Genomic DNA, 278,948 nt, shown 5'->3' on the forward strand with positions numbered 1-278,948 from the left:
CCTCAGGATGAAATCATGACTGGTATTCTTACTAGCAAAGCAAAGGACATAGAGGAAAAAGGCCATGTGGAGATGGAAGCAGAGACTGGAGTGATGCCGCCACAAGCCAAGGAGCACCAGGAACCACCAGAGGCTGGAAAAGGCAAGGAAGGATCCTTCCCTAGAGTTTGCAGAGGGTGGGTGGCTCTACCACCACCTTAAATTCAGACTCCTGGCCTCCAGAACTGTGGAAGAATAAATTTCTGTTGTTTCAAGACACGGAGTTTGGGTTAACTTGTTACAGCAGCCCTAGGAAATGAATACAGTTAAATTCTGTGTATAGCTATTACTGAAATTGAGGGCTAACACACAGCATAGCTATAATAGTCATGTTACTATATCATTTTGATTACAATTCCTATAGTAATCCAGAGGCAGGTTGGCTTTTGATTTGGTAGGGCACCCCTGGTTCAGAATCTGTTCTCTCACTATTCTCATCATAGAACCATGATTTTCAGCTCTGCACAAAAGAAAATGGAGATATAATATAGGCAATTTACATTTATTTAGCATGTTCTGTGTAGCAAGCACCTAACTTACATTTTCTCACCTAATCCTTACAACTGTTCTACGGTATGGTTAGTATTATATCCATTTAACAGATTAGGACACAGGATGATAGAGGTTAAATGTATGGTATACTTGTCGTTAAGGGCAGAATCAATGCTTATACACAGGTCTGTCTGACTCTCAAACACAGGCTCCTTCCCGAAGGGGTGATTAGGCTGGGGAATAACTGACTCATCTACCTAATAGGACACTTTGTGCCAAAGACCAATTAACTTGCAGAGGGGATAAAGCTTTCCAGTGACTATGTGTTCACTTCCAGGCACAATTTCCCATGTCAAAGCAATTCAACTCAAATAAACTCAACAAATCTTGGTATGCTGGGCACTGAAGGGGATATAATGATAGGTAAGATGATCCTTCTCCTCAAGTTGCTTACCACCTTAGCGGTGGCTAGGGACTGGAGGTCTATATGAGTGTCTTTGAACACTGGCTCTTATTCGTGGTTATACATTAGAATTAGTTGGACATGCTTTTAGAAATCCAGACTCCCAGGCTGCACCCTAGCCTATGGAATCAGAATATTTGAGAGTGGGCCCCAGAACTCTGCATTTTTAAAAAACTCTCTGGGTGATTCTTTTATTTTATTTTATTTTTTTTGCGGTACGCGGGCCTTTCACTGTTGTGGCCTCTCCCGTTGCGGAGCACAGGCTCGGGACGCGCAGGCTCAGCGGCCATGGCGCACGGGCCCAGCCGCTCCGCGGCGTGTGGGATCCTCCCGGACTGGGGCACGAACCCGTGTCCCCGGCATCGGCAGGCGGACTCTCAACCACTGCGCCACCAGGGAAGCCCATGGGTGATTCTTATCTAGCCTGCCCAACTCCAATTTTAGGAATATTTTCCTTATATCATACCTTAAATGTTAGTGATAAAACACTAGCTATAGATGATGATATAATTTTTCTTAGTATTAATTGTACATTACTTATATATCTGAGGAGCTTTAATATCAGAGCACTATTTTGATAATTCCTAAATATCAATACATTTATAGGGCCTCTCTCGAGAAGGAACAGCATTTTTTATTCCTCTGAGAAATATGAAAATAGATTACAAAGAGGCCATAAAAACTTATTTACATGCCATCAAAACCATCCAGCAATAGCCTGGCTCTATGGTATCTAGATATTTCACATGGACCAAGTGTTGAGGTAATGGAGCTTTTCACTCTCAAGCAGCTCAGGGTGAATCCAGAGTTTGGAGAGGCAGAAAGATAGGTACATCAACTGCTATCATAGCTGGATTCGCCACAGCTAAAGGAGTTCGAATCACACTATAAATGTACTTAGGAAGTTATAACTAGAATTGAAATTCTTACCTATTACAATAATACCTATTTACAATGTATCTTAACTTTCACTTGAATCGTGTGTAATCTCTTCCTCTCCAGGAAGTTAGGTTAGTTTTCTTTAAAATTCTTTCCACTTAGCAGTGAATGGAATGCTCTAAGATGCACTCTATTTAATAGGTACGACAGCTGCCAAACGGGGCTACTGGCAAACTTATTTAAATTTTTAATCATCACGGCAGATGAACACAGAAGGAAAGAACTATATAAATCCTCCCACTAGTGTAGCTATAAAAATATCCAAACAGTACTGGAAAGACCAGTTTCCATTTTGTGGAAATAAGTTTTGCTGGGTACATTGTACTACTTTTTTCTCATAGTCAAAAAATGGTTCTAAGTCATATGTGTTCAATTATATTACAGGATATATATTCAATTTACTATTACTATTAACACAAATATCAGCTTTCCCTTAAAAATCATTCCCCCCCCCAAAAAAAATCATTTTCCCATTAATGCAAAAAGTATTAAACAAAAGCAAGAATTGTTTTTTTGCGGTACACAGGCCTCTCACTGTTGTGGCCTCTCCCATTGCGGAGCACAGGCTCCGGACACGCAGGCTCAGCGGCCACGGCTCACCGGCCCAGCCGCTCCGCGGCATGTGGGATCTTCCCAGACCGGGGCACGAACCTGTGTCCCCTGCATCGGCAGGCGGACTCTCAACCACTGCGCCACCAGGGAAGCCCAGAAGCAAGAATTTGATTTGGGAAAATTATTTACTGGATGAAATAAATGAACAATAGAGAAGTGTGGGGAAAAATAGTTTTGTCCTCTACTGAGAAAAAAGCAAAGAAGTGTTAGAATATTGAAATAAATCTTTAGTAACTTGATCTTTTAAAATTCCATGAATGAAAAAATTCTGATTAATTTTTTAATATTTGGGGGATGATGCCAAGAGGATGTCATTTCCTTCAGCAAATATTGTTCATGCTACATCCAGCATCTAGAATCATGTAGGGGCTTTATTCCCTGAATACATGTGCATCTGAGAGGTGTATAGAAAGTAGTCACAAAGACTACAGACTCGGGCTCTAGACTGTTTGTGTTTAAATGCTAGTTCTGCCTTTCAGAGGCTGTGTGACATTGGACATTACCCTTAACCTCTCTGTGCCTCAGCTTCCTCCTCTGTGATGAGGACAATGATAGCACCCACCCCATAGGATTATTAAGAGAATTAAATAACCTGCTACATGTGATGCCCTTAGAACAGTGTCTGGCCCACAGTGAGCACTTAGCTGTTATCATTATCCTAACTTATTTGAGGGTTATTATCTCTTTTCTAGTGTACCAGAATCACAGGGGTCAACAGGTAATTGATGGGCTGCTAAGGGGCCTGTATAAAATGCACCCTGTAGGAATATTTACTACTTATTTACTATAAGCTGGCACTGTCCTAGGCATACAGAATATGTCAGTGACCAAAAATAAAAATCTCTGCCCTTGTGGAGCTTACATTCTAGTAGGGGCAGAGAGAAAATACATAATAAACAGTAAGTAAATTGTATCATATGTTAGAAGATAATACATATTTGATGAAAAAAGAGAGCAGGATACAGGGAATTTAGAGTTCAGGTGGAGGGGACTGGTTGCACTTAGAAGGTGACATTTGAGCAAAGGCATGAAAGGGATAAGAGGAGTCGACAGTGCCGGGACCAGCAGTGCCAAGACCCTAAGACAGAGCGCTGTGCATGTCTGGCATGTTCAAGCAACTGCAAGGCCAGCACGCTGGAGTAGAGCGAGTGAGATGGGGAGAAACGGCTGTGAATGACATCAAAGACTTAACTGGGAGTAGGGTGGGAGTTTGTGAGCAGGGAAGCAGATTGTGTGGGACCACACAGACCACTGCAGACTCTGACTTTCACTGACTGTGATGGGAGCTACTGCAGGGTTTGAAGCTGAGAAGTGTCATCATCTGAGCGAAGTTTTACATACTCTGACCGCTGTGTGGAAGCAATAGGGGATCAAGGAGGAAACAGGGACAACGGTGACTAGTTTCTTCAAGTAATCCAGAGAGGAAATGATGATGACTGGGACCAGAGAGCAGCAGAACTGATGAGAAGTGATCATATCTGGATATATTCTGAAAATAGACCCAAGAGAGTGCCTTGATGGATAGGATGGAATGTGAGAGAAACAGGGAAATGAAGGGTGACTCCCAGATTTTTGGCCTGAAGTACTAGAAGAATGGAGTGGTCATCAATGGCCATGGGGAAAGACTTCACGGGGCCTAGGTTTCATGTTGGGGATGATTAGAAGCTCTGCATAATTAGTTCGTAGTTTTGGTGGGGCAAGATTTTTTTTTTTTTTTTTGGCTGTGTCGCATGGCGTGAGGAATCTTAGTTCTCGACCAGGGATCAAACCCGTGCCCCTTGCATTGGAAGCACAGCGTCTTAACCACTGGACAGCCAGGGGAGTCCCATGGGGCAAGATTTGGCACCAATATTTCACTTTAAGAGAAAGACATGTTTCATGTTATTAAAAATCTACTATTATTGAATTACTGACAGTGTCCATAAACATACTACATTAACCCATTGGTACTTCATTGACAAAAATTGTTAAAGAAAAAATATGATTGTTATGGAAAAGTGACACTTTTGTTACTTCTGAAAATGAAAAAAAGTTTTTTTTTAAAAGTCCTCCCTCATGACGAATATAATGCATATTCACTGAAAAAAATGTTGAAAATACAGTAAATTAGAAAGTAGGGGGAAGTAACCTGTAGTTTTACCACCCAGGGAAAAATAATGTTAATAATCTTGTATGTCTTTCCTCTCTTTCTCTTAAATTCATATATATGCCTATCCCTATATCCATATCTATATCTATACACATATTACAATGATGTGTCATATTTAGATATAATTTTGTATATTGCTTTGTTCCCATGGAAAGAAATATTTTTCCATGTTCTGTGAGCTCTAAACATTTTTAATGGCTTCTTACCATCTCTTCACATCCATAAGCATAATTTCCTTCTATTGATGACTTAATTTTCACCACGAATGAAGATTCTTCTCCCCAGGGCCGAGGTCTTGGTCATCTCTTCCCCATATCCAGTCACTCTCAGTCTTGTAACTGTAAACATCTATATGCGGACAACTCCCCAATTTACGTCATCCACATGGACCTCGCTCTCCTCTCCAGACTTGAACCCCCAGTTGTCTCTTCATCACAATCTATTTCATCTTGGTTGCTGGCAAGTCCATCCTTCCAGTTGCTCAGCCAAAACCTTGAGATCACCCTTGACTCTTCCCTTTCAAACTTCACATCCACTTTGCCAGGAAATTCTTTTGACTTGACCTTCAAAATACATCCAAACTCTGATCAGTTCTCGCCATCTTCACTGCTACCAGCGCAGTCTGAATGCCCATCATCTCTCGCCTGAATTATTACCGTAGTTGTCCCAATGGGCTCTCTTCTTCCTCCCCGGCACTCTGTTGTATATTCTCAACATGGGACCCAGGGTTATCGTTTAAAAACCTAAGATCATGTCACTCCAAACCCTCTGATGACTCTCCATCTCACTCAGAGTAAAAGCCTAAGTCCTTAAAATGGGGCACAAGGCCTGACACGATCTGCCATTCCCCCACCTCCTACTTCCTGCTTTTCTATCCTTGTCACTCCTCTAACCTGGTCAGCCTTCTCCCCTCATTCACTTTGTTCCAGCCACAGTGTTCTAGCCTTGCTGTTTCTTGAACAGCCACACCTGACCCCATCTTAGGGCCTTTCATTGGCTGTACCCTCAGATACCTGCATGACCCTCATCTCTTTCAAGTCTCTGATCAAATCTCACCTCCTCAATTGAGGCCCACCCTAATCATCACATTCCTGAAAATTTTTTTCCTTAGCACTCAACATTTTTTTTTTAATTAATTCATTTATTTATTTATATTTTTGGCTGTGTTGGGTCTTCGTTTCTGTGCGAGGGCTTTCTCTAGTTGCGGCGAGCGGGGGCCACTCTTCATCGCCGTGCATGGGCCTCTCACTGTCGTGGCCTCTCTTGTTGCAGAGCACAGGCTCCAGACACACAGGCTCAGTAGTTGTGGCTCACGGGCCCAGTCGCTCCGTGGCATGTGGGCTCTTCCCAGACCAGGGCTCGAACCTGTGTCCCCTGCATTGGCAGGCAGATTCTCAACCACTGCGCCACCAGGGAAGCCCTCAACATGTTTTTATAGCTACCAATTTTATGGTTAATTTTTTTTTCTCCCTTCCTCACCTGAATACAAGGTCCACAGAACTGAGATCTTTGTTTTGTTCACTATTGTATCCAAGTACCCGGCACAGTGCCTGGCGCATAGTGTGTTCAACAAATACACATTGATTGAATGAATGCCAGTCTCTCTATTTTGTATGACTTTTTTTTTTTTGTGGTATGCACGCCTCTCACTGCTGTGGCCTCTCCCGTTGCGGAGCACAGGCTCCGGACGCGCAGGCTCAGCGGCCATGGCTCACGGGCCCAGCCGCTCCGCGGCATGTGGGATCTTCCCGGACCGGGGCACGAACCCGTGTCCCCTGCATCGGCAGGCGGACTCTCAACCGCTGCGCCACCAGGGAAGCCCTGTATGGCATTTTTATCGGAGATATTTTCCAGTTTTTCATTCAAAATATTTTTAGTAGTGTACGTACTAATATTTCTTTTGTCAGTATTTATTCTGATACTGTTTTTTTTTCTTTTAGTTTTGGTTATTCCATGACAATATGCGAGTCAGTGCTTTAAAATGCACCAGGGATTTTGTTTTTATTTAGATATGGTGAGGCCAGCAGATCAAGAGATGGCTACCAATTCAGAGACAGTTTGATGGTTGCTAACTAAACTTACTGTGGATCATCTTGCAGTCTGTGCATATATCAAATCATCGTGTTGTACACCTAAAGCTAATACAGTGTTATGTGTCAGTTACATCTCAATGAGACTGGGGGAAAAAAAGATACAGTTACTTACAGTTCCCAAGAAAAGGGGCATGCCGTGCCATGCAAGGCCACTTGGGGAAACACCAGGGTTGGTCAGGAGGCAGAAGGGATATGGGGAAGATACAGCCATGAGTGTTTATCGTGGTTTCTGTGGGAAATGCAAGACAAGGCAGGGTAAGCAGATTTAGGATTAGCGAGTTTGAATAATTTCAGTGGGCTCTGGGCTATAGAGGTGGTCCCTAGTTGTCCCTGGTTCTGGGATGATTTAGAACAGGGGGACAGTATCCTGGACTGCGGGAGCCTGATAAAACAAGGTAGGTGGAGGCATGGACTCAGGATTGGTTGGTTTGCCTATTAAAGACAAGCTTGCGCTCTCTAGAAATCAGCTAACCCTGAGAGAGGCAGTCCCTCCCCTGGTCCCCAAGATGTCAAACCACCATAAAATACAGGAAATAAAAAAATATGATGAATACAGGTACATACATGTAGGTAAAACTATAACTCAAGGCGCTTTCTGTTTCATTCAGGCCTTCTAGTATGCTCTTTCCTTGCCTGGAACTCCTTCCCTTTCCTTGTTTGCATGACTATTATTCATCCTTCAGATCCCAACTTGAAGGTCATTTATGAGGTTGCCATGTGAGAGCAGAGCTTGTCCTTTTCATTCATCACTGTATTCCCAGTTCTCAGCCTGCATCTTCATGATTCTAGAGAGGAAATTTAACACAGATATTAACCCTCAACTCATAAGGCTTTGTTTGAGTGAAAATTACAGGTCTATTTCCCAAAGAGTCAAAGCTGATGCATTTAAAATATTTGGATGGCTGTGATTCACAGTTTACTTTTTCTTGCTACTGGCCCTACCATCGTCTTCCTTTAGGGTTATATAAGCCATACATGTGGTAGAAGAGTTTTCAATTAGCAATTGAATCTAACAGTTGACAGCCTGACATTGCAATTTGTACATTATACAATTTCCAGAACATTTTAAACCTCCTATTTAAATTTAGTAGGTCAGAAAACTTAAAGACTTCGCACTGTTAACAACATTCGGTAATGCTGTTCATACCACTGGTTTCGCAGCTTTGAAACATATGTTCCTATCTCCAAAGTGAGATTTTGGAGTTATAGGAAACTTTGGAAGTTTGACCTGGTTTCATCATTTCAAAAAACCCCAAACTTTTACAAGTTACCCTATTTATACACCATACATATTTTGCCCTATTGCCTTGGAGAAAAGGCTCCATTCAAACGATTCTGCACTTTCTCTAACTCACCATGATGTTTAAAATAGAGAATGACCTGGCAACACATTACACCCTGTAGCTGCTCTTGACTGTCTGACAGATGAATAATAAATTGTAGAAAGTGCCTTCTGATTACATTTATACATCAATTTGTATTCTTTTGATTTGATAAGAAACTTTCTGTATTTTCCAAATGAGGCCTTTTGCCCGTTAGCAATGAAAGAGATGTTTTCAGCTATGCCTAACCTTTAATTACAAGTGAATTTGAGTGCTGATGAAATTATTGTGGAATTGAACAAAAGATGATATTTCCCAGGCCACATATATTGAGCACTTTTCCTATAAGAAGAAGGGAAGGGCGCTCGGAAATGTCCTTTCACTACCCCTGATACACTCTGATTATTACGTAGCAATGTAGACCAAGTAGGGTAAAGGCAGAGCTATACAACATTCTTTCTTGCAGGCTATCACTCAGTGAGCTTGTGTCAGGCACCAGCCCTGTATCTGACATTGGGTCAGATGATGGGAACCCCAGTTGAGAAATGCAGTCCTTGGCCTCACAGAGTAGCAGTGTCATTCTGAAGCTCTCTTAGGGAGCTTGGCTTCTCTCCTTATGCTACCAGAGATATTTGTATTAGATAGACCCCTAGGTTTCAAGAAATAAAATCCAAATCAATTCAGATTAAGCAAAAAAGGGAAATTTCTTGTAAGGCATAGAGCTGTCTCATGGAATTTAAGGATGAGAGGTAGGGTCACATGTCATGGGAATCTGACCCCACCTGGTTGCTGTCTCTCCCTTCCTTCTCTCTGCACATTGGCAACATTCTTTCCTCCTCTGGGGACTACTTTTCTCTACTCCTTAGTTTACAAAGAGAAAAAATGGTCACCCTCCAGCTCTCGTTTTTATCTCTTCCTTTCAAAAGGACACCTGATGTGTGAATCATTTTCATCTCCAAATTTTCAGTAAATGTAATCTGACTGGCCTAGCCTGGGTCAGATGCCCACCTGTGGACCAGCTGACTGTAGCCAAGGGGACAGGGTTTTTTTTGTACACTCTTGTGTCTTAGGAGTCACCTCAATGACTTTGTGGATTTAGAGTGAAAGTTTGGGGACACTTCCCAGACAAGTCGTCTGCCTGGACGGATAACCCAATATGCACCCAAAATAACACTGCAAACTAATATTTTTTAAACCAAGAAAATAATAGTCATTGTTGAAAGTTTGAAAAATAAAGAAATATAGAGGGGAAAACATAACTATCTGTAATTACAACAATAAAAAATCTACTGTTAATATTTTAGAATATTTACTTTAACTCTTTTTTTTTGTTTTTTTTGTTTTTTGTTTTTTTTGCGGCACGTGGGCCTCTCACTGTCGTGGCCTCTCCCGTTGTGGTGCACAGGCTCCGGACGCGCAGGCTCAGCGGCCATGGCTCACGGGCCCAGCCGCTCCGCGGCATGTGGGATCTAACTCTTTTTTTATGCAAACTTCTCTCCATATATACATTTTAATTCTGATAGTAAACATATAATTTTGTATTTTTTTCAAGACTTAATATTACATCTTATGCATTTCCCCATGTAATTATTTATTCTTTAAAAACAATTTTAGGGCTTCCCTGGTGGTGCAGTGATTGAGAGTCCGCCTGCCGATGCAGGGGACACGGGTTTGTGTTCCGGTCCGGGAGGATCCCACATGCTGTGAAGCGGCTGGGACCGTGAGCCATGGTCGCTGAGCCTGCGTGTCCGGAGCCTGCGCTCTGCAACGGGAGAGGCCACAACAGTCAGAGGCCCGCGTACCGCAAAAAAAAAAAAACAACAACAACAAAAAACAGAAAACAAAAACAACAATTTTAAATAACTGCAAAGTAGTTCATTTCATAATAACTTCTTTAATAAATTTTCTATGATTTTCTCATTTCTGATTTTTTACTATTGAAAAAAATGAGATAATATGACAGTAAATATCCTTGTACATACATCTTGACATACTTGTCTAATTATTACATTTAGTCATTAAAAAGGAAACAAAAACATAAAGTTTTAGAGATATCTGTATTCTCAGGGAAGTAGAGTAAAAGGTTAATTAAACAACTAGGCTTACCACACCTCATGAACAACACTCCTAATATAGACAAGAGAAATGTCAAATTTTAGAGTAATAATAGACATCCGCCCAACCACCTATTCTTTTTCACTCTCCATTTGCAGCCTGTCACTGGTAAACTGTTCCTCATTTTTTCTAGCTCTTCCACCTTTCCCCTGGGCCCCTCAAACACTCCCTACCTGTGCGTTTCCTTTACACTTGCACTGGGCACCATCTTTCCAATAAGTTACAACATCGTCTTATAGTTGTTTATGAGAGCTTGTGAGTTCCTGGTGGGCAAAGGCTGTGTATTCCTGTTCTTCGTATATCCAATACCTAGCACAGTGCCTGGTATACAATATATGATCTATGAATTCGTGAGTCAGTAAATCAATGAACAAGTAAATAAATGACTTCATTGGTCGATTTCCTAACTTCCCATTAAACACAAGAATCTTTTCTAAAGGCTTTTCTTGAATACCTCCAGTGTCCTAGCCTGAGGAGGCAATGTGATGGAGTGAATTCGTGATGCTTATTCACTTATCCAATAAACATCTGTCCAGTATCTATTACATGCTACTGAGGACTCATATTTCTCTGATGGTTCTTACACAGCACACCTGGATTTCTGAAGGTACAGAAGTCTGAATAGCGACTATGGCCTCCAAACACCAATAGTGTTTAATATTAAGACATTTTACATACAAATCTAAATTTTTGGCTTTTCTTTTAAAAACTGGCAATCAATATGGCAATAATGTTACAGTCGGCTGTCCTCAGTTAGATAGCGGGATTTATTAACCCCTTCAGGTTGCCAGATATAGTAATTCAGTTATCCAAGAAACATCTATTGAATGTCTGTCTTGTGCCTGTAGGCTTTGGTGGGCATTTGGCATTATGACCTCTGCATTAGACTAATTCATCTGAATGACTAAAAATAGTTGAAGCAGAATAGAGTGTATGGCAGAAAGAACTCCCTGGGGACTGAGCTCTTGATTAAGAATCAAGAATTCTAGATTGAGTTCCAGCTCTGCTATCACCTAGCTTTGTGACCTTGAATGAAACCTTTATGAGTATCAATTTCTTTATCTGTATAAATGAGGTGATTGATGATAGCCTCCAAGGTCCTTCGGCTCTAGTATTCAACGATGGAATTATCATTTTGTAAGTCAGGGGAGGTAAAAGGTACTCCCACATTGGGGTGATGAAAAGTTTTGGAAATAGATAGTGGTGATGGCTGTACAACATTGCTGATGTACTTAATGCCACTGAATTGTACACTTAAGAATGCTTAAGATGGCAAAGTTTATGTTACGTGTATTTTATCATAGTAAAAATCTGTGTATTAAAAAAGTATCCCATGCACCTCTGTGTTCATAGCAGCATTATTCACAATAGTCAAGACATGGAAACAACCTAAATGTCCATCGACAGGTGAATGGATAAAGAAGATGTGATATACATATATCACATGTGATATATGTATATCACATGTGATATATATACATACATATATATACATATATATGTATATATATATCAGCCATAAGAAAGATTACTTAGCCATAAAAAAGAATGAAATAATGCCATTTGTAGCTACATGGATGGACCTAGAGATTATCATTCTAAGCAAAGTAAGTCAGAAAGAGAAAGACAAATACCATATGATATCACTTATATGTGGAATCTAAAATATGACCCAAATGAACTTATTTACGAAACAGAAACAGACTCACAGACATACAGGTCAGACTTGTGATTGCCAAGGGGGAGAGGAGTGGGGGAGGGAAGGATTGGAAGTTTCAGACTAGTAGATCCAAACTATTATATATAGAATGGATAAACAACAAGGTCCTACTGTATAGCACAGTGAACTACATTCAGTATCCTGTGATAAACCATAGTGGAAAAGAATATGAAAAAGAATATATATATATAAAACTGCATATATATAAAGCTGTACACCAGAAACTAACACAACACTGTAAATCAATTATACTTCAATTTAAATAAAGAAAGGAAAGTATCTGCATAGATTTGGACCCAGTCTTCTTATACCAGGAGTCAGCCAGCCAGTCTATTAATGAATGAGACAGTGAGGAGAGGGGAGAAGAGCCTACAACTTGGATGGCTGTGATGCAAAGGTGCTCTGGTCTCCACGCTTCCCTTAGCCTTGCCTCGGTGCTGTTTCACTGTCTGTCTCAGCCTCCCTCACGTCAGAGACTGACTGGGTCTCCAGGCTGCTTACACCCTTCATCTCTAAACCACCACATCCCCTATCAATCTGGACCAAGTTGTAAAAATGTTTTCTCTCTTTGTCTTTTCTTCCAACTAAGATAGGTTGGAGTTTTTAAAACTAAAATTAACTAAGAAATGTTTGAACAAAGCAAAAATAATCTCAATCTCAGTTTGCTTGGGCTGCTGCTACAACTTCTAGATAATGTTTATGACTGCCATTGAATGCCAGGAATTTTTCCTAATGCAAAGGTTCGTTTAACCCTCATAACAACTCCCAAGTATTTTACGTTTTAAATCTTATCACTAATTTGGTTGAAAGTTCGTATCCTTTGTTAGGAATTCCAGTCATCAGCCTGCAAGGAGGGTATTTGCCCGGTCTGTCTTCCCACCCCAGAGCATAGGTCCCTTCTTTACTGAAATTCCACATTTACATCCTGCTCTTGTAAGATACGAAGAAAGGACCTAATCTGAAAAGGCTGTGGCCCTTTGAAGGTCAACAGAGAACTGTTCTAAGGTGGCATCTTTTTTCTCTACAGAGCAAGCACCCATTTGCTTTGTGTCTCTGCCCTTTCTGACTTTTCCATAATTAAAAGGCTGAACTGGTATCTTCCTATTCATCTATTCTGCTTCCCATCTCTGTAAACTGATTCCTGAACACGAAACAAATGCTGATTAGTTAGCACAGGAAATGACTCACAGTTCCTGTCCTGGGTCTCCTTCATGGCGCTGGCCATGCAGCACACAACACACATTCTCCACAAATAAAACACCTACCCACCACCTCCATTCAACACATGGAACACACCCCTCTTTTCCTCAAACCATCGCTGCTGGGGGGTGCCCACAGTTGCCTGGTCCTTCTTGTCTGGAGTCTGGGCTGGGCTTGGGTGAACAGTAATCAATGAGAGGATGGCAGAGATGGGAAACAGGATGAGCATGTTTGAGGAAGGGCTGATCTAATTTGGGGCAAAATGAAAAAAGTTAAACATGGTATCATGAAAGACACAAAACTATGCATAGTTTTGTTAATTTAATTTTTTTTTACACACGCAAAAATGCACAGATCACAATGGCCCAATTTTAACAAACGGATTCATTCACATGACCCACATCTTTCCATGCCTCTAGTGCCCCTCACCAGTCTCCCCACTCTCAGAAGAGACCATAGCTTTGAGTTTGTATAGGCTTCGGACGCACAGGCTCAGCGGCCATGGCTCATGAGCCCAGCCGCTCCGCGGCAGGTGGGATCTTCCTGGACCGGGGCACGAGCCCGCGTCCCCTGCATCGGCAGGCGGACGCTCAACCACTGTGCCACCAGGGAAGCCCTATAGCTTTGCCTTTCCTTTCCCATATAGACTAATTCTCCCTGTTCTGGAACTTCATCTCAATGGTCTTGCTAAGAATGTACTCTTTGCATCGGTCTTCTTTTGCTTAGCTACCGCCTGTGACATTCACCCATGATGTGTGTGTCCCAGCGGCTCATTTTTTTTTCCATTGCTCAGTAGCGTCTTGCTGTTATGCACTTAATTTTAAATTATTTTAATAATACAAACAACATACTTTTTTTTCTTGCAAAAATTTGAAACGTTATTGGTAAGAAGTCTAATATCCTTTGGCCACTGCCACCCCTTCTTCCCACCTGGAGATAATTACTGGGATCTGTTGGAGCAGGTCTTCCCCCCTCTGTGCAGTCACATGCATGTATATGTCCCAGTAGAAAACACGTAAGATTGTTTCTTGTGATTTTCAAAACAGTAGGTACCACATTATACGTAACTCTCTGCAACTTGCTTTTCTTACCCAACAAGATGTTTGTAGATATAACTGTGTTTGTGCACAGATCCACCGTATTTTAAAAACTGCTGCATAGTATTTCATGATATAGATATTCCACACTTTATTTAGTCATAACTGAGATTGCTTCCAGTTCTTTCCATTCCAGCAAATGCTCAAATACTTCGGTAAACATATTTGTCAAGTTTCCTCACACTCAAGTTAGTGTTTGTGTCAGACACATGTGGAGAAGTAGAATTTCTGAGGTAGGGTGTATTTAAAATTTTAATATTTACCAAAGTATCTATACCAATTTACATTAGAGTGTTACACAACTTTGAAATTTTTGCCAATCTATAAGTGAAAAAAATCTTACCTCATTTCAATTTGTATTTCATTAATTCTAGAAGGGTCAAACACTTCTTTATTTGATTACTCACTACCTATGTTTTCTTTTTACTGAAGAGGAACTCCTGGCCTGGTTTTTCCATTAGGTGACTTCTCCTTTGCTTACTAGTTTTATTAGGTTATTATTATGAATAGGTTAGTTTTAATACATATTATTCTTCTCAGTGCCAAGCCTTTGTCTGTTCTAGTTTTTGCAACTAAAATTCTTTTCTGTTACTTTTGTAGCATAGAAATTTTAAATTAACCCAATCTTTGAGTTATGACCTCTGCTTTTTCAGGCCCTGTTTAAGAAAGTTTTCTTTTCATCAAGGTCAGAAGCACAGGGTTTTAGTTCTTTTTGATATTTTTATAGTTAACAGGTTGATTTTGATGTGCTTGTGAAACATCCTGATAAGCCAATTCCAATCTCTTCCAATCTTTTAGTAAATAAACTTAGATTCCTATCATGTTAGCCATCTTCCATTTTCAACTGTGTCTTTCACTCTATTTCCAGTTTGGGGGGGGGGGTCTAAATAAAAAATAAGAAATGATCCCATTTTAGTATCTTTTGTTCCTTTTTTAAACCACTTTAAATTCTGGTCAGAAAAAAAGTTTATTCACTCAACAAATATCTTTAGGTTGCCTGCTTGAGATGGGCACCAGGATGCAGCACGAAGAAAGAAAGATACCCAGGACTGAGCAGTGCTCAGTCTGGTGGGGAAGGCAGACATAAAATAAGAGTGTGATGAGAGCGAAGGAGACATCTAGTAGACGGTGCTGTGGTACCCAGATGTCAGCTGAGGTCACACTGTGCTTGGAGACTTAAGTAAAATTGGCTTGGAGCTTTTATCCCAAGTCCAATGACTGTCCCAAGATTTCTGTGAATTCCTCAGGGCTGTTGTTGCCTCTGGCTCTGAGCTTTTTGCTTCAGTCCGTTGTTTTGCTTGTCTCTTGCACCCGCAACTGTCCTCTTCTCTCTGCTGCGTCCTGGCCGGTGGGAACTTGGTTCATTCTCACTCAAGGCTTGTGTTTATGAAACTCTGGTGAAGCTGTGGGGAGATGGGTGTGTATGTGTGACATACAAATTGAAACCCAACACTCCTTTAGCCTCCTGGTCACTAGGTGCCTAGTGCATCTTTCAATGGTCACCTTTCTCTGTGGGTCCCAGAGCCTTTATGTTTGGTGTCCTCTTTCTGCCTCAAGACTCCCTATACATCTCCCACCTTCTTGTTTTTCCAATCCCTTCAGAAGCTCCGTTTACCCCAGTTTACTACACAGACAATTTCACACAATAGAGTCTCATCGTTTTGCAGCACAGAAAAAACTGGCAGAGGATTCAGAGTTTCAGCCTCTTTTTTCCCCTCTGTAAGTGGAAGGGGCCAGTATAAAGATGGATTTTTCCCATTGATAAGGATTATGCTACCCTCTCTGTTAGCAGGCAGAAGCAGCCATTGTCAGTTTTGGGTTTAAATCACCTTTTTCCCCCAACAGAGTAATGTAAACAGTGTAAGCTAATGCCACATGGGCAGTCACTGAGAAAGTGACATTGAAGCTGAGATCTGAAGGAGGGGCAGTGGTTATCCAGATGAGGGATGGGGCTGGGAGAGGTGGGCTTGGAGAGGAAGTGTCTCAGGCAGTGTGAGTAGCACAGGCAAAGGCCCTGAGGTAGACTAGAGCAAGGCTTATTCAAGAAGTTAAGAGAAGACACCAGGAATAAAGGGGGCCAAATGGTGTTAGGTTGAATTCATCTTAAGGGCAGAAAGGGAGTGGAGGCAAGGGCAAAAAATAAAACATGTTAAGCAAGTAAGTACAAGTTTTAATTTTACATTTTAAAAAAGATTGTTCTCCCACAATGAGCTAGTACTTTGCATTCACTAGGATGGCTATAATGAAAAAGAAAAAAGGAAAAGAAATGTTGGCAAGGAAGTAGAGAGATTGGAACTCTCGCACATTGCTGGTGGGGATGTAAAATGATGCCACTCTAGAAAACAGTCTGGCAGTTTCTCAGAATGTCAAACATAAAATTACCATATGACTAAGCGATTCAACTCCTACGCATATACCCAAAGGAAGTGAAAACCAGTATTCAAACAAATACTTGTACACAAATGCTCAAAGCAGCACTATCCACAATTGTCAAAAGATGGAAACAACCCGAAGGTCCATCATATGTGAAAGGATAAACAAGATGTGGTATATCCATACAATGGAATCGATGTTATTCAGCCACAAAAAGGAATCGAGTACTGATACACGCTACTATACACGCTATACGGGTGAACCTCAGAAACATGATACTAAGTGAAAAAAGCCCGAAAGGTCACCTTGTAGTTAGATGAAGAGTTCAGACTAGGTAAATTCAGAGACTGAAAGATTGGTGGTTTCTAGGGGATAGGGAAAAGGGGGAAATGACAGTGACTGCTTGATGGGTGCAGTTTCCCTCTGGGGGGGTGCAAAAATGTTTTGGGACTAGATGGAGGTGATGATTGCATGACATTTTGAACATACGAAAGGCCACTGAATTGTATACTTCAAAATGGTTACTTTTATGGTACATGAAATTTAACTCAATAAAAGTAAGATTACTCAGACCTCCACGTAGAGAATGAAGTGGAGGGGGCAAGAATGGAGATGAGAGAATGGCGGGGAAGCTGCTGCAGGGGTCCAGGTGAGAAAGGATAGCACCTTGGAGTAGGGTGCTGGAAGGGCCTGGGAAACACCCATGTGGCGAGTCACAGGCAAATGGACAGGGGGGTCAGGATTTCAGGAAGAGAGGGAACACCGAGGCTGGGGGTACAGACCTGGGAGGAGGGTGTGTCTACACCTTCTCAGGGAGGGGAGGCAGCAAGGAGAGAGCATGGAGGCCTGGGTGAGTTTTTGAGTAAATACTACAATTTTGAAATATTGGCCCAGACAGACAGAGGACCGCCTAAGAGTGACCTGAGGGGGAAGCAAGGTTAAGGACGGTGTGTATTTGTAGGCTCTGCGGCCACTGACTGGGGAAGGGGAACTGAGGATGTACATGTTTGGTGCAACTGGTTGAAGAGCATAAGGGTTGGCTCTGGTAAGGAGCAGGGACATTTCTTCCTCTGAGAACCAATAAAGAGAATGAGGTCTGAAAGCCATTTTGATGTAAAGATGTAAAAGTTGTAGGGCTTCTATTGAAACCTCAGGGTAGAACATATGGCAGCTGCAGAGGGCTGCGGTAGGCCCTGGCGCAGGGCTGGAGACAGTGGAAACATTTCGGAGTGGGTTTTTGGAAGAGCGCACTGCAGAGTAAACTGGGACTGGATAAAGGACTGCCAAGGAGCCCTGAAAGTCAAGAACATACCGTTGTCCGGGAGCCAAGCTTCTGTTACGTAATTTTTTTTTTTTTTTCCAAAAGCACTAGGGCCAGAGGAAGAACTAAGGCAGTAATCCTGGTGGGATAGTGTTACATAAAACACTTTAATCAAGCAGCACCCAGAAATAGAATGGGAAGAGTGTGAAAGAAATACAAGAAGTCTTATGAGAAAGATTTAAAAACCTTCCATATGTAAGCTCTTTCTTAAAGAAATGCTATTTAAAACCATATTGCATATTAGATAAGTAGCTGTACACATAAATTAGCCAACAGGAATTATTTTTGCTTTTAGATAGGTACTGATGTCAAAAATTATTATTATAATATATAGGTAGCCTTTTATAGGCCGATATATTGATGCTAAATGAAATAAGTCAGACAGAGAAAGACAGATGCAGCATGGTATCACATGTGAAATAGTTTTTAAAAGTCCAACTCATAGAAATAGAGAGTAGAAAAATGGTTGCCATGGGCTGGAGGTGGGTAAAAGGATACAAACTTTCAGCTGTCAGGTGAATAACGTCTGAGGATCTAATGGATAATATGGTGACTATACTTGACCACAACAACTGAAATTTACTGAGAGTAAAATTTAAATGTTCTCACCTTCACCCCCCCCACCTCCCCCAAAAGACAAATATGTGAGATGATGGATGTTAGCTAAGGGGAAATCCTTTCACAATGAATACATGTATCAAATCACCACAATGTTCCCTTTGAATATCTTATAATTTCATATATCAATTATACCTCAGTGAAGCTGGAAAAAAAAAAAACCCACATACACACACACACAGCATGAACAAAGACATACATTACATCAAGAAGTCAGGTGTTTGGCCAGCAGACCAGTTGGCTGGAACACAGCAGAGGTACACGAGGGGTAAGCAGGATGAAGTTCTGAACTTAAGCAGGATATAAACTGTGGAGCATGCCACTAAGAGGATTAGGTAGAGAGGTAAGGCTGAAAGCTCTTATATGGTGTTGACTGATCAGAGCTAAATTATAGGAGATGAGTTAGCACATGAGAACACCTTACCACAGTGCCTGTCACAGAGCAAATGCTCCATGCGAGTCAGTCATCAGTAATTATTGGGTGGGAGTATGCAGGATGAACGTGACATCTCTAGCTATCTCACACCCAGCATATAGAACATTCCTTACTCCTTCTGAAACTGTTTCTGCTCTCTAGTACAGAAAGTGATGCCACCATTGTTGTAATTGTCCAAGTCAGGAACCCCTGTCTCATTACTCTCCGTAACCAAGCAAGCCCACCCTCCCGCATTTCTGCTTCCAAAACGTATTTTCCGCCACTTTGTTTTCCTCCATCTTTACTGCTATCATCCTGCATTTCTCATCTACACTTCTGCAATGATTTCCTGTCCGTATTTTCATTTTTGCTACCTACCCCACAATAATTTTCAACTCAAAATGGTCTTTCTTAAATATAGACTAGATAGCCTCACCCCCTCCTTAAAAGATCCTACTGGCTTCCCACTTCTCTATTTTTCTTCCATGGCCTGCAGGACCACGTTTTCCTACCTCTTCATTCTCATCACATTCCACTTTCCCTTTGCTAGCCAATGCTCTAGATGCGATCCTCTTATCTTAAGCCCACTGCATGTTCTATTCCCTCAGCTGGAAATGTCAGCCTACCACTGTCCCCCTGCCCTGCTGTCTGGCTCTTTCCCATTCTTCAGTAGCAGCTTCAACATCACTCTCTTAAAGGTTCTCCTTGAGCATCTAATCTAAAGCAGATTTTTTCCCTGCCCACACCCTCCCCTATGGGTTACTTTGTCCACCACCTTTCCCTTGCCTTTACAGCAAATAGCCATATTTGAAATTATATTTTTGTATTTGCTTGTTTATTGTCGATATTGGATACTTTCAGGTGCAGGTATTAAAGTCAACTCAAATGGTCTTACACAAAGAAGGCTCCAGAGGGAGGGTGGGATTCAGATTAGATCACATCTTCCCTTGTGCTGGAGGAATGCCTTATGTTGGTTGCCTTAAGTCTAAGATTATGACCAAATACGTAGGATGAGTTTATTATGATTGCAGTGGGATTAACAGGAAATCCAACGCTATGATTTAGGCCAGTTCTTGGAGTCACATTCACTGCTTAATAATGGAGGAAGAGTGGGATAAACACCGGACCCAGCCCCATTGTCCACTGACATCTCCACGTGCAGTGTGAGAAGGGATCGCTGTTTAATTCCTTCCTGTATACTCGCTCCTAGGGCAGTGCCGGATGTGTGGTAGGAGCCCAGGGAATACTTGTTGAATGAAAGAAAAATTGGAGAAGAGAGTCTAGGAGCCAGTTTAGAGGCTACCGATTCAATGGGGATATACAGATGGCTTACAAATCAGTCACAAAAAAAGTAAAGGGATGGATGAAGGTGAGTGATATTGTTTGCTCAAAGACTTTGGACTTGGCAATTGACCAGATGTGAAATGAGAGGGAGATGAGGAAGTCCAAGACAGTTCTGAGCTTGGGATCAGAGTCCCAGGCCCCCTTGCTTTCACTTCAATGCTCTACCTTCCCAAGAAGTACTGAAAAGGGGGCTGAGGACAGAACTTTAAGGCACACATTCTCAAATGGGGTAGATACTGCCCACGAAGTGCTGAAAACCGATTCTCAGGGGAGGAAAAGAAATCAGGTATTACAATAGTTTGTAGCTCTCCAAAGCCATGACAAATCTTACCCTCTACCCTCTAGTGTTTAATTTCTCTTGTTAGGGTGAATTTTAATTAAATCAAAATTTTCTTTTTAGGAGGGGGACAATAATGAATTCTTAAAAAGTTAAGAAACACTGAATTAAGGGATGAAGAGGCTTAATGAGCAGTTTAGGACTGAAGAGGGAGGTGGGAGGAAAACCAGGAAAATCTCAGATGTCTATATATCTACATATTTTGATATACACCCACCTTGGCTATTAAACAAAGCATCTTATACAGTTATAAGTAACAGTCACAGAAATACGTCTTCCAACTTTTTTACTGAAAAATTCAAAAGAATTCTGAATATGGCATTGGATTTCAGCCAGGAAAATTACCACTCCTCTGTTCACAGAGGACACAGATGCCTCTAGGATGCTGTGTTTGATTATTCTAACAGATATACATTCTAAAAAATGTAATCACTACAGCAGGCCATTGCCACAGAGAAATGAGCTTAAGTGACCTTCCAGGACTTCTTTTCACATACCAGTCACTCTAACAGGCAAAATAAGCCTGTCTGAGTAAACTGGACAAAGTCTTTCAAATAAAAAACATTAATGAAATTCAATCAAGAAGTGGAGGAAGAAAAACTACCACACATTTTCCAAAATTTCTAAAATAAATGTATCCAAAAAGCAGATGAATGTCTGCCACAAGAACTAGTGTGAGTCTGAACCCTGTTTTGTTGGGGGCACAAATAGGAAATTTCCTTGTCTAGCTGTATAAAGTGACCTGGAACACCCTTAGCTCTTGGTACTTGTCTGCACTGATAAGCAAGGTTGGCTACAGGTGGTAAGAGGCCTTAGTGAGTGAAAGGCATTGATGGGATCCCCCTCCAGGATGTCAGAAGAGACTTGTTTAACAAGCAATGTAACAACACATAGAATGGGAGAATATATTTGCAAACGAAGTGACCAACAAGGAATTGGTCTTCAAAATATACGAATGGCTCATGCAGCTCAATATTAAAAAAACAAACAACCCAATCAAAAAATGGGCGGAAGATCTAAATAGACATTTCTCCAAAGAAGACATACAGATAGGGACTTCCCTGGTGGTCCAGTGATTAAGATTCTGTGCTTCCACTGCAGGGGGTACAGCTTTGATCCCTGGTTGGGGAACTAAGATCCCGCATGCCGCATGGAGTGGCTAAAATAAAAATCTTAAAAAAAAAAAAAAGACATACAGATGGCCAAGAGGCACATGAAAAGATGCTCAACATCACTAATTATTAGAGAAATACAAATCAAAACTACAATGAGGTATCACCTCACACCGGTCAGAATGGCCATCATCAAAAAATCTACAAACAATAAATGCTGGAGAGGGTGTGGAGAAAAGGGAACACTCTTGCACTGTTGGTGGGAATGTAAATTGATACAGCCACTATGGAGAACAGTATGCAGGTTCCTTAAAAAACTAAAAATAGAACTACCAAACCACCCAGCAACCCCTCTACTAAGCATATACCCAGAGAAAACCATAATTCAAAAAGAGTCATGTACCATAATGTTCATTGCAGTTCTATTTACAATAGCCAGGACCTGGAAGCAACCTAAGTGTTCATCGACAGACAAATGGATAAAGAAGATGTGGTACATATATACAATGGAATATTACTCAGCCATAAAAAGAAATGAAATTGAGTTATTTGTAGTGAGGTGGATGGACCTAGAGTCTTTCATACAGTGAAGTAAGTCAGAAAGAGAAAAACAAATACCGTATGCTAACACATATATATGGAATCTAAAAAAAAAAACAAAACGGTTCTCCAGAACCTAGGGGCAGGACAGGAATAAAGATGCAGACGTAGAGAAGGGACTTGAGGACATGGGGAGGGGGAAGGGTAAGCTGGGATGAAGTGAGTGAGTGGCATGTACATATATACACTACCAAATGTAAAATAGACAGCTAGTGGGAAGCAGCCGCACAGCACAGGGAGATCAGCTAGATGCTTTGTGACCACCTAGAGGGGTGGGATAGGGAGGATGGGAGGGAGACGCAAGCTGTCTGATTCACTTTGTAAAAAGCAGAAACTAACACACCATTGTAAAGTAATTAAGATGTTAAAAAAAATAAAGATTAAAAAAATGCTAAAAATAAAGACACAATAGCTTTAATTTACCTAAAAAAAAAAAACAAAACCAAAAAACTACAATGAGGTATCACCTCACACTGGTCAGAATGGCCATCATCAAAAAACCTACAATAAATGCTGGAGAGGGTGTGGAGAAAAGGGAATCCTCTTGCACTGCTAGTGGGAATGTAAATTGGTAGAGTCACTATGGAGAACAGTAAGGAGATTCCTTAAAAAACTAAAAGTAGAGCTACCATATGATCCAGCAATCCCACTCCTGGGCATACATCTGGAGAAAAACTTGGTTTGAAAGGATACATGCACCCCAATGTTCATTGCAGCACTATTTACAATAGCCAAGACATGGAAGCAACCTAAATGCCCATCGACGGAAGAATGAATAAAGAAGATGAGGTACATATACACAATGGAATATTACCCGGCCATAAAAAACAAAGAAATAATGCCATTTGCAGCGACATGGATGACCTAGAGATTGTCATACTGAGTGAAGTCAGAGAAAGACAAATATAATATGATATCGCTTATATGTGGAACCAAAAAAAAATGGTACAAAGGAACCTATTTACAAAACAGAAATAGCATCACAGATGTAGAAAACAAACTTATGGCTACCAAGGGGGAAAGGGAGAGGAGGGATAAATTGGGAGATTGGGATTGACATATACACATTACTATATGTAAAATAGATAACTAATAAGAAATTACTGTATAGCACAGGGAACTCTACTCAATACTCTGTAATGACCTATATGGGAATAGAATCTAAAAAAGAGTGTATATATGTATATTATAACTGATTGACTTTGCTGTACAGCAGAAACTCACACAAAATTGTAACTCAACTATACGGCAATAAAAATTACTTAAACAAAAAAAAGAAAACAAACAGAAACAAACAAGCAATGTAATCTGTGGGGCAAAAGGAGCCAATATTGATTGCCATGATGAAAAGTTTCCAAAACCGTATTTTTCCTTTTAAATAACAACAAGAACACAAACAAGAAATGTCTAAACAACATTATATGCAATGCTTGGGGAAGAAGACAAAAGGTAACTTAGCAGATCAAAACTTCAACCCAAACTGCACAAAGCTGTATGTCATATTCTCCAGGAACTGCAAAACTTGGTTATATTCTTATTCCCGTATAAGTATTCAATCACTTTCCCTGAAAGTTCAGGATGGGGAGAGATTCTCATCACAAAAGACACAAAATACATTTCTCTCATTGTCTTTGAGTAGGCTGTCCGTATTTTATTTTGTAAGCTCTAAGTTTTGTGATTCTTTTCTTGAAAACAACCAGGTTCCCCTCCATCAAGAGGCTAGTGTCATAACACAAAGACTCTCAACTTGAGAAATGACCCCAGTGTTCCATGGAGAGGTTTGATATTCTGGGAAGACAGGAAAGTCATTCATTCCCTCCAGCAGTTAGAGAACAGCCATTTATTTATTATATATGACACTAATTTAGATGCTCAGAAAGGGGGAGCTATGATCCACACATTTTATTTGCTTTTAATTTCATCCCATTAGAGTCTTAAGTTTCTTTGCATAGTCAAGATGGTCAGGAAGCCCCTGAAGTTGACTGTGGCACTGAAAGGAAGCCTACTTTCAGTTTGGCAACTTATCTGCTAGGTTACAAAGTGTAATCTGCCTTGAGGCACAAGAAGTGGTCCATTAACAAATCACTATAGCCACTAAGACTGTCCGTTCATACAGTTTATTTCACTAGACTGCAATTTTATACACAGTATGAAGAGGTTTCCTGATAGCACACATATAGTTGACTTTCTGTACTGCTGAAGAACCACTTTTATTTTTTTTTACATCATATCGTAATACCCTATCATTAAAACATTATTCAGTGAATTTTTTCCAGCTACATATAAACGGAGATTTACCACACACACGGTGCAAGAATGTCTTTATAACATATTTGGATCACAAAATGTGAATCTAAAATACATCACTGTAATTAGAACACTACTTTAAAATTACAATGCCCCATGTTGTATTAGCCAGATTTGATCACCCTCTGTATACATCACAAAGCAGTTTGGTGGGTATCTTCTTGGAGGACTGGCAGCAGCTTTAAACTATGATTTCAAAAGAAATCTTTATTTTGGAATCAAAATTTTGAATTTGAAAAACTTCTTCCTTTATGCGTTCCATATTCTCAGAATCAAAATGGGACATTAAAAAATTTATAGTCTCTAAAACAAGGAGAATAAATCCAACCCTCCTTTAGCTGAAAGGCTGGGGGTGTAATATTAGGTTTCGTAGAAACCTAAGGAAAGCACTGTATGGGAAATGGAAATTAGTTCAAAAGAAACATAATATTTCTTTGAAAGCTTCCTGGATTCCTCTGCCCACCCCCCCACCTCTGTCACCACCTCTGTCAAACACAGAAAAGAATACTGCATTGCAAATCAAGATCTATTTCCATGAAATGATGTTCTAAAGAAAATGTATGTAAACAAGTCAGAGAGAAAGATTTCTTCATTTCCCCATTTTTGTGGAGTGAGGCAGTGGGATGGTATCAGTTAAATAAGATCTAAAACTCCTTAATCAAAGAACCACTTCATTATACACAAAACAGCTAGGGATAACTGGTGAAAATTTCTCATGTGTTTCCTTTTCTTTCCCCCAAAGTTTGAGAATGTTTGAAAGTTCAATAAATAGTAGAAAAATAATCCTTTACTTAGAAATTTTGAGATGCATCATTTAGAGCTTAACATGAGTTCCATACAGCAACTGTGGTATCTAGGTACCGCTAAGAAACCAGGTGAAATCTTCAAAGCACACGTTTCTCTCTGCATGTGCCACGTTCCCAGTCTCCGCTGGAGCATATTTTTCTCTCTTCCAGTTAAGGAGAGCCAAATGTTTCGGGCTCCTCGGAACATTCCCCTGGCTCAGCTTAACCAAGGCTGCCAATGTTTCACTTGTAGGTTCCATCTCTGTTTAGAGGTTTGCTTCTGTTCATTCCGTTGGTATTATGGCAGGTTCATTAATCAGACTTATTTCCCCTCCATTTCACAACCAGCCTCGCATCTTCACAAATGTGATTCTGTCGTTGTTTCTCTTGTTTTGAAATATATTAACAGGCAGGAAAACGAGTTAAATGACTCTAGACAGAGCACAGACAGAAGTGGATTTGATGCTGGCTCTTTCTCCCTCCAGAACATTCTATATCTCCCAGATCTCATCTTCTGATGGAGGTGAGGAGGTTAGCATTCTGCGTCGACAGTGTGTACGGTCACGGCCGCCTGCAGGTGGTGGCTGTGATGCAGCGTGGGGTGGTGAAGGCGGTAGTGGTGGAACTTGTGACTTAGAAGGGCAGCAGTCTGAGGTGGGGTGTCCAACTCCAAGTCTTCATCGTGGTTTCCCACGTCCACCCCGGCCGACAAGGGGTCGTTGGTGCACGGAGGGTTTTCACTGTCTTCCTGTGGGCTCATGGTGCTGTAACCTAGAAGATGAACACAACAAACAGGCGGCTGAGAGCTTCCAGATGCAGGGAGGAGACGTCACTGCAGATTTCTGGGGCACTGGGAGGCGCTCCTACCTTTGTGTTACATAAGTGTCAATGTTTGCAGACTGTCAGCAGACCTCGAAGTGACTTATTTTTAAAGAGATCTTTTGTTAGCTCTTGCCTTAAAGCAATTACACCATAAATACACAATCATTTTAGACAATATGAACAACAACCCTTTTCCCAAATGCCCAAACCGACAAAACCAAACCAAAAATCACCCCAATCCTTTCTGATCCGTAGACCCCACAACTGACATTTGGGGAAATATCCTCCTACACTATTCCCTCAGATAAGATTAAGGCTATTTTTTATTTTTGAGGGGAAAAAACAAACAGCTTCAAGACAAAGATCCTAACAGGACTCAGATCAGTTGGGGGCTGGTGGGGGGAAGCTGAGCTTCAAAATGCCTGAATGTGAGGCCACAGTAAGAACAAAAGACAGCTGCCACCATGGCAGCCCTGGTGTCACGTAATCCCTACACACCAACAAGGCACATATTTTAACGTCCATTTTACAGGTGAGGGAAATGATGATCAGAGAGGTTAATGAACTTGCCTGAGTTCCAGCCCCTAACAAAACACTAACTCTGCATACATTCATAGCAACTAGCAAAAGAATCAGCTATTCTCTGTGTAAGCTGGTTCACTATATTTAAAGATTAATTTCTTTTGGTATTCCAAGTAATACATGTTTCAAAAGAAAATGCCCTTGCTGATCAAAGGATTTCATTCCAAGAACCTTGGCATGTTTTTAAATATTGCAAAAAAAAAAAAATCCCCTTTAAGAATTTTGAGAAGTGACAGCTCATTAATATTTCCGCTGCATCTACAGTTAGCATCAATCAGCACTCACCCGTGGGTAGCGCTAGTCACATCCATGGCTGCAAAACTGACGTGCCTGCATACTAACCAAGCAGGAATAGTTTGTGGTTGAAAATGTTATGCTTCGTGCAAAAATGAGAAAGGCAATTCTCAGTCCTCAATGAAATGTTGTTCAAACAACATAATTCTTTCAGTCCCACTCAACAAATATTTATCAGGCACCTACTACGTATAAGACACTGTGTTGGGCACTGCAGGAGACCCGGAGACGAAAACCTGATCCCTGCACAAGGAGCTGATACACTAGTGCTTGAGAAATAAAACAAGTACAAGCGTAGCTCAGTTCAATTATTCATTTATTGAAGACCATCAGGAGGCTGAAAGGAGAGACTATGAAACACGAATAAGAGATGTCCCTTTTCCTTAAGGATTTCACCACTGAGTAAGAGACACATATTTACAAAATTAGGCTTATTCTAGCGCAGATAATGGTAAGTGCTATAATGGAGGTTTAATTGAAATCCAGCAGAGGGCTTAACTAATTCTGGCTGGAGGACTGGGAAAGCATCACAGGAGGACTCATACTTTAGTTGGGCTTAAATGGATGAGTAGGAGTTTGGTGAAGTGGCTAGGAGTAAAGGAACAGACGAGTATGGCCAAGAGGTGCAGAAACACAAGGCTATTTTTACACCATGTGGCTAGGATGAGTGCTAGCAGGTAGATGGAGGAGAGACTTGAACTTACAAGGTTTTGAGCAGACCAGAAAAATAGCACGATCATTTCTGTATTTTAAAAAGAGAGTTCTGGAGTCCCTCCCATCAGGAAACTTACACAAACCTCTTAGATAGTCTCATCCACCAGAGGGCAGACAGCAGAAGCAAGAACTACAATCCTGCAGCCTGTAGAACAAAAACCACATTCACAGAAAGATAGACAAGATGAAAAGGCAGAGGGCTATGTACCAGTTGAAGGAGCAAGATAAAACCCCAGAAAAACAACTAAATGAAGTGGAGATAGGCAACCTTCCAGAAAAAGAATTCAGAATAATGATAGTGAAGATGATCCAGAACCTCAGAAAAAGAATGGAGGCAAAGATTGAGAAGATGCAAGAAATGTTTAACAAAGACCTAGAAGAATTAAGGTAACAAACAAACAGAGACGAACAATACAATAACTGAAATGAAAACTACACTAGAAGGAATCAATAGCAGAATAACTGAGGCAGAAGAATGGATAAGTGACCTGGAAGACAGAATGGTGGAATTCACTGCTGCTGAACAGAATAAAGAAAAAAGAATGAAAAGAAATGAAGACAGCCTAAGAGACCTCTGGGACAACATTAAATGCAACAACATTCGCATTATAGGGGTCCCAGAAGGAGAAGAGAGAGAGAAAGGACCAGCGAAAATATTTGAAGAGATTATAGTCGAAAACTTCCCTAACATGGGAAAGGAAATAGCCACCCAAGTCCAGGAAGCACAGTGAGTCCCATACAGGATAAACCCAAGGAGAAACACGCCGAGACACATAGTAATCAAATTGGCAAAAATTAAAGACAAAGAAAAATTATTAAAAGCAGCAAGGCAAAAATGACAAATAATATACAAGGGAACTCCCATAAGGTTAACGCTGATTTCTCAGCAGAAACTCTACAAGCCAGAAGGGAGTGGCATGATATACTTAAAGTGATGAAAGGGAAGAACCTACAACCAAGATCACTCTACCTGGCAAGGATCTCATTCAGATTCAATGGAGAAATCAAAAGCTTTACAGACAAGCGAAAGCTAAGAGAATTCAGCACCACCAAACCAGCTCTACAACAAATCTTGTGGGAAACGCAAGACAAGAAAAGGACCTACAAAAACAAACCCAAAACAATGAAGAAAATGGTCATAGGAACATACATATCAATGACTACCTTAAACGTGAATGGATTAAATGCTCCAACCAAAAGACACAGGCTTGCTGAATGGATACAAAAGCAAGACCCATATATATGCTGTCTACAAGAGACCCACTTCAGACCTAGGGACACATACACACTGAAAGTGAGGGGATGGAAAAAGATATTCCATGCAAATGGAAATCAAAAGAAAGCTGGAGTAGCTATACTCATATCAGATAAAATAGACTTTAAAATAAAGAATGTTACAAGAGACAAGGAAGGACACTACGTAATGATCAAGGGATCAATCCAAGAAGAAGATATAACAATTATAAATATATATGCGCCCAACACAGGAGCACCTCAATACATAAGGCAACTGCTAACAGCTATAAAAGAGGAAATCGACAGTAACACAATAATAGTGGGGGACTTTAACACCTCACTTACACCAATGGACAGATCATCCAAAATGAAAATAAAGAAACAGAAGCTTTAAATGACACAATAGACCAGATAGATTTAATTGATATTTATAGGACATTCCATCCCAAAACTGCAGATTACACTTTCTTCTCAAGAGCGCACAGAACATTCTCCAGGATAGATCACATCTTGGGTCACAAATCAAGCCTAAGTAAATTTAAGAAAACTGAAACCATATCAAGCATCTTTTCTGACCACAACGCTATGAGATTAGAAATGAATTACAGGGAAAAAAATGTAAAAAACACAAACACATGAGGCTAAACAAATAAGTTACTAAATAACCAAGAGATCACTGAAGAAATCAAAGAGGAAATCAAAAAATACTTAAAGACAAATGACTATGAAAACACGACGATCAAAAACCTCTGGGATGCAGCGAAAGCAGTTCTAAGAGTGAAGTTTATAGCTATACAAGCCTACCTCAAGAAACAGGAAAAATCTCACGTAAACAATCTAAACTTACACTAAAGGAACTAGAGAAAGAAGAACAAACAAAACCCAAAGACAGCAGAAGGAAAGCAATCATAAAGATGACAGCAGAAATAAATGAAATAGAAACAAAGAAAACAATAGCAAAGATCAATAAAACTAAAAGCTGGTTCTTTGAGAAGATAAACAAAATTGATAAACCATTAGCCAGACTCATCAAGAAAAAGAGGGAGAGGAAGGGCTTCCCTGGTGGTGCAGTGGTTGACAGTCTGCCTGCCGATGCAGGGGTTACGGGTTTGTGCCCCGGTCCGGGAGGATCCCACATGCCTCAGAGTGGCTGGGCCCGTGAGCCATGGCCGCTGAGGCTGCACGTCCGGAGCCTGTGCTCCGCAACGGGAGAGGCCACAGCAGTGAGAGGCCCGTGTACCGCAAAAAAAAAAAAAAAAAAAACCCAATGAAACTTAAAAAAAAAAAAAGGGAGAGGACTCAAATCAATAAAATTAGAAATGAAAAAGGAGAAGTTACAACAGACACCGCAGAAATACAAAGCATCCTAAGAGGCTACCACAAGCAACTCTATGCCAATAAAATGAACAACCTGGAAAAAATGGACAAATTCTTAGAAAGGTATAATCTTCCAAGATTGAACCAGGAAGAAATAGAAAATATGAACAGACCAATCACAAGTAATGAAATTGAAACTGTGATTAAAAATCTTCCAACAAACAAAAGTCCAAGACCAGATGGCTTCTCAAGGTGAATTCTACCAAACATTTAGAGAAGAGCTAACACCCATCCTTCTCAAACTCTTACAAAAAATTGCAGAGGAAGGAACATTCCAAAACTTGTTCTATGAGGCCACCATCACCCTGATACCAAAACCAGACAAAGAGACTACAAAAAAAGAAAATTACAGACCAATATCACTGATGAATAGAGATGCAAAAATCCTCAACAAAATACTAGCAAACAGAATTGAACAACACATTAAAAGGATCATACACCATGATCAAGTGGGATTTATCCCAGGGATGCAAGGATTCTTCAGTACATGCAAATCAATCAATGTGATATACCATATTAAGAAACTGAAGAATAAAAACCATATGGTCATCTCAATAGATGCAGGAAAAGATTTTGACAAAATTCAACACCCATTTATGATAAAAACTCTCCAGAAAGTGGGCATAGAGGGAACCTAGCTGAACATAATAAAGGCCATATACGACAAACCCACAGCAAACATCATTCTCAATGGTGAAAAACTGAAACCATTTCCTTTAAGATCAAGAACAAGACAAGGATGTCCACTCTCACCACTATCATTCAACATAGTTTTGGAAGTCCTAGCCATGGCAATCAGAGAAGAAAAAGAAATACAAATTGGAAAAGAAGAAGTAAAACTGTCACTGTTTGCAGATGACATGATACCATACATAGACAATCCTAAAAATGCCACCAGAAAACTACTAGAGCTAATCAATGCATTTGGTAAAGTTGCAGGATACAAAATTAATGCACAGAAATCTCTTGCATTCCTATACACTAATGATGAAAAATCTGAAAGAGAAATTAAGGAAACACTCCCATTTACCACTGCAACAAAAAGAATAAAATACCTAGGAATAAACCTACCTAGGGAGACAAAAGACCTGTATGCAGAAAACTATAAGACACTGATGAAAGAAATTAAAGATGACACCAACAGATGGAGAGATATTCCATGTTCTTGGATTGGAAGAATCAATATTGTGAAAATGACTATACTACCCAAAGCAATCTACAGATTCAGTGCAATCTCTATCAAATTACCAATGGCACTTTTACAGAACTAGAACAAATAATCTTAAAATTTGTATGGAGACACAAAAGACCCTGAATAGCCAAAGCAGTCTTGAGGGAAAGAAACGGAGCTGGAGGAATCAGACTCCCTGACTTCAGACTATACTACAAAGCTACAGTAATCAAGACAATATGGTACTGGCACAAAAACAGAAACATAGGTCAATGGAACAAGATAGAAAGCCCAGAGGTAAACCCATGAACCTATGGTTAACTAATCTATGACAAAGGAGGCAAAGATATACAATGGAGAAAAGACAGTCTCTTCAATAAGTGGTGCTGGGAAAACTGGACAGCTACATGTAAAAGAATGAAATTAGAACACTCCCTAACACCATACACAAAAATAAACTTGAAATGGATTCGAGACCTAAATGTAAGACCGGACACTATCAAACTCTTAGAGGGGGCTTCCCTGGTGGCGCAGTGGTTGAGAGTTTGCCTGCCAGTGCAGGGGACATGGGTTCGAGCCCTGGTCTGGGAGGATCCCACATGTCGCTGAGCAACTAGGCCCATGAGCCACAACTACTGAGCCTGCGCATCTGTAGCCTGTGCTCTGCAACAAGAGAGGCCACGATAGTGAGAGGCCCATGCACCGTGATGAAGAGTGCCCCTCACTTGCTGCAACTAGAGAAAGCCCTCGCACAGAAACGAAGACCCAACACAGCCAAAAATAAATATTAAAAAAAAAAACCAAAAAATACTCTTAGAGGAAAACATAGGAAGAACACTCTTTGACATAAATCACAGCAAGATCCTTTTTGATCCACCTCCTAGAGAAATGGAAATAAAAACAAAAATAAACAAATGGTACCTAATGAAACTTCAAAGCTTTTGCACAGCAAAGGAAACCATAAACAAGATGAAAAGACAACCCTCAGAATGGGAGAAAATATTTGCAAACGAATCAATGGACAAAGGATTAATCTCCAAACAGCTCATGCAGCTCAATATTAAAGAAACAAACAACCAAATCCAAAAATGGGCAGAAGCCCTAAATAGACATTTCTCCAAAGAAGACATACAGGTGGCCAAGAAGCACATGAAAAGCTGCTCAACATCACTAATTATTAGAGAAATGCAAATCGAAACTACAATGAGGTATCACCTCACACCAGTTAGAATGGGCATCATCTGAAAACCTACAAACAACAAATGTTGGAGAGGGTGTGGAGAAAAGGGAACCCTCTTGTACTGTTGCTGGGAATGTAAATTGATACAGCCACTATGGAGAACAGTATGGAGGTTCCTTAAAAAACTAAAAATAGAATTACCATATGATCTAGCAATCCCTCTACTGGGCATATACCCAGAGAAAACCATAATTCAAAAAGACACATGCACACCAATGTTCATTGCAGCACTATTTGCAATAGCCAGGTCATGGAAGCAACCTAAATGTCCATCGAGAGACGAATGGATAAAGAAGTTGTGGTACATACATACAATGGAATATTACTCAGCCATAAAAAGGAACGAAATTGAGTCATTTGTTGAGACGTGGATGGATCTAGAGACTGTCATACAGAGTGAAGTAAGGCAGAAAGAGTAAAACAGATATCGTATATTAACGCATGTATGTGGAACCTAGAAAAATCGTACAGATGAGCTGGTCTGCAGGGCAGAAGTTGAGACACAGATGTAGAGAACAAACGTACGGACACCAAGGGGGGAAAGCGGCCAGGGGGTGGTGGTGGTGTGATGAATTGGGCAATTGGGATTGACATGTATACACTGATGTGTATAAAATTGATGACTAATAAGAACTTGCTGTATTAAAAAAAAAAAAAAGAGTTCTGGGACTTCCCTCGTGGTGCAGTGGTTAAGAATCTGCCTGCCAATGCAGGGAACGTGGGCTCGATCCCTGGTCCGGGAAGATCCCACATGTCGTGGAGCAACTGAGCCCGTGCGCCACAACTACTGAGCCTGCGCTCTAGAGCCAGCAAGCCACAAATACTGAAGCCCGCGTGTTGCAACTACTGAAGCCCACGTGCCCAGAGCCCGTGCTCCACAAGAAGAGAAGCCACCTCAATGAGAAGCCCGTGCACCGCAAGGAACAGTAGTCCCCGCTCGCCACAACTAGAGAAAGCCTGCGCACAATGAAGATCCAACGCAGCCAAAACTAAATAAATAAATTTACATATAAAAAAAGAGAGAGAGTTCTGGTGGCAGTTTCGTGGCTGAATAAAAAGGAGAGAGAGGGAGGCAGTTAGGAGGTTATTGCAACAGCCCAGCTGAGAGTTGTTGAATTAAAACTATGGGATTGGACAGACAGCTCTGGGGTGGAAACAGTAGTAGTTCATCAGCAACTTGATGTGGGGGGCTGGGGGGTGAGGGGTGGTTAAAGAGGACTGCAACTTACAGTCAGGATGATAAGAGAGGGTGACTCCGAGATCCTGAGTCTCAGGGAAGGAAACGAATTTTGTCTTTGCACATCTTGATTTTGAGAGTCTGTGGATAACGTATGTAGAGATACCCAGCCAGAAAAACAGGCACGTTGGCCATAAATCAGGACAGAAGAAGGAGAGTTCGTTGTTGTGTGTCCATCATTACTGAGTGCCCTCTTGGTGCCAGACGCCAGGCTAGGGGTTCAACAGAAAAAGGGGTAAGGTGAGGCCCCAGCTTCTGAGAAGCCCACAGTCAAGAAGGGGAAACGCAGGTGCGAAACTAGAGGCATTACAAAGGAATACCAAAGCTGATGAACTTGGCTTAGAATCCTGGAGGAAGTGACACTTAAGGTGGCCCTCACGGGAGAGAGGGGTTCACTAGGTAAAGAAAGGGGTGGAAGGTACTTCAGGCAGGGAGATGAGCATATTCAAAGACCAGAAGACTGAAAGGCTCCATGGATTTGAGGAATGGGGAAAAGCTTCACGTGTAGGAGAAAAGAGCAAGAGATGAGGCTGGACAGGCAGGCTGAGACCAGACCAGGAAGGCTGGTCAAAGGGCAGGGGGAAGGTAGATGGCAATAACATAACGTGTGCTTTAAGATGATCCCTTGTGGCAGTGAGGAGGCTGGCCACAAGGAAGGAGGGATGGGAGGCTCAGAGTACGGGGGACTGAGCATCGGCCCGAGAAGACAGCGAGGCCGTGAAGTGGGACATCAGCCGCGTTTAAGTGGAGCGAGCAGCTGTTCAAGTTCAGGGAAGGGCTGGCTCTGGTGACCAAATGGACTTCCTGGTGAAGATGCCAAGAGGGTTAATATCCTTGAGGTTTCTAGGTTCAGTTGCTGGAGGAATAGTGATGCCTTTACCCAAGATTAAGAGATCAGGAGCCAGAACAAGATTCTCAGCTTCAGTAGTGCTAAGTCTAGAATGTAATGTAGGCTTTAAAACCTCAGTCACAAATGTTCTACACGTAAGAGACTAAAGTACTAGAAAACACATTTTAGCAAAATCTCAGTGTCTGTGTCGATTATTTTTAGCCAACCTTTAGTGCTAGGCTGTCTTCATCTTGCCTCCCGGATGCCTTCCTGACTGCTCATTTACAAGCACCCATCGGAACTGACAGCTGATTTTCACATTCATGGTGTAAAATTCATAGTGGTCCTTCTGCCTGTCTCACCCTCCCACCTTCCCTTATCTTGCTATTGTGCTTCACGTTATGTTTGAAGGTCTTTTCTGGGAAACCTTCCCAACCAACATCCACCCCACCCAGTCATACCAACCTATAGGGGTTCTGGTGACTCTTCTGTGAGTTTAAACGGTAATCTGTGCACATCCCTATCTTAGATTTTACCATATTACAAAAAAATATAGGGCTGTCTTGTCCATGAGCAAACTCCTTCTTCAAGTACGAGGACTTGTGCCTTACACAAAGCAGGTGCTTAAAAAAAAAAAAATCACATAATTTTTTCAGCAATCTGTGGTTCTGTCTGGCGTGACATTTTACCAGTCTCATCTAATAATGAAGACATTCTAGGATTCACTGGGCCCTGCCTGGAGTTCTGACTTAGAGTCCAGGGGTGCTCTGAACCTGGCTGGTCACAGGCCCAGGTGGGTGGTGACCTTGCAGCCATTCCCAAGGCAACTCGGGGGCAGCCCCGTTTCTCCTGGTGCTTTCTGATGAGAATCCCAGCAGGGACCCCTCCGAAGGGAACCCCTCTGGGGCAATTCTGTTTTATTTCCTCAGTGGGACACTACTGCTCAACCCCTCTGTAACTTACTCAGGCTTCCTCTTATCTCAGTAATTCATGGAAATCTGGAGGGAGGGAGTAGCATGTTTCAGAGAAGCAGGAGAAAGCCAAACACGTGCTCTCACTTAGCAAATTAACTGAGCGTTTACTCAGAGCCAGGCAATTCTGTGAAGTGCTGGGAACAGTGATGCATAAGACAGACACGGTCTCTGACTCATGCAGGAAGCAGCACCATTTGAGACACAGAGGACATTTACAAATACTTTCAAAGAAAGACTTCTTTACTATCCAAAGGTGCACACAGAGAAATTCCTGCAAAGCCAATTTCAAGGCGAAACAGCCTTCAGGAAGGAGGCCTGGCATCCAAAAGGAATAGAAGAGTCAAATTAGGCTTTTGCTCTTTGTCATTCTGCTCATGTATTTATCTGACGGTTCTTAAGAAAACCCTCTTGATGGCAAGGGCTGTTAGGTCCCTCTGGGGACTCACTCACCCCTTTGTGGTCATCACCCCTTTGTGGTCACAGCGCGTAACTGCAGGAGAATATCTCTGCACTTCTAAAAAATGGTTTCGTGGTGCACGAAATTTAATTTAATGTAATTTTGGACCAGATTTTCAAGGTTCAGCATTTGCGTTTTAAGTCTTTTGGAATTTACTTCGCTAGGGGAAAAACTCCCTTTTACAAAGAAAAAAATGTTGCTTAACGTACCTTTGTAATGTTTCTAATGAGATGGTAACTAAAACACAGATTTACAAGGAACAAATACATACTGGTGATTTTTAACTTAAAAATAAGCCAATTGATTAGTTAGAATATGATATTGTCAAGAGAAATAATGGGCAAAGCAGAGTGTAACAGTTAATAGCCAAGTGCTGGAAAACAATCATTCTACACGGTGTCAGAACGTTGATAAAAATGATTCTACTTTTCAGACACCATTCTTATTTTGAGTAGTTTTCTTTTCAGATACAAAAATTAAAAATCAGTTTCTTTTAAAATACAAAACTCTGTTGGCCACATGAAATATTTCTAGTTAAAAATGCAGCCTGGAGTCTCCAAGTTTAGGTGGGTAACATTTAGTTTTAATTCTGGGAATATCACCACTCTGAACCATACCATGAAAGTCTGGTCTGTTCCATCCTTATACATTTATATATTTTATTCTTCTGAGGTTTCCTTTTGTGCGTGTCCCCTCTCCCCCCAGGGTCTTACATGATTTACTTGCAGATAAAAGTGAACTCTCTCCCCATCTTCTTCTTTGTTCCACTTCTTTAAGGAAGCTGTCATATTCAGCCTTTTATCAGTCTTGTGAATACATGCACGCATTTACAGTTTCTTGCTAGATTATCCATTCCTTGAGGGCAGAGTGGGTATGGAGGTGAGGTCAGCTCTGAGCTCATGCCTGCCATGTGTTATCTCACTTCATCCTCACGACAACCTTACCCGGGAGGAATTTCTAATCCCGTTTTAATTATTAGGAAACTGAGGTCCACGTAGCTTCACTAAGGTCTCACTACCTGGAAAGAAGGGGAGAGGTGGGATTCCAAGTGAATTCTGCTTGACCTGTCTTATAAGCTCTTCTAGACCACGCTGCCTGGCAGAAATAAGGCCCATCCCGCTCCCTTCCCCAACTCCTTCCTCTCTGCCAAGCAAACAGCAGATGCCCGCCTGATACCTTCACCAAATAAGAGAACACACGCTTGAGCAAGTCGTGTGCCACAAAAGAACTAGATCAGATTTCCGTGTTTAACGTGTACCTATGGTTTATCCTCTAGGTACCACGGGGACATTAGCTTGATACCACCACTTTCAGTGACCCACCATACAGGTTCAGGGATAGGACAACACTCGGTTAAATGCTGCTGACTTTGTGGTGCCTTTGGAATTACGTGGAATGTCAATGTCTTCCGCTTCTTCTGGCGCTGCATTCTGTCTGCATGAGAAACTCTGGGGATAACAGGGATCCAATTATTGTGAAAAATGAAAGAAAGCAAGCCCTTAGCTAGATTCCTTGGCTTCTGGATGCTGACACCGCACTATTCCTTTTATCTCAGCTGTTGCTTCATATGCCATTTTTACTAAGATGATGGGAGGGCTAATGGAACATTAGAACATCACTCAGAATTCCAATTTTGTACTGAAGCGGTTTCTACCAGGGGAAAGGGGGGTGGGGAGAGGGAGAGAGAGACGGAGAGGGAGAGAGAGAGAAAGAACTCAGCATTTCTGCTGAATAAGAAATTATTTCTGTTGAACTCTAGTAGCCTCAAACCTGTTTTATTATTCAAAGGAGAAGAGACACAGAACTGCCTGGCAGAATGAATTTATGCAGGTTCAAAGGTTTTTCTGGAAAAAAGGCAGAAAGTCAAAGAAACTGAGAAATTTAAGTTCTGCTTTGACTCTCCATAGAAACCAGAAGTTTCTATTTAGTTGGTGGGAACAATGTCATTCAGAGCCCAAATTAAGAGTCCCCAGTTTAAAAATCAGACCTTTGGCTTCTCCTGTTTTCCAAAGGGAGTTTGGATACCTGGCTGCCGTGTAAAAGGCCACATTGGTTGCTTTGATGAATATCTACTCCCGCATTTTTTAGCACAGGTGTGGAAGCACACTGCTTGAAGACATTTTTTTTTTCAGGGTAGATGTGGAGAAAGCAGAATAAAAAAAGCATAAATGCATTATTTATGCATTAAAAAAAAGACCTGATTCTGGGAAGAAAAGAAAGATTTCTGGAAAATTAAACAGCTATATGAAAAACAAAAAGATCTGACAATTACAGGAAAGGATGTACACTTCTGTTATAGTTTTGTGCAACAGTGGCAGGGATGCCTAGACAGTAGGACACATCTGCTGTTCTCTGTGACAATGAGCCATACGGGCACTGGGAAGGTGAGAAGGTACATGGTGGCCATGCTGTTGGTACAGCCGTGGACTTGATAATTGGTAGCTCACTTAGCACCTAGTGTCTCTTCACAACTCAGTCCCGACCCTTCCTGAGCATCTTACAGGCACTTTAAGCACCTCCATGACTTTGCACACACCAGTCCCTTTGCCTCTAATATCCTTTGTCCCTCACTTTTCTTTAATCATCCTTCAAGGCCCAGGGTAAGTGTTGTCTCTTTGGTGAAGCCTTCCCTGGGGCTCCAGGCCAGGCAGGGGGTCAGGGCAGGGGACGCCAGATGACAGCATGGATTCTTGCCAGGCCCTGAGAGTATGTGGCCAAGAGAGCCCTTGTCGATACTGGTGTTTGCCAACCAACATCACTGGGCAGCAGGACCTATGACTAAGCTGATTCACTGAGAACCACGTGGGGTACCACTGGTTCTCAGTGAATGGGTAAGCAGGTACCATTGAGATGATCTGAACGTTTATTCATGGAGAAAACCCAGGAGGCAATCTGTGTGCCCAGAGGTCATCCCACGTATGCCTGGGAATGCTGAGCCATAAGCCAAGCTCTCCTGGGGCTCTTATAAAAGTTTCATGTTGGAATGTATCTTTTTGGAAAACTATGTCAAAATAATTTACCTGAGCATGGAACAGGAAAGAGAGAGAAGGGTTATGTATGCATAAATAACTTGCGAGCACTGGCCCACAAGTGCACCAGGGTCCTCAGGGCCTCGAGCGCAGGAAGCCAGACCTTCTTACCATGATCGCTTTCTGTTCCTGAGCGACCCCAGTAGCGACGCCTCCTTTCCGGACTGTGTGCATGCCGTTCGATGACTGCAGCTATAAATCGAGTATTGCTGACTGTGGAAGGCAAGGATGGTTAGTCACTCTTAGGCCAGTATCTTTATTGTATCAAGCGCATTTGCGCTAAGTAGCCTCATTCACATGATGGGGGGACTTATTCCTTGCAGAGCTAGAATGAGTCATTTTTCAACAGTTCTGAGGATTAGGGGAGTTGGTTTTAGGACCGGGACAGCAAGAGGTCCCTAATGACATATCTCCAACATGCATCAAGGAGATATACTCTGTATAGTTGAAGGCCAAAGTATCTCAACACACATGGAGCTCTCTTTTGATAGAGAAATGTTCTTTTTTTCCCCCTGAGTTGTATACATTAGTTAAGGGATTTAAAAGAAATGCATGCCTGATGACTCCCTTTCTAAAATGCTATACTGGAAAGTAATGAGGAGGAGAAAGAAAGGGACGAGTAAGGTGTTTTAGGCCAAAGTACTTAATGCAACAAAGAACACCGTGAAATCTTTTGAGATGTACTAGAACAAAGCAAATACCTACGCTTATTCCTAATGAAAATGGGGGAAAGAAAGAACCCCATCATGCCAAAGCATCTTAAACTTTAATACGAGAAAGCACATTTATTCTGGATTAGCTCCTGCTGCCACGTTCTGCACGGAAGCACCCTGGATACTCACTGATGCCTCTGTCTTCGTGGCCGTCATCATCCCTTTCATCTCTGTCATTCTCCAGGTTGGACATACGCACTGACATTTCTACCCATCATTCAAAAGAGAGAAACATGACTATTTAATCAAACAAAATCACCCACTTTAATGCCCTGCAGAGTGTTCATTGGATGACTGGATGACAGCACTCCATCAATGAACTGATGCCCCATCTCATTTTTTTTTTTTTTTAAAGGAGGAGGGAGCAGGAATCAGAAGAGAGAACAAGAGGTGAATAATCCAGTGGGGCACCTGAGATTGATTTCTGGAGACAGAGGAGAAAAGATGTTGATTGAGGCTAACGGGTCTTTAATCCTCTCCTCAAGTACCTGAAACGGAAGGAAGGGGTCTAAAACCACGGCTGACTGTGCTGATAAAATGGTGCCACAGAATGCTATAAAAGGCCAGGCCTAAGGTTACACTGGAGGGCAGTCACCCTCAGTCAAACCAAACCTTACCAAGAGGAAAGAGCTTTGTGGTCAGCTCAGTTACTAAATCAGGCAACACGATCCCATGATCCCCCGACAGGATTGCGACCACAGTGAAATATTCCAACATCGACTAATCATGACGGCTGCCAGGCTCCTGACCAAGTCCAGGAAAAATGATGAGTGAGTCTTATCTCCACAGAGGTCAGGGTAACACATCCCAAGGGGTTTGTAGGGAGGATGGGGATGGTCGTTAAATGGTTTTGTTCCTTGCAAACGAGCACAGATACCACATTTAACTCTTGATATGGAAGCCATAATTACCAATTAATCATTTTGTATCTGACTTCAAGTCCTTATCCAGGTTGGACAGTCCTTATCCTGTTTTAAGAGATGTGATCATTCCTTTGAATGTGTGTTCATTCACACAATATAGTAATAGCTGCAATAGAACAGATTCATGTTCCTGCCAGTAGTGGCCTGAGGTATCTTTGGTCCGCCCGTCTTTTCGGAACAGCAAAGGCAGCATATCTGAGCTTAGCGAAGAACAAAATTTCCCACTCAGCATCCCAGCTCCCCTGACTGTCTTATTCCAGAGGCAAGCTATGGCGGGCTCACGCTTGCGTAAGGAGAGAGATAATCTAGGGATTTTCTGGGGAATCAAATGGGGCTTGCAGGATTTAGGCCCTAAAGAATGAGCTGTGAACTAAAGGAGGGAAAAGCAGGCTTTGGGGACCTCCGAATCTACTCCACAGTAGCAGGAAATGTAGCACTGGTCTTACAGTCGCTTAAAGGCTTACAACTGGTTACTGTCCTTCTCGCCTTGGAACAACCCTGGGAGCCTGCTGCCTCCTGGGGGAGCTTTGGGATTCCTTTCGAGCTCACCTTGGGCAGCAAGAGGAGACATATGCTGATGACTCCGGCGATGAATCTGATGACGGTATGCATACACGGCCAGGACCAAGACCATGATGCAGCCCATGATGCCTCCAGCCACGGGACCCACAGGGGCACTTTTAATCATGTTCAATGTGACAACCTCATCACCTTCATTAAAATAAACAAAAGATGTCCTTCATAAAAATTTCCCAAGTGTAGCAGGAGATGGGGACGGGGGTGAGATGGGAAGGAATGCAGTGGGAAGGGGTTTAGTGAAGATATGTAAGAACGGCGGCTTTAAGCTTTGAATCCCTTAAAGAAGACCCACTGGGATGTGGGAACAGGGCTTCCTTTAATTTCTGGTTCTCAGATGAAATGCTGCTTGCTTGCAGAGCACACAGTTGGCAAGGACTTGTGAAATAAGCACGTGGTTGAGGGTCCCTTAAACATGCAGTGCCCAGTCTAAGGGCCCAGCCCTGGGCTGTGCACTACTCTTAGTACAGAGGTAAGGCAGGGCAACGTGGGTCTCTTAGCACATATTTACATGGTGTCATTTATTTCAGTGGTTCAGTCACGTGACCTCCAAAAAGGATCAAATTTCAAAGCTTATTGGGTTCCCTTTAAGACACTATTTGCACTTTTCAGACACGAAACTGCAGGTGGGCATACAAAGTGACTTCTTGGAGCAAGGTCACTTCAACCGTGTCCTAACCTGGTCCGGTAGTCATACGAGAGCTCAGAACCCTTCCTCACATATAGGAAAAGCTTTTCTTCCACAGACAGGCTAATGTGGGGAGATGTCAAAAAAGGCATTAACTAAAGGCTTAAATATCTTTTCACTTGCCAGCTAAGCTTGAGGAGCTTGTGGTAATTCCAGAAAGACACTGAGAAGATCTCAGGGTGGGTATGCAGGTAGTATTTTTGAGGTCTTGGGGCCTAATCCCAATGGTATTCCTCCCCAAAATGTCCCTGTCCCCCACCCCAAGCCACCCCACTGCACTGGATAGCTCTGGCTTTTGCCGACCTCAAGGACCTAAATACTAATTTGTAGCCATAAGATTTCTGCCTTCAAAAGTTGTGAGGGAAGGTAGCAGCAGGAAAGCGATATGCACGGGTCACTCTGCCCATCACCAGCCCTGTGTTTCTGACAGCTGGGATTCACATTCACACAACCCCACAGTTCAGCTGCTCAGAAATCAGGCCTGATTTTTCTCAGAACAAGCTTTATGGGAATGAATTCCAGGCTTGCAAAATTTGGCAGGAAAGATGGCTGCTTACTCTGCACAGTATAGCTAGCCAGCTTTGAAAATAATTATTTGCCTTGGTTTTGCAACTAAAAACTACTGGCAAAGAAATCAGGGAAGTAGGGTAGAGAATTATTTTAAGATCTCTGTCCTAGTATAGAGGCAAGAAAATATGTTTTCAAGAATCAAATTATTCTGGGTTCCCCAAAAACATACCTATTGCTCCCATGTCATCAACATAGGGACTTTTGGCTCCAACGATCCCCCCGAAGCATTCTTTCTGGGGAGCACAGTAGGATTTGTCCAAGTGGGTCTTGCCATCGCTGTCTACCATGCACCATTCACAATCCAGCACACCAAAGCAGTCCCTGCCAGAAAGACAACGCTGAATATTCCAGAAAGCGGTGTCATGCAGGGGAGAGCACATGGACTTGGGCATCAGATAGCTCTCAGGGGTTCCATGACTCACTAGTGCTATAACTCCTTGAGCCTGAGTTTCCTTTCCTTATAAAAGGAGAACAGCCATAGCCTGCCACGGGAAAGCTGTCTAATGTCCCTCAACAACTTGGAGATGAGAGAAACAGAACCGCTCTCTGCGCATCAAACCATGAAGTCCACACATCATGGATTAGTGCAGGGTCACTCAGAATCATCTTAAAAGACCACATGGCCCCAAGGTTTGTTAGACTTTGGCCCAACACTCCCCAGGTATATGGTCATTAAAAAAAAAAAGAAAAAGGAAGGAAGGAAAAATTGATCAAACAAGTTGGGGAAACAGTGGATGAGTTGAACAGATTTCTTTGCTGCCAATTTCTTAGAACTTTTAACATATTGAGTGCATTCTGACACAGTGTTTCTCAAGCTTAACAGGCTTTGGGTTACTGCATAACACACCAAATTAATCTATCTGATGCCCTACCATTCCTTTGCTAAAATACATACTGAAAGTAAAACTGGCTGCCCCTTTCACCCAGTAATTTTGTTGAATCAAATGGCAGCTTGCAGTTGTTTAGTCCCAAACACCCTAGGGAGGAGGGGGAGGGAGCAGGGAGCATGTGGCTTTCAGTTCTCAACACTGCTGTAAAGCATATCTGCTTTCTAAGAAAGAATTGATGAGCTTCAATGTATCACACATAGAGCTGGGTTCTGTTTCTAGAACCCATGAGTTCCTGCCCCCTTGCCCTTGCTTCTTCATGCCATTTCCTCTCTTACTCCTCTTATTTCAAGAATAACTTTCCCATCCACAGATGAGGCTACTAAGGTATGGTACATGTGCCAAATAGCTGTAACAAGTGGAAACCAGATAACATTAAACCTGGTAGATAAAAGGCGTATCAAAATCAGTTCTGGATCTGAAAAACTGGTACATCTTTTTAAAACATCAAGAATGGGGATGATAAATACCATCTGGACAGCTCAAGGAGGCTGTCGGTCCCTATTCTTTACTAGGTTCTGCTCCTGCAGCTATGATGTTGACGTGAAACCAGCACCGGGCACTGCTTACCCACTCTCCATCCTCTGACTGCACCTGCTGTTGACACACTGGTGAAGAGCCTCCTGCAGGCCAGGGTCAATGGCCGTGTACGTCACTGGCTCCTGGTGGACTTCACAGCTTGGGTTTCTACGTAGGAGCAAGTCTGAAGGTTAGGACCAAGACCATCCATATTCCAAACTCATCATGCCCTTGGCCCCTGACAGTGTCAAACAGATCTGGGTTTGAATCCTGGCTTTGCCACTTAGCTCTATGAAACCTTGGGCCAATCTGGCCTGAAAATCTGTCACTGAGATAAATAATGCTATATTATGGGTGAGCATCTGTGTGTGTGAAACGTTCCTACATGTTTATCAAAGGGTTAATTTGAAAACTAAGTGACAGGGCCTCCCTGGTGGCGCAGTGGTTAAGAATCTGCCTGCCAATGCAGGGGACATGGGTTCGAGCCCTGGTGCAGGAAGACCCCACATGCCACGGAGCAACTAAGCCCATGTGCCACAACTACTGAGCCTGCACTCTAGAGCCCTTGAGCCACAACTCCTGAAGCCTGGGCGCCTAGAGCCCATGCTCTGCAACAAGAGAAGCCACTGCAATGAGAAGCCCACGCACCGAAATGAAGAGTAGCCCCCGCTCGCTGCAACTAGAGAAAGCCCACACGCTGCAACGAAGACCCAACGTAGTCAAAAATAAATAAAGTAAAAAAAAAAAAAAAAAAAGAAAGAAAGAAAACTAAGTGACTTATTGGACATACAGTATCTGACACATGTTAGGCACTTAGTTAATGCTTGTAACAGTCTCATATTTGTTGTAAGTAGCACATATACTCAAAAATTTTTTAGCATTTATATTCAAACCTGAAAGTGGACTTCATTTTAAGACACTATGGAGTTTGAAAACTGGCTCACTGAACAGTTCCATCTTTAGAATGAACCACCTTCTTATACTTCCAACTCGAAACAAATCTATAAACAAGACTCCCATTATAAACATGCACACACACGCACATTTTAAATTTACCTGTTCTCTGCATTGGTGAGGTTGCCAGTGCACTCATTGACCTCTAGAGGGCACTCACAAGGACATTCACATTCATTTTGTTCCATTCTGAAAAGGAAAAAGAAAGTTACTATGCAGAGGGTTGATAAACTATATATTGTACATGCACTGAGGGAAATGAAATAAAGACACCATGAGCTAGTCAAAAGGGACAGTAAAAGTTATCACTAAAGGTTTAAATACACAATTGACCTCAATCCATTGTTCTTTGGACAAGGATGCTACGAACAACACAGCTCTAAATGCTTTTGTAACCAGGACTTTCCTTTCCTCTAGGACACACCTGAACACTTCATGTTTATTTTGCAGTTGGCATCAGTTAAAATATTCAGTAGTGTGGTAAACAGAGAATATGACCCGTCCCATTTTTACCGGTGACAGTTGAGACAGAGCCGGTCCACCATGCTACAAGCACAGAAGGCCAGAGAGTCACACGTTTCGTTGACAATGCCGACAAATGCATTGGTTCCCGGGATCCTCGCCAGTCTGTATTTAGAACAGTGACTGCCGTGCACAAGGTTTGTCAGATCCCCCTATAGACAACAGAGTTGTCAGAAGTGACAGACAACAATGCAAAGTTTCAGCTCTACCATCCTGAAAACAACCCTTCAACCAACTGCTGAAAATACTTCAGTCCAACTAAAGCAAGCATCCTTTTCTTCGTTCTATAATAAGAAAATGTGATAGCTGGCTTCATGAAATGTCTACAGTATTTGAAAGCCAAAGATTCTAAAGCAGCATCGTAAAGTTGAGTATGGTCATTTTTTCTGCACGTGTCATATGCAGTAGGCCAATTATTTAAGCCCATGTTGGTTTCCATGCCAGTTATCCCTTATGTGTGCATGGTGAGGATAAGCCTAACCCTGAGAATCATGGCACTGAGTCGTTTCTTAAAAGGTCTAGACGAATTCTTTACTGCCTGGAAGATGCCCACCTTTACAATATAAGCAATAACATAGGCTTATCAGCCTGTTAGCTCCAACAACCAGGAATGTTCCAGTTCCATTTTGGAATAACTTGGGCCATTAAGAATTTATTCTAATTCATATTCCACTAAAATTTGCATGTCTGAAAAATTTCTACTGGAATATCCCAGCTTCTCTGCTGAAGACTCAGGAAATCATTGTACAAATGACAGAAGATAACAGAGTAAGGCAGACTTTCATATGACAACCTTACCTGACAGCCTCCCTCTGATTACACGCATGTTTGTCAACGTCTCCTTTACAGAAAGTGCTCATCAGAATGGGTATGGGGGTTGAACAGAGTAATAATGACTTCCCTTGCTTTGAACACACTATCCTATTAATATATTCATTCTTAAAACTCTTCTAGTCCCCTACACAATTGTTTTTACAATCACTTTTTCTGAGACTAAGTTTAGGATTTTCATTTAACCTCTTTTTTTTTTTTTGCGGTACGCGGGCCTCTCACTGTTGTGGCCTCTCCCGTTGCGAAGCACAGGCTCCGGACGCGCAGGCTCAGCGGCCATGGCTCACGGGCCCAGCCGCTCCGCGGCATGTGGGATCTCCCCGGACCGGGGCACGAACCCGTGTCCCCTGCATCGGCAGGCAGACTCTCAACCACTTCCCTGGTTGGGGCGCCACCAGGGAAGCCCCAACCTCTTTTGTTTTTGACTTCAAGCTAATTTTATTTTATTTATTTTAAAAATTTTTTATTAGAGTACAGTTGATTTATAATGTTGTGTTAGTTTCAGGTGTACTAACTCAATACATCTTTATGATTATCTTTTTAATAATACATGTAATGATTTGTGAATACATTTACTTCTTGTGAATAACTTTTTGAATGTTGGTTCTGTCATGACCCATTCTCTCTCAGCTAGGATTATTTACAAATTAATAAGTATATCCTTAAGATCTCTAACCATATCCAGGTAAATCTGTAGCATCTCAAATCACAAGAGAGTATTCTAAGCTTAAAAAAAAAAAGGAATTATTTTTGGATAATCTACATAAGAGCTCTCATCTAAGAGGGTGGATGACCAAGAACTAACCTAATTTGGCTTTAAGAATTTAGGGAGACTGAGTAATCTCTAGAAGACAGGAAGAGGGGACCACATGGTGCCACATATATTTATACAAGAGTGTGGGAACAGACTTCAGCAGACATTTCAAAGGGCTTAGATTGGGTAAGTCTTTAAACAAACAAAACCAAAGCAAAATACCAACTGTGAAACCTTAAAACACTCACTTCTCCATTCAGGGCTTTATATCCCACAACCATCAGACTGGGGAGTTGGACTAAGGTCTGTCATGTCCTATCACTCTAATTCGCAGGCAATGAAACAGCCGGTAATAGCTAACATTCAGACACAAACCATGACTCCATTGCAATTCCATAGCTGGATGGGAGAAGAGAGCGTTGAGGAATCAACTTACCACTAGGCTCGTGTTGAATTTATAAAACCTCTGGACCGTTCTGTCACTGAAGCTGTTGCACAGGTTCTTCTTTACAAAGTTGGGGTGGTTCAGGATGTCATTTGCTACCAGGGGCTCCTACCGAGGCCAAGCAGAACACAAGACAGGTGCCATGTGGTTAGTGAGCCGCAGCCCGGCGGAGAACTGGGCTCTAGCTTCGTGACAAATACCTTGTGGGTGATGTGCTGCTGTTCCACGGGTGCATGTCCTTTGGGGTCAATGAGGGTTGGATGTGCCACCAGGTAACCCCTGTCTTCCATTATGAAGCACCTGTGCCAAGACAATGACATTCCTCGTTCACAGAAGCTGCTGTTCTATGCTTCTGGAGAGCATCTATCTTGCTAGCCCTGACACAAATTGCATTTAGCAGGTTCTCAGTAAATATTCATGGACGAAATGAAGGAAGGCTGGCAGTCAGGTGACAGACACGTTAATTCTCAAGGCGCTGGATTACCTAGCATACGGTTTAAGGCGAGAGAGTTACACCTGACTCTGAGGTCACCTACATACTTCGTACAGAATGTGACCACCCAGACTAAGGAAGATGGGCTCGAAGATCTTTTGCAAGAATGTATAAAGTGGGATATTTTTTTCTTTTTGCTGGGGAGGGAGATTCCAAAAGAAGCAGTCTTGGGTATTTTCAGGCACAAATTTTAGGTAAACCATACAATTTCCTCTTTCAATGACAAACATACCTAAAATACAACGTTCAGAGGACATGCAAAAATATATTTGATGGAAACACTAAATAAGTGAAGCTAGAACTGCTTTAGTCAAGACTATATTCTGCTCTATTTTACTTTCCATCCATCATAACAGTTTGCTGTGAATCCTGCATTTCCCCATTAAGGGCCAATGTGAAATTCAGCAGTGATATGAAGCATGGGCTATGAGTTGGAAATAAAGGTATTTTTAAAAGTGGCCTGTATTAAATCAAGGGAATGCCCTTGCTTTGACACGCTCTTTTGAAATTCAGGTGGCAAAGACCTTTGGTTCCATAAGCCTCTTTCTGGGGAAATGTACAAAGGAACAGTCTAAGCATCTGAAAATCTCACAAAGACTTTGGTTTAATAACTAAGTTCACATCAAAAGTACTACCCAAGAGTACCCTCTGGTCTTTCTAGCACTCAAGATATGGGAAACCTCTAATTACAGACTCCTAGAGAAACAAGAGCTTTTGGAGAATTCTGTGCCACAGTTACTCTTCTTGTTAGAAGCCAAATCTGTCCATCTAAGTCATAAACAGCATGCATCTTAGAAAAATAAAAGAACAAAAACCTCCTTTATAGAACACCCAGGCAATGGACTCAGTTTCTGACGCTGACTATGACAATGTGCTTGGCATTCAACTGGAGATAGCTGACATCTTTTTCTTTGTATTTTGCAGCTAGATAGGATATAGGGTCCCTGAAGGGCTCACCTTATTTTGTTGCCACCATCTTGGTTACAAACTGGTAATAAGTCCATCAGAACCTTGTAGAAGTATCGAAGCGTGAAGTCAATGCCCATCACAGCCACAGTATGCCCGGAAGACAGCTGTGTACTTCATGTGAAAATGATCAGTGAGAATAAGAGGTGTGTCTTATTTAAAGGCAAAAGCTATGTTCACTCATAAGGACATTGTCTGGTATCAGAAACACATGACTCCTGTTTTCCGCACTTTCCACCCTTGGAGAAACAATGAACTAAATGACTAGTTTAGCATAACATGGAGATTTGACAAGAGAAAAATGTAAGATTAAAGGTAGGACTTCCCAAATAAGACTAGCCCAAAACATGGGCAGCTGTGGAATAGGGCTAGTCCTAACTATAGATGGTCAGACAATGGTGGGATTATTCTTTGTCAAGAATATGGGGGTGGTGGGGGGATAGGCATCAGCTGGGAGGTTTAATGTGTGGCTGTTAGGTTCCTTCCAACAAGGAACCTTTATTTTTCCTTCAATTTTTTTTTCTAATTGAGGTATAGTTGATTTACAGTGTTGTTAATTTCTGCTGTACAGCAAAGTGATTCAGTTATACATATTTATACATACTTTCTTTAATATCCTGTTCCATTATGGTTTATCATAGGATACTGAATATAGTTCTCTGTGCTATACAGTAAGACCTTGTTGTTTATCCATCCTATATATAAAAGCTTACATCTGCTCACCTCAACCTCCCACTCCATCCCTCCCCCAAACCCCTCCCCCTTGGCAACCACAGTCTCTAACAATGAAACTTTAGACAAGGAGCCTGAGTGATGTCCTTAGTTATTTCCTTTATTTTAGATCATGATAAATATACAGTTATTAATCTATACATCTCATTTTACAGAGCTCTCAAAGGTTAATTAGTTTTAGGTCATACAAAACTTAGTGAAAACAACGTTTTGTTTTCTTTCTATAACACTAAAGTTGGCTGTACTCAAAACTCAGCTCACATTCTAGAACGAGACTCTACTGGTTCATAGGCCAGTTCTGTCTCCATTCTAAAGTGCTACTCTCAAAAACAGAAGCACCGAGGAAGAGAAAGTTGGGCAATACAACATGATGCTTGCTAGCTTTTTAGCTCTGGAATCAATCAGATCTGGGGTTAAAACTTGGCCTTGCTGATTTCTATCTATGTGGCTCCTGGGATGCTACTTAACCTTTCTAAGCCTCAGTTTTCTTATCTGAAAATGGGGTTAATAATAGCTCAGAAGAAACTTCCCAAAGTAAAGTCCTCTTTGGGAAAATCAAAACTTGGGAGTGAAATTAGCTTTGCTATGTAGACAACTGGTTACTAACAACACTGATACTAACATATTAACTCAACTCACCACTCACCACCCCCATCAGAAAACAAAACAAAACCCGAAAAACAAGAAAAAACAAACAAACAACAAGAAAAAGGGACCAGGACCCATAATGAAATTTCTATCAGAGCTTTGCTGTCAAAGCTGTTTTTGGCATGGGATGGGGGAAGACCATGTTGTGGGATTGCCTTTGAGAGGTTATTGCCTCAATAAGAGCCCCTATTATTACTTAAGTAACTTAAATTCTCCCATGGAAGAACTCCAAGACTCAGTTACCTTATGGGATTTGTGCATTGTAGAAAAGAATATTTTGCTGAAGTATTAGTCAGAAGAAGTCTAAACTTCTCTTGCTGGTTCAGGAAAGAGTGATGAGTCTAAACAACAGCCATCGTTATGATAATAGTAACGGCTTCCATTTACTGAATGTTCACAATTTATAGGCATTCTGGTAGGCATCTGAATATATCACTTCAATGATTTCTCACAGAAACCTTATGAGGCATTATTTCCAGAAAACTGAAGCTTGGGGAGATTAAGTATTTGGCTAAAGTCACACAGTGAATAACTAGTAGAAGCAGGGATTTAAACTCAGTGCCTTCAACTCCAAAGCATATATTCCTAACCAATAGGGTTTCTGCCTCCTTAGATCTGCATGGTACTCAAGAGTTTCCAAGCAATTTTAAACCATCTACTTAATTTCCTGTGAAGACATCAGAAAGGAATTATAGTTCCTATTTTATAAATGAAAAATTAGGTTTAGAATGGTTAAAAGACTTAAAGAAGATTGAGCACCTTTTATTTATGGTTTAGAGACTAAATCTGGTTCTTTCTACAATACTATAGCTGCCTCAGTGAAAAATACAATTCAGGTTTTGTGGGACAAGTTGATTTTGTTTCTAAAATTCCCCTGTATGACTGCCATCTGCCCCTGTTGATGATAAATGTGCTGAAGTAAAAGCATCTATTATATATGGCCCATGGAAGTCTAGCATTCATATTTTCACCTGCATTTAAAAAATGTACATGGTTACTATAGCAACCCATAAAGAATACCATAGAAAAATCAAACTAAGCCTACATTTCTCAGCACAACGGTCCATGCTGTTTGCAGTGCTTTGGTGAGATTTTCACTGCCAAAGACTTGTCTAACCAGCCCCTTAATCATTGACTGTACTTCATCATCACTACCACATTATCATCCTCCAGAGAATGCATCCCTAGATTCTCAGGCCACTAATAATGCTGATGAAAGAAACTGTTTAACTGATAAGTGAGCACTGAAAAACCCTGTCCTCAAGCTCTCAGCCCAACCGCTTCTGAAAACCAAGGGAGAATTAGAGTGCTTCACCAACAAGTTGAACGTTAGCTTAAGTTCCCTCTTCTGACCCATTAAAATGCAAGAAATTTAAAGCACGAATAGCGTGATAATAAAAATAACTACCATTTATTGGGGATTTGACATTGGCAAGTATAGTGCTAAGCATTTTACATGCATTATCTTTAATTTTCATTATGTTAGTTCAATTTGGGCATTGTTACCTCTGTTTTCCATATGAGGCTCATAATAATAATAAGAGTATTTTACACTTATTGAGCCCTGACCATGGGCTACACGCTGTTCTAGGAGCCTCACATATATTATTTACAGTAATCTTTAAATAATCATTTGAGACAGGCCCTAATATACTTCTTTCACAGGTGAGGAAACCAAGGCAGAAAGGAACTTGTTAATAGTCATACAGACAGTAAATGACAAATCCGCTTTTTCAGAGTGGAATCACATCTTAGGAGGAGGGCAGGTTCTCAAGTTGGCACATGAGACCAAAATCACTGGTAATCATTTGGAAAAAGTACCTCAGCAGAGCCCACCTATGAATATACCCATTAAAGCTATAGTTGCTTTGGTTGAAAAGCAGAAGCGTTAATTGACTTGCATTCTAAACTATGGTGAATGAAATAGATGGCTTTAAATAATAAAAACACGCTCCGCTAAGGAAAATGTTCAAATGATCAAGTCCATGGGATTGCATATTTTTTTTTTTAATTTTTTTAATTTTATTTTTGCTGTGTTGCATCTTCGTTTCTGTGTGAGGGCTTCCTCTAGTTGTGGCAAGTGGGGGCCACTCTTCATCATGGTGTGCGGGCCTCTCACTATGGCCGCCTCTCTTGTTGTGGAGCACAGGCTCCAGACACGCAGGCTCAGTAGTTGTGGCTCATGGGCCTAGTTGCTCCGCGGCATGTGGGATCCTCCCAGACCAGGGCTCGAACCCGTGTCTCCTGCATTAGCAGGCAGATTCTCAACCACTGCGCCACCAGGGAAGCCCAGGATTGCATATTGATTAAGGCAAGAGCAGATACTTATTCCTGAAATATACTCTCATTGAGTGACTGATGGATGGGATTTAAATGGCCATTTAACTCTTGTTAAACTCGAATAGCTAAACTTGTGTGGGCTAAATACACTATAAACAGTAACCACATAAGGGAATTGAACCCAGGTTTTTTCTAAGTTGAAAGCCCATCATATTTCCATCATGTGTCATTTGGGCTGACACCATAAATATTTATCAATAAATGAAATGAAAATTCTTCCACGCATCCAAATTCTAATAAAAACATGTATATGAGCATAAAAATCTGTACCTCTCTGTGACCTCCTCCCCCCCGCCCAACAAAAAGAATACTGTGTAGAAGGAAAAGCTAACGGCTCTTGATAATGAGTGGCAGATGGGAGAAGTCGGGTGGAATGTCAAAGCCTAAGTAAGACACACACAGGTAGGTAGGCATTCTCTCCCTGCTCCCCCAGCAACATCCTTAAGAGCCCAATTCCGGCCATGGGCATGTCCTTGTCATCAAAGACCAAGGTGACTGCTGCCTCCTCAAAGAAACCACATTTGTTTACTTTTTCTCAATTGTTTAGAATAGATGGGAGAAATGACAAGTTTTGCTATTCAGACAATAGTAGGTGTATGCCTTACAGACGGCCTGTTAATGAAAACATTGAAAAGATCTGTTCTAAAAGAATGTTTACTTGTTTATATGTGATGGAGCCAAACAGATACCATGTCCTGAAAAGAAATCAATATTTGGCTGGCAGCAGGGCCCTGCCATGGAGACACAGGTCATGATATTGAAATTCCACACAGCACTGCTTCCCAATTCTTGATTCCAACGTACTAGAGAAGAATTCTACTGAATGTCAGCCATTTGATATATAATGAGCACTGTGAAAAGCCTAAAGTTAAGCAAGAAAATCTGTCTCCCATAAATTTTAAGGCATCATTACAGATACCAGTCAAAATATGGTCTTTATTGGTTGCTAGGGAAAAACAGCGATTTGTATAATGAAGGGATTAAAACAATGTGTTTGGACTTGCCTCTCTAACCAACATTTCACTGACATTTGTAGCTTAAATGCTGAAACCTCAAAAGCCTGAAATGTAAAGCACCCTAAATATATTTACAGTAATACTGACATTTTATAGCATGCTTGGAAAATCAATTTTCAAAATGCTTTTTCATTCCTCAAGAGAGAGCAAGGACAAAGTAAAAACAGCAACAAAACCATAACAACAACAACGAACCCCTATATAATTCTAAAAAGACTCAAATACAAAAGGAAACAATCTCAAGTCTTGATACATTTTTTTCTTCACTAAAACTACACTGTTCTTGGGAAAACACTCTCTGATAATAATAATTGTCAGGCTCTTGGTGCTATTTCTTTGATTGGTTTACGACTGGCATTTCTAGGAACTGCTTTACTGAATCTAATATCTTCCTTTTTCTTTTTCATAAGCACCCTCACGGCCACTAACAGGGCTAAGTGCTTTTGACTGCCTCAATCACACGATAATCGTGTGAGGTAAGTATTATCCCCATTTTACAGACATCAGGAGGAAGGTCAGGGTATCCAAGATGGCGCAGCTAGAGAAGATATTCAAACCCCAGCTTGCCCCACAACAAAGGTCATACTTTTGCCACTAATTCTTGGTGTCTACTATTCTATTCAGATTTTCAAAGTATCCTTAATGTGTTTAAGAAATGAGTAAAAATTAATTGAAATATTACCTGGATGAATGAATTGTATGACTGATGGTCACTACATAGCCAGCTCCTCCAACGTCTAAGTAAGGTCCAGTCAAAGAAATCAAACCTGGATTAGCTACTGCGTGGAGATACCTGATGGAGACCAAAGAAAGTCGTTACTTGAGGGTATGAACAACAACTTTGCACATTTCGAAGAAAAGTGAGCTCGTAACCCTAAAAAAATATTATAAATGGTGCTTATGTTACATTCAAGTTCAAAAGGATTCCTCCCTTTTATGTCTGACGGTAGCATCAGCAACAAGGGGTCAAGAAAAATATGAAATTCTCTTTAAAAAAGATGCTGAGCTCAGTATATATGTGAGCTTTTAATAAGGTCTATAGGAGAGATGTTTTAGAGGCTAAAACAAAAATTAACAAATCAAGTGGAAACAAATACAACTGGGCACCCAGAAATGGCCCCTGGATTGGTAAAGGTGGGGGAACAGGCAGTAAAACTAGCGGCCACTCATGAGACTCAGTTACTAAGCGGCACAATGCTAGAAATCCCGTTTTCATGCCCAGGTTGCCCTCCTGCTATACCACCTGACTAGTTTTTGCTTTTGAAAATCAGAGTCAAAATAAATCCCAGAAGTAAAAAGTGTTTTTCAGTTTACATGTGTTCATTTTTCATAGGTCACATACGAGCTGTCATTTGATGCCATCATCACACGCAGTGACATTAAGTATACCCGCTGGGGACACACTGCATACAAGACGGGATTCAAACCACTAGGAATTGAAATGGCCAAGTATAAAGTATTTCAGTCACAAAATTTCAATGAAGAGATAAAAGCATTGTAGACAGAGGAAGCCCACAAAGCTTTTGTTAATATTACATTTAAAAAATGATTCAAAAACATATTTTCACTGTCATGAAAAGTATCTTCTTTAAATATGACTGCCTGAAGTTGCTTTATTGTGTGTACTTATCATGTCTCTTCGGGACTGGAGGGGGGGGAAACCTTTGATAATGGAAGCCCCTAAAACTCACCATTGTCTCCTAGTGGGATCAAATGCTTTGTCCATGAGGGAACCAGGATAAATTCTGAGGACGCCATTGGGCGTTGCTATGTAACGGCGGACAATGTAAGTGTTCAGGCTACTCATTTCCATTTGTGTCATCCATTCATCTGTGACGTGGCTGGTAGCCATTACTTCATTTCTGACAGAGAACTGGGAAACAAAGGAAGACATAGCAGGGATCCTTTAAGACTCACATGAAAAGAGAGAGGCCTGCTGGCAGAGCTTCCCAAAGCTCTCTTGCAGAGAAGCCAAGCCCAATTACTTTTTAAAAATCTTTCCACAGCAGATGGATACAGCCAAACTTGGTGAAACAAAAGCTTCCTGAAATATAGCCAGTGGACGTGTGATTTACTTAATTGTTCATCCTAGCTAGGCTTTCTGTGTTTAAGAGGAAAGATCCTATAATGCAGCACTAAATACACACCCAGACACACATACAAACACGTGTACACACACCCCCTAAATCTCTGCTTCTTAAACTGCGTCATATTTATCTCAACAGACAGTAGGGGCACTTTACTTCATTCCCCTGGGAAAAATGGGGCTGGAAAGTTTCACTGGTCTCTAACTCATACCCCCCTACCAAGAAAGCCCCTAGTGCATCTAAGGCCTTAAAGAGATTCTTCATCTGGCCCATAGGGCTTCTTAATCCATCAGAAGGGTCCTCGCCGGCCAGCCTCCCCTGGGCCACACACTCTGCCTTTCTGGCTCTCCAGCTGAGAGGCACAGATCCAGAGCTCGGCTTCCCACTTCAAAGGTTCCCTACCAGAACCCCCTCCCAGGCCTGTGGAGGGGTGCAGCAGAAGTGCAGCCCCGGGACAGCACTCACTTTGAGCCCCGGGTTAGCAATGAGGCGGGTGTTGTCGCTGAGATAGGCTGTGTAGTGTTCCACCATGCGCTTTGTCTCCGGCTGGCTGAGGTGCTCATAGGGGGAGGAAAAGCTGCCAGCAGACAGCATGACGGTTGGACTTTCTGAGAGAGAAGCAAACAAAGCAGGCCTGAGAACACGGAGCCTGCATCTCAGGCCCAAACAAAAGCATGGCTAAGGCTCTGCCCATCTGTCAGCTGTGGTGGCTTAAAAGTCCTCCCTAAGGAAAGCAAAGAACTCCACACTGGAAGGAGCTGGGAAAGAAAAAAGTCAGATCCTCTCCCTGCAGGGAGCTTACAGTCCTGAGTGAACCTAAAGAGATACAAGAGCTGAGAATGACAAATAGTCAACACATCTTAGGCCTACATATAATATCCTACACTTATTAGGGTCGAGGAGGCAGCATATGACATGGAGCCAGCATGGGCTGAGCCTGGGCTCCACCATTTCCTGGCTGTGTGATGTTGGGCAAGTTGTAATACATGTGATGTTTTTATCATCTGCAAAGTGGGGGAAATAGCAGCGCCGACCTTATAGAGTTATGGTATTATACTAGTTAATATACACAAAGCAAACGATTTAATGTAAAGTATTTAGAACAGAGCTTGCACAACTCAAGCGCTTCTGTAAGTGTTAACTCTTATTGTTCATATTAGTATGATTATCGAGGAAGAAGGAAAAATGGAATAGTGGAGTCGACGCAAAAATGAACTAAAAAAATTCTTCTCACAGACGGGGACAGCCAAACATGGCATAAACAAAATCTATGGAAACGGAGTAGTTAATATACACATATTTAATTGTTGGTCTTATCTAAGAGGAAAAGCCCAGTTCTCTGTTTACGACAGAAATCCTTGCAATGAATTACATTTTGAAATGAAAACACTACATCTCTGTCTCTGAAATTTTACTCTTCAATCGTATATTTTTAAAAGCATTAGAAAGCACTAGCACATGTCCTATCTCATTTAAATCTGTGGGTCCTTTTCTATTCCTTTGTTAGTTCTCACTCACAGTGTTTTGTTTCCTTGTGGCCTGGTTATCTCTGACTGGACACTGTACTTAACAAATTTGTAGGAAATGCTGAGGCTTAACAGGATGGGAATATCTTCCTCTAGAAGGGTTATTGCATCTTGTGCTGCACACCAAGATGAGGCAGGAGATGGTAAGGTGGAAACAGTTCCCAATAAGGAGACAGGATACTGGCCTAAGTGCTATACGGGGAGACTGTGGTATTCAACAAGTCCACGATGAGTGAATGCTTGAGGTTCCTTAGACAACTCAGATGACAGGAATCCCATGTCAAGGGCTGATTTAGTTCCAATTCACCTTTACCCTAAAGATATAGTCCTTTGGGACCTCTGCTAACAGCATGTATGTGTGTGTGGAAGGGAGGAGTTTCCTTGTGAGTCTTCTCCTTTTGAGAACCTTGGATTTGATTTTGGCCTCTCTTCCTAGCCCTGAGCAGCTACCTAAAGCACAATTTCAGTTGTTTCTTCTGTATTGATAAATATGTGCACGGTAAAAGCAGCTTTAAGGGTTGGCTTCCTTCTCTGTGTTCTTATATTCTCCTAGACTTTAGGTCTACTACCGATTAGGTTAGTTCTCTGATACTTTTCAAAAACTTTAAAAAAAAGTTCCATCCAGGATTTTTGGTTGAACCCAGCAGGATGGGTCAGAATTACCTAGTCTTCCTTTACCAGAAGACAATGCTTCCAGTAATGCTATGTCTCCTTTAACTTTCATATCATCATGGTATAGCTTGGGAGTTATTATTATATTCATATCAAGGAGAAGAAAGGCAGAGGCTTAAAAAAGTTAGGTTGCCTAGCAGTGAATTCATGTGTATATACTCATGGGGTCCTCCGTGCAAGGATGGGCCAGAGAGAGAGGACTGTCCTGGAACTCAAAGAGCTTAGGAACCAATTGGAGAGACAAGGATAAAGAAAAAAGAGGAAAACAACAATACACAAACAAAACAACACAATAATATAAGAAATGTCTCAGGGACAAAAGAGTTGGGCCAGAGGAAGGGAAGGACAGACAACTTGGGGAGTGGGCCTTTCCTGTAGTGACATGGATTGAAGGAGAGAAAAAACCAATATATAGGACCCAAAGCTTTACAGTCAGGAGCTAGACACATAGCTCTAATTTACATAAGATACATAGTACTTATATACATACTTGTGTACTTAATCGCACTGGATGATATACTCTTTTAAAATTCCTCTTTGCCTCTTTGTGTACCAAGAAAGACAATGTCCCCTCCTTCAGCCCTCTTGAAGGGAGCTCTGACGTACATTTAATACCTTGCCTCAAAATCCCCATCATCAATGAAATTAGATGGAAACCACTTATTTGCCATTGTTTCCCTTATTTTCCATTCCTTTTAAAAAATATTTCAATTATCCTGCTTCATTTTCATTACCAAATGTTACTAAACTTCCCTTGGTGACTTCTCCACACATTGTCCTGGGGGGAGTTCTATGGCCAAAGTGAAGTTGGGTGGTACAGTGGAAAGAGCACCCATTGAAAGTCAGACACTGGCATAAGGTCTGTCTGTGTGCCCCAGGATCAGCCCACTAGTCCTATGTAAAGTATGGGAGTTGATAAAGCTCTACGTTTTCTGGGCATCTCTATGAGGCAGCACTGTCCAGCTGAAATACAATGCAATCCCCAATTGTAATATAAAATTTTCTAGTAGTCACATGAAGAAAAGTAAAACCAAAGAGGTTAAATTAATTTTACTAGTATATTTTATAGATGCCAATATATCCAAAACATTATCACTTTAACATGTAATCAATACAAAAAATTAAGCATGTATTTTATAATTACAGTAAATCTCAACTTGGTCTAGTCACGTTTTAAGTCCTCAAAAGCCACAGGTGGCTAGTGCCTACCATATTGGACAGTGTAGCTATGAGCGATTATCCAAAGGAAATAAAAAATCTAGGCTTGAGCTGTTTTCTCATCAAGAAAAACTGCTGCACTTCACTGTCTCAAATTTTAAAAGAATGACCTTGTAAATCAACTATACTTCAATAAATTTTTTTTAAAAAGAATAAAAAAATAAAAATAGTGACCTCATTTGCACCAGCAGTAGTGTAGTAGTGTTTAGCTTCTTCCCACAGTGGCTAAGGGAATCGTGCATATCTTAGCTTTCCTGTAAGTATTTTTTTTAAAGACAACTTTTTTTTTTTAAATTTTGGTTGCATTGGGCCTTCGTTGCTACATGTGGGCTTTCTCTAGCTGCGGTGAGCAGGGCCTGCTCTTCGTTGCAGTGCGTGGGCTTCTCATTGCGGTGGCTTCTCTTGTTGAGGAGCACAGGCTCTAGGCTCGCGCACTTCAGTAGTCATGGCACGCGGGCTCAGTAGTTATGGCTCATGGGCTTAGTTGCTCCGCGGCATGTGGGATCTTCCCAGACCAGGGCTCGAACCCATGTCCGCTGCATCGGCTGGTGGATTCTTAACCACTGCACTACCAGGGAAGTCCTCTGTAAGCATTTCTTAAAAATATGAATTAAAGGACATACATACTCTTTTGTATAGAAACAGAAGGCACCCCCCCCCCCCACAAACCTAAATGACAACAAACAAACAACGTAAAATCCAAGTTGCCATCCCTGGCCCTCTCCAAGTTGTCCACACCACTGGAGTGTGTCACAGATGAGACCACTTAGGCTGCCTACTCTCTTGATCTCATATCCAGGCAGAAACTCTATAGGATGGAATTCAAAAGAGAAACCCAAACACAACTGCTCTCATTTGGAACCTAGAGACTGGTGACTTCTATCTTTGATCCTCTTCCCACCTGTGCCCCCTCTATTCAGTTTTCCAGTTGTCTAATGATTCTTATTCACTTTTTGAACCCTAAGTATTTTCAACAGTGAAAAAGAGAATACCTGTTTTAAAGTACTGTGACTACACTGTGACGTACTGACAACTTACACCATGGATGCCTAGTATGTGCCTTGCACATGGCAGCATGCAATAAAAGGGGCAAATCAGGCATGGGAGAAGCATGAACCACATCTCAGCCTTGCTACTTTCTGTGTTACCGTGGGAAAGTTATGTATTTCAATAAACTCAAACATCCTCATCTGTAATAGTTCAACTCAGATGACCAATGTAAAGTTCCGGGCACAGAACACATGTAAATTCCCTTTTGCTTCCCTTGAATTATTTGCCTATCTCCTGAGCTCTTTTCAAGCAGGGACCTGTGATAGATACAGATATGCTATCTAGATATATAGGTATGCTACCCTTAGACCCTTTACCATTTCTCCACCTCCTGCCTTGCATCCCTATATCTGTGCTTGCCTCTAGTGGGCCATACCTGTCACTCTCTTTGATGGACATTGTTTGAGCTGCTAAAACCTCTTTGTCCAGCACTAGCACAAAGCTGAAAGTGACTAAGGAATACAAAAGTCCAGCTCCCTTTCTTGAGTCTGGGCAAACTCTGCGATGTAATTTACACTCCAAAGCCCCTCACAGGATTAGGCTGAGGCTGGAATGTCACTTAAAATCAAACTCTTGCTTGCTTTCTCCTCCTTCCTTATCCTCTTTCCTTCACTTCCTCGCTAGTTTCTTCTGAGAGTTCATCCTTAACAAATCACCAACGCACAAATCTTCATCTCAGTGTCTGATGGAGAACCTGATACCAGGCAAGGCCTCAAACTGGTTTTACATTTGCCTCCCCACACTGGCACTGCAGGTATTCAACATCTTAATTCAAACTGATATTCATGGTGAGCTGCTGTGAGGAAGACCACAAAGGAAGCTGAGAAGCGCCAGGGCTTTACCTAGCGTGGCCAGCTGTTTGAAGTGGAGGCAAGCGCTAGGCTGGCCCAGGAGGTCCAGCCGGTGGTACAGTAGCTTGCTGCTGGGGACAGTGTTGAGGTTCTTCAGTTGTTTGACAGGTATTTCCGGTTGTATCACCACAATACAGAGAATGAAGGAAGTGTCTTGCACCTGGAAAAATCAAGAAAGAAGTTCTAATACAGAAAATGAAAGTTCCAGGGGAGAGCGACTTTGCCTACATTATTTTCTGCTCTCTCTGTCTTCTACTCCACATAGAAAAACATTTGATGAGTGAAGGAAAGACATGGACATGGGGCAGTAGAAAATGGCTCTAGCAAAAGATTACATTTTCTAATTTGTATTTTCCTTTCTGATCGAGGGAAATTAATGAATGTAACAGAAAATTATGGAGCTAATGAAGGGATCAGAAAATAGTTCCTTTGAAACAGTACCTACTCCTAGTCCTCTTTGGTTATTTAAGTTAATGGATACAAGCTGGGACACGGCATAAGAACGCAAAACTTACTTCTGTTTGGGTTTGAAACGCATTTTAAAATATACAGTTGGTTTTGAAATGACTATGTCGAGAATTGACTACTTTAAATGCCAATGATAAATCCATAACACAGTCCATCCAGAATCTGGTTTACTCATTCTATTCCCAACGAACGCTTTCTTTGCTCTTGGTTGGAGGTGACTAGGACCTCAGACTCATGAAAAGCGCAAATCCTAGAGCTCCCTTGCAAGGCTGGACTGACTTGTCCTTTCAGACAAGGAAAGGCAAGTGTGCTGTAGCTTGGCCTCATTTAAGCTCCTGTGTAGAGACAGGAGTACTTTCAAATTCACTTTGCTCCTACTAACGGATGCTTGAATAAAATTTGGTGGGAAAAGTGACCACTAATGAGTCAAAAGCCAAGTCAAACTACTTAGTTCCAGCTCCTTGACTTAAAAATACAAGAAAGCCAAACTTCTCTAAGTCCATTATATTAAGAGATGAACAGAATCTATTTAAAAGATGGTTTGTAAATAAATGAAAAGAGTGATAACCAGCTAAGTCAGAACTAAAGATGGTCAGAACCAAAGCAGCTCAAAGGATTTACTTAACGATCAAGGAGAAATTTTTTAACTAGGCAGGTTAGAGTTCAGAGTAATGTAGGATTTATGAGGATGGTTGCAGAATCTTTTTAAACACAGGGGAAATTTGCATCTTCCTGGAATTGCTTTCAAGTACCGCTGCCAAGGATATTCAATTAGATTAGCAAACTTAATCCTCTTCCTCCACCCAACAAATTAGAGAGTGACAGAGTGTTCTGAAGTGGCATTTACTACTTCCCCTCTTCCCATCTCACACAGTCATCCTTTGAGTTTGTTTCCTGTGTTGCATGTTCTAAGGAACCAAAAGGCAAAAACTTTACCAGAATGACCAGAATATAATTTTATAATTGGGTCAATTCTGTAAGAGAGAGAAAAAAAATCACCCTAAGCATCTAAAAGCAACACTTTATAAATAGTTTTTAGCTGGAAAGGAAAACAGATTTCAATACAGGTCTTCTTCCTATTGTGTTCTTAGCCGAAAAAAACAGTCTTTGCAATAAGGAACTATGTATAACATATCTAGAAGAGCTCTCCGTGACTGGGGAGTGGTTTTTTTCACTGACTGTCCATGGGATTCATGTTTTGAAGTGAACCGTGACCGTGTAACACAGGAATATTGCAATACCTTCTGATGGTCAATAGCTCCTTCTGTCACAGCATGGAGCCTCATATGCTCAAAGATGGACTGGGGTTACACAGTGACAGAGTAGTAATCTCTTAATACTGCTAACGTAATCTCTCATTTTACCTTTAAATTAATTCAGTGAAAAAATCCACCAGTACCTGCTATATCTATAGATGCTAAGCAGTTTAACTTATTATTATCAACATAAACTAAATCTATTTAAATTATATTTAGTAGAAGAATCCATTTTATTCTTGAGGACAAGAAGAGTACCTATTCACCCCTCCCTCCAGTGTAACTAAAAAAAGCTTAAAAATACTTCTTACTCCTGGGGAACCAGGCAAGCCTTTTTAACTTCAATTTCATTATTTATTACCTCTTTAATTTTTCAATTAATAGCGATGTTCTTAACAATTTCAGAACTCTGAGAAAACTAACACTTCTGCCTCAAGTGACTACATGATTATATCCATTTGGCTAAGTAGAGTAGCCAGAATTTACCTGTATGACTGAAGAAAGACCATCTTAAGATAACACTTCTTTCCAAAATGTTAACACTAGGTTTATTTACGGTACAAAGAAGGTCTTAAAATGCCTCCATTTCCTTCTTTCTCTTTTAATGCCAACAAACATTAATATAGATATTTTCCCAGGATGTAACTGTAATTGCTTTCAATCAGGATATACTGTAAGATAATAAGATAAGCAATCTCCAATTTCAAATATAAAAGTATTCTTCAATTCAGAATTCTGGTATCTGGCTCGCTCTTTCTGATGTGAAAAATTAAGCAATTAGATGTTATTTAAAAATTGTATAATTGTAAAAATAAGGGCAGATGGTGCAATCATTCTCAAAAAAATTCCTGAAAATGAGCTGACTCAGGGAGTTTCAAAATAGACTTTGACCTTTTTCAAATCTGCATTATCAGTAAAATATCAATAGAATTAGGCTTGTAAACGTGTTTCTCAAATGGTTTTATTATTTTGTTTTATTTCATTTCCATTTTAGAAATTACCCTTGCCACATGATGCCTTAAAAACCAAACAGAAAGGTCAGAGGAGAGTCATGTCTGAAGGTGTGTTGGCTACTCCTAATTCCTGTCATTCCTATGCAGACACTGTACAGAGTTGTTGAATCCTCTGCTTCTACCACTAAGCTGGATGCTCTATGAGGGCAGAGGCAATATCACTCTTCTTTATTCTTCTTAGTTCATAGTCAATGTTCAACAAGCAGTTTTTAAATGAATGAATAAACAGATCCATTTGGAGTCAACAACAGGTAGAACAGCAGATATGGTCCTCCAAGAGAATTTCAAGTATGACTGCATTTTAAGTTTAATGATTAATATTTGATGATAAAAAAAATCAAAGTCCACTATTCTTTTAGTCAATTACAGTATTTAGGGCCCCATAATAGCATTATTATGCTATGCTTGGAAGAGGGACTAAAGGACAAAAACATAAGTAAGATGGACAGTGTGTGTCAGATTCTATTTCTCTATGATTCTTCAAGGCCTAGTATCTGAACGAGGCTAGTGAAAGAAAGCTGAAGTGCGTGCCACAGGTACGGCTACACTGTCAATCTGCTTGTGACACGTGGGAATAATCCACATTCTAATCTAAACCTTTCTTTTCCTTGGCATCAACAGAGGACATTTATGGTTTCATATCTCCTTTTCAACTCCCAACTTCCACAATATGAGTTGAAAATGATAAAAACAAAACTGAACACAATCTAAATGTGTATTAACAGGGGACTGTTGAAAGAAATTTGACCCGTCTATGTAATGCAGTACTACAAAGCCATTAAAGTTGTGTGCACACGCACATACACACACAGAGATACGTGCCTGTGTGTGAATAATAATTTTCTGGAAAATGATCAAAGTGGTTACCTCTGGGAGACGGGAGGTAAAAGTCAGGAGGGGAAAGGGCAGAGGTCACTTTTTAATTTTTTATATGGCTTGATTTATTCGTCATGAACAATGAATGGTTTTATAAACAAAAAAGGAAAAAAAAATATAAAATTTCTGTGGAATCTCTTCTTTTTTCCAATCACTTTAAAACTGATTAGTAACCTTTATCAGACCGATGTTCCCTACAATTCCCGTACGAGGAAGAACGCAGCACCCCACAGCTCCTCGGGCAAAGGAGGCTTCCTCTCACTCACCATCTTCCAGGCATAGCTAACGTTGTAGGCCTCCTTTCCAGTTTCTCTCAGCTTGTTTATGTGCCAGGACAGGGATGAGTTCACAGGGACTGCGATAATCTGGCTGCCCAGAGGGAGGCTGCGTTGGCAAACAGAATGCAATACTTCAGGTAAATGATAAAATGAAGCACTTAATTAAAGGCAGGGAAGATGCTGTGAGTCAATGACCACCTCCTGATTTTGAAAAGCAATGGAGCTCATCACTTTTGAAAGAGATAATGTGAGATTTTCAATTCTGTAAAAGCATTCTGTCAGCTCTGCACCAAAAACATTCCTTACTCTCTACCCTGCCCCCCAGTTGTAATTCTTTCCAGAGACCAACTTGTCTCAAATCACTCAGTCATTAATTTACAACCAATGAGCACAAAGACCCATTTCTCTATAGGTTACCATCTGCCAAAATAATGTATCACGGTGGGAAAAAATCCAATCTGTTCCTTATTTCAAGAGAAAACGTTGTATATGATTGTGCTGTCAACTTGGAATGGACCCTACTTTGCCAAGCTATTTTTTGGCATGCTCTGGAGCTGGTCCTCAACTTAACCCTCTTATTTTGCCAAAATTTTTCCACTTGATATAACTGGAGCATTTTAAAAAATGAGATAAGATATATCTGATTTTACAACTAAAGGCAACATGAACATAAGAATTTGATTTACAAGACATTTCCCCCAAATAATAGTTCTGAGGGATCTTACCTGTTTTACAAAGTAAACAAAATTTTGGCTACGATCCTTATATTAAAAATTACACTTTTGATACCATTAAAATAATTTGTACACTTGTTTTATATCCTATTATAAACACTCGTATTTGACCTGAATGGATCCTATTCTCAGAGAAAACCAAAATACTACGACCCTCATCTTTTCCTTACCTTAGGATATTTTGCCGAACCAACTCAAATTTGGGGATATTTTCATAATGGATGATATCAGTATGAAGCGGGGGTTCCGATAGTAAATATGGCCTGGTAAGAGATGGGTGCATAAGGGTATACCCTGAAATAAGAAAACAAAAACGCATGCTATGAGAAACATGTCGTAGGAAGTACTGATTCTGATAAAAGTGCCCATCACAAGTTTGAAATACGGGATACTCTGGGATGGCTGCCCGACACTCAATTTCTCAGTCTGTAACTCACCAGTCCAATAAAAAACTGAACTTACTTTATGTGTTCTTGCATAAAACTCTGGAAGTGTGGCAAGACACCTTAAATTATTGGACATCTGCCTCATCAGGAGTATTTTTGAGGTGCTGGTCATTCGGTTTTCGTTTCATAAAATATTCTAATCTATCACATAAACTTTAATGCCGGTAAATGTAAAGAAAACAATATAGACCAAAAAAGGATCCAAAGGATCACATTCTATGTGTCATTCAATCCTCAAGTCCAATTTCCTGATGTTACAAAATAACCGTTACCTATCTCTCAACACAACACAGAAACAAATGCATAATTTTTAGATTCATTCTGCCATCGTTGAGGTGTTCTATGAAATGTGAGTAGTCCTAGTCACACAGTTTTTCTACAAATACTACCATTTTCCTATTTTGTTAGCATCAGAATATCTAGATGATTTTCTCCAAGATCCTAAAGAAATCATTCTTTCCAATGATTAGATTTTAGCAGATTACCTTTGTCATCTATGAGAAAAGTATAGGAAGCCAAAGAATCTTGGTAATACGTCACATCTTCAAGAATGTAAGCCAAGTTCACATCCACTCCTACAATTCCCAGAAGGAGGTTTCCAAAATAACAGGGTTTACTCACAGTCATTATCAAACCTGTGGGTTAAAAACAAAAAATATTCAAAGGATGGCAGAAAAGGCACCAAACAAAGGCTGGCGCTGTACTCTAGGGAACTGTGGAGGCTACTATCAGACGTCTCAATTTGCTCTGAAGAAAAGTTTTCCGTGTGATACAGTAACCAAGCACTGCCTTTGCAGACAGCATAAGGGAGTTAGAGTGTGAGGAAAGTGGACTCTTTTGGGGGTTCAGATATCTTAGTTAACTTAAATGGAGGGAGTTTGTATATTTTCCACTATTTTTTCACCTAAAAGGATATGCTATTCCAGATCAGTGCAAGACATCAGCAACACTTAATACACATCATTCTACTTCCTGAAGTGAGGATGATTCAGTTGAACTTGAAAGACCACTGGACAAAGAATCTAAAATTCTGGGTTCTAGCCCAGCTGTGCCCCTTATGTATCATACATGTGACACTGGACATAACTTTGAGCCTTGGCCTTCATGTCTGTTTAAAGGACACAGTAGTGACTGCCTTACTAATTTCTAGGGGTTGTTAAATGAAAGAGATTACGGATAAAGGAAAGCTTAGAAGGTACTATATTTTATTAATGAATCCTATCAAAAAACAGGAAGATGATGAGAAAAAAAACCTAGAAAGGTACAGAATCTTATTACCTGACCACTTAGAAGGAGACACTAAAGTTCTAAAGGAATGTATTTCTAGTCACTTGGGCCAGGAGTTTGTAAATTTTATGTAAAGGGTCAGATAGTAGATATTTTAAGCATTGTGAGCCATATATTCTCTGTTGCATATACTTTTTTGTTTCTTTTCCAACAAAGCTTCAAATGTATAAAAACCATTCTTAGCTCACAGGCCATAGAAAAACAATAGGATAATTAGGGAAAGGGAAAAGCCAAGGGGAGGAAGATGTACAGAAGGAGAGGGCAGGAATAGCGGTTAGCGTGTGGCCTCAAGCCCCAGGCCAGCTGGGCTGTCCTTCCAGTTCTGCTGCTGGGCTGTGCAAGTTGTTCCACCTCTCTGAATGCATCATTTTATGTAACACATGGGGAGCTGAGACAAAGTGATCTCTAGGACCCCAGCAATTCTATAACCCTATGGCTCTAAATGAAACTTAGAACAAAAAGATGGATCGTTTTTCTCCATCTTGCTCTTGTACTTTCCTGCACTTGATGACTCGTCCATGCTTTTGCAGCACATTAGAAAGCCTTTCTTCTATCAACACCAGGAAGGGGATTTGGATCTCTGAAGTCTTCTACAGAGAGAATCATGTCTGATGTCCACTCCAAGTATTACTGAGTTGTTGTGATTGCAAAGGCCAATTAAATGCATCACTTGGTAGGAAGAAGTGGATGCAACACTGAAAAACCTTGTGAAAAGTTATGCCCTGTTACAAGATAAATAAGTTCGGGGATGTACAGCACAGGGACTATAGTTAACAATACAGTATTGCATATTTGAAATTTGCTGAGAGTAGATCTTAAAAGTTCTCAACACAAGAAACACATTATTACTATGTGAGGTGGTTGGTATTAACTAAGCTTACTGGGGTCATTATTCTGCAATATATACATATATCAAATCATTATGTTGTACACCTAAAACTAATGTAATGTTGTATGTCAATTACATCTCAATAAAACAAGAAAAAATAAAAGTTATGCAATGGGTGCCTATTATAATTTCAAAAGCATTTTTTAAGTAGTCAACATTTAGAATGCTATCTATTGGTTTTAAAACATTTTAAAAATAATAAGTAACTAAGAAGGTTTTAAAAATGCATTTTGGAGGAGGTTTTTACTCAGGTAGCCCTGGACAAAGGGGTTACAAGTGATGCGAGCAGCGCTGTGAGGGTCAGCAGGGAGACAGAGGTCACGGTCTGCACACCACATTCCCCTGGGCTTTTGTCTAAGATTAAAGCCATTTTCATAGAGTAGTAAAGTACAACAGAAATACTCGGAGACCACATGCTCACTTCAAAATTCTATTCTCCTCTGGACACACGGAGAGCAAGTCTGATAAAAGAAACGCAGTCTTACTTCTCAATTAGCAATTTCGACAGAAGACTCTTTATCCCATTGTGGCAAATAAAGTACGCTAAGCTCTTCCTACACTTAATGAAATACCCATACGCCCTCCCTACTTTAATTTAAAGCACACAGACTTGCATTTTAAAAGAAATATGCCCAGTAACTGATATTTGAATCTGTGGAGGTTTTGATTTAGAGCCACGTAAACATGAGTTTCCCTAGACTCAGGGTCCCCTCGTCATGGAGCTGGAGGAGGTGTCACCCAGTAATTCTAGGGACCGAAGATACAAAGATGAAAATGACACACTCAAGTAAGGGAATGCAGCAGACCTGTAAACCAATCACTGAAACTCACTGCATAGGAGTCATAAAACAGGCCCTAAAGACTACACTTGGGAAAGCATCAACTTTGCACATAATTTAATTTAAAGCATTCATGGCAGCTCTCTGGATGGTAGAGTAAATTTCAGAAAAGGTCCTACTCTGCCTGATACCACTAATGGTAAGAGAATTTGACGGCATAATCTTCTGTGCTCGTACAGGACTCAGTTTCTACATCTGTCTCAGTTCCTTTCACACAGAATTATCATGATTCATTGATCTGTTTTTCTCCTATCAGATTAAAATGCTTGTTGAGGGTGAGATATGTGCCTTGCCCATCACTGCCTGACACAATGCTTGACAGGCACTCGGTGACGCTGGTTAATGCATTAAGGTCACTCGCATTTAAGACTTGACATTTCCCTACGAAAGGAAATAACTTTATCTAAAGGTGGGAGTTTCTACTCTATACACATCTGTTGGCCCTGCCGGAACTAGGAAGGATAAAAAAATTGAGGTTAGCAGTAGCTACCATATTTCTTCCTTATAGAAAGAACATGTCTACCTACTTTCTAGAAAACACAGTCTCTATAAGGCTTATTACTTTTTATACATGAGTTTTCTCTGAATATCTATTTGTGAAAATTCCTAGTTAATGGAACATAAAAACAAGATCTCATATGGTGATGCTGTCTGTCTAGTCATTAGCTGCCTCTTCAACCTTCGCTATCAAGAAAGAAGAGAGGGAAGGATGTGGGGGGAAAAAGATAAGCAAGAATATGAAGAGGAAAAGAAAAAAAGCTGTATTTTTAGTGAGCACATACTGTTGGCCTGGCATTGTTCTAGATGCTTTACATATACTAGAGCATTTCATCTTCACAACTACTTTGATGGAAATAAGATTTTTTCTACTTTAAATTTATTTATTTATTTATTTTTGGCTGTGTTGGGTCTTCGTTTCTGTGCGAGGGCTTTCTCTAGTTGTGGCAAGCGGGGGCCACTCTTCATCGCGGTGCGTGGGCCTCTCACTATCGCGGCCTCTCTTGTTGCGGAGCACAGGCTCCAGATGCGCAGGCTCAGTAGTTGTGGCTCACGGGCTTAGTTGCTCCGCAGCATGTGGGATCTTCCCAGACCAGGGCTCGAACCCGTGTCCCCTGCATCGGTAGGCAGACTCTCAACCACAGCGCCACCAGGGAAGCCCCAATTTTTTCTACTTTAAAGACCAAAAGTTTAATCATGTGAAGTTGAAACACCCAACATCGTATTATGGGTAACTTGTGACATCAGGATAGTGATAACAATAATAGTAATAACAACAAAAGTAAAATAATAAATAAATAAACAGCGGCCATCATTATTGAGAGGTATGCTGGGCAGTAATGTAATCTTATAAACCTAATAACTCAAAGACTATTACATGAAAGATGTCATTACATTTTGAACAGATAACCAGATGTGAATTAACAAGATTAAATACATTACCAAGGACAACAGCTAAGTGGTAGAGTGGGATTTGAAATCCTCTCCATGTCAAGCCTGTATCTATTTGACAGACATTGTGTTGCCTTGCCTTTGAGGCCGAATTCCAAGCACTTCTGACTTTTATTTACCATCTGCTATGCAAAGTTACTCTTTAGTTCCAAAATCCCTAACCTTTAGATATTGGGAAATCCTCACAAAGCTTCCCTAGTAGATGTACCCATTGCGTTGACTGAGGCTAGGGCAATGAGGAAGAAATAGGCCTGGGGATTTCTGCTCTAGAATACAGTGCTAACTGGACCAATGGCAGGAGGCTACACAATCCTCTGACCAGAGAAAGTGATGCCCACTCCCTTGCCTGCCCACACTCCCTAATGCTCACATGGTAAGTACTGAACAACATTTAAAAGTTACTGTTTGACTCCTGCCCATTTCTTTCCCCCTTCCTTTAGTAGGAAGCTTTCTCCAAACTCACCATCTCCCATCTCATCAGAGAAGGGGAGGCTAAAGACAGCTTCATCAATCATCCGGTTGGGAAGGTTGGTATAGAACCTGCCAACTGTGGTCTCCAGGTTACTCAGCTGGTTCAGCACCATCATGCTGCCCTTAATCACAGGCAAGGCTGTCCGGTCCAGCACGCCATACTTCCCTGAGTTCTGTTCAGCAAGATCTCTCAGAAAAGCCAGCTCTTTCAAACCAGTCACCCCATCTAAAATAAAAAGCCAAGGGAAGACAATGTAAAACAAAACAGTGGATATCCATAGAATAACTTTGCCATTTAGATCTAATAAGGGTCTGGACGAGGTCTTGCAATGCTAATGGGGTCTTTGCAGAGACAGTGTGGACTCAGGACACAGATACCAGTTCCTGCTGATGAACAAAGCTGGAGGCGTGATCTTTCCTCAAATAGTCAAGAGGGCAAAGGAATTCTTCAAAAGGCAATGATGAAAAACACATGAGTAAATAAAGGAACCCCATCCAGCAAGGATGTTCTTCCCTTAAAGTTTAATTATAAAATTTAAATTATTGTTCTGCATTTAATATTTGAAAGCAAAAGTAATGATTAACAAGTTTGCATTTAATTTAAATTAGTAGATGAAGTTGTAAGAGTTTTAAAGGATAGAGGTTTACCATTTCATTTCTTACCTCTTTGCCTGTTAAACACTTGTCAAAGTCCCATGCAACTAAATGAAAGAATTACGGATTGTATTGAGTGGTGTCTCCAAACGCTGTTTCTTTAAGCTCATTTTAATTACAAATGTTTTCATGCTTTATATTGTTAGGATAATACTGGATTTGATTTATTTAGTATACTTTTTTTATGTTTAGAGTTTTAAAATTTTTGTAAAAGATTCAGGCATACTGGGCTGAATTGTTCTACAACATCTGTAATCTATAGCACAAAAATAAATTTAATAAACCTTTTTTAAAATTTTGGTTTGCTATTGTTGGAACACAGTCAAAAGGATTAGTAACTGGTCCCATATGGGTACCATTGTAAACAAATTCAAATGATTTCAGTCACTACTGAGATTCTACCAATGAGTTTTAAAAAGGTTTTGCCTCATGTTCTTGAACTGCTTAGTCATTAAAAAAATCTGAAGAGTTCATGGTTCACCTACCTTAAGTGGCTTTATCATTTCTAAATAGGAAGTGTATATACTTCTAGCCTTGTAAGTCCATTTCTAAAGTCACGGCAAGATCTAATGGATATAATTTCTTTCTTCACACGCTGTATGTAAATACTTTGGATTTTGCTCCACTCAGACAATGCTAAAGGAAAGTTTGCATCAGATTATTGTTGCCTTTGCTTGACACAGAATTCACATGGGAGGTGAGTGGTAAAAGACACTTACCTCCCATGTCTGGGAGTAAAAGACAACACAGAAGATGTGATCGATCCCTGATCTTACACCCTTGATAAACTCACAGGGGCGAATGATAAAAGGAGGCAACTTCAAGGCAATAAACACATTTCCTTTCTTTGTCATGCACTGCACAGCTCTTTCAAAATGTACAAGAAAAGTAACAAACAGGAACATCTACTAGACAAAGAAGCACAGTAAAGGATATCAAAGATTGGGTTACTTTATATCACTCCATTTTTTTATGTCACTCCATCATGAAATGTTATGCAGGGGTGGCAGTAGAGTCAGTACGGTGGCAGACTGGATTATTCTATCATCAATGTGGTCATGCTGGAAACTACATTTCCCACAATCCCCTTTCTTCTATGCTTCCAGGTTAAAGGTGGCCAAAAGTGAAGTGTTGTAAGATTTAAGAGGTGAAGAGAGAGATGTTAAGAGACAGACATAGAGGAACCAGAATGTTCCAGTCCGTCCCACTCTTCTGCTCTGTGTTCAGTTCCCTTTCCCAGCTGCTGGCATACTCACCAAGCGCAACTCCACTCCAGATGCTTCACTGAGAATTCACAGGGGTAGCGGCCATGAAGAGCCAACAACCTCTCATAGACTTCTACACCAGACCTCCTAAGCAGTCTTCCGTGTTCCTAGCCTCCAGAAATCCCTGCAAGTTCCAACTTGTTCACCCAGACCAGAGCTGGTTAATAACCTTTGAGTTGTCATTTCCTCTTTTTGCATCTTTACTCTTCCAGTTTCCCCCCATAATTGTGTACACTCTTCTTTTTTTCATTGGAGTATAGTTGATTTACAATATTGTGCTGGTTTCAGGGGTACAGCAACGTGATTCAGTTATATACATATATATTTTTCAGATTATTTTCCATTATTATGAATATTGTTTTGAATTATGAATATTATGAATATTGTTATTCCATTAATGAATAACAATATTCATTAATATAGTTCCCTGTGTTATATAGTAAATCCTTGTTGCTTATCTATTTTATGTATAGTAGTTTCTATTTGCTAATCCCATACTCCTAATTTATCCTTCCCCACCAAGCCCTTTCCCCTTTGGTGTGTTTTCTATGTCTGTGAGTCTGTTTCTGTTTTATATATAGATATGTATTATATATATAATACATAATATATATGTATAATTTTGTATTTTTTAAGATTCTACACATAAGTGATCTCATATTTGTCTTTCTTTGTCTGACTACTTCACTTAGTATAATATTCTCTAGGTTCATCCATGTTGCTGCAAATAACAATATTTCATTCTTTTTTATGGCTGAGAAATATTCCATTGTATATATACACCAAATCTTTTTTTTCTTTTAAACATCTTTATTGGAGTATAATTGCTTTACAATGGTGCGTTAGTTTCTGCTGTATAACAAAGTGAATCAGCTATATACATATATATATATGTATACATATACATATATCCCCATATCTCTTCCCTCTTGCCTCTCCCTCCCACCCTCCCTATCCCACCGCTCTAGGTGGTCACAAAGCACCGAGCTGATCTCCCTGTGCTATGCAGCTGCTTCCCACTAGCTATCTATTTTACATTTGGTAGTGTATATATGTCCATGCCACTCTCTCACTTTGTCCCAGCTTACCCTTCCCCCTCTCTATGTCCTCAAGTCCATTCTCTACGTCTTTATTCCTGTCCTGCCCCTAGGTTCTTCAGAACCTTTTTTTTTTTTTTTTTTTAGATTCCATATATATTACACCACATCTTCTTAAACTAATCATCTGTTGATGGGCACTTGGGTTGTTTCCATGTCTTGGCTATTATAAATAGCGCTGCTATGAACATTGGGGTGCATGTATCTTCGTGAATTAGAGTTTTTGTCTTTTCCAGATATAAACCTAGGGGTGGGATTGCTAGATCATATGGTAGCACAAGTCTTAGTTTTTTAAGGAACTTCCATATTGTTTTCCATAGTGGCTGTACCAATTTACATTCCCACCAACAGTATACACTCTTATTCTGATAATATGTTGTACCAAAATTTTCATAGTGACTCTCCTTCCCTATGACAGAGTTAAGGGAATGTGTCAACCCTCGTGAACAATGTTCAGAGATATCTCTCAGAGAGGTGGAAAACTTGCAATGAGGACATATTTCAGGCTAGATTAAGGGGGAGAAAGAGAAAAGATGCGAATAGTTAGAGGGAAGTAACCAGAAGTTTCAAAGAATGGAATTATCAGGGGCACAGCAAGAGCACAAGATACTCCAGTGGGAAGATGTAGGTACAGTGAAGAGATGGGTGACAGCAAGAAAATTTCTTTACTCAGTATCTGCCTGGGAAGACCTTCAAATTGAATGGAAAAGACATGATCACTTCCTTTTATGTTTCCTTACTCCTGTCCTATTGCATTTAATTCATCTGCCTTGTCTGTCTTCTTCACTGGGTCAAGGGCTTCCTGAAGACAAAAAGAGATTTTGTGTACTACAGCTCTAGGACCTCAGTGCACTATGTTGTATATGGCACATGCTCGATAAACACAACATATCTTGTATATTTATTATCACAGCAATCCTATGAAGACTTTGTTCTTTTCATTTTACAGATAAAACTGAGGCCCTCAAGAGATTAAGTAATTTGCCATAAGCCACATGGCTAGCAAATGGAGACTGAAACTGAGAACATCTAGACACCATCCCCTGTGTTCCTCCATGTGTATGCAGTCCACAAAAATATCTGCAAAAAAATCATGCTGGCCAAAACACAGATTCCTGGACCCCATCTAAGAGGGTCTGAGTACAAATTTGTAGATACTGCCTGGGAGTCTGCATTTAAAAAAATGAGTCTCTAATATATCCTTATCCCATTAAAATATGAGAACCAGTGTCCCTAAAGCCACCTGGTTCTGCATGGAAATCTGAAAGTGGATAGGGGAGATAAAAGCCCATAGGTGGGAAGGGTTGCTGGATCAAGACATGCTCTCTTAAAAACAAGAGAATGGGGCCACTTTGAACACTGAGGAAAAGGGACCCAAAGAAGAGGACGAAGAGCTGTGTATTAACAGGTGGGAGGGACATGACACAGCAGAGAGGCTGGAAAATTGGGCTTTCATCAGACTGGAGGATGGTTAAATTGCTGAAGGAAAAATAATGAGTATTTCCTCAGATTTGCTAGTTTACTAAACCCTCTCACATATTGTCTGATTTAATAGCAACACAATCAACCTTGATGAGCACCTAGCAAGTGCCTGGCACCATCCTGGGTGCCTACCGTATGTCGGGGTTCACAATAACCCTGTCAAGTAGATAATTCTCATCTCCAATGACACAGCTAAGGAAGGGGAGGTAAAGAAAGTGTCACAAGAGGCTCCAGGTAGTGATTCCGCAGGGAAATGTGATATTCACAGTCCTGGTTATACAGAAGAATCTAGGTCAGTACTTCAGCTTCCTGCTCTTAAATCAATGAAATAAGTTAATAACCTCTATGCAGTATCAAAATCCAAGAATATGAGGAGAAGTGAAAAAAATGGAGCTGTACAGAATCTTGTGCAAGACCACATAACTGGTGATGGTTTAGAAATGAGCAGCTGGCCGGAGAGAGAGAGATGTAGAGACAGGGACATCCTAACACACACCCTGAGTACCCATGGGAGGTAGAGAAAGACAGGCTTGGGAAGGAATCTGCTTCTTATACCCTTCATCAAAGCACCCTGTGATGGTTCTTCGTTATTTTTTTTGAAAGCAGCATGCACGTAGACAGAACTTTCATCTGAAAGAAAAGAATCTCGAAACACTACCTACCGTTCATGAGGGCGTAGGTGAGAATCATTACGGAGTTGTTTAGAAAGCTATTTTCTTCACTGATGACACGGAGAGTCGCCTTTTTATCTTCTTCTGAAGAGTCCTTTGATGTAATGCCAGCAGACAGGTAAATGATGACCATGTCTGTATCTAAACAAAAACATGCAAACTGAATGTTACATCGGAGTCTGGCTAAAGGCAGCTACTCAGTTTCTCTTTCACTGGGCTTTCCTGCCTTGAGGACCTGCCCGGTCCACCGTTCCTACTCCCGCCCGTCTGATGCCGGGCTTTCGTCTTCTTGCCTCCGCTGCTCTTTCATCCTGCCCGTGGTGGGCCACGAGGCCTCATTTACCCAGTGTCAGGTAAGGAGATGTTCCTAATGAGTTTACCAGATTGAAGAAGGTGTGTTCCTTTAGGCATCTATGGTTGTGGTAATTTAGCCATCCTAAAGGGACATCTTTCCTGCCTTCTGAAATGGAGGATTCAGAACCTGATTTACCTTTTCCTTAGTGTCTCAGGGTTTTCCCCAGGAACACACATTTTTTGGGGGACTAAGTTTTACAAAAAAAAAATTATTTATTTTTGTTTGGCTCTGCTGGGTCTTAGTTGCAGCACACGGACTCTTTGTTGCTGCATGAGGGATCTTCATTGAGGTACGTGGGATCTTTAGTTGCGGCATGCAGGATCTTTTAGTTGTGGCATGTGGGATCTAGTTCCCTGACCAGAAATCGAACCCAGGCCCCCTGCATTGGTAGCGTGGAGTCTTAACCACTGGACCACCAGGAAAGTCCCAGAACTAGGCTTTAAAATGGTGGTTCTGCCAAGGATGCCTGAGACATGTAAGGTTATCTGTCTCTATGCCAGGTAATGCCAAAAACATTTTTGTTTTAAAACTCACCAGTGTAGGAGAGCAATAAAAGCATGGACATAGGAGCCCGGTTGCTTGTGTTCACATCCCAGCTGTGCCACTTTCAAGCTGTGTCTGGATTGTTTCAGGCAGATTTCCTAACCTTTCTACACCTAAATGTCCTTATCTACAACAACATGGGGATAATGACAGTATTTATTTCACAGGGTTGCTGTGAGGATCAACTGGTTAATTTAAGAGTGAAAGTCAGACTTCCCTGGTGGCACAGTGGTTAAGAATCTGCCTGCTAATGCAGGGGCCACAGGTTCGATCCTTGGTCCGGGAAGATCCCACGTGCCACGGAGCAACTAAGCCCGCGAGCCACAACTACTGAGCCCACATGCTGCAACTACTGAGCCCGCAGGCTGCAACTACTGAGGCCCATGCACCTCGAGCCTGTGCTCCACAAGAGAAGCCACTGCAATGAGAAGCCCGTGCACCACAACAAAGAGTAGCCCCCGCTCGCTGCAACTAGAGAAAGCCTGCACGCAGCCAAAAAATTTATTTTTTGGCCCAATGTAGCCAAAAAATAAATAAATAAATAAAAATTAAATGTAAAAAAGAAAAAGAACATTAAAAAAAAAAGGGTCAATTATAGTTTCAAAAAAGAGTGAAAGCCCAAAGGGTGATGGTAAATAGAGGATAAAAGAGAAAAGAAAGGAACCTCAACACAAACAAAACAAAAACGAAACCCTCGCATTGGCCTGAAGTAGCACCTATGACTCTAGAGTAAATTGACTCTCCAACCAGGGCTAATGATTGGGAAGTCATTTTAGCTCAGGGTGAAAACTTCTTTCAAGTGGATTTACTCAAAAATAAAAGTGGTGCATTTCCTACCACTAAAGATGCAGAGGCTGAATGATGGCTTTAATGGAGGAAGAGAAGTAAGCCAGCTGGATTTTTATACTGTCTTTTTAATCTGAGATTCGCTGATTCAATATCTATTTTTAAGACAACCTACACAGACGTTTACCTTTTTATTGAGAAATAATGATTGATATGCTATATGCTTAATTCTTCAGGTTTTTATGGTTGTCATTTATCTGAGATTGCTTTATAGTTACTGGGGTAGGCAACCTCCAGGTTGGTCCCCCAACGATTTCACTTCCTGATATTCACATCCCTGTGTGGTCTCCCTTTGAATGTGGACTAGATTTAATGACCGGCTTCTTGTGAACCGAATGCAGCAGAGGTCACAGGGTGTCAAGAGATGGATTAGGTTACAGAAAGACAGTGGCTTCCACCTGTGTGCTCTCTCTCGGGGAAGCCAGAGAGCATGTTGTGAGCTATCCCATGGAGAGGCAAGGTACTGAGGCCTTCAGAATCGAATCTGCCAGCAACCATGTCAGTGAACTTAGAAGCAGACCTTTCTCAAGTTGAACTATGAGATGACAGCAGCTGTGGACAACAGTTTAACTGCAACCTCATGAGATACCTTTAGCCAGAGGCACCCAACCATGCTGTGCCCAGATTCCTGACCTACAGACACTGAGATAATAAATGTTTATTGCCTTAAGCCAGTGAGTGTTGGGTAATTTACTACCCAGGAACAGATAATTTAAAAAATTATCCTAACAATTATGAGGGTACAATGATAGAATTTTCTTCCGTTTGTAAATTTCCATTTTAGACACTGCAACATCCTGTACTATGCAGAATTGAATAATTACTACTAAGACTTAATATATAAGCAAGTCTTAAAGCTAATTTTGATGCTTGAACAATTCTCTAATAAATATTAACTGCAAATTTAAATTACATATTTTTTCATCAGAAATTAAGATATGAAAGCTGATGTATAAAAATATCATAAGCTAGGGAATATCCCTGTCTTAAACTAGATGTCAATCTTTTTCCAGTGTTGAAAATACAGTCCTGTAAATTATTTTTTTTAGGATGCTAAACAGCTCACTTAAGCTTCAGACTGGAAAATACTACTTGACCCTAGCAGGTAGAATACAGATATACCATGAAGCTAACAAACCATCGCCCTGTGGTCTGTCATTTATGTGTGATAAATTCCTGGACACCTACAAGACTGACCTAAAATGAACTCTTGAATTTTCTTACTTGGCTTTATGATTCTGGATAAAACACGCTGTCACTGAGAGCTGGTTTTAGGCACAGGTCCACAACTGGAAAACCAGAAGGGCCTGCAGCCTGCAGCTCCTTTAGTCGCCAAGCGTATTTTCTTTCCGTCCCAACAATAAGACATACACTCTGCAAGCATCCTCACTGTCTCTGCCCAGCCACTGACTACTCCTGCCCTATTCTTAGGCAAAATTGAGTTATTTTTCTATTTTTAGGTATCAGACCTGCCAAATTTGGTCTGATTTATTTTTTTACTTGCTAGGATATCCCCTCTCTAGTCGCTCATGGGAACATTAAGCCTTGTGGTTAGTAATGTTAGGGATGAGTAATTATAGGGACTTGGGGCAGGGCAAAGACATAGCATGTACCTGGAAGAAAATGCAACCCTCTCCGTTTGACAAGTCCCTGTCTAAGCCACTAGCATTCCTTGGGGTCAGTATCAAAGGGGGGAGAACAAGTCAAATTTGGGCTTTGCCCATGCCATTAGATTCCCACTCCCAGCCATCTTATTCCTTCTGCTACAAAATGACCCTCCCCAACCAGTTATCCCCCAGACAAACCCAGAACAAACAATCCAAATGTGTCGATGGTATCAGTTACAGATCTACCGTGGGATTGAAAAAGAGCCAGCACTGGATAAAAGTTTTAGATTTTCTGATTAGTACAAAGCAAATTAGGACAAAGCCACCATGATATATGCCATGTGGCTTCTGTTCATATGACCACCAATGTGGGGCAGATACCTTACTGTCATTCACAGACTAATCCTTACAATAACCCTACAGGGTAGCCTCACTGGAATAATCCTATCCCACTGCCTTCAAACAGTGCCAGGTATACAGCAGATGCTAAATAATTGCCTGTGGAGTGAACACAAGTAATGATGTAGAGTACAAGCTCCTATGAGGAGTACATAGACCCCTCACACCATGCTGTAGCCAAGGCTACTAATGGTCCTTGACCGTCTTTGGGCTTGGGGTCAACTTAGGATGTCTAGGGTATCCGCTCTCCTTTAGCCAGAGCTAGAAGGCTTTTTCTTTTTAAAAAAGAAAAATATATATATATATATATTTTTTAATGTGGACCATTTTTAAAGTCTTTATTGAATTTGTTACAATACTGCTTCCGTTTTTTATGTTTTGGTTTTTTGGCCACGAGGCATGTGGGATCTTAGCTCCCCAACCAGGGACCGAACCTGTACCCCCTGCCTTGGAAGGCAAAATCTTTAACCACTGGACTGCCAGGGAAGTCCCCAGAGCTAGAAGTCTTGAAGGAAACAGAATATCATAATAACCACAGCTAATATTTATTTAATATTTATGATGGAGCCCTGGATCTTATTATCACACCCAGTTTGCAGATGGGGAAACCAGACCTGGAGAAATCAAATAATTCACACAAGTTTAGAAAAATTTCAGAGTAGGAATTTGAACACACATTGGTTGAAATTCAAAACCCACATACTTAACCACTGTGCAACATTGCTGGAGAGCAGCTCAAACCTCTCCTTAATAAACTGGGTAATACTAATTCCTGATGTGTTTCTTTATGCAATCTAATTTGGGTTCTTCTTTCTTTGAACTGCCAGTAGAAGTTGTAAAGTGGAGGTCTGTGAGCTAAACTTTAGACACATCTTACTTGGCCTAAAAAAGACTCCTCTGAGCATTTAGAAAAAAGACATCAAAATGTGTCCAAATCTGTGATGGTCACTCTTCTTTCCATGTTTTTGCTCGCCAACATTAAGAAAAACCCCCCAAACCCAAAGGAGAAACGTTTCCTGTCAAAGCAGTCTTCTGCTAATGTGCAGGGCAGGAAGGTTTGTAAGAAGAGGTTTAATGAGGTCTCTATTCACAGTTTTAAAGCTGGAACAAATGACAACATTTGAAAATGAAGGGGTTTCACATAAAGATCCAGATTTCTGGCTTCTCTTAAAACAGAATATCTGGCAACACTGGATAGGCGTTCCTGCAAGGCAACGAGAGGCTGAACAGGACAGCGGCTGCCTCCTTGATAGAGCATGCGCCCTCTAGCTTCCTGTGCTCCCCACACAATCCTCATTGCCTTACCTCGAGCTCACCTGACACACTCATTGCCTGGCTGCTGCCAGTGTAACAGATCTCTTCATTACTTAAACAGTGTAATAATCATCGAAATCGGACTTCATCTCTAAAGATGGTTTGATGGCTGAAGAATCAAGTAAAAAGAGCACATCTGGTGAGGAATGCCGACAGCCGGATGGCAGCTGGTAAACGGCATGCACAGGTGAATGGCATTGACCAACTAGCCAATCTGTCTTGAATACTTGAGAGGTCAGCCTTATCCTTTGGCCTTCTTGAACTATGGACAACTTTACACTCAGCCATCCTGTAATATTGGTCTGTGGATAGCTGGTGCTTGCCAAGGCTGGCAGGCAAAATTCTAAGATGACCCCAATGACCCCCACCCTTGTATGACTCCCTCCTCTTGAGTGTGGGCATGACCAGTAATTTGCTTCTGGCCAATAGAATATGGCTAACGTGATGGGATATCATTCTTGTGACTGTGCTATATATTTGGCAAACATGGAGGGATTCTGCGGACGTAATGAAGGTCTTAATAAGCTAACCATGAGGGAGAGTAATCTGTTTAAATCAAAAGGGAGAGTAAGCCTGATTAGGTTAGACAAGGCCTTTAAAGGAGGGTCCAAGCCTTCCCCGAAGTCAGGGGCTTAAAAAAAAGATGCTCTCCTCCTGGCCTTGAAGAAACAAGTAGACATGCGTTTCACAATTGCAAAGAAATGAATTCTGCCAACCATTGAGCTTGGAAGAGGACTCCGACCCTCAAAGAATCCACAGACTTGGCTGACACCTAGAATGCAGCCTTGTGCAGTCCTAAACAGAGAAGCGGCTCAGCAACTCATGGACTCCTGACCCACGGAAACTGTGAGACAATAAACTGTGAGATAACAATACACAGAAACGTAAAACTGATACGCCATTTACCATCATTAGCTGTAATAATTACAGTAGCTTCTGTCTTTCAAGGGCCCACCATGTGCCAGGCACTAAGTTGTGCATTTATCAATGTGGTCTTAGTTTTAATGCAGACACACTGAAGAGCTTGAAAATATATTCTTTAAGTTTATCTCAATAGGATATGTTCATTGAAAAAAACAACCTACAAACAGATTTTCGAATATAAAAGAGAAAATGACATAGATTCCTTTCAGTAGTTTCAAAGCATGTATCTTATTTCAAATATCCTTCCCTTTACTTTAGCATGCATCCTAATTCCAGATTTTCTTTAACACATGAAAATTAAATTAGAGTGCCTTTGTACATCTGAAGGGCTGTGCTCATCTAAATGACAGCTGGTTAGAAGAAGGAAGGATCGAGGCAAGAATTCCGGCTGCCCCGTTTCTGAGCACATGCGCACAAGCAGACAGCCACTCTAAGTCACTGAGGAGGAGAGGCTGACAATTAGCATCAAAAAGGATGTGGATATTCTCCTGGGAAATAAACGGGGATATGTTCCTAATAAAGGCGCAGGAAGAAGAGGCTCAGGGAGTAAAGAAATCGTGCAGACTGAGTACCTTTGATTGGAAAAGATGAGAAAATCTAGCAAGATCCTAGTATTAGATGACCATTATGACAACACAAGAAAATTTTATCCCGTCAATTTAGAAAAAAATCCCTCTAGACATAGTTATGTGATCAATTTACAATATATTTCTATTGCCATCCTCTATCTGTTAGTTTATGAGCCACTAATTTATTAGTGAGCAAAGGCACTTACTTGCTTGGAACTTGGTGCTATTGTTGGTGCTTCGAATCAGCTGAAATGCCTTTTGAAATCCCACCGCGTGCTGGGTAGGGCTGTCCAAAGACTTGACACTGCTGACGAAGGTGGACATTTTCCTTTTTGTCTCACTGGTGGCTGGAGACAGGAATGTCTTATAGCACTGGTCAAGTGAGCACGTCCTGACGGTGTCTGCCACAGTCAGCATGGAGATCTGGAGGGGAAAACAAACAGACAAACAGACCTTGTTATTCTGCCAGGGAAAGGTTTTTTACCTTTCAGAAGAGCGCCCAAAGTGACAAGTCCTACCGAACAGTTTTGGAGAGTTTAAAAAGAAATGCCTAGAGGCATCGACCTATCAAATTTGAAGAAGATTAATTCAGGATTGGTAACGGACAGGGACCCTAGAATTTGGCTTTTGTTCCAAGATGAAGTCAGCGGTACGGTGTTCATCTAGAACATTAAAAACAGTATTTCGCACACATAAAAATCTTGGCAAGTACTAATCGTCTGGATTCTCCGACTGGAGGTGGCGGTGACGGTAAAGGCATAGGGTGTGTGTTTTAAACAACTAGATTAGTGAGTAAAACCTTAGGAGGTGGAAAAGTCAAAATGATGAAGCAGAAAATGTCTACAGGCAATAGATTATCATTAGTTGTAAACACGCCTATCTCTGAGGTATCCTAGAGATTAGTAAACCTCTAGCAGCCTTCTTTTCTCCCTTGCCTCCCATCAATCTTGAGATAAAGACAAGTCATCCACCAGTGTCCAAGCCCTAGCCCTGTTCCTCCTTAGTATAATTTCCAGTGTGAAAGTCACAGCTAATTAGAAGTCTAGGCAGGGCCATTCAGGAAGTGCAAGACTCAGTTTGGTGGGGATGGTTTTATAAAGAGATTTGGAACCAGGGCTGGCAGCTGCTTCCTTAAATACGAGAATAAAAACTACAGCACTCTCTTTTCTCAAAGTCATTTTTAAAGGTGGATTGAAAAATACATATCGTAAAACGTAAAGTACTTTTAAAAAGGTATTCAAGAAAGACCCAATGCCAATGGGGTGGGGGGGGTCACTGGGGTCATCATCACCTTATCGTGTTCATCGATGGCGCTGAGGATGACCTGGGCAGCGTCCTTGGCAATCTGAAGCTGGGTGTCTGTGACGGAAGCCCCGTGGTCCAGGATCACTACTATGTGCTTTGACTGCGGCCGGACAGTGGAGACGTAGATAGGTCTAGAATGGGGAGAAGCTCTCTGGGGTCAGTCCTGGTTTAGAGTAAAGGCCTCAACCTCACACAGCTATGAGTGCTACATATGGGCAGGCACGCTGGCCTCCCTGTGTTTCTGGGGGTTTGGCACAAGGATGGAGAGACCAGCACGGAACGAGAAACTATTCTGGTGCACTGAAAACAAGACCTCAAGACAACAGCGTGCGTCTGCGGAACAGGGATTGGTGACTTCTGCCTTCCAAAGATTAAAGCAACCGGGAGAAGGATTTAAGAAGCAAAGCCTTTGGAAGGCTGGCTTTTGCAGCATATGTGAAAGTCCACCCTCCCTGGAAATGGAACTGGTGGCCCCCCGGGCAGCAGAGACAGAATAGCAGGGAGAAAAAAGTCCACGAGCCAGTGCGGGGGTCCTCTGCAGATTTAGAGCGGGGCTTGGCTAACACGGAGGCAGCCTGTCATCTGTGAGCACGCTGAGCAGCTTTGAATAGCTGGTCTGGTTTCTCTCTCCCCAGACAAAAGCCACTGCTAGGAGGGCCCTTTTCCTTTCTGTACTGAAACAATTTACACAGGTCAGCCACCAAAAGGCCCCTTATCCGAGCATTTAAAACTGTGCCATCAGATTTGTCCAAGCCAGTGACAGCCACTCTTCTTGCCAGGTTTTTGTTTGCCAACATTAAGAAAAGGGGTGGAGGTGGGGGGAACGCCAAAGGGGTGGAGGTGCCTCCCACCAAAGCAACCTTCTGCTAGTGTGCGGTGCAGGCAGGTTTGTGAGAAGAGGCTTAATGAGGTCTCTATTCACAGTTTTAAAGCTGGAACAAATTAGAGGGAGCTTAAGAGAGCAAATCAGCCTCGAGAGAATTCTCTCCTTTATCGACACCCCTAAAACACTAGCGTGTTCTGTGAAATGTTAGATGCCAGTTGAGTCACAAAAGCCTGGGCACAAATTAAGAAATACAGGCAAAGTACCAAAAAACCTCAAAATCGGGCCAAGTTTACACCAATTGTTCTCAAGCCCAAAGTCCTACATTCATACTAAAGCACTACTATATTTTCACTAGTCAATACCATTTAGCCAAGTAGGGAAACTGGATAAAAAAAATCCAAGAGCGGTGGCTACAGAAGCGAAAGAGGCAACAGAAAATAAGGAAATCTGTCTATCCCAACACTGACAAGCGTGTCGAATACTGAACTTTTAAGTCCTCCAAGCTAGATGAGTAGATTTTTTTTTAAATGGCATACCCCCTCCTTTCCAATTCAACTCAACATAAATGAAGAGCAGAATATGTGTTCACACTGTCACAATAAACTGTTAAAAACTGCTTTACTGGGATACATAAATAGCAGCATTATATGTACAATCTGGGGCGGTCCTCATAGTGCAATTGGCTCCTTTCTGATATGCTCTGCAAACCCACTCCACACTTCAAAGGATGTGGAGACCTTGCAAAAGCCTCAGAGGTGAGAGGACAGGTCAAGAGACGGCGACAGCAATCTACGAGGAGAGGAACTCGGATTACTTAGTCAAGGAAACAGAGGCTTGAGGATTGATTTAATGCGTATTTAGGGTAGAGATTCGTGAAACCTCCCGAGTGTGGGTGAATGCCGATTTGTGACGAGGTGCTGCTTTTCCTTTTGGACCATCCCTCACAGGTGATTCATTAAAAGCAGAATGCCATCTAATCTATCTTCTTAGAAGTAAATGAGAATTAGATGGTTTATGATGTCTTTGGCCTCTCCTGAGAGATGAGCCAGACGAGAACCCAAGGTCATGGATTCTGGAACAGTCTCCAAGATGCTCAAGTCTTCACCATGCCGTCTAGGGAGGGAACGGAAGAAACTATACAAATGATACAAGTGTCCTTCAGGAAAAGCACAGAAGTAGTATTTTCCTTGGGGAAAATTTTAGATACAATTTATTTATTTTTTTCTTCCAGTTGTATTGAGATGTACTTGACATACAGCACTGTATAAGTTTAAGGTGTACAGCATAATGATTTGACTTACATACATCATGAAGTGATTATCACAGTAAGTTTAGTGAACAGATATAATTTAAAACAAAGATGGAAAGAAGCTAAATTGGTGGTTTAGTCTCAAAAAACGTGGCATGGAAAGCAGGCATCTTGCACTAGTTCCAGAAGTTCTGGCATCAAACATCTAACACTGCAAAAGGGAAACTGTGGGGATTAAAAAGGAAAGTATCTTTGCCTAAGGGGTTCTGTAAATTGATGAGTGTTGTCCTAGAAATCATCTCACCATTACCGCCCTTCTAGCTGAGTGGTAGCATCTCAAGTCATTTCCTGAGAAAAGCAGCATGTTAAGGACCCTCGATCCAGTGTTTTCTGGACAACCTGAAGACTTCTAGTAGCTGAGATTTGCATGTAAATTTCAAAAGGATGGCCAAGCATGTTATCACAGAAAGGAAAGCTGAGAATCACAAACTCTATTCTGAGATATGCTGTAAAGTCTTCTAGCGCTGCCCTTGAGAGAAGGTATTATCATTTGTCTCTCAACGAAGGTGTCTGAAACTCAAAACAGACTGGGTGCTTCAAAATTTTTTATTTCTTAGTAAATACCTTGTTTTACTTGGCTTGTTAGATAGTTCTGAAAAAGTTCCAGGCTTCATCGTTTGCCTTCCCAGGCATTTCTACACCCACATATGTTAAATAATGAAATCATTTCAGGATAAGTTTCTGAAACCACAGTTTGGAGGCAGAGCTGTGTGTATGAATGGGGAGTCCATATTTTATACAGATTACTCTTAAGCAGTAATTAAAACTTTGGCAAGCAAGTCAACGTACCTACTGCGATGCTCATAGCTGCCCTTACACCGGAACTTGTGTGCTGGGAAAACAGTGAAAATTCCTTCTTCTGAACTGAAATACTGCCACTTAATTCCAGGGTTGGATTTCAGGTTGTCTGCAAGAACTGGAGGAGTGGGGAAAAAGACATATAACCAACAAGTCCACAGGTGCACGCAGGCACTGTGCCTCGGGCATCTGTTTTGCATAAATGGTTTGTACTATGAAGAAATCCCAGTAGGTATAAGGCTGTAAATTTTCTACTCAACATTTTCTTTCTGTCCCTTAAAAAAATACCCCATGAATAGAAAATGTAATGAATGTTTCAGTCAAGTGAAGCAATCACTCTTAACATTGTACGGTGACACTATATGTCGTGAATTATTTTTTCGGCATAAATGATTCATTTGCATTAATCTCTCTCCTCACTGGGCTGGTCCCTGTTAAGCCAGTGTATACTTGCTGGCTTGGAGTATGTTCTCTAACTGTGGAAAACAGTAATATTAATAGGCTAGTCTCCCGAGGGACTAGACCTGTGACCTTGACCTTGTTCACTTCACAATGAGGGAAACAGCATGGATAGTACTTGAAAAATGAGAACCACAATCATTCAGGAAGAGCTTACAGAATGATTCCAACATGGCAGCACTGGAATAGAGGCCTTCCCTCACGTTATCTCATTTAATTCATAAAACAACCCTAGGATGAAGGTGGTATTATTATTTTTTTAACACCTTTATTGGAGTATAACTGCTTTAAAATGGTGTGAGTTTCTGCTTTATAACAAAGTGAACCAGCTATACATATACATATATCCCCATATCTCCTCCCTCTTGCGTCTCTCTCCCACCCTCCCTATCCTACCCCTCTAGGCGGTCACAAAGCAGAAGCTGGTATTATTATTCCCTACTTTGGAGTTGAGAAAATATGCTTACAGAGCTTAAGCAAATTGGCTGAGGCCTTGTCAGGAATGGCTGAGCTGGGATTCAAATCTGGGTGTCCTGGCTCCTGTGTTCTTTACATCAGTTGGTATTGCCTCCCTTCCTAAGTGTACTGCATCCCTGCCACTGGTTTGCAGCTGGGGTGGCAGCCACCTTACTGTGTGCAATACTGTCCCGAAAGCTCCATGAAGTCTTTCTCTCTTCTCTGATGCCCCTTCACTCTACTCCACACCACCTCATTTATGTATTACACACTACTATGTGTAGGGTACTGCTTTACATGTTGCAAGAGATACAAAGATGAGCAGAAAACAAGCCCTCCTGTAATAAGCAATACATCAGAAGAATTATATAGAGGGAAATGGAGCAAAACAAGAAAGCATGAGGTGTATTTGGCAAAAATATATATATAAAGCTCTGAATGCCACAAAGCCATCCTTTTTTTTTTTTTTTCCTTTGGCCGTGCCTCGCAGCATGTGGGAATCTTAGTGCTCCGACCAGGGATCGAACCCACACCCCCTGCAGTGGAAGTGTGGAGTCTTAACTACTGGACTACCAGGGAAGTCCCCAACACATGGCCATCCTTTAGTCTGGCTTGGGGGTCAGCAAGCTTCTGTAAAGGGCCAGGTGGTCAGTGATTCTGGCTTTGCAGACCATATGGTCTCTGTTCCAACTACCCAACACTGCCTTGTGGTGCGAAAGCAGCCACAGACATCCATAAAGGAATGTGTGGGTGTGTTCAATCAAAGCGAATTTGCGACCATCAGTGGCAAGCCCAGTTGGGGCAGTGGTCCTCCAACCACGCTGTGTAAAATGTACTATGTGGAGGCCTTCAAAAATATTCAGCAGTTACCCTGCCCAACACACACTGAGGAGCTATAGCACACTGTAGCCTCACACAAATCCTAGGAGTAAACAGTTATTAACCCCAAGTTACAGATGAGGAAACAGGGTGAGAGAGGTTTGTTGACTTGCTTGAGGTTTCACAGTGGACAAGAAGGGAGTCAAGCCAGTGTATGACCACAACGCCCATCCCCTCTCTCCACTCTGCCAGCCAGCCTTATCAAGGTCATCACCTGGACTCAGGCGACCACTCCCTCTCCGGGGACCAAAGCTGACGTGAGTGCATGTAAACACGGAAGAGGGTTTTTCTCTGCCTTGTCTCCTGGGAGTCTGAAGCTCAACCTTCATCTCATATTAGCACTCTTCTCCAGGCAGCCCTGCCAACCCAGCAATAAAAAGGCAAACACCGCCTTTGGGAGAAAGGAAAGCTCGGTGACCTCATTTAAAAGTAACATCTGTAACAATAAACAGGCTACAGTGAGACTATTAAAAGGGGAGCCAATGAGAGCAAGAATGTTTTAAAAATAAATCAGAATTCACATAGTGCGTGATACATTTAGTCTCACCACAAAAGATCATTCTGGTTCCATTCCAGCACTAGAGCCTAAGTATTGGGCAAGGTTCCTCAAACCCTCCCGCTGAGAACTCCTTTGGTATCTGATTAAATTTCATCTGTTATTCAGCACTAGCAGAAGATGACGGCTATGATGGTAATGAGGACCCCAGGGCCCAGAAGCGTTCAATCTATCATTGTGGTGTGCACCCCAGGCAGGCCCCTCCTGACTTAGAGGTGGAGGTGGATGATAGCCCTACTATCTATGCAGAGAACCCAGAGGGGTCTTCCCCCATTCATAGGAGTCAGTTAGGCGTTCTGACCGCTGGATCACTTGGGCTGGGGTCCCACACACTCACTCTTTCCTCAGAAATGCTGGAAGGTGTCCAGGAAGAAAACCTGGGCAGACGCCCAACCTGTGAGCCCACGATGCACAGTGCTAGGCTGTAAGTTATCAACGGGCAGGGTCTGTATCTGTCTAAACTGCTCTGCACACCGATCTCAGACAGACACACGTGAAGGAGGCAATGAATGTTTTTTCCTTACTGAAGCTGAACCCGAACCCCAGGACAGAAGTTCATCACACCCTCTGACATGCTCCAGCATTTTACCTCTTCCCACCTTCTAGCTAGAATTACTGTCCTAACAGGAAACTGTTGGATCCTCCATCCCTAGACTCAAAGATCCTTGAGGGTGAGATCTATATCTGAGCCTTGTCTGTTACCCCTGAAGCAGAGATTCCCAGTACTTTTCACATCAAGGCGCACACTCTGCGTGATCTGCAGCATACAGACTGGGAAGATCTGCATGGAAGTACTATTTCTCGAATGTTTTGATACTTTTGTTTGATAAATTCTAAAATCTTACTGTCCTCTAATGCCAAATCCAATTAAACATAGAGCAATGATTAAATAAATCAATATAGAGCAATCATAATTCTAAATATGTTTAAAAATGATAAACACACCCTTCTCCCAACACTACTGCCAAGGCAACCAGTACAAAAATAGGTAAATGGAGAGAGAAAAAGCCTGCTTGTCGGATGATTTCACGGGACTATACATGTCAAAACATATCAACTGTATATGCTAAACATGTGAAGCTTATTAGATGTCAATTATTCCTCAATAAAGTTGATTTAATAATAGTGCAAATTTATTGAGCATCATACAAACTAGTTTTTTTTTTTTTTTTTTTTTTGTGGTACGCAGGCCTCTCACTGCTGTGGCCTCTCCCGTTGCGGAGCACAGGCTCTGGACGCGCAGGCTCAGTGGCCATGGCTCATGGGCCCAGCCGCTCTGCGGCATGTGGGATCTTCCCGGACCGGGGCACGAACCCGTGTCCCCTGCATCGGCAGGCAGACTCTCAACCACTGCGCCACGAGGGAAGCCCCACAAACTAGTTTTATACACAGTCTGATGTTTTATAAAGACTCTGTGAGTTTGCTATTATACCCATTTTACAGATAAAGAACTAACTTGCTCAGAGTCATAAGGGCAGAGTCATGATTTGACCTAGGTGTCTGCCTCCAAAGTCCTGGCTCTTTCCAGAACACTGTAGTGTTTCTACATGTCCATAGATACATGCTGAATGAATTGGCACTGAATAGATAAAAAATGCACTGAGTACTTCTTAAGAGGAAGAATAAATATATAAACAGGTTGATTGTTTTCAATCAGAATAATCAGTTGCATCAGTTTGTAAATATACAGTGTAAAATAAATACAATTAAGGAGACACTTGACTCCTTAAGGAACGATTTCAAAATTGAAATAAGACATAAGGCTAAAGTGAGCATTTAATCTTGTGAGAAAAAACAAACTGCTGAACTGCTAAAACTGGCACACACCAGCTGGGAGTCCAATGTCATGGGCTTTACCATTGACCTCAAGGGCTGGTCTACCTGGAAAATGACAGAGACACGAGCTACAGCTTGGAAGGTAGAGTCGACGGTAATTACAGCACTCAGAACTGTGCGTGAGGTCAAACAATAGCGTACTTTATTTTATTTTTTTTTGCGGTACGCGGGCCTCTCATTGCTGTGGCCTCTCCCATTGCGGAGCACAGGCTCCGGACGCGCAGGCTCAGCGGCCATGGCTCACGGGCCCAGCCGCTCCATGGCATGTGGGATCCTCCCGGACTGGGGCACGAATCTGTGTCCCCTGCATCGGCAGGCGGACTCTCAACCACTGCACCACCAGGGAAGCCCTCAATAGTGTATTTTAGATAATAAAGGGAGTTTTTATTTGAGAGAGAAACTATAGCGCTGACACCTCTTAATTATTTTGTAGGTGCTCAGCTGGTTAGAGATGTGAGCCTGATGTGTCTTTTTCTTTGTCAAATTGAGCAGGCATAAGAAAGCCATTTGGACACGGGCCCAGTACTATTTTGCACTTTTTACTTAATTTAGGTTGGCTCTTAGGAACTAGAAGGGATACCCTGGTAAATCAGACGGACTGGGAATAAGCAGCCATGGGTTAAAATGCCATCTCTGACTGGCAAGCTCTCTGACCTCCAGTTTAACTTTCTATCCAGTATCCAAAGGCATCTTTCTAAAACGGAAATCAAATCCCACCGCTGATTTGCTTAAAACTGTTCAAAGGTTTCCCACATAATCATGTCTAGTGTTAAATCCAACCCCATCAGGCCCTGTACCATCTGGTGCCTTCCTACTCCCCAGGCTCACCTTTCCCCTTTTCAACTCACTACATTGTACATCGAGAGCTATTTCTTTTTAGTTCTGTAAATATGCCAATCTTTTTGCAATGGAATAACTCTTCACCTTCTCAGAGAGACCTTCCCTGACCACCCTCCATTATTATCCTCCCTTAGAGCATCCAGTATTTTCCTTCATAGGAAATTTTTGCCATAGATGGCAAAAATTGCTAAGTTCTGTGTATTTATTTCTGCCGCTATTTGTTTTGTGTCTCTCATGCAGAGGAGCTGTCAGTCCCAGGAGGGCAGGGGCCAAGTCAATTTTGTTCATCACATTCCCTGGCCCTGGCACAAGCCCAGTTTTTAGGAAGCACTCAGTCAGTATTTGCTGAGTGAATCAGTGAATGATGATGTTGGCCAAGGCATGTGATTTCACAATCTCCACATCTGTAAAGTAATAGCTTTGGACAAGGTATTTCCAAAGACCCTGTAGAAACCCAGAGAAAAGTGGTAAGAGGGCAAAGAATGAAGGTCAATAGGAAGGAAGTACATGGATTTACAACTAGAGAGAAAGCTTTTATCGAGTTTATGAAAGAAAAAAGGAAGAGCATTCTCACTTCCTATTTGCTTAGAAGCTGTAAGTCAGTACTATGAGATTATTAATAGCGATTCAATACTTTGCAAAATGTCCAAACAGTACCAAGAAACATTTAAATGAGGATGATGGAGAAAACTTAATATTGGCCTTTAAAGGATGTGGAGCTCCCTGTGACGGCTCCTGTTTCTCTAAAGGCAAAACTCTCCATCCCCTTCAACAACTGACTATTTCTCACTTACACGTCCTATGCTAATTATAAGTGAAGACCAACAATTTTGCCATACCCATTGGCTTACTTTTTCTTTGACAAACTGTCATCAGATAAGCAGCTGAAAAACCGTGCCTTTCCTCTTTCTAGGCATTCCTGTCTATTGGGTCTCAAGATCTGCCTGCACACAGTGTACTGAACTGTCTGTGGATAACTCTAACATATGGGTCCCAGATTCCACAGTCCCCAAATATTTTCCTTCCAATTTTATCATCTACATCTGACTAGTTCTTATGTCATTGGCCTCTCCAGTCAAAACAAAACCAACCACGTCCCCAAACTCCTTGCCTGCCTTCTTTAATGCTTAACCCACCAGGCCAATGAGAAAGAGCTGGATTATGAACTGCCTGTATTTGGGCTGTGACTTTCCCAATAGCATTATCCAGCGGAAGTAGGGACAAAGGGAAAATGCCCTGTAACAGAAAGCCTGTGCTCCCACTTCGAGGAACTTTGGGCTTCCCGATGCCCAGCCCAACACCGCTCAGCAAAGCACACAGAGCTATCTACTTCCCACAGCTTGCCAAATGTAAAACACAGGAGCTGTCGTAAGCACACAGAGGTGCAGACACACAAAAACACACATACTTTCCTAACAGACCAGAAATTACACAGCACCTTTCAGTAATACTCTGTGCAACTGCAATCCTTTTGGAGGGAAGTAAAATAAATTAACATCCTAAGGACTCCAAACAAAATTTCTAGCCTTATGCCCTATCACACCTTTCCAATTCCTACTCCTTGCTCACATCCTGAGTATCGTTTTACCACGTATTCTGGAGGGGCCATATTTCATGGATACTGTGTATGCTGTTCCAGACGGGGCGAGCATATTGAGTGTTTGACCACGTGCCAGGCACTTTGCAAGGGCTTTTATTTATAGTATCTCAGTTAATTCTTACAACAACTCTATGAGGTGGGTTTTATTTATTATTCAGGAAACCAAGGCATATAGAGGTTAATTTTCCCAAGTATTTAACAGCTAGCAAGAGCCAGCATGTGGAGGTTTACCAAAGCGATACTGTTATTATCATTTTATAGCTAAGGATATTCTGGCTCAAAGGGAGGAGTTACTTAAGCTTTGGGCCTGGAATAGGATCCAGGCCACACTGTCCTCTGATTCTTCCACTAAAGCCCATTGCCGAAGTTAGGTTAATGGCAGCTGACTCAGCCATCTCATTGTATTTACTTTAGTCTAATACCAAGGAGAGGACATCCACAAATCTCTGATTCTGTTCCAAGCTCACAGTTCATTCTAAGCTAATTACATAATGTAAAATAACCAGTCCATTCTGTCCTTGATTCTGTTGAGGCAGCTTGGTCATGGGCTCAGATAATCCAGAACAAATTTCTGGGGCAATCCAAAATCAGCACAGGATCCACGGCTCTACCCTCTTCCTTTCTCAGAGACCATTCCCAGAGGACCCAAAGGGCAAGGTAGTTTCCAAACACTCATGGAAAGAATACGAGAAAATTAGCAGAGATGGAGTTCTCAAACCTGGCTGACCATCACAATCAGCTTTTGGAGCCTACAGGTTCCCAAGCTTTACCAAGCCAACATTCCGATTCACTACGTCTGGGTTGGGGGCCAAAGAATAGGCATTTGTGTGTGTGTGTGTGTGTGGTACGCGGGCCTCTTACTGCTGTGGCCTCTCCCATTGCGGAGCACAGGCTCCAGACGCGCAGGCTCAGCGGCCGTGGCTCATGGACCCAGCCGCTCTGTGGCATGTGGGATCCTCCCGGACCGGGGCACGAACCCGTGTCCCCTGCATCGGCAGGTGGACTCCCAACCACCGCGCCACCAGGGAAGCCCCAAGAATAGGCATTTTTGACAAAGCACTTCAGGTGACCCTGATGATCAGCCAGGTTTGGGACAACTCAACCAAGATGTTAAACTCTGTTGTCCTGTCCGTTTCCTTAGCTTCACTTGCTTCTTAGACTGACTCTCTCTCTCTCTCTCTCTCTCTCTCTCTCTGTCTTCAGCATATAAATATTTTCAAGTTGCTCTAACTTAAAAAACTATCATCTGCAGAACCATCCCTAAATCCTATCCCTTCCTAAGTTATCAGTGACCTTTCACCTTTTCTCTGCCAATCAACCTTTCACCTTTTCTCTGCCAATCAATCAGTGACCTTTCAACTTTCTCTGCTGTGGACAGTGGTCTCCACGGACTCTCTGCTTCTTGCCATCCCATTAACCACTCATCTTGGATAAGGCCATGCTTGCGTAGGCCATGGCCCCTCTCCACGACCCGTCCCACTTTTGGACGACCTAGTCTACTTCCAGTTCTCTCTTTTCCCTAACTACTCTTCTATCCGTTCTTCACGAAGCCTTCTTGCCTGCCCTGCTTAAGGTCTGTCAGCTGCTTGACTTCAAGCTAAGAAACAAATCAAAACAAAAACCAAAGCAAACTCCTCAGACTGATACACAAGGCCCATTAAAATCTGGCTTAGTGCTACCTTCATTTTCCGTTACTTATTATATTCCCTCCTCCACAGCGGTCGGCACGTTCCACAGATTCTGAAATGGGAAATGTGTTTGCCACAAGCACGTCACCTAATTCCTACTGTCTTCTAAGACTCAACTCAACCTCACGATTTGGGTCAAGTGCCCCAGGCTTACCTTTATCATGACAGCATTTAGCACTGCATCACGACCATCTGTCTGTTGATTTTTCTCCTCATTCCTAGTGCCCTCAACACACATAGGACAAGGTTGTGAGCTCTCTGAGGGGAGAAATTCTGTCTTAATTACCCTGGTGTGTGCCACAGTAACTACGGTAAAGCTGTCCCCTGAGAGAAGCTTGTTATGAGAGAGAGAGATAGAGTCAGGGTTGGTTCTGGTCTCAAGCTTTGGTGAGGAACAAAATGAAGCTGCTGCTAACTACCATATGGAACACGGGCTGGGGAGGAGGTTTGGGTGGGAAGAGAGAAGGTGATAGGTTTGGTCAAAAGAGACTGACGTGTTATTAGGCAGAATACAGTAATGGGGAGAAATCCCTTCATCCTAAGCAGTCCGCTGTAAGGAGCACATCGGACAAGGAGTCAGGACATGTATGTTTAGTCACGTCGATACCAACAATTTGTTGTTTGACTTTAGGTAGGTCAGTTAATAGATCCTATCTAGTTTAGGTAGTTAGGCTTGTTTCTCATCTATAATACTGAGTAAACATTTTTCCTTGGTATCCATGGTAAGACTAAGACAAAAGTAGGTAGTGGTGTATGAGGTACCCAGGAACAATGGACTGATTTTCTTGTGTGCATTGCATGTTTGAAATCACCATAGTTAGTTTCATGCAAATAATACTATTCATCTAGATAGTCTGTCTCTATATAGTCTCCCTATACCTAAGACATTTATATGTGCTGATCTGCTGTCAAGCTAAGAAAGCCAGGCCTGACTTATAGCACATCACGACTATATTCTTCTCTTCACTAAGGTCCTTCCAAAAGTCTCGGTTATTCCATTACAAAGATGAGACAACAAAAGTACAAAGGAAATCCTAGTTCTATTCATTCATTTATTCATTCAATAAGCATTTACTGTGTACCTGCTATGGGTAAAGCACTGGATTGAGCACCTGGCATACAAAAAATAAATGAAAAGGAATAGAGCATCAAACAGATGTTCAATATAAAAAAACATTAAAATTCTATAAGAATGTACCATAGAATAAAGTAATGAAGAGTTGTAACTGGGCCAACACAACTCTGAAGGGTCACCCCAGCCTCTCAGCTCCCCTGGGGGTGGCTGAGGACTCCACTGAGGCTGGATCTCAGCCCATCTTCCCTTACTGCTCAATCCTGCTTCCTTCCCTTCCCCAACTGACTGCCAACCTCCATCTCAGAGTCTGCCTCCTGGTAAACCCAACCTGCTACAACATACAAGGAATTCTTACCGAACAAGAGCAAAGTATGGAGGAGTAATAGAAACTGGAGATTTGAAACAATGAAAGGGATTCCCTGAGGATTCAGCTCAGAGGGCTTAAGGAAGAGGAGCAGAAGATGAATTTTAAAGGCTTCCACCTTTATCTTAGAGGTAAACTATCAGAGGTTTTTGAGAAATGGAGTTACAGAGCAGATATTTTCAGAATACCTACAGTGTGTAGGATATAGTGAAAATGAGAAAGAATAGGAGAAGGGAAAACTTTTGGGAGGTGGTTTCTACATTAATTCATCTTCTAGAAAGGCAATGAAGATTTAAGTTTATGGTATTGGAGTGGAGAAAACAAAGGGGATTCAAGACACACCTTTGAACTATGGAATCTAAGCCAAGTTTCCCTTCAATGAAAAGAGTAACGAGGGACTTCCCTGGTGGCGCAGTGGTTAAGACTCCGCCCTCCCAATGCAGTGGGGCCGGGTTTGATACATGGTCAGGGAACTAGATCCCACATGCATGCTGCAACTAAGAGTTCGCATGCCACACTAAGGAGCCCTTGAGTCTCAACTAAGGAGCCCTTGAGCCTCAACCGAGGAGCCCACCTGCCACAACTAAGACCCGGCACAACCAAATAAATAAATAAATATTAAAAAAAAAAAGGATAACGAGACCTACATCACCACTGGATGTGATGAGAAGGAAGAGGGACACACAGGTAAATGCCTAGCCAGGTGTCTTGTACATAGTAAATACTCGGCAAATATTCATTCTCTCACACTCTCATTTGGTCAAAACTGTTAAAGCCTGAAGTACTGGGTAGAAAAAGGCAAGGAAGAATTCCCAGTGTAACCAGGAGAGGGGTACCCAGATTGGGGAGTAAGTTTAGAGGAAAGTGTTCTTGTTTGTTTGACTGTTTTAAATTTTGAGGTAGCTACAGGATAATCATGGAGAGATGTGTCCCCTGAAGTTGGTTCCTCAATAAATAAACTCAGAAACAGGCCAGGGCTGGAGACAGAGATTTAGAATTGAGTAGCATGTGGTAGGAGTGGGAGTACTGCATACATCGAGAACATTCAGGGAGATAACACTCAGCGAGCAGAGGGAGGTGGTGAAGAGAGGACACGTGGGGACATCCACTGTAGGGAAAAGGAGCTCAAGAAGAAGGATGAAGAGGCCTGGACAGAGAAGTCCGGGGATAAATGGCACAGGACAATTTTATAGGAACTAAGGATGACAGAGTTTCAAAAAAGAAGCTTACATGCCAAATGTTATATAGCGGTCAAGTGAAACTGTGGAGGGGTCCCTTGAGATCCTCCAGGGAGCAATGATATAGTGAAAACCTGGGACAGTCTAAATGTTGAACTGGAATAGATTGGTTGTTTCAACAATGTTACACAATTACACACTGCTACAATGATAGAGATGTATATTTATTTACATAGACACAGAAGAATGATTTGCTAAGTAAAATCATTTAAAATCAGAATACATTTGCTAAGTAAAAAAACAAACAAACAACAAAAAACCAGGCTGTATCCATTATGATCATAGGTATTATGGAAAGAGTATATATATACTCTTTCCATAATGAATATATGTGGCTAATAAAATCTTCTGAAATCAGTGTAATAGGGTTGTTGTGAGAAACTATAAGATGAGACTTCAAAGTAGCTCGCAATATAGGGATAGAGCTTGAAGGGGAAGCAAGGTGAAGAAAAGGGCCCTCTGTTTGTGTACTTAATTTTGTGTATATACATACGTACACCCACACACATGAATGTAAACGGAACCATATAACCTCAAGAATCTAGATTTCTCAGTGACTGAATAGTTTTTTAGATGTTATAAAAATAATTACCAATCTTTTATAATACTAATGCAATCATGAAGCTGGAGTAATTAGGCATTAAGAAAACCCCTAGAAATTCCTAGTTTTGTTGATTTTTATTCTTTTATTATAGACAGAACACAGCTTTACACTGCATTGGTATTAGCATTTTTTTTTTTTGCGGTATGCGGGCCTCTCACTGTTGTGGTCCCTCCCGTTGTGGAGCACAGGGTCCGGACGCGCAGGCTCAGCGACCGTGGCTCACGGGCCCACCCGCTCCGCGGCATGTGGGATCTTCCCGGACCGGGGCACGAACCCGTGTCCCCTGCATCGGCAGGCGGACCCCCAACCACTGCGCCACCAGGGAAGCCCGGTATTAGCATTTTTAATACATAATTTTCAAGCTATTTTAAAGAAAGGTGAAAAACCTATAGCACAGAGCCAATCTTTGTCGTTCACAGAAGGAAGCAATGAAGCCACTGAAATTAACAGCATGGTCCATAGCCGCCAGTGCCCACCTGTACCTCCTGCAGCATTTCCTGCTGTAACGTGACTTATAAACGCCTCTTTCACCCCGTGAATCCTGTTTCTCAGTGAAGACGGCAATGTGACCAAGATCGAAGTTTGCAACTTCAAATGCTCTTTAAATCAAATACAATAAAGAAAGTCCAGACACCTTTTCTTCTGGCGAGAAAGACTAACTCCCACTTCCACTCTCACCTCAACTGTGTAACTCAAGAGAGCAAGAGGCAACTTTCCTTGGACTCTTCAAATAAACTCTCTTTACGGATCAGGCTACGCACAAGAAAATAGCTCAGCAGGAATTTTAAGAGAGAGAGAGAGAGAGAGAGAGAGAGAGAGAGAAAGTGAGAAACTAGAGATAAAAGCAGGAAAGACCCTGAGCAAAACATGACCAGCACCATCATGTAACACATGCACTGTCAAACGTTAGTTATTTGAATGGATTCAGGGGCAAGGAGTCAATTTAGAAAGTAGAGATCTGGCAGGGATGGTTTTAAGACGAAGAATACACATGTGTGTTGGATGTATGGACACATGACCTAGTTTTGGATAAATGAAGCTAAGAATGGTTTACAGTTTGTGCGAGTCTGTTTCCAGCTAGGCTGAGAGGCAATCTGAAACTGTGTTATCAATTAGGGACCCATTGATGGATTATATACAGTCTAAGGCTGGACATCTTACAGATGTAAATATCAGACATGTGATAGCCTACGAAGCACATTAATTCTGCTCTGAAAAGGGGCATGAGCTGGAGAGGCGGCAAAGGGGGAGCTCTGAGGTCACCCTCCACCATCGCCCACTCCTCTCGTATTACAAATGAGTGCTCAAGAATGTGGATTTTGGGATGCAGCCACTGCCTGGTGGAATGTCACAAAACTTCAAATACAAGCAAGTCAGTTCTCAGACACCTGAATATTGCCAAAAATGGCTTGTAAATCCAGCTACGTCAACGGTGCCGAGAACAACTCCTGTCAGGTAGGACGTTAGACTTGAGGCGTGCTCTTGGAAACAGCAAAACTCAAGATCTGATCTTTAACTACATACCTCTGCCCTCACCATCTTTCTCCTCCCCACCTCTCCCTTGACAAATAAAGACTGTAATAAAATAGCATATTGTCAGGATTCCCAGTTATTTGCGCAGCTGAGCTCTACCCTAAACCTCTATCACAGAAGAGAACTCTTAGTATAACCACCAGGTCTTCAGTGCCTCCCCGTCCCCGTCCCACCCCCACCACCGGCCTCACTCTCAGCTGATGGTTTTGCTTCCTACTTCTCTGAGAAAACGCAGTTACGAAGGGCATGTCCCCAAGTTCCCAACATCACGTCGGTCGTTATGGGCATCTCCACATGCCCTCTCTTTCTTCCCTCCTCTCATTAAAAATGAATGCCCTGTGCCTCTACATCCTCTACCTGGAATCCCACCATCTCTTGCCTAATCAAGGAAAAGACTCCAGCAATTGTCTCTTTTCACTCCTTACTTTTCTCTACTGGATCCTTCCCTTTGGCACATGACCTTGCCATAATTTCTCTCAATTTAAAAATATTCTCTTGGGGCTTCCCTGGTGGTGCAGTGGAAAAGAATTCGCCTGCCAAGGCAGGGGACACATGTTCGAGCCCTGGTCCAGGAAGATCCCACGTGCCGCGGAGCAACTAAGCGCGTGCACCACAACTGCTGAGCCTGCGCTCTAGAGCCCACGAGCCACGACTACTGAGCCTGCGTGCCACAACTACTGAAGCCTGTGTGCCTAGAGCCCATGCTCCGCAACAAGAGAAGCCACCGCAGCGAGAAGCCTGTGCACTGCAACGAAGAGTAGCCCCCGCTTGCCGCAACTAGAGGAAGCCCGCGCGCAGCAACAAAGACCCAACGCAGCCAAAAATAAATAAAGAAATAAATAAATTTGTTTATTTATTAAAAACAAAAATTTCTTGACTCCATGTGGCCCTCCAGCTTCCCTTTCAGCAGACCTTTGGAGTTCACGTACTTATTGTCTCCATCTCCTTTCCTGCATTCTTAAGAGCTTGAACCAGTAAGTATTAGCCTTTCATTCTATTCTACTGTCCCACCAAACAACCCTCGTCAAGTTCACCAATAACCTCTATATTGCTAAATTCAATGGTCAGTTTTCTTAGCCCTGGTCTTAGTGGGCCAACTTAGCACAGCTGGTCTCTCCCTCCTTCTTGAAACACTTTCCTCATTTGGCCTCAGGGAGATGGCTCTCCTGTTTCTCCCACCAGACTGACTGCCATCTCAGATTCTGCGACTGCTTCCTTCTCGTGTCAGTGACCTCTAAGTGGTCAAGTGTCCCAAGACTCAGTCCCTGGACCTCTACTCTTTTTTATTCATAGCCACTCGCTACATTATGATCTCATTGAGTCTCATGATTTACGTACTACCTATACACGATGAATCTCATTTATAAATCTCCAGTCTGGTCCATTCTCTGGACTCTAGACTTGTATATCCCACTGTCTATGAGACATTTTCACTTAGGTAACTAACTTAACTTTTCTAAAACTGAAAAGTTGATTCTATGCGTCCCACACAAACCTGCTCTTCCTCTACTTCCCCATCACAATCAATGGCAACTCTGTCCTTCTCGTTGATAAGGTCGGATATCTTGGAAGTCCTTCCCAACTCTTTTATTGTCACACACCCTATGCTGGGCACAGCTGAGGGAAAGAGGGCAAGTACTGAATCCGACAGTCAAAAGACTCAAGTTCCAGCTCTGTGCCCTGTTCCAGCTTTGGAATCTCCCATAATTCATTTTCTCTGCCCATTCCAGGTCCTTCTCTACTCTCTTCAGTTTTTTTTTTTTTTTTTTGTGGTACGCGGGCCTGTCACTGCTGCGGCCTCTCCCGTTGCGGAGCGCAGGCTCCAGACACGCAGGCCCAGCGGCCATGGCTCACAGGCCCAGCCGCTCCGCGGCATGTGGGATCTTCCGGGACCAGGGCACGAACCCGTGTCCCCTGCATCGGCAGGCGGACTCTCAACCACTGCGCCACCAGGGAAGCCCCTCTTCAGTTATTTTTTATGAAAAATATTTTCACTGAGCTTCCTTTCTAGCAGTAAATAAACCCCACCTGCTCCAGAAGGCCTCAAGATTCTCTGACCAATTTTTTAAAAAATGACTGAATTCATTATATATTGGTCTAGGCGATAAGTGCCTGGCAGATTTAGGTCAGGTCATTTAGATAGCAGCTATAGTGTTATTATCCTTAAGCAATATAAAGCTTACAGTTCTTTCTTTCCAGACCTAATAGATTACCTGGTTTGTGTATACAACGCCCAAAGGCTACAATTCTTCCCCTGAACCAATACTGGTTGGGCCTCTCAAAGTAAATATTCTGGCCCTCTGGCTTTTCTCTTGGCTTTTACATGTCTCCAGGAGGCCTGGAATCTGGGAAATACAGTTCTTCATGTTTAAGGGTTAACTCCTTTATCTCTCTAGTAATGAGGGAAGTCTTAGGACCCTCCTGAGCCTCAGATTATTCCTTGGTAAAATTCTAGGATTGAGGCTGGTGATTTCTAAAGGCACTTCAGCTTTTAAAATGTGAAGCCTTTAGGTTCTGAGGCCCATCACTCAACAAGTGTACATAACAAGACAAACAGAGTGAGACATGTAGACTGGAACTCCAGAGGAAGACAGCAGAGACACAGTGTCACTTGGAAGCTATACATAACCATATGTGCAGGTGCCTTAGTAGTTATTACTACTGCAGATGACTGGGTTCTAACAAGACCATGAAGAAAGTTCAACCTCAACATACAGTCGTTGTCCATATCCACAGATGCGAAACTCGCAGATACGAAGCGCCAACTGTAATCATTGTACCTCACCATTTTATATAAGGGACTTGAGCATCTGTAGATTTTGGTATCCTTGGGGGCTCCTTGGAGCCAAGAGCCTGCAGATACTGAGGGACGACTGTATAGCATCATGGCACTGTTCAGTAGTAGAAAAGCTCCTTCATCATTCTTCAATCCCACCTCCCAAATTAAAAATTATAGATAGGGAATACAAATGAATTCAACACTTCCTAAGTGCAGAGACAAATGGGTCTCTCAAGTAACCTTTAAAATAACAAATGTAAAACTGCTAACAAATGAGGTAATGGATTAAAGAATCTAGCAAATCACATGGCATACTCCATATATGTAGATGTGTAGTAAAGGCTCAATACACGTCCACTCGATTTTCTTCTTCCTTTCCTTCTTTTTTTTTTTTTTTGGGGCCTCTCACTGTTGTGGCCTCTCCCGCTGCGGAGCACAGGCTCCGGACACGCAGGCTCAGCGGCCATGGCTCACGGGCCCAGCCGCTCCGCGGCATGTGGGATCTTCCCAGACCGGGTCACGAACCCGTGTCCCCTGAATCGGCAAGCAGACTCTCAACCACTGTGCCACCAGGGAAGCCCCCTTTCCTTCTTTTGAGTGTCAACTTGCTAGAAAGAAATACCTGATTTTAAGTACACATTTTTTCTTCAAAACTTAAAGAAAATCGCTAAAGCAATAAATTTATTCAACTTGAATGTGGTAGAATATAGTTCACCTTTATAAAACCAAGAGATTACTGACCTGAATTTAAGTCTCGTCCTGGATTGAAGGCCCGGCTATTAACAGTAGTAGACAGTCGATCACAACTAATTGTTCTAGATACATTGGTATTAAAGTTCCCATCAAATCTGAAACAATAGAAGAGAATTAGCAGTATTTATTTGGTGGTTATTCAATCCAGAAAACTAACCAACAAAAGTAATACTTCATACTGTGTACAAAATAGGTCAGCTCATAAACAGTAAAACTGCAATTTAAGTATTTTTAAAAAATCACTTCAGAGCAGTGTGGGTAAAACCAACACCTGCATCTAGAAGGTTTTAGAAATCAAGATCAATTCTAAGGAGATTAAAAAAAAAATCCTTCAAGCCAACTTTTCCCCCAATGAACCTGATTCAGGTACTATTGATAAAATCATACAGAAAATAGATTTGACAAAATTCAGACTAGAATGACAAAAATTCAGACTTGAGCTCTGATGTGATATGTGAAACAATTCTTTAAATTATCCTGTCTGAAAACCAAAGACCAAGAACAAAAAGAGACAGTAGTGAAGGAGAAAGAATGGCTGTGGAGTAGGAAAGATCTAGATTTGAATCCTTGTTCTGTCACTATTAAATGTGTGGACTTGCACAAATTGTGCAATTTGTCTGAGCCCCAGGTTTCCTATCTGAAGAAAAAAAAAGAAATAATAATACATTTTCCAAAGCTGTCAAGAAGATTGTAAATAATGTATCACAGTTCCTCTCATGATAAATGACACAGAGCTTGCACCTTCCAGGTTGTAATATAGATGAGGCCAAGGTCTTTCTTGATTTCCAGTGGGAGTGCGATGCTGTTACTAGAGCTAGAACAATGCTAGTGCTCTGGTTAGTAGCTGATCAATAAACACTAGTGTAATCAGTGACTCATTTGCCAGGGCAAACAACAGTCTACAAGAAAATAATAGGAAAATGTACCGACTCATTTATATATAGTCACTAAGACTATTTTTAAGTGAATTTAATCCAGGAGTAACGAAAGAGAAAAATCTTGAACCTCTAAATAAGCTATTTGGGATTGCAGATACTGAGAAGATTCATTAAGTTTCTAAGAGTTACCTGCAAATAAACGCAATCTGAAGTTAGATTTTTTAAAACTTGTGTTAAAATGTGTATCTTAGATGATAAATGTCATTAATGAAATTCCATTAACGCAGGTAGACAAGCTCTATAACCCTGGAGAAACACTCCTAAAAATCAAGGTCCACGTGATTATTCACATGAATATTGATTTTCTGGATCTTATATAAGAACTACTAAAATGAACTGATCGCATAAGCAAAGGGGCTAGGTATTCAAAGAGTGTGCTGGGTTCCAAAGCAGAAGTTCAACAGTTTTGTTTCGATACATATCATCTCAAAGGAGGTGGCGTTTTAAGGGATTTGAAGAGACTCTTTAGTCCAGCCTCTCACGCAGTACACAATTATATCAACATTGTCAACTGTGCTTCAAAGGACACAGTTGCTTCACCAGTGGGGTCACTCTTCCTTGGACCTGCTCCAGTTTGTCTAGACGAGAAGATTGCTGCCTCAAAAGCCACAGATGGAGAGAAAAGAGGAGATTAATACATCAGCAGCTGCCGGTGTGCATAAGCAATATAATCTCACTGTCGCTCTCTTGTTTTAGCATTTAACATCTGTGAAGCAAGAGTAGCATTAGACAGGGAACTCACTTGCCCTCCATGTGCTAGACAGCCACATTAAACCTATTCCATCACATACTTTTTAATAAAAGACAGATAATATTTAGGCTTTGTGGCCTACAAGGTCTCTGTCACAGCTACTAAACACTGCCATTGTGGTGTGAAAGCAACCAAAGAGAATTTACAGAAGAATAAGTGTGGCTATGTTCCAGTAAAACTCAATTTTCAAAAACAGGTGGTGTGCCAGACTGGTTTCACCACTCCTGATCTAGACCAGGGCAGTCCTAGAGAATTCTCTGAGATGATGAAAAGGTGTTATTTTTGCACTGTCCAATATGGCAGCCACATGTGGCTACCAGCATTTGAAATGTGGCTAATGTAAGAGAGATTAAATTTTCAATTTTGTTTAATCTTAATTTAAATGTAAACAGTCACCAAATAGTGGCCACCATATTGGACAGTGCAAGTCTAGAAAGTTCTCCTGATTATCTGCCTAATTATCCTTCAGGTCTTTGTTCACTTATCACTTCCCCAGAAAGGTCTATTCTGATTGTGGGTGACTTCCTAGTCTATGTCAAGTGTCTCCATCTTCTCTCAAAGCAAGTGTCATAATTTTTAATTTACGGCTCCATTTGCATATGTTTTAAAAAATAAATTTATTTATTTTTGGCTGCATTGGGTCTTTGTTGCTGCACGCGGGCTTTCTCTAGTTGCAGTGAGCAGGGGTTGCCCTTTGCAGTGCGCGGGCTTCCCATTGCGTTGGCTTCTCTTTGTTGCAGAGCACGGGCTCTAGGCGTGTGGGCTTCAGTAGTTGTGGCTCGCGGGCTCCAGAGTGCAGGCTCAATAGTTGTGGCGCATGGGCTTAGTTGCTCTGTGGCATGTGGGATCTTCCTGGACCAGGGCTTGAACCCATGTCCCCTGCACTGGCAGGCAGATTCTTAACCACTGCGCCACCAGGGAAGTCCCTGTGTATGTTTTTAATGGGTGGATTTTGATAGATCAGGCTATATGAATAGACGAGAGCCCCTTGAGAGCAGACCCCACGTCCTGTTGGTTTTATTCACCACTGTGCATACATAACACTTAGCATTGTTCTTGTCAAAAGCAGGCACTCATATTAACTGATCTTCTATGAACATCCATCGTGACAGTGCTTAGCCCTATTCTGGGCTTCCTCAGAAGCCTCCAGAGGTCCAACAAGTGAGGATCATGACTCAGATAAATGGTTCCTAATTACTGAAACTCTAGCCATATCAGAATCATGTGGAAGCATATTAGAATGCAGATTCCTGGGATCCACCCTAGAAGAGTCTGATTTAGTGAGTCTGGGGTGGGGCCCTGGAATCGGACTTTGACAGTCTCTCCAGGGGTGAGAAGCCCTCCAATCCTGTCATGCAGATTCTTTAGAAATAAGGCAGTAGAACGGCTTTCCACGTGAGCACAGGTACTTCTCTGTATGCCTCAAAGAGACCAAGGACAGAGGATCTTTCAATTTGAATCAAGAGAGCAGAGTAATTCTTAGGTATGCCTGCAACTCACATCTGGACTTTGCAGTACAAATTACAAACTTTTTTTAGACCTACCTATCTCACGGTTGAGGAAAGTGACACCAAGGAACACATAGCAAATCAGGGACCTAAGAGAGACTTGACCTTATCACCCAGCTCTCTGTCCAAGGATGAGCCACACACCACACTGCTTCATTTAAGTGACAAATAAGGAAGAACTTGTTAAAGGGGACAGGCAACTCAAGAGTTACTGACAACTTCTCGCAGAAGAAGTGTGAGCTTGAAGACAGCCCCGTTCTCCCTGGGTGGAGACTCCACGGCCAGGACCTGGGCCATCAGCCCTACCCCTGGAGAAGGCTGAAGTCCAGCACCGAGCACGTACAGACTTCCCAGGCCGCTGTGAAATGAGAGTTCGCTCCTGGGACCAGAGAGACCAGGGAACTATTTTATAGGTTGTTTTTCTTTTTGTACTGTATTGTTATAAAAACATTTTTATAACAATAAAACTGAAAGTAACAGATTAACAAGAGTAGGTGCTCAGTAAACATTTGTCAGTCATAAAAGGTTTCACAATATAGTGCTGGTCATCAATAATCTGCCCAACCTTCTCTTCCCACTGTCTCGCAACCTATAGCACTAACCAGACCAGTCCCTCAATACATGTTTTTTCTGTTGGGTCCGAACTGTGATGCTCTCTGGTGTTCACTGCGCCCATTCTACAAAGCCCCCAGCTCTTCTCATCTTCCTTCCAGGAAGTCCTCTTGTCAGCCCCAGCCTGTGAGGAGCCCTCTCTCCTCTAAACTGACTAGTGCCACTCTGCATCTTAATTCATGCTTGTGTGCCTTTTCCCTAATTTTTAAATATTGTTTTGTAATCAGGCTTAGCGTAATGTCAATGCAGTTGATGTCTGACAGATACAGACTGGTTGGTTTTAGATTCTGCTTATATCAGCAAAATACTAATCAATAAAAATTCTAACATAAGATTTATTACAAATAATGAGAAAATTATCTTACTTATTTTGCCTTCCCCATATACTAAATAAAGGTGAAGTGAGGGGAGATGCCAAGATATTTTGTTATGGAAGGCTTATTGTCTAAACCCTACCATGTAGCACTTGAACTCCCAATTCTCTCTAAAACCTTGAGAAGTTCTTAGTTCTGCCAGTGGATTGTAAGTTCCTTGAGGATTTATATTTCTCTCTCAGGTTTAGTGCATTCCTGGGAATGTACAGTTCTCCATAAGTTTTCTTATTGGTGGCTGACTACTGTGGAAGGGCAGAGAGCTAAGTCACTGGAAAGCTTTGTATATTTTATTAAATCATATTCATGAGCATCTATGATGAACAAGGAACTGCCACCCTGGCAAAGCATGGTCAGGAGCATGGCCTCAGAGGTACACAGACCTGGATTGGAGTCTGGGTTTAAATTGCTTATTGCTGTCTACCTCTTGCATAGAACTTACATTTTCTAAGCCTCCATTTTTCTCATCTACAATATGGTGATAAAAATAGTACCTATTTCATAATCAGAAAACAGCTTGTAAGAGCCTAGTACATAGTAAACATTTAATAAATAATAATAACTAGTAATGGATGTATTAGTAATGATAACAGTTAACAGCTACTGTGTTGTGTGTGTATATATATATATATATATATATATATATATATATATAATATCAAGAATATTCCAAGTGTTATACATGGATCAACTCATCTAATCTTCACAAGCCCAAGGGAAATATTATTATTATCTCCATTTGAAGACCAAGAAACTGAGGCACAGAACAGTTAAATTAAGAAGCTCTAATTTATAAGCAGCTCATGCAGCTCAATAACAAACAACCCAATCCAAAAATGGGCAGACCTAAATAGACATTTCTCCAAAGAAGATATACAGATTGCCAACAAACACATGAAAGAATGCTCAACATCATTAATCATTAGAGAAATGCAAATCAAAACTACAATGAGATATCATCTCACACCAGTCAGAATGGCCATCATCAAAAAATCTAGAAACAATAAATGCTGGAGAGGGTGTGGAGAAAAGGAACACTCTTGCACTGCTGGTGGGAATGTGAATTGGTACAGCCACTATGAAGAACGGTATGGAGGTTCCTTAAAAAACTACAAATAGAACTACCATATGACCCAGCAATCCCACTACTGGGCAAAATTCAAAAAGAGTCATGTACCAAAATGTTCATCGCAGCTCTATTTACAATAGCCCGGAGATGGAAACAACCTAAGTGCCCATCATCGGATGAATGGATAAAGAAGACGTGGCACATATATACAATGGAATATTACTCAGCCATAAAAAGAAACGAAATTGAGCTATTTGTAATGAGGTGGATAGACCTAGAGTATGTCATACAGAGTGAAGTAAGTCAGAAAGAGAAAGACAAATACTGTACGCTAACACATATATATGGAATTTAAGAAAAAAAATGTCATGAAGAACCTAGGGGTAAGACAGGAATAAAGATACAGACCTACTGGAGAACAGACTTGAACATATGGGGAGGGGGAAGGGTAAGCTGTGACAAAGCGAGAGAGAGGCATGGACATATATACACTACCAAACATAAAATATATAGCTAGTGGGAAGCAGCCGCATAGCACAGGGAGATAGCTCGGTGCTTTGTGACCACCTAGAGGGGTGGGATAGGGAGGTTGGGAGGGAGGGAGATGCAAGAGGGAAGAGATATGGGAACATATGTATATGTATAACTGATTCACTTTGTTATAAAGCAGAAACTAACACACCACTGTAAAGCAATTATACTCCAATAAAGATGTAAAAAAAAAAAAAAGAAGCTCAAGATTCATAGCTGGAAGTAACAGATCCAAGATTTGAACATATATTCAAGCTCTCATTCATAATGAATACATTACACTGTATCTCAATAAATCAATCAATAAATCATCATTAACATTATCTAACAGCTGAAGTAGAATTCAATTCTCTCAAAGGAAAGGATTAATCTGAAAGCTTGTGGGGCTTAGGGGAAATCTTTGCTTTTTACTTAATAGGAAATGGCAGTAGCTAAGCATAAGGGTTCACAATGGATAGCTACAGAGAAAGATCTCTAGGGACAAAGATGAGGATGCAAAGGAAGACGAAGAAGATATTAAAGGCAGATGTGCTCTATTAATTGTAGATACCTTCGATTTTTAAAATGTTTACCACTGGCATAGCTTTGGAATTGGCCATTTTGGGGTTACACTTTTTATTATTTCACTCCAGAAAAGCCTCAAGCTCCCTTCCCATTCACCGCTAAAATCTGAGAGGTTTCAGGGCAGCAGTGGTAGCTAGAAGTTCCACGTGAACAGAAGAGCGAGCATGTCCATTCTCTGCATGGAGAAGAGATACAGCAGACCTGGGGCCAGCTCATAGCAATTTTCTCCTTTTCCTGGTACCAACTTTCTCCTCTGAGAGCAAGACCCTGGCATTCTGGTAATCTGACAACCTTAAACAAATGGCTTATGTACAAGAAAGATAAGATAGAACTAAGAAAAGATCAAGAAAGAGGAAATTTCACCAAATTCTGAAAAATTCTCACATGGGACAACGAATTCCAGGTGCTGAATAACAACGGACAACAGACACAACTTAAGCTTTACTGTAAATGTGAGCGAGGCGTAAAACTGAAACACAGCTCAGGGACGCCTCAGCTGATGTGGTGCAAACACACAGCCTTCCAGATATCAGACCGGATCCAAAAGTAACACAGAAAATACCTGAAGCTCTTATTTTTCTGAAGGAATCCACAGAACCACCCTGATGTTTGAGAATTAAATAACCACTTTGCAGGAGAACCTCAGCCAGAGGGGCAATTTGACCTATTGTCTAGCTGGCTCACAGACCTTTGGATTCTGAAAGTTTACTAGCAAAGGATGAAACAGATTGTTACCTTGTTTCAAGAACTGGATTTAATCCTTGCTTCCTGGGTAACCCCCACATAGTGAATACTGGTGGTTTTAAATTAATTTATACCTATTAAATCCCCACATTCTGATACTGAAAGGATTCAGGGACATGACAATCATTCTCCTTCCTCCTGCTTCTTGCTCCATGGAGTTCTTTAAGTGGCAACAGTCTCAATGTCTTGAGTTCTCCCGCATGTGGGGAGCACCCACTCCAAAACCGAGTTAACATGAAATGAGAGAAATAAACCTCACTCTGCTTCTATGGCTGCCGACACTGCTGACGTGCAGGCAGGGAAGGAAGCAGGTGTCAACAGAGGGCTTAAGAGATATAGGAGCACGGTGTGTCCAGAGCTGGTGAGTCAGCTGGGAGAAGTAATTACGTGAGCAAAACCCCCGTGATTATCTCTCCACCTTCTACTCACTCACACTCAGTAATGCTTGTTTCTCTTCTGGACTCCAAACACAGCAGTAAAACTCGCTTAGCCATCCTCCAGGCACCAGATGAACAGTGGCTTTGCCGAAGACAGGAGCACATTTTTATGCCCATATGCCTTTTAGAAAAATGATTTCTAAAAAGAAACGTGCTATTTACCCTGATTTGGAGACTGAGAAATGTGAAGTTCATTCTTATAATCCATTATAAAAAGATGTCAGTTACTCTTAAGGGTTACCTAAGAGATTTTTCACTGAGAAATATATTAGCTGCCAGTCATATTTATAAAACTTCAGGTTTATGGAAAGGTCAAGAACTGGTAAAATTATAGATCTTCCTATAAAATAAGCAGGCAATTCAACTTATCTTTATATCTGTCCTTTAAAAAAGTAATAAGAGAACAACCCTATATAAATCTGCTGTAGACTCTCACTCTAAAAAGGGGAGATAGTGGATTACGACTGCTTTCTGTATTCATTTTCATAAGATAAAACCGGTGCCTGAAAATTAGTTTCAAGAGAAATAACTCCATCTTTCCTACCCGTTCAAGTTAAAAAAAGAAAAAACTTCCTTCTGGATTTACTTTCATGAACAACTGATCGAAACTTCATCCCGAGGGAGAAAACAGAATTGTGACTCCCACTTTGATCTCTTCCCCATGGAGAAATTCACTCCCTGCCTGGCTTGCAAGATGTTCACTTGATTGACGTTTGCTCTGATGTGCAAACTGCTTTGAACTTCAGACATTTAATTCCCATCAGGCTGCAGTCATTTTTATTCTCCTTCAACAGGATTTACAAGCAGGAGATCAGCAAATGTAGAAGGTAAAATAAATTTGCAGAAGCTTTGAATCTCACATCAAAACAGTGTTCAAGTGAGTTCCAATTGGATTTCATTCAGCCTCGATTCACTCCACTTTTCAGTGGAGTCCCAGTTTAAAAAGAAAAAGATATAAGGAAAGAGACACATACACCAGTTGGGGTTTACTTCCTGAAATCTCTTTCTTGGTCTTTGTTTAAATTTCCTTTGGAAGGTGATTTGCCAGGCAAATCACTTAAAACCCTGGGTTTTCCTCAACATTTGCAGCGAAGCTGCTCAATTTATCACATAGCACACAAAAACCACACCCACAGTGTGGGCTCCAAGGGCGCTGGTGAAATGCGGTATTGTTCATGGGCACATTTTAAAGGTAATAATTTAAAAAGCAAATCCCTGTGGATATCTCAGAAGAGCAAGGCTTACACTGATAGTTGAGTCCATAAATAAAGCCAATATGATGACAGCTAATGGAGTAGGGGATATTTTTTACTTGTCTGTTGTTTTTAATCACTGCTCGAGATAGGTGCAAAAGGTTTAAAAAAAAAACAAACCAAAACACCACACATACACACCACTTCTTGTGGAAGCAAAATCTGTTATCGGATCAGAAGCTGGTGTGGAACAAATGCTGTGAGACTTCGGGTGGAGCTCCCAGCACAAGGCAGTCCCTTGCTGCTGGTGTTACTGAACTACCAAGTTCCATTCTAAGAGCAGCACACATTTTTCTGGGAAGCAAAGAAGGCAAGACCCCTCGACCAGTAGCTCCAGGAGCCTTTAAAAGGAGATCTGGACACCAAAAAACATCCTAGTAACGGCCCAACAGTGCCTGGTTTACTCAGATATGACAGGGGGACATTTCACTTCACCTCCATTCAACCAGGTTCCTGCTCATTCTTTCTGGGAAGTGTCTGCTCTCCAAATATTTGAGCAATACCAGTTGAAAAGAATTAAACAAGAGCCCCCTTATCTTCTACTTAACCACCCATGAGAATAACGTTAAGCAAAGAAAGAGCTAAGATAAAAATCAAACATCTACACTGGCAAATATTTAAACTCTGTTTGAATGGTGGGGGAAGAGGTAAGAATGGGATCACTTCAAAAAGGAACTCTCGCATTTTTAAAGAAAATGATACTCGAAACCCAGCCCCAACTGAGTTTACTTATTCAAACACCTAAATTAATGGGCAAGCTGAAAAGCTGTCAAATAATGTGTAATCACGTTCCAAGAAATGGTTTTTCCTTCCATCTCTGCAGAGATTGGAGAGATAAGTCACATTCTTTCTGTTCTTATCAGTAATAAGGATTAAATCTTCAGGGTTCAGCAACCCAGCCAGAGTGGAAACAAGGCTGGTTTCAAATGCCCTTGGAAGGTAAGGCTTTAGAGCAATCAAGTGTCTCCCTCTCTGTGAGAGTCTAAGTGCCACACAAACCAGCCATATTTCTTTTTTACCATTCTCACTACCCCCCTCCCCACCCCCCTGCCCACAGCAGATCACTGGGAGGAGGCCCTGCTGTAATCTGGTTTTGGCTTCTAGATTCCATTTAACCTGCCTTCTCACACAAGCTTGGAAAATTGCACAGGTGTGACATCTGGGGGAATTGGAAGTGGATCCACAACCACATTAAACATTTACCCTTTAACTTCCTCGTCACCAGGTTGGGACAGCGATGCATGAAGAAGAAAGAAAGAAAGGTATCTGAAAAAATAAGAGAAAACAGGCAGGTGGACAGAGGCCGGGTGGGATCCAGGCTCCCTTTGTGCCATTCTGTAGCCCCCTGTCCACCTTACCACTTGACCTCTAACAAGGACTTCACACACTTTACAGTTATTTATTTATATACTTTCTCCCTTGCTAGGAAGCTGTAAAGAGAGAGATCCTTTCCCATGTTTATCCCTAGAGCCTAGCCCAGAGTCTGCCTGTGAAGAGTAAAATTTTAGCAAATGCTGAATGACAAAATGCAGAAAACCGAAGAGGCTGAGGCTTGCCAGGACTGGAGACCAGAGCTTGTAAATTCGTGGGTTTTCTTCCTGCACATACGCTGGGTACTTAGTAAATAGCAGACAACTGTGAGTGGTATGACACAGACATCAAAGAGAAGCACTGAGAACCTCAGTTAGCCGATGACCTTGGAGATGAACTGGTTCATTCAATCTCTCAGGCACATTCGTGAAGGAGACAGACAAGGCCTATCCAAATCTCCCTGTTCTGTAGAAGGAACATGAAACGTAAGATGTGGAATACTTACGGTTAATGTGTCCTCAAAAGGAATTACTGACCCAATATTCAAAAGTTAATAAAGCTACGAGTCTGAAGATAGCTGGGTCCATCATCTTACCAGACCAGTCGAGTCTCCAAGAAAGATAATAGACATGGGATTTTTAAATCTTGACCTTCTTTGGAACACTGATATTTTTGCACAATAAAACACATGAAAACCTCAAGGGAAGTCCTCTGCTATAACAGGGTCTATTTCTTAAAGCTGGCAAAGACTACTCGGTAGTTTCTTTTAGAGACTAGCTAGCTAGCTAGGGAGCAAGCAAGAAGGAAAACCGCAAGACCACTGCTCCCTAAAATCCATAAAAGGCCACTGGTGAAAATCAGTCTTCTAAGCAGTGTGGCAGGTCTCCTGTCCTTCCTTCAGTGAAGGTCACACAAGAAAAATCTAGAAAGCAGGAGTGTCAGCAGACCCAAATGCATATGTTTTCTGCCATGAGGGTGCTCATCAATACACCTAAAGATATATTTATATGTTTATAAATATCACACACACACACACACACACACACGGAAATGACACAGACTACTGCAGTAACATGGTTTTAAGACTGAGAGATAAACTAACCAGACCGTGGGAGCTTAATATTCAGCCAATTTAGAAACTTCAGAGGGTCATACAATAGCCTCAAGTGAAATTCTAAGAAGGAATACATAGTTCAGCATTTCAATGGGCAGATAAGCCATTCCGATTTTACCACTGGTCAAAATATTTTACCATTAAAAGAAAACATGATTTGGAATCAGCAAACCTGGGCTCCACACCCAGTTCCCCAGAGTCCTGACACAATCCCTCTGAGCCTATTTCCTCATGTGCAAAATGCAGGAGGAGGGGGACTGTACCCAACTGGACTGATAGGATCATAGGAAGAAGGTAATGTAAGTAAAATAATGTTTACAGAAGAAAGTATTCTACTGAAGCATAAACATATGTAACTCTTTTACATAAGTTAGATATTGTAACTGAGTAGGCCTTCTGAAATGTAAGGTGTTCTACAAAATCTTTGTTGGATTTTGAGCTCAACGCAAGTCCTTCTGGTACCAATATCCATAAAGACTGTATCTGTAACATTTCGCCTGCCTGCAGGTAATAATAATTTTTAAGTGGACTGGAGATGAAATTGTGAGATAAGGCAGGGAGAACACTTGAAAGACTGAGATTCACCTTTCAGTACTGTGAGGGCAAAAACACAAAACACATCTTCCTGTGGAAGGAACAGGACCTGCGATAAAATTAAACTCAGTGGTCAAGAACCACGCTTGTCACTTTATTTGACCTTGTGTTACCCAAAGAAAAATAGAACGAGAGTCATTAGCGCAAAAGCACCTGGCTAAGTCACAGTGCTTTGTTTCTCATAAGAACAGTAATAATAAGAAATAAAATGTATATAGGGTTAAACAATTTTTATCACTTTTTTTCATGTGCACCACCTTGAAATAGGGCTGGAAAAAATAGGATTTGCCCACATGTGGATCAGCTGTTATGCCTAGAAACATCATTTTATACAAAACTCAAGTGTGCATCAGCACAGCATTAAAACTATACCTTTCCACTATGCCCTCTCCCCTGAACTGCCATGCATATAACATAGTTGGGGGGGGGGTGAAAACATCTGTGGGATGAAAGTAAAGTGATGCTACAGGCTAAAAACTCAACTGCTGGGCTTCCCTGGTGGGGCAGTGGTTAAGAATCCGCCTGCCAATGCAGGGGACATGGGTTCGATCCCTGGTCCGGGAAGATCCCACATGCTACGGAGCAACAAAGCCTGTGCGCCACAACTACTGAGCCTGTACTCTAGAGCCCGCGAGCCACAACTACTGAAGTCAATGCGCCTAGAGCCCGTGCTCTGCAACAAGAGAAGCCACCGCAATGAGAAGCCCGCGCACTACAATGAAGAGTAGCCCCTGCTCGCCGCAACTAGAAAAAGCCTGAGGGCAGCAACAAAGACCCAACACACCCCAATACAAATAAATTTAAAAAACCCAAAAACTCAACTGCTTGCCAAACACCTCCTAAGAATGATCCACATGTGACTTAAATTCAAAATCAGCATGTTCATACTGAATTCACCTTCCTCTTAAATATCTTTTGCTCTTATTTTCATTGTTAGTTAATAATTCCTCTCCTCTGAGATGTTCAACTTAAAATTTAGAATCATCTTTTAAAATCTTCCTCCCCACCCAGATCTCCAATAAAATCTAGTTGGCAGAATCTATATATTCTATATTCCCTGTCTATGGGTAATATTCTAGGTAACCCATCACCACCCAGGACATCTTTTGTTTTGCTACAATCCTTCCTTGAGGTGTCCTTACTTTTCACCTAGATTATTAGGGTGGCCCAGCTTGACAAACAACTTGTCTCTTCACCACAGTTTATCCTTCACTTGCCAACGAATTAACTTACCCAAATCTCAGACCTTAACCACAGTCTTTCTTTGCTTTAAAACCTACTGTTTACAGAGGGAAATTTGTCCAGGCAACCAAGGATTCTGAGCCTACCCCATACATCTCTTATCTGCCATTCCAGCTGTATCTTACCCCTCACCACACTCAATGCTTTATGATGCTTGCTGTTTTCTGGTCTGAAGCATCCTTTCCCCTAGATATGTCTGCAGGAGTTCTACTCTTCAAGACCTCAACTACCACTCTTCTACCAAGCCTGAGTGCTCAGAGACCTCTGTTCATAATCACTTTTTCTTCTAAAAAAGTCTTTGGGTTTTTCATGACGCCAGACACAGTCTGCTTAGTTTACTCTGCATCCTCTGAGCTCCTAAAGGTACAAACTGCTTTATTCACCTTTGTCTATCAGACAGTGTCTAGCACGATGTCTTGCACTTAACTATCTTGAACATGATACAGACAAGTTGAGTTGAAAGAGACATATACATAGATATCTGGAAATTTTGTGCTTTTAAATTCACCCTGCATAATAATCATTAGTATTGTTATAATAATTATTCATATCTATTATTATTATTGATTGAATCTAGCTAATAACTGAGATAACTAAGTCAACATCAACTTAAGTTTCCTATCAGAGCTTATCACAATGAAATAATACTCAGATGAAAACGACGACCATCTTGACTGGGCATAAAAGTATTTGAATTTCTGCCTAGAGGTAAAGTAGTTCAGTAATTCTGACATCATCATCACTGCCTGTACTCAAACTAAAGACCAAATCAGGTTTGCTACCATGCATGAACTCCTTCAGCAAATATATATTAAGGACCTGTTCAAGCAAGGTACTGAAAACAAAGTTGACAGGGTCCCTGAACTCAAGTGTAACAAGAAGAAAGATGAAAAGGCACACAGGATAGAAATATGACTTAGAATCTGATATCAACCACTCTCACAGCTATCCAGAATCAACCTCAGTCACCTTCAATTCCTCCCTCTTCCAATACCCAACAGTGGGTGCCAACAGCCAAGTTCAGTTCCCCTTCTTGTTCCTTGCCTACATAAATGAAATCAAAGTAGGTCTTCTAGTAGTTACATGGTGGACAAGTAAAATCCCCTTAAAGGGGATCATCATTTCATTCCCTTTCTCAAAAATTTTAATTCTCTCATTCAAACAACCAGTATTTACTGAGTGTCTACCACGCATCAAAGACACATGGAAGCAAGAGAATTGTCCTTCATTTCATTTACAGAGCTTAAGGTCTCCTGAGTTATTCAGTCTAGAATTTGAGGTTCTCTACAATCTGATATTAATCCAATTTCTCAGCTGCCTCTTCCATCACTTCCCCCAGACACAATGTCCTCTTCAGTGTTCCTGGCCATTTCCTTCCATGGGGGTTTCTTTAAATTGACCTTTCTCTCCTGGAGAGCTCTCTCTCCATACCCCTATACGTTCAAATCCTTTTCCTGCTTCAAGACTCAGCTGAAATGCTTCTTCCATAAACCATTCCACAAATGTTTACTTTTTTAAGTTAATGAATAAATGAGTAATTTAACCTCTGTAGGTCTTGCTGCATAATATCATCTTTTTTTTTTTTTTTTTTCTAGGTAGCTCTCAAAAAGATGAAGAAAAATCCCCTAACAAAGCTAGAATTTACAAATTTGGGCAGCAGGAAAAGTTGCCCATAATAAATCTTGAGTTGGCTCTCTGGAGTATAGTTCAAACTGCTCAGTTTACAGTTGAGGAAGCTATGGACTAAAAAGGTTAAGTGAACTTTCCAAGATCACACAGCAAACGGGCAGAGCAGAGGCCCATCTGGTCTTAGTACTATATTCCTATGATATAATCTGTATCACAACTGAATTTAAACTGAACAGGAAAGCTGTCTTTACTGCTTAAGATGTTTCTTTTCTACCATGATAGAGACTGAATTGATTTAAAAATAAGATATTTAAAAAGAGGCTCGCCTCCTTTTAAAAATGAAAGAAAGCTCATGTTTGAGTTCAGTTTAAAAGAAAAAAGGGGGGCTTCCCTGGTGGCGCAGTGGTTGAGAGTCCGCCTGCCAATGCAGGGGACACGGGTTCGTGCCCCGGTCCAGGAAGATCCCACATGCCGCGGAGCGGCTAGGCCCGTGAGCCATGGCCGCTGAGCCTGCGCATCCGGAGCCTGTGCTCCGCGACAGGAGAGGCCACAACAGGGAGAGGCCCACGTACGGGGGGGGGGGGGGGGAAGGCAATCACAAGCCAGGACCTGATGCTCTTTAGTCCCTAAAGAATCCTAAGGAGCCTAGTACAGGAATCTGAACATTATATGTCAGCATGTGAATCATCAAAATTAAAAACAACTCTCTAAGTAACTTATTTCTGGTTCCTGTGATGTCAATAATACTTGAAGAACTTAAAATGTGAACACAGAAATTTGCACAACATCTAAATCATACCACAAAATATACAACCAATTTACATGGATAAAGACTTATTCAAATGCCTTCACTCCTTTGCAGGCAGCTCATTAACATGGGCATTAACTTTTTTTTTTTTTTTTTTAAAAGAGAAGCAGTCTAGGAGAACACTAGAAAGTTCCAGGAATGAGAGTCTGGAATCCTCCAATCTAACCCTGAGGGTTAGTAAAAATTCAACTTCAAAGGTAGGTTTTGTAGACCAATTTTCTATCCTTTCTCTAAGAGGGTGTGATGGTTAATTTTATATGTCAATGGGGCTGGGCCAGAGTGTCCAGATATTTGGTCAGAGACTATTCTGGATATTTCTGCAAAGGGATTATTATTATTGGATTATCAACATTTAAATCAGGGGACTTGTGGGTGGGCCTTACCTAGTTAAAGGTCCTAATAGAACAAAGACTGACTTCCCCAAGCAGAAGGAATTCTTCCAGCAGACTGGAACTGTAACTCTTCCTGGGTCTCCAGCCCCTGCTGGGCTACCCTGCAGATCTGGGACTTGATCTCCACAATCACGTGAGCAAATTCTTTAAAATAAATCTCTCTTCCTCTCTCTCACACACATCCTATTGATTCTGTTTCTCTGGAGAACCCTGACTAATAGAGTTATAATATGGGCTTATTCATGAGAATTGTCATCAAGAGGCTGTGTTCTTGCATCAGAACCTATGCTAGTTGCTTTGTCTGCAGCACAATACCCTCAACAGGTTGAAGGATAAGACCTGATTCCTGAAATCATATTGTTCTAGTGGGTGCCAGCTGGGGGATGCATTGAATTTGGGTTCTCAGAAAGTGAGACGAGTCCTCTATGCCTTCCTTGGTGACGGTATCAATCTCAGTGGATGTCCCAAATCTAAGACCTCCCTGTAAAATAGCAAAAATCCAATTTAACAATGGTGTCCAGAGTTTCTTCACTTTTGAGAATCAATGAAGCTTTTTAAGTCTCCCCTGATGGGTATGACAGAATTCTCTCTAAGGCTGAAGTCTCCTAGCTTCGGGTGGCTGGCTTCAGAGAGCCTTGAAAACAAGTTGCTTACTTACTGCAGCTCCATCAGAACATGACTTTGCTCATCTCACACCTGGCCTAGATGCCTTAATGCCAGCTCTCACCATGATTATCCAATTAACAAGCATTAATTAAGTGAGGATAACAGCACTGAATCCTACTTGGAGACACAAAAAAGAATAAAAATCTCAGTTCATTTTCCCAGTACTTCCTCCCTGGTTTAACCTCTCCATTGTTCCTGTTTCCTTAAATAAAGATATCAAAAATAAAAAATAAGAATGTTACCAGGCAGGAGCACCTACAAAAGAAACTGGGGAAGGAAGGAGAGAAATGGATTAAGAGATGTGGAAGACAAAATTATTGACTGATTTATGAAAAAGTCAAGGGTTAGCAGGGCCTGCTGATAAAATAACAGCTTCAGATGTGCACAGGATAACCCAATCTCTGTGGCAAGCCGGGTTTCGGGGATAGATATTCTCAGTATTATGCATAAAGGAGCTATATTTAAACCTGACAGAAGGAGCACGTATGTTTAAGATGGCATATCAGGGAATGCACATGGATAAGACATTTTAAAAATTTATTAACATATCACATGCTAATGTGGGCCAAGCAGGTAATGAAAGTCAGGGGAATGGGCTGGGTGTAATGCGATAGGAGCTAGTGGGGACTGTGGTGAAGGGGAGAATGCAGGCTGTCTTCAAAGGGGGATGCTCGTCACAGAAGCTGACTACTGCCCAGTGTGAATGTGGACCCATCATCGTCAGATCTGATTTTAGAGAGGATAGAAATTTGGATTTCTTTTTTTTTTTTAATTTTTGGCTGCATTGGGTCTTCGTTGCTGCGCGTAGGCTTTCTCTAGTTGTGTTGAGCGGGGGTTACTCTTCATTGTGGTGCACGGGCTTCTCATTGCAGTGGCTTCTCTTGTTGTGGAGCATGGGCTCTAGGCATGTGAGCTTCAGTAGTTGTGGCATGTGGGCTCAGTAGTTGTGGCTGGCTGGCTCTAGAGGGCAGGCTCAGTAGTTGTGGTGCATGGGCTTAGCTGCTCCATGGTGTGTGGGATCCTCCTGGACTGGGGCTCGAATCCATGTCCCCTGAATTGGCAGGTGGATTCTTAACCACTGCACCACCAGGGAAATCCCTGAAGTTTGGATTTTTAAACTGTGTAATTCCCCTAAATTTTAAAGGTAGGCAACAGATTTTAAAACTTACAAATTTAAAAAACCTTTAAAACATCTCGGGGAGCCAAGATAAACACACTTGTAGGCCAGATATAGACCACGGGCATTATTAGGTGTTTCTGTGTCTCTGCAATCCTTGCGAGGGAGCCCAGGATCTTGTGGACCCTCACCACCTAACCCATTATAACACAAAGGGAGCTGTAAATTAAATTACACGAGTGAATAAACTCATTCTCAAAATTATGCTATTTAAAGTAATACCATTGAAAATGAGTTTGTCTTAGATTAAACCACAGCCTATTTTTTTCCACGTTAGATAATATTAATTCTTCACATCATTCCTTCAACAAATATTGACGGAATACCTAATCACTATGCAGGACCCTGTACAAAATAATTAACTTCCAGGGCTCCTGAGTAAGAAGAGTTGACTGGTCTGAGAAGCAAAGTATCAAAACCATCTGAAAAAAATCAATTTTCTGCTGCTTTGCAGGTTCTCTCTGTTGTCATCATAGTATAACCTTCAGGGTGTATTCTGCAGAATATTCTATAATAGAGTGCTTTAAAGTTCCTCTCTCTTCAGAACTGGGTATTTTATTTTTTAAAAATATGCATTATCAAGCTTTAGTGACAAAAATCAAATATGGGGCTTCCCTGGTGGCACAGTGGTTGAGAGTCCGCCTGCCGATGCAGGGGACACGGGTTCGTGCCCGGTCCAGGAAGGTCCCACATGCCGCGGAGCGGCTAGGCCCGTGAGCCATGGCCGCTGAGCCTGCGCGTCTGGAGCCTGTGCTCTGCAACGGGAGAGGCCATACAGTGAGAGGCCCGCGTACCGCAAAAAAAAAAAAAAAAAAAAAAAAAATCAAATATGGATTATAAATCAGTAAAAATAAAATTCTAGGCCTAAAATATAAAAATTAGCCATTGGTTAAAATCAGTCATAAAAATTTTGGCCTAGTGCTAACTTGTCCTTAATACAGTTGGAGAAGCAAGGTCAATGGGCTACAGATACAATGTTAGTAATAAATAGCTCGAGTGCTATTGGGTCACTGTTGCATTTTTTAAAATGTTTACAGGGCCCACGTACTTAAGAATGGATAAGACTGGTGATCCCTTATCTCAAGTCCACTTGCTTATATTTACTATAATGGCATTATTAGTGCATATGATTGTGGCCAGTTCATGGGCATAAAGAGTTTGCTTTATAGGGAATTTCCTGGAGGTCCAGTGGTTAGGGCTCCGCACTTTCACTGCTGGGTTCAATCCCTCGTCGGGGAGCTAAGACCCCACAAGCTGCACAGTGCAGTCCATCCGCATCCCCCTCACCGAAAAAAAAAGAAAAAAGTTATTTGCTTTATAGGACAGTAAAATCTTACAATTTGGAAGGACTTCTCTCAACAATCTTGAGCCCATTTTTCCTTAACTTCAGTCATTACCATATCGATCATCTTCAAAACTTTGGTCACATTCCCTTAATATTTTCATTTTAATTAATGCGTTTTTTAAATTTAGGTATATTTATTTTAAAAAGAAACTTTATGTTGCTTCCATTAGAGAAAAAAACAGTATCTCTTGACATAGACGATAACCTGTTTTCAGTAATTTCCTTACATTGCTTCTCAAGACTGGGAGTTCTTCGTTTCTGCATTTAACTCCAACATGGACTCCCTGAGATTCAAAATGGACACTTTTTCGGAGGGATTGAAATATAAGAAAGAGGGACTGAAAATGTCCACACTAGGATACCACAATGGTTAAAAAATGCAGATTAAAGCATTTTATGAGAAACTGGAAAAAGGGCAGCTAAGGATTCCTACCCCGGTTCACAGCAAAAACTTACTATTAACCCTTCCCATCTTTGAATCTTCATTAAAAAGGTGAAAGAGCCTCAATTTTACAAAGTATTTGTGCTTAGCCAATGCCTAGAGAAGTGTCAGCTCGGTGTTCACTCCAAAAATTCCTACACACATTCTCTGGCAAGTGAGCTTCTTGTTTAGCCAAGAAGACTCAGTCTAAGAGAAGGGTAGTTGTCGCTTGCCACTTTCAGCTGCGGACGGTTGTGATCAGATCTCTCTTTAAGAGGGAACCTGTTTTTTGTCATCTGTACATCTTCTGAATACTCAGCTTTATCATCAGAACTCTTCTGGTTTTACCAGATTCACCCCAAATGGCAGCTCTTGGCTCTGTCAACTACTCCTAGTAAGGAGAGAAGATTGCATTGCGGTTCCACAGTTTCCATTCTACATTCAACACAGAAGTCCAGCCTCTAAAGGAGGAACAGCCTCTCATACTCATCTGCTTACTCAGCATCGGTCCTGCTAGAAGTATAATTCAAGTCTCTTAGATGTTAAACTGAACTAAGTGAGAAATTCCTGGAGGGCAGAAACTACATTTTACGGTTTATTATATTCACTTAAAGGTAGACCACTAGTTTTTGCCAAATGGCTGGATGGACTGTATCTCAGACCTCAAGCCTTATCCTAGCATATTCAAAATGGAAACCACTGTCTTTATTCCAAAACATTTTTTTTTTTTTTTTTTTGCGGTACGCGGGCCTCTCACTGTTGGGGCCTCTCACTGTTGTGGCCTCTCCCGTTGCGGAGCACAGGCTCCAGACGCGCAGGCTCGGCAGCTGTGGCTCATGGGCCCAGTTGCTCCATGGCACGTGGGATCTTCCCAGACCAGGGCTCGAACCCATGTCCCCTGCATTGGCAGGCAGACTCCCAACCACTGCGCCACCAGGGAAGCCCTATATATATTTTTTAAAATTGAAATTATACTATACATGCTGCTTTGTGACCTACTTTATTACTTATCCACATATTTTATTAAATATATATATATTTTTTTGCGGTACTAGGGCCTCTCACTGTTGTGGCCTCTCCCGTTGCGGAGCACAGGCTCCAGACACGCAGGCTCAGCAGCTGTGGCTCACGGGCCCAGTTGCTCCATGGCACGTGGGATCTTCCCAGACCAGGGCTCGAACCCGTGTCCCCTGCATTGGCAGGCAGACTCCCAACCACTGCACCACCAGGGAAGCCCTATATATATATTTTTAAATTGAAATTATACTATACATGCTGCTTTGTGACCTACTTTATTACTTATCCACATATTTTATTAAATATTTTTCTTTTTTTTTTGCAGTACTAGGGCCTCTCACTGTTGTGGCCTCTCACTGTTGCGGCCTCTCCCGTTGTGGAGCACAGGCTCCGGACGCGCAGGCTCAGCGGCCATGGCTCACGGGCCCAGCCTCTCCGCGGCATGTGGGATCTTCCTGGACCGGGGCACAAACCCGTGTCCCCTGCATCGGCAGGCGGACTCTCAACCACTGCGCCACCAGGGAAGCCCTACTCCAAAACATTCTGATGTAAGTCTTCCCAATCTTGAGATGTGTACAGTGTGTGTATGCATGTATGGCCATTTTCACAAGTCAGCAAATTCTCTTCTACAGCATGGTTGCATCTTATGTTATCACCTTTTTGAATGTGACATAATTTCTTTAACTAATCTCCTATTATTAGAAATTTAGGAATATATACAATATTCGCTATTCTAAATGGCACTACAATGACTCTGTTTACAAATTTATCTTTATAAACATGTCATTATTTCCTTGTGATATTCTTCCAAATGACCAGATCAAATAAGATGCACACTTAAAAAAAAATTGAAGTATAGCTGATTCACAATATTGTGTTAGTTTCAGGTGTACAGCAAAGTGCTTCAGATATATATCTTTTTTTCTGATTCTTTTCCATTATAGGTTATTACAAGATATTGAATATAGTTCCCTGTGCTATACAGTAAATCCTTGTTGTTTATTTTATATATGGTAGTATCTGTTAATCCCATACTCCTAATTTATCTAACCCCCCACTTCCCCTTGGGTAACCATAGCTTTGTTTTCTATGTCTGTGACTCTGTTTCTGTTTTGTAAATAAATTCACTTGTACTACATTTTAGATTATAGTGATATCATAGAATATTTGTCTTTTTCTATCTGACTGACTTCACTTAGTATGATAATCTCTAGGTCTAGATGCACACTTCTGAAGTTCACAGAATCTCTGGTGATGCCACCCACCTGGTATAGTACTCTGCTTAGCGGAACCACGGCACCTCTCCGCTGTGTCACATTTTGCCCTAACTATTTATTATGTTCAGTATTTGGCCCCCACCCAATAATTTTTTAATTCTTGAGAGCAGAAATTACTCTCAAGTAGAAATTCCATCCCCTTACTCATCCCCATATCCAAACCATTCCAGATCCCAATAAATAGTAATCAAACACAATTGCGAGGTACTGGGATGAAAATGGATGAGGTGTAATCCCTGCCCAGAACAGCAGGGGAGGCAGATCTACCAACAACTACATGTGAAACATTCAGCTCTACACTGTAATAGGGATGGAGGAAACTTACTATGGGAACAAAGATGAGGGAGCAGTGAATTCCTCCAGGGCAAAGGTAAACAAGGAGAGGGGAAAAAAAGAGGTAACAGGAAGCTATGGAGCGAGGCAAATGATTGAATTACTTCTTGAAACATTAATAGAAATTCACGAAGGGGGAAAATAATGGGGAGGTGACATACTAGGTAGATTTACAAGTAGACGCCAGTCAATTCAAGCTTTTTGTTTCATCTAGAGTAGTTCCACCTAGGAATTTCATGAAGATCTCCCATCTTCTGAGGCAACTTCTGCACTACTGACATTCTGAGCCAGATAATTCTTTGTTTTGCAGGGCTGTCCTGTGCATTATAGGATGTTTGCAGCATCCCTGGCCTCTCCTCACTACATGTCAGTAGCAACGGTCCCCACCTTCCAATTGTGACAACTGAAAATGTTTCCAGACGTTGCCAAATATCCCTGGGGATGAAGGGGAGTGGAAATCACCCTGGTTGAGAACCAGTGTTTTAAGCGTAATTCTAGCTCTAAGGACTTCTCCCTTATTATACTATCTTTTCTCTCAGCCAGGAAATGATTTTTTCTTTGGTTCAAAGCCCTACTGGACGCTTATTTTATTTTTAGGTTAGAGACAAACTGTCAAAAACATTAAGCTACTGATGCCCCAACTATAAAAATGATATCAGTAACGAAAAATGAAATGTTCACTATGATAGCAAAGTATGTGTATCATGGCTGATATTTGTTCAGAACATTACAATTTGCAAAATACTTTCATAATTGATTTTACTGAATGCTCACAACATCCTGTGAAGTATCCATCATTGATCCCATTCTAGGGATGAAGACAGGCTGGGTCAAAGACATCAAATATCTGAGACCACCTGAGTATTAAGTCCTGGAGCTAAGATTCATATCCGGACAGTCTCATTCCAAATTGTATACACTTTCCATTTAGTTTAGCAAAAAACTAATATGAGCTTCTCTAGGTTGCAGACAGGCTAAGCCAGAGAGAAAGACTCATCTTAATATCACACAGATGGAGAAATAAAATGACTTGAGGATGCTCTGTTACCTACATAGCCCACCAAGAAGCTGTAATAAGTAAACACTTCTTTGTGGAAGCAAAGCATCACTTAACTACCAAAAAACTATGTTGTCTCCATCCTTTGCATAGCTTCAAGAGCACTTATTATGCAAAAAGAAGAGTGATACATACTAAATATGCTAACATTTACACTCATAATTTTTAAAGTATGTTAACTTATTTTAGTCATTCTATTGTAAACAGCCAATTCTAAATTGGTATAATAGAGATTATTATCCACTGATAGAAAACTGTGCATACAAATAAACATTAAGTAACTAGATTATGGTCACACAGATAATTAGAGACTAAATCAAAATTAAGTTCTTTGTACCTCTAGATAAGTGTTCTTTCCCCTCCAAGCAGTTTCCAGCATCACACGGCCCTATACACCTCCAGATATAAATATCACTATGCCAATAAATAAAAATATCCTCAACCATTCTGTTTCAATATTATCTGAAGCCACATCTGCCTTGGTAGTTTTAAACACACTATAAAGTATGAAGTGGGAGTTTTTTCTACTCTTGTATCAAAGATAAAAAGCATTCCCTTAAATCAGGCAAATTAGCAGAATCAGTGAAACTGTCTTATTCATGACGCATTAGTTAACACATGAAAAAAATGTTTGCAATTTTCTAGACTTAGTCAACTCTGTACTCAAACAATGCTTGATACTTCTGAACCTGGATTGCAGCCTGACAAAAAGGCAAGCGGGGAAGGTCCATGAGTTTCCTGGATATAGTCATACTTCTTTAAGAATTACTTGTCTACGTTAAGGTAAAGAGCTAATTTAAGACAGGAATACATTTTGCAATAAACAAACAGGTATTTTAAATATGAATGGAAAGCCATTCAATTCCTGGTTTAAACAACAACAAAAAATTCCAAGTCTTACTCCATCATAGAAGGTGGGATAGTACAGCAGTCTTGAATCGCAGTTAGAGGAGAGGTCAGGTGAGCCGTGTAGGATGCTTCTACAACTTGCTTGTTCCGGTTGACCACATCCAAGTAACGGTTGAACTTCTCTCGGATTTTTTTGGCTAGCTGTAGGATGAGAGTAAGCAAAATAAATAGAAAGACCAGGACAATAACCCATTGTACTTTTTCCTATAAGTTCATCAATTTGTGTCACAAGCTGCCTGCAGTAAACTTCAGGTAAGATAAACACACACCCAAGTCTTATTTCATTGTGTAAACTGAAATAAAAATTGCAAAATGCCCAGAAGGCACAGAAGGATACTTCAACAGCAGTAAAATAATAACTTCTATCTTACAATAGATTATAATACATTAAGAACTACCCGTGTGCTCAAATTCAGATAGAATGCTGCTGACCCATAAAATGCCTTGCTGGAGAAAACGAAGTCTGTTGATATTATTGTCGGCATGACAGTGGGTATTAGGAGTTACAGAGCAACAACAGTGATTGGAAGAAAAAATGCCACTATTCATGGTTCTCGATTCCCACAGATTTTTCAGGAGGAAAACACTTGAAGGAAGGGAAATGATATTCAGTATCTTCTGCTACACAACTCCAGGGGGCGCCATTCACAGCCTTCCATGTGAATGGCAAATCCCTGAAGTTGTGCAATGCAGACATCCATACAAAACAAAATACATTGTTAGAAATAGATCTGTGTTTGGTCTGTTACACCTTTAACACGGACAAATGTCTTTCTTAACTGCTGTGAACAGAACACTTCATCATAATACACTTTCATATGGGGATAGCAAAAGCAAATTGCTAAGCATACTGCTTTTTTCTCCATTGTTCCCACCAAATATCACAGCTTAATTAGAGATCTCTAAGGAAAACAGTGTTGTTTTTCTTCCCCTTAAACAAAATGTTACCCAAATGCAGTGACTGATAGAATTATTGCTAATTGGTTTTGTAGAGCTATTCATTATCAGCACACTAGAGGAGAACTAATCATCTCCTTTGGGTCATGCATCTCGCACAATCCAACAGCTTGGAGGCTGAGAACATGGAACCAAATCAGAATATCTTCGTTTGTTATTTTCAAGCCGATTTTCAAATCTGCTTCAAATTTCCCACCTACAAGTGTCATTCTTCATTGCCCTTGGGAACAAATGTTCTGTAACAGGATAAAGATAAGGTGTGCTTGAAAGGACTGAAATTCCAAATAACATCTTCACAAATTCACTTCCAAAATGAAAAGGGAAATTGCAAACATTTCTTTCCCTCACACATATCCAAACACACAGACACTTGAGAAATACCCCAGTGTTTCTTCTACACATTTGGAGAATTCTAACTTAAAGCCAGATCTAGCTCATCATGATATTCTTTTTTTTTTTAACTGGAGTATAATTGCTTTACGATGTTGTGTTAGTTTCTGCTGTAGAGTGAAGTGAATCAGCCATATGTATGTGTATATCCCCTCCCTCTTGGACCTCCCCACCCCCCATCCCACACATCTAAGTCATCACAGAGGACTGAGCTGAGCTCCCTGAGCTATACAGCAGGTTCCCACTAGCTATCTATTTTACACATGATAGTGTATTTATGTCAAACCTAATCTCTCAGTTCATCTCAGCCTCCCCTTCCCCCCACGTCCACACATCTGTTCTCTACATCTGCATCTCTATTCCTGCCCTGGAAATAGGTTCATCTGTACTATTTTTCTAGATTCCACATACATGCATTAACATATGATATTTTTCTCTGACTTACTTCACTCTGTATGACAGACTCTAGGTCCATCCACATCTCTACAAACGACCCCATTTTGTTCCTTTTTATGGCTGAGTAATATTCCATTGTATGTATGTGCCGCATCTTCTTTATCCCTTCATCTGTTGATGGACATTTAGGTTGTTTCCATGACCTTGCTATTGTAAATAGTGCTGCAATGAACATTGAGTTACATGTTCCTTTTTGAATTATAGTTTTCTCAGGGTATATTCCCAGTAGTGGGATTGCTGGGTCATATGGTAGTTCTATTTTTAGTTGTTTAAGAAACCTCCATACTGTTCTACACAGTGGCTGTATCAATTTACATTCCCACCAACAGTGCAAGAGGGTTCCCTTTTCTCTGCATCCTTTCCAGCAGTTACTGTTTGTAGATTTTTTGATGATGGCCATTCTGACTGGTGTGAGGTGATACCTCATTGTAGTTTTGATTTGCATTTCTCTAATTATTAGTGATGCTGAGCATCTTTTCATGTGCCTCTTGGCCATCTGTATGTCTTTGGTGAAATGTCTATTTAGGTCTTCCACCTATTTTTTGATTGGGTTGTTTGGTTTTTTGATATTGAGCTGCATGAGCTGTTCGTATATTTTGGAGATTAATCCTTTGTCTGTCGTTTCGTTTGCAAATATTTTCTCCTATTCTGAGGGCTGTCAGATCCAGCTCATCATGATATTCTAATTTGCCTCACTGCCTATTTTTTAATGGGCTAAGAATGGCTCTTACATTTTTAAATGTAATTTTTTAAAAGGTATTTTGTGATATTTAATAACTATATGAAATTTGAATTTCAGTGTTCATAAGTAAAGTTTTATTGAAACAGTCATTTGTTTACGTATTGTTTCTGGCTGCTTTCATTATGCAATTGCAGAGTGAAGTAGTTGGAATAGAGATTGTATGGCTTGCTTTGCTATAGGCAGAAGTCGGAAGCCCTAACATGTCCAAGATTGAGCCATAACTCCAGTAATTTTATAAAAATTTGCGCCCCATTTAGAAGTGGGGGTCCCTCTACTCCCACTGCTTGAATCTGGGTAGGCTTATGATGGCTTCTACCAGTAGCATAGAGAAAGTGACACTATGTAACTTGCAAGGCTAGGTCATAAAGGGGCATGCAGCTTCCGCCTGTCTCTCTTGGAATGCTCTCAACTACCATGCTGTAAGAAGTCCAAGACACATGGAGAGGGCACAGTCAAGTGCTTGGCTGGCAGCCCTAGGTGAGCAAGTCTTCATCCCAGTCCTTGCTCCGGATATGAGTCAAGAAGCCTTTGGATAACTCCAGCCCCCAGGCTTCGCTGATGGAACCCCAGACATTACGGAACAGAGGTGCCATCCTTGCAATGCCTGAACCACAGAATCCGTAGGCATAAAGAAACAGTTGTTTATGTCACTAAGGTTGGGATGCTTTCTAATGCAGCAACAAGTAACCGGAACACCCAGGATAGGTGGAATTCCATCCTAAGATAAACATGTTGAAGCTAAGCTAAACAAAGCTGCTCAGACAGAAGCACTGCAACTAAATCATCAGAATTATCGAGACTGTAGCCTGTGAATTATAAACCTGTTGCAATGAGATTTCAGGGTTCTTCAGAAAATCATAACAGCTGCCATACAGTGGTACTTACCATGTGCTAGGCACAACGACCCTACAATGGAGGTACTGTCACCTTATATCAATGAGCCACAAAATAAAAGGACCCACTCACTCATTCAGATCTCAGAACTGTTTGCCTATAAAACCTGTGTGTTCACTTGCTCAGCTATGGTGCCCCAGACAAACCTAAGAGAAGCTGCAACATGATCAGCCATGGCACAGAGTGGGCTGGCCGTGGAACTAAGTGTTCCTTGGGTTGCAGAACCCAAGGGGGGGTGGTTACCGGCTGATGGGAGATTGGCCCTGCCCGGGGGTGGGGGAGCAGGGGGTGGTATCTGCCTTTGGCCTCCTGGTTAGGGTGAGTCTCACGCTTCATTCTTCATAGGCGGAGGCACTAACTTGCACGCAGAGCCCAGACACGCAAGGCAATGAACAAAAGGTCTCAGAAGCAAGCTCTCTCCACTAGGATTCGCACCTCTTGGTCAGAAACCCCTGTGTTTCATACTGCGACACCCTATCTTGTTTATTTAAAACAAATAATTGCCAACATCTGTTGAGGGCTAACTATGTGTAGGGCACTATTCTGAGCACCTCACAAGCATATATCAATTTAATCCTTCAAAGAACCCTATAAAGTACACATCTCCATCTTCTAGAAGTGGTCACTGAAGGTTAAATAACGTGCTCAAGGTCACAAAGCCAGTACGTAGTAAAGCTGGGATCCAAAGCCAATAGCATTCTGCTTTAGGAACAAAGCTCCGGGCTTTATGCAACACTGCTTCACTCTGTAAACACACAGACCAGCAACCTCCCTCGCCATTTCTTTTCAAACCCGTTTGAACAAATGCTGTGAAATTCTCGGCAGGATACCATAAGCAATACACAGCCTCATTACTTTATAATAAGAATTAGATTTTTAATAGTTCACATTTCGTTTAAAATGCTTCATAATTCCTATGAAAATCAAAAAATTGAAGAAGTTTAGAACTGCTAAATTCTATCGCCAAGATGAAAAAGGGATCGGGCCGAATTTGAAATAATGTATCCTCCAAAACAATGCCTATCTGTTACCTGACTACTGTGGTATCAGTTCCATTGAACTAACTTAAACTGTTCTGATTACTCCACGGTGTTCCAGTTTGTTCATAACCTGGAAGGAGAACAGAATGAATGTACCATTCCTATCCTGCAGGAAGTGAACTTCAGAATCCAGTATTTTCCTCTCGGTTTTCATCTGAGTTAATTCATGTCATCACAGAGTAGTAAGATGAAATTGTAATTCCTATTTTATGTGTGAAAAAACAGAGGCATGTGGAGCTTGAGGGTCTCTGGATTCCCAGGGGATGCCTGGCCTCCTGTGACCCCACTGCCTGAGATGACCCACCCTGTGCCCTTTGGACAAGGATGGTGACAGTCACTCACAGTAGAAACCTCACACTCCACCGTGGGGCAGATTTTCCCTTTCGAAAAGCAATCTCTTTCAGCATGCCAACCAAATCCAGGTTGCTGGGCAAGCATAACAATCTATTAGAGTAAAGATAGCCCACAGAAAGATTAAATCCTGAACGTATCTGTTAAATGCGAGAGAACTGGCTACCAAGGCGGAAACTTCCAAGAGGCCAGACAGATTCTGCGTGCGTATCCTGCCATGATCCCTGCAGACAGGCGAAAACAAAGGACGTTCTCAGCAAAAAGCTACAGGTGGACCCACAATCCTCCTCACTGTAATTAAAAACATTTTTCTTTCCATGGCTTAGCTTTCATCTTTTATCCTTCTTTATCCTCTCCCCTTCATCCCCTAAGGGGTTCCTGAATGCTGATGAGATGACGGGACTGAAACCATCTTGTCATCTTTTGGGTCAATTCTTCGGCTAGCCAGCATCCAGCCACGGGTCAAATGATGAGTAGGTAGCGCGCCGGTCCCCATGGGAACAGATTCTAATTTGTCATCATCTCCAGTGACAACGTTTCATCACAACATCAATGAATTTCTTTCTTGCTGAATTTCACTTCCCTTAATTTTCCCATAGACATTTCTGTCATTTGCATACTTCCCCAGAGGGGGGCCCCCCCTTTTTTTAAAAGCTCTTTTTACCTTAGCTTTACACTTTTGAAGAGTGGAGATGGGGTGGGCACACAGTTAGAACAAGGTAAAAGAAAACAAAAATGCAAAGGCATAGTACAAACTTTATTTATGCCTCTTTCCTAAAAGGAAGAGCCAGAAGGAGTTTTGAATGTTAGGGAAAGCTTTATTTAAAATATGTAACAATGATGCTGACAGGCACAGACAGGAAAGGTACCCTAGGGAACTGAAGATTCATAGCAGAATTCCTATTGAATGTAGAAGAGTTTAACATTTGACATTCAGAAACCTCTGTGCCATGGTAAGAATTTAATAGCTGATCCCCCTTTCCTTCGACTCCAGCCTTATTTACTCAAGAAAATAAACCTTTCGTTTTCCAGCAAGTTTCAGGATTTGGTTATTTAAATGTCCGTGACATAGACATAATTTTAAGTATACTCAAGCACAAGGATTTAACATCTCTGAACATCACACCATTGCTTTCCAGAGTTCAAGGAAGAAACCTCCTCATTGTTTCATGTTGTACACTGTTTATAGGATATAAGAAACACCCTACCCTTGCTATTATTTTTATTAGTAACAGTTGTAATATTCCAGACAGCTCTCCCAATTATTAGCTGGGAATCTAGGCCAGTTCTTTGACTTCCCTTAGCCTTGGTGTCCTCATGAGTAGAACAGGACAACATAGTTTCAAGGGCTTCTTGTTATGTTCAAATGAAAAAATGAGTATATAAAGCCCAGGATGAGTACAAGGGATTATTCTCATTGTTATACCCCAGTCTCTGGACTAGGGAGAGAGCATATGGTGGTGATAAGGAATTAATGTGGGGCTTAAATTTCCCAGTAATAGAGCCGTAAGTAACGGGAGAGGGACTACCTGCGTGTTAACCATTTTACTCACTCATTTAGCTCATATCCTCATGCTTAATCCTCCACAGGAAACCTGGCACACAGTCTGGAGGGGAAAAAGCATTTTTTCCCTTAAAAATTAACAGCAAAATGGCACAAGGAGCTTAAGCTTTGGAGTCAAAGAAATTTGAGTTAAGTCAAGCTCTGTCACTTACTCAGTAAATGGAACCAAGTAAATGATTTCTCTAACCCTCAACTTAATTACCTCTAAACTGGAGATAACAATAGCTGCTCCATGATATTGTTTGAGAACTAAGAGGGATAGTGCTCATAAAGTATCTAGCAGAGTGTCTAACAGATTGTATGTGCCAAATAAATGGTAGTGACTTGTTTTACTCTTGTTGTTCTTACTACTATTATTGTCATTGTTGTGATTATTTGGGGGACGTTATGTACTGACTCAGGTTCTGTGAGTGGAGAATCCCAAAGAGCGTAGGAAGAGTCAGGAGGGTTGTGTTAACACAGGGCTATGACCTTACCAGGGCTGTGGGTGCCTCTTCCACAGCACTGTGTCATGTAGGTTACATAGTTAACAGTCGTAGGTAGTTTGGGACTCTTCTGGGATCCTCTTTTTCTAAACGTAAGGATCTAATAAGACTTTACTCCTGTGTCACACTTTGCGATTTTCAAAGCATTTTTACCTGACTCGTCTCATGTGTGCCTTCCAACAACCCTGGGAGCTAGGCAGAGCAGACATTCCCTGCCCCTTCTCTACAATCAGGAAATCAAGGCTCAGTTGCGCGCCCAAGCTCATGCTGAGTAAGTGCAGAAAACAAAGAGACCATTGCTTCTAATCCCCAGCTCCACTCTCTTTCTGCTACAAGCTCCTCCAAATTGCAGAAAAGTGTGAACTCTCCCAGATCAAATGATCTAAGTTCTACTCATTCTTCCAGTCCCAGCCCCGCTTTTACCTCTTTGAAGCCTTCTCAGGACCTTCTTTCCCCAAATTACCTAGGACTCTGCATCTGTGCCACTCATTGTTGGTCTTTCCTCATTTAAAGATTCCATTTCCCCCAAGAAACTAATAACATAACAGTAATTAGCATTTACCCACTGCTTACTATGTGCCAGGCACTTTGAAAGTGCAACTTTATGTGATGCCTTTTTTTTTAATGCTTACAATGCTTGGTAATTGCTATATGCTATTTTTATAGATAGTTCCGATAGGTTAACCTACCCAAGTCAATCAGCTAATAAAAATAATTAGATCGAACCCATGCTCTTGAACCACTGCACTATGCATTTTTCTTTCATGTATACCTAGCATTGAGAAGAGACTTTAAAGGTTCCTTACTGTATTCATTTCCTCTCAATCTACCATTACTTGCCATGTTGGAAAAACCTGCTTTCCATTCAAAAAAGGGCAGATAACTTAGAATATTGCTCATATCCGGTTCAAGCCCATCAGAAACTCTGGGCCTGTCCAGTTCCCTATCTTCATCTGCTTCCTGGATAATACAAGCTGCTCTGGAGTAAGTCTTGCTGAGTAAAGAGGACAAGTTCAGAGAAGGTACCCTGATGGCAACTGGCCATAGCTGTGATGTGGCTGTCGATCCACTCTGAGCTCAGGTCTCAGGGTGGAAGAGCCTGGGCCTGGCAGGCAATGATACAGGACAAGACAGATGAAGACCCGGAGATGGGGTGGGGCCCGTCTGAATTTCTAATGGCCCGCGGAGGCTTCAGGGCTGTCTGACGGATGTGTGGGAATAGCACATCCAGTGGAGAAGTGGGGCAGCCGCTGACAGACGAACTGCAGGTGGACCAGGAAGATTTATGTGCAAGGCTGTCTGGGCTCCAGGGTCACATACCCTGATCCCGGGAGAGGTGGGCCCCTGTGGCTGAGCTGGGGAGGCGTGCAATGGAAAAAACAGGAGGCAAGTGCTGACATGCCAGAGAACCGAAGGAGGCTGAGCCCTGGGAATCGGTTGAGAGTGGCAGCTTCTCTCTTTAAGCAAAACACAGGTTTGCTTTAAAGATTGTAATGGGGTTTGGTTTGGGCAGCAGTTTGTGCTAAATATTCCAGGAGAGTCACGGAAACACATAGCCGAGCCTCCTGAAAGCCAAGGTTATCAACTCAAGGGCTCAATGGGCTCTTACCCTGTTTTTCACCCCACTCTACCCTTAACAACCAGATCATAACAAAAGAAACAAAAGGAAGGGCAGGCTTCAACCCACTTCTCCCCACTTCACTGTAACAGGAGCCCTGGGCTGAGGTTCCTTTAAACCAAAATAAGCAAGTGCTCAGGACTTGAAAGTTTACAGCCTGTTCCTTCGCAAGGAAAAAGCAGTTGAACCTAATCTTCACCTTCGAAAGACTCAAGAGGCTGAGAACTGGGGCAGGGGGTAGGAGCACGGGCCACAGCATATAGGAAAAGCGAACATTTTACATTACAACTTTTGAGATAAGTTTTCCTAGTTTATAAATCAGGGAGGAAAGGAGTTAAAATATACTGGAACTTAGGAATTCTCTGGTGGCCCATGAGGGATACAGAGAAAAGGAAAGGAAACCCAGTCCCATTACTCTTACCATGTAAAACTCTCATTTAGAGTATAAGCATCTGTGCATAACTTATAAACACCAAGTATAACTTAGAAGCATTCTAAGTAACAGGGTGGGGTGGGGGATGAATTAGAGGCACTGGCGTCAGCTGGGAGGGCTCTGGGAGCCTGCAGTTTCACTCTAGCCCACACTACTTTCCCCACAGCAAATGCAGGTAACACCTCTTATCTACACCCAACCTCGCAACCTGGCCCAGAGCCGGGCACGCTGCAGGGACTTGGGAAACATTTTTTGTATAAATGAAGGACGAAATGCGACCTAGCCTCCAGTAGGAGGCCAACTGACCAGAGCGTTTTAGGGTTCTTCACGGGCCCTCTGAGAGCACAAGGGTCAAATACTTGCCAGCAGGTGTCAATAAGTGGAAAGAAGAGACTGGCAAGGAAACAAAACTCTGCCACTAAACATTTCCTAATCTTCACCTGGCCAAAAACTCATTAAATCCAATTCTTGGGAAGACAATCTTAAGACACAATGAAAAAAAAGCTAGATGTTTCCATTTCCTCTTTCTTAATAATAAGTTAACCCAACTTACCTTTCCAATGGAATAGAACATCGTGTCATTTTAGGACTTCATTGCACTTCTAACAGCAGCAGGGCTTAATTACAGTTAGTCTAAGGTCTCCTACTCCCCCGTTATAAAAATATAAGTCAGTGTAAGACAGCCTAAGGCACATCATATCCCATTTTTTGAGCAACAGATTTTCACAATGTAGACTCCCTTTAAAACTAAGGAAAAATAATAGTACAAGGGAAAGCATCTTATAAACATTTGATTTCTTCAGTTGTTGAAGCCTGGCCTTGAGTATCCACAATCATTCGAGTCTTCAGTATGGCCTATCTTAGGAGGTAGGGGCACTCTCTCCCCTGGTCCTACATTCACACAATAAAACCAGCTTGTAATATACTTATCTCAGTAGATAGAAAAGCCACTTCTTGGCTTTAGTTTCAAGATACTTGAGTAGTGACAAATCAGCCCCTGAGATCTAGGGGCCTTTATGATGCAGGCCTGAAGCTTGAAGTACTAATACAGAGATAAAGTTTCTGGTTTCTGCTTTTTCATAACTAGGAAAAACAGCAACACTCACATAGACCACTTAGATGAGGTGCAAATGCTGTATGCTAGCAGGAAATGCACTGCTATTAAGACTCGCTAGAAATAACAACACAAAGTAACGTTTCCCATGTGGGTTCCACACCAGAGGAATGAGGGTATTTGCCTCAACCATAACAATTTTATTATATCCTTCTCTGAACTGTTCTGTGTGTTCCCTTGCCAAGCTGCATCTGATACCATTCTCTAACTGACAGTTGGATTTAGGAAGGTCTTCTTATCCCCTATCTGACGACAGGGAGGATGGCGAACACAAGAGCCAGGGTATGCGTGCTCTTCATTGGCTGTTGGCTTCCACAGGACTCACGCTCACACCTTCCCCTAGAGGGTGGTGCACGACATGAGTGTCAGCGGATGTGACAGTGACACTTCTCGATGACTTTGCAGAAAAGCCAGCATGCTCTTTGCAGCATATAAAAGGACTAAAGGCGGCTTAAGTAACAACCAGTGAGAACGCCCATGAGCAGCTATTTCAACATGATCTCTACCTGCCCAGAATCTTCTAATATTATAAATAAAGTTGTAGTTCTTGGTAAGCTTCCAATTTTATCATACCACATGTTATTTCATGGAACCAGATTTTCAAAGCATTCGGCCAATTCAGTGTTCTTGATATGAGCAGCAATTAATTCCTTTGCATCATTGCCACAAGTATTTCCTATTGCGTGAAGGAATATATTAGGGGTAAGTTGGTCCCTGCTCTTAAGTTGCTCGCTAGGTTTTAGAATACACTCTTGAGCTTCTGTTTATGCATTCCACCAGTGCAGATGATCTGAGCTTTTTTTTTTTTTTTTTAGTAGAAGCAGCAGTTTCAGGTGGAGGATGGAGTTGGGGGGGCAGAGGGGGGATCTGAAGAAATCTTGGCCGCTACCTTCTCACCAGCATTTCCTGATACTATCCAACCTCAGGATACTAAAAATGTGTGTAAAAGGGGCTTAATTTTTTCCATTTTTAGTGGAATGTTCACTTCTCATGATGAAGTCTTCCTGGTTTTAGAATGAGGACTTAGACTCAACCTATCCCCTTCTACTTAAATAAAGCTTTAAGTGTTCAAGTCAAAAGCCCAGGCTTGTACTTTTCAAGGGTCTGCGTCACTGAAAGAAGGTATTTGCGCACATGTGGATGGCAGAGATATCTGAAGAGCTGAAGCTCCAGCTGGAGCACGGAGAGATGCACATCGTGGCAGGAGCTTGCATGTCTTCTCCCCGCTTGCCCCAAAGGCCTTGCCAGCCCCTCTCCGGGCTGCAGCCTATTCTCTCCAGCTGTGCCTGCCTGCAATAGCCCCTCCTCCCGTGCCTCTGCTGATGGAGAAATGGTACCAGCCCCTTCATGTGTTCCTTCCCAAAGGGTGGGAACACCAAGTGTGGGAATTAAGGGAATGAGGAAATGGGCTACTCTGGGTTGTTGTCAAAACAACAACACAAAAAGCCTGTAGCCGTAATTTTCAAGCCCTAAATAGTGTGTGATGGTGGTGGTGGGAGATACAGAGAATTCCATTTTTCTATAATTGGTATATGTGTGCATATGCAAATGTAAAAATGAACACTGTGCTGTTAACATATGCACAGAGTACTTACACACAGTGCAATAGATACATAGTACATTATAACAAAATGTGTGAGTATACAGGAGGGGTGTGTGTATGTGAGACAGAGAGTGAGAGAGCGAACAGGCGAGCAGGATTATCTCAGCTTATCTCAACACCAGGCATACATTGGCTAATGTACAGTATGTACCCCTGAAGTCAGCTGGTCTATATTTAGTACAGGAATTAAAGCTTTCATGCATGCATTCACACATATTTTCACTTCCAAATATATACAAGGATTCAGAGCATATGCTGCATATATACTTTCCTGAAAATATAAGCAAGATAGTTAAATACTTCAAATTCCAAATTGCCATTTCTTAAACAGTGAGGTGGTAGTTATCAGGCTGCTTTCTCTCTCCTGGCCCACCTTGGTTTTGGGTTTTTTTTTTCCCCTCTAAGAAGCTGGCTGAGCAGTTCCTCAAATATCCCTGATTACTGTTAAATGCTTCATACTGGGAGAGAACCTGGGAATTCTGAGGTAGCTAAAGGTTTGTTACCTTCTCTGTGGAAACTGCATGAACAAACGCTGTACCAACCACAATTCTACAGTAAGAATTTCAAAGAGTTATCAACTTCTACTCATGAGCAACACAAAGGAAGCCCACTATGTTATACTTAAACCCTATGGACTAGCCCAACAGCTGTAGATTTTTCACTCACTAATTAGTTAAAAGTTCCTCTTTTGGGGATACTATTTACCCCCCCCCAATCCCAACAAAACAAAAAAAAATCAATAGCCCCATAGAAGTTCCACAATGACACAAATTAGAACCAACTGACTTAGGTATGGTAATAATGGAATAATGATGAACTGTGAAAAAGACAAAGGAGTCTGCTCTTTAAATAAATCAAGGACTACATTTATTTTTATATCTTGTTTATATTCCTGCAGGATAATCCATTAGCAACAGAATGCTCTTCCTCGTAAGACACAAGTTATATCCTTGTGATTTATTAGAGCTAAAAGGCAGACGGCACCTCCACCACTGTTTGGCCCATGTCAACTGAGTATTTAAACTCCATCTTTTTCTCATTTACCAGCTGAGTTTTCATCAGGGTACTTAACAATGTTTAGACATATTTATCTTACTTTGGTTAATGTGTAATACTCTCGGGAGAGAATAAACCACCTTCCTCTTAAAAATTGAAAACATATAAAAGGATTGGCAATGGAAGAAGTATGAAAAGCAACATAGCGTAGTGATTAAGAACATGGATTTTACAGTTAAAATTCTGGCCCTATCACCTAATTCAAGAATGATTTGGGGCACCATTACTTAATAGCTTTGAGTCTCAATTTCTTCAACTCTAAAACAGTGAGAGGAATTGTATTTGTATCACAGGGTTGTGGTAAAATTTTAATGAGATAACTCAGGTGAAGCAGCATTTGTTAAATGAACATGAACCATCATGTCAAATACACCACCTTTTCCAAAGTGCAACACAACCTAGGTACACACTAGGTCTTGCACCCATCTCCCACTTATTAGAATTCTAGAAAAACATACATAATTTGAATAGAACCAAAAATACTGCCACACTAGGTGAGATCCATAGTCCAGTTAGACCACCATTCTGCCTCGCATAAATGCCTAAAGAGGGCATTTCTCTCCTTTGGGCCATCACCTGCAAGAGATTAGCAAGTTATACCAAATACATGAACACATGTCTCCTGTGACTTAATTATGTCCTTGGGATAAGCTCTTTGTTCCTCCTCCTACAATGGCAAGTATACAGTAAGTCCTCAACAAATGTTTGCTGAATTCATCGACTGTCAGAATCTCCCCCTTAAAGAGCTCATACTCTAGTTTATCCATTCATTCCCCAATATCTATAAAGTATTACAGTGTGAGTTATGCTGACAAGGTCCCCACACTCAGGAGTTTCGGTTCCCTCAACTTTTATTTTTAGAAGAGGTAATAGATACTACAAATTTTCTTTCTGCTACAAAAACATTTATAGTATTTAATATTTTCTTACCTCTTCCAAAGTTTGAGGAATATCCTTTAACCACAATATTTTTGTACTTCTTTTAAAACCAATTCAAGTTCAACCTTGCATGACTTTTTTCTGGAAAGCAGCATGATGTAGCATAATGATTTGTAAATCTTTCCTTTTTTAAAGTGGTAGACCATTAAAAAACACAAAACTTCATACTCAACTTCATACTAAACTTCAATATATCAAACAAGTAAAGTAAATTGCTGCAGGAGGGAATGGAGAGGAAAAACACAGAACCTGGGCCCTTATGTTCTGTACCAGTCTCTGCAGTATCTCCCTCATACCTTTGGAAACAAAATTTTGAAAATATATAGTAGAGCATTGAATCTAAATCCCTTGAATCCCAAATTGGCCTCTCTTAACCTTTCAGCTGGGTGACCTTATACAAGATATTTCTTTGGTTTGATTTTCCTTGTCAGTGAAACTTTTCCAGCTTTTTGTGAGGATTATGAATTCATGCAGTAAATAATTACTGAGTACCTACCATCTACTACATTGAGATACTTTTTCATGGTACTGAGGGTACATCAAGGACTGAAATGGACAAAAATCTCTATCCTCATAGAGCTTATATTCTATTTAAAAAGATACACAATTTAAAAAACGCATATGGAAGTCCTAGGTGATAACCTATAAGGAGATAAATAAAGCAAGAAAGAGGTAAGAAGCAAAGGTGGGTACAATTAATAACATTTATAAATGGGTGGTCAACGAGGGTCTCAGTGAGAGGTAACACTTAACTAACACTGAAAGGATGTAAGGAAACAAGCCATGTGGCTCTATGAGAAAAGATTTAAGGACAGTGCTTGATTAATAATACATATTCAATAAATGATGATGATTCTCATAGCCAATTTAAACAAAGCACAAAACTAGGATTAAAAATTTTGTCTCTGCCATTTTACTAGTACTCTGAGGCCTTGAACCACTTACAGTGACCCCTCTGAGATACGGTATTCTCAATGGAAAATGGGATAACAATACCTGCACTTTTTACAATGTCACTAAGCAGCTAAAAATGAGAAAATATACATGGAAACATTAAGGAAATAGATAAAGAACCACATAAATGTGACAACTATGGAATCCCCTCTCATACTATCTTTCCAAAATGACAGATGACCATTCCATCTTATTAACAAGGCATCCAATGATTTGATAGGTAGCCCAGGACGAAGATTTCTAAGATAAAAAATAACTTCTCTTTTGGAGACAGACCAAGAACACTAAGAACTGAAACAGACCTAGATTGATTTCCAATAAAGGAAACCTAAACACTAACCAGCTGAACTTGCTGGGGCTCTGGTTTGAGAGAACAGTCATCTGTTTGCTCTGGTCCTTGGGTGAGTCACTATAAATTCCCCATCTGGGTGGCTTCAATACACCTGAACTTTTCTCTTGCCTTCCTAGAGATTTAATGCCTTTGGTTCACTCATTCAACAAACACTTAATAAATACTCACAATAAATACAGAGCCAAGAATAGATTTGGGTGAGGGGGTGAACTAAACCAGGACTCAGCCTCAACAAATCCCCTGCAGAAAGATGGGGGAAAGGTTGGGGGCAAAGAAAGAAAGGAATCCGTACTGCTTCCAGGATTCCTCTAGTTGGAACAAGTCTGAGCCTTGAACATATTTCAGTAGGTAATTGTAAACAAAATGAGAGCCTTCAGGGTACCACCACACTACATTACGCTTGGCAGGGCAACCCCCAAACAAGTCTAGATTCTGGAAATATGAATATTGAGGTACAAGAGTAACTCCAGTCATTTTTTTCAGCAAATATTTACTAAATACCTATCTAGTACCAGGCACAGGGAGCCAGAATTCAAAAGACAAAATTCCCAATTGCTCAGTTCTTCCACACCCTCTCTGTTTGTCTAATCACTGGTACTTTTCCTTCTGTGGTCCAGTGCACAGTTCAACAACATAACCAAAATTTTCTAGAGTGGAGAGTTTCTGGTAGTAAGGATACAGAACTAATACAAATGCAAAGCCAACATAAATCCTATGTCCAGTCTCACATTTCTCAACTGCCATGACTTTTATTTACAGCCCTCACAAGTCCCTGCCAGGGTCTTTCTGTTATCATCCTCTCTTGGAAATTCTCCTTCTAAAGTGTATAAATCTTTCCTTCTGGGCCTTACCTAAGAGGATTAAATAGCAGACTAAGAACAGCAATCTTCTCACTAGTGTACTCTTATATTCATACACTATCATCTTTTGTATTCAGAAAGCAGAATACAAAATACCGAAAGCCCACTCTGAGCCAACAATATAATCTTTTAAACAACCTTGCAAGACAGACCCTTATCCCCATTTTATAGATAAAATTGATGTAGACACTGAAAAGTTAAATATCATGCCAAAAATCAAACAAAAGAGTAAATGACAGAGTCCTCCCTGGAACTCAAGTTTTTCAAATCAAAAGATGAAGCTCTTATTCTCTATCCCAAGCTACAAGGGAGCTGTCAAAAAAAAAGGGGGGGGGGAGAAAAGTTTTCTAACGTTTCTGGTCTTGTACCCATGGTTCTTGAGGTCCTTTCCAGCTTTAAAATTCTAAAACATCATGCTAGTTAGGACTGATTATTTACATTTTAACACATAAAGTGCCACCTCTAAAACTGGTTTTCTATTCACAATCTCTTTGAAGAAAAAGCTCTTTAATGTTTTTTTGTTTTTTGTGTTTTTTTGCGGTACGCAGGCCTCTCACTGTTGTGTGGCCTCTCCTGTTGCGGAGCACAGGCTCCGGACATGCAGGCTCAGCGGCCATGGCTCACGGGCCTAGCCACTCTGCGGCATGTGGGATCTTCCCAGACTGGGGCACGAACCCATGCCCGCTGCATCGGCAGGCGGACTCTCAACCACTGCGCCACCAGGGAAGCTCAGCTGTTTAATGTTTTTAGGCCACATGTAAATTGTTCTGCTACTGAGTATCTTTTCTTCTATGAATAAGAGGATATTATTTTGTGCAAAATCTATTTCTTGCTTTTCAGATGGATCATAATCTATTGCTTTGAACTGATCTGAATTCCTCATGACTGAGGCCTTGAGTTCATACTCAGATAAAAGAATAATTTAGAGTATTGGCACCTGCTCAGTATCAATTTCTTACAAAACCAATACGTTTCTCCTTTACTATGTCCCAGTGAATGTATTTGGTGGAATGAAACATTAAACTTTAAATCTTTCAGGCAGAACTGTCAGCGTCAAGTAACAATTCACAAAAATAATTAAGAAAAACTAGACTTGTACTATATTTTAAATGCTAGAGTGCTTTTTTTTTTTTTTGCAGTACGCGGGCCTCTCACCACTGTGGCCTCTCCTGCCGCGGAGCAATAGGCTCCGGACATGCAGACCCAGCGGCCATGGCCCACGGGCACAGCCGCTCCGCGGCATGTGGGATCCTCCCGGACAGGGGCACGAGCCCATGTCCCCTGCATCGGCAGGCGGACTGCGCCACCAGGGAAGCCCATAAATGCTAGAGTGTTTTGAAATACCTTTGGGGGCAGAAAAATTCTTAGATTCTTATACTATACATGTATGGGGTAAGCTACATCTAAGGATAAACAACTGAGCTGAGATTTGAGCTGTTGACAAAGAGAAGCAGTTTGTGTCCAAGTTAATTGCCTGCTAAAACAAACAAAATCAACACTCCTCATAGGACTATAACAGAATCCAGAGTTTTTCCAATCTTCAGGACACAACCCCAATTTTTTGACATATAAAGAAAAAGTGTGGCCTATTCTCAAGAAAAAAAGACAATCACAGAGATTAACTTCAAATGTTTGTAGATGTTAGAATCAGGATTCTAAAACAGCTATTATAACTATGTTCAAGGATTCAAAGGAAAATATGCTTGCAATGAGTGGAAAGAGAAAGAGAAAAGTCTCAGCAGAGAAAAACAAAATCTATTAAAAAGAAACAAGTGAAAATCCTAGAACTTAAAAATACATCTGAAAAATTTTAAGTATGTTTGGAGAAGTCAACAGCAGAACAGAGATAATAGAACTGAAGTTAAAAATCAAGAAAAATTATCTAATCTGAAGGTCAGAGAGGGAAAAATTAAAAGAATAATAGAAGGAGGTATCATCTCAGGAACTTATAGTAAAATATCAAAAGATTTAGCACACGTATAATTGGAGTCCCAGAAGGCGCGCACAAAATGAAGTAGAAAAACTACTTGAAGAAACAGTGGTCAAAAGGTCCCCAGGGCTTCCCTGGTGGCACAGTGGTTGAGAGTCTGCCTGCTGATGCAGGGGACACCGGTTCGTGCCTCAGTCTGGGAAGATCCCACATGCCGCGGAGCAGCTAGGCCCATGAGCCATGGCCGCTGAGCCTGCGCGTCTGGAGCCTGTGCTCCGCAACGGGAGAAGCCACAACAGTGAGAGGCCCGCGTACTGCAAAAAAAAAAAAAAAAAAAGGTCCCCAAATTTGATGAAAGATATAACTTACAGATTCAGAAAGCTCAACAAACACCAAGCAGGATAAATATGAAGACTGCTATGTCTAGGCAGCCATAGTCAAATTGCTGAAAACTAAAGATATATAGAGAAAAATCCTAAAAGCAGCCATGGGGTGGATGGAGGTGGGGGGATGACAACGCATACAGAGTAATAACAACTTAGGTTGACTTCTCATCAGAGACTATGGAGACCAGTACACAGTGGAACATTGCTAAAGTGCTAAAAGATTAAAAAAAACTGTCAATCCAGAATTCAATCTCAAGCAGAAACATCTTTTAAGAGAAAAGACAAAATAGTGACATTTTCTGAGTACAAAATATCATGAAACACTAACACAATTCGTCACCAGGAAATCTGTACTATAAGTAAATATTATAGGAACTCTTCAGGCTTAATATCAGTTGGTATCCTTAGAAATAAATGAAGAGCATCGGAAATGATAAATAGATGAGATTTATTTTTCTTTTCTTTTCCTTTGTTTATTAAATTCTTATGACAGTTTAAAGCCAAAGCAATAACACTCCCTTGTGCAGTCTATAATATTTGTAGATGTAATAATATGATGACTCTAGTATAAAGGATAGTAGTGGGAAAATGAACCTATAAGGTTGTGAGGGTTTTAGAGTATACATGAAGTGATAGATTTTTAAACTCCAAATAGACTGTAATAAATTAAGGATATATATTGTAATTTCTACAGCATACACTTAAAATATGTAAAGAAATATAGCTAAAAAGTAAAAGTCAAAAAATATTCAAAAATCCAAAATAAGGTAGGGAAGTAAAAAATAAAAAATGGAGGGGAAAATGGAAAAAAATAAAATAAAATAGTTTAGCTAAATCCAACAATCAAACTAAACATTAATTGACTAAATACTCCACATTAAAAGACAGAAATTATCAGAATAGCTAAAAAAGAAGAAAGAAAGAAAGAAAGAAAGAAAGAAAGAAAGAAAGAAAGAAAGAAAGAGAGAAAATCTCAACTATATTCTGTCTACAAGATACACACTTGTAGCAATAGAGACACTGAAAGTTAATGCTTGTGAAAAGACACACCATGCAAAAATAGGAAGCATATAAAGGTTGGAGTACCTATGTTAATATCAGGTAAAATAGACTTTAAGGAAAGAGCACTTTCACCAGAGATAAACAATGATATTTCAAAATGTCACAATTTATAACTTGTCAAGACCTAACAATCTTAAATGTGTACATGGCCCATAATGGAGCTTCAGAATACATAAGGTAACAATGCACAGAATTAAAGGGAAAAATATACAATTTCATCATTGTAGCTGAGGATATCAACACTCCTCTCTACAAATGATAAAATTAGACAAATTAAAAGCCGTAAAACAAATGATCTGAACTATCAACCAGCTTAACCTAATGGATATATAAAGAACGTAACAACCAACAACTGAAGAATACACATTCTTTTCAAGTTCACATAGCATATTCACCCAAGATAGATCCTATATACTGGGTCATAAAACCAATGTTTCAATAAATTAAGAAGGATTGAAAATCATACAGAGTCTGTTCTCTGACCACAATGGAATTAAATTAGAAATCAGTAACAATAAGATACCTAAGAAGACCCCAAATGTTTTGAAAGTGGATAACATACTTCAAAGTAATGCAAGGGTCAAAGAAGAAATCACAGGGGAAATTAGGAAATATTTAAAAACTGAATGATAATAAAAATATATGATGTTCAACTTTGTGGGGTGTAACTAAAGCAGTTCTTAGAGGAAAGTTTATGGCTGTAAATTCTTCTATATGACAAAAAGAAAGGTGTAAAATCAATGAACTAAAGTTCCAATTTAAGAAGCAGGAAAAAGAGCAAAACTAACCTGAAATATAAGGAAGGAAATAACAAAAAGCATAAACCCATGAAATAGAAAACAAACAAACAAACAACCAAAAAGCTAAGTTCAAGTTTTAAAAAACTTGCTTATCACTAATTTGCTTCCCCATTCATTCTCTCTTTCTCTGTCACCTAGTTTATCCATTTTACTGATTTTTTAAAAGAACCAGTATTTCATTTGATTGATTGTTCTCTATTGTTCTTCTAGCCTACAGATATTAAAAGGATAATAAAAATATTATGAATACTTTTATGCCAACAAATATGACAGCTGAGGTGAAACAGACAAATTTCTTGGAAAAAAAAATCAACTTACTAAAATTGACACAAAATAAGACAAAATCTGAAGAAAAACAAAAGGAAAAAGAAAAAAAAAGAAAACCCCAACCCCAGAAAACACCCAAACCTACAGCTATTAAAGAAACTGGACGATCAAAAGCCTGCCCTCAAAGAAAACTCCAGGTCCAGATGGTGCTCTGGTGAATTCTACCTAACATCAAAGGAAGGTATAACACCAAACTTATAATCTTGAGGAATTTCCATACTAATTTTATAAAGTCAGTACCCTAAAACCAAAAAGTGATAAGTGAAAAAGGAAAAAGAAAGAGTAAAAAGAAAACCAGGGGTTTGGGGAGCAGCGTGGGCTGTAGTTATAAAAATGGTGGTCACCTCTTTCAGAAGGTGACACTTGAGGACAGACTTGAAGGAAGCGAAGGCTCATGGGGATACATGTTGGAACAGAACCAGTGCAAAGGCCCTAAGGCAGGAACGTGCCAAGAAACAGCAAGGAGACAAGTGTGGTATCCTGCAGGCCCAAGTCCGGAAAGTATCAACATATGAAGGAAAAAGGAAGGGATCAACTGTTCAGTACTAATGTTAGTGAAATACAACAAGGACCCTGGATTTAGCAAAGTGAAGGTCACCAGTGACCTTGAAGAGAGCGGTGTTGTGGGACTGGTAAGGCCAGAGAAGGTTTTAGAGAGAATGGGAGAACTGGATCTAGTGACTATAGACAGCTCTTGTGATGGGCTGTGCCTCAAAGGGGGAGAAAGAAACGGGGCAGTAGTTGGAGTGGGAGGTGGCGTCAAGAGAAGAGTTTTTTCTTGTGTGTTTAAGATGGAACAGCATGTTTACATGCTAATGGATGTGATTCTGAAGAAAGAAAACTGATACCACAGAAGAGAGAGGGAGACTGTTAGACGAATGCCCTTGGCCCAATGTCAGGTGCATCTCTCCTCTATGAGTATGCAGTTCTCCTACCAATTTTCCCATTTCAAAAGAATTCTGAAGTCTTCTAAAATCAGCCACTGCCAACAATCAATATTTTATGAAATACTGCAATTATTATGAAGATGATGCTTGCCATATCATTGAATAAATTGTTAACATAAATAATTACTAGAGCACTCGAAAAAAAAGTTAGCGCAAACTCTTGAAACATGTCCAAAGTAGCTTTGATTTTTTTAGTGATTCAATCAAGCGCCCCAAGAAGCTTTTCCTCCTTTTGTTTTGTTCTTCACTGCTTTGTGTTTTATGGACCACATTTTGATATCTTCTAGGGCACTTAATCAAAGATTTATTTTTCTTGATGCAGGTTCAATTTCACATAATGCCCTTATGTGCTCAAACAACTTAATTTCTTTAAGTATTCAAAACTGGAGTCTATGGGAGGTGATCCACGCAAGAATGTGTGCATGGGATATTTATTTTCCCGAGGCTGTTGCCATAGTTTTTTGGCAGCAAAACTACATAATGAACTAATTAAAAATTTAAAACACATTGTTAGGCAATTTAGAACCACACTCTGAAGGTTAATTTAAAAGAAATAATGAGAAAAAGCAAGGAAAAGTCTATATACCATAGAGAGTTGTGTGGTAAGAGTCAAGAATCGCAAAATGTTTTTTATTAGTTTTAATTATATTGCTCCCCTAACCAGAAATATATTAACACGTTAGATTTACTGCCTAATTACATACTATGCATAAGTCAGATCCAACTCTCAATAAGGTTTGATAGTAAAGAGGGAGGGCAAGAACCCTTGGGGCTCTAGTTTCCATTACCCCAAAGGAGAAATGATGGATAGAAAATGCAAGTCAGTATTCCAGATACTACAAAACATACAAAAACAAGCATAAAGAAGTGGTTCCTTTCCAACTAAAGATCGTGAGCTATAATTAAGAGGACATAGGTCAATAATCTACTTTGAATAACAAATCTGTTTTTGGCTTATCAAACAAATCTTTAGAAGCAGTTGTAATTGTCCTTATAATTATTAAGAGGTTAGTGCCCTGGATGAAAGTGGAAACCACCTTTAGGGGCACTTAAGTCCCCAAACAAGGTGAGAGCCAGAAATGTGGGAAATAAGCCAGTGCCAGACCCTTCTTTTTACCCTGAGAATTGGGCATAATCTGGAGACCTTGAGTTTCCACTTTGATGATAGCACAGCACAACATGGATAAGAGAGAAACCTCAGGGCTTGGCCAAGGTGGGAAATCTGATGGGAGGTACTACATAAAACTATAACCCAAAGAGCTATGCTCTCAATACAATGAGGAAAACAGAAGGGACGGCTAGAAAATTAGAAAGACTCTACATATATCTGGAAATTTTAGAACATAGTTTTAAATAACTAATAGATCAAAGAAGAAATGATAAAATACACCTGAAACTAAACAATAAAAATAATACATATCATAGGTGGCCACTATTACCATACATATACAATACTTTTCTGGAGGCCAGTGTAGCAGGACACAGAAAAGAAATAAAAACTATAAGAATTAGAAAGAAAGAATCAAATCTATCTTATTTGCATATATGATCATTTACATAGAAAACCCAAAGGAATCTATAGGTAAATTATTAGGACTAATATAATAGCTTAAGAAGATAATTAGATATAAATACATAGGACTCAATAGTAACAGAAAAATATCAATTTTTTAAAAAAATTCTTATATAATAGCAAAGAGCCACAGATGCTCTCAAGAAAAATAAATGAGAGAGAGTGGCATGGACATATATACACTACCAAACGTAAAACAGATAGCTAGCGGGAAGCAGCCACACAGCACAGGGAGATCAGCTTGGTGCTTTGTGACCACCTAGAGGGGTGGGATAGGGAGGGTTGGAGGGAGATGCTAGAGGGAGGGGATATGGGAATATATGTATACGTATAGCTGATTCACTTTGTTATAAAGCAGAAACTAACACACCATTGTAAAGCAATTATACTCCAAGAAAGATGTTAAAAAAAAAAAAAAGAAAGGAATTGCAAGTTAAAACAAAAATAAGATACTACAACACACCTATTAGAATGGCTAAAATCCAGAACATTGACAACCTCAAACGCTGAAGAGGATGTGGAGTAACAGTAACTCTCATTCACTGCTGGTAGGAATGCAAAATGGTACAGCCACTTTTTAAGACAGTTTGGCAGTTCCTTGCACTATATTGATACTTCACCATAATATCTGGCAATTGCACTCCTTGGTATTTGCTCAAGTGGATTGAAAACTTATGTCTGCACAAAAATCTGCACACAAACTTATAGCAGCATTATTCATAATTGCTAAAATCTGGAAGCAACCAAGATGTCCCTTAATGTACAAATGAATAAACAAGCTGACCTACATACATACAATGGAATATTATTCAGCCATTAAAAGCAATAAGGTAGCGAGACTTGAAAAGACATGAAGGGACTGTAAATGCATATTGCAAAGGGAAATAAGTCAACCTGAAAATGCTATGTACTGTATTATTCCAGGGAAGAAATGGGCTACATTTTGTGTTTCAAAACTATAATTTTTAGCATATGAAAGTTTTTATGAAATTAAAAACTTAAATGCAATTCTGTAAATGGCAAAACTATGGAAACGGTAAAAAGATCAGTGGTTGCCACGGGCTCAAAGAGAGGAAGGGAAGGAAGACTAAACAAATGAAGCACAGGAGGTTTTAAGGAGGTGAAACTGTTCTGTTTGATAACATGATAGTGGATACATGACATTATACACTTGTCAAAATCCATAGAACTGTACAGAACAAGGAGTGTACTCTAATGTAAGCTATTAACTTTAGTTTTAATAATAATGTATAAATATTGGTTCATTAAGTATAACAAATGTACCACACTAACGCAATTTTTTTCCTAATAGGGGAAACTGTGAGGAAGCAGAGGAGGTATATGGGAACCTGTGTAGTTTCTGGTCAATTTTTCTGTAAACCTAAAACCGCTCTAAAAATAAAGTCCACTAATTTTAAAAGGAAAAAAAAAAAGAAAGAAAAAGAAATGAAGGGGACAGTGTTACCCTTCTGAATACGTGGTACTGGCACAGTGACAGATAAATACACCAACGGAACCAAATCAAACTCACACATACGTGGAAACTTGACTAATGACTGAAAACAGATGAAAAAAAAAAGACAACTTGTTCAACAGATAGTATAAGAACACTTAGAAATACATATGGGGCAGAGGAAAAAGAAATTGAATACCTACTTCACCATCCAACACTAAAATCAATTCCAGGTGGATAAAAGTCTTAAATGAGAAAGGCAAAAGTTTTAGAAGACAATAAAGGAGAAAATTTTTATGTCTTTGGGGCAGAATTTAACAACACACAATAATCAGAGACCAAAAAGGAAAAGTTTTTTTTTGTTTAACTTATTAGTAAAATACTATAAAATATTTAGCTTGAGATAAGAAAGCAAAAGTTTAATTCAGTTAAAACAAACATTAAGATCTTTCAATATCATCAGTAAATCTCTTTGCTTTATGAAACCTGTCCCATAGAGATGACTATATTTATTTATTTATTTTTTAAAGATTTTTTTTTTGATGTGGGCCATTTTTAAAGTCTTTATTGAATTTGTCACAATATTGCTTCTGTTTCATGTTTTGGTTTTTTGGCCGTGAGGCATGTGGAGATCTTAGCTCCCTGACCAGGGATTGAACCCGCACCCCCTGCGTTGGAAGGCGAAGTCTTAACCACTGGATCAGCAGGGAGGTCCGAGATGACTACTTTTAAAGGAAAAGACTGGTTTAAAAAAACCTGACTATTAAAAATTAAAACTTCAATTCTTTAAAAGATATCATAAAGAAAGTGAAAAGAAAAGCCACACATTGGGAGAACATTTATATTTATGAAACATAAACCTGTAAGGGAATCTAATATGGTAACCACTGGCCATATGGGGCTACTTTATTAAAATTAAATTAAATGAAATTTAAAATTTAATTACTCAGTAGCTCTAGCTACATTTCAAGCGCTCAGCAGCCACATGTGGCTAGCGGCTGCTTGACTAGCACCAATATGAAACATCTCCATCAGCACAGAAGTCTCTTTTGGACAGAGCTGATACAGAACATGTGTGGAATATTTAAACTTCTAAAATAAAGAGACAGCCCAATTTTAAAAATGGACAAAAGACATTAGCAGACATTTGACACAACAAAACAACATACAAAAATGAACCATAAACATGTAAAAAGTCATTTCAACCTCATTAGTAATCAGAGTAAAACAAATTAAACCCATTAGATATAATTTCAGACACCCCAAACTGGGAAAAGATTAAAACTCGGTAGCACCAAGTATTGAAGACGGTACAGAGCAGCACATTGCCAGTACTCCGTCTGTAGGAAGGTAACCCGTGGCAACAACTGTGGAAGCAGTTTTGCATTATCCAGACACATTGAACACTCTGGTACCCAGCAATTCTACTCTAGAGAAGGGATTCTCCACCTGAGCTAAACAGTCCGTCTCCTCACCTAGGGCACGTGGAACATGTATAGATACACACACACTAGCATTTAATTGGCAGAGGTGAGGGATAATAATGTTTCTGCAATTCAAAGAATTATTCCACCTGAACTCTGCACCAGGAGACGTGAACAACAGCAACAAAAATTACGACACTAGAAACAACCCAAACATCACCAACAGAAAAATGGATACTTAAACTGCATTTAATGGAATACCACAGAATTGGAAATAAAGGCACCTTAGTTACAGATATCAACATAGGTGATTTTAAGGAATATAATGCTCAGTAAAATAGCAAGATACATGAATAATACACTTAAGATGTATATAAAGAACAAAAACAGTCGAATAATGAATTTGCGGATATATATATATCTCAAACACACAGACACACACAAGCAAAGGAATGGCTAACAAAAAAATCAGGATAGACTTATCTCTGGGAGAGGAAGGGAGGTACCACCTGGGAAGGTCACATGGGGGCTTTCTGAAGCACCGGTAATGCTTTACTTCTTTATATGGGTAGTATGTTGAGATGTTCATTTTAATATAGTATTCCTTTATTCTACTCATATATGTTTTATATACTCTTTACATGTTTGATATATTTCACAATTTTTAAAAAGTCAGCTCAATTACTAATTATCTAGGATCCTTGACCTTTCTGAACTTGGTTAGTAATAGTAACTTCACCTACCTTACAGAGTTATTCTGAAGTTTCAAGGAGATAATATATATGAAAGTGTGAATGACTGTGATGGGGGATAGAACAGGAAACCTAAGAGGTAAGTATTTCCCTAAAGATTTCATCCTGGGTACTGTCCAGGATCACAGGGCCCAGAGTTCCTGGGTAGCTATTAATCAAGTCAAGAAGATGTGAGGAGCTCTCTGTTTTGTCACTTTAGAATGGGAATAACTCTAGTCCAATTCAAGCCACAAGAGTATCACAATATTGAAGGGAGAGCAGATACTCGGTAAATACGTAAATATAAGCTTTTATTATTATTGTTGTTGTTAGAGTGACCAGAGGACTGAAAGGGCCTGGAAATCTTGTCATAGAAGAAGAAATTATCCACGATCTGGGTATTTTAAATTTTAGGCTAAATGATAATGGTATGATAATTATCTCCAAATACTGGATGCAAAAGAGGCATAAGATCTGTTTTGTCCAGGGTTCTTCTAAAGAGACTGGAGAAATTAGAGAAAAGTTAAAAAGTACATTCCTAGTCAATATAAAAGAGAACTTTTTGACAATCAAAGAGAGAAGGCAGAACTGACGATGTGGTGACTCTCCTTCATCTGACTTATTCAGCCAAAGACAGTTTAGCAGAGACTACTGTTTTGTATGAAAATATAGATTTTAAAAATAAACTGTTAAAATAAAAATACAGATAATATAACTTAGTGTAAACTTACTTTGAAAACTAGCTCTTTTACGTTATTAGTCTTGAGACGATAGCTAACTTATTCTATCTTTCAGAGTTTCACCTACCTCATCTGTAATAAGGATAGTATCTTTCCTTCAGCGTTATATGGAAAAAAATCAATGTGATAATATACTGAAATCACCAGTGTTCTATGTGTGCTAAATCAGCTGCTAATATTTTTAAAAAATTATTATGGAAGGCTTCCCAACTTGTTCACAGCTAGATAAAAAGAAAAAAGCAAGAACATCACTCCAAGAAAACAAAACAACTTTCATGTTTAAAAACCAGTGAAGGAAGAACTTGTATCTGTTACTCAAGAAAAGCAGTAAAACTGATATCCCTGGATCAGTTTCTTTAAAATGTTATCGAATGGCCTTTGGTCTCCCAAAAAGTTTCCTTGAACATGCTTTGTGTAGAAACCTTCCCCTATAAAAACCCTTTTAAATTTCATGACCCTAAAGCACTTTCCAGTGTGCTGGAATAAAAATAAGACAGGAATTATGAAGGTAAGATTTGATATAGCAAACCACATTCACTACAACTCAGGTCATTAGGTTTTAAAAATATCTAAAGCTAAGAAAAAGGGTACGTGCTTAATGGCTTATGTCCTCTAAATTTAACCTGCAGAAACCAATAAAGATCTTTAATGTCTATAAATAAGAGATGCTGAACTTCAAGATCAAATTACAGTAATTTATTATAAATAAATACCCTATAAATAACTTCACTTTAATGATACTTGCAAAACTTTGTCCTCTTGCATAGCACTTCTGTAGTTCAGATCAAGTCAAGCTGTTTTCCATGAATAAGATGAAGGCCCCAGAGAGTTTAAATTATTATGTATTTTCCTATAGTTATCTTTTTATTCTGTGGAAGCACTCTGCTACACTCTGGTTTTTAGTTTGGTCCTGTTTTTTACTTAAGTCTCCAACCTAGCTTCAAATTACTAGTTGGTGGTCACATGGTGTAATGAAGTTGGTGGATTAACTGAAATTAAAACCCAGAATCCTCTTTACCACCCTTCTTTTCAAGCACAGATCAATTATTTATGACCAAGTTCACCAACACTATGTTTTAATTTAGGAAGCAGTCCATTAGAAGCCAGCTATAAATAAAGTAAACAGAATCTGGCCTCAGAACTTTTTGACCTCACAGTGCATTGAGAAGATGGGAGAAAAGCAGCAATGGAAGAATACAAGAAGAGGAAAGAAAAATAAAAGAACAAAAGAAGCCAACATCCACTGAGCTGCTTCTATGTCAGGGCTTCCACCTAAAGCATTTCACTTATTCTCAGTTAATTTGACATTACTTCATTTAATTCTCACAACCCCATCATGCAGATATTATGTCCCTCTGATTTAAAAGTGAGAAACTGTAGCTCAAAAGGCTAAATTGCTTCCTGGGAGTCATGAAGTAAGTAGGAAAACCAGAATTTGACCTGGGGTTTGTCTGATTCCAAAGCCTGGGCACTTTTTCCTATAGCAGATGAAATAATTTCTAATATTTTAAAATTTGAGTAGTTTAGGAATTTCCAAAACAATAACAAGGCACTAAATAATATTTTCAAAGTATAACATGAACAGCAGAAAGCCATCTATATAGCCATTATTTCAACTGCTTATAAGAACGTGAAGTGGGAGGTTGTCGCCATTTTGCTTAAGATGTATATGAAATCACACCCAGAAAACAACAGACAGCCTCACGTGGAGATTGGAAAGTGTAATGAAGTCACACCCAAAAGCAAGACAAAGACAGAGAAGGTCAAGTGCTAAATCACGTCTTACCTGCTGTACTTCACTTTCTCCATTTGAGATTTTCTCAGTGTAAACAAAGGAGTTGAATATCCGCTGCAAGGAAAAGAAAATGAACAAACATCAGATTTTCTAAACAAGACAGCCATTTTCTATATGAATGTGTATGTGAATAAGCTGTTTACAGCACAGATAGAATCAAGCAGAAAAATTTAATTAAAACAGTTATTTTACACAGAGAAATCCAAATATCAGCTAGTCAATCACACTTATGTAAGCAATACCCATCCACTTCTGTAGTGAAATAAACCAGATGTTACACTATATTTTTCATTTTCAGAAATACATTTAATTATAGATTTCCGGAGCCCATGCCATTTTATCCGACGGGTATAATCTGACAAAGTTGTGTTTCTCATTTAAATCCTGCACTCCCTGAATGCTGTAATTGTTTACAGACACTACAGTCTAATGTAATCAAGCTCTTTAAAAAAGATTCTTTCCATATTCCCTCATGTCCCTGTCCAACCAGTACCTACCCAATATTGTCTATCACCTTCATTACCCAAGCAGCCCCTTGAAAGAGTAAATTAATAGGGTTTGCCAAACATGTGTGGCCTTAAGAGAGAATCCAGTCCTTACATGCCAGGAAACAAGACGGCCGTGCCAAGACATCAGTCCAAACTGCGGCACACAAGCACACACATTCTTCCCGCTGGTCTCTGCCTCGCTGGTACCCAGTCCTGCAGACACTGCCTGCATTTACAACACCTTGCAGACTTATGACTTTACCAAACCCCACCATTACTGACCAATCACAAAAGATTAACCTGTAACAAACCAGAAAAAAAAAAGAGAACCCAAGAAACGGATCTGTTAGGGACTGGGGGGAAAAAAAAGGAACAGCAGCCTCGTCATTTATCCTAAAACTTTAAAGATACCTCTGGAACTCTCCAGTTGAGTAAGGAGTCAGACCTGGAGATGTCAGCCAAAATTTACCGTGTTCCTTTGTATCCTACTGACAAGGGTTTGTCGTCATCTGGGACAGCTTCCCAGACAGCCTAACACACCTGCATGGTGGTGATGAGGAAGACAAGTGCCAAGTTCATCAAGTGCTGTGCAAATGAAGGAAAATCAAGGTGATGGGGCTGGGGGAGGGGTGGGGTGGGGGCATGTTGCTGGGGGAAGGGAAGTAAACACACTTGGGAAGGATGGAGATGGAATGGGACGGAATTACAGTCTGGAAAATTCTAATTACAAATTATCATAATTTTTCAATGCACCACTCATTCAGTCAACAGATGCTTACTGTCGTTTTCTTTCCTGAAAATGACTTGCTATAGGAAAGGTACAGATTTTTAGTAATGGTGATAATGATACTGGCGACTAGTTATTAAATGTTTACTGCGGGGCAGACACTATTCTTAGGCATGTTACACCTATATACCTATTTCAGTCTCATAAAACACCTTTGTGACAAGCACTATGATTATCCCCATTATATGAGTATATATGAGGAAACAGAAGCATATTTTATTGAGTGCCTAATGCAATTCACATTGTACCTCATATGCATATCTTATGTAATAACAAAATTCCTGCAGCTCCAAAGATGAAAAACGAAGACCCTGGGAAATTAGGTAATTTACCCAAAGTCATTTGGCAGGGCTGGAATTTGAACCCAGACAGTGCGACTCCGGTTATGGTGCTACTAACCCTATTGTCTCATGAGCATTTGCTACCTGGTAGCTAGACACATATGAAAAACACTCCTGTTAGGAGCTAACACCCAAACGTAATGCAGATCAACAATCCCTTTATGTGTAATTCTAAAATTCAAAAGGCTCTGAAAATCATAAGTTTTGCATAACACATTTGCTAGCAAAATATGACACGACATGAACTTATTGGTAGTAAATCCTAACTTGAACTGATGTGGATCTATAGTCTTTATTAAACCACTTAGTGAGTATTTATTCTTTTTGATGCAGATGTACTAATGCATCTGATTACAGGGTTCTGCTTTAGATTTCACTGGAGGTGTTTCATCATCAAGGTGCAACAGGATTCTGAATCCTAAAACAGACATCATTTTGGAGAAGGAATTATAAATCTGCAGACCTCCAGCCCCAGTTTTCTGGTGAACACCTTAGTTCACTAGACAACAATGCTTTTAGAGGCTGTGTCAATGTCACTGCCACCTACACTCCCAGACCACATTCTCTATTTTTATATAATTTGATTTTCACAACCTGCTCAGTACCAAGAGTTCACGTTTATTAAAAACTAACATAATTCATGAAGTGTCTCCATATCTTGATGAGTGTGGTCAATTTCTTATTTCATTTCTGGCAGCCATATTTCAGTTGATACATTATCTGTCCTGTCCTGGGAGGTGTTCCCCCAAGAGGTGACTGATGGAGTAACCCATGTTCTGGGAAGCAAAGCAGATCCACTTTGCTCAAAACAACTACCAAGGGCCACACCTAATGAGGAACCTCAGATCCTTCCCTCTTCTTTGTTGTTAAAAGAAAGGTGAATTCCTCAGTAGTAATAAGGAATATAAGTCAGGAAGTGTTTGCCAGGCCGTGTCCAGCCCGTTTTACTCATTCATTTTCTTAACAATTACTATCAATCATGATGGCCAACACTTTTATTAGAGCCTTTTATGGCTTATAAGTGTTTCTATATTCTCAACACCTAATAAAAATTAGGTGGGTAATAGAAAATGTTAAAAGAAAGAAGTTATAGATGTAAGCAGTAGTGATCTTACAGACTACTTATATATTTTATACAACCCTCTTACCACCCCAGAAATGAAAGGTGGCCTGCTAGAATAATAGTTTGGAGCTATCACCAAGCAAACAACTTTTTGCCCCTCTCCCCACAGCGGGGAAGGGTGTTAGTGAAAGGCCAGTAGAACCTAGACAAGTAACTCACAACTAAACAGGTCAGCCAGCCACGTCTGGTGCAAGGTTAAAAGTTCAGGCTTAGCTGTGTGCCCAAGATCTCAAGGTATAGAGTGATATTCCATTATGCTCTAGATTAATGGCCAGTAATAATCTTTCTTAAAATGCAGGGCCTGCTAAGCCCAGTTCTCAAAGGCTTATTAGGCTTAGTACTTTCATAGTTTACAGTTTCACATAGATGATCTCATTTGATCCCTGCAACAACCCGATGTGGGAGACAGCGATCTGAAACCTATTTTACAGATTAAAAACTACAGCTCAGAAGTTAGAAAACGCATCACAGGTAAAATATTCAAGTGTTGAGGTCTAAATCTAGGTCGTGAGTTAAAAACAGGCATTGCTTCTAGCAAAACTATTAAATTTATTCACATCACCTTTTCGTTCAGGATAATCTAGAAATCCTATTATCAGCATGCAGAAAAAGAGTGAAGATTGGGGTTTTTTCTATCAATTTTATTTTAAGCAAGATACAACGTGCTGGTATAACTTTATATACATATGACCAATGTCAGGCATAACTAATAAGAGTCCCAGACAAAGATTTTATCTTTTATTACTTTCTATTGCTATGTAAAACTGTGAAAGGAATAGAATACAGAGTTTTCTGGGCATTTTATTTTTAATTTGAGAGCCAGGAATTCCAAATGATACACCTAGCTGACATTTTCGTGACTGCAAGAGTTTCTTGGTTGTCAGAGGACTTGAAAAGTGGAAGTGGAAAAAAGTTTTCTTAAAACATGACATGAAGAGCAATCCCAAAAGGTCAGATTGTTCGTCTTCTCTGATGCTTCACTCACAGTAACAGGGTTAGGATGTAGGTGGGTAGGGTGGGCATGCCGCATTCTATTTCCAAGCTGTCACTTTCCCTTACTCAAATTCCCTCGAGGACCAAAGGAATTCCAGACATTTGAACTCTTAATTTGAGCACATTCTGGAGGGAGTTGGAAGTCAATCTCCTCAGTGTACAAATCCCTGGAAGTAAAGGCAAACATATTGCTTGTTCTTGCCCATTACTCTTCTCATTCTTGTCAAATACTAGAAGTAAAAATACACTTTGTTGTATAGTGAAAACATCATTAAAATAGGTGAGGGGTCTTTACAAGTTATTTTAAGGAGAAATAGTTCTTGACTCCTCTTTGTCAGTCATATTAATTTCCATAATCAAAAGAATACAAGAACAACAACATGCTTATTCTTTTTGCGGTACGCGGGCCTCTCACTGTTGTGGCCTCTCCCGTTGTGGAGCGCAGGCTCAGCGGCCATGGCTCACGGGCCCAGCCGCTCCGCGGCATGTGGGATCTTCCCAGACCGGGGCATGAACCCGTGTCCCCTGCATCAGCAGGCGGACTCTCAACCACTGCGCCACCAGGGAAGCCCCCATCATGCCTTATTCTTAAGCTCAAGGCAACTAAGTACTCTGATCTAAAGACAAAACTGACCTTTCCCTCATTAAAACACATACCTTGGAAAACTGGCGGTATCTTCTGAAGTTAATTATATGCATATCCTATGACCCAGCAGTTCTCATCCTGGTATATACCTAGCAGAAATGTGTTCGTGTTTATCAAAAGAAATCTTAAGAATGTTCATAGCAGCACTACTCATAATAGCCCCAACCTGGAAATTATCCTTATGCCTATCAGCAACAAAATAGACAAACTGTGTGAATTCACACAGTCGAATATTTGGGCGAGATGAAAATGAACACACAATTGCAACATGCATCAACGTGATGACTCTTATAAACATATTTCTGAGTGAAAGAAGCCAGACACCAGGGCACAAAGAATGTTAATTCCATTTATATCAAGTTCAAAAACAGGCAAAACTAACCTAGCCTATTAGAAGCCAAGATAATGGTTACATTTTGTGGGACAGTCAACTGAATAGGGCATGAAGCCTACTTTTGGGATGCTGAAATGTTCTTTCTCTTGATCTAGGTGCTGGTTACAGGGATGTGTTCACTTTTGTGAGAACTCATCCAGCTGTACATTTATGAGTGTGCACTGTGCTGGATGTATGCTATACTTCAATAAATCTACTTTATTTTTTTTATTTATTTTTTTTTTGCGGCATGTGGGATCTTCCTGGACCAGGGCACGAACCCGTGTCCCCTGCATCGGCCACTCAACCACTGTGCCACCAGGGAAGCCCAATAAATCTACTTTAAACACACATTCTAGGCAGTCTCTTTAAAATATACCCATGACAAATGTTTTTGTATATTTTAAAAATCATTTATGCAGTTTTAAAAAGGACAATAATCTATTAACTGGGCTATTATACTTAAAAAAAAATCTACACCCCAATCTGCAACCAGATGAAATTAGACTGTACCAATACTGGAGAGTCACCTAGCAATTTACAGATAAGGTCTCCTGAGCCTTCCCTGAGGCTACATATTAATTACTCCCTCAAACTCTAAGTATATACCATGACTTAGTTCTTCAGTTTCCCATCAATGGTACTGTACTAACCTGAATTTCCAGCAAGAAAAAAGTTGTCTTTATCTGAGTCTCATCCAACCTGGACGCTCTAAACTTATATAACACAATTTAATCAAATCTCCTACTTGCATATTCTGTTCTTTTATTCCCTAAGCGCTGCCTTCCCCCTCCTCCCCCAAAGAGGAAATTCAAGAGCCACATTACACTTGAATACAGTTCCCCTACCTCTCCCGCATGAAAAGAAAAAAAGACATCCTGCGCTCTCTCTCTCTCTCTCTCTCGTTCTCTCTCTCTCTCGCTCTCTCTCTCTCTCTCTCTCTCTCTCTCTGTGTGTGTGTGTGTGTGTGTGTGTGTGTGTGTGTGTGTGTGTGTGTGGAGGTGGAGGGGGAGCTACTTTCCCTCACCTCTTAAGGGCTGCAACTTAGTCCTTCCCTGTCCCCAAGTCCTCACTCCATTGACCCACCCTCCCTCCCCACCATCTTTCCCTCCCAAATCTCTCTATTAATTGAGCCTGCTTAACAGATGGCAAGAGAATTCCACTTAACTGCAACAGGAACAATTACATGAGTGTTTAATAAGATGGTCAATCCTGACAGTTGGCTCCACCTTCACTCCAACAGCTCTGCCAAATTTGAACTAGATGTTTAAATGAACGGTATAGCACAAAACCACAGAGGAGAAATACCTCTAACAAGCCTAATAAGGTTCTGTTGGACTCCCTCCCTGATCTTTGCTAAGAAAATGCAGGACTGAATTTTTATTCAAAAGCTTATTCTCTTGACGTTTACAGGTCTCTGTCACAAGCCAATTTGGCTGACAGTTCACTAACAGCTTCATTCCTCTCTGGATCTCTTCCTACTGTTCTAGGAATTATGGCCAAAGGGAAGGAAAATATAGATTACCACTGTTATCTCAAGATGTTGACCAACATTAACCATGCTGTCATTAAAACAAGCTCCAACAATCACTGGACAGGGAATTAATGGCAGCTTAATTTAAGTGTTTCAGAAGAAAACATATGCATGACTCTATTCTCCCCTAAGCATACCCCATGAATAAGCTTTTACTAGGTTATAAGGGATCACTCTGCCCAGAGTAGACACTGTCTGATCTTTACCAGACTATTTAACCTCACACTGTTGAACATATGGAAGGTCTAAGGAGGTCTAAGCCTCTAAGGAAGCTTCATCATCTGCATTCTGAGATCACAAACCTGCTGCCATAAATCTCCAACATTAAAAAAAAAAATCTCTAAATTTGTTCGTCTGGATACAGGTAGTTCCAGAAAATAGTTTACCAAGAGTATTGAAAAGGTTACCACTAACAAAAATAATAATAACCTAACTGTCCAGTACGGGACCGATTAATTACACTTCATCCAATCAATAATATACTGTACAGCTAATAAAAGTGTTTACAATGATTTTTGTTATTGTTCATATTTTAAAATGAGCATTTTAATACACAAATATTGTTCTAATTACATGTGTGTAAAGGGGGTACATTATGCATAACAGTGTTACCGTGTATATTAACCGTGTATATTAATGTGCTTTGCAACACATTACCTCACTTAATACTCATAGCAACCCTTCATAGTAGTTAGCTACTATGTCATCATTTTACAGGTGAGAAAACTGAGGTCTTAGAAGTTTGGTTTGCCCAAATGTAGAAGATTGTAATTAAGTGACCAAGTCTGGGTGCAAAGTTTGCCTTACTCCAAAGTTTATGTATCATCCTCTATGTAATCATCAGCTTAATAGAGAAAACTTAGGTAAAATCTAGAAAGTGACCAAAATAGTAACAGGGCTTGCCTATGAATAATGAACCCAGAACATATATTCTTTCCTCCCCACCCCCCAATCTCAAAATGGAGCATGAATTTCCTTTATGATGGGTAATGACAAACATTTTCCAAAGAGTTGACACACTAGGGGAAAAAAAGACATACGTTCAGTTACAATAAACTCTACAGAGAACCATCTGTACTAGATCACCACCTTGAGAGCTTACAGAGGAAAAAGTAAATGTAGGGGCTCATGCTTGATCCTCACTATAAATATTTGATCTTGAATACCACAGTGACTTGCAAGAAACAGGGCTATTCCAGTTTCATGACAAAGGGAAATGCTTAGGTACTGAAAATCATGGTAGAGGAAGAGGCCTAGATTTGGAATTTAAAACAAAACGAATCAGTACACAATAGATGACCTTGTGCAAATGGTACCCTGGGCACACATGTCCTGCCCCAACAGACTTCCTTATTTTGTTTTACGGTTGCTATATATAACAAATGATATAACTATTGCTTGTGTAGTGCTTACTATCTGTCTAGCACCAGGTACTTCACATATCTTAACCTCATAAATGTGAAGATAAATTTACGTAGACTTCACTAAAAACATTATGAATGTATTTCACATACCATTATGATAGTTATTCGAACAGTCTTGATGGTCATTCTATTATTATTCTATTCCATTATTGTTCATCTCTTAACAATATCCTCTTAATGATAGCTATGCTATGATAGTTGGAGGTACGGGGGGCCAAAAATACCTGTATAAATATTTACCAAATCAAGTCCTACCTCATCCCTAACAACCTCCCAAAGGTAATCTCTCCCTTCTCTGAACTTCTGCAGCAAAGACAGTCTATGCTACAGTTAAAATAATATGTTCACTGTAGAAAATTTGAAAATATGTAAAAGAAGAAGAGGGGAAAAAAATCTACTGTCTGACCGCTCAGTAAAAACCAGTTTACAGTTTACTTTATTTCCTTCCACTCTTCTAGATTTCTAGGTTCTAACTTTGTTGTAAATTCTTTGACAACTGGTCCATGCCATGATTCCTCAGCACATTGCATGGTACACAGTAAGCATAAATAAGCGTGTGTGTATCCATTAATCTAGGCATTAAGTCATACAGACGGTCAGTTTGGTTGATTACTCAACCAGCTAGCAAAAAAGGGAACAAAGTATCCTTTCTCTTTAAGATAAAAAAAATTCCCCTTTTCTCAACAATCTATTAATAGAGTCTTCCCCCCTCACCTCTGTTTTTCCTTCCCTGTCCTCTTCAGGCTCTAAGTATATACACACACAGCCCCTCGGATACTTCAAGTTTGCAAAAGAACTCAAATTATGAATTCCTTAGTCTCATGGTATTTAACTTACCCTTCAACCAACATGAGCTCTGAATAGCAAGCAAGAAAGCTCGTGGGAGAGTCACAAATCGGCGACCAGGGTCACCTTTACAAAGGGTTGCCAGTTTTGGCCCTCTCTATCCCTCAAAAGAAATTACAGGGAAAAAGGAACAGCTGCAGTCTGATTTAGCAGGGAAAATCTAAAGCAATAATCTCAGCAAGCAAAGTTTCTAGTCTTGATCACTTCATTTCCTGTTGTAGCATTTAAACCAGGAGAGCCAGGGAGCAAATAGGAACGGAGAGAACAAAGACAGGCATGGAAAGATGGAAACACTTCCCTAAATGCAATAAAGCTTCTGAAGGGTTACTGAATTTTTGCTGTTGTTGTTGTGTTTGGGCTTTCAAAGGAGGTAAGAGGGGGAAAAGGCAAGTAAATCAGTTCCACATGTTGGAAAGACTCAGCCTTTTAGCCAATGTAACTTGACTATAATATTCATGACAATGCACATGGAAACCTCTCAGAAATGGAAAGCTGACTTGAAGCTGACTTGCCCAAACGCTTTGCAGATGGGGCCAGATTTCCACTCCCCGACTTCCACTCTCCTAACTCTTAATTTCCTCACTCCCTATACCCCAGATCTCCATTAACGCTTTTTAAATTTCACCTTGAAGGGGAAAAAAAAAAAAAAAAAAGGCGGGGTAGTTAAATGGCCATGCATTTATTCTTGGAGGAAAGGCATTTCAAGTATATAAGCCTTCAATATTCAGTGCTCTGTGTGTGCGCAAATCCACACAAATGCTCAGGTCCTCGGGAATCCATCCATTAAGGACAAAGGGAACTGGAAACCCTGAAATGCTTAACCTTCCAGACCTAAATGATAATGTTTAATTAATAACTCAAGTTAATCACGTCCTTTCTGATAGAGTCAGAAACCATGTAAAATATGGCTCCATATTCTTAAGGAGCTCATTCTCTAGTTGGGAGAAGAAATGAAAGATTAAGAAGTAAGGATGAACAGTGAACAGTGCAATGCAGGCTCCGGATGAACTCAGGATGTTTGGCACAGACCCAACGTGCTGCCAGAGTTCGTGGGGGGCTGGGGAGCAGGACTCTGAAGAGGTGGGCTTGGGCTTGAATTTGAGGTCAGATTTAAATAGGAAAAAAAAAGAAAAAGAGCTTAAGTGAGAGCATTTCAGGGCATTCACAGAGAGGGTTTGTCACATAGTACTAAACACAAAGTACTAAGTATTCAATACTTGGGGCCAGGCACTGTTCTAGACACTAAAGATACAAAAAAGAGCGTAACAAAATCCCTGCCCACGTGGCCCTACATTCTAGATCCTTTGGCCTCGAGAAAACCCTTAAAAAGGACTTACTAAGCACTGGCCTGTATACTTGGAAATGGGGTGTTCAAAGATAAGGAGATTGCTTCTTTTGTAGCAAAGCTCACAATCTAGAGACAGACTCCGGAGTCAGTAATCATGATACAAGGTCAGTTGCCTAAGGGAAGCTTTTGGAAATGAAACTGAACTCAATGGAATAGAACTCAATGTGGAGGTTTTTCAAGCCAGGAAGAGGAGTTGGATTTTACACATATGGTAGGCACTGAGTAAAGAGTTTTTTGAATGAGTAAATGAATAAATGTGTATTTGCCAAGAAATAAAGAGCTGTTAGGAGGATTTTTAGCTGGGGAGTGACATGATGAAATAGGTGCTTTCAGAATGTTTATATTCCACATGCTCAGAGCCATGCACCCACTTCCCTCAACTGTTCCTAAGCCTTCTCACAAAGAAAAAAACCTAGTCCATTTAGAAGCCAGTTACTGTCCCAAGGATCTGTGACAACTTTAGGAACCAAATGAACTGGATCGTCTTTGATCCTTCAAATGACACTTGACCTTAAATGAAAGTTTCCCATTTGTCATATCTCCTTTGTAAAATTTTAAAATCCTCTGAGGGGCTGTTTTATTCAATTTTACGACCCCTATAGCACTTGCACAGAGCGATATTATGGAATGAGATGTACTTGTTCAAAAAATAATTTATATAGAAATAGCTTAATGAAAAACAACTGTTCAGGTTTAAAGCACCGTTGCAATGTTGCATTCTGAGTTGAAGACTAGTTTTCTATTTTTTTTTAATATTTATTTTATTCATTTGCCTGCGCCAGATCTTAGTGGTGGCACGTGGGACCTTTGTTGAGGCATGTGGGCTCTAGTTCCCTGACCAGGGATGGAACCCGGGCTCCCTGCACTGGGAGCACGGAGTCTTAACCACTGGACGGCCCGGAAGTCCCGAAGACCGGTTCTCGACATTTCAAAATATGCTACTGGGAGTCTGTTTTGGATGGTTTTCAAATGAAATGTTCATTTATGCCATATCCAAATAGAGAGAATTTTTATAAGTTCAATTCTGGTTTATTCTTTTATTTACAGTGATGCTTCATTAAGTGCAGAAACTATAAATCAAAATTTATCACAAAAGCTAATAATGTCAAATTGCAACTCTGTATAAACTAGCTCTGTATAAATCAGCTATAAGCCTGATGAAGGCATTAAGCCTCCCTAGGTCTAGTTTCCCTTACCTATAAAGTGGAAAATTGGGTTAGATTATATAAACCTTGGTGATCCTAAAATTTCCACTCTATTATTGTGCTAGAATCTTACTGAAGTATAGATTGTTAGACTTTTGAGAAGCTACTAATGCTAGGTCTTTCTGCCATATGAAATGGATGCTTCAAGAAAATTATATTTGCTGGTGAAATCTGACTTAAATTGTTAAGAAAAATGTTATAAACATATCTCTAAAACTTGTTGCCAGAGGAGAGGCCAAGTATTGAAGGGATGAATAGTTTAAGATGACAATTTAAATAGAGAAAACCAATCTTGAGAGTGGTGAGCTTAAACGTGGACATTAAGACGTGAAACCGAGCAGTTAGCCTTTCTGGAATAAATGTGATGCTAATATGATTACACAAATGTCTCCCAGGTCCTCCTCACTGTATCGTCTTTCAGGCTTTCACAGCCAGGGTGCCTGTCATGCATATCGAATACCATGGTAACAACCCTGCTGTAATGGCTCCAGCACGACATGCCATGATTCTCAGCAATAATCATTAACTCACATTTCAATGAACAATGAATGGCTCTCTGGGCTCAGATTCACAATATAATTTTAATGAATAAATGCTGGTTAAAATTATTTCTGCAAGTGTTTAGGGCTAAAAAAAATAGGAACATGAAAGGGAGTTTAAAAAAAACAAAACAAAACAAATCCTCTATTACCAGCTGAGTGGCTGTGGAGAGGTTAGATGTGCACCAGTTCCTAATTTGTAAAATAAGAGGCGACAATAATAGCGAGCTTATAGGTTTTTTGTGAGGTTCAGTGCTTGTATAGCACTTATTCCTTACATACAGTAAGAGCTCAGTAAATAGTAACTTTCAAAAATCCTTCAAAATGAACAACTATTCCCAGGAATAAAAAGTCATTTGAGATTTCCTGTGTCCTCATCCCAATGTCAGGAGCTCTTCCAAATCAGCACTTCCGAAGCCTTCCATAGTGACAAGACTTATTAAAAACTCTATTTTCAGGAAATGGCTTTCACATTAGCTCCCAGTGCCTTGACAAGCTTGGCTCCCAGGCTCAACGAACTGCCTTCTTCAAGTTTCTTTAGAAACCCACATGCAAGCTGGGTCCTTGAGAAAGTGACTTTCCCTTTGATTACTGATGATACTTGGTAGGGAACACCTGTCTGAGCACAGGCCAAATCTCTAGTTTACTAGAGTCTGCGGCTTTGTAAACATTTGCCAAGGAGGCCAGAGGCGTAAATTCAAGTTGGGAAATACATCACAGAGATGCTGGTCCCTCCCGGTCTAGTACTGCTCAACAAACAGGGTTCCTGCAGGTACCAGGGGACGGAAGTAGTCCTAAAAATCCAACCTGCAGGTATTAAGCAAATAGGGGCTACAGGAGAGGGAGAAATGCAATAATTAGCTATGCCTCTAACAGAACCCAGAGGCTCATCTAGACACCTCCCCAAACCTCCTCAAAAAGAGGCCAGAAGATTAAACCTCCTTTAGCGCCTTCACTGAATTATTTACTTCACATTGTGTTGCAAGTACTTGTTTAGAAACATGAGTAGTGACCTCACAGAAGGCAATAACAACTCCTGCTCACCTGGAGAGGAGTGTGAGGACTGAGGTCCAGGCTTTGGAATCATCCAGACCTCAGTCATCTCAGCTGTGTGACCAGCACAAATTATTTAAATCTTCTGAGCCTAAGTTTCCTCATTTAAGCAACATACCTCCAAGGCCGTAGAGACAGAACAGGGTGATCGTCACTACCTACTAGGCTTGCAGTTAGAACTAAATGGAATGACAAGCTAGGACAGTGACTGACATATAGTTTTTGCCCAGTTAAGCACAGCTGGTATTAAAATTGTCAACATTTTCTCTGAATATCCAGCATCCAGTGTAATCACCATTAAACGTCCAATAAATGCTTAATGAATCAATAAAAGATTTGGTATTACTTCCTCATTTGACAGAAGAGGAAAGTAAGCCTCAAACACCATATATGATAGGTCACAATCAGGGACAGGACCAAATGCTGGTTTCTCCTGGCTTTCAGTCATGCTGATTTCTTATGTAACTGTGCTGCATAATGAACTAAAAACTAAAACCTATTTTTTTAATTTATTTTATGGATTTACAATGTATACATAGTTGATTTACAGTGTCATGTTAATTTCTGCTGTATAGCGAAGTGATTCAGTTATATGTACATATACATTCTTTTTCATATTCTTTTCCATTATGCTTTATCACAGGATATTGAATATAGTGCCCTGTGCTATACAGGAGGACCTTGTTGTTTATCCCTAAAACCTATTTATTTACCCTACAAAGACAGAATGGGAAGGGAAAATATATTATCTAAAACTACTGAACAAGGAAAAAGCCAGAACCTCAAATTATTCTCCCCACCAAGCAAATATATGTCTTGAGTTCCTGGAAAGGGGCATGGTACAGTCGAAAGAGCATGGGTTCTAGAAGCAAGGAAGTCAGACCATGGTCCTCAGCTCCACTACTTACTGTCGGGGTTGGAGGCATGTTGCTTAAATGTCCAAAGCCTCCATTTTCCCACGTCTAAAAATGGGTGTAATAATATCCACCCGTGGGCAATGACTGCTAAAGGGAATAAGGTTTCTTTGGGGGATGATGAAAATGTTTTAAGATTATGGTGATGATTGCACAACTCTGGAACTATACTAAAAGCCACTGACTTATGCCCTTTCCATGGGTGACTTTATGTAAACTATACCTTCCTATGGTCATAGCTGTGAGGACTTAAGTTACTATCTATGTGATGAATATGACGAAGAACACATACTGGGTGCTCAATAACAGTTATACAAATTGGATTTCCATCACTAAGACAGCGGTTATTAGACTTTATAGAGGTACAAAACAAATCCTGTTTGCTTGTAATGAAATGCAGATTCCTGGGCCCCCGCCTCCAATAGATAATGGGTCCCCAGGCCCGGGGGAGGCCGATATGTGCGAGAATCATCATAGTTGGGATGGAGGTGGCCCATTAATCACTGTTTGAAAAGCCCTACACTAATGCACCTTTCAAATCAAAGCACTTCTGTGAATCTCCTTGAAATATCAGTAATAGTCTCCCTATGTTGAATTTCTGTATAAATCCACATTTCCATAGACTATAAAGTATGGTCTGGTTAAAAGAAATACCTTAAAAAAAAAAGAAAAGAAAAAAAGGAAAAAGAAGGAGGGAGAAGGAAAGAGAAATACTCACTCCCGCTGATGACTTAGAGGGGAAAAAAAGGGGCATATTCCAAATCTTCAGTCACTGACAGCTGCTCTCCACTTGCAGCCACCGAATTCAGAATTAGAGCTGAACTAATCTTTGGGTGGGGCTTCCTGGGAAGACAGGAGGAAGGAAAGAAGGAAGGAGCCCTTGGATTTGCAATGTATCTGCCTTACCACCACCCTGGGAGGTGTGCGTCGGTAGAATCCCTGTTTTAACAAACAAGGAACTAACTAATGAATGAAAAGGCAGCTTCCTTCAGAGCCACACAACCAATCCGCACAGGGTGGGGTTACTTTCCCACAACTCTAGGCTCCCCTGGAGGCCATGGCTCAAATCTGGGATCAAGATTTCTTGGTTCCTCAAACTGCTACAACTGCTGGTGAGCTTCCTTTGTCCAACCTTTTCCAGCTGAATGTTCTGGAAGGGCTCACCTTCCCAACGTAGCCCGGCTCAGTTTTCTGTCACTGAGCACAGACTATGGGCTGGCTCTGGACGAAGTGATGCTAAGACAGCCCCATCCTTCAAGAGCTGACAGTGCAAAGGAGAACAGGGAGGTGTAAGCAGGTGTGCAGAAGCTGTAGCTAGTAGCCAGCGTGAGGAAGGCACAACTGAACCAAACACAACACAAAGTTACCTGGACCCTTGTTCTCAGCACTCAGCAGGGAATATTAAGGCCTAATGTGCAGTGCAGGGGAGACAGTGGGAAGGTTGGCTGGTTCGTTTTTTGGCCTGGGGTTCATATTCATCAAAAGCCCCAAACCTGTATGTTTGATCTTCTCCTAATGAGACTTTATACACAGTCACAGAGAGAAAGTGACAAAATGAAAAGAAAAAGGTATTGATCATACAACTTTGAACGTGTATCCCATTAACAGAACACATCATGCATGCACAATATTCTCTAAATTCATGCTTTAAAAATAAATAATGGAAATTAGCTCAGAAATGGCACAATGACGCCGCATAGGAGTTAATTTGTTAAACAGATATATTTAAAATATAACAGCGTTGGTAACTGTTTGGCATTTCTTCATTTATTAATACACTGCTTCAAAACTGGAGTTGAGTTGGACAGCTCTCAGGCTCTGGAAGGCCCAGCTGCTGTTAATACACATGGTTGATCCAACGCTATCCGGGTATTTGCATTATTCCTCATCTATAGCAACCACAGCCCAGTGTCTGCAAGGCCTGATTTTGGAGCTCTGTTCAGAATGCCACCTCTCATACTCATATAACTGCCCTCACCCTGCCACATTCATCTCTCATTCACACCCTGCCTCTTAACACACTGATAAACAGACACAAATTCTCTTACTGTTATCTACCTCTTCTACTATTAATACCACCACCGCCACTTTTCTCCTCCTCTTCCTCATTGCAACATTTCAGGGTAAGAATAATAAGCCTCATTTTTTTAGATGAGGAATCAGACAGCGCTAGTAAAAGTGGCAGAGCGAGATTTGAACTCAAATGTGTCTGACTCTAGGACCAAGGCTCTTGGCACTTCCAGGCCCAAACTCTCTAATAGCTTCCCAATAATTTCAGAGTAAAAGCTCAAGTCCTTTTCCTGGTTCCAAAGCCCCTACCTACAGCCTGTTCACCCTTTGACTTCTCTCCTGCCCTCTCCCCAGTCTCAGTCTGCTCCAGACACACTGGCCTCCAGGTTGCTACTTAGACCTGTTGAGCAATTTCCAGCCACAGGGCCTTTGCACTTCCCGCTCCCCCCTTTTTGAAAAACATTGCCTTTGGATGTACTTGCTCCCTCCTGCCTCTGGAGTTCTGCTCAAATACTATTTTACACAAAATAGCGACCCCAGTAACTCTTGTCACATCTCACATGTCCTATGTTTTACTCTTTGCTGTCTTTCCCTGTTGGTATGCATGTTACATGAGCACAGGGACTTTTGTTTTTTCCCCACTGTCCCAGTACCTAGAACCACTCAGTTAATAAATTCATGAGAGGGGCATAAGTTGTACACACACCATGAGAGAAACATACCCCACTGGGAATTCATAACACAGGGAATCATTCAAAGGGGTGGCTTCCCCCGCCTAGAATGCACTTTACCACTAATTTTCTCAGTAAATTCCTCACTAAGGCTCCCCTTAATTTTTCACCTCCATGGAAAGTCTTCCCTGCTCTCTATGCAGTGGGGATATCCCACTATTCTAACACTTACAAAACACACTGCAATTATTTGTTTACATAGCTCCTCCCCGCCCCTGGTATCTTGTGAGTTTCTAGAAGACAAGGACGGATTCTCATTCATCTTTGAATTCCCAGCACATAGTAGGCACGTTGTTGTTGACTGCATGGTATAATGCTACCTTCTAATACGCCCCAGAGAAACTGTCAGTATTTAGGCAGCACTATGAGTCTGGCATTAAGAAAAATCATAACAGGGAAGATTCTCCAGTCACAGAAAGCAGTTATCACCAACGAAGCTCATCAGTGTATAAGCATACTCAGCCTGCACTAGTGTAGCAAACACTTTTCTATGTTTGAACAGCAAAGAGACATCGGGGGTAATAAGCAAATTAACAAGCTGAGAACCATTCTGAATGCATCTCTACAGATAGGAGTTCTGCCGGAGCTCATGTTCTTGTTGACCTTGTTTACCTCTCCAAAATAAGTTCTTCAAGGCGGTCTCCTTTGTAACTGTTCCTTCAAGGCGGTCTCCTTTGTAACTGTTCCAGTTCTCTCTCTTCCTGTCTCTCTCTCACGCCAATTTGCATTTTTACAGCCGGTATGTACATTCTCCTCCACCCCAAGTCACTAATGAAAAGCAAAGGGGCAGCAGAAGGCAGAGGTATTTGCTAGGCATCGAGGCCCTGACTAGGATTTAGATCCTGACAAATTAGATGTTTGCCTGGTTTCCTCCCTTCTCACTCTCCAACCCTAATAAATAGTCAGAAGGATCCACACACAAAATGTGGGCAGGTGAACATTTCACTTACGGCAGAAGAACTGCATTAGAATGCAGTGCACTGGATTCCCCGTAGCTGTCTGATATTCAGATCTCTGCTGTGTTTCCTCTCAAAGGGGTCTGGGGCAGGCATCAAATAGGGTCCTTTCCATTTTGTCCACAAGGCATTAATTCCAAGTTTAAGGAATGAAGCCAGTGGAGAAACATTCCATGCAACGACCAGACTTGCTTTGCATTATAAAACTAGCTGAATGTGATACACGATTAGTTACCAGTAAGGTTTCCTAAAATTATTTTAAGAATGAGAAAAAGGGAAGAAGTATTTGTTTTACTGAATTCTTCTTTCCTAAAAAAAAAGATGGGGTGAGCTTATTCACTCCGATGAACTGTTCAAGAAAAGAGTTGACCCATTAATAATGGTGGGGAAAAAAATCTGTATTGCTCTTTACCTTCACTAGGTAAAAAAGGCTAAAGGCTTGTCTTACTTTATATCTTCACTATTTTTAAACTTGGTCTTTCTCAAATTAACTTTCCCCCCCAGATGTATACATAGGGATTTCAAAGATCTTGTCAATGACTTTGATTTTCACCTCAAAAGTCATTTCTTAAAGCTAAGTTTTCACCTATCATTTAAAAGTTGCTTGTCTTAAACCTCTAGGAAGGAATGTTGAGATTTACCGTGCAAGCAAGATTGGGAAAAGTCAAATGGCCCTGGGGAATGCTAAATCGCTTGGCGCCAGGAATCAGCACCGAAGCACCCAGTGTTCTTCCAATTAAACGACAGGGCAAAATGCTGAACACAATTTTAAGTTTGCAGGGAAGAGTTCTGTGCTATTAGATCCTGACCACAAAGGACACCTGACTCTTTTACTGCCAGGCACTGTGCCACTTCAGGAGACAACAAACAGTCCTAATTACAGAATCATATCAATGGTATTCTGAAAGGCATCTTTTTTCCTTTTTGTTTTTATTCTAGCCAGTCAATCCTTATCGATCGTAAATAATGACAAGGATGAGGAAGCAGGTTTGGGCAAAATCATGGAGAACCTAAAAGCAAGGCTGTGAAGCCTTGGAAGTAATAAGGAACCTTTAAAGTAATGTTATAGGGCAGGGGAATGAACTGATCAGATCTGGGCCTGAAGTAGAATAATTTGGCAATAAGAGTATAGCCCATTATTAGCAAATTAGATCATAATATTGTGTCGAACATGCACACTAGGGTCAAAAGCTGTTGTGGATTCAAATCCCATCTCTGCCAATTACTAGCAGAGTAGCCCAGGGCACATTACCTAACCCCTAAGTCTCTCCTCTGCCCCCTGATTTCCTACTTCATAGGACTATTGTTATTAATTAGATTTTATTAATTGTATTAGTATGTATTCATAAGATAATTCATTTACCTCCCTAACACAATAGCCAGCACATAGTAAGTGGTCAATAAATGATAACTTTTGTTGTTGCTAATGTAATACACCAAAAAGGGGGCAGGGAAGGAGAGAGAGAGATGGAGGGCTAGAGTAAGATGGTTCTAGAACTGAAAGAAAGAAAATGGATACAAGGGGCATTTTTGAGCTCTCAGTTGCTGCTTGGCTATGGAGTATTGAGAGTTGCATTAAAATGCCAAAAAAGGGACTTCCCTGATGGTCCAGTGATTAAGACTCTGCACTCCCAATGCAGGGACCCGGGTTCGATCCCTGATCAGGGAACTAGAGCTCCCGTGCCGCAAATAAAGATCCCGCACGTCGGGCTTCCCTGGTGGCGCAGTGGTTGAGAGTCCGCCTGCCGATGCAGGGGACACAGGCTCGTGCCCCGGTCCGGGAAGATCCCACATGCCGCGGAGCGGCTGGGCCCGTGAGCCATGGCCGCTGAGCCTGCGCGTACGCAGCCTGTGCTCCGCAACAAGAGAGGCCCCAACAGTGAGAGGCCCGTGTACCGCAAAAAAAAAAAAAAAAAAAAGGTTCCCGCACGTGGCAACGAAGATCCCGTGTGCCACAACTAAGAACTGGCACACCCAAATAAGTAACTAAATATTTTTTTAAATGCCAAAGAAATTTGAAAACTGGGTAATTACAGGACCAGCAATGATAGGTTTCATTTTTAGTGTTAGTTTTACCTAGACAAAATGAAAAAAAAAAAGAGAGAGAAGCAATATTCTCTACAATCACTGCAAAGGCAGAAAAAATTAAAAGCATAGTCCCTGAAAGTTATCCCATCCTTTTCAAACAGATGGGGTACAAACATTAGGCAATTTCTTTTAGAAAAGGCGTTTCTCAAGAAAAATTCATGGAATTTAATTAAAAACATTTTTTGGAAGCCCATGTAACATACTCTTTTACATAAGTAAGCACTAAGACTATAGACTCATGAATTCAGATCCCTCTTTCCCCATGCATAACTGATACTTAGCACAGCATGCAACTAGAATACAATATTGCCCAATGAAAGGCAGGAAGGCATGGTGAGAAAATATAGGTATGATTTTTTTTTTAATGTCAGATGTCAGCATTGTAAAATAAATCCAAGAGTCTCCTATTTAATTCCCTTGCCATTAAATTAGGCGAATACCATCAATTATTGAATATTTTTAAAAGGAAAAAAAATTATATGTGATTACAAATATCAATGTCAAGAAAATTATTCTTGAATACTAATAATAGTAGTAATAATCATGCTTCTTGTCAGAGATTCCACAAAAATGTTTATAGTACATACACTAAATCTCGTTGAGTCCACAAAAGTAAGGCACTCGTTTTAACAAAGCAATAAACCTAGGGAAAAAAACTTTTTTTCCAACAAAAGGAATTCTCCTCTGGTCATTTGACTTTATTAACTTTAAACAAAAAATAAAAAAGGGGTAGAGTGATTAACCTCCAGAGACAAAACTAATAATTTATTTCAAAGTAAATCTCTGCTGTGGTATTATTCAGAAGTATTCTATTTATATTAACTTCATGATTTAGGACATCCCCATGCTGATCAAATATATAATGTCATCTTCATTAAAAATAATTAAGATTCCCTAGGCAGACACTCACACTTGAAATGGGGGGGTATCTCAATTTTTTATGCCACTGCAAGGTTTTCTAAAACTCATTCATATTTAATTTTTAAGGATGCTTTGCAGCACATTAAATATTTAACAGTCAGAGGGATTTCAAACCAGAATGCTAAATGTCATCCTATTCCTCCAAAATACTTCTTACTTCATTTGCAGTAAATTAGCTGGCCCTCTCTTCAGAAACAGGAAAGAAAAAACAAACAAACAAAAACAACGGTCTTCAAAACTTAACTCATATTAGGACATTGAGATAATAATACCTATCTACATAATTAGACCATGTAAGAGATTGGATTTTAAATACCTGGCTTATTAAGCAAGGTAGAATTCTGAAGTAGTGCAGCTCACATTATAAATGGAGATAATCTTTCAGAAACTCACCCCCCTCTCCTTTCCAGAATTCATTCTGCATCATGCAACATACATTAACATACAGAACAGATGTGATAAGTTAGCAGTAGCAGGAGCAGAGACACTGAGGTTCCAACAGTACTGGGCCAATTAGCGATACAAGATGACAACTGAGAAACAGGGCTCACCGTCGGACCCTCATTAAGAAGGGGTCTTAGCAAACCATTTTGATTTCTGTAAGGAGTTAGTAATTATAAGGTCACAGAGCATGGGGTAGTCAGCGTTTGCCGACCCCCACTACAAGAAATCAAACGGTCTTTTTATATGTTTGTATACTCATCCTAACATTATAAGGGACAGTAAAATCTGCTTTACTTTTAAACAGAAAGGAAATCGGTTTTAAATGATGATGAAAAGGAGAATAAAGGTATAAAGGGGAAAAAAAGGAAGAAGAGAAAATCTCCAAGACTCAGAGAATCTATTAAACTGGACAGCATCAGGTCAAAATTCAGTTCCTCCAGATCTTAAAAACTTGACAAGTGCCACAGCACAAAATGATTTCACAACAGCACTGTGTGAAAATGTGTTCACACTGTTACCACACAAAACACATGATCATGAGGCTTCCCCAGGAAAGGCAGGAAGGGGCACTGCAGATTTGCTGTGATGGCTCCAATCAAGGGGAATCTATTGGCTTCACAAAGTTTGGGTAATAAAAGGTAAATAGCACAATTCAGACATGCCAGCAAGGGTTACTACCATGCTGATGAACATGATTTATTTGTGTTTTGCATTAGAATTAGAAAAGTGAGAAGTTGTACTGATTTCATATTAACTTACCAATCTTTTCAGTTTCCCTGGACCTCCACCCAATGTATCCTTTCAATAAGAACTTATTAAAAATTTGGAGGGGGGGGTGTCTCTTGCCAGCAAAGAAATAAAGAAATGTCAGCAAGAAGTGCTGTCCAGATGTCACATGGGCTGCACTCAAGGATTCCAACTTTGGGGCATCTTTGATCTGTAGAGATGAGAAGGTAGACAGGGAAACAGCATCCCATTCCTTGAACGCAAGGAGATCTGCATCTGTCCAAACCCTGCTCCGCTGTTCTCTGCTCACCCATTTTATGCCATTTAAGAAGAATCAAGTTATTTTTTTGACCAATTTTGCCAAAGGTGTCCTTAAAAAACAAAGCCATCTCTAACTGCCTATGCTGTTCTTTCCTTCTACCCAACAAGAACAATCAGGAAGGATCTCCACACCAAAGGTTTAACAAATGTCTAGAAAAGTTCCACTAATTAATCCACTCATGATTCTCCGGCTAAATGATGCGTGTGGTCGTCCTTTCCCTGAAAGTTTTGTGAAAGTATAGTGGTAATAAATTGAGGCCTGTATTCTACCACCCAGTGATATAAACCCAAACCAGAGGTTGTCAGGGAAGGAAGAGGGCATGAAGAAATGGTCTCCACAGGAGCTGGGGCTCTCAAATAACTGGGCTCCAGACACCCAGAAGGAAAAGAACAAGTTTCTGACTTAAATGGGAAAAAAATAAACCTGGAGAGTTTTTGCATTCGCAGGAATGGGAAATTGCTTCACTTCATCAATTTTGAAACTTGAACTTAATTGCTCCTTTCCCTAGTGCCCTCCTCCCACCCCAAGTCTCTCTAAACTTTAGAGTCTAAAAGAAACCCTGTTACAGAACTGTCAGCCCTCTCAGGACTTTGCAAATTCCAAAACAAGTCAGAGCAGGCCGGAACTTTTTCTTCCAGAAATAACATTGTTATTAACTACTTTTGTTTGTCTCTTTCTCCAACCACTTTAAAAAAAAGTCATGAGGTCCTCATGGTCCCCACAGACATGGGTAGACATGAATCACTTCTTACCATTTTTCACCACTGAAAGATGAATGAAAAAGAAAGGGGCCGCTGAGAGGAGAAACCACCCATAACTTGGAATCCCACATGCTCCGTAAGTATGGCTCAGGAACCCCTACCATGTTGTCTTAAAAATAAAAAGACGCAACAGTTTACACCGTCTCTGTGAGAGGTGGCCACCATTGCAGTTATGCCCACCTTATGGGTATATATGCCCAGATGCGTGGGTTCTGAGGGGCTTGCCTAACTGAGCTGAGTTCAAACGCAAACTCCCACCTTCTGACCGTAAATCCCAGGAAGCTTCACAGTCTATACATCAAATAAAGCAACGCTAAGGCAGGTTTTCATTTGGTCCTATTAGTAGCACTAATGTAGATGCCATTCTTTCTAGTTCTTAGATCATCTCTTCATTCTAAAGCAGTAACAGGGGCTTCCCTGGTGACGCAGTGGTTAAGAATCCGCCTGCCAATGTGGGGGACACGGGTTCGAGCCCTGGTCCAGGAGGATCCCACATGCCGCGGAGCAACTAAGCCCGTGCGCCACAACTACTGAGCCTGCGCTCTAGAGCCCGCGCGCCACAACTACTGAGTCCGTGTGCCACAACTACTGAAGCCCGCGCGCCTAGATCCCGTGCTGCACGAGAGAAGCCACCGCAAATGAGAAGCCCGCGCACCGCAATGAAGAGTAGCCCCCACTCCCCGCAACTAGAGAAAGTCCGCGTGCAGCAACAAAGACCCAACGCAGCCAAAAATAAATAAATTTTTTTAAAAGATGATTCTTTAAAAAAAAAAAAGTAACAATTTTAAAAAGCACATACCCAGAACAAGAACAAAAACATTGTTGCTTACATTTCTAAGATTCTTATAACTACGTGAAAATTGAGTTGCTATAAAATGAAATTTTAAAATTATTTTAAAAGTATCATTAAGTGGGGAATTCCCTGGCGGTCCAGTGGTTAGGGATCAGGCTCAGTTCCTGGTTGGGGAACTAAGATCCCACAAGCCATGTGCCCCCCCCATCAAATACAGTCATAATGAAATTCAGAAACACAAAATGAAACAGTACAGAATGAAATGAGGATGAAATAAAAATTTTTTAAAGTATCACTAAATGATAATAAAATTAATAGTGGTCAGTGGTCTGTCTACTTAAAAGAGCTCTCGCCCCTCCTCTTCTCTTCTGCATACAGGTCCTTCCGTGTAATCTCACAGGCAGGCTGAAGAATGCAGTGTTGCCATTACCTAAAGAAAACCCAGAGTGTCCAGAGAGATCGAATCAGTTAAAGTGCACTGCACATGTGGGATCAATTAGGTGGAGACGACCTTTATATTGAGGAGAATACTGAAATGCCAGCCAGCCCCCTTAATGTCTGACCTATATCTGAAACTCAAGAACGGCAATAATTCTAAAGATTTAAGCACTTCAGGCTACTGTATTTGGTAATCAGTGTGATAGAAAAGAAGCCAGGAGAGGGAGGTAAGTGAGCTGCACTGAGAACCAGCATGTCAAAACTGGACAAGACTCTTCAGAGCTTCTAATCTGACGCACTTATCATAAAGGGGAGGAAAAGAGTGTCCGGATAAGTTATTAGTTTTCCAGTTTGGGGTATCTAGTTGACATTCTTTGACTGTATTAATCATTGAGAGATTTTTCGCTCTCTCTGACATTTTAAACCCTTGGAGGCTACTTTCACTCCCTCTGTCTCTGATGGGGAATACTCATTTCTCAATGCCGTTCTTGACAGGAGACCTAATATACCAAACTTTTTTTGCCGAGATTTACAGGAATTTTATAAGAATTATGAAGGAGAATACAAAAGAACATTACAATTTTATATGATAATATTTGTTATCCACAAAGAGAAATGAGTCAGGAGACAGACGTTCGCTGAGACAGTGCACTGGTGGTGGTGTTACGGATGCACCAGATACACAGCATACAGTGAAGCAAGCTCTTCTTTGGCATAAAGTTCAAATCCTGCCTCTCCCCTCACTAGTAAGGCAACCTTGGGCTAGTTCCTTGGCCATTCTTACTCAATGTCCTCATTTGCAAAGCAGGAATAATAAGTCTCTCATCCATGGGATTGCTGTATTAAAAAAACAACAACAACAGAAACCAATACATGGAAAGCAATAAGTAGACAGGAATATAATAAGCATATAATAAGCATAATAAATACAGCTATAATGACCACCACCACCTCTACCACCATCAGTGTCTTTGGTTCCAGAGTTTTTCCTGCATTGAACATATGTTATTTTTGTAATTTAAATACATGATTAAAAATATTTCAAGGATTATTTCTCCCCTAATTCTGCTTTTCAGTTATTCTTACAATACAGAAAGTCATCTCTAGAACTTTTCTGGAACCCTCTTTGGATTTTGGTAATGAACTACGAGCTGTCATTTCTCTCATAAATTCAGTTAGGTAGGTAGGCAAACATAGTGTATTTAAAAGTACTTTTTACATAGTTAGTTGCTAAACAGTATATTATTCCTATGCCTGTCCCATGAACTAGGAAATGCCAATGATATGAACCATGTCATGCAGTCAAAGGTTAAAAACCCCCCCAAAAAAAAAAGAAAAAAAAAAAAAAAAAAACCCAATGTACGGTGCTATATGATCTTGAACATAGAGCCAAATATGACAAAACACTACAGTGAGCTCGCTTCTGGAGAAAGGTGAAAATCTTCCTACACATAAATTATTCACACAGGTCAATATTTGTTATTATTACTTATCATTACTCAAATGGTAAAATAATCTAGAGCTGTTCAAAGCTGCTCCTCCTTTCAGCTACAACAGCACAGATAGTTTCATTGAAAATATGTAAAAACAAAACAAAAAAGTCAGCAAAACCTTTACAAGCCTTTTCAGACCCCGGCACCATTTACCTCACAAAGTTCAACAATTATGAGAAGCTGGAATGCTTGTGTTTCATTACACTAGCAAAACCAAGAATAAAGCATGGAATAATTTCCAGATGGTGTCCTTTTTTGTACAGATTTTCAATTCAACATTGTTCTGAAAGCTTTAGTCACCTGAACACAGAGTTGTAAGCATTCTACACAAGAATCTCGTTCTTGAATAAAGACTCATATACTGCATTTACTGAGTTTTCTAGTTATTAGAAAGAGAGCAAGAAAGAATAAAGCATGTGGTGAGTCTCTTCTACAAATAGCAAAATCAATGATTGCGAAAGAATATAGTTCAACCCCCCCATATGCCCAAATTCTCTGTAGACTATTTCTGACTTTTTAAACTATCAAATCTATATATACACATATAAATGTACATTTTATATATAAACTTCCATTTTAAAAAGTGTAAAGATTTACAGAATCACGGGTTTAAAAAGCTTTAAAAAATAAACTTACATAACTATGAAACAAAGAGCAATCTAGATTAGCATCTATAGCATACAGAGCACAAAGGGCACTGTAAGCAACAGATGAATTCTATTAGGGCTCTAACAGACCTCATATGGATCCAGAAAGCCTCTACAGTGCCTCTGAGAAGTGTGCATTCCAGTAATTGCTTTTAAGTGCTCCTCCATACCAGTGTAGGCGAGGGCATGCAGACTCAGAAGACCCACTTCTATGTAAAGCAAATGCAACTCCAAATGGTCATGCCTCTCAAACACTTCCACTGCTGTATTAAAAATGAACAAGGGCTTCCCCTGGTGGCGCAGTGGTTGAGAGTCCGCCTGCCGATGCAGGGGACACGGGTTCGTGCCCTGGTCCGGGAAGATCCCACATGCCGCAGAGCAGCTGGGCCGGTGGGCCATGGCTGCTGAGCCTGCGCGTCCGGAGCCTGTGCTCCGCAACGGGAGAGGCCACAGCAGTGAGAGGCCCAGGTACCGCAAAAAAAAAAAAAAAAAAGAACAAACCCACCCCAAACTATTTTTCTATTATAGAAAACCTATAAAAGAAGAGAAAATAGTATAACAAACCTCCACATACCCATTACCTAGCTTCAACCAAGGCACAGTCTCATTCACCCATAAACCCACTTCCCCAACCTAACTTATTTCTGAAGCAAAGACACCCAGTAATGTGATCCACAGATAGTCTGCATAAAATTCTAAAACATAAAGACTATTTTTGTAAAAAAAAAAACCCCACAATACTATTATTACATTAATAATAATTCTTGACTACCATCAAATACTCAGTCAGGTTCAAATTGCACTGCTAAACTTTACAGACTGGGAAGCTCTACTGGGAAGAATGGGAGCAGTAACGAGGAGCAGGTCAACGTTGCAACTTATGCTTTTGTTTTAAAACTGTGCCAGCGTTTAGGGCAGAGCATGGTCTAATTCCTTGGACTCGGATCATTCCAAACTCTACTAAGGGTCCTCTCTTTCTCTTGCAGCCCAGATGGCAATGCTCTTTCACTTGGAAAAGAGGCCACGCCAGAATAAAATACAGGAAGCCATTTTCCTCACTGTATTTTCATAATTAGGAGGAAACTACTAAACGAGCCCAAATATCCTGAATTTTGCCTATGTCGCGAGAACATTTTAAAAAGTGTTTTCTTTTGTTGCACATCTGAAACTAATATAGTACTGTATGCCAACTATACTTCAATTAAAAATAAGTTTTCTTTTGAAAAAATTTCAGACTTACAAGTTACAAATACAGTATGTTTCCCATGTACTGTTCACCCACCTTCCCACAACAATAACATCTAACATAAGGGTTTTTAAGAACCTGCACCAATCCATACACCTATGACCAACTGATTTTAGAAAAGGGTGCCAAGACCATTCAATGGCAAAAGAAGGGTCTTTTCAAGAAATGGTGCTGGGACAACTGGATAGTCACATGTAAATGAATGAAGTTGAACGCTTATCTCATACCCTTTGCAAAAATTAACCTCAAAAATGAATCAAAAACCTAAATGTAACAGCCAAAACTATAAAAGTTCTAGAAGAAAACACAGAGGCAAATCTTCATGACCTTGGATTTAGCAAAAAATTCTTAGATATGACACTAAAAACATGAGCAACAAAAGAAAAAGATAGATATACTGGACTTCATCAAAATTAATCAAAGGACACTATCAAGTAAGTGAAAAGACAGCCCACAGAATGGGAGAAAATATTTACAAATCATGTAGGTGATAATGGACTTATATCTAGAATATGTAAAGGATTCTTACAACTCAGTAAGAAAAATAATTATAAAATAGGTAAAGGATCTGAATAGACATTTCTCCGAGGAAGACATACAAATAATTCATAGGCACATGAAAAGATATTCAACATCATTAGTCATCAGGGAAATGCAAAACAAAATCACAATGAGATACCACTTCACATCTACTAGGATGGCTAGACAAAAAGTCTTAACAGAAAGTGTTGATTAGGATGTGGAGAAATCAGAACCTTTATACACTACTGGCCAGAATGTAAAATGGTGCAGCCACTATGGAAGAGCCTGGTAATTCCTCAAAATGATTAAACAGAATTACCGAATGACCTAGCAATTCCACTCATAAATATATACTCAAGAGAAATGAAACATAGCAGAACTATTCACAATAGGCAAGACACAGAAACAACCTAAATGTCCATCGACAGATGAATGGATAAGCATATGTGATACATATATACAATGGAATATTATTCAGCCATAAAAATGAATGAAATAATGCCATTTGCAGCAACATGGATGCAACCAGAGATTATCATACTAAGTGAAGTAAGTCAGAAAGACAAACATGATATGATATCACTTATATGTATTGTAGAATCTAAAATATGACACAGATGAACCTATCTATGAAACAGAAACAGAATCATGGACGTAGAGAACAGACTGGTAGTTGCCAAGGGGAAGGGGGTTGGGGGATGCATGGAGTGGGAGGTTTGGGTTAACAGATGTAAACTTTTATGTATAGAATGGATAAACAACCAAGGTCCTGTGCCTGTATAGCACAGAGAACTATATTCAATATCCTATGATAAACCATGATAGAAAAGAATACAAAACAAGAATGTGTATATATATACATATACATATATATAATTGAATCACTTTCCAGTATAGCAGAAATTCACATATAAATTGACCATACTTTAATAAAAAATTGATAAAAAAGGGAAATGAAACCCATATCCACAGAAAAATTTGTACACAAATCCTTACAGCAGTGTTACTCATAGTAGCCATAAAAGTGGCAACAACCCAAAAGCCCATCAACTGAAGAATGGATAAACAAAATGTGGCATATGTCTACAATGGCATATTATTCAGTCATAAAGAGGAATCAAGCACTGACACATGCTACGACACGGATAGATCTTGAAAATATTAGGCAAAGTGAAAGAAGCTAGTTACAACGATCACATATGATTCTATTTCATATGAAATGTTCAAAGTTGGGAAATCTATAGAAACAAAGTAGATCACTGGTTGCTTAGGGCTTGAAGAGAGGGACAGGAGGATAGGATGGTGACAGTTAAATGGTACACAGTTTCTTTTCGTGGTGATGGAAAATTCTAAAATTATGATGAGAGTTGCCAACATTTGTGAATATACTAAAAACAATTGAGTTGTATACTTTAAATGGGTGAATTATATGGTATGTGAATTATATCTCGATAAAGCTGTTAAAAAATAAATAAAATGCATATATATTTTAAAAAAGAAAAAGACCCTGCACTACTGGCTTTCAGTCCTTAATTCTGCTCTTCTAACTAGCTTTTCCTGGCCATGGTCAAGCACACATCACTTCCCTACAGAAGAAGGACAAGGAAAGTGCAGATGGCTCTTGGAGATATGAAGGCTTTTTATGAGTCCTAAGGAGACAGCCAAAGGGCAATATCAAAACTTTTCATTTACTGCCTCTTATAGAAAGAAGTGTCTGGAGCATAAAACACTTTATTCTTTATATCCTATACCACCAGATATAAGGGAAATGTTTGCTCTGCAGGGGGGAAGCGACAAGGCTTTCCCCACTTGCATCAAAATCTCTGTGAAGAGAGATGTCTATCATGGTATTCTGTAAATACTCAATGTGTTTGATTCGACTAATTTGGGATATAAAAGCACCAGTCGGTGCTTCAGAATCTTGTACAAGAAGGCATTCCTGAACGTAGTGCTGCCTTTAAAAAATGGTCTACTAGGAAGGTCTCTGGTCCAAGCGTACAGTATCTTCTGGAAGAAAGAGGAGACAAGTAGGAATTAGAAATCTGGGTTCTCCTGGCTGCACAGTCACAAGATCTCCTTCCTCTCTGTCTCCTTTTTCTCTTCCTGTGAATAGTGGTACCTTTGGGAAGAGGAATTAATTAGGAACGGGCACAAGGGAGCTCCCCGGGGTTTTGGAAATGTCCTGTCCACAATTTTGACCTTGGTGGTGGGGTTACACAAGGATATACATATATAAATTTTCATCAAGCTGTACATTTAAGATTTATGCACTTGACTGTATCTTGTATCTCAATTAAAAATAAAATCAGACAAAATGGTTTCTATGAAAGCACTTTGTATATTGTCAGGTGCTATGTAACTGAAAGACATTATCATTTTAAGAGATTTTTTTTGTTTCTTTTAAGGTAGTAGGTTTCTCAGGTAGAACGCACTGAATGAGGAAGTAGTAGTCGTACATTCTCCAACAGTCCTCGATTCAATGATGTTTACCATGCAAAGGCTGTGTTACAGGCACTGTGTGACCACTAGAGATACAAAGCTACCATTATTATTTTGTGTGTGTGTGTGTGTGTGTGTGTGTGTGTGTGTGTGTGTGGTACGCGGGCCTCTCACTGTTGTGGCCTCTCCCGTTGCAGAGCACAGGCTCCGGACGCGCAGGCTCAGTGGCCATGGCTCACAGGCCCAGCCGCTCTGCAGCATGTGGGACCTTCCTGGACCGGGGCACGAACCCGTGTCCCCTGCATCGGCAGGCGGACTCTCAACCACTGCGCCACCAGGGAAGCCCAAAGCTACTATTCTTAGAGCTGTGATCATATCTAAGCTGTTGCCCTGTTCACCAAGTACTCCTCTGTGAAACAAAACAAAACCCATCTGATAGAACTACGAAATCAAGCCCTCTTCCCCATCTAAGGCTCATTTGGATCTTGCCTAGACCATATTCCAAGGTCTGTTACTGTATGATGGTGTTGGGGGTCACGGTGAAGCACAAGGAATTTATTACCTTGGGTCTCCATATTTAGGCACCTGCAACCTCGGGTAGCTCCCTACCATCCCTCGTGATTAGGAGCTCCCACTGTGGCACTCACCCTGGGTAGAGCTCCAGCTCCTCTTTTTCTTTCCCTCTCTCTTCCTTCTAGATCAAAGTTTCTGAGTAGGGTTTGGTAGGCAGAATTTTAAGATGGCCCCAAGATTTCTGGCCCCTGTTTGTACATGCCCTGCATAATCTCTGGGATTGACATTTTACTCTGTCATTAGGTTAGGTTATATGGTACAGCTGACTTTCAAAAAGGGAGATAAGCCAGTGGGCCTAACCTAATCATACGAACCCTTTAAAAGCCCAGAGTTCTTCTCTGGCTAGTGCCAGAAGGGGAATCAGAGAGGCATGCTCCAGCTGGCCTAGAAGGAAACAACACCCATAGTGCAAACTGCGTATGGAAGCCACCTGGCAAGGTAGTGAGCTGCCTGTAAGAATTGAGAGTGGTCCCTGGCCAACAGCCACAAGGAAAATCAGGACCCTGGTCCTGCAACCACAAAGAAATGAGTGAGCTTAGAAGATGACCCCCAAACCCACATGATAATTACCCCCCCAGCTGACACCTTGATTTCAGTCTAGTGAGAGCCTAAGCAGAGAATCCAGCCATACCATGCCTTGAATTCTGCCCTAAAGAAACTGCAATATAATAAACTGGTGTTTTCAAGCTATCAAGTTTGGCGTAATTGTTACGTAGCAATAAGAAACTAATGTAGGGATTATAGGACAGCCCAACCTACAGAGACAGACCTAGGTTTAGATAAGGGTTCCACTGCATCTCTTTCTTAGCCTCAGTCTTCTGTCTATGAAATGGAGCTAAGTCTCTGCTTCACAGAGCAGATGAGAAGATAAGTAGAGACAATGTATGTAAAGTTCTCGACACATATTAAGTGCTCAATAAATGGTAACTAGTATGATTTTCCACTCACTGACAGGAGATGGTTCTGAGTATGTGGAAATTAAGCAAGGCTTTTTGAACAAAGGAATCCTGACAAATCGTTTCAAAGTCTAACTGCTATAGAGTGCCATTAACAACAGTGGTTTCCACCATGGGGTTCTAAAGACAGTGTTAAGATGCCCACTTAGCAATAATTCAGTACAGGTAATGCGACATCACCTGGGAGTTAATCAGGTTCAACTACAACTCAAATGCAGTTGGCATTATATTCAGGAAGGCCCTCTCCAGGGGTAGGCAACTCGTGTTCTAATCATGAAGCCTATACAAGGCACCGCAAATGCTTCCGTTATCCATATTAATCAGCATCAGACCCTTTGGCAATTAGCAAAGTGAATGTCAGGGGTAGACTGCGCTGGGAGGGATGAAATGAGTGGCTTATGAGCAGACACTGTAAATGTCAGAAATGGGCCCTCACTGGTGAAATGAAGGATATATTCAAGTTACAAGGATTGGCCCAAATATTTTAGAGCAACCCCTACCCTTGCATGACCAAGAATGCAGCCTTGATAGGCTTGTTCCCTAAATGACCTCACGTCCAGCTACAGTTGGAAGACTGCCAGTTGCTTGGTGCTGATTATTAAGGAAAAGAGAATGCTCTTCTGGAATGCCGTCAGGTCTAGGAGTGCAGTTTCCATGCAAGGTGGCGATCAGAGCAACTAAAGGAAGAGAGCTGGGACTTTATCAAGCATACAGAGCGATTTTGCAGGAACTGTTTTGTGCCTGCTGGCTGACGTCTGGCTGTGAATCAACGTCCGGACGCATGGCAGAATCACGTCTCAGACGTGCTCTAGTTACAACCAGGTGGCAAGGTTGTGGGATAGTAGCTAAACCTCACTCACCTCAAGTAATTTGGCTGCTATCAAAATCAACCCCCGCAAAACCCTAGGAGTTGTGCATAACCAAATTGGCTTAGGTCAGTTTACAACAGGTGGCAATGATTGAGAGCCATTTGGAAAAAAAAAAAAGTCAAAATCTGCCAGTCATAAGATGAGCTAAAGCATCAAGTTTTTTGGTTTGCCCTGGAATTGTACCAACTTAGTACTATACTAACTCTGGTTAACTCAAGCTGTTCAAAGGATCTGACTGATGGTTAATGGGCAGTCACTGATAACTTGTTTTTTGAATTTTATTTTATTATTTTTTTTAATACAGCAGGTTCTTATTAGTTAACTATTTTATACATATTAGTGTATATATGTCAATCCCAATCTCCCAATTCATCCCAGTCACTGACAACTTTTTGCTGGAAGGAAAAACAAGTCGATTCAGACTTAACTAGTTTGGTCGGTGTTTTAAAAGTATTAGAAATAATAATGAGTTAGTTCTCTAATACCAGGTTAGTCAATGCTTTCATTTTAGAGATAAGGAAACTGAGGCCTGGAGCAGATGAGTAATTTTGCTAAGGTGTTGCACACGTTTCCATTTCTGAAATCAGACCTCCTTAGGGTACCTGATGTGACGCTCCTAGCAATTTCTGGCTGTGCCTCAAACAAAAGGTTCCATTGCCTCAACCTGTTGGCCCCAGATTATTTAGAAGCTGGAATTTTCCCACATTTCCATTGCCGAAGGCAAAAAGTTTATCAATCAGGCCAAGAAGCTACTTGAGTCTCTGAGACTTTTGAGCAAATTCTTCCATAAGTCCACCATCGCATGGGTAACAAAGGGTTAATAAGAGTTTTACATGTTCCTGCTAATGGGTCACCCCTCAATTGTAAAGCTTTAACTCAATTAAGTGATGCCTATCTCCAAAATTACCCCCAAATAATTACCATAATGGGTGAAAGATGGGGTATTGTGAGGAGCTAAATATTAGTAGGTCCACTAGACAGAGGACCATATTGTTAGGGTGTGTGTTGGAAGGTACAGGCTGATGGTCTAGTCAAGGCCCTTATCTCTAGGGTTCTAGAGTGCAATAGGTTGTAAATAACCTGAAAGAAAGCCCCAAACTTCAACTCCAGTGAGGCAGTGGAGAAACGCCCACGCTTGACATGCTACTCTCTACAAAAGGTGAAACAATAATCGTCCCACCCTCTCTGTCCCCAAACAATGACTTCACCAGAAAAATGGTTCCCAACATTTGTAGTCAAAATTCTAGTAACTTGGTGACATCTGTATACCTCATTTTGTTCCTATTCCATGAGGTAGAAAAGGCACATGCAACTCAATGCATTTCGGAGATGAGGAACTTCAGACTCATAAATGTCATGGTTACTTAGCTGCTTTGACAGAGCCAGGCATGGAACCTAGCTCTTCTGACTTCAATCCCATGAGGTCCTGTGTTAAATTTTGCATCATAGCCCCCTTCCATCCCATCTACCATTCCCTAGTATCACCATATTCCCGTGCAGGCATTAAAAAAACAGATTACATATGAACTTGGTTGAGCAAAAGAGGACACAAATCAAACAGTGGAAGATGATCTTGAATGTTGAAAGCCAGGTTTAAGAGTCATTGATTCTCCTTGGAGACATAGCACAGAAACGTTTTCAATCCCTGTGTGTGTTGAAAGTATGTCTGCTGCTGTTATCTCAGACGAAAGAAGTTAAGCATAGGTCATGAGCTGACAAATTACTACACTTAAGCTCTTCCTCCTATCCCATAATGGATCCTCTTCACTGTAAGGAGATACAAACATTTAAAAAACACTAAACCAACCAACACCTCCCAGGATCCTCTACAAAGGTTTCCTGGTTCAGTACGGGGAGCCTGGAAGACATCAAGTCTGTTCAAAGAGGATCACAAGCTGTGCTACCACAGGATTCTACTTTCCTTCCCTCTTAAGATCTAATCATTTCCTTTGTTTCCCAAGGAATACAACCATTACAGCCACAGGGCTGCCAAGTTCAATCAATGACATAGAGTAGGCAGGGCAGCTACCCTGGGGTAGTGGAATACACTGTTTCCCACATATTTAAAGTGTAAAAGGTTAAGCTAATAGGAGAAAGAGGAGCAAGGAGCTACACGGCCCAGGTCTCTCCTCCTGATGAGAAGCAGCTCGGCGATGATGATCGAGCATGTCACTTCTCTGCTCAAGACCCCTCAATGGGGACTTCCCTGGCAGTCCAGTGGTAAAGAATCCGCCTTCCAACGCAGGGAACGCGGGTTCGATCCCTGGTCGGGGAACTAAGATCCCACATGCCCCGCGGCAGCTAAGCCTATAAGCCACAACTGCTGAGCCCACACGCCCTGGAGCCTGCGCGCCACAACTAGAGAGAGAAAACCCGCACACCACCACTAGAGAGAAGCCCGAGCACGACACGAAGAAGAGCCCATGCCACAACAAAAGATCCCACATGCCTAAACGAAGATCCCACGTGCCGCAACTACAACCTGACGCAGCCAAAATAAATTTTAAAAAAAGACCCCCCAATGGCTCCCCATTACTCACAGTGGCCTCTAAAGCCCTAGTGATCCCTCTTCCTCTCCTCCTGCCACCGTGGCCTCCTTGCTGTTCGCCCTCACCGTAAGCCCTCTGCCAGGTTCTTCCCAGAGATCCACATGGCAAACGCCCTCACATCCTTCAAGTCATATGCTCGTGTCATTTTCTCAATCAGGCCCGTGGTGAATACACTATTTCATGGCAACATCAAAGGCCACCCGAGGCCCCTACAAACTCTCTTAATCCTCCTTACCCCTCTTTACTTTTTTATTTAATAGCATTAGACACTCTCCAACACGATATATAATTTACTTCCCAACATTCACTATGTCTATTGTCTAGCTCTCCCCTGCTAGACAATTGGAATGGAAATTCCATGCCAGAAGGGACTTTGTTTTGGTAACTGATGAACTGGTAGGACAAAAGAGTGCCCAGGGGCTTCCCTGGTGGTGCAGTGGTTGAGAGTCCGCCTGCCGATGCGGGGGACACGGGTTCGTGCCCCGGTCCGGGAAGATCCCACATGCCGCGGAGCGGCTGGGCCCATGAGCCATGGCCGCTGAGCCTGCGCGTCCGGAGCCTGTGCTCCGCAACGGGAGAGGCCACAATAGTGAGAGGCCCGCGTACCGCAAAAAAAAAAAAAAAAAGTGCCCAGTACAGAGTATGCACTCAAATATTTGCTGAATGAATGCATAAAATGTACCTATGTGCTAATAAACAACAGCAGGTAGCATTTGTTGAGAAATGTCTCAGACATATAGCAAGAGTTTTACCTGCATTATCTCCTGTGATCCCCACAAACCTATGAGACAGGTACTAATAGTATCCCCAATTTACATATGACAAAACTGAGGCATGAATGACTTGCCCAAGGTCACATTGCTAGTCAGTAGAGAAGCCAGAATGAAAACCCAGGTCTTTCCGACTCCAATTAACTCCAATGCTCTATTTTCCATTTCAGCTCTGCTAGATAAGTGTCTATGGTTTTGTTTTTGGTGGAACTCCATCAAGCGTTTATTAGGGGAAGGGTCTGGAATACAAAAAAAATGCTCTAGTAAATTCCAAGAGAAAATTCTCTACAAAAAAGTTTCCCTAGAAACATTTCTATATCAGAGGATATCCTCCTGTCATATGGCGGTAAGAACAATCATCAAGCGGATGTGTCGTTTAAGTGATACGACACAAATGAACTTATCTATGAAGCAGAAACAGACTCACAGACGTAGAGAACAGGCTTGTGGTTGCCAAGGTGGAGGGAGAGGGAGGAATTGGGAGTTTGGGGTTAGCGGAGGCAAACCATTACATACAGAATGGATAAGCAACAAGGTCCTACTGTATAGTACAGGGAACTATATTCAGTAACCTTTGATAAACCATAATGGAAAAGAATATGAAAAAGAATGTATATATACATGTATAACTGAATCACTTTGCTGTGCAGCAGAAATTAACACAACATTGTAAATCAACTATACTTCAATAAAATAAATTAAAAACATAACAATCAAGAAGATGAAAACCTGGGTTCAAATCCAGACATTCTCCCAACCAGCTCTGAGATCAATCAGGGTTAATAACTGATGAAACAGGGATAATGATGCCTATTATGCAAGGTTGGTTTAAGGATTAAATGAGAACTGTTCATGAAAGTGCAAAAAAAAAAAAAACCTGGCTCATTATTTGGTTCTTTCTTCTTTCCAGTGTTGACCACTTCAATTACAGAACCTTCAGTTTGTTCGTGAACGAACAAACATTTATTAAGTACCCCGTGTGTGCCAAGCACCATGCTGGATGTTGTGATTACAAACGCAATAAGATGGACTGTTATGTAGTCAGGCTCCCAGTCTAGAGATGAGGCAGGTCAGCAAACCAGTTATTCTAGAGCCACATGAGAAATGATGCCACAGAGATATGTGGACATCACAGGACACTTAATGCCAAAATGAACTGCTTTGGCTAAAATGAGAATGGAGAGAGAACTGAAAATTGATTGCCAAATCACCAGAAAAACAAAGAATATGAAAAGGACAGGTAAAGCAAGAATTGGGACTACACTGCTGAACAAAGGACCCATGTCACATTATCCTTAGCTTAGAATTAATCTGCAAGTGTTCAGTATCAGTCTAGTTTACATGCTACTTATCAAGAAAATGACTACCTGAATAAATAAGAATTTTCTCAGATATCTGTAGTCTGTATGTGAGAATCCTATCAACAAACTCTTATAACACATCGTCTATGAAGCATACCCCAAATTCCAAAGACTTAAGGATCTCAAAATCTCAGGGTTTATACATGCTTTTAATTTAGGAAGTAGAAGTAGGCAAGGGAAGGGATGACATTTCAGTGTCCTCCTAATTTTTAAATTAAAATCAGTGAATCCCAGAGTTGGGACCATGAATCCCAGCCACTTTTCCAAAAATACAGACAGATCAGCATGTTAGTTTAATTTCTGTACACCACTCCAGACCACCTGCATCCCCCAATAGTGTCAGATAACAGGCCTTTCTTCATACATTAATTTTACATTACCCTCTCACCCAGGCAGCCGGGGAATTAACAAGCAGTCCCTGCGGCTCAATCTGAACAGAGCTGGCATGCGTTCAGGCAACACAACTACAGCTGTTGCATAATAGCACTCTTCATTTGAGGAAGCCACACCACCACAAATACTAACAGTCAAAATGATTTAAGAAGGGGAAAAAATGCTTTGAGATATTGTGAACTTGCAAAGACAGAAACTCATTTTCGTTTTTAATTGCCTAAGCTTATATTCCAAAGGTCCTAGACAAATGTCAAACCAATCAGACTGGAAATGCATCTGGTTTGAGGAGACCTCTCAGGGTAATTTGAATTCAGTCTCTCACACCAAGTGGTAGGGTCTGTATTTTTTACTCTCTGTTTTCATTATAACCTGAAAGTGAAACTTCCACAGCTCCCTGGTTCTGTTTTCCACAGTATACCCCAAGGAAATTATTTTTTAGAGGTATGCTGTTCAGTTAAGGTGAGTAGACATTGTTAAATTGTAAACAGTTTGTGTTAATGAGACTTCAGGATTCATTATGAGAACAAGAAAAAAAGTCTAAGAATTCCTACTATTCAGATTAATGTACAGCCCTAATTTTTACCCTTCTGTGTTGTGCATATGCGTGTTCCTCCCAAATCCACCTGTAACGTGACAAAAATCACATGGATACCAACATGCCAACAAAGAGATCTGGAAAACTTGAACATGGGGAAAATATCTCCATTATGACCAAGGAAGAACATATGAGCTCAACAGCCCTTGAACTAGTCAACTTCATGCTCTTTCTCAGCATAAATATAAAATAGATTATTTAATTCTAATTACAAAGGACAAATAAGGACTCTGTAAGAACAAATCAGGCCAAATTATGTCATTTACTTTACAAGTAGAAATCGTATGAACTAATATATACCTTGAATTTTTCAAGACATTTGATGAAGTATTTCACACTTTGTCCTTGAGATCAAGGTGACACACTGAGCTAGGCTGTCAGACATGGAACTCGGACACCATCATAAAACTAAGCCATCTCTGGATACTTAAAAGAATATAAATAGGGGCGATCACATAGCTTTGCTGCAGAGGTAAATATCAATAATCCTATGGTCAACTATGAATCTAGCTCTGTTGCCTACAAAAACATTCCTTCCCCAGCCATAGTTCAGTTTTTCAAAATGTAGAGTAAAAGGAGAAATTCCTTCCTTTCAATGTTAAAGTTAAAACACTTTTATGTAAAGCTATGAAAGAAAAGAAAAGAAAAGAAAAGAAAGAAAGAAAAAAGAAAGAAAGAAAGAAAAAGAAAAGAAAGAGAGAGAGAAAGAAAGGAAGAAAGGGAAGGAAAAGAAAACCCACAGTCAAGTTGGCAAGAGTCCTTTCCAGCTAGATAGCCATATGGACACCTCTTGAAAAAAGCCATATGGTTATACTTGTTATTTTTGGCCTCTTTACCCTTAACTTCTTTCTAGTATATAGAGGTCTCCAGTTATTACCACCAAGTGATAAATCACTTTGAATTTCCAAGGCTACAAAAGGAATTTACTGGCAACTGTTCCAGGTTTCACTTTTAGCTGTAGACCCTGGAGAATTCTTAAGTGAAGGATGCTCACATTTTCCAAAAATGTTATTCTACTGAAGCTAGGTCAAAACTTTAGATCTAAACTTTATCTGGATAGCTAAGTTTCAAATGGAGAAAGTAAAACACAGGTGGAAATGAATAGGATACAGTAAGAAGGAACTTACCAGTTTAACCTTTCCTCCAACAGTAGTTTTTTTTTTAAGAGAAAGGATGGGAAAAGGGCCCCCCTGAAAAGATTACCTGGACCAGAGGCTGCAAACTGGCAAGCTAACTTGACCTGCATCAGTCTTTTGTTTGACCAGCACAATGTTATGGGTGTTTTAATTTGAGCCAATGTTTAAAATTCAGGAAATTTTACATTTAACAAAAATCTGGATTTTCAACATGTTTTGAAAAACTGGAAGATCTGGCAATACCAGACTAACATTCCTGCTACCAACAATTGGCTTTAATTGACAAGAAACTGCCTCCTTTAGATGGGTCATACAGTCTTTGGTTTGATGCATACGTTTAAGGCCTACTTCACTCATGTCCATTTTCTGAGTGGCAACCTATCGAATGACTAGAAATGAAGCACTGGTTTCTTCTTGGAGTCCTTTACATCTCTACCCTTAAGGTATAACTCAAATGCCAAATGCTGCCTTGCTTTTGATATATTAACTGAGCCTTGCAGATTTATCAAATTCTACCTTGTATCACCTCCTTCTATACAGTGGCTCAGAAGCAGGGACAGTAACTTACACATGGTTATTGTAAGTCCCTTTTCTCCACAGCACTTAGCACAGTGCTTTACCTTGAGTAGATATTTCACAAAATGTCTAGTAGTTATCTCACAGCTCTTCAGCTTGCAACAGGCTTTTACATATAGCATTCTACCTTAGAACAGTGTTTCTTAACTAGGGGTCAATTCTGCCCCCTCCCAGGGTACATTTGACATTTTTGGTTATCAAAATGGGATGGGGGGTGGAGGACAGGGGGAACTGCTGACATCTAGTGGGTAGAGGCCAGAGATGTTAAATATCTTAAAATGCACAGAGCAGCCTTTTCCACCACTACACGTAATGTCATTAGCGTCAAGGTTGAGAAAACCTGCCCTAGAAGAACCCTGGTACGGCCTATTACAAATTTGCAGACATAGTCTCAAGTGGCTTACTCAAAGTAAACCAGCTTGCAGTAGAATCAAGGTTTGAACTCTGGAGACGGGCTCTCAGAATCTGTTAACAGCAACTGATAATAGAAAAACAGAACACAGTAAGGATGGAAATTTGTGCCTCTTTGGCATGAACTTGTGTAAGAACGTTCACAGGCCAGAGATTAACATTTAGCTAACAAAGTGTATCTGATCTTTTGTAAAATATATAGTGTGGCCTGATTATGATAGAGTCTGGGAGATCCTTGGTAGAAAATAAAACTCAACTGTATCTCATGTCAAGTTCACCACATACATATACTGAAAAACAAAGTTCTACTCCCGCAAAGAGACTATCATTAGCTATTCAAAACAAATATATGAAGTGACACCTAATACATGTGCTGATGAATAGAGAATGCAAACGACTGAAATAACAGTTTCAAAAGAAAATTCCTCTTGAGGAGAAAAAAAGAGGAAGGTGTAGCAATTTGAGGTGTGGAAGTGTTGAATTTAGCCCAAGACTGTCACATCTGCTTGGTGTATTTTTTTTTCTTTTTCCTGTTATTCCAGTTGGCCTGTGGTTCCCTCTCTCTGTTCAGAGTTGGGGAGTGGTAGGAAGTGTTAAGAAGAAAAGAGCAAAAGTTGAATCATTTGCCCTTGAACCTCAGGGCACTTGCTTTTCCACTTGCTTTTTCTGTGACTCTCAGGAAGTTCCATCAGTTTCCGAGATCTGAGAAATGGGAATAATAATTTCTACCTCAGAGGGTTATGGAAAGTAATAACAATCAGTACCTTATAAACCCTTAAAAAAGCCTCACTATGTGCCAGATGCTTTATCTCATTTGATCCTCACAACAGGATGAGGTGGCCCCCATGTATGGATGAGGGCTTAGAGAGAGTATGTGACTTTTCCAGGGCCTCAGTTAGTAAGCAGAGGAGCTGGGATTCAAACCAAAGCAATTTAATTCTAGATATCTGGTTCATAACCACATTGCTGCATAGCTTTACCAATTCAAAGTGCTTATTACTGTTGGAAATTGCTAAGAGGTTACTGGTAGACAGGTAAACTTGGAGTCAAAAGAAGTCCTGGGATTCAGTAAGATGTTCCCCACCACTATCGCAGGAAGGGGCTGGGTGACCACTTCAATGCAGGAGTTATCAGCTAGAGAGGGCGATGAGCTTTATTCCTTTACATAAAGAGGCCATTCCATTCTCACAATTTTATAGTCTGCTATTTCCTAATGGAGCTCAACCTTTTTATTTCTCAATAATCTATGTCTGGAACCTAATGGTTGTTTATTTTCCTAGGTAACCTCTATTCTCTTCTCAAGTCTTTCTTTATTCCACCTCCTTCTTTAATTTTCCATTTATCCTAGCCTGAAGGGCATGGAAAAAGCCTGGACTCTGAAATATAAAAGCCCTGAAAAATGCTCAATCTCCCCCCAAATCGTTAATTGATACTGGGCAAGTTACTAAGACTTTCTCTCAGTGAGGATTTCCTCATCTATAAAATAAAGTAACATCAAATGAGAAAAAAAAAAACAACAGATTAACATATAGTGCCTGATCTATAGGAGCTCAGTAAACATTAATCTTCTTCATTTGCAATGTTCTCTCAACTCTCCCTACCGCAGTATCACACCGTCACTATCTGCTCTAGGGTCCTGGAGTGCCTGTAGAGATCTCAGGTACACTAAAAATAAGAACAGTCACAAGGTATTTGTGCATTTTACCTACCACATAGTTATAAGCAGAAGAAAAATGTCCTGCATTCTCTGGCTCAACATGGACTCCCAATGCAAGGACCAGAACCATTTCGAAATCCTGTATCCGTTCTTTGACATTCTAAATCCCAAATAATACCCACAGCCATATTCATCCCACAGATTTCCCCCTCATCAGAACCTCCAGGAATAACAAGTTACAAATGTGAACTTCCAGGGTCCCACAGCACTCCAATATGCAATATCTCATTTAAATTATACAACAGTCTTGCAGAGAGACTTACAAGGGCACTTGACATTATCTGAATTTATCTGAATCTTAAACCCAGTGGGCCAACCTCTCTGCCAATTTCTGGTTTTTATAGTTTGAAAACTGTACAATGCTGGATGATGACCACCACCAGGAGAAAAAAAAAATCAAGACAGAAATTACCTTAACTGGGGAAAAGGAATATGTCAGAAAGACATTAGAAACACAACAAGAGGCAGGAACTCAGCACGGTTAGCTAGTTGAGAACATCCCCAAGGAGATCAAATCACTAAAACACCTTCCCTAGAAGGCCACCATGAACACCTGGCTGTCCTGTCCCTGGAATCTCTTCTCCATCATCTTAAAACATTAACTGTCTGATCACCCTAGCCGTTTATGGAGCAGGGAGAAAGAAGGAGCATCTGTCCATCCTCAAAAACGGTGTCTAAGATGCAGGGTAGCCAAAACAGCAACAAATGTTCAAAGATTCACTGAATCTTCATCACAACCCCATGGGAGAGATTCTACTATACCTCCCCATTCCTTTTTAGATAAGAGAAGGTATTGACCTGCTCAAGTTCAAGCAGCTGGTCAAGTGCCAGCATGAGAATCCATCCAAGACTCCTGGTTCTTGACTCCCAGTAAAAATTTGTTTAAAAAACACCTTTAGGGCTTCCCTGGTGGTGCAGTGGTTGAGAGTCCGCCTGCCAATGCAGGGGATACGGGTTCGTGCCCCAGTCCGGGAAGATCCCACATGCCGTGGAGTGGCTGGGCCCGTGAGCCATGGCCGCTGAGCCTGCACATCCGGAGCCTGTGCTCCGCAACGGGAGAGGCCACAGCAGTGAGAGGCCCGCGAACCGCAAAAAAAAAAAAAAACAAAACAAAAAAAACACCTTTAACAAGCACCCTAACTTGTCCTAAATATAGGTTTTTTTTAAATGTATGTTCTAATCCCTCTTCACTATTCTGTCATAAACGTGACTTTGTATGTGTATGTAGAGCATGTATGATCCAGATTGTCAGTTTTTCAGCAACCTTTTAAAAAAATTGTATTTTTCTGAAGCCTATCATCCCTTCGTAATCCTCAAGTCAAACATCTTGACAGTAGCTGTGAAACACAAAATACATCCAAGAGTCTTTGTTTGAGAATCCTCGTCTCTACTATGTCTGTATCTTTCCCAGTACTAATTAAACTGAGAAAGGATGCAAATGTCACTAATATTAAAATGGATTTATATTTTAGATTTTTCAAAAAAGATGTTTTCACAAAATCTACCTGATAGATTTATCTTCACATTTACATATAATATTGTATTGTTTTTCTTCTATCCTCAGAGATTTAACAAAACTTCACTACTTTAAAAAGCACCCTATGGCTAATTTCATGGTCAAAGAAAAATAAAGCCTTATAAAATAACTGAATAACTTCAGTGTTTTACCCTAAGACCCTTTTCCTTCCTACCCATTTTTTTAAGCCAAGAAAGATAAATGAACTAAAGCTATTCGTCTTCAGTTGATTCAAACCTACCTTTTTAATAGTAAGTGGCTGATGCCAAAGAAAGGATTAAAAAGGGTATTCTTTCAACAATTCCTTATTACAGCCTGGGATTTGCTTTGCAATTAGTCTCTCCTGGACAGAGCTGAGGCCACGTGAACTTGTTATTACCCAGTCTGAAGAGCTCTAAAAAATGAAAACTCCACACTTGCAACAAGGGGCGGGTACCACAAGCATGAAAGGCCCCACAATGGAGGAAGGTATAAGGCCTTTGCTAATGACAGTTCAAAGAGGTGATGAGCCCCAGCCCTCAGGAATAAAAGCAGAAAGCATTTTCCATCCACACACATAAGTTAGGAATGAGGTAACAGAGAAAGAGAGCATGAACTTCATTAAATTTTGAGTCCTGTAAAAGTCTCAGGGTAGTCTTTCTGTGATGCTCTATTGCTTTCTCTCTTATAATTAGCAATAAAAGCCTTAAAAGGAAAAAGAAAAAGAAAAGATCTTTTCCCTTTGTTCTTGTCTTCTGGGCAGCAAAGATGGGAGACACAGCAGCCAATCATGGAGGGAGAAGAACCTTAAGAGGGGAGATGGCGGGAGACACCAAAGGAAAGGCTGGGAGCTTAGTGCCTTTTTCAAGGATAAAAAGAAGAACCAGGGAGGTAACTAATCCAGGTTGGAGAAGTTTGTCTTGGACTTCAGAGGTTTTTGTTTGTTTTTAAGTCTGGTAGAGGTAAATCAGTGTTAGACCTGGGAGTGTCAGGTCAGACACTGAGTATGATTCTCCCTGTGAGTCACACCTCTGTCTTACCTAGCCCACTATTTGATCAGTGAGAGAAACAACAATGGTGAAGTTGGTAGGAACATAGCTAAGTGAGAGAGTAGCAAACACTTAATGCCAATCCCGGAAACACGTTCTCTAGAAAAGTCCCAGCGCGAGTATGTTCTTGGCCTGTCAGGTCGGCATTATCCTCATTTTACACATGAGGAAACGGAGGCTTAGACAGGCTAACTTGCTAACCTGAGGTCACAAAAAAGACCACGTGCTCTCAAGTCCTCTGAGTCTAAATGCTGCTCTCTTTCTTCTGCAGGAAGCTCTCTCACCCACCTCCACACCAGTGTTTGTGTTGTGCTTTACACTTACTACAAGAATGCTTCTATGTGCATTCTTATATAATTCCTACAAAAATATGTTGGAAAGAAGATTTTTTCCACTGTAAAGAAATGGAGGCCCCAACTTTAAATGACTCGTCCAGGCATATACTAGGGCACGAACTCAAGTTTTCTGACTTTTAAAGATAGGCTCTTTCCTTTTAATATCACATTTTTGACATATCAAAAAGAAATCATTTTTCTCTCTGCTATTTCCTAATGGAGCTCAAGTTCCATTCTCACTCCCAGCTCCTTGAAAGCTCATTCTTGTCTATTTCTGGCTCATCTTCCTAATTCAACCTGAGTTTCCACATTCTTTATCTCCTGGGCTGTCAGCAGGTCCCTACTCCAGTTCCCCCATTCTCTTGCCCCACCTCTTCCCCAGAGGCCTTTGAGCCAATGCTCTCCCCATGTCTATGCAAGATGCCTCTTTTCTACCCCACAGAGTAAAGGAATAGCAAAAAACCTAAAAACATCACTTTTCATCTAAACATTATTAACCAGGCAGCCCATTAGTTCGACGCAATCAGCCTGTGCTGCATGTAGTTTCAAACTCAGAAGCAAAGATGAGCAGGGTAGTGCCTGGCTCAAGGAGCACCTAGTCTAGTGGGGTGGGCAGAAGTGCACGGTAAGTGGTATAATAGAGGCACAAAGAGTAGAGTGAAAGTAACTGTTTCTGGCTGGAGAAATTTAGAGAAGATTTGACCCCCAAAGTCTGTTCCTGTTTGCTCCTAGTAGATCAGGAGCAACCTCCAAAGCAGGATGCATGAAATATATACTAATTTACAAGTAATGAGCTTCCAATACCTTTCTGCCTAGGATCTTTCTTTCTTTTTTTTTTTTTTTTTGCGGTACGCGGGCCTCTCACTGTTGTGGCCTCTCCCACTGCGGACAGAGCACAGGCTCCGGACGCACAGGCTCAGCGGCCATGGCTCACGTGCCTAGCCGCTCCGCGGCATGTGAGATCTTCCTGGACCGGGGCACGAACCCGTGTCCCCTGCATCGGCAGGCGGACACTCAACCACTGCGCCACCAGGGAAGGCCTGCGTTTTATTTTTTAAACCAAAGTTACTGAGGGGAGTACCGGAGAAAACAGGCGCTTTTTTAAGTGGGAGAGGATTTTCCACGCAAAACACGACAGTGAATTGCACTGCTGGGTAATTGCGGTCCTTCACTGGTGTGTCATTATTTTATTCGTGCCTGTTTAAGTGCCAGGTGGCAGTGATTCTCTGGCTGAGAAACAGGCCAAGATTAGGAACCAACGATCTGCTTCACCTATCTGAGCTAAACTGCCACCCTACAGTCATTCATTTAGCATTTAATGAGTACTTAACGCTATGCTTGGTGCTGTGCTGGGCTCTAAGAATAAAATTTAAAAAAAGAAAAAAATTACAGAGGCCATAGTTTCTCATGGATGCAGACAGGTAATGTACATGTCATTTATTGAGCACTTACCAAATACTCTCACCAGCATATCTTATGGAATCCTCACCTCGGTTGCTACTTCCAATACCTTTCTGTATTGGATATATATATATATATATATATATATATACAGAATATATTCTGTATTTCCTCTAAAGTAAACCAGTGCTTTGACAGCAAGTACCTGCCCTCGGGCTCACCAGTGGCTCTTGACTGTCCAGTAATTTGGCCCTTCCCCCTGCTCTAGGGAAGATGACCCGGAGAAGACAAAGGGCTATTCTCGCATGGACACCCAGAGTGGTGTCATAAAATTGAGTGGTGTCATAAAAAGTGAGCTCTGGGTTCACAAGTTAAGATGCAGGTCTAGAAGAAATCTGACCTACAATCAGAATAGAAACGCTCTTCTGGATGAACAAGAACATTTCTTTTAGAAAAAAAGTTAGCAGTCTTGGTGTCAAGAGTTGCTTTCCAGGGGCTTCCCTGGTGGCGCAGTGGTTGAGAGTCCGCCTGCCGATGCAGGGGACACGGGTTCGTGCCCCGGTCCGGGAAGATCCCACATGCCGCGGAGCGGCTGGGCCCGTGGGCCGTGGCCACTGAGCCTGCGCTCCGCAACGGGAGAAGCCACAGCAGTGAGAGGCCCGCGTACCGCAAAGAAAAAAAAAAAAAGAGTTGCTTTCTGGGACCAACGGCCTCAATATCAAGTCATGGAAATGAAACCGTAAATAAGAGCTACTTCCATTTACTAAATAAACAGCTACTATGTGCTCCTGGTGCACCTCATCTCACTGTGTCTTCACAATCCATCCAAACGTCTAATGGGCGTCTTCTGTTTGACAGGCACTGGGCTAGGGATTATAAATGAGGGGTGGTGGTGGGTGGAGGTTCCTACTACCACACCCTGCCTCCTTAAATATAGTAGTGTTTCAGTGTTAACATCTGTTTTTACCCTTCTGCTTAGGGAAAGAAAAATGAAACCAACGAGAGGCACCTATACACAAAATGAAAGAATTAAGCCCAACAAGTAAATCCAAAGGCTGTAAAAAACTGACAGAGGTAGGATCACTAGAAACTTCATTAACTCAAAGACCACGTTCCTCAAGATTCAAATATAAGAAAGCAGTTCTCATGTATACCATGTTTCCTGTGATAAGATGCAGAGCCTCTTAAGTAAAACAGTTCTCCATCTTTTCATTTGAACCTTTCATATGCATGTCCTGTTATGCTCATCACTGTTACCTCTATTTGGGGAGTAGTCTAAGCTTGGCCTACACAGAATGACAGAGCTATAAGGACTACCTCCAAACTCTTCATTTACAGGAGAAAGGGAAAGAGTCCAAGAGAGGTTCAGGTCACTTGGGGGGATGGCTGGCAAGGCCAGAAGTTAGTACCTAAATCTCCCAACCAATGATCTTCCCAATAGTATACAGGAAATTTTACCTACCAGTCCCTGGATTATTCACATTTGATTCTCCACAGAAGCTCTTCAGCTGCAAAATACCATTGAAACCTAATTTTATGTGTATAGGGGGGACTGGCCAATAAAAACATTTCTAACTCAATATCTCAGTTTGTTTAACATAAGTTACAAATATTTTAGGTCCCTCCCAACCAGCCCTAACTACTACTCTACTTGAGAGTATGTTTAAAAATGTGAACTGAAAAAGTAATCCAGCAGATAACCTCCTTTTCCACCTGCAAGAGTACATGAAGACGTCTTAAAAATATGAGATCATACTCTGCATCAACAAAGATGATTTCTAAAAGGCACCATTTAGTATCTTGGCTCTGTAAAAGTTCTCTTTTTTTGTTGTTATTTTATGCTTTTCCGCACAAATATATTCTGTATTTCCTCTAAAGTAAACCAGTGCTTTGACAGATTTTAGATTCTTCCCCTTAACTAAAGGCACTATTCAATTTCAATGTCCTTGGAGTGTTTTATCTGGGGATTAGACAACTGTACCAAAACACAGCTGTTCCAGTTTTTTCTCCTTTATTTTTCACATTAAAAAACTCCCACTATCAGCCAGTCCAATTAGTTACTCACTATCAAAAGCCGGCTTTGGTCTTTCATCTTCTGGAAAACTGGATCCAAGTGACAGGGTGTCATGGAAACTGTATCTCGGGTCATTTCCTGTTTCAATTGTTTAGCCACAAAAAAAGTTCAGCTCTATCAGATGGAAATTAATGAATACTTGCTGTTGCCTTTTGAAGAGCATGCAACTAAATAAAAAAGTAATTACCATTTTTGACCGAGTCTTCCCACCAACACCAAGAAATATGGAGAGATCAGTGCACCCAAAATGGGAAAGGAAAACTACTTTGACAGAATGCAATGAACCAAAGCCTTTTTCAGTTCAGTTTCCATAATTCAGTGGCCAGTTTTAAGGCTCTCACTTGGGTCTGGGAAAAGTAACTATAGGTTAAGTGGTTTTAACTGTAGTGAACCTTGTTCATTCTCTTCCACTTCCAACAAATCTTCACGTCTCCTCACTTACTCTGCTTTCCCCCAATTTTGACATTCGCTAGAGAAGAGCTGGCATTCTCCTCTTCAGCCTAAAATCCCCTCAACATAAGGGAATGTGTAACAGAAACAAAAATTGTAATATAATCTAAAAAGATTTCTTGCTTTATCTATTCTCTGCAAAAAACATGTGCGCGTGCTCACATACACGAGGGAAAAGTAGAGCTTAAGGCCTACAAGCAATACCAGGCAAGCACATGTGTTTAGGAAATGAAGTCCTGGCTGGAATTCAGTAATAATGAGCCCCTTAGTGATCTAATGTACACCAGTGAACACTGTGGATGGAAACAGAGTGCCAGACAGGACAATGGGGAACTCAACCGGTGTTTAATGTGTTTCAGCTTTGTCTAAATAACTGTTGGCAAAAAACGTGGAAGCAATACAACAAATCAATTTTAGGACTCAGGAGGATTTGCTCAAGTAAGACAGCAATGAAGTGTGCATTACAGGATAAGTTCACAGCTCCACTGTGGGAAAGGAGCCCACTTGCAATACTCTCTGTCCTGTTTAGGTTGTTATATATCTTCTCTATTCCAAATGAGGAAGTAGTATTTGTGCTGCTGCTTTTTCTTAGATTGAAAAAAGGAAGACAACTGGGGAAACATCCAAGAACAAACTAACTTTAAATATTATTAAAGTAAGCTAAGCCTTATGTTACTTACATCCAGCTTGCTATTTGGACAATTTCTATGGAGAAGAAAAAAGGACATCTTTCAGCAATGACACCTGAGTTCTAGACCTTTGCTTTGTCATTAAGTCACTGAGTTAATTTAATCAGTACCAGCAAAGAGCCATCTAGGCCAAGCTTGTCCACAACTTCTCTCCTAGTTGCTTCATACATGCTGCCCAGTTCCTCTTTCAAAATCTACATCTATGCCCCTAAGAGACTGGCTCCGTTTTATTAAAAATAAGGTGAAGCTGATAATTTCTAACTGGAAATCACTACTATTTCTTCTTTTTTTTTTTTTTTTTTTTGCGGTACGCAGGTCTCTCACTGTTGTAGCCTCTCCCGTTGCAGAGCACAGGCTCCAGACGCGCAGGCTCAGCGGCCATGGTTCACGGGGCCCAGCCGCTCCACAGCATGTGGGATCTTCCCGGACCGGGGCACGAACCCGTGTCCCCTGCATCGGCAGGCGGACTCTCAACCACTGCGCCACCAGGGAAGCCCTACTATTTCTTTTTCATCAGCCTTTGAGGAAAGTAGAATATTCATCTTTCTACAGCGTTCGAGGAGAAAGTCCCTGATTTAAGAGAATAGTACTGACAGGCAATCTTTTAAAGTCTTTATTTATATTATACTTATCATGCTTTGGTCTTTATGTGCCCAAAACACCACAAATAGAAATAATTTCACCAGAGGTAATTTTTGCCAGAATTAGAAGTCACTTCTAGAAGCCATTCCGATAGTATTTTCTTACAGAAAAACTAGTCAAAATATAAAGTTAACTGCTAAAGGCATCAACACAAAAAGGCATAAATCAGTTCAAAGAGGTAGTGAGCCTAGACTAAAATAAATCCAAGAATACAGCTACCAACCAGACTTAAAGGCCTCTGGTCATGATGAGTGAAGTTGGTTTTATCCCAGGGGAAACAGTACATAAAATAAAGATGGAGCTGGTAGAAGAGGTTACAACCTCTTCTTCTAAGAAATGCAAGAAATACAGTCAGTGTATCAAGACAGACCATTTTTATATTCTGGTCTTAACTTACTATTTTACTTTTAATTTCTTTCCCCTAGAAAATGCAATGGTAGTGGGCTCACTGCACTTTCTACATTATTTATCATAATGGAGGGGGAGGAAAGAGATAATCTTAATTTGTAAGCAGTAGCTCAATTATAAAAATCTGACTCTCACTATTTACATAGGAATAGGTTAATTCTTTGTAATTAGTATATGAACTTCTATATTAGGTTTTATGAAATTTCAGTTCTGGGTTTTGTTTAGTTTGTTCACATGTCCAGTCAAGGATACCATTTAGAATGTAGATGTTTATTAGGTACCTTCAATGTTGAAGATACAAGGTTGAACCCTTTTGGCCAATGAAAAGCGTACCACTGAGAAACAGATGTATGCTGCTTACTGGACAGCCCAAGTGCTCTCCCACATACACAGCTCCTTTGCAGTTAGGTGGGGTCATGTGACCAACTGTGGCCGATGGGCTTTGACCAGAAGTGACTTGTGAGAGCAGGTGTACACCTGGATTTCAAGATGGCATCATTCATACTAGTGAAAGAGAAGAAACTCAATGGATTTTGAAACTCAAGTCAAAACAGGGGAGCTGCCAGGCTAGATACTGATGTGGGATTCCACCCCTTAAAGGCATTGTTGGAACATTTCAAAGCTGTTACTACCAGTATTACAAGTATGTCAATATGAAGAAAGGGAGTATCTTGCGGGGGCGGGGTTCTAAGGTGCTGGAAGCTTACACGTTTTGACAGCTGCCTTTCTTACAAGGAACTCAAATGTGAACGGTTATGCAACTGCCACCAAAGAGAAAAGGAGTGGAGAGGACTTCTCTGGATTCCTGACCATGACCTTCACTGCACTGGCACCCCTCCTTGAGGAACATGATCATTACTGAATTCTTTCATATCCTAACTGAGAATTAATGCCCCCCAAAATATGACTGGTATGTATTTTAAAAAGTGACCTGTGCCATCACCCAACAAAAGCCTGGAAGTCACAAGTTTGAGATGCTAAGGTCTCAAGATAGAGAAAAGCCACATCAACCCCCAGAAGACATTAACTAAACAAGAAATACATATCACTGAGATGAAGGGATTCGTTCATTACCTAAGCCTATTCTAGGCCAGGGATTCTTAGCTTTTTTATGTGTCACGGAGCCCTGGGACAGTGCAGTGAACTGTGAACCTCTTCTCAGAATCATGTGTTTAAATGCATAAAATAAAACCACAAGATTGTCAAGAACACCAACTCTAAAATGGTTTTTAACTGATGCTACAGCAACGTGTGCATCTATAAATAACACATTAATCAACAAGATCTAGCAGCTTTAATCTAGCAACTACTGTAATTTCAGAGTAGTGAAGATCATGTTATTTCAAGTTATCTGTGATATTTACAACAAGTTATGGAACATCTTTGATTTGTTTTCGTGACAAAGCCCCAGGTACTGCTAATACTATTAAGACTGGTTTACATCGCAATGAAGAGAAATGATAAATTTCCATTAGAGATTTACGTTATACTTTTTTTCTCATCAAATTCATGGGCTCCCTAAACTCTGTGGAGCCCAGAATAAAACCTCCAAGTGTTACCCTCTCCTGCCCAAGAGCCTCACTCTAAGCTCTCAGGTGGAGCGCTACTGGGCTCTCTAGAGTCGCTTGCTTGTGCAGCACCATGCAAGGCATATTGCTCTGCGGCTTCTCTTCTGCCATCGAGTTCCTGTCATTTATATTGTGTTCACACCAATTGTTTTCACAAGATGACAACTGACTAAGGAAGAGTGTCATTCAGGTTGTTAAAATGCAATTTTATGGAGGCTTAGATGCCTTTGAGGCAGTGGTCAAGAAAATTGATCAGAATCAGCCCAAAACAAAGGACTGGTTAAGTCTTTTGACATCATCAACATCACCCAGTTTGGGAAAACTGACCAGCAGTTGTACAAAAGGCAGCTGGTAAAACCCCTGTATGGAGGCTTGTAATGACTTCAAGAGACATTAAGACACCTGGAGATGGCCAATACAGGATGCTGGGGTCAGCGGATTAGGATGCTCTCCATCCTGAGATGGTCAGTACTACTTCAGGAATGTGTACCTCAAAGGGATTGGGGAGTGAGTCATATTTAATAAGCCTATGAAGGCTGGGTAAAATGAGATTGAAATAATTCATGCTTTTTAAGATATTCCTCCATTCTATAAATTGCAAAGAGAGTGGAATATTCAACGTACATTCACATAAACCATTATTGTTCTTTCTTAAGTCAGCCTAGCACGGTAGTCGACACCTTATTCAAGAATATATGGGGGCTTCCCTGGTGGCGCAGTGGTTGAGTCTGCCTGCCGATGCAGGGGACACGGGTTCGTGCCCCGGTCCAGGAAGATCCCACATGCCGCCGAGCGGCTGGGCCCATGAGCCATGGCCGCTGAGCCTGCGCGTCCGGAGCCTGTGCTCCGCAACGGGAGAGGCCACAACAGTGACAGGCCCGCGTACCGCAAAAAAAAAAAAAAAAAAAGAATATATGACACGGTAGGCAATTGAGCTGTAGCTCCCAGTCCTCACAGTTGATAAGGGATCAGAGGGCCAAGAAAATATTTGAAATCAAGTAATTAACTCTGCAGGCAAAACTAGAGAACAAAGCGGGCGAGGCCTGGAAACCCACCTTGTTTCACATTTCACATACTAAGAAGTGGTATACTGTGGTTAAAGTGCCACTGGATCAAGAGTCAGGAGAAAGGGCTTTTAATCTGGACCCCGTGATCTGAGCAAATGTGGGCAAGAAGCCACAGTTCTCCAAGCTTCAGATTCCCCTTCTTTAAAAGGAGGAAATTAACTTTGAAGGCACCTTCCCACACAAAAATAAAGATTTGGTAACTTTTGAAATCTCAGGAAGACAATGAAAAGACATATAGAGTATTACTGTAATATAATATAATCAAATACATATTTAAACTGAATGTCTTATGAAACAAAGTGTTCCCATTTCAAAGGGTGAGAAAATAAAGAGGAGAAATGAATAGCTCCCATGCATGAACCACAGTGTTTTGCCAGGCACTGTATGTGGTCCTGTACTTACGTCAGTTGAAAGCTTGCGCTAGTCAATGTCTAGATGCTACTGGGAGACCCTTCTGCTTTCTCTGGTAGCCCTCTCCGTACTATACCTAACCGCTGGTCTAACTGTCTATTAGGTAGCTCTTTGAGCATGTCTTGTTTAGAGGTATATTTCCCCAGGGTTAGAAGAATCGAGGAAGGTTTTCTACAGAAAATTAGAATGCCTGAAGGTCTGTCAAAGGGTTTGAAATCTAGTCTATGCTCACCCCTGGCCCCCGGAAATTCCTCCTACCCCTTTTTGCTGTCCCTGTTCATCCTATTGTTATTTTGATTATTTTCTCCCCAAGGGCTGACCCATTTACTAGAATGCTATTCAGATAATCAGGAGAATAAGTCAGGGTTTAATGTCTGCTGACTCCAGGTTCTTTTCCAGGTACTTTTTTTCCCAAACTATATGATTCCAAATAGCCTCAGTTCTCATAACCGTCACATTAATTCCACCAGATTCTGAAGCCTCCCTGTTTTTCCTGGCTAAAGGTTTCCTTCCCTGCCCTTCCCTATTGTCCTTGCCAACCACTGCTGGCTAGAATTATGGAAGTGAAAAATTCACAACTAGGAAGAACCCTTAGATTTTGCCCAGCCCACTGGCACAGTAAGCAGATGCAGGGCCTGTGTCCTTTTCTATGTGTACCCCAGGGCCTCCCAAGGCACTATGGAGCACATAGTAGGGGCTAAGAAAATGTTGGCCACGTGAAGGGCCTATCAAAGGACTGCTGCTGGCCAAAGCCCTGCAGCATTATAGCCAACAGAAAGAAAAAAGCTCAGCCATCTTTGTGAGGATAGAGGCACTGTAAAATCAGATGCTTTCTTTCTCTCTTTACTGCAAAGCTAATAACTAATCAGTAGCCATGGGCTGATTACTCCTACACTCAGCATTTTGGAAGAAAAAGTAAGTTTGCCTAAACACACACATGATTTGGGGGGGCAGGGAACACAACTAAAAGTAAATTTCCACCCTGCTTTGAAACATAAATCTTAAGACCCCTCAGGTTAAAAATGACAGCTAGAGTCCTTTAATCTTGAAAATGCTCTCTCCATGGAAACCTTAAGGACAGGAAACCACTTAGGCAAAGCTTTTTTTTTTTCCCCTTTGGAGGCAACTTCTAAGGAAAATCTAGGTTTTGAGGAAATTGGGCTTCCACGCACAACTATCCCATAGGAAGGTAGTCCATGTCATATGATTTCTTTGACCCGAAAACTGACCCATAAATAAAGCTTTCCGAGTTTGGCTCAGCTGGAAGAGACTGACTCACTTCATCCCTCTAACAGACTCATTCTCAATTCCCACTACACCACCTCCACGATTAAGATCCTTGTTACGGTAGGAACAAGGATTTATACTATGGTCCACTCCATTTTCACCCAAAGTCAGGGAACTTTGCAAGCTGTAATTTTCAAGTATGACAAGCACCTAAATGTGATGCTTTTGGCTGCAAAAGGTTGGGAAATTTTGAGTTAGCACGTAATGCTAGAAAAGTAGACCTGGGAAAGTATCTAGTAGATTACAGGAGGCAACTATAGCACAGAGAGGTTAAGCAATTAGCTCAAGGCTCCACCAGATGTAGAATATGGTCTCCTACTGCAAAGATCGCTAGATTTCCCTTGCACACCACCTCTTAGCGATTCTAGGCTGGCTAACAGTAATAATGATGACGATAATAATACAAGCTAAAAGTATCAGCCAAAACATTTTCAATAAGTATAATGTGAGGCGATTTTGCAAAATCCTGACATCATTTATAGAATCTTGAGCCTATTAGCAGGAGTGAAATAGCCCACATGTTTCGAAGAATAGGTCTAAAGTAGTTCAAACAAGTACCAAACACTAAGTCACTTTCACAACCACCCAAGTTTTAGGATGTACTGTCTGGGACATCAGCCAGGTTGGCAAACAAACCATTATAAAATGCAAAGGTATTAAGTGCCCTCTTGCCTTTGGCAGTACACTCAAAGCTATTCAAATACATTACAGTAAAACTAAAATACAGCTACCAAGGTCTCAGCCAACAAAGAGGGAGAGAAGTCTATGCATGTTTTTTTCCTTTTTTAATTTGTTTAGGTATTCCAACTTTTGTTGTATTTCCTCATGAAAGAAAAACCTAGGAAGAAATGGAGATGATGGAGACCCAGCAATAAGCTTATGGAAAAAGAAGGGAAAGAAAACTAAGCTGAGATGAAGAAATCTGGGTACATCGGTGTTAGGGGTGCTTTGCAAACTTATAGCAACTTAGGTTTAAAATGGGTCCAAAAAAAAAAAAAAAGCTAATTGTCTTACATCTGAGTCAAATAAAATGGAAACTATTGCCTCTTTCTGTCCAAGTGTCTCTTTCCATCTCTCTCCCAGTCAACAACTGAGGGACAAAGTCCTTCTACCAACCTCAGTCCAGGTCCTAGAGATCAAGTACACAAGGCACACCCTTTTGTACGGTAATCACTTGGAAGATAATAGAGAACATAACAGTCTTTCAAGTATATGAAGAGATTATGTATAATGACAACAGAGAAGGCCAAGAAGAAATAAATTTAAGATTACACAAGAGAACTTTTCTTAACACATTAGGAAGGAATTCCAGAATACAGGATAGACACTGTATACTATGTCTGAGACTAGAATTTGGCATTGTGTCCTCAAGTTCCCTTTCCTTTTCTCTTTTTCCTAATGATGATGACAATAACACTTTACATTTGCATCCATTTCCAGTTTTCAAATTATTTCTATATACATTCTATTCTCTCCAGCAATGGGTGGCAGCAGGGGGGTTCCCATACATGCCTACTTGAGACAGAGGAATGAACTAAACAAATATGTCTTCAACCACTGGATCTGTTCAACATTTCCTGTTGACTGAGCTACAGTAATGCTAATTTCTCCAGTAACCCACTCCCATATTCTCTAGAAACAAGATTTATGCAGACAGCAAATATTAATGCATTCATTAAATGCTGGATCAATTAATTGCGATTAACTTAAGTCTCAGGCAGAAGCTGAGACGGTTTTGAATCTAACCTCTTCCACTTTGTGACTTTCAAAACTTGGACAAGTCAGTTTACTCTTTCTGAAGTAACTGTCTGCATTCGAAATAGAACTCTATTCTATAATAGAACTATAATAGAGTCCTATAATAGAACTCTTAGTATAATATCTGGCATATAAAAGGTGCCCTTAAAACGTGCACTATTGTAAGTCATACTTACCAATAAAATGTCATCCTTAGGCGATGTAGCTCCTTAAGTTGCTAGGAAAGGAAAAAAATACCAGGCACAATCCCTGTGGTTTTACTGGTAGGTAACAAGGAGTGAATAAAAGCAGCTTCCACTTGGTTGAATTCTAGAGTTGAGCTTACAAAATAAATTGAAAGAATAAAGAAAGTGTAAATCCTTTGTCTAAAAAAGCTTTGGGATGTTGTTGTTTGGGAACTCGAAACTGCTATCCTTTACACGTATATCGTCTCTGTGACAACTGCTCATGATATGTCACTAATATAGCTTGACTTGTCCACAAATATGAATGTAAAAATGCCCTTCAATGAAGAGAAAGCAGGGAAAGAAAGATAGTTGGAAAAGTTGAGAAAATTTCATGTGTCTTCCCAGGCAAAGTCAAAACTACTGCGCCACTTCACAAACCCCTACCTGGTCTAAAAGAAAAGTTATCTAAAGCATTAACTAAGAGGATAAGAAGCTACCATTGTAGCAGGCTTAAAGTGATCCACTTTCACTAGAGCTCAGGATACTGGGGCCCTCATTGAAAATGCAAAATCCCCAGCTGGGGGTAAGAAGAAGAGAAAATGTTAAGATGCTCAGCTCTGGAGTGCCAAGACCAAGGGTCTCTGCATTCCATCACTCCGCCTCCTCCCTCCCCCACTCCAACCCTCTCTCCCATTATTCTGGAGTAGGTCCTTTCCAGCCCCACCACTGGGAGTCAGAGAGACTTGGGAAGTGCCCCAGGAACCAGAGAGATGGAGAAATACACAAAGGCTCTCTTCCACAAAGCATTCTTTCACAGAAGCAGCCGAGTCTATTAAATACGGCCTCTTACCATGCATACGCTTCTGTAAGGAGATTATGAGGACCACAAGCTCACGCCATTAGCACCCACAAAATGTGTTTAAACCCACTGCAGGGAGGAGAAAAGGTGTGTGTGTCAGAGGGAAGGGAATACTTAAAATTAGTGGCAGGGGGCCTCCCCGTCCTTGGTAATTCCCAGGGGAAAAGAAGGTATAGACAAAAGCACCCAACAAGGCTGCTGCAGCTCCAGGGTTGAGCTGGTTGGCATCCACACAACGCCTTTCTTACGCCTGCGTTCTCATATTTTCCAGCTGTGGGCCGTAACACGTTCAAAGTATTCCTCCCTATGTATACGTCATGAGACAGGTATGACAATTCCAGTAATCTGTACTCTTCAAATCTTTGGAAGTAGCAAGTAAAAATGTAATAAGTAATGCTCCTATAAAACTTATGATACATTTTCACAGAATATATAACATTATAAGTGAGGTGTCCAGCTATATATTTAAGTTATTAAACCACTCATGGGCCATCACTGGCTTAATGAATGATTACGTTTTTCACCTCATTATTTCTTCATAATTACCTCTTCTTGGAGGAGAATGAAATTGTTACACAAAGAACAAGTCCACCCGTAGTAATAAGTGGAATGTCCTTTTATTTATCTAGATATATAAAAAGATAAAACAAATCTTTCCCACAAGAAAGAACTTCTATAATATGTTAATTTTTAAATAATTCACAAAGGGATTTTAGAGACAGCTCATTTGATCTAACAGCTCTGTGAAGTATTATTTACTCCCATGTTATAGATAAAGAAACAGACCCAGAGAGGTTAGTAAGGGGGAGCCCTGGGTCTTTACTTCCAAATTCATTCATGCAGCTCTTACTGAAGGCCTACTCTTATTCTGGGCACTCTGCAAGGTATTGAGTTCATTCATTCAGCTTTTACTGAAGGCCTGCTCTTATTCTGGGCACTCTGCAAGGTACTGAGGATTCAGGGAGAACAGACTTAGCTCCTTCACATATGCAGCACCCAAGGGCAAGTACAGAGTTTGAAGGGGTCACATCGGGGCAGCACTCAACCCAAATATAATTGTAAGAAAACAGACCACTTTCTAGAGAAGGCAGTGCCAGAGCTGAGTCCCCAAGGACAAGCCCAGTGTTCTCTTCACCCCATGCCTTCCATGACTCATCAGCCTTGCACATGGCTAACAAAACATGCACTGAGGATGGTATTCGTTCCAGCAAAAAACTGCACAGCACACCCTGGAAGTCCCAGCAGAGTGCTGTCTTCTACACTCCTGTTAACGCTAAAGAAACAGTGAGTACGCCACAAAAGGAAGCCTACTATTCCTGTGTGAGAAGGATTTCAGACAGGGGAAAGTTACCTCCTGCGATGAGCAGGAAAACTCCTTCCTGTGAGATGAGCCTGGAGGGACCTGCAGCCAGGGTCCACTTGGTGTTGTCCAGAGGTCTCGTATGAACCCATGGATAAAGGCTGGGAAAGGGGACATGGAGGCCAGAGTCGCTTGTCTAAAGCCTGTTCTAAGAAAATAATGGAAGAACCCAACTCCATGGTATCAGAATAATGGTTATCCTTCCCTACATGTTTCTCAAGTTATAAAAATGCCCTTACTCCTCAAGCAACAAAGATTTCCAGTGGCTTTCACTAAAGATAAAACATCCCCTCAGGGACTTCCCTGGTGGTCCAGTGGTTAAGACACCACGCTTCCAATTAAGGGGACGCGGGTTCGATCCCTGGTCGGGGAACTAAGATCCCATAGGCCACAGAGCGTGGCCCAAAAGGAAAAAAAAAAAAAAAATCCCCCCAATACAGGGTGTTTATACAGCAGCTATAGAATATCTTCTTCAACCCTCCTCTCTCTCCCAAGTGAAAAATCCTACCCAGATGAAAAAAATTTTCATTTTTTATCCTGAACTTCTAAAAAAACTGTCCCACTCTTTTTAAACTCATGGAGAAATATGAGAGTTCTGGAGTTTCAAACCACTTTTAGTCAAGCAAGAAAACTAAGGAAACATCTCTTAAGGAAGTCAAAGAGAGTATATGATTTCAATACAACAAAGCTAGTATCTCACCGTTCATTTTTATTAATAATTTCTTTTAAAAGAGGGGGCAGTCTTTGAAGAAAGGAACCTCATTTCCCATTGCTTTGGGTTCTGTATAGAGGGCTTTGACATTCATGGACTGCACGTTTATAGTTTGGACCATTTGAAAGCAACCCCTGCCCAAGCCCTGAAGCAGGGTAATAAATTTAAGGCATTATTAACATTATAGTCATATCACACTGGCCTCTATGGACTGTAAGTTTGATTATTTACTGTTTTAAAGATTTCTAAGCAAAATTTTCTAGATTTCATCTTTTACTGTTACATAAGGATCTCAAAGTGTTGAAGGTTTACTGAAAATTAATGGGCAGGAGCTTTGGATCCTACATTTTAAAAGAAAAAATATTGGGGGGAGGGATAAATTGGGAATATGGGATCAACAGATACACACTACTATATATAAAATAAACAAGGACCTACTGTATAGTGCAGGGAAATATATTCAATATCTCGTAATAACCTATAATGAAAAAGAATCTTAAAAAGAATATGTGTGTGTGTGTATAACTGAATCACTTTGCTATACACCTAAAACACTGTAAATCAATTATACTTCATTTTTTTAAAGTTTTTTAAATAAATAAAAGAGAAAATATTACTCTGCACCTATATTCCCATTACCATTTGCGGACACCCCGAGTATAAGAGATTAAATCTGAAAAGCACAATACAAAACACTCCGAGGTACATGCTTTTATTTGATGTTCACCACAGTCCTTTGAGGTAGCTAGTACTCCCCATTTTACAGACAAAGAAATTGAGGCTCAGAAGCCAAGTCACTCAGTCTTTGTGCAACCACTTTGTAATTGTTCTTGAAAGACAGAGTATTTTTGAAACTCGCCGAATGGAGAACACGGTGTTAGCAAAGCACTGTACTTCCCACAAAGTGCACTGCCGCCCCTCAGATGTCTGAAGGGCACATACATCTTCTGAGAAGATAGAAACTCATCAGTTTGAGGAGAAAATGCCAAGTTTAAAGTGAGCCTTGTTAGAGAGGGAACTATCACAGATTATTAATTTAGCCTTCCCTCTTTGCGAGTGTTTGATGTAAATGGCAAGGGTTCGAAGGTCAAAGAGGAAGAAGTATGTGCTTTAATTTCTCCCCCCTAGAGGTGTGTGAGTGTTTTCTATTAACAAAAACCCTGTAGCCAACAAATCCTGGGCTTGGATCAAACGGCCCTCCATCTTTTAAGTTACAACATCACAGGGAGACATTTCGAGAGGAAACCAGGCCCAGTCAGGCCTGCGGTACCAGAGAGAAGGCTGTTCTGCCCTTTGGGAATTTGAAAAGCATCTTCCTTTTTGCTGAAACAGCTTGGTGACAGACAAAAATGTCCCCAGATAGTTATTCTTGATCTACAGATAGGGGCTAAATGGAAAACAAATATATAGAAGTGGGCAGAGGCTGAGTAGAGCCATTTGTACCTGAAGAACCACTCACTTTGGCTAAAGCTATTAAGAACAGACATTTTGGCAACAAACCTTGATCCACTGGCTTATGTCTGAGTTAAATAAAAACAGCCAAAACTTAACCTGTGCTTGGCACAGTACATAGTGCACAGTAAACGTTCAATAAATAGTAGCTAATCATATTCTAACACGTTCCTCTTCCCTGCCCTTACTAACGCAGACGATTTATCCTACTCATTTCTCAGCTCCACACACACCCACGACCCTCACTGCTGCTCAAAAAATCTAGAAGTGAGGGGTGGAACATGAAATTCGAAGACACAGCAACATCTTCCTTCCTAAAGAAAAGCTAAGACTTTGTGAGACCTCTGGCATCAGGCACTGTGCCAGATATTCTCTTATAATCCTACAACAATTAGGAATGTACCCCCAATTTTTACAGTGAGGAACTTGAGGCTCAGAAGGGCAGTGAGAAAGCTTGGATTAAAATCCCAGTTTCTCCAAACAGGCTTTTGTGAGTTGGCCTGGGAACTAGGTCTGCTTTTATAATCTCTCTGGGTGAATGTTGTTCTAAACAACAGGCTTCAAAATGAGCTTTGGAAGGCAGACTGTTTGTAAACTGAGGATCGCTGGAACTATTCACATCTCTCGCCACCTTTGGGAGCACCTCTGCTACTTAAAAATCACTTTTAGTTTGAAGCACATCCACAAAGCCTACAGGAAGGTAAGCATTCCCTTTCCTGTCAAGACAGTGCTAGGAGATTGGAGAATGAGGTAAATCCCAGGCAGCTGAGTTGTAAAAAAGAAAAATCCAAGGGAAGGGTTTATAGGAAACACACAGAGGAAGAGTAAAAGCATAGTAATTGTTTACAGGCCACTTGTGAGTCTTCTAAAAATGCCATAAATAAGAAATGCGGCCTGGGAGAGACTAGCCTGAAAAGACTTAATCCCTCAGACAATTCCTCTTGGCCACGTGACCCATCCCCATCCACCAGGCAGAAGCCTTGACCAGTGCATTCACATAGTTTCCCTGAACTGACCCTTGTCTCCCTGCTGTTCCCAGCCTGCTTGCTAATCACCCCAGTAGAATGTCTGCTCTAGGCAAGCAGGATTGTATTTTGTTGACTCCTGTCTTCAACATCTACGAGAACGCCTAACTAGTAGTAGACATTAAATATAGTGAAATGAAGGATTACTTATTTCATCGTTCACTTAATTTTCCTGGCTAAGTTGTTCAGCTGCAAGAATCATTTCTTAAGTTGAAAAGGTGTTATGTAGTGATATGAATGTTTTGAGGGAAAAAAGCATCTATAGAATCCTAATCTGATGAGAAAACTAAGACGAAACAGTCCCGGGACTTCCCTGTGGCCGACGCAGGGGACAAGGGTTTGATCACTGGTCCGGGAGGATCCCACATGCTATGGAGCAACTAGGCCCGTGCTCCACAGCTACTGAGCCCACGTACCACAACTACTGAAGCCCGCGTGCTCTAGGGCCCGCATGCCGCAACTACTGAGCCCATGTGCTGCAACTACTGAAGCCCATGCGCCTAGAGCCCGTGCTCCACAACAAGAGAGGCCACCGCAATGAGAAGCCTGCACACCACAACAAAGAGTAGCCCCCGCTCGCCACTGCTAGAGAAAGACCACACAGCAACAAAGACCCAACGCAGCCAAAAAATAAATACAATTAAAAAAAAAAAAAGACTCTCTCCATTATAAAAAAAAGAAACAGTCCAATGTCTATACAGTTTTGATCTTAGTCTCATAACCAAGAGAACCAATGTATAAAAATGAAATTCTAATGAAACGGAAGGTACCTAAAATTACTGAATAAGCCATACTGCTTGATAGATTGTATGCACATTTTAAGTGGATTAAAAGAATGGATGGAGGAACAATGGCGGTTATGTTAGCAGGCTTTCCATCTCTTGATTCAACGTCAGATATTTTGGGACTGGCACCACAAATCTTTACTTCAATAATATATGAACATGCTAAATGAAAATTCAACAAGAAGTTCACTGTGTTACATTCAAGTCCTATAACTCTTGAATCAACTCAAACAGAAGACAGATTTTTGGCACGTAAACTAAAAAAGGATGCTTTTCATACTTTACCTCCTTGATAATATTTTACCATGTCAAAATGAGATTCCGTGAACAATGGATTCTCGATAACTTTGTCCAAAATAGATGGTAATTATTCTCATAACTATAAATCTCTCAAAAATCATTTATTAAAAATCCAATACTTTGTATTTATGTTCAAACTATAAATCTCTCAAAATTTATTTATTAAAATTCAATAAACTTTGTATTTATATTCACTTGAAAATATATTAACTATTATTTCATTTCAATAACTAAATGAACTAAATGCAGGCTGTTTAATTACCACACCCTAAAGTAGCAATTCTCTTCATGACTTTTCTAAACATCACTGTGGAACAGACACAGCCAAACAAGAAAAATTAGGGAAGAGCACATGGAGATTGGTCAAAAAACCAAAATTTGCAAAACACAAATTATAAAGTATCTGCCACCGGGTGCTTAGAAACATGATTCTGTCTATAAATCATATTAAGATATATTGGTAGTCTTCATACAATGTAAACTCCACCAGCATGGGTAATTCCAAACCATAATCATCTCACATAAAGCTAAAATTATACTCTAATAGAGAAATTATTAGAATTGCCTTCTAAACTAATTGATTTGGATTCTTCTATTAACCAAATAGATTAAGCAGTCCCAGATCATCATACTGACATGATACCATACCTATTTTTCATGTAAGTAATCAGTAAATAATTTTTAAGGGGGGGGGGGCCGGAGGATGGAGTCCAGCATAAATAAGACACCAGCCAAAATAAAGAAAATCATTCTCATATTCTACTGTCACTGGATCGATGACAGAGACAACTGTAGTGAACATCTGTGTTATCTTCTTGCTGTCCAAATCACTCAATTATGTAGCTGTCATGAGATGTGGGTGGAATCAATCCCATGCCCAGCTCTAGGAACAGGAACTGATTGGCACAAACGAATGGCATCCCATCCTCTTGCATTCCACTAACCACAGTAAGGTCCAATCAGAATGAAGCCAAGGCTTCCTACGAGAGAGGGGAGGTGTTGTCCGCTTCTGAAGAGTCTGATGTCCCCAGAGAGACCTGGGATCACTGACCTTATTTTACTACAGGCAAAGCCAGACTGAAGGTTAGCTAACTCCTAGAGGGTGATAGAGCCAGGGGGATATTGGGGTGGGGGTGGACAAATGGAGCCTGCCTCTAATCAAACAGTGCCTGAAAGTTCACATTATACATAAATCTTTCAGTTACTTAAGCCAACAAACTCTTTATCCTTTAAGGCAGTTTCATGGGCTGTTGGGATGGGTTGTTACTTGCAGTTCGAAACATCCGAACAGAACCACAGATGATGATAATGAGGGGTCTATGACCTACACACATGGCCACCCTTACAACAGCCCAGGGTTGAGGCAGGTATTATTTTTCTATATATAAAGTGAGAAAACTGAGGCTCTGAAGAGGGAAAAAGGACTTATCAAAAGTTACATAGCTGGTAAGCTAAGATCTCAACTGCCTTTGATGATCAATCACTTGGTAGAGTATCTGTACATAGGAAAGAGATTACCACTGTCTCATATATTCTACATTGAAAAGTCTTATTTTCTTGAATTGTTCTTCTATGGCAGCTGTCCTACTTTCTTTCAAATCACAGCCTTGGTCCAGTGGGCCTTTGTTGATGTAGAGCATTAAATAACACAGTTTCATCATATTTAAATGAAATCACAAAGGTAAATGTGGCAATACCTACCTGTCCATGAAGAACACATACCTTCACTACTCTAATGGTCTCCCTGCCTCCGTTGCTTCCTTTCCCCATCCCCACCACATACAACCAAGGCACCCAATAGCCAGAGGGATATTTCTAAAGCAAAATTCAATCACGACCACGTCACTCTCTGCCTAAAATCCTCCAATGGCTTCCCATTTCAGCCAGAATAAAATCCAAACTCTCTGGTTCCCACTGTAACTATCCTCTCTCCTCCTCCTCCACTCCCACCCTCCTTCAGTGCCCCCTTTCAGCCTCTCAAACACACCAACCCATTCTACTCTCAGGGCCTATGCTTCCTACTCCTTCTTCCAGCTCCTCCCAGGTCTACCTCCCCAAGCCCATTTCAGTCTCAGCTCCCCCAGGAGGCTTCCTTTAAATGGCACAGTAGCCTAATTTAACTCCTTCACAGAACTGATCAGGGTCTAGTGTCATTTTGATTTAATTTTTGCATGCTTGAATATTTATCTCACTCTCCCAGAAGGCAAGCCTCCCAAAGGCAGGGACTGAGTTCTGGTTATCACCACCTAGAACAGTGCTGAGGTGTACAGGAGGTCAGTCAATAGTTACTAAGATTGACTGATTAAATCTACAACTCTACTCAGGACACATTAACCAGAGCTCTTATATAATGCTTTATTTCTTGCTGAAAACAAGAACTGAAAATTCCTGAATTCTCTTTTAAAGATTTTTATCTATCCTAGATTATACTTGATTCTTTCTAATCCTGGGCACCATTATTCTTTAAGCCGTGAAAGCAAATTTCTTGTGAAAACAATGTCACTTAAAAAAGCAACTTATATCAATACATAAGGCAACTGCTAACAGCTATAAAAGAGGAGATCGACAGTAACACAATAATAGTGGGGGACTTTAACACCTCACTTATACCAACGGACAGATCATCCAGACAGAAAATTAATAAGAAAACACAAGCTTTAAATGACACAATAGACCAGAGAGATTGAATTGATATTTATAGGACATTCCATCCAAATACGGCAGATTACACTTTCTTCTCAAGTGCACACAGAACATTCTCCAGAATTGATCACATCTTGCGTCACAAATCAAGCCTCAGTAAATTTAAGAAAACTGAAATCATATCAAGCATCTTTCCAACCACAACGCTATGAGATTAGAAACCAATTACAGGGTGAAAAAATGTAAAAAACACAAACAAATGGAGGCTAAACAGTACGTTACTAAATAACTAAGAGATTACTGAAAAAATCAAAGAGGAAATCAAAAAATACCTAGAGACAAATGACAACAAAAACACGGCGATCCAAAACCTATGGGATGCAGCAAAAGCAGTTCTAAGAGGGAAGTTTATAGCAATACAAGCCTACCTCAAGAAACAAGAAAAATCTCAAATAAACAATCTAACCTTACACCTAAAGGAACTAGAGAAGAAGAACAAAACCAAAAGTTAGTAGAAGGAAAGAAATCATAAAGATCAGAGCACAAATAAATGAAATAGAAACAAAGAAAACAATAGCAAAGATCAATAAAACTAAAAGCTGGTTCTTTGAGAAGATAAACAAAATTGATAAACCTTTAGCCAGACTCATCAAGAAAAAGAGGGAGAGGACTCAAATCAATAAAATTAGAAATGAAAAAGGAGAAATTACAATGGCCATCACAGAAATACAAAGAATCATAAGAGACTACTAAAAGCAACTCTATGTCAATAAAATGGACAACCTGAAAGAAATGGACATATTCTTAGAAAGGTATAGCCTTCCAAGACTAAACCAGGAAGAAATAGAAAATATGAACAGATCACAAGCAATGAAATTGAAACTGTGATCAAAAATCTTCCAACACTAAGTGTCCATTTACAGATGAATGGATAAAGAAGATGTGGTACATATATATACAATGGAATATTACTCAGCCATAAAAAGGAACGAAATTGGGTCATTTGTAGAGACATGGATGGATTTAGAGACTGTCATACAGAGTGAAGTAAGTCAGAAAGAGAAAAACAAATATCGCATATTAACACATATATGTGGAACCTAGAAAAATGGTACAGATGAACCAGTTTGCAGGGCAGAAATAGAGACACAGATGTAGAGAACAAACGTATGGACACCAAGGGGGGAAAGTGGCAGGGGGTGGTGGAGGTGGTGTGATGAATTGGGAGATTGGGATTGACATGTATACACTAATATGTATAATATAGATAATTTAAATAAGAACCTGCTGCATAAAAAAATAAAATTAAAAAAAACTTGTAGTAGAATTTGGCACTCATAAGGAAATTAAAAGTACATCTGAATATTTTTTCTAAGTACCTCTCAAAACTCAACAACAGGCACATAGGAACTTTCAGGAGTAATGAAAATGTTATAAAACTAGATGATAATAATCATTGTACAAATCTACAAATTTAATTTAAAAATCAGTAAATCATTTTTTTAAAAAAAATAATGAAAAAAAAGGAAACAACTCAATTTAAAAGTGGGCAAAGGTTTTGATATTGCACCAAAAAAGATATACTAATAGCAAATAGGCACATGAAAAAATGCGCAGCACCATTACTCATTAGGGAAATATTCTTTAAGACCACAATGAGATATCACTTCACACATTTTACCATGGCTAACATTAACATGACTGACCCAATCAAGTTCTGGTGAGGCTGTGCAGCTACCAGGACTTTTATCCATTGCTAGTGGGAATACATCATGAGATAGCTCCTTTGGAAAACAGACTAGCAGTTTCTAACAAAGTTTAACATACACTTAACATGGTAATCCCACCCCTAGAAACACGAAGAATTATGTTCAAACAAAAACTTGTATGGGAATGTTTACAGTAAGAATATTTTAGATGTATGGCCTCAAAAAATCCAAATGTTTTTCAATTGGTTAATGGATAGACAAACTGTGGTACATCCACACAGTGGAATTCTACTCAGCAATAAAAAGGAATAAGCTACTCATATACATAACATGGATGAATTTCAAATGCATTATACTAAATTTAAAAAGCCAGACTCAAAATGCATACTGTAATGCCTCCATTTATATGACACTCTGGAAAAAGCAAATTAGAGATGGAGACGGTTTTCAGGTGAAGCAAGTTGGGGAGTGGGGGAGGGGAAGGAATGACTAAAACAAGCAACAGAGAATTTTGAAGTGTGATGAAACTTTTGTATTTGGATTGTGGTGAGAGTTCCATGATGTGCATTTACCAAATTTCATGGAACTCTACACCAAAAAGAGTACATTTTCACACCCATTAGAGTGGCTATTGTAAACAAAAACAAATGTTGGCAAGAATGGGAAGAAATGAGAATTCTTGTGAATTGCTGATAAGTATGTAAAATGGTGCAGCCACTATGGAAAACAGTTATGACTCTCTGTCAAAAATTAAACATAGAATTATCATATGATATAGCAATTCCACTTCTGGGTATATACCCAAAAGAATTGAAAGTAGTGACTCAAACAAGTATCTATACACTCATGTTCATAGTAGCATTATTTACAGTAGCCAAAAGGTGGAAGCAACCCAAGGGACCATCTATGGATAAATGGACAAACAAAATAATGATATATATTTACAACAGAATATTATTCAGCCTTAAAAAAGGAATTTATTTTTATTTTATCGAAGTATAGTTGATTTACAATTTCTTCTGTACAAAGTGATTCAGTTATATATGTGTATATATGAATATATATTCATATATATGTATATATACATATATATGAATATATATGTATATATATATATCACAATATATTGAATATAGTTTCCTGTGCTATACAGTAGGACCTTTTTATGCATTCTAAATATAATAGTTTACATCTGCTAATCCCAAATTCCCAATCCATTCCTCCCTTACACCTGCCCCTTTTAGCAACCACAAGTCTGTTCTCTATGTCTGTGAGTCTGTTTGTATATAAATTCATTTGTGTCGTATTTTAGATTCCACACATAAGCGATATCATATGATATTTGTCTTTCTCTGACTTACTTCATTTGGTATGATAATCTCTAGATCCCTTCATGTTGCTGCAAATGGCATAATTTCATTCTCTTGTATGGCTGAGTAATATTCCATTGTATATGTGTATCACATCTTCTTTATCCATTCATCTGTTGATGGACATCGAGGTTGTTTCCATTTCTTGGCTATTGTGAGTAGTGCTGCTATGAACATAAGAGTGCGTGTGTCTTTTTGAATTACGGTTTTGTAAAAAGGAGGGAACTTCTGATTCATGCCATAACGTGGATGAACCCCGAAGACATGGTAAGTGAAATAAGCCACAAAAGGACAAATATTGTATGATTCCACATATACAAGGTACCTAAAGTAGTCAAATTCATAGAGGTAGAAAGTAAATAGTGGTTGCCAGGGGTTGGGGGGAGGGGGAAATGAGGAGTTATTGTTTAATGGCTACAGAGTTTCAGTTGGGGAAGACAAAAAAGTTCTGGACATAGATGGTGGTAATGGCTGCACAACAATGTGAATGTACTTAATGCCACAGCTGCACCCTTAAAAATGATGAAGATAAAACAATTTATGTTATGTACATTTTACAACTTTTAAATTAAAATGAAAAAACATGTTCGACCCACTTCACAAAGATTTGGTTCTAAAATTTAAAGGTCCCATTAAAAAGTGATCATTGCTATCTGCGGGGAGAAAAAACAGTCCATTTTACTGTGTGTAAATTTATCTATCTATCTATCTGAATGAATGCAATACAATGGGGGGAAAGTACATCTAAGTCATTACTGCAGGACTTCATTGCTGTATTCAGAGTTTGCTCTAGTTGTTTTTCCCCCCCTTCCAAGAAAAAGAATAACATGGGAAGTATGAGTATTTTTTTTAATCTATAGGTGTAGAAGAATGAAGCCACATTTAAATTTTTCATGAAGCGGTAATCTCCCATCCCCTGTCCCCCTCCCTCTCTCCTTCCCTCTGTTGCAAGAGAGAAACAAATGACCTGCCACAGATTTTCCAACCTCCAGACCTCTACAGATCCAGGGTCTTTCATCGTGCATCTTCACCTTGCGAATGGGTCCTTATCAGTAAAGGCATGATCAAAAGAGTTCTAGGGAAACAATTACACTTGCATTGATTAGAAATAAGGTTCAAATTCCTCATTTGCATCATCTTTCTGCTGGCAGGCTAATAAGTCAGCCACCTGGCTATCTTTCAGTTCTTTAAGTATGCCAAAATTTGGCCTCAAGACCTCTACACAGGCTCTTGCCTCTGTTCCAATGCTACCCTTGCCCTCCCTGACTGGCTCCCCCTTCTTTTGCTAGCCCCACTCCCACCTCTCCTCTGACTGGCTCCTCCTTTGAATCACCTCCTCTGATTCCTTCCCATGCCATCCAGTCCAGAGCTGTCACTCCCACTCACCTTATCCAGTTAAGTATTTGTTGAGTAATTCTAAATGCCAAGCAGCATTCCATAAGAAAACAAGTGAATAATACAAAGCTTACCTGTGGGAACTTAAGAGGCATGACAAACAAAATGAATGGGGTAAGGTGGCAGAGTAAGGAGAGGCAAGGGAGGATACTGTTTTAAAGAAGATGGGCAAGAAAAGTTTTTTTGCTCTTCCCAGACAAAAGGAAGAGCAAGTAGAAAGGCTCTGGGGCAAGTGTGTGCTTGGAGCATTAGAGGAACATTGTGTCGGGAACTGGGGCAGGGGTGGGGGGGTGGGGGGGCGGGAACTGGGTGGGTGAAGGAGAGATAAAAAATAAGGCCACAAAGATATAAGAGGCCAGATCACACTGGCTGTGAAGACCACTGTAATTTTGGATTTTACTCTGAGTCAGATGGGAGCCTTTAGAGAGATTTAAGCAGAGAAGCAACATATCTGACATATTTTTAAAAGATCTCCCTGGTGTCTTTCCAATAATCCTTGTTTCCTTCATAACATTACTCAAAAAGTGTATCACTTATGTTTATTTATATGATTACTTCTTTAATGTCTATTTCCCCTAGTAGGTGGTACACTCTGTAAGAGTAGAGATCCTGTCTCTCTTGTGTTAACCACGAACTCAAATCCAAGCACAGTACCTGGCATATAGTATGTGCTCAATACATATTCGTTAAATGAACTAACTGATGAATTTAACCTCTAGGATTAAGTAGCTCTAAGTACACAATTTGCAAGTACACACACATTTTTGTATTTTTTATATTCCTAAGTGGCCCCGATATACATACCTAAGCTTTCTCTAACATGAAGAAATTAGACATCAGAACCACCTAATACTTAGAGTCTTGATGTGCTTACTCTGCTAGACACTGTCACTCATCTGAAACATGTTAAATCTTTAGTAGCAAGTGTAGGCTCAAGACATTTCACTTAAGTCTAGACTAGGTAATGAAACAAACAGTAGCAAAAGCTAAATTCAGAATAGTATTAGAAAGTTACAAAATCTACTGTTTAAAGATGACCACACAATTTCAGTAGTCCAGACCTTTTTTGAGTCCTCGCCACGTGCCAGAGACTGTGTTAACAGACCAGGACTATACAGATGAATAAATCTGGGCTCTTTCTTGTGAGAGCTTACACTCTAACAGTCCTCATCCGTACAAAGCTTTACTGTTTGCAACTCTTGCCCGCATTTGTTAACTGATTACACATGGATGCAAATAAAAATTTCCAGGCCTCCTTGGTCATCTGAATTTACACTAACTCTGGGATATCAACCCATAACAAATGAAAAGGTTCACAAGTCAGCACACAGTCTAGTCCCCCTCCCACCAAGGACTACAAAAGGGGCCAATATCCCCAGTTCACGTAGGGTCAGTGAAACCTGCTCTGGATCCAATAGCCAAGATTGCCAAAAACCTCAGTTCTCCAGGCTTTCTCCAAAACTGCTCAGGGTAGGAACAACCGAGAGAGGGAGCAGACAAGCAGCAAAAAGCAGAAATCTGGCTCTCCTACAGCAGCCAAGCGTAGCCCTCATTCAGAGAGGACACCATCCAAGCAGAACGCAGCACCTTGAGTACTTTAGCACCTCCTGTCCCTGGGCTGCCAGGAGAAGCACAGGCTTTGGAGAAAGCCAATCAAGAAACATGGGTGGAATTAGGACACGGCATCCAGGACCCTGATAGGGGCCCAGGGTGCAATCCAGTGGACAGAAAAAAATCCCATGAAGTTTCATGTGAATTAGCAAATGTCTGATAAGAAACCCAACAGGTCTTTCTACACTGCTCATTCCCAGAGATGAATGCGAAGATAACAGCAAAACTTTTAAAACGTGCACCACCCATAAGGACATAAAAATATCCTCAAACCACTTATAAATACTGTAACACGTATCAGGGAGGTGACAGACTTCAAAATTTCTTCTTCAAATATCTTTTCATGGTTATACACAGAACTGTAATTGTTAAGGCTTTATGGTCTCCCTGTGATTTTTTTTTTCCTATTTAGAATCCTTACTTTATTTTCAAGTGACATGGAACTATGAAGACTATTTTAAGCTGGTTAATTATTTTATATGCAGAGTCAGGGCAGACTGATGAATCTGTACTTCAGAGTATTTATGGATCATTAATTTCTGGCTATTCCTCTTTTGAATTAAGATTTGTTTAAAAAAAAAAGAGAGAAAGCTGGCCATCATATACTAGACTCAGTTTGTCTTGTTTCCTTAACATACTCCTTATCAGCTCTGCCACAGCTGAAGTGATTCCAAAGTGCTTTATGACACACTTGGATTTTCTCCCGCTAATAATTCCTCCTTCCTGTCCATGACTGGCGGGCTTCTTCCACACTGCAGTAATGTGGGACAGCTAATTATCTACCAATCCACCTTGCTATTCTGCACTTGGCAACTTTTATCTGCACAGGACAGCTGCACTCTCCCCGTTTGAAGTGAAATGTCAGTCTCTGCTAATGCAACAAGACTTACATCACTAATGATGTCTCCACACTTTGCAGAAACAACTCAAAGCCTAATTAAAAATTCAGGTTCATTCTCACTGGCTTGCCGATTTTCACTGCCCCTCCACCAGGGCCTCGAAGTATCTTTTCAAATACTCGATGCAAAAATTAAAATTAAAAAAAAATATCCAAGGGGAATCCAGAAAAAAAAAAAAGTGCTGGAGTCTTGGGCTTTGACCAAGCCTTTAAAATAACTGTTATGGTTGGAACAGAACCAGGAGGTTATCATGTACAATGGATAAGAATTTCCTCCACTGGCTTCTCTACTACAATGACAATAAAGGACACTATTTCCAGGGATATATGGACCAGAAGCTACTTTTCAGTGGACCCAGGCTGGTATTTGGGTGTTGGAACTTTTCTAACTGTAATTAACTGAGAAATCATGTGACTATGTAAATCTGAAGTAAGGGAAAACTTCTTTTGAATTCAGAACAAAGTGGGCAAGGTAAAGAGGCATTCAAATGACATTTATTTTGTTTCATTATCAAATCAAACAAACAACCCCTCCAAAGTAATGATACTATTACAATTTTCACAAAAAGAAAGAACTTCATACTTCGAATAACCGGGGAGAGATATGCAGTCCCAAAATTCAATTCTAAAATAGCACTCTGCCTGAAAATTACAGGTGTAATTTCCTTCTGTAGCTTTTATATAAATACCAAAAAACCAAAGTTGTTCCTCCCTTAAAGTTCTGTTTTCTTTTTCTGCTTTATCTTTTTAATTAAAAATTACTTTGGTGGTACAGGTTCACAATTATAAATAGCTATTGACCACTTAAATTTGTTCTTTTAAAAAATATCTAAAAATATCTAACATTGTGGTAAGTCTCAGAATTTTTGTATTTCTTCAGTGGCTCACTGACTTCTAGGTATTTAAGTAGCTTTAAAACAAACAAACAGACAAAACAAAACCCAGTTAGCTGTCAAATTAGACTATCAGCTTTAAGTTCTCAACCATAAAAGAAATAAGCCAGTTTTTTTCAAAAGAGGAATGGAAAGGTTCTTAAGTCAAGTTTCCTTTCCCTTTTAAGGCAATCTTCTGTAGGAAAATGGAGCTGCCATGGGGTAGAACTGTGAAAAAGGTCAAAAAGCAACAACCCTAAAACGAAGACCTGAGTTCTAAGTCTACCACACGTACTACTGGTGTAAGCTCCAGAGAGCCACTCTCCAGTGGGCCTCCGTTTCTCATCTGTAAAGTGCGAGAGGTCCATCTGACTTTCTCTCTGGTTCTTCCCAGTTCTCATGGCACCCGGTGATCCGTGGATCTGACAGGTCAGGGAGAAAAGGCATGCCCGGGGCAGGCCTGCTGAGGCTGAGTTTGTACAGCCCCTCAGGGCAGGCCACAGGACCACAGTGGGAGGCCAGCCAGCCTGTGTGCAGGCCAGAAGCAGGGAGACCGCAAAGCAGGCCCTCCCGGAGCTGTACTGGGGGAGACAGAACCTAGGTACGGAGCAGGCCATGGGATGTGGTGGCTGCTAATGGTGCCTGAATCCTAAATCACTTCAGCTGAGCTTTCTAGGCACCAAGTTCCTCATTTCTCCAGGTTCCTATTCCTCCCCCCCGCCACGCCCCGCCACCCCTGCCCAGAGCACATCTCTTCCAAAGACAAAAGACTCAGGCACAAGCAGCAGCTAGTTCTCAACTCAAACACTAAGAAGCTACTGCCAGCCATGTTGAAACAAAGGGGAGAACCTATGAGAATGGAGGGAAGGAGGGTACGGCCACACTGAGCCCTCATCTAGCCCTGCCCAAAGATCTCCCCTAGACTGTCCAATTGCATGAGGCAGTACTTACTTCCTTGTTTAAGCTGGTATAAACTGGGTGCTCTGTTACCTGCCATGTGTCTTGACGGACATGAAGGATCCAAGGACCCACTACCTGACTTCTGTCTACTTCTCTGACCTCTTCCTGCACCCTTCCTTCCCGCCAGCTCTCTAAACTCCAAATCTTAAGGCCGTTTTTCCACTGCTTGAAGGCGTCATCACAAAGGAGACTTCTGGGAATGGCACTCTCTGAATCCCTCTGCACCCCGCAAATGGGTTAACATCTCTGACATACTTTCTCCAAGCATCCGGAACCTCCTTTCTCATACCGTTCACTGCCTTGGAAATTATCCGATGGCTGCCTCAGAACGAACATAGTGCCTGGCACCAAATAAACATTCGATGACCATTTGCTTAAGTAATTAGGATGACAGGGAGCTCATCTCCTAAAGCAATCCAATTTAGAACTCTTCTATCAGAAAGTTGTCCTTCCTACCATACAGAAACTTGCTTCCCCATAACCTTTACACACAAGCACTGATTTTGTCTCCTGGAGCTCACTGAATAATTCTAATCCAGACACCGCAAACTGGTGGCCTCTGGCCTGATGCAGCCTACAGGCATGTTTGCTTTGGCCCACACAATGTTTTGTTTGTTTGTTTATTTTGTTTTTTAAATGTGGATTGTTTGCCAACATTTTAAGAATCAAGAGATTTCATCTAAAAACAAGATACCCAGCTTCTCCTGAAAAGTGAGTCACGTGGCAACACGGGACCCTCATTGCCACTGGGCAGCAATCGGAGAAGCTGAGTAGCAGCTGCCTCCTTTCAGCCCCCATCAGTGACCTCCTGTTTACAACAGCCAACACCGTTCCCTACTGACCTACACCTGGCCCGCCTTACTCATTCTGTCTAACTGACCCCTGGCAACGTCAGAGCTAGCAACCCCCCCACCCCTCCCCGTGTAACCTTGATCCCATATTTTAGCATTTCTTTCTATACTGTCTTGACCTATTCAAGTTGGTTTAGCCTCTCTGGTAAGACACAGCTCTTGGAGGGAAAGCACTGGGTATCCTATACTTTCCCTGCACTCTCCCAGCCTCTGATTCTGCAACAAGGCACCCAGGGAATATCTGCTGACAGACTCATCAGAAGATACATTACATATATAATCAGCTTTTCCTCCTCAACCTCCCCTCCTCCCTCACAGCTTATTTTGCCTTGTTCCTTTCTCACTCCTGCCTTCCTTCTCTGCAAGAGGGACAAAGCAGGAGTAAGAAGACGGGGCCTGTGGCGTATCAGTCAAATACATGTGCTCCGACTATAAGCTGGCCACTAAGAAAACATGGACGCTCACAGCCTCGTGGGGAAAGCCAGGCATGAAAATGAGGGTCAGATGCAAAAGAAACTTGGGCGTTACATATGGAAGGCAAAGGAGGCTGCTGGGCAAAGGTACTAGCTATTTGTAAAGGGCCAGGGGACGCAGTGATCATTTTGCTCAGGCACTTCATTATAAAAAAAATTATAAGTATATATCCTCCAAAAGATTTGTATTTATGGATTGCAAATTCTATACACTAGTGCAGCAATATATTATGCATATTATAAAACATGAAATTAAATAAGGATGCAATAAAAATGTTATGGATGAAATGCTGTGATACCTGGAATTTGCTTCAAAATAATCTGCGGGGGAGGGGAAGAGCATGTGGAGGCAGAGGCAGATATGAAACTAGTGTGACCACAAGTTGATAGCTATTTAGGCTGGGTGAGAGGTACAGGAGCATTCTTATGCTATTCTCTTTACTTCTGTATATTTTTTCAAGTCTCTGCATTTAGAAAGCTTAAAAGTAAATAAATAACTATAAATAGCAGGTCTAATACTTTCCTCACAAGCCACAAAGGATGATTTTGCATCACATCCCTGAGGTCCGTGCACCACACTTTGGTAACCCCTGGGCCAGAGGACTGACCACATGTAGCTTAGATTTCGGTTTCATTCAGGCTCTGGAGTTGCATGTTTGTTGCTTCCAGGTTCTGTGCCCTGGCACTAAATAGATTGTCCCATATTTATTTCTGTTTACTGACTGTTCCTATGTTAGACTTTGTGCTCAAAGATACTTCCCTCCATTAACCAAATGAAGCGCGAAGACACTCAAGTTCAGGGTGATTTAATAACATGCCGGAAGTGACGTAGTTAATAACTAGCTGAGTCAAAACTGTCGCCCTTTATATGTTTTTGACTTGCAATACACTCTTACACCAGGTTCAAGCAGATTCAAAGCAAATCCCACTGCACGTAATACCTAACTTCCAGAGTTCTGCAAGTTTCCTGTCTGCTCATCCACTTAAGCTCAAGGAAGGAACTCTCTTCACGCAGCAACCAGAAATAGCACCAAGTTAGAAAGTGTAACACCATCTCCTTCCCCTCCCCCACACCCCGCCAGGCTCAAGTACGACTGGCAGGAAAAGCATAAGCACAGGCGAGGATGCCAGCTAAGACAGGTATCAGTGGAGAGGAAGGGGAGGAAGTACTAAGCACACCAGTGAGAGTCCCTCAGAAGGGATTCAACATGCTTTTCCTTGAGCTCATTCTTACCAAGTTCAACTCAAAGTCATCCACCAATGGTCAATTTTCCTCTACTCCAAACATTCAATCTCAGAAGAAAACAAGGCCGCAGTTTTCCCACTAGGGCTTATACTGCGCACGGGGCATAGACTCAAACAACATTATTTGCAAATACAGGTGATTATTTCATCCCTAAAACATTCTCGATTGCCTAAGTACACGTTCAAATCATCCTAAAACATGCCATTCCTGGTATGATGGACATGATTAAGGGGCAAATGCCAACCTTGCCTAAACATAACTGCAAATCAGCACGCAGTTATAGTAGAGCCACAAAGATGGTTATGTCCAATAACCACAGAAACTCCGGGCGTGATGGCCAAAGAAATGAGATAAGACGTGTGGGCATGTGCAGAGGTACAAGAGTCACAGCCACCCCCCTTTTCTGGTGCTTAAGATATAACAGCTACCTTGTCCAGTACGACCAAAGGGCATTAGAAATGTCTGGTGAACTGCTGATTTGGTTACCCTTAATGTCTGAGGCTGTTTCTGCTTGCAGGACTGGCCTCTGTGTGTGGACAGTTCATTTAAAAGGCCAAAGGAGGAGTAGCCAACTTCCGTTACCTCACCAGATGGGCTTCAGCAGCCCTCCTCTGTACTCCCATAATGCCCTGTTCCTCTCTCTACCATGGTACTAGCCCACTGCTTTCTAATACCTCTCTGCCTCTCCTTAACCCCCGTATCATACCACCTCCTTTTGTATCTGTCTGCATCATCAGTTGAGAGCTTCAGGGCCTGGAGCAGGCCTTATTTACCTTGTATCCCCAGCTTAGCTGAACCCAAGGCCCCTCATAGAAAAGAAGCCTCCCCCAAAAGTTTGTTGAATGTATGCCAATGTGAAAAATGAACTTACGTAATGATGTCCTAGGGCATACAAAGAAGGCCTCCCCTTTCACTTTCAGCTGTAGCCACTATTTACAACACTGCTCTATATTTTCAGTCAACACCTCACCCCTACAGCACCCTTCAGTTTCTGAAGTCATGACTGTCCTGGCTGCTGCTCTTTCTTCAATTTGAGTTCAAGCTCAAGTTTGTGCTTCTGGTATTTCTTCTGTCCCTGCTGGAAGGACCCTCCTCACCCACCCCTCTTCCAAGCCCCATACAGCAGCTGTCCGACCAACCTGCTAGTGTGTCTGCCAAGTTCACAGTGACTATGCCCAGCCCAGCAGAGCTGAGTTAGAGCTAACATCAAGGCGGGCACCCTGGACGTGTGCCAGGCCCTTGCTGTTAGGAAGCCTGGATTGTCATATAATGTTAAATGGGCCTTATAAGTGCCTGGTGAAATGGCTCCCAGAGCCCGATATGCCTTCTAACAAGCAGGCATTGTTGCTTAACTGTTTTACCTGTGCAACCTTACCTCCGCCTGCACGTTGCAAACTCCTTAAGGGGTTGTGCTGTGATACCTCCCTGTAAATCCCCCAAACACCCAGCTAGCATAATGCTCTGTGCTCAGCCAGCTTCCAAGGAATATTTCTCCATTTAAGAACAACCACGTCCATCAACATTTCCCAGCCCCAACTTCACATCAGCAGGTGCCTTCACACACACTATTGCCATTAGGTCCACAGAACAGATCTCTAGGAAGAATCATCATTTCCAGGTTTGCAAAGATCACCCAACTTCTCAAGTGGCAGAGCTGGAACCCAGGTTTCCAAATATCCAATGTGGAGTTCTTTCCACTCTACGATTTTCTTCGATTAAAACTTGTTGCATGAATGAAAAAGCAGAGGCAAGCCTCCCTGGACACAGCCACTCTCTGCTCCCTAGATCTCAACGTTGATGGCTTCACTCCACGAGACCCCTGAGGAGACGATGATTAGGTTTTTGACTTTTACCCATGATGTATGGGGTCTGCTGCCAGGGGGGCAGTATTCAGTGGCAGCTTTCCCAGGGCACTGGCAAAATTAGCTGGTGCAGATCATTTAGAGTTTTTGTTTTTTTAATTTTGTCCATTACTAAAAAGGAACCACCACCACAACAAAAAAAAAAAACATGAGCAGGCAGCCTCCATGAGAAAACCTTTCCAAGAAAATCTTTAAGATAGATCGCTTTTCAAACTGTCTTCTCTATCAGCAAGCACAAAAACTATGCCATGGGAAACAACAGTGCTGAAAGAAGGCCTGGGTTTTGTTTTTGTAAAATTACTCCTTGTGCCTGTCCTGTGACAGAGGCGGCAACAGGCCTCCTTGGAAGGCTACTTTGCAATTTCTCAAAATTAAAAACGGTCCTTGGAGAATTGCAGCAGCAGCAACTGAAGTCTGGAAATAGGCGTTTCATGTATAAACTGACCTACAGAGAGTTTCTTGTCAAAGAAGATGCTGTCCTGAAAGGTCTGCACTGTACTGGAAACGCCAAGGTCAAGTGAAGAGTCAATCCCTTAATCAAGAGAGGACATTCTTTTTCTGCAAAGAGACATCATCTCTCCCCAACCCCCTCGTATCTACAGATGGAAGTTTGACCCTGCTCACCTTAATGCCCAAATGAGGCCACCTGCCTCTGAGCAACAGATTAGCTCCACAGCTATAAAATCCAACATGTCACAAGGAAGGACTATATTATCTGCACTTTAGGCAGCTAAACCCATATAATTTCAGACACATTGAAAAAATCCCAGAGGTTTACGGAGGAAAATGTGAGGCTCGAAACCTTTGTTCTAAGGGCAAAAAATCTAACCTGCCTTAGATTTTTACAAGTGTTCCCTCCCCCCAAAAGCTGACAGTCTAACAAAATTGAAAAGAGACCCTTTCCCCAATTTTCCCAGAAGGAGGCAAGTGGCAGATCAATGTACAGCTCAAGAAGAAGAATTTAAATACAGTATGTGCTGCTCCTTTCAAAAAAGGAGAGAAGCCACTTCACATTTTGCCAGACAAAACCCTGTCCCCAGGAGGCCAGTTTCCACAATGAGGTTGCAAAGGTGTTAGAAAGAGGCCAGTTGGGAGGAGATAAAGGGCCATTTGGGCACAAACCCCCCACTGATCAGAGCTTTTTTTCTAAAGTGTCTCCTTTTCAACAGGGAAGCCTTTTAAAACTACATTTGCTTTGGATCCCTACCTGAATGACAATGTGTTGGGATCCGATTTCACCTTTTGTCAAGGATCGGGTGAGAAACAGTAAAACTGCTGTCAGCATCTTAGAAAAAGCTAGTCCTTAGCTTATATGGTGAAGGGGGAAAAAAAACCCTGAGGTTCCTTGTCCAGCCCTAGTGATGGGATGAAGGGGATAAATGCCTGCTAATCTTACAAACACAGTCCAAAACTGCAACGTATTAACTTTCCTTTATTAAAAGAGGGTCTCTATGCAAAAAGACAATTATTTGTCCTCTGAATTGAAACATTCATCAGTGGGAAAAGAAATCCTCGTTTATCCCTAACATTTTAGTTCATTTCCTCTAAAGGTCACTTCACTCCTAAGATCTCTGTCAGCAATCCTCAGAAATCAGAAAACGCATATGGAAAAAATTATAACTTAATCTGAGCCTAAAAGATCTGCATAGAAAAGTTAAACGACGTATCTTAAAAGCTTGTCTACTATTATGCACATGAAGAAAAATCGGACTCTATTGCACTTCAGGGCCGGTGCCTGCAAATAAACGCAGCATTGCCATTCAAGCAAACCATCCACTCCTCAGCCTCACCTCACTCCTAAAACAAAACAAAAAACCCTACAGTCTTTCACTACAGCGGTAAAGGTCTGTGGAACTAGCTTTAGGAAAATTGTATCATCCTGGAAGGAGACTGGGGCGTGGGGGGAGGGGCGTAGGGTTAGGGAGAGAGGTTTAAAAAAAAAAAAAAGGACATCAGAAACCTGAGTCCCAAGTGACTTTAAAACACCTCTCCCGGTGGGAGGTAGAAGGGTTGTCACAGTAGAATCGAAATCAGAAACCTATTCCAAGAACACATTCCTGGAAACTTCGCTCTTTCGAAGACCACATTCATCACCGTTATTATTGTTAGAAGACATAAGAAGAGGATGAGGTTAGTTTACGGAAGAATGTTATAGCAAAGGTTTCAGACTCGGAATGTCATCTCAACCTCTCCTCCTAAACCAGTGGGCCAAGGAGGTTAAAATAACGGCGCGATAGAATCTCCAGGTGGTTTCTGTTTAGCAATTTTTTACTACTATTGGTTATTAGTAACATCTTCAGGATTCCTTACTGGCCTCGGGCAATCTTTCTTTAGCCCCCTTCCTCTCCTGGGGAGGACGGACCTGGTAAACAATTTAGAGAAATGGGAACCTTATTCACTATGCTCCCTTTTTCCTCCCCAAAAGGCATACACAAAACAAAAACAGCCGACAGCGCGCAACCGACAACAGCGACAGCGGAAAGCAACAACAAAAAAAGTCCACCACACAGGACGAGTCGGGAATCTACCCGGAGTCTACCAGGCCAGCCCCTCCCCCAATACACCCGGGCGGGGAAAGGGAGCGCGGAGTTCACTCTCTCGGCCGCTCTCAGCCGGGACCCCAGGTGGCCCCGGAGCTGCTGCGCACGCAGCGATGCCTCCCCTCCCGGCGCCCACTGCAGCGCCTAGGTCTGGGGGACCCGATGAGGTGATCAAGGGGGTACACTGGGGGTCTCGGAAAATCATCCGGGCCAGGCGGGACCGGCTGTCCTGGGATGGGTACACAAAGTGGGAAGGGGAGTTTGCAGGGGTGGAGGGGTAAAAAAGACTGCGGGGAAATGCGTGCAAATTAGGAAAGGAGGTGCGAGGGAACCTGAGAATCCTTGCCGAGATAATGGAACTGTGCCGGGGGGCGGGGAAAATGGGTCTGTGCAAAGGGCAGGCGCTTCTGCAGAGGAGAAAGGGAAGGGGACCCGAGTGCTTGGAAGAGGAGTTGGTGTGTAGTCAGGGGGTCCATGGGGAGGGCGGAGGTGTCCGGGGCAAAGGGGGCTCTGTGCATGCCAGCGAGGTCGGTGCTCGTTTAAGGGGACCTGTACTGGGGATGGGACCGGGCTCTGCGCGGAGGAGATAGGCGGGATGCCTGGCAAGTTCGCGGGCGCGATGGGGGGGGGGGCCCTTACCTGCATGGTGACGACCCCCAGCTCCTCGGCCGCCAGCCTCCGCATCTGGCTCGCCAGCACTTGCGCCTCGTCCAGGATGGAGAAGTCGGCGTCGGCCCCGGCGCCCAGCAGCCAGCCCGCGGCCAGGCAGAGCAGCCAGAGGGGCGGCCGCCGCGCCCCAGCCCGGCCGAGCGAGCCCCGACCCCCGCGTGCCAGGGCGGCCGCCTCCGCCGCCTCCTCTTCCTCCGGCTCGCGGGCCATGCCGCCTACCCCCACTCCCCGCCGACGGGCTCCAGGCGCCGGGAAGCGGGGAGGGAGCTCCGGGAGGTGCGCCCAGGGCCCGCTCCGCGCACCCGGCAAAACTTTCTCTCCCTTCTGCAGCCGCCTCTCAGCGCCGCGGCGGCTCCCGAACTTAGGGGGCGCCCAGCTACGGCGCGGGAGCGCGGGCGGCCACCATCTCCGGGCCCCGGTGGCCGCGGCGGGAGAGGAAGCAGCCGCCCCAGCCGTCCGCGGGACCCCGGCGCCGGCGCGGCCCCCGCGGTGCGGCGGACGGCTGGAAGAGCTGCGGCGTCCGCACCGGGTTTGTGGCCGCGGGGCTGACAGGCGGAGCCGCCGAGCTTTCGCTTCCCGCGGGTCCCGGCCGAGCGAGGCGGCGGCGGCGGCGAGGGCGGGCGGCTGCACCCGCGGAGGAGCCGCGATCGGGCTGCTATGCTGGGGCAGCCACCCGAGCGAGGCAGGAGAGGGGGAGGTTTAAAAAAACAAAAACAAATAAACAAAAAAAGCACACTGAAAGAAAGAAAGCCAGCGACGGGGGAAAGGGAGGTGTCTGGTGCCACCACGCTGCGCTCCGACTCCGTACACTTCCCGGCCCGGCGGCCGCCGCGGCTGCGGTGATTTATGGAAGCGGGGAAAGAGGCGGGGACATTCCCCCGGTCGCCCCTCCCCTCTCTCTCCCGCTGCCGCCTCAGAACCGGCCCCTCGAGACGCCACGGGCCGGAGAGCAGGCTCTCGGCTCGGGTACCAGCCCTGCCGGGGGTGGGGTCCCTGGGACCTTCTGGTTGCCGGGGACAGCTGCCCACCCCAGCTCTCACCGCCTCCGCCCTCGCCAGGGACTCCGGGGTCCCACCCATCGAAAGTCCCTTTAAGTTCTAGGACGCTGGCTTTCTGCCTGGCGGAGATTCGGGAGGGAGGGGACTGCTGTTTGTGCGTCCACTGCTCTTCATCGATGTTATTAATAACAATAGCTAGCATTCGTTGGATCAACGGATTTCTTTTTTTTTTTTTTTTGACCAACGACTGTGTGCCCGGCCCAGTGCTCTGGGGTTTGTATACATTATCCTTTAATCCCCACCACATCCCTGTGAGGTACTATCTTTATCCCAAAATTTTAGGTAACAAAGACCGAGGCTTAGAGAGGTGGAATGAATTGCCGAAGGTCACCCAGGGGATAAGAGGCAAATCCAGAATTTAAGCAGATCCGAGACCCTTGCTCTTAAATAGGACACAATTCTTTCTGCCTCTCTTTGGAAATGAACCATCTGATCCCGTCAAAAGCAATAAACAAAGCAAAACAAAACCCACAACACTACTGAGCGGGAATTCGCCCCACAACAACTAATCTCTCTGAAGCCTGGGGAGGCAGTGTGCTTCCTCCCTTCCTGCTGCTGACTGCTGGCTCAGGCCCTCTGAGAGATCACCTATTGGAAGCACCTGGAACAAATGGATGAAGGTTGTGGTGGGGGCCGTTCTTAGAAGCCTCTTAAAGTTCCTCCTTGTAGGTTCCTAGAGGACAGAGCCGTGCCCAGGAAGATGAAGGCTGCCTAGCAGAGGAGGTAGCAGGACTAGAACTCGGCTTTGGTGTTCTCTTCACTTTACAGCAAAACCTTATGTTTTACTTCTTTGACTATATTGTTTTAAAACCCCATTTTTGGGCTTCCCTGGTGGCGCAGTGGTTAAGGATCCACCTGCCAATGCAGGGACCACGGGTTCGAGCCCTGGTCCGGGTAGATCCCACATACCGCGGAGCAACTAAGCCCGTGTGCCACAACTACTGAGCCCGTGTGCCACAACTACTGAAGCCCGTGCACCTAGAGGCCGTGCTCCGCAACAAGAGAAGCCACCGCAATGAGAAGCCCGCGCACCGCAACAAAGAGTAGCCCCCGCGAACCGCATCTAAAGAAAAGCCCACGCACAGCAACGAATACCCAACGCAGCCAAAAATTAAATAAATAAAACCCATTTTGCCTCGCAGTTGTTTCTCAGTTCTGAATGCCCCAATCAGTGTTATCTCTGCTATACTCTATGTTTTCATTTTGTGACACTCCCCATTCTGTGCCCCCTTGAGAGAGGCACATGGGACTCTTGGAACACCATCATTTATTATGTGCGATGCTCCTTTTGCATAACACGTCCTGGAACCACGGTAACCTCATTGAGGGCAGGGACCTATCCACCTCTCCGTCATCCACACTTAGCTCAGTACCAAGCACAAAATAGATACTGTAAAAACGATTCTTGAATTAATGATGAAATAAAAAAAAATCTGTTGTCTTTTATCCCCAGAGTTGACTTGACATTTGGTTGCGAGATGCTCCTATAACTTCTGTTTTTCATTGTTATACCATTGCATATGATTGTTAATCAGTGATACAAAATTGATGTCAGTCCCTGTGGTAAGTGTCAGAGAAAAAAAAATGATAAAGGGCAGCTAGCATTAATTTTTTTGTCTTAGATTCTTCAAGGTTACTGTCATCAAAATTGTCACAGATCTCTAAACTACCCTTCTGAAACTCTTTCAGATGGCTTCTCCATCTTTGCCCAGACTTTGTATCTTTCTATTTCTTGGGGTCCTATTTCTTGAGGTTATAATCCTATGTCCCCCTTTTTTTACGTTAAGTGTTTTTTTTTTTGAGAATTCTCATGTTACACCCACACCTTCAATTACCACCAAGACAGCAGAGTTTTGCAAATTTCTAAACAAAGCTCAATCTCCCTTTTCAGTGGGATTTCCAAAATTCCAACTGTTCACTGGCGTCTCTACTAGATACACTTGAACTAAAACTCATTCCTGCTTTCTCCCACTCTCCACTTAAATCTATACCCTACTGCAAATGTGGGTGGATGTCACGCATGCTCCAAACCAGGTACCTCAATCGCCACATCCGTCCCCTGCTCTCCATCTGTACCCCACTGGCTACCTTCTCATCACAGCTCACCTGTGATCACGACCACGGTCTCCCCTCAGGACTCCATGGAGTCCACCTCACCTCCATCCTTCTATTCTCCACGGTAAAACCAAAATCACCTTTCTAAAAGTCAAATCCGGACTTGTCTCTCACTAACCTAATCATTTCTGGTGCCCCATCACAGAGAAATAAACTTAACACAACAAACAAGACTTTCTGGGCTCTGGCTTATCTGCCTTTCTGGCCTTCCATAAGCCACTCTGCCTCTCAAATCCTCACAAACCGCAGAAAACACGTTTGCTGGTAGTATTGAAAGCCTTACCCTTTTCCCCACCTGACAAGCCCCTACTGAGCTGAGATGTCACCTCTGTGAAGCCTTCTCTGACACCAAACCCCACAGAACTGATTGCTCCTCCTTTGGGTCCCTCTAAGTCTTGTTTCTTCTCTTAGCACTGATTATCCATTGGACAGTCATGTTTTCTCCACCCCGCTGCTTCTCATTAGGTCCACCAACCCCCTGCAGCTTTAGGAGACTCAATAAACTGCAAATCCTGTGGTCCATCTCAGGTCCACTGAAGCAGAATCTCTGGAGGTGGGCTAGGTCCTGGAATATGCATTTTACAGACCGCCCCCCCCGCCCCCGCCCACCATGAGTCTTATGAACTGCTGAGAGGCTTCAAACAAGCTCCCCGGGATGGAAACTCACTCATCCGGGAGCTCTGGCGCTTCGTCCAGTGCCTACACTCTATAGAGTCTCAATACCGAGAAAGGGCCACTGACAAGTAAAAGTCTCAGAAACAGTCAGTTGCCTAACAACTTTTAAACGGTGGTGGCAGCGTGCAAACCCACGTCTTCAAATGGCAAGCTCTGAGCTACTAGTCTGGGGTTAGAGAAAAGGTTTACACACATATGTGCTGGCACATGACAGACCAATAAAAGCTTGTTGCCCGATAAACTAGTAATCCTTAATGTCTCCAGTGCATTTAATTAAATTGCCCTACCATCAGCCCCTCTCAGCAAGAGCAGATTGTTCTCTGAGGGGCAGCTGATTAGACCTGGGTAGGCTTATAACATCAAGTAGCCAATCTATCACACCCAAGCCATGGCAAAAAATTAGCTGGGTCAAGCAACTTTTCATTCTCAAAAAGTTTAGGGGAAATAAGAGGAAAAAGCAATTAGAAGTGGCAGTTGAAACAGAAAAACATGATTAGAAGTCAGAGGGGACATGAGTCCCATAAGACATACTACAGGAAATGTATAGCTATAAATACATATACAGATATAGATTTATATATAAATATTTTTACACATACATTCCAAGATGTATATGTAACCATATATGTGTATGTGTGCATGTGTGCATATATAGCCATATAGCATGGCAGCTAAGAGCAGGGTTTTTAGAATTAGAAAACCTGGGTTCAGATCCCAAGGTCAGTACTTATTAGCTTTGTCATCTCTGTAAAGCTTAACTTCTCTTAGCTTCAGTTTCGTCATCTGTACTTTATAAACACTAACACCCAAAGTTTTTGAGAAAAGGCACATAAAACACTTCACATAGCACCTGGTACGTAGAAGCACCCAATAAATAGAGGGGATGTCTGCAAGCTGAAGTTATGAGGGAGCAAACATTACAAAGGAGCTAAGAAAGCCAAGCAGAGAGAAGAGAGAGTGGAGTACACAGAACATGCGGCCTGAGAGAGGCCATCCCCCAGATTCAGAACTAACTTGATTTCAGAACTTTGCAGTTACAGTCCAAGTCTACATGTTCTATTAATAACAGACTCTTCTCTTCTCCCCTCTGTCTTGATGTAATTCTAAGGATCAAGTTCAATCATCCATTCTTACAGAGAGAACACTATTGACTATGTAAGTATTTGAATACAAAATGAGGAAAAGACTGGTAAGTGGGCCACAATTGTCCAGAAGACTAGAGACCACCATGAAAGCTGTCTGATAGATTAAGCTTCTCCCTAGAGTGCCCTGTACTCCTTGCTTGTGACCGAGTTGGACACCTGTTCATTATGTTTCCTCTTCATGAGCTCTAGCACTTAACATGCAGCCTTGTAAATGTCCATTTATAAGTCTGTTTTCTCCAACGTAATGTTTCTCAAACTGTGGCCTACAGGCTTCTACAGCAGAATCACCCATCAGGAACTGTAACTGTCTAATTCATTTGCCACATTGTCAAGCACAACTCTAGATCCAGAGTAGAAACCCAATAAATGTTGGACCAAAGAACGGGAAAAAATTAAGAAAATCCATGAGTCATTAACTCTGAGCAAAGAGTAGCACTAACGATATTGTTCCTTGACTGCGAAAGAAGAATGGACCGAGATTCCTCATCAAACTAGCTGCTCTTCCCTACTTTGGAAGATGCAAAGCCCTTCAGTGAGAAACCGCCTCATGGCACTCACTGGCCAAGCTTCTCACCACAGAAAACCTGTAGGTCAAACGGTTTTGAGGAATTCTTGGTCAGATTTCCAAAAATGTGGTATGGAGTTTCCAAGCCACCATGATTCCTCTTTGCATGCTCTGAGGTGGAAACAGGGCCAAGTTAACAACAAATCCTCAGCCTAATGCTGCTGGCAGGCTTCCCGTTCAAAACAATAACTGGCTGCAAACTATATTGAATCTGTGAACTCAGGGAGCTCGGGAGAATAGAATCAGTAACTTCAAGGGCAGAAATTAGCATTTGCTCATTACCTTCTACAAGACTTCAGATCTCAGCAAGTGTGCTTCTTGTTAAATAGATGGAAAGAGCTACCGGTCTAGAGCATCTAGAACATAGAGCCTCCCTGGTTTCCATATTCCTCCTGCTGATTTTAAAAATCATCAGGTTTCCCACTCCCCTCCAGATTGGGAGCTAGCAATGATAGAATAACAGTAACTGATATAAGTAACCGAGACCCTACCAAAGGTAGGATAGCATCTATGGCACACAACTTATCATTTCTTGAACTCAGTGTGTTTCCTATGTTCTATCATTTAAGCATCAAAGCAGAGAAGACAAGATTATTATGATGATTTCATACACAGGGAAACTGAGGCTTGGAAAAGTTAAACAACTTGCCCAAAGTTATAGGCTAGTAAGCAGCAAAGCTGGGCTGGAAATCCAGGTTTGTATGACTCCAAACTCAATTCTTTTGCTGCTCTATTGTGTGCCTGTCTGAATGCAAAAAGAAAGGAAAAAGAAAGGAAATAATGATTATTGACACCCATAGATCTCTGCCTGAGAAACATCCTTATTTCTAAGGCAACAACTTTTCTTTCCTGTTAATTTCAACAAGCATCTATTGAGCATTTGCCATGAACCAATAATTTTACTGGGTCCTAGGGATACACAGATGAATAAGATTGGTTGTCCTTAAGAACTTTCCTGTTACTGAGAAAGTCAGAGAATTTTAAGACAGGTAATAACACACACAACAAACGCCTCAGGGCCTTTGCACTTGCCATTCCCTGTGTCTTGAATGCTCTTCTTCCAGATATCTGCATTTCACTGTCAAGAACTGTGAAGTCTGAGTCTTTACCCTACTTGCAAACCAACAAGTCAGCCTACCACAGCCTCACGGCTGCTGGCAGAAGACTCGAGCCTCCAGGGTTAGAGACAAAGGACTTTATGCCTCCATTATTCACATCAATAGTAGTAGCCTGAGTGTCAGCATTTGTGCCAGTTCTCCAAGCCCTAATTCTCACTGGCAACATGAAGAGGGTCATTAACACCTGCACACATCAAGTACCATGGAAGAAGAGGAACCCCAAGCTTAGATAACCCAAATCTTATTTATAATAAAATGCAAAAAAATACTGCCCTTTGCTCCAGAGGGAGATATCTTTAATATACTGGGCAGAAAGCAAGTTTTCCCTAGGCTCTGAAGAAAGACACCATCTCTACCTGTCAAGGTTGTTCACTAAACAAACATCCTTGAAAATATAGTGTAGAACAATAGGGCAGACAGTACCTTGCTCACAAGACAGGTAAAAGTGCAAGAAACCCATGGAGAATTATCTCCCCACATTGCCTTTCTCTAGTCTGGACTCAAATATGAGGGGAGGCCTTCCCTCACCATTCCATTTAAGACTGTAACCCCTATAACCCCCTCTCTGGAAATTCCCTGTATCTTCTCTCTCTGTTGACTTATACCATCTAGCAACATATATATTTACTTTCTTATTTTGTTTATTGTAAACTCGATGGAGGCAATGATTTTGATGTGTTTTGTCAACATATCCTCAGTGTCTGAAATAGTACCTGGCACATAGTAAGTATTCAAGAAATAGTTGTTGAATGAATGGATATAATATGGAATGCTCTAGAGAAGGTACAATGGGAGGGACAGTTAACCTAAGCTAGGTCAGAGAAAGTTCCCTAGAGAAGATGTCACCTGAGGAGGGTCACCAAAGACAGGCAGGTGTCACTCAGGCATAAAAAAACAGCCCTTGTAGAGAAAAGCATTAAAATGTGCAAAGACCAAAACAAAACTATGTGAAGAAAGGAGCTGTAAGTTTGGGATTTCTACAGCATTAAGTGGGAAGGGGCAGTGGGCGAGGCTGTTGGTGAAAACAGAGGCCTTGGTCCTTAGCCAAGGGACTTGGAGTTTCTTCCATGATAGATGGGGCGCCACAGAGGGTTTTAAGCAGGAGAGTGATATTTTAGAAAGATCACACTATATATAGTTCTTTGGGGGATGAATTTAAGGCAGGGACTCTTGACTCAGACCGGTTGACTGAACTAAATAGCAACTCAAAATATCTAAATATTTCCAATTAGGATGTTGAAATTTCTAAGGAAAAAGTATGACATAGGATTTCAGTTTAAAAAACCAAAACAAGGGGCTTCCCTGGTGGCGCAGTGGTTGAGAGTCCGCCTGCCGATGCAGGGGACACGGGTTCGTGCCCCGGTCTGGGAAGATCCCACATGCTGCGGAGCGGCTGGGCCCGTGAGCCATGGCCACTGAGCCTGCGCGTCCGAAGCCTGTTCTCCGCAAAAGGAGAGGCCACAACAGTGAGAGGCCTGAGTACCGCAAAAAAAAAAAAAAAAAAAAACCCAAAACAAGACAAAAATTGAAAATACTCAGAGCTTTAACAAGATTCCTCACGATTTTTAATAAACATAATAGTAATAACTTAAACATAGCTAGGGAGTCTTAGAAAGCAAACATAACTTAGGGAGTCTTAGAAAGCAAAGAGTTAGAATTAACTCTCAGCTAGTTATACTGAAATCAGATGACACTTTCTTTCCATGGGCTTGATTGGACATAATAAGCAGTATAGTTCTTTCCATCTTACCAAAGGTTTAAAATTTTTCTAAAAACTCTTTAAGAGTACTAGAATTATCAATAAACCAAATCAAACCAACTATAGGGTGACCATTTGCTATGTGCAGGAAACTGTGCTGCTTGCTCTGAGTTTATACTTTGGCTAGGGAGGCAAGACTAGAAATATACAAAGTGAAATAGCAATGAGAGATTTAAACCACAGATCAAGGCTGCAATAGGAGAGATGGACAAAGCAAATGAAGTACACAAACAGTGGTTTGCACAGTGAAGAGATGACTATATATGGAAAAAATATTGATAGCCAACACTTTCTGAGTGCTTACTAGGTTCTAGGCATGATGCTACGAGTTTTATATCGAATTATCTCCTTTAATCCCTAGAATTCTATGAGTCACAATCATAATAATAGCTAACATTTATTTAGCTCTCACTAGGTTCCAGACAGTATGCTAAGTGTTTTCAATGGATTATTTTATTTTATCCTTGCAAAGACCCTATTTAGTAGGTATAGTCATCTCCATTTACAGATCAGGAAACTGAGGCTTAGTAGGATTGATTTCTTTGCCCAAGTTTTCACAAGTAACATGCGACGGTGTCATTATTTAAATCCACTCTTAATTACAGTGCTCGCCTGCTTTATAATAACAAGCAGGTATTATTATCAAGTCTATTTTCCAATGGAGAAAAGTAACGCTCAGAAAAGTGGGGTCATGAACACATGTCTGAATGAAAGCCAAAACATAGGAACTTAACCACAAAATATCTTGATGCATCAGAAACATAAACGGCATAGAGTTTATATTTTATCAGTGTCATCCAGCTGACTTAAACTGAGTTCAAGTTGAATATGAGGAACTTAGTGGGGCAAACAGGATTCGGATTTTAAAACCTTCGTCGCTTACTTACACCAGGGACTTTGCCATATGCTAGGGAGCACTGCTGTGCAGGCGTACTGCATAGGCTTAGACAAGGACAGATACTGACCTAGTAACTGCAAACACACGTAATTGGAAGTGGGGAATTTTACAAAAGGCAGACACTTTCAGATCAGTGCTCTTTTTGTTCTGATGACTCCATGATGTTAGAGAATTCTAGAATTCCTACTGCAGTGGATATCTGTACTGAGCATTGTGATCTCACCCTACAGCTCCAGGGGTCAAGAAAAGGAAAAGGAAAGGAACGTGCTTATTTGTATTTCCTATTTGTACCTCCTACCCCCACCAACTCTTAAATGCCCGAGCAAACCTTGCTAGTGTTATACTAAAAACCTGCAACAAAGCCTCTAAAACAAATTAGAAGACCTCTTGTTTCACCTGCCATTCATCACTCCAGATTTCCCTGGCCCATTAGGTTCACACATAAACCCAGATTTTCACCTTCGGCGTCCCTGGGTTTGATGGGCCCCATTGGACCCACTACTTCAGTATGTCACCTCGGACACACTTGGGTTATTCACTCTCTGGCACTAGGCATCTTAATGTTGGGTGTCCTTGCCCTGAACTCACAGCACAGACTGGGCAGACTTGCTTCCTGCCTGACCTCAGGGGAGGGCATCACACGAGTACAACCTGAGGGCGTCAAGATGGAAATTAGAGAGTCATCCTTGAAGTCCCATTTTTTAAAAATCTGGTTAAATAATTTCATTTCCCCAACATTTATTTATCAAGGATCCCACGTAAGCCTCAGGATGAAATGGAAATTCTTAGCACACAAGGACTGGCATAATCTGGACCCAAACACATCCCTCCATTCCCCCCACTCCCCTCCCCCCCAGCACACACCTACATCACCAGCCAAAATCAGTCCCCTGAATCTCTGACTACGATCCTTCATTGCTCTACCTCGTTCCTTCCCTGTCTTTGCTCTTTGGATTTCATCTGCTTGGAATGTCTTCCCTCACCTTTCCACCTGGCTAAGGCATTCTTATTTTTGGAGATTCAGGTAGAATCACTTCCCTCTAGGAAACCTTTCCTGACCGCTCTGCCCTCTCCCCCACGTAGAGGTAGAAGTCTCTTCTCCATGTTCCCTCAGCCTGTTCCAGGCACCACCTTCATCACTCTGCATAGCAACCGTTACCTCTTGACTGTTTTTCTCAGAGGGCAGTCACTTCCTTTAGGAGAAAAGCAACTTGTTTTTGGCCTTTAAATATCTTACTTCTCAGCAACAAATGACACATAGTGGAGACTTAATAAACATTCATTCCATTAATGAACCCTTGAATCTATTACTTCCTACTTAGCCTTCTTGCTGATCTGGAGACTATTTGGTATTTGTAGAAATATCACATTCAAATGCTTACCAGGACCAGGCAGTAATGTAAAGGCATTAAACTGGCCATGTGGGACATTAGCCCTGTCTAGAGTGGCCTCTGCTTTGGGCACATGATGTTCCTTGGAGATGAAGGAGGAACCTGGGAAAATCATCTACTTTGTCCTTCTGCAGTAGATGAAGACTCATCTTTTTTTCCCCATACATAAAGAGGTTTCCAACTTTCCCTGAAAGTACTATGCCAATAAGATTAATGGTATAACATCAAATTCCCTTTCATCCTTCTCACTGAGTTTTCTGCCAAGTTTTTCTGCCCGTCACCATGAGAGCAGAAACACTATTGCTCACATGTTCTGTTTACCACTTAGCACATGGTGGGTGTTTAATTCGTGTTAAAAGAATAACCATAATATGCAGAAGGTGAAAGAAAAAGTTAGGTATTTTTAATGAAAGAGTGTGACAATTATTTTCCTTTTGAAAATGTATTCAACCTAAACATGATTTCTTGTTTATATGACCTTGTCTTTTTCCATGCTACATCAGCAACAGGAGAAAAAATTAGGTTTATATCATAGTCAACAAGCTAATTAGCTCACATCTTCTCTATTTTGGTCCTTCACTCATTCATTCATCCAACAAATAATCTAGGCCTACTATGTGCCAGGCACTGTGGTTATCACTCAGATTCTACTTGAACCCTGGGAGTTGCTTTTGGTTCACCCCTCATTTTTCTTCTGAGACGAACGAATGATAGCTGTCTTCCAGAAAGTGGCTCTGAGTAAGGAGGACAAACTTGGACAGTTGCAGAAACACAAGATCTGGATGAAGGGCTTCCCTAACCAGGTCTTGAAGCCCTTTGTAGAGGATTCCAAGTACAAAAATTGGAGCTCCTTTTTGTAGGTAACAATCTGCTGCTGGTCAGTGACTAGCCCAAGGTCAAGTTCCAAGATCGTTCTGGATAGTTGTGATGTTCTCCACTGTTCCTCATTGCTGACTGATATCCCATTCCTGGCCCCAGTTCATCTGCTGCTATGAACCAAAGGTCATTTACCATGAATTTAGCAACTGCTTCAGAATCAGCGTTGGCTGGAAACAGTGTCCCACCACACTGGTGTCCTCCCACATACTCTGCCTCTGGGCTCCAATGCTGATGTCTACACCCAACATCCCTGAGCTCTTTGTAGGCACCATGTGCTCTACTAAACAATTGACTTTCATCCTTATTCAATCCTTCCAAAAACTTGATGAGAGAGACATCAAGACTGCCAGACTGTGTGGGTTCTGTCACCAAATTGGTCATCACTGTTAAACTACCAAGAATCACCCTCGGAATGAGACGGCTCTTTCAGTCAATAATAACATTCAACCGTAAAAAATAATGATGATTCTGCATGGGGTAGGGACTCCTAGTTGCCCTTAACTATTCTTTGTTTTATAGTAGTAAAATCCTTAGTTTAGCCAGGCAAATGGCTGCCTATAAAAATAATACATTTCCCAGCCCTTCTTGAAATTCTCTGTAGCCATGTGACTAAGGTCAGGCCAGTGGGATGACACAGAAGTGGAGCATTTCCAGGGACTTTATAACAATTGCTTTGAACTCTTTTGATAGCATCCTACATACAAAATACATTTTATATTATGTTGCATATATTATAGGCCCATATATATTTCTGAAACAAAAGCTTTAAGTAGAAATATTTACCTTTACTGTGTGGTAAACACTCTGATATTGTCTATTCTATTCTATTTCATTTTTAAAAGTTATCCATTATATTGATTTTAGGACCCACTAGCGAGTCATGACCCACAATTCAAAAAGCATTGTTCTACCAGAAACATTATATGTACTCTTCTTTTTTTCTTTGTCTACGCTACCGTCTCGATGCCTGAAACAAATACCTTCACTTTGGACCATGAGATCAAGGCCACACACAAAGGAGTATCAAGATGGAAGCTACCTGGGTCTCTGATAATATAATACAGCATAATAACTGTAAATTACCTACCTGGGCTTTTACATGAGAGAGATACAAGTTTCTATCTAATTTAAGCTGCTGTTATATTGAATTTTCTGTCCCTCATGGGCCAAAAGAATACTAACTAATTGTGCTAATGAATTGTGTGTTTCCTTTCAGATCCATTTCTCTCTATTTTCCTGCTTTGCTTTTTATTGGGCTGGCCAAAAATTTTGTTTGGGTTTTTCCGTAACAGCTTATGGAAAAGGTGAACCACCTTTTTGGCCAACGCTATATTACAAAGGGGCTGAGCCCTGTGTTCTGACAGTGGCGGGTAGTCGTAGGAGACAGGAAGGCAGAGGAAAAGGAAGCCAAGGTATTTCTCCTGGGCTCTCTGTCTTGGATGGTGGCTTCACCAACAGCAGCTGTGTCTCCTCCATGGCTCCAATCCCCGCTGGACATGGTTTCATCTTCTGTTGGGTGACCTCAGCTCTTGCTATCTGGTAACACTAGCCTATCCCTTGATCTCTTTAGCACAGGAATGGTCACAGCTTCCTGCTACGGCTGATCTCTGGATCTCCTCACCTTCCCTCTCTGGCTTTGAGTTCTTTGATCCCCCATTTAACCAAGTCCCCATATTACATTTCCTCTGTTCTAAATACTTAAAGTAGTTGCAGTTTTCCTGACCAGCCCCTGACTCACACTAAACTATCATAGAAAACACTTCAGGTAAAATTTCTCATTTCCTCCTCATCCTATAAGATAGGCACTATTCTTTGCTGTCTCCCTCCCCTTACAAATGATGAAACTGAGGCCCAGAAACATTACATGACCAGCCCTGGTCACGTGGTAAGTGTAGGGGTGTCCAACTCCAAAGCTACTAACAACAGCCTAACTTTCAGAGAGCTTGACCTCCTTTTGGATTTTTCTGACTTTCAAAAAGTAATCATTTTTTATCATTAACATTTTTATCATTAACAGTAAATAACAATCATTTATTGTTATTTTGCAAAGGTCTAGACACAAAAACTGTTGGTATGACATCATTTCATGTAACCCAAGTAGGTGGTCTCCACCCTCTAAGACATCCCCAAAGCAGCCAATGTCCTTTAACCTCTGCCTTACAAAAAGTTTCCAGTCCCTTCCCACCCTGGGTGAGGAGGGTGCTTTCTGTCCCTTTACATCAAAGTCTTAATTATTCTTCCAGGGCTGCATTTACTCATTCATAAAATGTTTACTGAGTGCTTAGTATGTGCCCAAGGGCTAGGGTCTGGGGCTGAGCAAACATGAATGTGACTCAGCTCCTGCACTTAAAGAGCTCATTGTCTGGGAGGAGAGATTGGTATATAAAATAATGAAAGCACACAGAGAAGGCATTCTTTGGTGAAATCCAGCACAATAACAGCATAGTGAAAGTGTGGATCTTGAGCTGGTTCTTGAAGAATAAGTAGGAGTTGGGAGGCAAAGGGGATTGGAGGAACATTTCAAACTGAAGGAACCAAGATATGCAAAGGTTCAAAGGCGTAAACCATTTCATTTGCATCAAATGTGGGTATGTAGCTTACACACCAATACGAGCCTCAGTACTTTTGTATTTACCCAAGAGTATGTATATCTGTATGTATGTATGTGTGTATTTATATGTATGTATACATAATGTTTATGTATATATATTTATTTTTACATGCACTTCATATACATATACACAACACTTCTAACTACATACCTATATTTTATATAGACATTACATATACTATGCATTTGCATATAAATAAACACAGATATGTATACATATAAAATTATATTTATATTATATATATAAATATAGACATACATACCTTCTTTGGTTCTCTATTTTCCTTTTTGACATTATATTGATCTAACTTACCGAATAAAAGAATAAAGATGAACAGAAGAATTAATGTATTATTAAAGTAAGAAAATCTAAATGCTGGGATCCGTGACTGTATTCACCACACTAACAAATACCCAGGGGAAAGTTATTGAAACATAAGCCATAGACACATAGCTTTGTACAAGGACATTCCTTCATAGGGGAAAGCCTAAATGCTTCTTGCTGGCTCAAGTTCCTTTCTGGAAAACTATTAAAGAATGTGCCCCGTCCTTGTTATGTTTCAGCTGAAAGTAAAATGTGAATAACAAAGGATATTTTCCACTAGGCTGGAATTAGTTCACATTTATCAGTTTGCAAAATGATAGTCTGTCCAAAATTCCTTTTGCTCAGGGCAGTATGACTCTGGGAGAAAAAAGGAATTAAAAGTTGCTGCCCAGAGTTCTCTAAAGGCCTTTTGCTAACCTACTGAATCCCCACCCAATGTCCTCCGTGTCATCCATTATGTCAGTATTTAGGGAGGGGGGGCTTCCTAGGTTGCCCTCCACCTCAGCTCTACCAGCTGAACCCACCTCTGGATGGATTATAACATCTGCAACACCGGGGTAGCTTTTGCATTGCTTCACGTTTTACGTATTGTCTTACCTCTCCAATTAGGGTATAGAGTCCCTGAGGACAAGCAACCTCTCATATGCTCGGTTCTTTGGAACAATTACACTGTTTTCTAAAAAAATATCTCCCAATGGGTTTCCCTTCTTGGTGTTCCAGTTTTCTTTTGCCCTTCTGCCCTCAGAAAAGGGAACATATAAGTTGCCTTGGGGAGGAGGAGAAAATGATGTAGAGGAAGAAAAAGAAAAGATAGTCCTTTTGACACCAAGAAGTAGGGCCTCGGAGGAAAAGAGAGAAGGCTAAGGCAGGGAGGGAAGATGTGTACCAGGCTGTCTTCTCTGGCCTGAAACCCCAGTGGGTGAGGGGGAAGGAGAAACTTGAAAACAAGCAGATATGTCTGATACAGGTGGCCCTGCAGTGATAACAGTGCCACCACGCTGTGACTCAGAGATGGCAGAGAGGCATAGCAATGTAGAAGACAGATCTCCCCTGCTTTCTCAAGGAGCCCGGGTTGGCAAGGAGAGGATTCCTAGATTTGCTGTCTCCCTAGAGAAGGCTGTGGAGGACGCAGGGGCATGAGCCATGTCCATCAGTTCCCCAAGAGGTTGTGGTAGGGTCCTGCCACTAGGAATCAGAGGGTGCAAGTTTCTGCCCCTGTAGAATTCCTAAAACCTACAAGTTGGGGAGGAAAGTCCCAAAAGGGCCCTAGAAAATGGGCCACCTGATAGAGTTGGCAGCAAGATGCCATCAGGACTGGAGACATGAACATATGTGGCTATCAGCAGCTGGAGCCATCACTGAATAGACCAGATGTTTCTTTGACTAAAAACTATAGCAGTGGGTGTGATGAGAGCAGTGCAGCCACACTGCATCAGAGGCTGACCAGGACCCAGGAGACAGGATGGGGGGCAGGCGCCCTTCTGTCACTAGGAGAATAGGAAAGTTATCCTCCAATAAGACTAACCTCGGGAGAAAGGGAAAGGAAGGCCCCCTGAAAGGGGAGTTGTTACCCTAAAGAGAGCAAGTTTAAATGAAATAGACAAATTGAACTGAAAGAGATATTGTTGATGAATGCATTTAAGTATATTTTCCCTTTTACCAATGGGATGGAGCCTATTGAGGAACTTTAAATTCATCAGAAAAATTTTTTTTAAGTTACAAGTTTCTCCCATATTCTGAATTTTATGCTATGAAATATTTGACGGGTCTATATTTACTAGTAGGGATTGGCTCAGAGAACCTTACGTGTAGTAGGCATGAAATAATATGTTGGGAAATAGGAATCCATAATTCCCTTTGCCCACTTAATTGCTACATGGATTATCAAATTCCCTATCCACAGCTAATGGAAGTTTCCATGGCTTTATAATTAACCAAAATTTAATGTCTGAAGATAGTGATTATTGATTAAGTTTATACTTGAACCTACGTATGTACAAATTCTGCATTTACTGATGCATCAGTTCCATTTCAAAGATCTGCCTTACTTGTGTTTACTGCACTTGTCAACCACTCTTAGCTACTTCCTAATAAGACACAGAGACTTGGACCAGAGGGGGAAAAACAAATTGATTTTGCCGCCTTAGTGTGTTCTTAAGATTTGCCTCTGTCACTGTCTGCCTGTCATCACCTGATTATATTTATTTACCACCCATTCACTTATCTATACCAACAAGTCTTAAGAATTAAGGTTAAGTACTTTTTACCACAATGATAAGTTGTAACAAAATTCTCATATGTATGCCACTTTACAGTTCACAGAATTTTTCTAACATTTCATCTCTTAACGACCCCAGATCTCTCTATAACCCATTCTAATCAAGCCTTTGTAGCTACTACTCCACTGATAGTGGCTCTTGTCAAGGTCGTCAGTGACCTCTATCTTGCAAAATCCAGTGGTGAACATTGAGTCATTATCTTACTGACCTCTCAACACCACTAAAAACACTTTCTGAAAACATTGTCTTCACTTTGTTTTCGGTCATCTATTGCTTATATTTTTAAAATTTATGGTCTTCTCCTATCCTTTTTTCTCTGAAAAGAAATGTTGAAGGGACCCACGTTTCAGTCCCTGGCTTCTCTATTTTCACTTTCTAGGAGATCTTAGTCAGCATTACACCTTCTGGTACTTTGCTAAGTCCTAAATTCATTTCTCCTGTTCCAGCCTCTTTAGTCTTGAATATTCAAGTTCTCCTGGTTTTTCTGCTTGTGTGTTCAAGAGGCATCGCAAACCTAATATGTCCACCTCAGCCAGACTTCCCAAATGCATGTTTTTCTGGTCCCCACTTATCTTTCTAGTTTTTGGTCTAATGACTACCTTGACTCTACTTCTTTTATATGCCCTCATTGTGGCTTAACCACATGTTTGACTCTAACCTTAAATTGACCTCCACATAGGGTCTTGTCTTCACTTCAACCTGCTCTAGACCTGTAGTTCTGCTTTCCCCATTGACTTCCAGGTTCTGCCTCTATTTGCTCCTTTTTCATGGTAAGTAGCTCTAGCTTTCCTCAACAACAGCAGCTCTTTGTCCTATATCCCAGACTCTGGTTGCCTGCGACTCTGGTGTTAATATCTACCTAACAGCTTACTTTTAACGAAAACCTAGTGCCTTTTAATAACCAGTAAATCCTGGTTCCTTGATACTTTCTTCTTTAACAAGGACTGTATAGAGTACACATCATCAGAGCATCATCAGACAAGATTTATCAAGCATTCAATTGCATATTGCCTTGTTCTTGCCTTTTAGGTGATTATCATCAGCATTGGCTGAGAGGTTCATCTCCATTACCACTTCCAGTTGATCGGTATTAGCTGCCTGGAGGGCATTTGGGAAGGATTTGAAGTCAGTCAACTCAGCAGAAAAGAATGCTATGATCTAACGGTAATGCTTACCATCTACACTGCACAAGGGAAACTTATTCTATGCATTTGCCATCCATATATGATCTAAGATATTCTTTCTCAAATTCTTTTTCTGTAGTATACCAATAGAAAAGTTCACTAACATAATTAATTTTTCATTAATAATTTTAAATAAAACAAATACTATTATTTAGTAGTAGCAATAGCACTGCTAATACTAGATACCATTTCTAGCATAATTCACCCTTTGCCCAACAATATACCAAGAATTTTGCTCAACTGACTCATTTAATTCTTACAGTTACCCTGTGTGAACATTACTATTATCTCTTCTCACACATAAGGAAACCAAGACTTAGAGATATAAAGTAATGGCTACAAGTTCTGTTCACTGGTAAGTGGTAGAATTATTCAAACCAAAATTTGTCTGGCTTCAAAGTCATGCTCCTAAAGACTTTGTTAGTCTGTCAATAAGAAGTTTGTTTAAAAAATTTTAAGAATTTGATGAGTAGTATATATGAAGTGCCCAAATCTTTTTTTCCCTGTTTTATTGAGATATAATTGACATACATCACTGTATAGGTTTAAGGTATACAGCATACTGATTTGACTTACATATACTGTGAAATGATTACCCCAATCAGTTTATTTAACATCTATCATCCATCATCTCCATCATTTCATTTGGATACAAAAAGAAAAAAAGAGAAAAAATATTTTTTTCCTTGTGATAAGAGCCCTTAGGATTTACTCTCCAAATAACTTTCATATAAATCATACAGCCGTGCTAACTATAATCATCATGTTGTACATTACATCCCTAGTACTTATTTATCTTATGACTGGAAGTTTGTATCTTTTGACCACCTTCATCCAATTTGCCTCTGGCAACTGTAAATTTGATCTCTTTTTCTATGCGGTTTGGTTTGGTTTGGTTTTGGTTTCCACATATAAGTGAGATCATGCAGTATTTGTCTTTCTCTGTCTGATTTATTTCACTTAGCATAAGGGCCTCAAGGTCTACCATGTTGTCACAAGTGGCAGATTTCCCCCTTTATCATGGCTGAATAATATTCCACTGTGTACACATACCACAACTTCTTTATTCATCTGTCGACGGATGCTTAGGTTGTTTCCATGTATAGCTATTGTAAATAATGTTGTTATGAACATGGAGGTGAGATACCTCTTTGACATAATCTTTTTGTTTCCTTTGGATATATTCCCAGAAGTGGAATTGCTGGATCATATGGTAGTTCTATCTTTAATTTTTTGAGGAACATCCATACAAAGTACCCAAATCTTAAGTGTACAACTCAATGAATTTTTACAAACACTAACACTCATGCACCCACCATTCAAGTCAAGATCTAAAACATTCCCAACACCCCAGAAGACTCCCTCATGTTCTTTCCCAGTTTCTACTCCTCCCTAGTAGTAGAAATTCTGACTTCTATCACATAACTTAGTTTTGCCTGCCTTTGAATTTCACATAAAGGGAATCATACTGTCTATGGTCTCTGTGGCTGTTTTCGATTGCTAATCATATGCTCGTGAGCGTCACCTGTGGTGCACAGATCCTAAGGTGACTCTCAGTAATTCCGACCTACATCCTGTGCCAAAGGGATTACTAAATGGCAGAGATCACTCCAGCTGACATCGTCAGAGAAGTGACACTGAAGTTCAGTCTTGAATACCAAGCAAGGTTTGGAGGTGCAGATCAGAGCAGGACAACTGATTTGGGCAGGGCAGGCCAGCTGGCCAAGCCACTCAACAGCCACAGTTCTGGCTGAGGTGCAGGAAGCAGCAGATAAATCTGGAGGTGCATTCCCTCAGCCCTAGAGATGTGGCTAATGATACACTATAGGAAGCAGGACTACTTAGTATTCCATAAAGAGCCTCTTCTCCTCCAGCTACTTCAGTGATTCCAGTGTCTGGTTTTCAGAACCCAGCCTTTTTTTTTAATCATTAATTTTTATTTGCGAGATTTTTAGGGTGATTTTGGTGAATGTCTTAATTGCATTTATTTTCTCCCTGTCCTTATACTCCAGAACACAATGTTTTCTTAGAAACTGTCATTATTCTAGTATCCACTAAAGAAGTATTCCAGTCACATCCAGCCAAGGAGGAAGCAAATGTTCTCATAAGCATAATCTCTGCCTGTATTGTTTCCCTGTACGCTCAGCCTCCTGCCTTCACAAGTTTCCTCCTGAATTCATTTATTTCTGATGGATATGCACAGTTGTCAACAAATGTTGTATTAAAAATAGATTTCCGTATTTCCTAGGAGTGCCTTGGGACTAGAGAGGCAGCATCAAAGGAGTGTTTTCTACACAGTCTGCTACTGAGACAACTATTATGCACACCAAGCTTTTCAGAAATCTGAAAAAAAAATTGTTTCCAATGGCAAAACTGACTTATAATAACAGAAATAATATAAAATGCTCTGAGTAGTAGTCTTGCATTCACCAACAGTTTAACCAACTCTCTTCTGATTTATCCTAGCCCTGAGGTTATCAGAATGCTCAAATCAGGTCAAATGGAGAACTGGATTGAGGTGGCAAATTCTAACTTTTGGGGGAAAGAAAATTTTAGAAAAAATAGCAACTAAGTCAGAAGGGGCTAAAACTAAGTTTTCTCGCCCAAATATGATGTATCAGACCCTGTTCTCAGCATTTTTGTACATGGTCTGTGCCCTGACCTTTCCGTGCATTGTAGATATCTGCTGCCTTACTTGTGTACATGTACCTGCACTCATGTGCTAGCAAGTGGTTCACATTTAGGCCTCTCCAGGCTGTGGCTCCTTCCTGTTCTCCTGCCTACACCACTCCCTTCAGGGGCTACCCCTGACAGTCTGTCCTTGGTTCTTAAATCCCTCCTCCTACAACCTGCCTCATGCAAGCTGTGTTCACTAATCCCTCCTTCCTTCCCTGCTTCCCTCCTGGCTTCATTTAACCTAAACCAGGCTCCTAGAAGGAATTTACATATCTGTTAGCTTCAGTGTGCATGACCCGTTCTTGCTTCAGGCCAGGACTTATCTGGGTAGGGTAAGAGTTTAACTTGAAGGGGGAGTTTACTTTTCCTGTTGAAATGTAGACAGGCAGACTGACTTAAAGACCCATTTCCATCAGTTGTACTATCAGTTTGAGAAAGTTAAAAGAAAAATAATTAGGAAGAAGATAAATCTTAAAGAACAACTAAAGCATGTAGATGGCATTCACCTTTGGATATTATAGCCCTAGTTGAATTGTCAGCAATCCACTGTCTTTAGGTCACCCCATCCCAACTTCCCAGCCATCCTAGGGTCAATATCGCACGGGCAGACTCTCAAGCCCTTTACCTCACTTTTTATAATGGAACGAAAAATATTTCTATCTTGCCATCAGTCTTCTGCTACAGCCACTGTCTCCTGAATTGTCATGCATGTTCCAACTCCGTGTTTTTACTCACGGCTTCCTGGAATTCCCTTTCCCTCTTCTCCATCTCTCTAAATCCTTTCTGTTTTAAAAAACTTGTTTGAATCAAAGTCCTCTACAAATTCAACCCTCACCACCCAGTGAAAATGAGCTCTTCCTCCACTCATACTGCTGGTGTAATTCGGCAATTAAAAATTTTCAGTGCAATAAATATTTATTGTTTACCACGTGCAAATTACCATCTAAGATACTCCAAGATAAATAAAACACTTTTAACCTAAGTAGAGTATAAAATAAGTACTCATAACCAAAAGCAAAACATGCTATGTACTAGGAGGCATGTCAGACAGAGCTGTAGGGGTTTGGAGAAGGAAGGGGAGAAAGGAGCTAACATTTATAGAATGGGTATTACAGGTTAGACTGAAAATGCTGGACACTTTATATTGTCATTTAACCCTCACAACAACTTTTTTTTTTAATTATTATTTATTTATGGCTGTGTTGGGTCTTCGTTTCTGTGCGTGGGCTTTCTCTAGTTGCGGCGAGCGGGGGCCACTCTTCATCGCGGTGCGCGGGCCTCTCACTGTTGCGGCCTCTCTTGTTGCTGAGCACATGCTCCAGACGCGCAGGCTCAGTAGTTGTGGCTCATGGGCCCAGTCGCTCCGCGGCATGTGGGATCCTCCCAGACCACGGCTTGAACCCGTGTCCCCTGCATTGGCAGGCAGACTCTCAACCACTGTGCCACCAGGGAAGCCCCACAAAAACTTATTTTATAAGGTTGGAAGTTAGGGTAAAAAAAAATGTTTAGAAAAAAAGGAACCAAGATTGCATACCTGATTAAGTGGTAGCATAGAATTTAAATCTAGCTCTGTTTGGCTTCAAAGTCCCATTCTTTCTGCTTCTCTTATCTAGTTATAAATTTCAAAAAGTTTTCATGAAGAAGGAGGCATTTGAGATGAGGCTTGAATCATGAGTAGGATGAAATACATTAGAGAGAGAGAGAATACAGGCGTGTCTCTATTGCGCTTTGCAGATAATTGTGTTCTTTACAAGCTGAAGATTTGTGGCAACCCTGAGTCAAACAAGTCTATTGGCACCATTTTTTTCCAACAGCATTTGCTCACTTCATGTCTCTGTGTCACGTTTTGGTAATTCTTGCAATATTTTAAACTTATTCATTATTATTGTCTTTGTTATGGTGATCTGTGATTAGTGATCTTTGATGTTAATACTATGACTTGCTGAAGGCTCGAATGATGTTTAGCATTTTTAGCAATAAGGTATTTTTATTATTTTTAATTGATATTTTTATTGAATAAAAGATCCTTTAAATTCTATAATGCTTTGCAATTTTCAAAAGTTTCACACACATGATTTCACATAATCCCATAATGACCCTTTTTTCCCCTATCCCTATATTGGCCCTCCCCCTTCCCTAACCTCACTGGCAGCAACTAGTTTGTTCTGTATATCTGTGAGTCTGCTTCTTTTTTGTTTTATTATTTTTTAAAATATTTATTTGGCTGCGCCAGGTCTTATTTGTGGCACATGGGCTCTTCGTTGCCACGTGCAGGGTCTTTTTTTTTTAGTTGCGGCATGCGAGATCTTTAGCTGCCGCATATGGGACCTAGTTCCCTACCAGGGATGGAACCCGGCCCCCTGCATTGGGAGTGTAGAGTCTTAACTCCTGGACCACCAGGGAAGTCCCTTTTTTTAAATTTTAGCAACAAAGTATTTTAAAATTTAGGTATGTACATTGTTTTTTTAGACGTAATGATATTGCACACCTAATAGACTACAGTATAGTGAAAACATAACTATTATACGCACTGGGAAACCAAAAAATTCATGTGACTCACTTTATTGTGATATTCGCTTTATCGCGGTGGTCTAGAACCAAATCCACAATATCTGTGAAGTATGCCTGTACATTCCCCAGTGCTTAAAATTCATAAGTAAAGTACAGAGATAAGAAATAGGATGAGTTTAGGTAACAGTGGATAGTCAAGTTAGACTGGCCCATAGACTATGTGGAATGGGCCAATAATAGAGTAATAACTGTCTTTTATTGTGAGACACCATTTCATGTGTAGAGTCTCATTCAACTCTCCTAGCAACCCTATGAGATATCAGTTAACTTTTCTGCTTAAAACACCACCCCAAAACACAGTGGTTTCAATTAGCTCACAATTCTGTGGGTTGGCATTTTGGACTGGACTCAACTGGGTGGAGGGGGGGCGGGGTTCTTTGGCTAGTCTCGCCTGGACTCACTCCTGCAGCTTATAGTCAGCTGGTGGATGAGCTGGAGCTTGATGGTCCAAGATGGCCTCAATTACATGTCTAGGGGTTGGCAATCAGTTGGCGGGCAAGCTGGGGAGCTGTGGTTCTCCTCCACATGCCTGCCGCAGAAGGCTACGTTGAGTTCATTCTCCAGAGAGTCTTTGGTTTTCAAGCACAAAGAGTGGAGTCCTTAAGGCATCTTGAAGCTAAAGCTCATAAATATAGCACAAGGTCTCTTCCACATATTTATTTAGGGAATGTCAATGCCAGAATTTGAACCCAAGCCTGCCTCAGTGTAGAGCCTAAGCTGAAAAGGTGGGTAGTAGCTATATAACACAGTCTAATGTGACTGACAAGGTGATGAGTTTTCATGTAATTTAAAAAGGTAATAACCTGCCATTGATAGGTTTTTAGTAGGAAAATGAAAAAAATATTTATGCTTTAGGAGAGTTTCTTTGGCAAGGGATAGATTGATGAAGGAAAGTCTAGGTGGGGGTGATGCCAGCACAGGAACTCATATAATGGTCAAAGTGAGACAAAAATGTGTGTCAGAAATAGAGTGGCTGCTACTCGAATGGTAAAGATGAGAAGAAATGTGTCTCCTCCTGGTAAAGAGGGAATGAATTTAAGAGACACTGTGGAGTTCGAATTTACTGAATTGGCCATTGATTGATATAATGGAGGAAGAAGAGTAAAGAGAAAACGGTGCCTCCAAAGTTACAATCCTAAATGTCAGCGGGGAAGTGATGCTATTAATAGAGTCAAGGAAGTCGGAAGAAAGAATGGGGTTGGGGATTATTGAAGAGTCTGGTCTGGGACTTGTTCAGGTAAAGTATCAACAGAAAAGCCACATGAAAGTGCTTAACAGGAAACTGGTAGGGGGGATAAGAGCTGGGAAGAGAGACTATTTCTGCAGGGCAAGTTTAGAAGTCATCTTCAAAGAGGTGAGATTAGGAGCTGTAAAAGTAGATGAATTTGCCATAGGGAGAGATGGTCAAGGGAAAAGATAGTTGGAGTAAAAAGATTTTAACGTTAGCTGATTTCAGAGGCTATCCAGAGAAAACAAGACCAGATATAGAGATAGAAGAATGGTCAAAGAAGTAGATGGAGGATGAAAGTAAAGGAAAAAGAGAGTTTCAAGACATCAAGGAAAGACAGAATGTCAAATGGAACAGGTGATTGGCATACAGATGCTACCAAAAACTCTGATTGATTATGTTTCTGAGGCAAAGAACCTGTATTATGAAGATCAGAGCTGAAGGAATGGTGGGTTAGAGAAGTGATGGGTTATTGAATCTAGGGTAGAAATTTTTAATATTTTTGGCTTGGAGATACCTTTGAGAATCTGATTGAAGCTATGTATCCTTCTCCCAAGGAAATATATTTCCAGAAAATACTGCACATTCAACTTCAGGAGGTTTATAAATTCACACACAATTTCAGGCAGTTTATAAAGTCAATGGGCTACAATGAGCAAGAAATGGATTTCAGATTTTGAACGCCTGTTCTAAGGGTAAACAGTGTTACTCATCAGAGGGAGTAGAACACTAATTGGTTGATGTGAGGAAATACTAGAGATAAATATAGTGCCTATCTTCTCTATACACACACATTTCCAAATTTAAAAAGGGCATAAGTGAGGAGAGACGGAGAGACAGAGAAAGAGAAGGAGGGAGGAAGAGGATTAATCATAGTCAAATTAAGAATAATAATAATAACTCCAATTTATTAATGCTCTATATATCAGGTATTTTATATATAATGTTTTGTTTAAAACTTACAAAAATCTTCTAAGGCGGGCATTATTATCCAGATGAAAAAATTGAGATTTAGATCAGCTAAATGGCAAACTCAATGGGGTCATTGGCTGAAATAGGATTCAGTGTGAGATCTTTCTGGCTCCAAACCCATGCATTTCCTAATATGCCATACTACTTCTCAGGGACAGGAATTACAAACAAACAAATAACAAATACTCCCAGCTAAAATGTTAGCAACAGAAAATAACTTATTTTAGGCATTATCTAATACAACCACATGGTGAAAGCAAGGTTAAAATACCAAAGGAAAACACTAGCCAATACAATGTTAACTGAAAATACCACAAGAATCAAATAAGAACTTCAATGTAGCTGAAAAGTCATCCAGTAAACTTTACTCTTTATTCTCGATGAAAACTTTTAAAAAGTTGGTTTGGAAAGTTAATTACAGAGGTTATGCAATCACTATGACGAACGACTGCCAAATGCAGTGGCTTAACACAGCTTTATTGCTCATTCACATCACACATGGCATAGTATGCATGTGGTGTGGTGGGAAGGGGGGTGGGCAGGGCTCTGTTCCACTTAGGCATTGGGGGGAGGGGGGAAAATTCTATCCAGTGGTACAATTTCCTTAGGGCCTCAGATTCCTCTGCTGGATCTTTTGTATTCAGCCAGCTGCCAAGCCGAGGGAGAGAACATGGAGGATCACACTAGACCTGTCCACATCCCATTGGCTGGAGTGAGTCACATGGGTCCACCCACCAAGAAGGTGCTGGGAAATGTAGTTTAGTCATGCACCAAGAAAAAGGAAACTGATTTAGAACATCTGTGCCATTGAGTTTCTTATTATGTTTAATAAGATATATGATATATATATTTAAAACTTTATATTTATATCCGCCTGAGCTCCGCCTCCTGTCAGATCAGTGGAAGCATTAGATTCTCATAGGAGCACGAACCCTACTGTGAACTGTGCATGTGAGGGATCCAGGTTGCGCCTCCTTGTGAGAATCTAATGCCTGATGATCTGAGGTGGAGCTGAGGCTGTGATGCTAGTGCTGGGGAACAGCTGCAAATACAGATTACCATTAGAAGAGAGGTTTGACTGCACAGAGATCATAATACATCTATTGCTTGCAGACTCATAGCAAAACCCTATCAGTGAGTGGCAAGTGAAAACAAGCTCAGGGCTCCCACTGATTCTGCATTATGGTGAGTTGTATAATTATTTCATTATATATTACAATGTAATAATAATAGAAATAAAGTGCACAATAAATGTAATGTGCTTGAATCATCCCAAAACCATCCTCCCACACACATCGTTGGAAATATCGTCTTCCACGAAATTAGTTCCTGGCACCAAAAAGGTTGGGGACTGCTGCTATACATAAATTCCAAATGTGGAAGAGAGATTCATGGATGCTATCAGAGACAAGATGGATTGAACATATGTGCATCTTAAACATTTGCGCAACAAAAAGTCCTCAGACTTTACCACCACCACCACCATCTCCGCCCCTTACTACATCCTCTCCAATGGTGGAAGAGTTGCTACTCTGATTGGTTAGACTCCTGGACAGGCACTGGTCATGTTTACCATTACAGGAGGTTACTGTGTACACCAGCAGTCATACCTCCAGCCCTTGCTTCCAACCCTCTTTTCCTCATTTTCTTTGTTATATTTTTTATGTTATAGGAGGGCCTATCTTTGCTGGACACACCAGGAACTTCTCCTCCAGCTTGCTGTATCTATATGCTGAGCTTTCACTCTCATACTGTTCCCTTGTTTGAAACACACTGTGGCAGAGCCTGGTCCTCAGTGACAGGACTAGCCATTTCCTTCTGTCGCTTCCTGCTTTTAAGACCGTATAAGGTTCATGGACTCTTTTTCCTTTCGTTGAGGAGCTGTGGCTACATCTCTTCTGCCTTCTCTTCTCCCAGGTGGAAGCTAAGCCTCGGTTCTGATTGTTATGCAGCTGTGCAGACACTTCTTCACAAATCGATGTAGGAAGACAGGTTCTCCTTGCAGAGACTGCCTCAGCAGCCTCATCTGTTCTACACAGGTACTCTGGCAACAGACCTTCTCCCTAGCCAATGGGTGGGCACACAACTCATGCTTGAACAATTATATGCACTGGGCACTGCTGTAGGTGCTTTACACAAATCAACTCATTCAATCTTCAAAATAACTCTATGAGATAACTACTCCTCTAAAGATAAGTGTACTTTGATATACAGAGATTAAGTATTTCCCCCATGTGATACAACTAGCAAGTGAATAAATGTTTTAGGGTTCAAACCCAGGCAGCTTGGTTCTCAACTCCTCCTGGCCTCAATGTTTCAAGCTGGACAATTCAGAGTCCTTTCCTAGGATTTTTCCAAGTTGTGATGAGGCAGGTAATACTGTCACATCCCCAAGATGTTAAGATGTGAATCTAAGGGCATCAGCGACCGCATTCCTCACCATGTGTCTGCCATAGGGGAGAATGAATTTGACAGTTGGAGACAATCAGAATTGCTTGACTGGTTCCTAGAAACATCAAGACACAGCTGCAATTGCCTTCAGCCTTTCTCAGTTTCATTAGTACATGAAGTACAACAATTCACTTTTTTGCTTGTGTTTTTTCAAACTGTGTTTCTGTCCGTTGCAACCAAAAGAGTTCTGACTATGAGAGAAGTTGGCGCCCAGATTGGCTAAGCTCATATGGCAAAGTAAGCATGGTCATTAAAATAGGGAATAATGTGGGCTCAGTACTCCCTGTTAGAGAAGCTGCTAAAGGAATATCTCAGATAAGCTTAATTAATCATAGGTTCACAGAAATAATTTAAACAAGTGACCCACCAAAGTCTTGATTTGTATAACCCAAAACATACCAGGTCTGGTAAACAGAGACTTAATATGAGCCATTGTGCTATAGGGTCACGTCCTCTCATCCATTTGCAGACCTGAGTAATCTTCAAGAACTAGAACCCTTGAATGAAGAGAAGACAGAATAAGGTCAAGTAAGAGGAAACAGGTAAGGATCCTATTATAACACACCATGTGCCCACTATGCATCTCCTTTCCCCAAAGGAACTTACAGTCTATGTGACTATTCACTCAGGAAGGATATATCCAAATTGAGGAGTGGGAAGGAGTACTATCGGATCTGGGCTTCAAACCCACACTTGTTCATGGCTACCTACAAATACCACTGTGGGTGTTATGGGAACAGATGGTCTGAAGCTGAGTTCCAATCTGAATTCACATCATAGAAGGTTCAGTGGAATCTAAATCCATTTCTATGGTTATTTCCTTAGTCTCTGATCTCAAATGAATATCTCTGGCAATTCCCCGCCACACTGGATCCCTGTCCCATGAAATGACCGCAATCACGGGAGGAAGAGCCAAGTGGAAGATATTGGAGGTCCTCCTCTTTATCAGAGTAGTTAATCAAAGCAGTGTGCTTCCCCTGGGGAGTTGCAAAGGATAGAGACATATTAAAAGAAAAAGTTCGCCCTTTGTCGCTGGGCTGAAAGTTGATTACATGTTTTAGTTTCTCTACAGTCATTCACTCATTTTCTTACTTAGATCCTGGGTTTTGAAACCACACTAATTTCTCTTCACTTGTATTTTATGTTGTTTTAGTGTGTAACTTATGTCTGATATTTGTTTATGAGTTAAGGTTTTAAGATTTAATCCTCTTTTAAACTATATATAAAAGACTAAACATCCAAGATGAAATCTTCTTACTCCAGCATATAAAGAGAAGCTGGCTAAAGAGAAAATGTTACCATCTCTGACTAAAGAAAAAAGATTTTGGTAAATGTTTACTAACACAAGTCTATAGAGATAATGAGAACTGGCTCATGGGACTGAAGCAGCACAGATTTCTCATTTCCTCAATTGTATACTAGTGAACTCTGCCGGCTAATCATTTCCATTTTGAGGACTGTTTATAAATGAAGTTTAGAAATAAGTGCTTAATAGGGAATTTGAAGAAGGAGGAAACATTGTGTCAAAGGTTTCAGGTTTTGGAAAATCTTACTCATTTACTTAGATTTCTCTCCTTGACAGATAAACTAAGCATTTCAGAGATGTCACTTTTTTTTTCCAAATGATCTTGTGGATTTTATAAAATTTTAACCAAAATTGTACTTCTTAAGAACTTATCCAAATAATTCTAGAAAATGTCTGGAAAAAGGAAGAGACAAGAATAACTAAGCAGTTACTGAGAAAGATCACTATTGGTGGAAAATTGTTCACTAACAATTAAAGTGAAATAAGTAGTACTGATTCAAAGTAGACAGAAAATCAGTTAAATAGCTTTAAAGCCCAGAAGCTGACACAGGTGTATATAAAAACGTAATACATAAAGAGTAAGGAAACAAATGTATTATAGAAATTGGATACTCTGAAAAAACTAATTAACATTCTTACCACATGCTATTTATTAAAATAAATTAAACAAATTAAGTTTAATAGTTTTAAAAACGATAGACACAGAGAGAGTTCAAGATGGTGGTGTAGGAAGTTCCATCTTCCCTCCTCCCAGACACAATAAGTCTACAGCTACATATGGAATAATTCCCTCAGAAAGTGTCCTGAAAGCTGGAGGAATAGAGCCTCCACAGCAAAGGGTAAAAGGACAACATCCAGACAGGTAAAAGAGGCAGAGACAGTCTCAGCAAGGGAGAAACCACACTCCAGCCATAGCAATCCACAAACAGGAAGGATCACAAAAGGTAGGGATCTTTTCCCTAATGAGTGACGGATTTGAGCTCCACATCAGGCATCTCAACTCCTCGATCCTGCACAGGAAGGATGAGCCCCCAAAACACTTGGCTTTGAAAACCAATGAGGAATACATCCAGTAAAGCTATAGAACTGCAGGAAATGAAAAACTCCTTCCTAAAGGGCTCATGCAGATTCACTTGACATGAAAGCTAGTGCAAAAACACCAGATTGAAAAGTGCATGGACCATAGGTGAAGGGGACCCATTTATTAATCTTGAAGCATCTGGCAGAGAGGCAGAAACCAAGTGGGATGCTCCCCAAGAACTGATACACTGGCAGAAGACATTTTTGAGATCTCAAGCTACCATAATACTGGTGCTGGTGGGTGTCATTTTGGAATTCTCCCTCTAACCTATTAGAAGGGCCCTACTGAGAGCCCCACCCACTCCTGATCCTTGACCAAGTATCACAGCCTGGAGCAATAGGCCAGCCACAAGTACACTACAGTAGTCACAGGCAGGTCTCGAAGCTTAGCTGGGAGCCAGCCCCATCCACCAATTCCACACAGCAGCCAGAGCCAGGACCTGCAGTTGATTTAGGAAATGGCCCCACCCACCATTGCACCACAGCAGCTGTGTCCAGGTCCCATAGCCAGTCCAGGGGCCAGCCCTGTCTACAAGTGAACTGCAGTAGTAGCTGCAGCCACCACAAAGGAAGGATGAATCCAGCCCACATAGGGGACACCTCTTGAGTGCCTGGCTCTAATGGCCAGGCATAATTGAACTTCTGAGCCCCACAGGACATCTCCTAAATAAGGCCACTCCTTTAAGACTGGGAGAGATGGCTGATTTACTCAATACATAGAAATAAACACAGAGAATTAGGTAAAATAAGGAAACAGAAAATATGTTCCAATCAAGAGAATAAGACAAAACCTCAGAAAAAGAGCTAAACAAAATGGAAATAAAAAATCAACCTGATAAAGGGTTCAAAGTAATTGTCATAAACATGTTCATAGAATTCCGGGGAACTTCAACAAAGAGATAGAAAATGTAAGAAAGTACGAAACAGAAGTTACAGCTCAACTGAAAAATACACTAGAGGGATTCAACAGCAGACTGGATGAGGTAGAAGGATGAGTAAGTGAGCTGAAAGACAAAATAATGAACTATCTTGGACAGAGAAGCAAAGTGAAAAAAGAATTTAAAAAAAATGAAGATACCTTATGAGACATTCGGGGCAACATCAAGCAGAATAATATTCACATTATAGGAGTCCCAGAAGGAGAAGAGAGAGAGAAAAGGCCAGAAAAAGTACTTGGCCAAATAGTGGCTGAAAACTTTCCTATTCTGGGGAAGAAAACAGGCATCCAGGGCCAGGAAGCCCAGAGAGTTCCATATAAGGTGAACCCAAAAGGACACACAGCAAGACATATTATAGTTAAAATAGTAAAAGTTAAGGAAAAAGAGAGAATCCTAAAAGCAGTAAGAGAAAAACAACTTGTTATATACAAGGGAAACCGCATAAGGCTATCAGCAGATTTTTTCAGCAGAAATTTTACAGGCCAGAAGGGAGTAGCATGACACATTCAAAGTGCTGAAAGGAAAAAACTTCCAACCAAGAATTCTCTACCCAGGAAGGTTATCATTCAGAATTAAAGAAGAGATCAAGAGTTTCCCAGGTAAGCAAGAGCTAAAGGAATTCATCACCACTAAACTATCCTTACAAGAAATATTAAAGGCACTTCTTTAGAGCTGAAAAGAAATGGCACTAATTAATAATAAGAAAACATACAAAAGTAAAAAATTCACAGGAAAAGGTAAATATATAATAAAGGTAGTGTATCAATCACTTATAAAACAAGCATGAAGGTTAAGAGACAAAAGTAGTAAAATTAAAATTACAATAATTAGCTAAGATATGCATAAAATAAAAAGATGTGAAATGTATCATCTAAAGATAAAACATGGGGGGGTTAAAAAAAAGATAAAACTTTGGAATGTGTTCAAATTTAAGTTGCTACCAACTTAAAACAGGCTACTATTTACATAGAATATTATATGTGAACCTCACAGTAGCCACAAGGAAAAAACTTATAGTAAATGCACAAAAGGAAATAAGAAATATAAACATAACACTAAAGAAAACCACTAAAACTCAGGAAAGAGGAAAAGAGAAGAAGAACAGAAACTGCCAGAAAATTATTAACAGACTGGCAGTAAGTACATACCTGTCAATAATTAAACAAAAATGGGCTAAATTTGACAATCAAAAGACATAGAATGGTGGAATGAATTTTTTTTTTTTAAAAAAAGACCTATCTATATGCTGACTACAAGAGGCTCACTACAGAAAGGAAACACACAAACTGAAAGTTAAGGACTGGAAAAAGATATTCCATGCAATGGAAATGAAAAGAAAGATGGAGTAGCTATATTCTTATCAGATAAAATACACTTTAAAGCAAAGACAAATAAAAGACAAAGAAGGGAATTACATAATGATAACGGGGTCAATACAACAAGAAGATATAACATTTGTAAATGTATATGCACCCAACAAAGGAGCACCAAGATACATGAAGTGTATATTAACAGACTTAAAGAAGTTGAAAGCAGTACAATATAGTAGAGGGCTTTAACACTCCCTCTCACATCAATGGAAAAAATTATCTATACAGAAAATCCATAAGAAAATATTGCAGTTAAATGACATGTTAGACCAAATGGATTAATAGATAAATATAGAACATTCCATCCAAAAGTATCAGATTACACATTCTTCTCAAGTGCACATGGAACATCCTCTAGGAAAGACTACATGTTAGGTCACAAAACAAATCCTAATACATTCAAGAAGACTGAAATTATATCAAGCATTTTCTCAGACCACAGTGATATGAAACCAGAAATCAATCACAAGAAATAAATAGGAAAAGCCACAAACATGTGGAGATTAAACAACATGCTACTGAACAATCAATGGATCATCAAAGAAATCAAAGGAGAAATTAAAAAATACCCAGGGACAAATGAAAACAGAAATACAACATACTAAAATCTATGGGATGCAGCAAAAGCAGTTCTAAGAAGAAAGTTCAGAGCAATATAGGTCTACCTCAAGAAATAAGAGAAATCCCAAATAAACAATCTAAATTTACACCTAAAGGAACTAGAAAAAGATGCACAAATGAAGTCCAAAGTTAGTAGAAGGAAGGAAATAATAAAGATCAGAGTGGGAATAAATGAAATACAGACTAAAAATGATTGAAAATATCAATGAAACTAAGAGCTGATTCTTTAAAAAGTTAAAAAAAATTGACAAACTTTAAACTAGACAGATCAGAAGAATAAAGAGAGAGGACTCAAATAAATGAAATTAGAAATGACAAAAGAAATACAAGTGATACCACAGAAATACAAAGGATTGTAAGAGATGACTACAAACACTCATATGCCAACAAATTGGACAACCTAGAAAGAAAGGATAAATTCCTAGGAACATACAATTTTCCAAAACTGAATTATGAAACATAAAAAAAATTGAACAGACTGAAACAGTATTGAAAAGTCTCCCAGCAAAGAAAAACGCAGGCCTAGAAGACTTTGCTGGTAAATTCTACAAAATATTTAAGGAAGATTTAATACCTATCCTTGTGAAACTCTTTCAAAAAATTGAAGAGGATGTAAACCTTAAAAACATACTTTATGAAGCCAGCATTATCCTGATACCAAAGCCAGACAAGGACACCACAAATAAAAAAAAAAAAAATTACAGGCCAATATCCTTGATGAACATAGATGAAAAAATCCTCAACAAAATAGTAACAAACCAAATCCAACAATACATTAAAAGGATCATACATCATGATCAAGCAGAATTTATTCCAGGGATAAAAGGATAGTTCATCTGCAAATCAATCAACATGATATATCACATTAACCAAATGAAGAATAAAAATCATATGATCAACTCAATAGATGCAGAAAAAGCATTTGACAAAATTCAATATCCATTTATGATAAAAACTCTCAACAGTGGCTGTAGAGAGAATGTAACTCAACATCAGAAAGCCCATATATGACAAGCCCACAGCTAATATCATAGTCAATGATGAAAAGCTGAAAGCATTTCCTCTAAGATCAGGAACAAGACAAGGATGCCCACTCCAGCCACTTTTATTCAATATAGTATTGGAAGTCCTAGCCACAGCAATTAGGTAGGAAAAAAATTAAAGGCATCCAAATCGAAAAGGAAGAAGTAAAAGTGCCATGATTTGCAGACAATATGATACCGTATATAGAGAATCCTAAAGACTCTACCAAGAAAACGTTAGAACTAATAAAGAGTTCAGTAATGTTGAAGCATACAAAATCAATACACAAAACTCCATGGCATTCTATACACTAATAACCAACTATTTAAATGAGAAATTAAGAAAACAATCTCATTTACAATTGCATCAAAAAGAATATAATACCTAGGCATAAATTTAACCAAGGAATTTAAAGACCTGTACACTGAAAACTACAAGAAATGCTGAAAGAAATTGAAGAGGACACAAATAAATGAAAAGATATTCCATGTTCATTGATTGGAAGAATTAATATTATTCAAATGTCCATATTACCCAAAGCAATTGACAGATTTAATGAAATCCCTATCAAAATTCCAATGCCATATTTCACAAAAGTAAAAGAATTCTAAAATTTGTATGGGACCACAAAAGATCCTGAATAACGAAAACAATCCTGAGGAAAAAGAACAAAGCTGGAGGTATCACACTCCCTGGTTTCAAACTATACTACAAAACAACAGTAATCAAACAGTATTGCACTGGCACAAAAACAGACATATAGATTAATGAAACAGAATTGAGAGCCCAGAAATGTACCCACACATATATGAACAATTAGTTTACTGCAAACGAGTAAAGAACATACGATGGAGAAACAACAGTTTCCTCAATAAATGTTGGGAAAACTGGAGATCCATATGAAAAAAATGAAACTATACCACACAAAAATTAACTCAAAATGGATTAAAGACTTGAATGTAGGACCTGAAATCATAAAATTACTAAAAGAAAACATCAGTGATAACCTTATTGACATTGGTTTTTGTGGTATTTTTGTACATCTGAATCCAAGGGGAACAGAAACAAAAGCAAAATTAAACCAATGGGACTACATCAAACTGAGAAGCCTCTGCACAGCAGAGGAAGCCACTTACAAAATTAAAAGGCCATCTACTGAATGAGTGAAGATACTTGCAAATCGTATCTTCAATAAAGGGTTAATATCCAAAATATATAAAGAACTCATATGAAGAACTCAAAAACAACAAAAACAAACAACCTGATTAAAAAATAGGCAAAGGTTCTGAACAGACTTTTTTTTTAAAGAAAGCATATGGTTGACCAACAAGCCCCTGAAAAGATGTTCAACATCACTAATTACTAGGGAAACGTAAATCAAAAGCACAACGAGATATCTCTCACACCTGTTAGAATGGCAATTACTGAAAAGACAAGAAATAAATGTTGGAGAGTTTGTGGAGAAAAGGGAACGCTTGTACACTGTTGGTGGGACTGTAAATTGATGCAGTCACTATGGAAAATACTATGGAGATTCCTCAAAATACTAAGAATAGAACTACCATATGACACAGGTATTCCACTTCTGGGTTTTTATTCAAAGAACACGAAAACACTAATTCAAAAAGTTATATTCATCCCTGTGTTCACTGCAGCATTATTCATGATAGCCAAGACATGGAAGCAACCTAAGTATCCACTGATGGATGAATGGATAAAGAAAGATATATACAAAATGGAATATTATTCAGCCATAAAAAGGAAAAAATCCTGTCATCATGACAACATGGATGTATCTAGAAGGTACTACTCTAAGCAAAACAAATCAGATGGAGAAAGACAAATACAGTATGAGTTCACTCATATGCAGAATGCTAAAAAAAACAAAAGGAATTTTAAAATAAAATAAAACAAAAACAAACTCATAGATACAGAGATCAGATTAGTGTTTACCAGAGGGGAAGGGGGTTGCGGGGAGGTGAAATGGGTGAAGGGGTCAACTTTATGGTGATGGATGATAACTAGATATATGGTGCTGATCACTTTGTAGTGTATAAAGATATCAAATTATAATTTTGAACACTAGAAACTTATAAAAACCTACAAATAAAAATCCATAGGCACACTTTAATGTATAGTTTTTTGATCTCTGAGAAGAAGTAGAATATACTCAACTTAAAAACAAGGAAGAATAAAAATTGCAAAGCAAAAGATTTGATATGATGTTTATATTGTAAACCAAAACCAACCATAAAATCTAATTAAGAAACTAATAAACTGGGGAGCAAATTTTCAAAAACATGACAGGTAAAAATCAATGTACATTGAAATAGAGAGCTCATAGATGCTAATGAGAAAATGCATGAGCTCCCATTCAAAAGATGGGTCAGGAACTTCAATGGTAAATTCATATACCTTTATACATACACACAAGGAAAAGAAAAAAGAAAAGACAATGGTTTACAGTATTAAAATATTTAATGTTATGAATTATGGCAGAGATGGCTAACAGACTTCCAAAATTTATGGTCCTTCTTTATAGCAGCTTTTTATTTTATTTTATTTTATTTTATTTTATTTATTTTATTTATTTGTTTTTGGCTGCATTGGGTCTTTGTGGCTGTGAGCGGGCTTTCTCTCTTGTTGCGGAGCATGAGCTCTAGGTGCACAGGCTCAGTAGTTGTGGCACGCAGGATCTAGAGCACAGGCTCAGTAGTTGTGGCACATGGACTTAGTTGCTCCGTGGTATGTGGGATCTTCCCAGGCCAGAGCTCAAACCTGTGTCCCCTGCATTAACAGGCAGATTCTTAACCACCACGCCACCAGGGAAGTCCCTGTAGCAGCTTTTTAGTTAGAAACTGCCTTTCTCAGACACCCTTTCTCTAGGTGGTTCATATGACTGGTCTCTATCAATGGAATGTGAGTAAAAAGTGATGTCTATCACTCTTAGAGCAAGGCTTTTAAGAATTGGGTTGTGCCTTTTTTTCACATTCTCTGTTCTTCCACCTTCTGTATGCAATTAACTATGAGGTTCTAGCAAATGTTTATGACTTAGCTGCAATTATTTGGCATTTTCAGCTCTTATAAAATGAAGTGGTCTCTTTTCTCCTATGAAGACTAATAAAGTAGAAAATTCTCTAAACGGTTTAGAAAGTGGCTATAAAACAAATAATCAATGCTACAACAATATAGTGTAGGACTATACTCAGAAAAGCAAGGAAGAAGTAGACATAGGATTATGGAAACTGTGAATCCATATCAGATAGAATTAGCTTTGCTGCATGTAACAGACAAAATAAATGAGTAATTTAAACAGGATAGAGTTGTATTACTTTCTCACATAAAAGAAAGGCAATGTAGAACTGATGTGCTATCTACCCATTATCATTTTGGATCTAGGGACTTATCTTTATGTTCCACCACCTAAGCATTTTGCTCCCACATTCAGCATCATAAAATGTTGCAAGATGGACAGTGCAATGCCAGCTGTCATAGTTATAGGCTTGAGCAAGGAGAAAATGCAGAAGGCAAAAAATCTACGGAGTCAGGTTCCTTTAAAAGTATTGTGAGGAGTCCTGCACTACACTTCTCTTTCCACCTCATTGGCCAGAACTGCCATACAGTCATACCAAACTAAGGAAGGCTGGGAAATGTGTTTTACATCAGGCAGCAATATGCTCAGTTAAAATTTGGGGTTTTTTCCAAAGAGAAATGATGAAGATGATAGGCAACTGGACCATAGGACCCCTCCTACCTAGTGGTGAAGAGAAGTTCTAGGATGAGCATTGCCAGCAGCTGTAGGAAAAGCCAGGCCACATTAAAGGAGGAAGGAGGTCTTTGGGACAAAGTTCCCTGGGGGAAAAATTGGGACTCCATGCTTTAGATGATATGACTGAGAGGGCAGGACAACTTGAAAATCTGATAAGGACTTTTTTTTTAATGAAAGAGAAAATAATAGCAATTAAAAGTCCAGGAAAAACAAAAGCTGTACAATAAAATCATGTTTGAAATATGTAACAAAATAAAATAATGGTGTAAGAAAATAGAGTTCATTAAATGTTTTTAATAAGTATAATCTCTTTTAAGTGGCCAAGAGATCAGATAGTGACCACGTAAAGAAAGATGTAATCCTAGCGCACTTCTTGAACAAATGGGAGAAAAATATTTACATACATATAAATATGAAAATAGTATGTACTAGTTTTTAATGTTTAGAGTCAGCCTTCAGACAAGATATGGATTTGTTGTTGCTGAGAAACAACTAATGTGAAAGTGTAACTGACAGAAGATGGAAAGTGGGAGGCAGGGGAGGAACTTAAAGAAAAGGGTAGAGCTCGTTTTTCATCTTACAGAGTTGAGTCAGGATACTGACTAATATTGATAGAAAGAGAATTTTAAATATTATTTAAAGTTATAAAGATAATCAGTAAAAGAAGTATAAATAATATATTGGAGGCTTGGCCAAGATGGTGTAGTAGGAAGACCCTGAGCTCACCTCTTCTCTTGGGCATACCAAAATTACAACTATTTACAGAGAAGCTATTGATGAGAAAGGTTAGAATCTACCAGAATAGATCATCTACAACTAAAGATATAAAGAAGGAACCACAACAAGACAGGTGGGGGGGTGGAATCGCGGTATAGTAAAGACTTATACCCCCAGGTTGACAACCTATAATTGGGAGAATAATTACAATTGCAGAGGTTCTCCCCAAGGCACGAGGGGCCTAAGCTTCACATTGGGTTCCCCAGCATAGGGGTCCTACACCAGGACGACAAGCCTCCAGAATGTTTAGCTTTGAAGTCCAGTGGGGCTTACTTTTGGTAGACACAGAGGACTGTGGGAAATAGAGACTCCACACTTAAAGAGCACACACAAAATCTCACATGCTCTGGGACTCAGGGCAGAAGCAATAATTCGAAAGGAGCTTGGGTCAGAGCCACCTGCTGATCTTGGAGAGTCTCCCAGAGAGGCAAGAGGCAACTAGAGCTCATCCTGGAGACACAGACACCAGCAGCAGACATTGTGGAGCACTCATTCTGCCATGTGGACACTGGTGCTGGCAAGCACCAATGTGGAATCCTTCCTTGAGCTCATCAGCCTTTGGACCCAGCCCAGCCCCTACCCACCAGCCTGTAAGTTCCAGGAGTCAGATGTCTCAGGCCAAGCAACTAGCTGGGAAGGGAC

At 40.9% G+C, this 278,948-nt stretch overlaps 1 protein-coding gene across 3 annotated transcripts; it reads right to left on the reverse strand.

The window, feature by feature from the left end:
* Positions 1–6,321: 6,321 nt before the first annotated feature.
* CACHD1 (cache domain containing 1) lies at positions 6,322–240,342 on the reverse strand. Of its 3 annotated transcripts, XR_007471725.1 has the most exons (28): positions 239,493–240,342; positions 157,064–157,126; positions 128,089–128,237; positions 104,015–104,121; positions 87,358–87,484; positions 84,420–84,564; positions 83,335–83,551; positions 76,563–76,712; positions 71,395–71,628; positions 66,953–67,102; positions 66,192–66,315; positions 65,276–65,393; positions 61,388–61,556; positions 56,545–56,687; positions 55,684–55,865; positions 54,675–54,785; positions 49,248–49,370; positions 47,998–48,097; positions 47,789–47,905; positions 45,759–45,919; positions 45,348–45,434; positions 44,343–44,459; positions 43,055–43,206; positions 41,601–41,762; positions 40,258–40,335; positions 39,527–39,628; positions 7,352–7,572; positions 6,322–7,016 (listed from the first exon to the last, which is right to left on the reverse strand). XR_007471725.1 is itself a non-coding variant. In XM_004281616.4 (27 exons), the coding sequence occupies exons 1-27, from the start codon at positions 239,730–239,732 to the stop codon at positions 25,986–25,988; spliced, it is 3,867 nt and encodes a 1,288-aa protein (XP_004281664.3). In that variant the 5' UTR covers positions 239,733–240,342; the 3' UTR covers positions 23,978–25,985. The 3 variants fall into 3 exon arrangements, 2 of the variants coding, with proteins under 2 accessions (XP_004281664.3, XP_033264867.1); XM_004281616.4 differs by lacking the exons at positions 6,322–7,016; positions 7,352–7,572 and adding an exon at positions 23,978–26,224; XM_033408976.2 differs by lacking the exons at positions 6,322–7,016; positions 7,352–7,572; positions 49,248–49,370 and adding an exon at positions 23,978–26,224.
* Positions 240,343–278,948: the final 38,606 nt, after the last annotated feature.

The sequence above is a fragment of the Orcinus orca genome, chromosome 1, assembly GCF_937001465.1.
Source record: "Orcinus orca chromosome 1, mOrcOrc1.1, whole genome shotgun sequence".
In the NCBI taxonomy this organism is placed as follows: domain Eukaryota; kingdom Metazoa; phylum Chordata; class Mammalia; order Artiodactyla; family Delphinidae; genus Orcinus; species Orcinus orca.

Coding starts and splice junctions, on each gene's coding strand:
- CACHD1 (XM_004281616.4), bottom strand. CDS start 239,732: ATGGCCCGCGAGCCGGAGGAAGAGGAGGCGGCGGAGGCGGCCGCCCTG. Junction 44,460..45,347: donor CTCACCAATGCAGAGAACAG/GTAAATTTAAAA, acceptor GCTCCTACGTAG/AAACCCAAGCTGTGAAGTCC. Junction 39,629..40,257: donor CCACGAAGACAGAGGCATCA/GTGAGTATCCAG, acceptor TGCCTTCCACAG/TCAGCAATACTCGATTTATA.